Raw genomic sequence first — 288,358 nt, forward strand, 5'->3', positions numbered from 1 at the left:
GTAACTTTTTTTTATTTGCTAGAAATGTGAGAATAAGGCTATTGTAACAACCGGGGATCCATATACAATACAAACAATAACGTATTTACAGCCTCTTACCTAACAGATGTACGGTGCAAAGACTAGAGTCTTGTGAACTCAGGGTGACCATACAAGCAAGGCATTTTACAGTGGGCCGAAGACACTTCTCCCAGCGTTTCACAAACCTTCCGTCGACATCGGTGCAACATCTTACGCTACTAGTTATGTCCTACCACTCCTAAAATGTTACAGGAACGTTTGCAACCAGCTTGCCGGGACAGTGTCTTCGGATTCAAAGAAACTAAGGAGATTGTCATATTTAGCCCATATGGGACAGCAACCGAACAGCAACATGTTTGTAGTTTTTGTAGTATGTTTGTCTTCTTTAGTTTAAAACAACTGCTCAGTCTTCAATATGTATGTGTGTGTGTGTGTGTGTGTGTGTGTGTGTAAGTGTTCATGTTTCACAGTTTACCTCGAACCTACAGCACAAAGTAAAAAAAAAACAAGTAATAGTAATAATAATAATAACACACCGGGGTTGTAGTGTTTTCTGATGCTGTATTGTTTCATTTAATTTTCAGTGGTTAAGAACACTTTCCATAGGTGAACGTATATCATCTTTTTTTCTCAATTGTTATAAAAATAAATAAAAATTGCATATTTGCAGATTTCGTGGCCTCTTACAGAGGCACAAAGCTCCGATCACACAAGGCTTGGCTTCTCGGTGAGATTCAAGAACCTCCATGAACAAGTGAAAACAAAATGGATGAACAGTTAATGTGCGACTGTGGACATTTTCAAATCTCAAAGTCCACCTTTGGTGAATTACTTCAATTTCAATGTAAGAAACAAATGAGGATAACTGCGGCATTGCTCACAAATGACAACACACACGCGAGGAGTTCTGAAATCCACTGGGAGCTGCGGGTTATGGGATACGCTGGCCTCTGCTCGGTGACTTCCTCTCTAAAACGCACGCTAAATCCACTTGTGACCTCCATCGATTATAATGTGTCTTTTCCCCTCCAGAAACCTCCCACAATTTGAGCCTGAAAGATCCCATTTCATGCAATTTACTACATTTAGCCTGTGCTCGTTCTCATCTGGTATGCTTGCTAACCCACGTCTCCTGCTTTCCTTCCAGATTAAGGGGCCTAATTTCAACCCAGAGCACATCTGAGCTTCATCAACTGAGACAGGCAGGCCGGAGAAGTTGGTTCAGTCAGGACTCTGTCAGACGTGCCCTTCCTTTGGTCCGTTTCTGGCCCTTCTCTCTCATTCCTTTCGGCTATTTTAAAATCCAACATGCTGTTTTCCCTGAGGGCTCCTTCCAACGCCGCCCCTACCCTGGCCATGAGCGCATGTGCTTTTTGTGCGGGTATGTGTGTGTGTTTGTGGTGAAAAGGCAGCTATTCGTGTATGGATCGATGGAAAAACTACACAATTGAGATGGAGAAATATCTGTTAACGAAAAGGATAACTCGAAGCTTGCATAATGTACAGATTCGCCATAAATTATTCAGTTTCTTGCCGTTTCAAGCCGACCTGTCTGTATGCTATCATAAATAAGTTCTATGTGAACTTTTTCCAACCGTTTTCATCTACAGCTAAACAAATCCATAAAGAAAGGCTAATTAAATCTTTTGTTTCATTTAAAACTAAATAATTATGATGCAATTTGATGTCCCTGTGCTTTTGAGCAAAAAAGTAGAGCAGCAGTTCCACATTTTCCACAGCCTGCACTGGCCACTAGTGAGCGAGAGTGTTTGTGATGGCAGAAATACTAGAAAAACAGGAACATTTGCAGCCACATGCCTGGGGAAGGCGGCCATTTTGTGTCAAAAATGACAGATTTTGCCAATAAGCCTTGAGTGATTCGCTCCCTGCGATCTCTCTGTTTTAATGTGTTTGTACTGCATGTGGGTAAGGTGATGAGGCTTTCAAAGTGCTGCTAAAGTGTTCATGTGGGTCCTCCACCTTCCCAGCAGGCAACAGGACAGTCAGCAACTGTACCAAATCAAATATTGACGTTCACTCATTCCTTCCCTCTCTATCTCTCTCTCTCGTTCATCCAGCCCAGGCAGCGGACGTTTACAAAATGAAATGTGTATGTGTCTTCCACGCTACTAAACGGCACATAAACCAGCACAAAAGGATCTCTATGACGATACCAATTAGTCTTCTACCAAATGAATCTGCAAGTGGACTTCACTGGGAATGACAGAAAGAAATGCAAGTACGATGCATGACCATACAAAAGACTTCAAGTAAACATTGCGAGTCATTTTGTAGAGGTGAGTAAATGAGGAGAGCTAACGTAAATGAAAACAGTACGAGTGAACGTGCAAAAACAGATGGTGTCCATTCAAATGTCCAACAGTACGCTCCGGAGAGCTTCCTGCTTCCTCGTTAAATCCACTTTTGTAGCTGTGACCAATGGGCTGCATTCACTTCCTGTTTTGTGACGGATCAGCCAATCGGCCAAGCTAAACAAACAGCTCAAGTTCTTATTTCTTGCTGTGTGATACTGACATGTCACTTCTCTTCTCCATCTCCATGTGTTGTGTCTTTAAGGGAGATGATGTAGTAGACAAAAGAGAAGAATCATTTTCCTGACCTCTCTTTTCACGCCCACCCCCTCAACCCCCCTCTCCCAGCTCGTCTGATTCACACACGCTCCCTCGTACACACACTATATATCCAAAATAGTGCATATCAATCCCCCGAAAGGGTGTTCGTTTTCCATTTTGTCATTTTCGATTTGTTTGTTTCATTCTTGCAGGTGCAAGAGCAGCGAATCAGGAGCGTCACTCCACCATCAGCAACATCTATACTGAGAGTAATAATCAGGATTATTGTAAAATAAACAAGAAACACAAAAAATAAGAGGGGGCAGGACGAGGGTGAGCTTGGGCATCGATGCTGCCTACATGGGGTTCATCGAGGGGCATGTGAGGGGTTAGAGTTAAACGTCCAAAAGAAGCGCGTCCGGTTTCACACTTTATAATAGATATTCGCTGGGCTCTGTGGCGGCATTTCCTGTACGATGTAAACTGGGTGCCCGTAATCGCCGCTGACTTTCTCGTAATGTGGGCAGAAGACGCTGTCAGCAGTCCGCAGTGGGATGATGATGTCGCTTGGCTCCGAGCCGTTGTTGTTGCCGCTGCCACCGCCCCTCTTGGGCGTGGCTAGCGTGCTGAGCGACAGCGTGGTTGCATGCTGGGGTGAGTGTTTGCGATGGCGTCGTCGATACTTCAGCAGGAGGAAAACCAGCATGATAATTATGATGATGACGATGACGCTGGCTGAAGCAATGCAGGCGAACAGGGCGACCTCTGAGCCGATGACTGATGACGATTTATTTCCATCTCCCTTGTCTTCTCCATGATGAGATGCATCTAAGAGGGAAAATAACAATGTAAACTTAGCAAAAAAGCAATGAGCAACTAGTATTAAGGGTCGTTAATGGTCGTCACCAAGGACGATAACAATACATTTTTAATAATCATTCTAATTCTGAGACAAGGGAAGTCCTATAATGATAACATCAAAGAAGAACGATTTTTTTCCAGCACATTGATAGCCAGATCAGAATCCACCCGACTTTAAAAAGCTTGAGCTTTTAAAGTGGCAGGCGACATAACTGCAGCACACGCTTATAATAAACAGAATGTTATGTCGGTTGGTGTGGACGCAAATATAGTTATCTTTATAGTTATTTGAATAATTATCGTTCTTGGTGTGAATGGGACTTTAGACAAGAGAGGAAGTGGCACACTCATTAGCAATTAAAAAGATGCCTTGACACAAAATAAAATGTCTTTTATGTATGGTGAAATAAATTAACATGTATTTATTTTTTAGATGCTTTAATCCAAAGCAACTTCCAAAGGAGCGAAAACACAAGCGATTGATCATTAAAGAGCCGACGGTATTAGCAGTGCCGTGAAAACAAATTTTGAGAAGAAACCAGAGTACAAAGCTTGAGTAGAAGCGTGAGTGCAGTATAGAAAAGAAAGATCATTTTTATTAAGAACTGCCTTTATCTAAATAGCTTAAATGAATTAGTTATGTAATTGTGTAAGTCGTCAGTTTTCTGAAAGACATTTTGAACTCTCTAAAATGCATATTAAGGACAGATAACATTTCAGAAACACTCTGTGTTCATGGGAAGCAGTGGACAGAGTGACCTCGCACGGCTTTGGTCTCCAGTGAGTTTGTCTGGGGCGGCCTGAGGCTGGCTGAACAGATGAGCTGCTAACACTCAGGTACAATAATCCACTTGTAAAACAGCCTAAGACACTCCACTCAGATGACTTTGATGTCCATATGCTTCTAAGTGGAGGGAAAGAAGCTGAATTCTACAAATGAATGTGTTCCAGAACGTCCATCTTGTTCTGTCACATTAACGATTTGCTTGTCAGAAGGATTTTATGAGAACGAATCAGTGTGCATGCCGTTGTGACAGAGGGCTGGCACTTGCTCAGCAAAAAAGGGATGAAAAAGCAGAAAGAATGATGAATAAGTGAGCATCCCCTTACAGGTGTCTGAGGTGATAAAGTGTGTGACGTACCTTGCTTGTCAAGTACTTCATTCGATTTGGTGTCCTTGCCCCCTGTGTCGGGGTGTTTGGGAGGGTAACTGGTGGGGTATTCTTTGGGGGAAATGGGATCGGAGGGGTCTGCAAAACATAGATAAGAAACACATTCATCACTCTGATATATGTATGCATTTTCATGTGGAGACCTATTACTTTCACACTGCTCAACGTAATAAAAGTGTGCATGTGTGACTGATAGCGGCCATGAGAGTGAGTGTGTGTGTGTGTGTGTGTGTGTCATTAAAAAACAAGCAGCCAAGATGAATCTAGTTAACTTCAGCATGTGTCTGTATTTTTGTGAGAAGGCGAGAAATTCAGTTGCTTGTGTTGTTGGGTGTGGCCTATGGCAATTACTATGGATGTCACTGGTGAGGTTATTTATGAATTCATTACACTGTCATTAATTACAGTGCAAGGTCTGCAGCAGGTTAGAAGGGCTTTGCTATTGTTTTACACCCTCGTGCCCACAGTTAAACAGTTATTAGACACCCACATACACACGGCAATGGAAAGATTACTCACTTTGTCCAACCTTCATGATGATTTTCATCGACTTGGTTTTACACACCCCACCTTCCTGATTATCCAGCCCTTCCATCGTTCCATTAGATGTAGCTGAGAGATGACGACAAAAACAGCTTTAGCAACATACTATCAACATGCGTTGCTAAGTTGCAAATACATTGAGATTGATCAAAGATGGTACAAGCTATCTACATGATGTAACTGCAACATTAACATTACTAATGAATATTCATGCAGCTTTATAAAACAGTCAAGTCTCCGCGCAGAACCTTCATAAATCATGAATCTAAACTTTTAGCAGCCCTAACTGTGCCATTTTTGAATTAGATGTTTAAGTACAGGGCAAAATTGTGTTTGTTTTGATGGTGAGAGATGAAATGGTCAGGGCCCCCGCTGAAAGTGCGGCATTGCTCTTTAACAATTCAATAGGAAATAAGAAGGATTAAAGGAATAATAAAAAGCTGATTTTGTTCACCAGCGAGGCAAAGGCCTCTAGCACCAGGAGCGGTTGTTAATAATTTAGCGAATAAGGCATGGAGAGAGTGCTATTAATGAATGTGAGGTTTGGAGTGTGTTTAAGACCGCGTAACGCTTCAGCCACAGCAGATGTTTGTCAAGAAACAAGTGAGTGAGAACAAAATAGATTAAATAATAATAAAACAAAAACAGTCCTCCATTTTTTTAAGCAGATGTTGGACTGGCCTTAAAAACAAAGTGATGAAAACTAGTTTTCTACATGCAATTTGATGTACTACATGCAACAAATTTTATTTCACGATTAAAATAAGCAGAATTGAAATAAAGAGCAGTATTCTGGCCACTGGTCCCACGTGTCCCATGTGGGCTTTTAACCGAACAATGCAGCTATGCCATGTGCGTGTGTGTGTGTTGTGTGTGTGTCCGCGCCCAGCAGGCTTGCGGTCTATTGGGTCAGTAACACAGAGCTAACGAGCTGCCAAGGGCTTAATGTCTGGTCAGCGTCCAGAACAATGTGGCCTGCATTCAGAGAAAAAGAGAGAGGGTGCGACAGGGGAGGGCGGTGATGTTGGAGTCTATGAGGCGCCTGTCCCCCCATCATCACTTTTTCCCCCCAATACTGCCACTTTGATGAAGCGTATGGAGTGCAAGTGAGTTTATATGTGCGCCATGTGACAGATCTTTCTGTTCTCTGATTCTACTTCTTCTTTGTCTGTTTGTAAGGACTGCAGCATGACACCATCTCTCTCTGTTAGTTCTTTGACCTATGGCTTTTTAGTGTTGAGAAGAACACAAGCTCATTACATGTAAAGCTCCTTAAAAGCTTGCGTTCCTTTCAGTGTGTTCATTTCATAAATCTGGCAAATGAGCCTACACACACACACACACACACACACACACGCGCGTGCGCAAACACATCACTAAACAATAATCACATGATGATCTCACATTCCAGGTCAACAGTATATTCACCGTCACATGTCATTTAGTTTTAGTTTCAGTGACTGTTTGAAAAGTTTGAAAACTGTCTTCATAGGTGAGTTTTAACCAAAAGAGGCCACTCACACAGGCGCATATTGTCCTATGAAGCTCTCATAAAAAAACCCGTCTAATTTCAGTTTAACTTAAACTAGGAAAACAGGTTTAATAAATAGCTTAATAATTAATTAAAAAAAAAAAGACTGAAAAAATTAGAGCAGTCTAAAAACAATAGAGGTCAATGAAAAGTGTTTGATGACAAAAACCTCTTTCTGAGGGCATCCTCAGTTAAAAAAAAAAAAAAAACATTCATCAATAAAATCTGTTAATAAATTAATTGTATTCTAAAGCTGAAATGGTTTTATTTTAGCAGTAGGATTTGGGTTTGGGTTCGTCTGCAGTATATAGTCTTATATAAATCCAACAGCAGAACTTTAGTTTAGGGTCCAATTCTCACTATGAACTAGTCTAGTTGCTTATTATCATGCATATTACTAGGATATTGGCTGTTTATGGGCTGTTAAGCACATATTAATGCATTATTCTGCATGACCATATTCTACATCCCTTAATCCTACCCAATACCTAAATGTAACAACTACCTTACTAACTAATAATAAGCAGGAATTAGTCGTTTATTGAGGCAAAAGCCGTAGTTAATGGTTAGTTCATAGTGCGACTTGGACTCTAAACTAAAGTGTGACCAAAACGACTTAGTGGAGACTAGGTTATGTCTCCAACTAGATAAATGTGTCTGTGTGCTGAAGGTAGACACAAAAAAAAACCCGATACTGACACTCAAACCTGCTTGGTGAAACCCTATCAAGCTCAAACAGGCTGTGAGGTATGTAAAGTCCTGCCATGACAAAAGGGCAACCAGTGGGACAGGACCAGAAACGGACACTGTGCAATAGGCATTAAATGCGTAGTATCAAACATATAATTATTTTAATTTAAACATCCATTTTTTTATTTTTTTTTATTTTGTGTAATGCTTTAGCAATACAGCTACTCAAATCTGATTGTGATTTGTGATGAGCTGAAGCTGTTGTAGCGGAGTTTGACCTGATCAACATGGCGTCAGGGTCACAGAATGGTGAACAGCACTCAGGCCAGTAATGAGAGCTGACACACAACAATACACACACACAAACATTGCACATCTACTCTAATAAGATGTGGCATGGCACCTCGAAAAGCCCTCACTGCCTTTGAACAAAGCCAAACAACCTGTCTCCCGCTTTGTGTCTCACTCTCTCAAAGTCAATAATGCTTTATTGGTATGATTGTTAACGTTTATAATATTGCCAAAGCATATAAAGTACAGAAATGACAACAATGAAGTACATAAGAATAAAACATGAAACAAAAAGGGGAAAATGTAGGTTAAAAATAGAATACAATGGAAAATAATTTGAACTCAATATATTATTTAATATTATAAATCACTTAGCACCCATCAGTAATAAATGCTCATCATCGGTGGTGTCTCCCTCAGGCAATGTTACATAACTAGCTGCTAAGGGGCATCGTTCAGTATGGGGAAGTCTGGAAACAAATTCAGAGAAGGTGGAATTCTTTCTCTCTGTTTCTGGCCCTTACTCAAACTCAAATACCTGCCGTGCCGAGAGTTTCTGCCAATCGCAGGACACATTCAACTTTCTTACTGTTGTATTAGATTGGCACAATAGATGGATTTCAAGAATAACCACTCACAGACTCTGTCCTATAATTGAAACGGATGAAACGGTAATTAAAACTGCAGACGAAACCTCCATCGCAAATTGCAAGCAGATTTTTTTGGTTACTAATGAACTATTATTCTATTATTTAGGGACAAAATTACTGAGTGCACCTTTATGATTTATATAGATGTAATTTGTCTCTGCATTCAGTTATCACATATTTCTGCAGATCTTTTTTTTTTTTATGAAACATTCCTGCTCTCTCTCTCTCGCCATATTTAGATCACGTATCTCTCTTCTTGCTCCCAGCTCGAGGGCAATCTGTCAGACCAGATCACATCAAGCTCATGTTCACACACTCACACACAATCATATCAGAGTCATCAGCATCAGGCTGCATATGAACAATAGAAGAGCCATTTTAAAGTTTGGTCAGCACACACAAGCACACACCAGGGCTCAACAATAAAGCAATGTGACCTGGGGTCAGTGTGGGGTGAGTTTTATGCCAGCTGACCGACTGCACGTTTTTAATCATGTACATATTTTGAACCAGCAAAAGTGTGTTTATATACACATCAGTCAAGATGTAGAAGAATGTTTGGTTACACTTTACAATAAGGTCCCATTTATAAACATTAGTTAATTTATTAACTAGCATAAACTAACAATGAGCAATACATTTGTTACGGTATTTATTCATCTTTGTTAATGTTACTTAGGTTACACTTTATTTTACGGTGTCTTTGTTACACTGTAATTATACATTTAAGTACTGAGTTATATTAAGTAACTACATATACTATAGTGTTAGGATTAAGGTTTGGTTTAGGGTTAGTTGCATGTGATTATGCATAATTTATAGTTATTACTACAGTAACTACATGTAACGTAACAATGACACTGTAAAATAAAGTGTTACAGTTAGTTAATAAAAATACAGTCATTCATTATTAGTTCATGTTAATTCACACTGCATTAACTAATGTTAACAAATACAAATTTGATTTTAATAACGTATTAGTAAATGTTGAAATTAACTTTAACTAAGATCAATAAATGCTGTAGAAGTATTGTTCATTCTTAGTTCATGATAACTAAATTAGTTAACTAATGTTAACTAATGAAACCTTATTTTAAAGTGTACAGATTATTTTTTTTAAGTCTCTTAATCTCACCAAGGCTGCATTTATTTGATAAAAAAAAAAATGCAGTAAAAATAGTTACAATGATATATTACAATGATGAAAAATATCAATATTAATGATTAATATTAATATTTTAATACCAATGCACACACACACACACACACACACACACACACACACACACACACACACACACACACACACACACACACACACACAGAGAGAGAGAGACAGACAGATGTTTGGCTTGCTGAACACATTTATAAGGGGCTGAAATCATCTGATTGGTTTCTGAGCAGATCCAATTGATAAAGACAGAGTGATTAAACTGAGCTATTAGGATTAAACTTTTTAATTAATGACTTATCGAATAAACCCCCCAATCACACACAGCAGCCATACGTCTCTGCGCTTCACAACACACACACACACACACACACACACACACACACACACACACACACACACACACACACACACACACACACACACACACACACACACACACACACACACACACACACACACCAGCTGTACACCAGGGCAATTATCATCTACAATGCAGCAACATTAACTCGATTCTCTTTCTCCACCTCCTTTTTCTCCTTTTCACTTTTCTCTCCACAAATTAGAGTCGCTTAAGAGAAACTGAGAGAAAACAAAATAAAGGAGGAGCAAATTTTCCCAGAACTGCAAAATTGGATTTTCTCCTTATGCTGGAAGTGAACTCTCATTGTGAGAGAGAGTGAGAGAGAGAGCGGCTCAGGTCTGGGCAATGTGTTTGACGCTGTGTATCAAAGCGGTCTCTGTTTGTGTGTGTGTGTGCGCCTTATTCCATTTGCTAGATCCCTGTGCTCCTCTTCCACCTCACCCGCTGTTTATACAGCTTGCTTTGAGCCTGAAGTTTGTGTGTTGTGGCCAGGTGAGCAGTTATTGTTCTCGCAAATGTGAAAATTCAACCCACATGCAAAACGATATAAGGCAAATAGGAGAAGTCATTTGTATTTGTGGATGTACGCATTCATGGTAAAATGCCACTAACAAACAGAAACTTGGCATCTCTGTAGCTCTGGAACTAACAACCATGTAAACAAATACTAGCAAATGTGATATAAACATGTAATTATTTGCACCACGACTCACTAAAACATAACTAATGTAGTTCACGTCGCAATGTCAACATTTCCCGACATTTTCCTAAAAACCACATAAACAAATCCAAGCAAATGTAACTGGCCAGAATGGTGCGGCAACGGTGGTGTACAGAATACAGATATAACCGCCATCATACTCACAGATAATGTAGTAGTCTTTCCCCCTGAAGAACTCCAGGCCCCAAAGGTTTGGACTGAACTCCTGGAATTTGAGGGTGAATTTAACGTCCTGGTCCGGTTTGACGCAGTTGAGAAGAGGCGTGTCTGCCTTTGTGACCTGACAGGACTTTAGCTGTTCCAGAGGAACCATATAGAGTTTATAATACTCCACTCCTTCCATTGAACCACCCTCCACGCGTGGACAAACTATGTCCATCTTATCCCCGATCTGCGGATACAGCACCAGACCCTGTCCTGGCACGAACCTTTGAGAAAAAGAGACACAGAAAGAGAGAGAGAGAGTGAGACACACCACAGATGATAAATAATATTCACACTGTTCTCGGGATCAAAAATACGCTGGATCATGAAGCATGGTGTTGATCAATAATTAAAAGAAGGGTGATCAATTATTTAGCAGTGACTATAAAGGATAAAACAGGTTCTGAAAAACTTGCTGGATCATAAAAACGTAGGAGACTGAGACGATCTTAAACTGCATGCTTGAGTGTTTTGAAGTTCCTTTATGAGAAATCGGAAAAGAAAATGGAGCAGCTAGAAAGAGACAAAGGTGTTGACTCATGGCTCACACTTAAGAATAAAGGTAAATAGTCTCTCTGATGCCAAGTGCTCAAACAGCAGCGCTGTGAAAAGAAAATGATGTCATGAGAAATAAGGAGGAAAAAGTGCAGCAGCTCGCATCAGGCGACGCTCCCAGCCATCCGCCTCAAGGGACTAAAGCAGGAGTAGATGGGAAAACTGTGTGCGTGTGTTTGACGTGCAACGGGGTAGCTGTCAGGACTATCTGTACGACAGATCTAGCCACGCAAATCCTCTGGAGCCGAACACTGGATTGCTATCTCGCTCATGTCTTATCTCTACGCTAGCTTATTTAAAAAGCCAAGAACAGTTTGCTTGCATATGTTCGTGGCGTGTTTGAATATTTGCCTTGGGATCGTTCAAAAGAATAGGGCGAGACTCATAAATTCCCCAAGTAAAACATGTTCACACCTCAAAAGTTTACACACACACACACACACACACACACACACACACACACACACACACACACACACACACCAATAAAAACACAAATCTGCACTGTTTTCCCAAAAGGAAATAGCTTGAAACATTTTCGACAGTATCTTTTTCCACTCTTTTCACAGTGAATGCAATAGGAGAACCATTCTGGGTTCAGTGAAGAATTTTTTTTTTTTTTTAGTATGAAGAACATTTTAATAATCTGAAGAACCTTTGAAGAAACAATCCATGGATGTTAATGGTTCTTTCATCGATGCCAATAAAGAACATTTAAAGAGTGACACATTCATCTATACCACATGCTAATTCTATTCACTTCTATTTTATTGCATTTAATGGGCAAACAAGCACAACTGAGCTGTGAATAGGGAGAGATATAGGCCAAATGCAGCATGCTAGATGCGATAGACATCTTGCAGCCCACAGTCATTATCCTAAACCACAGGGTATACAAGGTCACCCCGCAGCCCATACACACACATTCTGCTATTAAAAGGGTGTTTTACTTGTCTGTATTTTACAGGGGCTGCTGCTAAAACATTCTAGTTTTAGTTTTCGGGAACAGGTTGTAAAAGCGGGGGGTAGTTGAACAAATAAAGCCAGAGGTCACACTCATGTTTGTAAATGGCTTTAATCCTTGTCTAAAAGACACGCTTTAACCCCCCCAACATTAGCCTTGGTGATTCTCCCAGTGGTCATAAATATTCTGGGACATGTGAATGTGAAAAAGAAAAGGATGACAGAATAAGGGTTTGCACACGTTTAACACAGACCGCTCATTCTGTTAACAAGACTGCAGCTGCACACAGAGAAGCCATTAAGTCGGAAAAGGCGTGCGTGTGTGTAAGAGCGAACGGTCAAGACATGTGCAGTACATCTAAGGAGACATGGCCGTGCCACTCGAGGATGTTTCTACGTAATTTAATTTGTGATCCACATTTTTTCCCTCATATCTCTCTGTTTTTTTGCATCTGTTTTATCTTTTCTCTTTTTATTCTTCCCACTGACTCATTTACTCAAACTCCGATTGAAATATTCATTTTTGGCAGCATTTCTAAAAGCACTAAAAAATGAAGCCATTTAAATAAAGTTGGCCATAGACATTAAAGGAAAAGAAAATAACTTACTAACAGCGGCTAATGAGTATAAGACTTTCAGGACTCTCTCTGGCAACTTACACACAATATAAAACTGAAGCTGAGAAACAGGTGGGCTGGATGGACGGCTGAAAGGCGTTAAAGAGTAAAGGATAAGACATCTGTTTTTTTTATTTCCTTTTTTTAGGGGTCAAAATACAGATTAATTAGCTAAAACCAACACATACTGTATGTTCCTGATAAACATGTTCAATACTTTATTAAACCAATGTTTTCATAAATCTCACTTTCTTTAAATACTGCTTTTACATATGAATTGTCCATCAGCTTTTCTCTCTCTTTCTTTTCCCATGTTAATCTCTAGCTGTGTGGGCCGAGCAGTGACACAGTGACAGCAGTAGCCTAATCCTGCCCCAATAGGAACACAGCGCTTTAACCCAAAGATCTGAAACAACACAGGGCGACGGACGCATATAGGCGGAGGGAACATAAGCTGTTTGACTTTCAATCATCAGACCAATATGGAGGTTCATTGGGCATAGAAAGACGTGGATGGAAAGCGGGGGACAAAAGAAATCGACAGACATCTCGCGGTTTAATCGCTCCATCATGCTTTGCAACAGAGACCTGCGTCGGGTGAGAAGGCAAAGCAACCAGACAGGCGCCTTATTCCTTTGTCACCCTATCCCTTCATTCTTTCCTGGTTTTCTCATCCATTCAATCCGTAATCCCGAAAGACCCAGTCCGCTCTCCTCTCACATTTCAGAGCAACCTGAATGCCATTTTAATAATCAACTTTTATTCTCTTTGTTGCATTACTAGACGTCGCACTTTTCCCTCATTCCCTTTCCTTTTTCTCTTCTCTCTCTCCCAGCAGCGAAACAATCCTACCCATCCGCTAATATGATGACGACACATTTGGAAAATGATTAACTCAGCATCTAAATCATAACAGCCTTTCGCCAGCAGTCTATCATTAAGTTCTTGCACCCCTAAACGCAGAAGCGGGGGAGGGGTAGTTATTATTCATTGCCCAGTCGCCCCTCGTTCATTCATGCTGTATCTGCATGTGTATGAAGCCATGGATGTGCCCCCGTCAGAACCCTGCTAAGCGATGTAATCTCCTAATGAAGAGAAGGGGGAACCTCCTTTGACTGAAAACGTGTAGAGCAGACTGCTTTTGTTTCTCCACCTCCGACAAAATGGATTACCAGAAGGAACAAGAAAGAGAGGGAGAGAGGTAGAGAGGGAGAGGGGGGGGGGAGGGGGGTCTTTACATGCCTGATACATCCAAGGTAAAGGAGTGGAGGGGTAAACAGCAGTGCACACTAGATTGACACACATTTTTGCAAAGGGAGGAAAGAAAAAAACAGCTCAGTGATTAAGTATTGTGGGAGTTGGTGACGGTTGTCTTATGTACAGAAGGCCATAGGGAGTAGAGTTCGGATTTTAAAGCACACTCCTCCCATTATGCATCATTGATACTTTAGATGAAGGCATGTCCCATAGCATTGTTCGGTACTCACAAACTTAGTACCTATGGGATTTCACTCTAATCATCAGCATTTATTGAGCATTCGTGTTTCTAAAATGAAGTCGATAGAAGACGGGAGTCAGGTTCTTAGTTCATCTATTATTAAAAATGAATTCATATCATGACATACTTTATTGCCGAAAGAAAGAAAGAAAGCAGAAAGAAATAAAGAAGGAAGGAAAGAAAGAAAGAACGAACGAAAGAAAGAAAGTGTAACAAGATTCCTGCCATGCCCGACCGTTTTGCTGTTTATCTTGTCTGGTGGTAAAAATACAGCCGCCAACGCTAACAATGCTATTAGTGCCATCACCCTTTAGTCCTGCGCTACAAAGAACCATACATTGAACTATCCCAACAGACCGCCAGGAATGTGTGCAGTGAGCAATTCCATGGAACGCCAGCTTGCCTGGGAGAACGAGGCCTGCATATTTACAGTGAAATACAATAGAGAGACATGCCGTTAGTAGTCAATTCATGGTCACTCGGGGTCTACATCAATGAAGATGTCACAATAGATAACAACATGATGGTGACACTTCACATTCAGTGTCAAGTTAATATACACATTTAATGAATTGAAATCATTTTGTAATTAAAATTACAAACTATTCCATAATATAATTACATACTAAGTACGATTACTTGGTATTTCAATATGTAATCACCCATAAACGTTTGAACACAAATGTGAAATGTAATGAACAAGCTTACATAGCTCTATAACAGGAATCTAAAACACTCGCACACTTTTTACCACAGAATTGCCATGACCGTTCTTAATTAATGTTTTTATTTTTATTTTTTATATTGTACTAATCTTTGAATTAATTACATTTTACTCTACAAGAGGACATAGTGCAATCATTTGTGAAATATACATATTTTAAAACACTGCAAGTTATAAAAATGTATAGTCACTATAAAGATGTTTACGACATTTCCATCACTTATCCACATCGATTAAAAATATGGTTGAAAAATTTGTAATTTTAACTGTTAAAGTTCCCTAAAGAGTATTTTATATAAAAAAGAAAAGTCTAAAAGAAGGTCGTATAGAAGTAAAGTAAAAGTAAGTAGAGTGGGCCAATCATTCAGCAAAAATTGAATCTCTCAATGCAACACGTCATCTTCTTCATCCCCTCACGGCAGAGTTTCCTACAAATACAGCAACAAACAGTCGCCTATTCCTTCGTCATGCATCCATACCAACGTGTTTTCTCTCTCAAGATCATTTAGACAAAACAATAATTGGAACTGGCTGTATGTATGTATTATAGATAGATAGACAGATAGATAGATAGATAGACTAGATAGATAGATAGGATATGTAAGAAGATCCGAAGATCCTCTCAACAACGCAATCGCTGCTCATCCTGTGCAGAGCAAAGCCTTTTAGATCAATTACACTCTTATTAATTAACGTAGGCTACTTAAGCACACTTGCGACACCGCCAGAGGACTAAAGACAGCCGCTCTATTACTGTTTGTAATAAAGACCGTGATTATCAACACAGGGCACCTGTTATGCGGTTTATCCTTCCTGCCCCTTGCCCCATACATGCAGGGGTAAGAGAGAGGAGTCTTTTTCTATTTTAAAAAAACGGGCCGAGAGCGAAAGCTGAATTATTAAAAGAGCGTGGAGTTTCTCCAAGAAGCGCTCGAGACTCCCGCGCGCGCTCGAGACCCCTTCGGATTTCAGCGTTACTTGATGTTTCGATGTTTTAATGCATGATTCAGCGCCGATGTGCTATGCGTGTGCCCGTCTTTACATTTCCACGACTGACTTAGCAGTCATTGAGGGAAAAAAACATGCCTGTTTGAATGCGACTACTTTCACATTTCAGAAAAAAATAGGTAATTTAAGAGATGAATCAGAGCTATTTAGAAAATTGGACACGTAATTACTTTGATAGGCTTATTCATCACGCCTAAAAACTAGAATAAACCAAAGGTGGCATATTAAAGTAGCCTAAACCAGGACTAGGAAAAATCATGAAAACAATGAAAAAGGAACATTTGCATACACACACACACAAAAAAACCCTGCTTGGATGCCTGATTTTCTATCATACATAGGATTATGATGGTGAGAATTACACACACATTTTCTGAGGTAAGTTAACGTTAAAGGACTTTGGGCCTACGCCGTTCAATAAAAAATATGCCTCAGTTGGAAATGTAACCAACATTTGTACCGTTTCATATTTGTCTTTATAAACATGAAATACCACTCCTACGATTTCCTTTAATTGTTTTTGTCGAAATCATTTCGTGTCATGAAATAATTCACATCTCTGTGGGTAAAAATCCTCTCAGAGTGATGACCTGAGGTCCTGTGGGGCCATTCAAATATATATAACGTTATATATTTCTTCCTTTCTCCCTCAAATTTACAAGTTAGCACCAGGAACTATTAATTACTGTGAAACAAGACTTTTTTTTCTTATATTAATGTACTAAACCCCTGTGAGTGGAAACAACAACGCGTCACTCCCCTCTGCTCGATGATCCACATCACCTGCTATTAATTTTCATTTTTCAGTAATGGATGAACGCGTTAACACCGTACGGTGGCATTTATCCTCCTTTAAGTGTATTTTTTTCTTTTACCGACATCACCCACTTTCAGTGTGTTACTCTAAGGCAGTGTGAGAGGGTTATATGTGACTGACGGAGCTCTACCGCCTCGCGCACTTACTTGGTATTCGTGGTGTTCCAGTATATGGAGTCCAGGATGAGCGCGCGGGACAGGTTCACCTTGCACGCGATGAATAAAACTCCAAAGTAATATCTCCACAGAGAGTCGCCCATGGTCCGTTACGACCGTTACGGTCAAATTCCGTTTCCGCGGGAATTTCTAATTCGAAAAAAGAAAGAAAGCGTCTTGTGGAGTGCTGCTTGTGACAATCCAAACTCAATTTCCCCGCTCCAGGAGAAAAGTTAAAAAAGAAAAATGCAGAATTTGAGCCCGGTTAGAAGTGAACCATCCCGTTGGGAAGAGCTACTCCTCTATTAGTCCTGCTCGAGATGAGACAGAGCAGCACCGTGGACAGTGGACAGTTTCTCATTCGGTGAAAAATACGACTGAGTGGAGCACTCTCCGATCAAACGGCCGTGGGGAGCACGTACATTCCTCACAGGAAGGCGACCCGTGTCGTCGCCGCCGTAGTGCTGGATGTCCGTGGAGACATGGAAGTTAATCCCCCCGGAGTGTGGATAACAAGCCAAGCAGGTACCAATTCCAAATACGAGGTATTCCGTTCAGGCAAACGAGGGGAAAAACCACCGGAGTTCCCAAATGATTAAGGCAAGAATGAAATAATTGTAGCCTGTTTGATGAAGCAAAAAATAATAAGAAGAATGACTAATGGTTGAAAATAAAAATAAAATAAAATGAAAGGATGAAGTCAAATGAAAGTTCTCATGGGTCGCCGTGGAACCCGCACAGTAGCAGAGAACAGCTGCGGCTCGAACCCTGCAGGTCCGGATTGAAATGCTGTGCGCGTGAATTGCGGGACTGCTCCGTTCTCTGCGCGATTCTGTACTGCAAGTAACAGCTAGCGTCTACAACACGGAATATTTGTCAGAGCGAGTTTTTCGCGGACTCCTCCCACCTAGTCTCCCATTGGTCGAGGAAAGAAGCCTGTCAATCAAGCGGTTGCCCGGCGACTGGTCGAGCAATGAGAGAATATATCGGACTTCAGGTCGCCAACCCAGATTTGAAGGGATTAATGACATTTCTGCATTTCAAAGAGAACTCGTGATAGAATGTATATAATCGCAACTGTTACAATAACGACATAAAAAAAAAACAAAAAAACAGCAAGCCGTAGCCTACTAATAACTATTAGGTAGCCTACTAATAACTTCATAATATACTACCTTCATGCTGACTAATAATTGGTACTTGGAGTAATGTTTAATCACTATTATTTCTCATTATTATACTTTATAATGTCATTATGTTTCTATTAAATATTTGATTTTATTATATGTGTTCCACGGCAATCCCACTCCCTCATGGCCAATAATTTTAAAATAAAGTCATTTATTTAGGTTGAGGTCGAGAGAAAGCTGCCTGCTGAATGCGAGAGGGATTGATTCAGCAGTCAACAGCGCCCACTAGCGGTCATGAAGAACCAACTCGGCGTTCAAGTAAGTACATTTGACTATTCTTCTTACATTTGTTTATGTATCCATTAAATGACAGGTTCATTACGACAATTTCACACTATATTTGTATTTTAAACGGGCAAAATATCAAATCATTCAATTTAATTTAGAGTAGCCTATATGATGATATACACAGCCTACATTACTCTTAAATAGTAAATTTATCTGTATAGTTCATTTGTCAGATGCAGTTGTCAAATGCTGTACCGTGTTTTCGCAAACGGAACAATTTAAAGAAAATAATTTAAATAAAAATAATAAACTATTATAAGTAGGCTATAAACAGTAGTAATAAAGTAATAAACCTGTTTTCAAACTGTATTATAAACTAACTATATATTATATTACATTAATTATTATATTATATTAGCCTATATTATATTATTCAGACTGTTTTAACTATACTAAGTTAATAAACCGGCCATGTCTGGTATTTAGGAAGCACGCCTTAAAGATAAATTAGGACGCAAGTGTAAAGAAAGCCGGTGTGAAAAGCATTCACACTTTCCAAAGTCTGTAATTGAATCAGCATTTACTGTTATCGGTGTGTATTTCTTCCCTGGTTTAAGAGACCATCAAACGAGCAGATTCCACATCGAAGCGATAATTAACACACTACACATGCTGAATACACAGACTAAATGATTGCTGTGCATTAATAAAGCGCTGTATTAACGTGTTCCATCAAAGCAACGCCAATTGCCTGTTTATGACATCTATTTGTCCAGGCATCTAATGTAGGCCAGATTAGCCTACACTTCTTGTGCTACATAAAGACCTATTTTGTCAATATAAGCACTAACTTGGAAGAGCAAAATTAAATAGACAATCTTAAAACTGTGTTTCAAGCACCACTTACAAAGATCTCCAAGCGTCCAAGGGCAATACATTATTTACTTTGTGCAATGGTAGTCTGTTTCAGAGAATGCTCCCACACTACCAAACAAAAGCAAACAATAAGACGAGCTAACACAATTCCAGAAGAAGGTTTCCCGACGGGAAAACACGGAAACGACGATTTCCTGAGCTATCTTAAAAATAACCAACAGATGAGCTAAGTATCTTGGTAAAGAAGTAAACGTGCAATTTCTAGCATATGTTCTTTTCTTGAATTCTCTACCAGAACAAACACCGTTAGTTAATTTTAACAACTTTTACCATTACATTTATATTAATCGTAGGCTATTGCACGTGCATAGCTGATAAACAATTTGATGGAAACATTTCTAATAAAGACAATTGGTTTATAACTATGTAGGCTATAACTTGTTTTGTTTTATAACTTGAAATAGTTTTCCTGACATTTAAATATTTAAACTAATTTTCATTATCAATTTAAACATCTCAACCTAAACGTTCCCAAAGTGTCTTGACACTCCGTAAATTAAAAACAAACAACGCTTCACACCTTAAAGATAACTCTGAGCAACTTCTCAGCTCTTTGAAATCACAGGGACAGATCGATGTTTATTCAGTTGCACGCGAATAATCTCACGGTCCGTGGGTCCCTCGGAGCCTAGCGTGATCAAACAAAGTATAGCTTCCCTGACGAGAACACTCAACACACACCTGCTGCTGGCCTCCTTACACACACATGCAACAGTCAAGTATGTTCATTTCTCCAGTTTGGGTCAAACTTTACGCATCGCTTCTGAATCTGAGCAGATCATAATAGCTGTTATAACTTCTGTTTTGTGGTTAACACTATTCACTATGTATAACAATAAAGGAATTGTGGAGTTCAGCGCGCGCAGGGCCGAGCAGGATATACGAGCACAGTTTCGGCGTTACATCAGTAGTTCATCAGCGCTGCATTGTTAAAGCTGACAGTGACTAATACACGCGAGACTGTATCATGCGGGCTCGTCAAAAAACCACACGTCTGTGACAGAAGAGTTTGCCAACATTCCCATTAGTCTTACACAGGCCACCTGAGAACCGTAGGCAGCGACCAGAAGTAACCTCGAGGTCTATCTGTGATAAGAGGAATCAGAAATAAACTGAAATGCAGATTGACGTTGGTTCTCACTTCTGTCTTTTACTCGTACGAAGGAAAGTTCACAACATTACACGATAAAGGGCTGGAAAAGGTGATTTTAAAAATAAATTCCTTAAGATTTAAAAGGCTGCTACAAAAAAGGGTTATTAAATAACATTGTGCTAAAACTAGCATAAACAATTATTATTATTATTTTGGTAATTGTTGGGATGTAACTGTGGCTTAAAAAAAAAAGATCATGACACTACAAAGTGTTCATTAGAAAGATATATACATGCGGCTATTTCTATAAACACGTTTTCAGTTATCATTAGCTTACTGTACAAAAGCATTGTAACATACAATTAAAACCGTTCATTACTAACATTTCAAATTTAAAATAAAAATTTATTTATACTTGAAGAGTTCACAACCTGAAAGTTTTTCCATCTTAATTAAAGGCAGTTATAATGGTAACCAGTTTACCCTTTTCTTGAAATGACCCCACTATACCTTTTAATGAGGGCTGTTTCTTGGGATTATGGTGCTGCAAATGTTTTATAGGACAATTATAATATTAATTTAACGTTTAATTGGAATCTTGACAATCTGCATGACTTTTAATTTTATAGTAACTAAATCTACAAAATGGCAGTAGTTTTTCTTTTTCCAGTTTAGATTTTACTGTAATTGTCCATTCAATAAAATGTCTGGTGTGTTGCACAATATATGCAGAATTAAAATAATGGGTAAAAATTATACAAGAGTGCAGCAAATTCCCAGAAAAGAACATTACGGGTCTAAAACTATTTTGTGGTTTGCAGAGAGCACAAGAGACATGATTCAGCCAATTTTGTGTTCATGGGATTTATTGGTCAACACACTAAATGTCCCAGTTCACAAGGAAAAGGGTTATTTACCACAATACAAGAACACCCTCAAGCAAACACACTCATACACACACACACACGCAAACTCGCTCGCATACACACCCTAACTAGTCTTACCTGTGATTCCCGATTTCCTTAAGGTACCAACAGAGCACTAGACATTACAAGACTTTGTAACACTGTAACCTTTTTTTCACTGAAATGTTTGTATTGTGAATGCTAACGTTCTGGTCACACATATGTTCTACGTTTCAAAATGAGCGACTTGAGTAAAGTGTATCAAAAAGGACAAATATGATCTAGGTTATAATGCTATAAACGCAGCTAATATCAGGTGATTATGGGATTATGTATTAAGCAGCATTTAAGGAACTATATTCTTTGAGGTGTTCAGTCTGCAGTCTAAAAAATACAAAATACTCTCACACTCCCACACATACGTTCACTAATAAGCATAAAACAAAAAGTCTGCCAATTTACTTTTTTTTTTTTACATTTTTGTGTATGCTGATGCTTTGAATGAAAGTACAGTAGTTGAACTGGGGTTGTACCATTCAAGCTCTCAAACCACTGACATATATTGACCAACCAACCACGCACACTCATATACACAAATATTTACACTTATTCATTCTTATTTGCTTGCCATTGAAAAGGAAAAAAAAAATTCTAAAGGTGCATCCAGCATAATAATGTCAAATATCAATACAACACACTGAAAAAAAAGAAAAAAAAGAAATAAGCACAGATGGCAAGCTGATCTGTAAGTCTGTGGTGGTGCCTGCAAGTCCGGTTATGAAGCGTGAGGATTCCAATTTTTTTTTCCTTTCCTGGGTTTATGAAGACCAAATTATGTGGGCAGACCTCTCTTTGAGACTCCGATTCACTTCAACATGAAGCACTCATCAGGAGAGAAGAGAAGAGAAGAGAAGAGAAGAGAAGAGAAGAGAAGAGAAGAGAAGAGAAGAGAAGAGAAGAGAAGAGAAGAGAAGAGAAGAGAAGAGAAGAGAAGAGAAGAGAAGAGAAGAGAAGTCACTCTGTAGCTTTGAGAGTGAAGGAGAGGCGAGGTCGGGACTTGCCCTTCCCCAATATCATCCTCTGTTCCTCTTTCTGTTGTTTCTGCCTCTCCTGCTGTAACTTCATGCGTTCCTCGTGGATCTTTCTTTGTTCTTCTACTATACGTAGCTGATCCTCAGCCTGAAACAAACACATGAGCAAAAGTGACTTTTTCAATCAGCCAAGGCATATTAAATAGGTTCATTTTAGGTCATTTGATACACTAATACATGAAAATGTTCCTTAATTAACAAGCATTAATGAAAAAACAATGTTCATTGTATTTGATCCAACCATATAGATTAAAAAAATGGGGGCATGGTTGGCACTGCCAAGCATCCATTTTGAAACATTTCAGAGAGGACAGGTACCACAATGCAAGTGCAAGTGCAAAAAAACACCACTCCAGTGTTCACAATGACTTAAAGCAAAAACATTTTCTGTCCATTTTGAGGGAGAGCTACTTTACGGACACACAAAAGCCTATAATTGTAATGACTTTGAAATGTATACGCAAAAACCAAAGTATCACCACAAATGTTTTATCAAAAATGAGAAATAAAAACTTCTTCAAGAGCTTTAAATTCTCAGTGGACTTAATCTTCAATATGAATCCACTGGCTTGTGAACTCATATCATGAATTTCTATCACCATTCCAGATAATTGGATAAGGATTTTGAACAATTTCATAGAAACTGCACTCACAAAGATCTATTTAAAACAAATTGAATATTTAAGAGAATATTATTATTCCCTAAAGAAATTTCCAAGAATTATTTGATTTTCAGGCCTGCATATCAACATTTCCTGATATTTCCGGGTAGAGGTGTATATATACACATCGGTACTGGCGGTAATCCTGATATAAAAAAATTATATCATGAATACCACACTAAATAATCTTGAAAATATTTCAACACCTGTCAAACCATCTGTTTGACACTTCAACATAATAGGTGGCGGTATTGCATCTTAACGTTATTCATAAAACTGAAGGAAAAAAATATATATATTTAAAAATTTGTATAGAAATTGCAATATTTTATATTTACATAAATAATGAAAATACTTTTTGTGTGGACAACCAATTCTGAGAGAGCATGTAGAATTATACTAATTAACTATTACATTTAAATATTTTTGTTTCATGTACATATTTTTCTTTTACGTTTAGGAGTACAATTATTTTTGTTTTATTGTGTTTGGCTTTTGTTTCTCATCTTCTAGAATGAGACATATGTTTTGTTGTCAAAATAAAGCAAATAAATAAGTACCAGCTTAGCTTGAGCATCAGCAATCTTTCGGTTGTTTTCTTCCAAAATTCTCTCCAGCTCCGCTCGTTTGGATTTTTCTTCCTCCTAAAGGGGTGACACGGTGACATGTTAGGGTGGGCAGACAAATCCACTGAAATAGGTCCCCATAAACCCAGTTGCACACTCAAACACGTCTACACTCGCACAAACAGGTACCAGCCAGCGACACTCGCACAATCTTTCATGTACTTACACACGCTCTCCACATTTCACATTCCGAACTGCAGCATCAAATGTCTGAAGCTAACCTCTATGTATGCAACAATAAGCAAAAAAAACCCACCCACGAATGTATTCAGGCACACCTTTAATCCCCGCCACGTTTAAATATATATATATACACATCCAAACATCCATTTACGCATTCATTAGGATCCATACAGAACAGGTATGTAAAAGATAACACATCGACAACTAACGAAGAATCTCATTCGTTTGCAGATGAAAAAATCAAAAAAAAAAAAAAAAATCAATCAGTTCGTTCTCTCTCTATTTTTTTTTATTTATCAGCATCCATAAGCAAGAAGTTTCAAAAGAAAATGAGAGAGACAAAGAAAGATTAACTTAAATAAAGGAGAGAGTGAATAGTAGTGGCTCACCAATGCTCGTATACCTACGCCTTTCTCCTTTGACTGTGTACTGTACCTACACAACTGCTGATTAAAGGGGTGAGTATTTACTGCCTGGTCCCGTGTGTCCCGTCCTGGACAGCGCAGCACCTCCCCTTTAAAAATTTCTGAGCTGCTAGCACGAGCTAGTGCTCTTACACAGCAACACCACATGCAGTATATAGCACAGTCCAAGAAAATGAATTATGGTAATCATACAACATTACCGTGTGGGGACGTCAGGCTATTAACGTTAAAGGATGTTAAAGACTGCAAAAACACAAAGGTGGGATCATTCGTTAGATGTGTTTGTTTGAAAACAAAAACAGTGAAGTGTTTGCGTCTAAGCTCAATGGCACAGCAACGTTGAGTGTGGATGTAGAAGTGTGTGTGTGTGTCTGTGTGTGTGTACCCGCACGCCAGCACTCCTGAGGAAAAGCAAATTGTGAGGACACAGAAGTACATTTAAAACACTGCACTTTTAATGACGTCAAAACGGAAGAGTCAAAGGAAAAATGAAGTTAGAAATAAAAAAAATCAGTAATTAATAAATTTAAAACACAGACGACAGAAATGGATGAGCAATAAAGAGAGGGGTGGAGCGTTTTGTGATTGATGGTGCAAATGAAGACCAAATCATGTGCAAACGCTAAATGTAGAACAATACAGATTCATTTAATGGTTCAGTACCAGGGCTACAAATGATGGGGACAAATCTAAAACGTACAGAAGGAGGGCACATATCTAACCCTATTAGTGCTGAGCCGCTGAATTTTGTGTGTGCTTGTGGAATGGAATTAGTTTCTTTTTCATAACTCGTTGCTTCTTTACAATTAGAGCACAGTAACCCTCCTTTATGGTATGGGTGGAATTACAAGCTATGGATTTAGCAAATTAACTAGTTTAAGTGTGGTCTAGTGGCCGCAAAAGGTCTTGTGTGTTTGTAACATCCAAAAACCACATTACGGTAGTAAAGTGTATTATGGTAAGCTATCAAAGTGTATTATGGTGGAAAAAAACAAAAAAAGGCCAGGTTTGAATGCCGAGTGACCTTTTTTAAGAAAAGCGTTTTATTGAAGACAAACAGTTTCATACATTGGGGACAGTAAAATGATAAAAGACATGGAGTAAAGAGAGTAAAATAAAAGGGGAGAGAAAACATGGGAAACATTATATTGGTCCCTTACAGCCGTGGCAAAACGTTCACTTGAAACCCCTGAGAGTGCACTAGAGGTGTGTGAGATTTATTAAAATCACATTAAAGCATTACAGAAAAAGCACAGAGCTTGTCTATCAACAGAGTAAACGAGACCTTAAATGTCCTTAAATATTAGTGTTCCTTAGCAACTTGACTGAACTTCTCTAAGGATCACATCACACCTTGAAAATGTTGCATTCTGTAATTTATTTCATTCCCCACCCAATCAATGGAGCTTACTTTCATCAGCTACCCTGCATCTCCTGCTCTGTCTCGGGGGAAAACGAGTGTCAGGTTGTGCCACGGCTGAGGGTGTGCGGTTTGCGGCTGCTCTCCGCTGTGTTCCGAACGACCGAGCGTTACCTCTCTGGTTTTCTGGGCGTTCAGTTCCGCCTGCCTCTGCTTCTCTAGCTCCTGCAAAAGCTGTGCCTCCATGATGCGTTTGGCCTCCTCCACCCTCCGCAAGACCTCATGCTCGATCTCGTCACGTCGCTTCTCAAGCTCCTCCTCCACCCGCCGCGCCACAAGCTCCTCCACACGCCTCGCCGTCTCCTCCTCAATCAGACGCTCCTCGATTTCCTGCTGACGGCTGTGGAGGAAACAAGAAAGAGAGGATCAAACATGGGAGACCCCTAACTTATACTCAATGATACATGTAGAGTGAAGAACAACTCATACAAGAAGAGGTCCAAGTTGGGACAGTAGTCCCTTGGCCTGACAACATTTGACTGGCCCCCCATTTAATTTTTTTTAATGCAAAATAGACAAGTTCAAAAATATAATATTTATATTTAAAATAATACATTAAAATAAAATATTTTTTAATTAATATTTACTTTAAAATGTAATATTTTGTATTTAATTATTTTTGCAGAAAAGGGTTAATGTGAAAAACTTTTAATTTTGCAATTGTATTTAGCTTTTTGGAAGAAAAAAATATTTAAAAAATAAATTAAAAAAATAATTATATATACAGTACCAGTCAAAAGTTTGGAAACACTACTATTTTTAATGCTTTTGAAAGAAGTCTCTTATGCTCATCAAGCCTGCAGTTAAAAAAAAACAAAAAAAAAAAACAGTAATATTATGAAATATTATTACAATTTAAAATAATGGTTCTCTTTTTAAATACACTTTAAAATGTAATTTATTTTTGTGATGCAAAGCTGAATTTTCATCAGCAAGTACTCCAGTCTTTGGTGTCTTATGATCCTTCAGAAATCATTCTAATATGCTGATTTATGATCAATGTTGGAAACAGTTGTGCTGCTTAATATTTTTTTATAACCTGAGATACTTTTTTCAGGATTATTTGATGAATAAAAAGTAAAAAAGAACTGTATTCATTTAGAATAGAAATCTTTTGTAACAATATACACTACCGTTCAAAAGTTTGGGAACAATATATATTTTTTTTTAAAGAAATTAGTACTTTAATTCAACAAGAATGTGTTAAATTGATAAAAGGTGATGGTAACGATTTATATTGTTAGAAATGTTTTTATTTTGAATAAATGCTGTTTTTATGAATAAATGCTGTTAACGTTTTACTCATCAATGAATCCTGAAAAAAGTATTCCAAAAAAATATATTAAACAGCACAACTGTTTCCATCATTGATAATAACTGAGTATCAAATCATCATATTAGAATGATTTCTGAAGGATCATAAGACACCAAAGACTGGAGTACTTGCTGATGAAAATTCAGCTTTGCATCACAAAAATAAATTACATTTTAAAGTATATTAAAAAAGAGAACCATTATTTTAAATTGTAATAATATTTCATAATATTACTGTTTTTTTTTTTTTTGTTTTTTTTGTTCTTAACTGCAGGCTTGATGAGCATAAGAGACTTCTTGCAAAAGCATTAAAAATAGTAGTGTTTCCAAACTTTTGACTGGTACTGTATATATATATATATATATATATTTTTTTTTTCACATATCTAACATACATTTTTATTTTAACAATTGATTTCTTTTCAAAGAAAATTAGCAATTATACAATGAAACTCCAAGAAAGTCATAAAAACGAAGACTTTTAACGTGCAAAATTATACACAGCAAAACAAACGGATTTATTTTCAACCAAATCTTACTGATGCTACCAAGACTATAATAAATCATAATGTAATTTCACTAAAACGTAATTAATGTTAGCCGCTTTGATAACCTTTACCTAGCAGACAAATAAAAAAAAAGATAAGCACATTTCACAACCAAATGTCAAAGAAATGCATTTCACAAAATGCACTGCTGAGCCCAGAAGAGGCAGATGATATTGTCCTGTCATCTATAATTCTGAAATTAAACATGATGTGCACGCTGACATCATAAACCCATAAAGGAAAGTATGCCCCTCAAAGGGAAGGCCAAGATTACAAAAGCATGTTTTACCTTTATTTACACTTTAAGCATGACTAAACCATTAGAGGAGAGCAAGCTGTCACACCTGGCCTTAAGAAGAAACACAAAAACACAGACACAATACTGAACCAAGTGACCATTACATTGCCCAAAGCCAAAACAAAAATTAAACAACAGCAGCCATCTTTTGATTTGATTTCAGTGTCATGAAACTCGATCCAGGGCCTCTCTTTGAGTTTAAAACACCCTGAATGTAGTTACAATGCACTCTGGGTGAAGATCAGGCCTAGGGCTGCAGCACTTCTCTTCCTGTTCTTTCACTACATTCCCCCTTCCTTCCCTTCCACAAACCTCTTAACATTATACTGGTGGTCTCCAATCACAAAAGAGAGATGTCAACAATCTGTGATAGTTACAAAAGCATATCAGCTTACACAGGCAGCAGATTTCAGTGATGAGATGACCTGATGTGTGACAGCTGCCTATGAGAGTCCATGGAGTGATGAAAGTTCAGTGAATACAGATAGGTAACATGAAACGTCACCTTTTTTGCACACTAGATCAGTATATTAGGTTCTAATAAATATTAAACAACAAAGAGTTGCTACTTGAAACATGAAACAACTGAACTGAAGTGATAGTGCTGCCCAACCAAGTGACACTTCATGCATGTTTAAGTGAGTAAGGCCACGTCTGGTACCATAGACAGTAGACACACACACACACACACACACACACACACACACACACACACACGTATATATTTATATATACAATAATAGTCATCTTACATCTTCCTCTGCCTTTCTATCTCCTGTCTCCTCTCGTCCTCTTCTCTCCTCTGTTTCTCGTCGTTGCTTCTCTTGCTCAGAGTCCGGCCGAACATGTCGGTTCGGTCGGGTGGTGAGCCACCCCTGTCCCTCCTGCTGCCGGATCTCGAGCGGGACCGTCTGCTCCTCTTCAACTCCTTCGATCTGCTCCTTTTCTTGTTGGATTTTGATTTTGATTTTGATTTGGAGCGGCTCCGTCTGCGGCTGTGTTTAGAGTGTTTGGACCGGGACGAGCTGCGGCTCCGGGAGCGACCCATATTCTGCACGAATAAATCCGACTGACACTACTAAATAGGGTCTTATGAATGCAGTAACATCTACAACGACCTCGTGTAATATTATATTACGGTTACCTGTATAATTGTTTATTATAAGCTCGTTTAATAAGGATGTTCGTTGCTTTCTGCTCCAGTGAATCTGCGGAATCAAACAATATGGCGACCGCCTCAGTCTTCCTTTTCCCAGAATGCATCAGCTTAGTTCGGGTCTTTTCGGATATCTCCGGGCTGATACCGAATGAGGAGGAACACACGACGAGTCTGGGGCGTCTACCGTCTGCGGATTCGGAAGCACCAAGCTAATCTGAGGTATCTTCACACAAAACGCTGTCAGTGACTGCAAAGTAGCAGTTTCAAACACTGCATACTGCAATGCAGCAGTATTTTAGTACTGCACAATACATCCTACAATACAGTTGAGGTTGTCTACATATCTTAGTAAATCCAAAGGTCATACAGGTTGTGTGCTATGAATACAGGAAAAAAATGGTAACATACTGTCCACATTCTGTAACAGAAATTGAGATGCAATTAATATGCAATAATATTCGATCCCCCCTTTTACAGTCTATGGTTCCCTCACTAAATCGTGCGGACGTTTTACGAATTTGTTCCTTCGATTTATAAATCGTGCACACGATATAGCAAATCGAGGGAACAAAATTGTAAATCGTACGCACGATTTAGCCTAGTATTTTTTCCCATTTCTTTTCATGTGCTGAAGGGATATTTTTGTAGGCCAAAACCCGGAAATGGGTTAGCACTTCCGTTTTCACCGTCCCAAACATGCATTTACACTATGCACTATGTTCTCAACCGTGTAGTGTTTGAATGATGAATTTTGTCATTCGAATGATGGTCAACATCCGAGTCTGATAGCCTCCGTTGAGTGTATGAAGTGTCCAACATTCCACTTGATTTTGTCGGTTAATTTAGTGCATCGTCTTGGTAATTAAAGTTCACTTTTTCGTATTTGGAATTTTCAGTGTGAACACTTTTTAAAGTATTTATACAATAAAACTGCATAGAATATCATAGCATATACGTATGAAAATTCTATCACATCTAGGGAGTTTTTAAATGGATTTTTGGTTTAAATGCCTGAAATATGGTCTGTGGTTAACACAAGCGCAAAGTATCTTCACATTTTATTCTATGACATAAAATAAGTCAGTAAACCCAAATTGTCTCTGGTAAACCCCATGTAATTTATTTAAAGCTTTAACCTTTTTTTTGGAAAAGGTGGTTGCCAACAAGTGGCCAATGGGACTAAGGAGGTGAACATCATCAAGCTGAACAGGTAAGCTTATCTACTCACTATTCTGGGTTTACTTCCTCATTGTGTTGATAATTGTGCCTTTTCAAACTATTCTAACTAACTAGTCTACGTTAGCTTTTTACTTTTGGTTATTGTATAACTTCAAAATTCATAAACGTTGGATTGTGTTTTTGCAGATGAAACCAGGGTGATGCTAACTTCTGGGTTGGCCCACAAAAATGTGTAATCAGCAGTTCTCTATAGCAGAGATTTTCAACCCTCCTCCTGGAGTCCCATCATCCTGCAAATCCTTTCCCGTGGCCTCATGGGATGGGAAAGTGTCCATCGGATGCACAGGAGTTGGAAGTCATCCAGGTACTTTTCACCTAGGCTACTCTCACATACTGATTTTAGCCTACTATATATAGTAAGGAAGTAGGCACATTCGAACACAGTGTTGGTTTCCAGGAACAGGGTTGAAGACCTCTGCTCTATAGTATTATTAGATTAGATTAGAGTATTATAGTATTATTAATATAATATAATATAAACCGTTGAGTGTAACAGTGGGTAGTATATTTTATCCACCTTATTTTTAACGTAAGAGCAGGCACAGGCATTTGTAAATTGAATGTGGCTTCCGGTGTCCGCCACCCCTTCTAGGCGTATACAAAACAGCTCATTATGCTGCTTGATCATGTAAACTAGTATTTTTGCCACATTATTTTAATGTATTGTCATAATTAGAAACACACAGGTTTGTAGCACTTTTTTTTTACCGTTTACTGCACTTTGTTATTCTTTTAGTTGTTTTGAATAAATCAGAAATCTCGCATATTCACAAAAAAAAATACTTACTTCCATGTTAGAATATAAGAGGGATGCTGTTTATTTGTAAAAAGTAGTGAAATTGTAGGCATTATTCCACACTTAACAGTAGTGTGCAATCATATGACCTCATCACATTGCGTATTTAATTCAGTGAGTGACATTTCAGTTACCATCCTGGAAATAAATCTGGCATTTTAATTACATTTTACTGAAAATTGTCTTTTGACATAAGGCAATCAAATAACTAAAGAAAAAGATCACAGTAGATATTACTAACTACACAGTTCATCCATCACAGTGGAGATGATAGGCTAAGTCAAGCAAATTACTATAGTATACTGCACAATTTGGAAAATGTAGGAAGAGTAGTATGGTAGTATGCTATTCTGAACATAGCCACTTTCCAGATGTTAAGAGTTTGAAATTGCAGGTTAGCAAGCTATTCTCTAATGGGCAGGTCAGAACGAAATCTACAGACCTTTTTGCATTGTCTGCGCTGATTTTTGGGGAGGCTGAGTGGCTATAAACATTGTAAAATTTGTCAAATGGAGCTGAGAGTTCCACGCTTTTATTGGTAGCTGAAATCATAATAAAATTAGCCAGAATATAAAAGACAAGCATGCAAGTGGTGCAGTGTGTGGAACTTTGTGAATGACAAGAATGCAGAGCTTTTTGTAGAGTTCATTGGGAGCAGATTCTGTTTGGGCCTTCTAATGGGTGATTTGGTGGGTGATCTGTGCACATGAGAACAACAGCTTAGTTGCAACAACCTGGTTAGGTCTACCATACGTTCCAGAAAAGAATAATCATTTTCTTGGCTTGTTGTTTTTGACTAAATCTTTCTTGTTCCATTCTGCTTGTCCTTTTTTGTTGTTTTCCTCGAGAGATAAGCTTATCCTAGCTCTATATGAAGACCAATTCATAACTTTATTTTTGTCAGGCCCATTTGCTGACAGAATGGTCATTCTAAGTTTAGGTTCAATCCCATTCGAACTCCAGGGGAGCATTGTGACAGGCAGTTGCTTATTCTGAAAAACTACAGGCTAAAAATATTTAGCCAGGGATATTTTAAAACACACATGAGCAAAGCCATGGTGACTCTGTTAGGAAATCCAGTCAAGATAAGAGCGAGAGAAATTACTTTCTCTCATATTTTGGCAGGCCAAGAAATGAAATTGGGGTTGGAATTTTGAATCATTACAATTTTGTCATTAAAATTAAGAAAGAAATAATACAGGGGGAAAAAAGTCATTCTGTTTTATTTTCTCAATAATGCTAGTTTATTTATAGCTCTAACGTAACGTAACAGTTTAGTGTTTTGATTAATCTTGATTTTTCGAAATGTTGCGCTTGTGTGCTTTTCTTGGGCAAGCCGTAGTGCAGACCAAAAGTCAGGATTTGCGTTAAATAATAATAAAAAATTAGCTTTCTATCTCACCAAACCCTCCTCTCAGAACACTAGGAAAATACGGCACAAGTCGCATGAGATCATTCTTTGATGCTTCTGCATCTTTTTTTTAAAAGCTGGTCACTATTCACTGCCATTATATTCTATAATGGCATTATATTATATTCTCCTTTTGTAGTCTGACAAAGATTGAAGGTCATACTCCATTAGAAAAACACCAGGGTGAGTAAATAATGACTGCATTTTTATTTTTGGACTATCCCTTTAAGTAGTACTGCGCTGGATAGATATGTACAGCAAAATAAACAATATAGCAACATCTCTATAAATTGAATTTTTTTTTATTATCACCATGATCTTTACCGCCCAGCCCTTCTTCTTTCGTATTCCAAAACACGAAGAAAGGCATACAGGCTTGTGTGAACTGTCCTTTATATATTTAGGCAATTGATTTTATGGTTGAATCTCGGTTTCCAGGTCATGGGTCACACATACGGTGCCCTCCACTAATATTGGCTCCCATTGTAAATATGAGCAAAGGAGGCTGTGAAAATAAATCTGCATTGTTTGATCTTTCATTAAAAAAATTCACAAAATTCTAACCTTTCATTGAAGTAAAGATCCAACCACTGCAAGATCCAACCACAGCCCATCATAAGATTTCTAGCAGAGGCCGTCAGGTTTTGATTTTTTAACTGTTAGTATTTGCTAGAATCCATGATACCATGTATCTGAACAAGATGTCCAGGACCTCCAGCAAAAAAATACGCCTACAACATTAAAGATCCAGCAGTATATATAGGTGGACATGAGGTATTTTTTTTATGCCTGTTAGCACCAAACCCATCTAGTATGTTTGCTGCCAAAAAGCTATTTTTTCATATGACCATAGAATCCGGTCCCTTTTGAAGTTCCAGTTGTGTCTGACAACTGAATATGCTGGAGTTTGTTCTTGGATGAGCGAGAAGGATTTTTCTTGAAACCCCCCCAAACAACTTGTGATGTAGGTGCTATTTTGATCATTTTCAAAAGACTCAACTAATCTCTACATTCTCCAGCTGTGATCATTCGAGAGTCTTTGGTCACTCGAACTTTCCTCTTCACCGTGCATTAGGACGATATACTGTAGACAAATGTCCTCTTCCAGGCAGATTTGTAACATCTTTAGTTGATTGGAATTTCTTAATTATTGCCCTGATGGTGGAAATGGGGATTTAATATGCGTTAGATATTTTCTTATAGCCACTTTCTATTCACTTTTTATTACAGCCAATTTCTACTCAACACTCTTTTGCTGCACATCAGAACTATATTCTTTGGTTTACTCGTTGTGATGAATGATTATGGGAATTTGGCCTTTGTGTTTCCTCATATTTATACTCCTGTGGAACAGGAAGTCATGGCCGGGCAATTTCATGCTCCTAGTCACACTGGTGTGTTAAAAAAACGTAAATATGAATGAGAATAATATATTTTAATAATATACTAATTTCTAGGGGTGCCAATAATTGTGGCCAACATGCATTGGACAAAAACATTTATCTTATAATGTGAGTTTCTCCCCACGTCCAATTGTTTTACTTCAATGAAAGGCTAGAATTTTTTTAATGAGAGATCAAAAGGATAAACTGCAGATTTATTTTCACAGCCTCCTTTGTTCATATACCAAGGGTGCCAATATTAGAGGAGGGCACTGTAGCTTTGTGCCTTTAACATATTGCCAATTACCATCAGTAAGATGAGGCAATAGTATCGGCTATATCGGACAAACCTTCACACTCAGTGTTACCAACATAACCTCAACACACTCTTCTTGTATTGAGCTAGTCCCTTTGTTCATTCATCATTCAGTGAGGTGTGTTGTAGTTGAATAAAATTTGTTCAGTGAGAACGAGAGAAAGTTTTCATGGTCATCATTGTGTGACAGAATAAGGCACAAAGTTGCTTAGATGAATAATCCAGGAAAAGTGGGAGAATGCTGTCAGTTTAGGCTGAATTTGAGATGCAACTGCAGATTTTGGGAAGTTTTGGCATGTTGTTCAGAAAAGCTAATAGAAAGAGAGAGCATTGTCACTTCCTGAAAAGCAACATAGTAATAGCGGTATATGTTAGGGATTTGTTTTTACTTGAGGAAGAAGCCAACTTTGTTGTGTTAAATTCATGAACACAAGCAAACTGAAGTCTGTTGTTTGCCAGAGGAAGTCAATCAGTATTATATGTGTCAGACATGATCAATAAGCATCAAACTAAATGACTTACTTCCCAGCTGCTACACTAAGAATCACTGCATTTCCTTCCAGTGGAATAACGTCACACAAAAGACAGACGTCACTGCTACCTTAGGCCAGACCACTCTCTTTCAATCAAGCCATTTTACAATTCTCAAACATATTAACCTCATCTTTAAATGATTAGTTGAGCAGGATAATACCACTGCTTTTTCCCGCTCTCCCAACATGAATGGCCTTCATGCTACTCGAGTTAATGAAAAGTCGCTGCGCTCTTTCTTCCCCCTTTTTTATTCGTTTGATCAAAGATGGCCTCTCCTCTCTGGCTAACCTCTCCTCTCAGTTGGCCGTAGCCTCTGTCTCTTGAGGGTGAGGGCACTTAACAAACACAGGATCCCACCGCTGGGGCACATTGTCATGTTGATGTCCCAAGGGCCCCTACACAAAGGGCCATTGAGGAGAGGAAAGGAGAGAAAGAGCTGAGACAGAGAGAGAGAGGGAGAACAAGGCTCTCAGGAGGAATTTCTTTAACCCGTCATGCAGCGTGTGTGTGTGTGTGTTGAGCGGGGGAGGGTCATATACCGGCTATAGCTCCAGTGTTGTTGGTCACTGGACTGATCTTGGTCACCGACTTCTTAAAGTCTCCTGGGGTTGGTTCTGCAAAGAGTCACCTTACTGTGTGTCTGTGTGTGTGGTTTCATGGAAATTCAAGAAGCTTTTCAGGCCGACATGCTTCAGTTGTTTGTTAACTCTAGATATATCATTCCTTTAGGCACCATTAAAACTGTATACCTGACCTACATTGGATAACAATTTACATAACTTTTTTATTTCTCATACTTAGTGATTTGAACAAACTTCTCACCCTAAGAATTGAAATTTGTTTTAAAACACATTGTGCTGTTATGTTTGCCTGTTTTAGGACCTGTCCCAAATGGTGTGTTCTGATCTGATTTATGCTTGAGGTCTCACACAAGTTGTTGAATGTGAAATCTGACATTATTGTGTCCTATTTGACATTTTAGGTTGAAGGGTGGCTACGGGTAGGGCTAGATATCAATTTACTGATTTCATTCTAATTTGAAAGCTCTTTTTTGAGTTAATTCTGATTTTGATTTGCTTCGATTAGGTGCTGATTCATTTGAGCAAATCTCAGTTGTAATGTATTTTATTTTGCTTGTATATAAAAGTATATACTGTATACAAAGCGTACTGTGTACGAATGAAAAAAAAAAAAAAAAAATTAATTTATTTATTTATTGTTCTTTTGAACTTATATATTCATAAAAGAATCCTGAAAAAAAGAAAGAATAACTGTTATTTTAAATTGTAATAATATTTCACAATATTATTTTATCAAATAAATGCAGCCTTAGTGAGCATAAGAATCTTAACTTAACTTAAATTAACTAATCTTTTGAATGGACTTGTACACATTATTTTCTAAATGTATTTTATTAACGTTTTTCAGTACAGAGACAGAGATTTGCAGGTGGGATCTTTGGCCAGTATAAGCAACCATTCCAACACCCCTAGGGGCCGTTCACACAGAACGTGTTTTTCCATTCCAACACGCTATTTTCCATTGTTTTTCAATGTAAACACATGCTAAACGGATGTGTATGACTGTTGCGCTCACGTCTTGCGTCTATTGTAGCGTCTCGTGCATGACACTGCGTTCTAAAAACTCAGCGCTCAAGTTAAAATCAGTTCAACTTTTAAAAAACGCGTCTCAAGACCTTGCCTTTTTCCCCATTCCACTGCCCGCGTCTCACGTTTTTGCTTTTTGTGGATGAGCTCTTAGACCCACATAGAAACACACCAAAGCCACTCAGAATATCTTAGCAACCACATAATAACCACCCACAACATCATAGAGTTGTGGCAATGGGTTTTGCATGTACAAGAGCTACAAACTTTCATAAAAAATTTAAGAATCTAGTAAAGTGCTTCCCCAATTACTAGCAGCAGCAAACAAGACAATACCCACATCCTCTATTGTTCAGCCAAACAGAGTGTCCAGTCAACCCCTGTCAGTGGGTTAGCCAATGTTGTTATGTTTCAAACAAACAGATTGCAATTCTCTTTGGTGCAGCTAGTGACACACTTCCCTTCATAAGTGTTAAAAGTTTAAATATGGATCCAATCCATTAGACGTGGACCCAAAGCCTCTGTAATTGTAGAAAGAAGAGAGTTAGAGAGCTCTCTGTCAAAGAGCATTGAGCTCTGAGACCCTCTTTCATAATAAACAGCTATATGGATGGAAGGCTGTGACAAGCCAAGCAAAGAGGTGAAAGGTCATTTCTGCAGTATTCGATTGACCTTAAAGGTGGACACAGATGAAATGTACAGGTCTGTCACATTCACTCTGTTCCTTCTCTTGTTTCTTCTCTTGTTTCTCTTGGTAAGAAGGAAGAATAGGCTAGATTCCTCTGTTTATTAAAAAAAAACAAGTTTTTAACCCTTCTCTCTTTCCTTTTCCCTTTTTTAAAATTGTTTAATCTCAACGAAAAGATCCTTGAGAAAAGAAAACGGCAGGCAGTGAGACTTTGGCAACACAGGAAAAAGAGCCTGAGAAAGTCCCTGCAGGAAAAGAGCCACATCCATCACGGCTCCAGACCTCCTCTCCTCATCTCACTCTCTGTCCCATTCTCTCTTTACCTGATCTAGAAACAATAGCCATTTCCTGCTACTGAGTCTTGAGACTGGAAGCTGGAATGACAGAATGAATAATCATGAGAGAGAGAGAGAGCGAGCGTGAGAGACTGTTCTGCAAGGAAAGAAACAAGAGGCTCTAAAGCTGACGTCACCTTTGTGTGTGTGTGAGCTCACACACATGTGCTTCCATGCATTACTTACATATGTTTTGATGGTCAGAATAATTTATTAACAGAACTGTACAAACATCCTCACGACAGACCACACAATGAAAAGCATGGATAATTTGTAATGTTCTGGATATATCCTGAACTTTCCACGGCCATGAAAGGCTTTTGAAATGGTGTTTTACACTCCTGGAAAAGTATTAAAAAAATTAATTGAAGTTTCATTAGCTAAAACACATTCGTTTAGTTATTCTCTGCTCTAACATATTTCTTCAGCTGGGTTTTATAGAGTAAATTTGTGATTTGCCTGATTTGTGAGTGAATTGTTATTTTGATTCAAGTTGTTTAAACGAATCAATTGATCTGATTCACAAATTTGTTTTAATGATTTTGTTGTGTGCCAGTTGGATTTAAAGTCATTTCTAAAAGTCCTTGTCCATTTATCACAAATGTACAGACCCCATAAAGTAAGATTTGCAATCTTTTTATTTGAAATCTTTAGGAATCAAGTAGTGCGAGAAGTAAGTGTGGGAAGTGTGCACAAAAAAACTTGCATGGTTTGCACTTACATGCATGGGAAAACTTTTGCGTTGCCATGGGTAAAAGTAGACATAAACCAGATAACGGTAACAAATGACCACAGAAGTTTGTCTTGCATTTGCAAACATTTTCATGTGAGTATATGGAAGTGTCACTGTTTTTTCCCCTCACTTTAGGGGCTCCTATACAAATGACTGGAAAGATCATATATGTTCATTAGTCGCAGCATTTCAAACGGAAATAGTCTTACTTACTCTTCGTTAGTCGTGTTCCACAAGAAAACTATTTGAATGTATGTACTTCTACAAATATTAGATAATAAATACTGTAAAGTAGATAGCCATCGCCAAAAGAGTTTGTAAAGGACTCTGAACACTGGAAAACTGGGTATGGACAATGAATACTGTGACGCAATATCAAATCTTTTTAAATGCCTGTTAGCCTCATTCCCTGCATCCTTAAAGACCCCCTTAGGACCCTGCCACACTCTTTGTACAACAAACACACACGCACAATGAAAGTTCCTCATGTTTGACTGATGTCCTGCATCACAGTTAGATGTGATTGATACAATATATCCATCACCTCGGCTGTCTGGCGCACAGTTTGCCATTGCCTTCTCAGTCTCCACTGCCTTTTTCATGCGGCGTGTGCGTGTGACTGTCACTAAACCACCCTTTTGTTTCTCACCTCGTCCGTCTCACTGACGCTCAATGAATCAGGGTTTTAAAGTGGGCTGGGGTTTGCATTTGCACATGCATGTCTGCTCATGTCAAACACTCATATGAATATCGTTATGATCTGAGAAGCAGTTTGAAGCTGTGTATCTGTACGTGTATGTGTGCTGTTGTCTTGAGGTAATAGTGTCACAAACTTTTTATTGTCAATTTTTTTTCTTCTCCAAAGCTTGAAGGTTTTGCTCAGGGAGGATCATACTATAATTCTGATGAGAAAATGGTGAAAGATTTGGGTTTATTGTATCACTTGAAACATGTTAATTAATTTGAACCATTCTCTCAATGAAAATAAGGTACCTATAGGCTATATGTGCATATTTGATCTTCTCTGGGAAAATAATATGCTATAATATTATATGTGTGTGTGTGTGTGTGTGTGTGTGTGTTAGGGGATGCACAGACTAGTCGACTTTAATGCTCTGCAATTGACACTTTAAGCTTGACGACTAGTTGATCATGGCCTATAAATGGCGCAACTGGATAAGAAACCATTGAGGTCCACTTTTACGCTCTGTTTCCAACAGTCAAAATGACAAATAAATACATACCCAGAGAGCGCTCAAAAAGATATGTTTGATTATACCATCTGAATGCTCAAAATGGATTGGGTGAATGGCCTTTCTAAACGAATGCGCTGCTGCATTGTAACGCACACACATGCAGACAGTAGCTCGCACAATACATGCAGATCGCGTGCACACAAAACATTCAGTAGCTCAGAAATGCATTGTCAACACTGTTCTGTGATTTATCAATAAAATAGCTTAAAAACTGATAAGTTCTAGAATACATTTCTTAGTAACTAAAACCCACAGCTTCACTATTAGTAGAGAGACGCTGTCAGGTAGAATTAATTCACACGCAATCGTGTGTGTGTTTAAATGCCTATACCATATTTTGGGGAAGCTAAATCTGACAAACCCTCCCCAATCCTCCTTTTGGGGATGTCCTCATTTGTAAAAATGATATAAAAATAAATGAATAACTTAAATGTAAAAATGAGGAAAGTAGCTAGCTAGCTTTATATAAAATCCAGTAGAAGTCTATGGAATGTCCCCATTTAGCAAAGTAAATGTGTGTGGTTGTGTGTTTGTGTGTTTCAGTAGACAATAAGGGCTGAAGTACATGGCGAAAATAATTAATGAAACAATAATTTATCCTATCATTATTTTGAACATAAATGAATCTTTGTAATGTTTTACATGATTTAAAAAAATAAATAAACTAATTGTCAAAACTTAACTCTGCTGTATGTGTCTATGAATGCAAGCTCAACTGGTCCCTGAGTGAGCCGCTCATGCCGTGGTCTAGTTATTGACCGCTGGGGTCAGGTGTGATTGACAGCTCTATTAAGGCTGAGAGTCAATGTGACACTTACATTCTAAATGGAGGAGTGAGAAGTTTCACCTTCTATCACCTCACAGTGACACGGAGCTGCTTAGCGCTGACACTCTCCGCGACACTCTTTTGATCGCTTTAAAGGATGCCCTTTAACCCACCGCTCTGACACCAACTCTGTATTATACACGCTCACAAACAGCAGAGCAGCCATAAGTAATACATCTATAAAAAGATTCATTAAAGATATTTAATACAGCAATCATTCTCAAGAGTGCAATAGTGGACACATTTATATCCCGTGCAGGGGATCTATCCCACATGAACTGAAGAGCTGACAGATTCGAGAAGCTGAAAACCTAAAAAAAAAAAAAAAAGGGTGTAAAACTGTGAGCTGAGTGTCTCTTTCAAGTGTACTTATTTAACAGCGACCGATTGAATTATTTTCACAGATCTTGATCATACATCATAGCTTAAAGAACATACAGGTCAAAGGACAGTGCCAACATGATGGATGTAGTATGTCTGGGAATGTATTTGTCCTACTATAATGCATTACGGAGCCCTGCACATGACACACGGGGGGACAACAAGATATATTGAAGATATATAAGATATATACAAGATATATATACAACAAGATAAATTGGCTACAATTTAACTAAATTCAAATAAGGGAATACATTAGTACTATATAACCATGATTTAACTAAATAAAGTGGAGCATTTTAGATTTAAGATTTTTTTTTTTTTTGTACATACTCTGAAAACTTGATTTTGATGTGCTTATTAGCCAAGTGCAGCAGGTCAAAATAGAAAGCAACAGAGGCATTTGGTGAAGACAGCTTGTGTTTAGGGATTCGAGTTTGATGTATAAGAAGTGAGATACTTTGGCTGATATTTTTGAGTAGTTTGAGTGTGTGAGCACCTCTGACCTTCCAGACCTTCAGTATGTAGGTGGCAATTCATGGGGTGAGACAGCTGCTGCCGGTGTGGGTGTGTGTGTGTGTGTGTTTATTTCTTTCTTGCAAACCTACATATACAACTGTAGCATTCCAGCCCTACCACAGATACACACACATGCATGGACAAACACATCCATCTAAACTAGAAGTGGGTGGTAATAGTGACTTGATGTTGACCCGAATGTGACCCTCAGTCACTCTCTCCTCCCTAAACTGGGCTCATTTGCGTAGGATGCTCCCACCCCTCGTTCCCACGTATCTGCAGCAGATAACAGTTTTATCTCTTCCAGTGCAACGCACACATACTACATCTACACCTGTTCAATCTAATGTGCCATGCTAAAATGAGACCCATCTGACAACAACAACAATAGAGATTAGACAAATTCAAACACAAATTATAGATGAGTTTTTGTGTGTGTTGAATTTATCAGGATCCCCTGTTGCCCTCAGTAACTTAACACCCTCAAACCCTGCATTCTCTTAAAAAATAATTTATGATAATTATGATTATCATCAATAGATGACATTCCTGTGTTGTGTGTAGCTCAGTCAGTTGCTCACGTTCCCCATCTGCCTGTCACACACTCTCACACACTCTCATCACAGGTGATCTCTGCCATCTGTTGCCACCACTAGTCAAAGTTGATAAGATATGCAAAGTACAGAAATGGCAACACACTGACACTCATTCACACACATATATTCAACATGAGGGCCTTGAGGACAGACTGAAAGGGCAGTATGCGATTAAGTTGTACAATATCTATATTGTGGCATGTTAGTTGATTAAAATAAGACTAAATAATATAGCCTACTTGATTGCTGTTTCCTATAAGAAAATGTAAGTTTTCTGTTGGCTGAGGCAAAAAAAAAAAAAAAAAAAAAAAATCTAACATAGCATTTTGCAGTATAAAGGCAGCTATAACCAGGGACACCTTAAGATAACTAAATGACCCTGGGCTACAGCATTACAGTAGGCCCCCTACCCCAGATAAAAAAAATAAAATAAAAAAAGCTTTCCTGACGAACTTTATCGTCGATAACATTTAACATTTACAACACTTTGTATGCTGCGTAAAAATATGAGACAAATATAGGTGAATATTCAAATTCACTCTTTGCCAGTAGGTGGCGCATGTGGAACAGCAGACTTATAGCGGTTACGCAAACAAAGCATAAATGCTTTTATAAACACTACATTATAGGCATTATATGGAGGTAATATGAAAAGAAAATGCCATCAAAACTTTCCTGGCCGAAATGCGCGTTTACTGGTACCGCTTCATGATATAAACGCCATAAATTATATAAAATATTTGTTATCTATCAGCAGTAGATCAAAACAATCACTTGGCATAAATGTGGGCAATTTGGTGATTGCAAACTGCTCTATAGACACGAGCACGTAGAATGCACAACAGAACTGCGTCTTTATTTTGAAACATGCAGTGCTAATTAAATCATAGCCTTTTAATTATTACATTGAAGCAATTTTTCTGTCCCCAGATTTAAAACATCCAGAAATTTAAATTGGACCCAAGGCTTTAAAGCAGCACCGATGGAACACAGTGACTCAACACTGAACTCTTGCACTGAATGACGTTACCGAAAACTATAGTTGTCCAGTCCGGTTCCGTTAACACAGCAGGGCTTTACCGAAAATGCTATTGGCCATTTTAAATTTGAAAATTTATGGGCATGAGTTCATTTATAGAATGCTGTTGTCACTGCTGCAAACTCCCATATATGCAAAGAATTATTAAAAAAATATAATTTTCGTGAAGACAGTAAGCCTCTTCCCAGTGTAGGCCCCTGGGCTTCAGCCCATGGAAGCCTGTGCTTTAATGCGCCCCTGGCTATAACAGGCTAAATAGATGTAAGAAATAAATATGCAATAACAAATAATTCCAATAAAGAATTTATTTCTGCATTTCAATATGCAAATATCACTCTGACTTCATTGCCAGTTACATTTTGAACATTAAGGGGTCGTTCAAACATAACGCGTTTTTGAATTGCACCCCTAAGACTAAACATTACATTCAGGCAGTTCAAGTTGAATTAATTACAGAAAATGTTGACAAAGATTATTAAAAATGTAATGTTTGAGGAACCTCACAAGCACTGTAGTAAATTGTTTGTTGTTTGAGATCTTTATTTCGTAAACAGACTGTCTAATTATTAATCAACCTCTGATTTGATTTGTGTTAGAAGATTTGCGACTGTTAAGCTGCAGTCTTGCTGAACTTTACTGACCTGAGGAAACTGTCCAGTGTAAAATGGATGTGTCAGTACTATTTAATGAGTTCTTGTAAGCACTGAACCAGTTGTGCGTGTTTACGTTGTGGCAGCAATTCCGGGCTTTCTGCTCGAACGTCACAAGGAAAGCCCCTGCACAAAGGTGGCTTTTATTTTCATTATTAAACATTTTTAAATACTGAGACACAATTGTATTACAGACTTTATTTAAATTTTTTGCAGGAAGATTATTTTATACCTTCTCCATTTTATGCATCGTTCAAAGTAAGCACATGTGCTACGATGTCTGTTAAAGGGTGCATCATTTAGAAAAGTGTTATTATAAACATCTGATGAACATCTTAAAAAGGTTGTTTTTTTGTTTCATTACATACCCCAAAAAGTTCTGTTACTTTTTTCAGATGAACATAGACATAAACACCGAATAGACGCCTATGGTGACTTGTGCATGTAAAATTGTATGCTTCTACTTAAAACTTCATAAGATAGATCTACCTAACACCTTCTAAGGTTCTTCCAGCAATTAATCCAAAGAACATTTATGACTGCCACACACACACACACACACACACACACACACACACACACACTCTCATCTATTGTTTTCTTTTTGCTATTGTTTACAGCTGCTTTGTGTCTCATGGTGGGAATCTCTTGTACATAGAATAGAGTGGGGAAAAATTACTGGAAGGAAAAGAGTCTTCTGTCATTTTGTGTGACCATCATATGGTCCATGTGCTTATTTAATTACTGGATGCAAGCCAGAAAGACAAATGGAGAATCACAGTTTGAGAGAAAGACAGAGGTGTGATGTGATGTGATGATAATAGCATGCACAACAAACAAGAGACAGAAACAAGCGAACACACAATTACATCACCTGAGACGGCAACACTCTCTCTCTCACACACACAAACACAGGCAGAACAATAGTCACAGATTTAGAATGCTGTGGGAAAAAGAAAACATACTGTCCATCCAGCACACACACGGTATATCCTCCCCACCCATTACATCACCAACCGTCACTCCAGAGTCACTGTCCTGTCTTAAAAAGACATATGCCAAAGCTATGGGCTGCAAGTGCAGTCTCCAAAACTTTGGATAATCACAAAGACACAGCCGACGGGTATCACAGTCAGCTCTAACAGAAGTTCACATTTTGCATATATTTTATAGCAGCATTTGTTTGCTACATGGCCTAGGTCTCACATCAGTTCATTTATGCAGATTTCTATATTTCTGAATTATGATATTAGCAGTTGGTCAAATGTTTATGTGCTGTGTGTGCATTGTGTTTTGAAAGTGTTATGATAGTGAAAACTGGACAGAATCCCCAAATGTGTTTTTGTCAGCCTGTGTTGGGAGGGTCAAGCAGTGTTATATGTGATTCAGGAAGGTCGGTGTGTGCTAAAATAGCCCGGCCTTTGTGGTTTAAAGGAAGTTATACAAAAGGAGGGACCTGAGAACTGACAGTGAAGTCAGAACAGACAATGACACGCACGTAATATTGAACAAAACCTGCAAATCTGCATGGAAATGCATGACATGACAACACAGCTACCATCTTCATCTGTGTGTCCAAGTATATATAACACAATGTGTAATTGAATGCATAATATAATTTCAGTTGAATTAAGAAGCGATTAAATGAAATGTAAAATATGGAAAGAATTGTTAGTTTGACAGAAAAAGTGTCTGTAAGATTGTAAGGGTGTGTTAGTGTCGGTAAGATTTTCTTTTAACGTTTTTGAAAAAAGTGTCATGCTGACCATGGCTGCATTTATTTGATCTAAGATACAGTAAAACAGGAACATTGTGAAATAATTAAAAAAAAGTACTTTGTTCATGTAATGACAAAGCTGGATTTTTGTGCTACAGCTGCAGCACAAGTGTCACACACAAAAGTCACTGAGAACACCCATTTATCAGTATATGATGGTGAAAGATCCTTGGGTAATTAATTTATGATTCAATATTAGACATTTAACAAAAGTAAAGTCATTTACATGCATTATACGGTGAAATTGTTTTTCAATTGAAGCTTGACTAGCAAAATCCGTCCATAAAGTGCGGGAAGGTTTTTTATTAATTAATTGCAGATTTTCAAAACAACATCCAGCCTGGCTTGACACTTCCATGTTGAACTAGTTTTATTAACCAGCATTAGTCAGCACACAAATATAGTAACAGATTCAAATATGAACATGGTTCTCAAAACGCTGCCCTCTTCCACTTTCCTTCATTGCAAGGCTTCTGTCATTCACACCCCCACTGTGATGTCACCATCTGTAGCCCTAGACCTGTCTGCCACCAGTGTGTGTGTGTGAGTGAATGCACCATCTGTCCTCTACGGTCTTCCCCTTTATGCTGTTATATATGCTGCTTGTGCGTATATCACTAGCACACCTCACACACATGCATCTCACACCATTAACACTCTCCATTTCATTCATGTACTCAAGGCATGAAACCCTTGAGACAGTATTACATTTCTCTAATCATGTACATATGAGCCATTAGTCGAGCGCTCATGTTCCTATTGATTCCTTTGAGCATATGTCCATGCAACGTTTCATTCCGTCTTTACAAAGTGTCAGTTTGAGTTCACTGTGTGTATAACCATGATTTATGTGCGTCTTCCTATATTGAAAGCCACTTTCAAAACAAGCATCTTTCTGTTGGTCAGTGCACAAATTCATGTGACCAACTTGAACATGAGTGAAATTATTTAACATTACAAATAATTTAAGGGAATTTAGGCATTTTAGAATTATAATGTACAGTATGAAAATGGATAGGCCTATTCATTTTGAGATTTGCTAAATATTACATTTGACAGTGTTATTAAATTATACATGTTTTTAAAGATTAACTTTAAATCAGTGTTAGATGATGAGAAACATAATCGAAGTAGAAAAGTAGTAGAAATAACCATGCACAATTAAATATCCAGTATCGACTGACGCAATAATAAAAAATAAAAAAAAACTGTAATATTTACCGATAGCCGAGATGATGCTGATTTCATGCATCCCTAATTTCATTGTTTGTTTTTATTAGTACTATGTATTTGTTATCATGTCATTAGTTTAGCAACATGTGAATCATTTTTTACGAGGTTTCATTTCCGTTATGCTGCTTTAGAAGGCAGTTGTCTATGAATAGACAATGAGGCCTCTCACACTAGTGTTTTGAACAGATCTCTCCTTTTCTAGTTTAAATGAAATGTTTTCATTAAGGTAGGAGGACTTAAAAGTTCACAACACAGAGACACACGGCTGTGACCTTTTGATTAGTTTCCCACACTCTACTGTACATCAATCACCTCTGCAAGTCTTAAGTGTGAAAACAGACACTGTAATAATTGAAAAGTGACATCTGAAGACAGCTCAACGACAAATGGCTGATCAAGGAGATGCCTGTTGATGGTTGATCAAGAAATGTGTATTTGCGTCTTACAGGTTGCCCGACACTGTTTTCTGTTTCTGCATGCGTTGAAGTTAAACTCCTGTATAATAGCCAATACGATAATAACCCTTAACAGTGTGTCTGAGGATGCCACATCAAACATCAATACGCCCACAGCAGGCAATCTTGGCATTAAGTATAAAATGTTAAAATGTGTGTCCTGTGAACTTAAGTGTCAAACCCTGCTTTGGGTTAAGGGACCTAAATTAGCAGTGACACCTGTTGTCGGTTTTATAAACTGCAGCAGGTCTAAACTGGTCTGGAGAGTTCCTAGAAATCGCTAGTAAATTCTACAATCAATTAAAAAAGAGACAGCGAGTAGCACACTGAAACATTGAAGTAGAAACATGAAATTACAGTTTTATTTACAACTTTTTTTTATTTTTTTATTGTACGCTGGAGCTGTGCCATAGCAAATCTCAAATATAACAGTTCATTTCAGAGGATTATTGGGGCGGTCAATCTTAGTCATCAGAGTTTGTATTGAGTGGATTTGCCAAGTCCGTTTCTTAATCAAAAGGTAATATCCCGTTCCTTTTCCAAAAGCTTAATGAACTCTAAGAACACTGTCAGTGAACAGAAAGCATTACCCTTGAGAACGCCACAAGAGAGGATGTATATTAGTGTGGGTGTGTTCCTAACTTTGCCTTTTACGTTTATTCATTTAGCAGATGCTTTATTAAGACATTTTTTTTTATGGCGTACTTTGAGGACACATCTGCTAAAAAAAAAATGTCAGCTATATCTGAAGGAACAGTTTTGGGAACATCATAAAAATTGAAAATGGTATACTAAATAATGTCTTTTATTTAGTATTCTCATAAATATGGCCCAAAAAAATCTATAGAAGTCACTGGTATGTCCCTATATAGAGAGTTAAGTAAGCGTGTGTGTGACTGTGTGGGAAGTGAGCCGTGAGTTTTTCCGTGGTGTTTTCTCAGCTCCAGTCATTACCACTGCGGAAATGCTAATGGCTGTTTGAATAAGAGCAGGTTTGAGGGGGCACTGCGGGCTCAAAGCTTTGTTTGACTTGCTGATCCTGTCTGCCCGGCGGCTCTCAGACGCTGTTGTTTTTAAATTACGTAGGGGATATTGCTGGCCAGGCAAAGATATACAAGTGGAAGCCCAATGCTTTTAAAAACCACGGGAAAAATGCTGAACGTTACAAATTATAAACCCTTGTCTTCAGCTCGCCTCTCGCCACAAATGATTTATGTTTGAAATAATATTGCTACAAATCACTTCTGCGAGGCCTCCGATGGGCCAGCCTGTTTTTGGATTTAGGAGTAATGACGGATTAGACAAAGTCTCGGGTCCTGTTACACTATAGAAAGCTTGCATGCAGAGACACTACACTTTTTAAACGTATAAAACCTGTAAACACATGATATCACTGTTGTTGATCAGGCGTTTTAATGCTTTAAGAGTCCTTAAAAAATTGTAAATATGCATAGACAACTATGACCATGATTAAAATGATGTATGAGAGCATGCAACTGATTATGAGGTGTATTAAATGGCAATGCTTTAAAGGGATAATTACTAAATTAAATAAAATTAAATAATGAAATGAATAAAATTACGTTTAATAAAATAATAATAAAATAAAATAAAATAATAATAATAATAATACTTATCATTAAATTAAATTAAATTAATAAAATAAAATAAAATAAAATAATAAAATAATAAATTAAATTAAATTAAATTAAATTAAATTAAAAAAACAATTAAGCCCTATAGTGACTTTTATTTTATAGACAGAAAAGTTGAAATATGCACCAAAATATCTTTATTTTTGGTGTGTTTCACAGAAGAAAGTCATACAAATTTGAGAATTTTTACTTTTGAGTGAACTATCCCTTTACTTATATAGCTTTGTAATGTATTATACATACAGACTTAAAAAGTGCTACCAAAATGAAATTTGCCCTCCTGCTTTCTCACGGATTATTATGACCATAAACTTTAATATCTTCTTAAAGGGCGCAGAGTATTTCATTAGAGTGGAATGTCCAGCTACTCAACGGAAGAGCGCTCTCACTAACATGATAAAGGATGTGTTTTGGACAAACCGACTCAGCCGAGCAGAACCACGTACATACCTAATTATCTCTCGCCGCACCATTACATCCAGGAATCTAAACAAAAGAGGTGAAATATGCATCATCAGATGGCATTAGAAGGACAATAGCATATTTATGGGGCGCTGCCAGAAAACGCATAAGCAGCTTATATAGCCTATATTTGAACATAAATAGTTACTTATCAGCTGGATTGAATTTTCATACAATTAAGACATAGTTGAGTTGATTAAACCTAAATTATGCAAAGCAGTATCTACTGAAGACCATAGTTAAACTTACCATATAAACAGATGAAGAGTAGTATTTAGTAATGTTAAGTTAAAATACAATGCAGTTTGTTAAATAACTGAGACTATTAGACTAACAAACTGAGAACTTAAGAAAGGTTGATAAGAACCTATATTCCTCCCTCTCTGTACAACTCTCTCATTCATCTTTGGCTGAACAGTGAAAAACATTTTATTACCATCTAAAAGTCACAAAACTGCTGTAACACAGCACTGCAAATAGCTTTAACAGGAACGTAAAATGTGTTTGTGTGTGTTTTCACCTCACAACCCACACACACAGTGCCCAAACTAGTGCAAATGGACACTCACTATTTTACTGCGGAGATTTATTGCCCTCTCCTTATTTCTCTTTCTCTGGTTGGGTTGGGAAACATCTGGAGGTTACAATGGCTTCCACAAACTTCTTAAAATCCTTAACCCACAAACACACATGCACTAATTACAGCGAGTGACAGTGCCAGTGCTGTTGTCAGTTCTTTTTAATGGGGCAGTTGTGGATGTCACAATTTATAACATCATCAAAATGGAACCAGCATATCCTGCCCAGCCCAAGACACCATGCAGGGATTCAAAGTTATATGATTTTAATTTTTCTACAGACATTGCTGTACTAGAGAGTTGTGATTCTAGTTTAATACAATGTTTTCATTTGTTTTATTTGGTCAAAATCCTGAAACTTTTTTAATTTCCAGTTTTGGCATTTATTTGGCATACATTTAAGATGTAGCCTGAGGTTTCTCACCAAAGGTTACAGCTGTGCATTTTGTTTAATAAGGATTTCTCATTATCAAGAACAGTAATTAGTGTTTTTTTTTTATCTGATACATCAGGGGAAGTTCACTAAGCTTGATTTGCATTTAATTGCATGCACTGTCTGCATTGTTTTAGCGCCTGCTTCACTTACTGGATTATGCACATTAGGTAATGCTAACACGCTCACAAAATCTGTTTTGGTGCAAAGGTGTTGTTCAGTGATAGGAACACTGAAATACTATATGCACAAATGTTAAGTGCCTTATTTGTTAGTTTGTTGCAGCATAACTCCAGAGAATTGAAAGTTGAGATCTACACTCTCACAAATGTGTATTTCTGTTCCTCTCCTCCGTTTCTCCTGCAGTCCCGTTGACTCTATAAGTGAGATGGATGGTTATGATTATTCACAGAGAACACAGGAAGAACAGAGCTCTCCATTGGTGTGCCGACTGCCAGTGGCTATCCTAAACAGATCTGAAATTGAGAACTGTGGTTTCATTCTGTTCAGACATTGGCCTGGGAGAAAAAGTGAAAAAAACAGAGAGAAAGCGAGATCAAGGTTTGATTGCTGAGTGGTAACATCCACAGGTTAAGCTCTGCCCTCTAACATAACAGACCAAACCTAATCATGGCGAGATCATCTGTTTTTCAAAGCACAACAGCACCGTTACAGATTTCAATCAGCACTTGGGGAAACCAGCAACACAAAACAGCCTTTTTGATTAAGACTGATTCATCAGATTGAGGAAATATGAGGGTTCTGTTTGAATGAGATTCTAAGCAGAAAATCCTGTTTCATACTAATTTGGAGAGCAGTTCCAAAAGTTGTATCACCACTTCCATCTCTCTCTCTCACTCTCTCTCTAACTCTGAACTGAGCTGCCTCGCTGTCTTCTATCTACTTGAAACTACCTTCTAAGGTTCTAAGCATCCTAACTGAAATAGAACCTCAAAAACAGGCCTATATTTAATCAAAATTATGTACCGTTTTTGAGGTAAATTTGAGGAATTCTTCAAAATGTAGTTAATCATGGTAAAATATGTTAAAATGCACTGCGAGTGCTCTTAAAGGGATGGTTCGGAGTAATTTCAACCTAGGGTCCTTTGCACCATGACCTCGAGCCAAACACCCCCCCAGAAGCTTTTTTCCCTTGGTCAAACGTGTGCGTGTGTTTGAACAGGCACATGAGAGAGAAGATGAGGAAGACATAACTTTGGTTCTAAAATTTCGTGAGCTGCCTACAAGATATGAAACAAGATATTAAAGACATCACAGATGTTCTCCCAACACAAAAGCTGTTCAAAAAGCTTGACAATAACATTAAACTGCCTTTTAAAGGTGATCTAAGTAACTTTTTTACCTTAACTGAACAGCTTCAGAGTCATTGGAATGGTTATATTACTTAGTTGGGGTTGAATGGTGATCGTTTCGCACCCCCCTGGTACCCGTGAGCGGAAAATCCGCACTTGCAACTTTGGGCCGGTGGGAAGACGTTTTAAAGAATATCCCATCTGCTTGATGTCGTTGATCTACTAGCCTCTGGTATCTGAGAATCGCCAACGAGTTTTTACAACAGTGTTGTCAAATATCTATTCCGAAGCTGTGGGGGGAGCTCTAGAGAGAAACCTGCGAGCAAAAAGCGAGAATACAGCGAAGAAATCCCGAAACTACTGAGCCTCGCTTTAAGATAACTTTTACCAAGGCAGCATCATATCCTTCCTTCAAGGAAAAGGTAATCCCACTGCAACAAGTTAAGTAAAATAATTGATTGCATGGTTGGGAAAAAAAAAAAGTGTTGAATACAAATATAATATAGACTTCTGAGGGGTGCAGATAATCCATAAACTCCACAGATTTCCATACTACTCATTTACAAAACTATATACATATGATATACCTATATACTATATAGCAGGGTTTCTCAAACTCGGTCCTGGAGGGCCACTGTCCTGCACAGTTTAGCTCCAACCCTGATCAAACACACCTGAGCAAGCTAATCAATGTCTTCAGGATCACTAGAAACTCACAGCTAGGTGTGTTTGATCAGGGTTGGAGCTAAACTGTGCCGGACAGTGGCCCTCCAGGACCGAGTTTGAGAAACCCTGCTATATAGTAAGCACACAAGACTCTAGCCAAACACGAGGTCATGGTGCAAAGGACCCTAGGTTGAAATTACTCCGAACCATCCCTTTAATGTTAGATGTAAGCATAATCTGATTATCCAAAATATTTAATAATCAAGCACACAAGACTTTGGGTATATATATATGTGTATGTATGTATGTGTGTGTGTGTGTGTGTATATATATATATATATATATATATATATATATATCATATGTATATAGTTTTGTAAATGAGTAGTAATGGAAATCTGTGGAGTTTATGGATTATCTGCACCCCTCAGAAGTCTATATTATATTTGTATTCAACACTTTTTTTTTCCAACCATGCAATCAATTATTTTACTTAACTTGTTGCAGTGGGATTACCTTTTCCTTGAAGGAAGGATATGATGCTGCCTTGGTAAAAGTTATCTTAAAAGGCAGTTTAATGTTATTGTCAAGCTTTTTGAACAGCTTTTGTGTTGGGAGAACATCTGTGATGTCTTTAATATCTTGTTTTATATCTTGTAGGCAGCTCACTAAATTTTAGAACCAAAGTTATGTCTTCCTCATCTTCTCTCTCTTTGTGCCTGTTCAAACACACGCACACACTACTGAACATCCACGTTAACCTTTGACCTCTGAGGTCATCTGATAGAGTTCAGTTTGATCCTCTAATTGTGACACTTGGCATACTCTCTCATGCCTGATCACACTCTTTCTGTCTGAGTCTCTTCCTTTCTCACAAACAAGCACAAACACACACGCTGAGCTCACTGACCTTTTCTGACATACAGTTCCCTATGGGTTCAGTTTATCCTCTAATCTTCGGTTTAGAAAAATCGGATGTGTAATATGGTATAACAGGTCATAGTTAATGGACTGTGTGGATAACATGAACGACCCCAAAGGGCTTCTCAGTTTGCAAAACTACCAGGGTCTTGCAAATTAATGCCAATGCGGTTATGTTGACGTGACATTAATCTTACCCAATGACCTGAAATAACGTTCATGAAGAACTTTCTATGCAAACGTCCGGTCCTGCTGTCTACCGCGCTACACACACACAAAAAGACACGTGGTGTCCAGATTACCCTCAGACAAACACACAATGTTTGATTGGCACAAACAAACGCTTTATGTTCACGGCATTCACTCGTTCTGTGCTTTATCTTTCTTGTTTTTCTTGCCAGATCATGTTTATTTGCCCGGCTGTGAGGTGAAAGCATGTCTGGTTCTCACTGTGCTGTTTTGCTTTCTTCAGGTCAGCCACATTTTGCTGCTGAGAGCCTGAGCTGATGTCCACTCCGCCATGCCGCTCACTATTGTTCTAGTGGGAAAAAGTTCACAGATTTCATAATCTACCGGAATCATCCACTCTGAAACGGGTTACATGAGAACCGGCTGCTGTTTTGGTGCTCACAGTTTAAGGTTTGGATGTATTTGTTGGGTAAATGTTTTCTTTGGCCCAGCTATAAAACATGTTAAAATGTCTGTCTGGATGTTTTACTTTATATCGATAGACATCCTCAGCCTTGAGGTGTTAACAATGTCTTGTTGTGTGTGTAGGGAGATTGGCTTCTATTAAAGGTTGTTGTGTTAACCGTTGTACGTGGCTGTTTAACACTAAGCCGTTAAGACATTAATGCATCTAAACAACAACAGATTTAGCCACAAGGGAATCCTGGAAGACGTTATCCGCATGTGCTCCAAATCCTAGTGAACTTCCTTGCTGTTTGCTGCCTTTATAGGCAGCGTTATAACCTTCATGGAGTTATAACCTACTTGTTTCAGAACATTCAGAGTACATTCAAAAGTATTGTTCCCATAAATGTTTGCAAAATGATAAAATGGAATGTTCCCTTTACATTCACATAACCACCAATTTTTTTTTTTAATATTAGAATAAATATTTGTCTGGCTAAATCTTATTTGATTGAATTTATATATTTTTAATAAGCTTGCTGCATTCTGGAATTGCCTTAACCACAACATAATCAGCTGTTGTTAGCTTTTTTTTTTTTAAAGCTGCATGAACGCCTGAAAGTTTTGTTATAGTTTATTTTTTGATTGACAGAAGAATAACCAGTCCTTATCAAACTGCAAGCATAACATGGTCAAAAATGCTTCTGACTGCCTCCAGATGTGGAGGAATCTCAGCATACTGGACCTTGTTTACATCTGCATTTAGTTTTGTCTCATTTTGAATGGATTGCCTGAATCAGTGGTGTAAACAGGACTTTAGAGTCCTGCTCGTCCTTTAGAGTCCTACTTTGTCTTAGAGGTTTGTTCTAATGCGTGTGGTCCTGGTAAACCCTACGTTATGGGGACAAAATGTCCCCACAAGGATGGCAAAATCTGAAATCCTTGTCCTTGTCAGGAAATTTTGTTCCCCATGAGGAAAATATATAAGGGAATAGAATATACAGTTTGTACAATATCAAAAACATTACTTCTATTGAGAGTCCCTGCAAAGATAGTAAACTAGACACACTATTGTGTGTGTGTGTGTGTGTGTGTGTGTGTGTGTGTGTGTGTGTGTGTGTGTGTGTGTGGACACAGAAAAGCCAACTCACGCATTGCTGCCAGGTGACACACATCTGTGTGTTTACGACATCTCCTCAGGAGGTCACAGAGATTAATGAACCTGAAATAACTCCTGTTAGCAGGTGAGAGAGAGGGAAAGGGTTTCCAGGTGTGAAATGGAGGAGGAAAAGAATAGAAGGACAGACGGAGAGATAGAGGAGAGTGCTTGTCATTGATTAAATAAATTAGTCTATAGCTGACTGAGCTTACACTCCACTTCTTGTTTTATGCTGTGTGTGGGAGTTTAAATTGTCTCCTAAACAAGTTAGCTAAGTATGACAAAAAATATATGTGAATATATACACTATTGTTTAATAGTTTGGGGTTGGTAAGATTTATTTATTTTTAATGAAAGAAATTGAATGCTCACTTAAGCTGAATTTTATTTGATCAAAAGTACAGTAAAACAATTACACTGTGAAATATCATTACAACTTAAAATATAAGTTTACATTTTCTATTTTAAAATGTAATTTATTCCTGATGGCAAAGCTGAATTTCCAGCATCATTACTCCAGTCTTCAGTGTCACATGATCTTTCAGAAATCATTCTAATATGCTGATTTGGTTCTCAAGAAACATTTATTATTATCATCAATATTGAAACCAGTTGTGCTAAATATTTGTGTGGAATTTTTCATCTATTTTTCCTTTTTTTAAAATGGTTTTATGGCAGTTGTAAAGTAATAATATCAATGTATTAATTCATAATATTATTACTGGTGATTTCTCATCAAGGTTTTTTTTTTTTTTTTTTTTTAAACTTTACAATTTCCCTAGATTTAGTGTATTACTATTGCCCCATCACAATAATGGTCTTCTATGTTTAATATCCTTGAACCTTCCTTTACCGCTAAAAAATTCTTAAAGCTGAAGTGTGTAATTTCTGCACCACCATACTCTATTTACACTCTCTTGGGAAATCAGCCTACAAGTTGCCTTCTTACAGTTGTCTCTACACATTAAGCAGGGATAGGAGAAATTCTTTTAACATCCAAAAACTTGCTGACTTCAGCTTTGAATCTTCAGTCATTCATCACAAACAGGTTTTTAGAAGAGTTGGCCAATCAAAATTGAGTTTCCACATGCATTTCTAGCATTACAGTGCACAAGAAAATTGCACTTAAAAATCCTCTCTTCTCGGTTCACTTTTCATTCTTTCTTCACCCTCTCTCCATCTCTAAATCCCATGACCTGGAGCAGATCGCAGGGATGAAACAGACTCAAAACACTGACTGGCTCTCTGTGTCAATTAAATACTTGTGCGCTGAAAGAAAGAGAGGTAGAAAAACAGAATTGATTGACACTTTAGAGTTAATCCCCATATCAACGACTCCTGGAGAGATGGGATACACTTAGAGCACAGGGGATCACCGACGGGAAAGAGAGAGAGTGAAATGAGGGAAGGAAAGGAGAGAAGATGGGGGAAGGGATCAGAATACATTATGGACACATACACAGGCTTATACTCATCCATCCATCTTTATTCCCTCCTTTTCTCTGTCCAGGCTTCAGGGGGGATGTACGCTGCTGTCCGTGCCTGAGGTGAAGGCCCCTCGCTGGGCAGAGGATGCAGCAGCAGTGGTCTTGGAGGTCTGGTGGTGTTGCTGCTGGTGTCCTGCTGAACAGAAGGTCTCTATGAGTGAAACACACAACAGCATTTTAATGAGCCACAGTCTGTTAATATTTTAACACTCAGTTAGGACTCTTCCAGACAGCGGGGCAGCAGGGAATGGAAAGGAAGGTGCTTGGAGAGATGGATAAGTGCAATAAAATGAGCTCTGAACTGCATGAGATGACTTTTTGAGGTTTAATCACAATAGATGTCCTAAAGGGTTCAGTCTCTGAGGCTAACTAATGTGTGTGTAGCGTCTCATTTGTATCTAAATATTGCTGTTTTCATTGCGGAATCCTCAGAAATAGAAATTGCACACATCTACAAAATTAAATTAATCTAAAGTTTGCATGTGGAGGAAAGAAAATTAACTGGAATTAGAATCAGGCTAGGCTAGAATTACAAGTAGAAACAGTCAGAAAGAAAGAAGAGAAGAAAGAAGAAAGGTAAAATACTTGTTTGTCTCTAAAGGGATTAGTAGAGGAAATCACTTACCCATCAGCCCCTGCGTGGTAGAGTGAACGTCCACCGGTGTGGAACGCTGCTCTTGAGACACACCCACCAAAGAGGATCATGGGATACTAAATGCACAACAATGATGAATCAAGCAGAGTCAAATTTGAATAATAAAAAAAAAATATATATATATATATATATATATATTGTTCTGGTCTGGAAAAGGCTGTTTCTAAATTTTATGTTACCAGTTAAGTTTTTCTTTCTTTCTTTCTTTCTTTCTTTCTTTCTTTCTTTCTTTCTTTCTTTCTTTCTTTCTTTCTTTCTTTCTTTCTTTCTTTCTTTCTTTCTTTCTTTCTTTCTTTCTTTCTTTCTTTCTTTCTTTCTTTCTTTCTTTCTTTCTTTCTTTCTTTCTTTCTTTGCAATATAATTTAACAAAATAAATTACTATTAACATTATTATTATTATTGGCTTTTTAAAAATCTTATATAGGACAGTGGAGGCAAAAAATGAAGGGAAAAGGTCGGGATATCGACTTTTTTCCTCACAAGCCTGTAAACTTTCCACCAGTGCTGCAATTGGGCTACTTTTACACTGTTACAGCGGGTTGTTTAAGTCTGCGAGTTGAAACCACCCACCCCCTGGTACTAGATTGGGTTAGTTTTGCCCTCAATTGGGCTAGTTTTGATTAGCAATTGGGTTGGTTTTGTTATGCAGACCTGGCAAACCTGCACAGACTCATCCTTCATTTTAAATATATTTGATAAAATGATATTTAAATTAAAAAAAGATCATGACCAACATACACATTTTTGACTGGTACGGCACATTATAAAATGTAAAGTTGTTGCATTAATGGCTCTTCGCTGCTCCAGACTTTCTCTTGATTGACAACACACCAGCATTAGTATTGAAGCTCTTTCAGAAGTGAAATATTTATCTTGGTCTTGTCTGTAATCCATCCCTCTGGTTTTTGTTGTCTTCAGGTTAAAGTTGAGATGCCTCTTTTGTCCTCACATGTCACAACACTGTTAACCAGCAGCTGCTGCAGAAAGGCCTCATGGGAATGCCTTCCCTATACCTGTGCTAAAAGCTTTTCCTTCAGGTGTGTGTGTGTGTGTTAACCTTTGACAGCGCTGGGGTTCAGATGCGTTAACACTGACTCTCTCACTGTGTTTGAAAATAGTTAAAGCGAAGGAGAAGAAAGGAAAGAAAGGAAAAAAGAGGAAAAACAGAGAGGAAATCAAGGGGACAGACCCTTGGGCAGACGCTTTTTTCCCTCCGTTCAAAGGAGCCGCCGGATCAGCCGGAGACTTCAAGTGAAACCTGATAATGTTAGTGGTCAGTGAAACATTTACAGGTGGCATACACATTACTCTCTGTAGCTTGATTTCCCCCACCCCCCTCCCCCCGCCCTTTCTCCTTCTTCGAGACAGAAAATCTCAAACACCTTTTCTTTCCCTCGGGAAGACTTTGTTCTGAAGTGCTCTGGGATCATTGTTGTGGCTCTCCTTCAAGCGTGTTTCATTTTTAAACAGTTTCCTCTCTGTGATGCTCTCAGATATGCTCCTCTCTCTGAGAAGGCCGATAAACAGACAAACTATTTAACCGGCGAAAGACAAGGGATTTTTAGTGTGATCGCAAGTCAAAGCCATATGTTCTCCTCTCTCTTTCTCTCCCCCTCGCTAATGAGTGTATTTCTCAGCTCCTCTGCGGATTAGGCATGCAAAGAAAGAGTGAAGGAAAGAAAAGATCCAATTGAGAGACGGCGAGGTCCGCCGAGCTCAATGGGAGAGAAAAGCGGGTGAGAAAAAGGGGGCGAGAGGTAGAATGGCATGATCTGCAGGGGGCAGACCCTCACTCCAGGACCTTCCTCTCTTTCTGTCATCTCTTTTTCCCCCTGTCCTCCTCCGTTCTGCCTTTGGGATTCAAATGCCGTCTCATTAGTTTTTATTGGATTGAAATGTTTCGCGAGGTCCGCGTTCACGTAGGGTTTGGTGGTGGGATTCGAGAGGCTAAGAGTGCACCAAATAAGTTGTATCCTTTTGCCTTTCTTTCGCTCGGCTTTTCACAAGCTCATTCCCATCCCTCCTTCTGCGCCCGCTAATTGTGCTGTCGTCTTCACGCTTCAATTTGCGGTGAAACCGCTTAGAAGTTAAAATAAAGGAGCCGTTTTCTCTCTCTACACACTTCAGTCCTCTGTTTGTGCTTTTTTTAGTGCAAATTGATGTGTTTGACTCTCACGAGAGACGAAAGGAATGGAGACTCGTTTTAAATATTTATTCATGTCCAGCTAATAAAGACAGTACAAAATGCGGTGCTATATAGAATTATATATGCATGTCAATTATATTACTCACCAAAAACAGAACAGCAAGTGCCAATAATTTCGAGATTAAAAATTAAGTTGGATATTTGTTTTAAAAAAAAAAAGTATCTTGACTTCACCTAAATTTGAAATGGAGACAAATATTACATCCATGAAGTTTTAATTATTTTTAGCCAGTTGATATTCATGCCCCCCCCCCCCCCCCTTTTTTTACGAAATAATGTCCTTCTCTTAAGGTTCTTTGCTTACAGGGTCAGTCTCCTGCTATTGTGTTGTTTCCTGTGCTGGCTCCTGTTATCAATGGAGATCTGCCTCTGTAGCTTTCTACAGCCTGGGACAAAAACACAAAGAGCCACTACACACACACACACCTACACACAAGCACACTTTCCTAGGCTTACCTCAGTTCAAAGTAAATTAGGCATATGTGTCTGAGACTTCTTACTGTTCTCAAATCTGATTTTCTTATGGGTGTTTCAGCTATTGCCCTTGGACTTTTAGGAAATAATCTCACTATTAGTGAGTATATTAGTGACTATATACAAATCACTATTTAATTAATAACAGTGTGACAAAGTTAAAAATACAGGCATCTCAAGAGTATGATGTATTGTGTTTACTAACATTATGGATATGATGGAAATGACTGTGATGGAAATTTGTTTAGATTATTTAAAGGTTGTGATTCATACTTTCTTGATGGATTTTCATATTTTAGGATAAGGGTAAAATGATATAAGGTGTATATATAATAGAATAATAGCAAATGTTGAAGGCATGGTTAAAAAAAAAAAAAAGAAAAAAAGTTGGGTTTCCATGGGGACTTTCCACAGACATAATGATTTTATACTGTACAAACTGTATATTCTATCCCCTAAACCTACCCATCCTAGAACACTTTCTGCATGACCAAAAATGTCTCCAAAAGGGTAAAGGTTTCTGGTATTGCCATCATTGTAAGGATATTTTGTCCCCATAATGTAAGGAATACCTGAGACACACACACACACACACACACACACACACACACACACACACACACACACACACACACACACACAGTCATTTAAAAACAAATGCTAATAAAAGTGCCTTGAGTTGAAGAAACCCCCATATGATGAAATACTAATATAGAATGTATTGTACATACTATATTGATCTCTGTAATGCCTTTCCATTATAAATGTCCATATGTGAGCTCAGTGTGGGCACGGGTAAGACATGGACAAAGGCCTTTTTCTTACAAAGATAACAAACACACACACGAATACACACAAAGATAACACCCCTCCCCTGCCAAACTGCCCCTCGACCTCCCCTCTCGCCCCCAAATCTACCCTCATTGTCACTAATCCCATCCCAAGATGTTATCAGCTGTGTGTGTGTGCCTTATCTGCTGCATTGGTTATCTTATAGGTCAAAACAGCAGAGTGCTGCTACCGGTAACTTTCACCTCAGGTTAAACTCAAGCGTGCTTGCAAGCGGACAGACACACACATTTAATCACCCCAGCAAAGTGCTCTGATTCTTTCCGAAAATTACGCCTGATCTCTGCGGCATTCATCAGACCACCATTATGACGTTACACCGCACTCGTTCTCTGGGATTAAACCCTGAGAACTGATTACTTTTTTTTTGTTCTGTCGTCCACTCACCCTTGTTTTCTTTTCTTTCTTTCTCTGGATAATAAGGATGACATGACCTAATCTAGGATCAGCGCTCTTACTGCACAGTTTTCTTGACCCCCTCTCTTCTTTTAGTCTTTCACCTCATTTTCTTTCCTTCCCCCAACATCCTCTTAATCAGCTCACTTTCCCTTGTTCTTCTACTTACCCATCCACTTTTCTATATAGTTTGTCTCTTTCAATTCCCTCACTATTCAAACAATATAATTGGTCATATGCTAGGCTAACATGTGAATTAGCTAATTGGCCTTTGCTGTTCTCTCTCATGTTCGTCCATCCGTTCTTTTATCGTTCTTTGTTACGTCTCAGTCACCCTGTGTGAGAAACTGAGCGCTTGCTGAAAGCACGCTAACTCTGTTTTGTTTCTCTGTAATGAATTAGTGTATGTCTAGGAGCGACGGTATATCCTGACTCTTGTTATTCAACTCTCATTTTGTTATTTTTCTCCTGTGTAGCGTGTGATTGAAAGCGCTAGCTTTCCTCCCTCTCATGTGAACGAGGGATGACAGAGAGCTACATGAACCTTGCTGGTGGGAGGAAGGAAAATTAGACAAATACGGTGGACAAATACACAGAGCAGGTGTTGAACGAAAACAGTCATTAATATAATGCCACTTGTTTGATTTTGCTTATGAATATGAGGTATACTCAACTTGAAAGAATACACTGCCACAGCATCTTACATCTGTATCAAATAGTAGCCATATCGTTCAAATCATACTCAAATATTAGTTAGTCAATGTGTATGTTAGTTTAAACAATTTAAAACAATGAAACAAATGTGATGACGTTGCTTTGGATCATTTGTCGGAACCGCCAGCTATAAGAGAAAATATAGAAACAATTGCCTCCTTTTTTTTTTTTTTTTTGTGTCTTTGGCACTCTTCTTGACATTGTAACACATATTTATGTGAATTCTGAATATGTCAAACATTCATTGTTTATGTCTACATTTGTTTCAAAGTGTAAACTTTACACACCCAGAAACAATTCCTGCAGATCTTTTGACAAAAGAGAGATTTTTTAATCTTCAGCTTGCATGTTCTGATAGAGCGATATCAGATCAACTGCACATGCAACAGATGGACTGTATTGTGCTTGTTGTAAATATTTGCAGGGTCGTATGAGTATAAGAGAATGTGCATTTTAATAGTGAAATCAGATTAGGCATAGATCACAACAGACACACACACACACACACGGTTTTCCTGAGGGCTGATGTAAGAGCAGGTGGAGTGATATACTTCACTTTGTTGTCATGAAACACAACCCTTCCCCCAGGCCACACAGATAAAGAACCACACACACAAGTGTTGCTTTAAGATCACCAGATATATTTGTGCTATAAAACATTTATTGGTAGCACAATCATTTAGTCATGACCAAATTTTATTTAATGTAACTAGTAGTTGATGAGCTTTTAATCGGCCTTTTCCCACATAAATTAAAATTGATAGCCTATATATTTCACACTGTATATCTTGCAGTTGCAATGTTTCTCATTATTATGAGAAGATGAAAGTGTCTGATGCTGACCAAGGCTGCATTTATTTGATTAAAAATACAGTAATAATAGTAATATTGTGAAATCTTGTTACATTTTAAAATAAAATTTTATTTTAAAATGTGTGTGAATAAACTTGTGACAATGAAGCTGAAACAGTACTAGTCAGAAATCATTGTAATATACTGATTTGGTGCTCACAACACTTCTTAATTCGGCTTAGTATTTTTCTGGAAACTGATCAACTTTTTCTTTCCTCAATAGAAAGTTCAAAAGAACAGCATTTATTTATAATTGTAATTATATAAAAATCTTTACTAAACAACACTTGCTCATCCTAAACTAAATCTCATTGTGTGATTTCATATCTTACAATTTGAGACTTTATTTCTTATAGTCTTTATTTCCCAGTTATTTAGAATTGCCTATATTCTTCAGAATTGAAAATGGTGTACAATGACATTTTAAATCAAAGCTTCACTGTTTAAAACAAATTTAAAACTTAAGTTCAGTTGCTGCCTTGCATTTTTTTTAAGCATAGCCTAATCAAATTGGTAATTGGTAAGTAATTTAAGCTTAAATTATTTTAAACCGACTTTTAAAACATGAGTTGAATCTTACTTAAATAATGAAGTTGAAACTTGATATGTTGATGAGTAATGGAAAAACATGTTGCCGTGACTCATTGAGCTGCTCGAAGATGTTCAATATAGGCCAAAATGATTCAATATGATGTTTAATTGATTCATTTCTACATTCTCTAACTAGAGGATTATTTCTGGCATACACTCACCCATAATGGATGAGATTGCAGAAGGAGAGAGACACACTGAATTTCACACATATGAAGTAATGCACACATATGAAGTACACACATGAAGTAATGCATTTTTAGCAGAGTATTAATTGACTGAAGCAGCCCTAAACTACATTAGTTAGTGTAATGTTGGTTTAGTAAAATGTCTGTTGATGTTACTGGAATATGTGACTCCAGGTGGTGCTGTACAGTCATTAATATATATTTTACACACACATATATATATATATATATATATATAAGTAAGTAAGTCTCTGGAAAAGTTTTAGGGCAGATGAATGTGTCATATAGAGTTTATGCTTAAGTGAAGCAAACATTCAGTCAGCTTTGACGTGTGGGTTGTCAAATAATGTAATAGAATAGCATAATGTGGTTTCAATTGAGATATTTAGATTCACTGATGTGTCTACGGTTCCCTTAGGGTTGCCTGATGGGTCTAAATGAACTGTGGGCCGTGTGGATGTTCTTTTATGTTGAACGGTTTGTCTCATTCCGTTCATTCCTGTGATTAGCAATGCTAGCCAGGAGCCGTGTAGCTACAATGCGTTTCTCACGCGCAGACAAGCGGCCTATTGCTCTGTCCCTCTATTTCTTCTCTCCTTTTCTTTGACGCCCTCCTTCGCTTGGCAGGAGGGTCAGAAAAAAGGAGATTCACACTTTCATTCTCCCGTTCTTTTCCTTTCCTCCCCCTCGTTCCTGAACATTCCTGCCGGTGGGACAACATTCCAGGGCTTTGTTTAGGGTCAGGACGGGCTCAGAGATGTTTAATGATGGGGTTAGCCAACATTTCTCCTTTCTTTTATGAGAGACTGGGAGAGGGAATCTGAAATGTGCAATCATGTGTTGTTGTTACTTAAGGACACAGTTTCTGAACGGGATTAGATTACACACACACACACACTAGCACATATCAGCAGGCTTTAACTGAGGTATCGGTGAAAAAGGCAAATATAGTCTCACATACACACACTCTATTGCCGGAGGGATGCAGGTGTGAAAAGCAATAAAGCACTGTAAGAAACCGGGAGGTCTGGGCATTTTGGGGAATACTCCAGGTTCAGAACATTGACAGTATTTTCTCATAGTTCTCACCTTTTTGGACTAAATATGCAACTTTTAGACCTAAACTAAATCCACCAGAAACACAGAAATGTATAAGACATTTCCAAATAACACCAGTAAAGTCAACAAATCTGATGACTCTCACATGAAACATGCAAGGATAGAGAACAGAAGCTTCACATTTCAGCTTTTAAACTCTCCAAAATGCTTGTATTGAAACCAGGAATATTCCTTTTATTCAATAATAAGAAATTTATATTGATAAAAGATTGATATTTTCCTCACACTGAGCTAACATATATTCTCTGAAAATATTTTGCACAAATCATATGGACTAATGTAATGCTTTTTGTTTTGCCATTTTTGGACCTCCGTCTGTCCCTATTCACTTTCAGTAACAGTCAATTTTTTATAAGAAATAAATCAATACCTTTTTTAAGTTGATCAAAAGGGGATCAAAAGTAAGTGCGTTTTACAATCATGTTACAAAAAATATATATTTAAGAAAAAATGCTGTTCTTTTAATATTTCTATTCATTAAATATCAACATTTCCACAAAAATATTAAGCAGCGCAACTATTTGCAATGTTTCTAATTTCAATGATAATAATATGAAATGTTTCTTGAGCAGCAAATCATCATATTAGAATGATTTCTGAAGGATCATGTGACTCTGGAGACTGGAGTAATGATGCTGAAAATTCAGCTTTGCCATCACAGGAATAAACTACATAAAAAAAAATATATACAGTGCAATGCATAAGTGAATACACCCATGCTAAAGTTGACTAAAAAGAGGAATACAAAATCATATTTTGGAAATTGAACTTAATGCCTTAATTTAAAAAATTAGGAAAAATCCAACCTTTAAGGACACCAATTTTCTTTGTGAATGAATAATGTATCGTAAATAAATAAATGTTCTTCCTTAAAATACATGGTGCATAAGTGAGTACACCCCTATGTTAAATTCCCATAGAGGCAGGCAGATTTTTTTTTTTATTTATTTATTTTTTTTTTTTTTTAGGATACTATGCATCCTGATAAAGTTCCCTTGGCCTTTGGAATTAAAATAGCCCCACATCATCACATAGCCTTCACCATACCTAGAGATTGGCATGATTTTATTTCAGTTAGCCTAAAAGCTAGTTTGATTTGCATTGAGAGATGATCTTATGGAAAGTACCCCATGCCAATCTCTAGGTATGGTGAAGGCTATGTGATGATGTGGGGCTATTTTAATTCCAAAGGCCAAGGGAACTTTATCAGGATGCATAGTATCCTAAAAAAAAAAAAAAAAAAAATACTTAAAAAAAAAAATCTGCCTGCCTCTATGGGAATTTAACATAGGGGTGTACTCACTTATGCACCATGTATTTTAAGGAAGAACATTTATTTATTTACGATACATTATTCATTCACAAAGAAAATTGGTGTCCTTAAAGGTTGGATTTTTCCTAATTTTTTAAATTAAGGCATTAAGTTCAATTTCCAAAATATGATTTTTTATTCCTCTTTTTAGTCAACTTTAGCATGGGTGTATTCACTTATGCATTGCACTGTATATATACAGTGAGGAAAATAAGTATTTGAACACCCTGCTATTTTGTTCTCCCACTTGGAAATCATGGAGGGGTCTGAAATTGTCATCGTAGGTGCATGTCCACTGTGAGAGACATAATCTAAAAAAAAAAAATCCAGAAATCACAATATATGATTTTTTAACTATTTATTTGTATGATACAGCTGCAAATAAGTATTTGAACACCTGAGAAAATCAATGTTAATATTTGGTACAGTAGCCTTTGTTTGCAATTACAGAGGTCAAACGTTTCCTGTAGTTTTTCACCAGGTTTGCACACACTGCAGGAGGGATTTTGGCCCACTCCTCCACACAGATCTTCTCTAGATCAGTCAGGTTTCTGGGCTGTCGCTGAGAAACACGGAGTTTGAGCTCCCTCCAAAGATTCTCTATTGGGTTTAGGTCTGGAGACCGGCTAGGCCACGCCAGAACCTTGATATGCTTCTTACAGAGCCACTCCTTGGTTATCCTGGCTGTGTTCTTCGGGTCATTGTCATGTTGGAAGACCCAGCCTCGACCCATCTTCAATGCTCTAACTGAGGGAAGGAGGTTGTCCCCCAAAATCTCGCAATACATGGCCCCGGTCATCCTCTCCTTAATACAGTGCAGTCGCCCTGTCCCATGTGCAGAAAAACACCCCCAAAGCATGATGCTAGCACCCCCATGCTTCACAGTAGGGATGGTGTTCTTGGGATGGTACTCATCATTCTTCTTCCTCCAAACACGTTTAGTGGAATTATGACCAAAAAGTTCTATTTTGGTCTCATCTGACCACATGACTTTCTCCCATGACTCCTCTGGATCATCCAAATGGTCATTGGCAAACTTAAGACGGGCCTTGACATGTGCTGGTTTAAGCAGGGCAACCTTCCGTGCCATGCATGATTTCAAACCATGACGTCTAAGTGTATACCAACTGTAACCTTGGAAACGGTGGTCCCAGCTCTTTTCAGGTCATTGACCAACTCCTCCCGTGTAGTTCTGGGCTGATTTCTCACCTTTCTTAGGATCATTGAGACCCCACGAGGTGAGATCTTGCATGGAGCCCCAGTCCGAGGGAGATTGACAGTCATGTTTAGCTTCTTCCATTTTCTAATGATTGCTCCAACAGTGGACCTTTTTTCACCAAGCTGCTTGGCAATTTCCAGCCTTGTGGAGGTGTACAATTTTGTCTCTAGTGTCTTTGGACAGCTCTTTGGTCTTGGCCATGTTAGTAGTTGGATTCTTACTGATTGTATGGGGTGGACAGGTGTCTTTATGCAGCTAACGACCTCAAACAGGTGCATCTAATTTAGGATAATAAATGGAGTGGCGGTGGACATTTTAAAGGCAGACTAACAGGTCTTTGAGGGTCAGAATTCTAGCTGATAGACAGGTGTTCAAATACTTATTTGCAGCTGTATCATACAAATAAATAGTTAAAAAATCATATATTGTGATTTCTGTTTTTTTTTTATAGATTATGTCTCTCACAGTGGACATGCACCTACGATGACAATTTCAGACCCCTCCATGATTTCCAAGTGGGAGAACTTGCAAAATAGCAGGGTGTTCAAATACTTATTTTCCTCACTGTGTATATATATATATATATATATATATATATATATATATATATATATATATATATAATTATTTTCATTTTATATTGTAATAATCACGATATTATTGTTCTTACTGATCAAATAAATGCAGTCTTGCTGAGCATGGGAGACTTCTCTCAAAAACATTAAACAATCTTACCGACCCCAAACTTTTGAATGGTGGCGGTGAACATTTGACTGAACATCATCTTAGGTGTTCCATCAACTTGAAAGAATATTCATTTTGGGCTGAAGTGTGCTTTTAAATAGCAATTATTAGTACACATCACACACAGTTATTATACAAAAAGAAGAACAGCCAACAACATCATTATGTCATGCCTGGATCTGCTCGGTTTTCCTGTTTTGTGCATTACAGCATTAGTTGGTTCTCATGGCTGACCTTCTTGAGTAAGGCTCAAACAAACGCACACCTAAAATCAGACTTGGCTTGACCTTAAAGTGAAGAGAGTCATTCTCTTCAGGTGTTTAGATGCACAATAATAGATTACACACTTAAACACACACCTCTCATAGCTTTGCCATTTGTGATAAGGCAAAGAATGTCCTTTAATCTGCTAAAAGTCCATTGAGTGAGTGAGAAAATGCCTGTGTGTTTTTTCTCTCTGCAGTAATTCAAAAGCACGTCGAGTTTCACACAATATCTAACTTCCTGTCGCTGTGGCATTAATGCAGGAGCCCAACGGTGCACCAGCAGGACCCACAATAACAATCAGGCATGCGAGAGACAGCTCTTCTCAGTTCACATACCACCTGTGTGCGTGTGTGTGCGTGTGTGTGTGTGACCCTAAAAGCTCTCCACTGAGTCATTGTAGGCGCAAAAGATTTCTGTGTTTGCTCACTGTAACACATGATAGTGTATCAACAACCAATGCTTGAAATTCTCCCAGGTCGTTCATTGCAGATCTACAGCATTGTTTTCTTCGCTTGCATAAAATGGTCAGATAATGATACCGAATGGAGATGTGCTGAGACGAGAATGTGAGAAAGTAGATCAATGGACGGTTGCGACCCTCAAATATTGATGAGACGAGACTCAAAGAGAAATATTTAACATCATCAATAATCAGTAAGCGCAGAGTTAATGTTATCTGTATGAATACTTTTTTGCTGACCTGATTTTGTCCACTGGACCTGAACTTTGAAGAAAAAATATAGATGGTCTGTGCCTTTTAAAGTATTGATTTTTAAGATCAAAGCTTTTAAATGTTATAGAAAATTAAAGCTTATATCAGAATTAAAGCTTATATCAGATATTTAGGAGCATTTTTTATTTTATTATTAATCTATTTGATGTGTAAATTGTAGGGGTGTAACGATTCGTTTTAACAACGATTCGATTCGTATCGCGATTCGTGGTTGTCGATATGATTCAAGGACGATATTGGTTCATTTAGAACGATACGATCCGAAACGATTCAGTGACTTGAAATCGATTCAGTGACTTTTTAGCCAAAAATTCTTGTAAGGGAATCAGGTATCAATTAATTATGGATATAAACAAACAAGTAAACAACAATTAATGTCAAATGCATTCACATTTTATTTGAATAAAGTAGGATTGCACGATTATGACAAAAATTATAATTGTCGATTATTCCCTTGAAATTGTAATTGTGATTATTAATTACGATTATCACAACACTGAATGATGTTTTGAATAGTTTGGCCATGGGACCCACATTTCCCCATGGTCATCAAGCCGCCACCCACCTTTTTAGGAATTATATAGGCCTATATAATACATTTGTTTACACAAAAATTGTTGACACACAAGTTCTGTCCCCCTTTACTTAAAGGAGCATTGCGTAGGTTTTTACTTAAAAAAATCTTTAAGATAGAGTTTTCATTTGTACATGTATGAGCCAACCATGATGTAATAAAAAGAATGACACCTTGACTGTCTACCACGGTTGCCTCTGTCAGCCTGTTGGCTCAATTGTGTGTGGAGGAGTCGGGCCCGAATCGGCGCGAAAATTCACAAAATGTGACGTCATGCGCGTTCTCGTCTACTTGGGCTTACATCCGTACGGCACGGCAGCCATTAGTAAGCAGCGGCAATCGGTAGTGTTTTCAAATGGTGTTTTCTTACCTCAAACATTATGCTGGTGAATCTCGATGAGCCGTCAGTGGTTGCTGCGGCAACCCTGGTTGATGTGGTCGTGCTCGTACGAGCGTGTGCCCACCGAGAACGAGCATGAGACTGGCTGCAGTTCCTCTAACAGCCACTGGTGTCAGTAACTGTTAGAAATTTCAGAACCTACGCAATGCTCCTTTAACATACAAAAAAAATTGTAAGAATATGACAAATACTGATAAACAGTAGGCACTGCGAGGTTAAGCTGTTAAATAGCAGTCCCAATGTTGCATGCTCGTATTTCTTTTGCGCTTTAGTGAAGTGATACAGCGCGCTCCGGCGCATTTGCGCGTGCAATTGAAGAGTGCGCGCTACTGCAGTATAGCGGCTGAGAGGACAGGAAAGTCAGTTTTTCTGAGGTGAGAGACTTTGCGCTGCTTGTTGTCTTTGCGCTGTTGCTGGCGCGTCACGCATGGCGACGACGTCACAGATAGGCGGACTGAATCGAGTAACGTTTAACGCCTTTATCATTAAAAGTGCTAAGAAAAAACATCCATATAAAGTCTGACGTGCTTAAATCCAATGCGTTATTTCCTAGTATCGATACAATCGATACATTACCTTTTAAAACGATGTTAGATCGATATATGTCGTCCGGAAGGCCAACTTGCCGAGCACAGATCGATGTAGTTGGATCATAGGAATATAAATTGATACATCGATGTAGTTGATGAATCTTTACACCCCTTGTAAATTGTGATTCATGATAAACTGATCTGTAATATATTTGCCATCACATAACTCTCATGTGATCTCAGTAACTCCTACATTATTTTAAAGCCCTAACACACTCTGTCCCACCTGTACTTTACTCTATTTACACACACACACACACACACACACACACACACACACACACACACACACACACACACACACACACACACACACACACACACACACACACACACACACACACACACACACACACACACACACACACAGAGTAAGCTGCAAGAAAAATGGCCATAAACTTTAAATCTTTACTTTCACTACTGAGACCTCTTGTACTGGCCCTAAATTATTGTATAAGGCCGACTTAATAACTCAACTCTACAGGGAAGATTTTTAGTGGTGTACTTTGCTGGTCAGCATGAACTTTTCTCCAGTTCCACATTTGCTCATTGTGCAGATTTTAGTGAGACACAAATCTACTGGACGACTGACCACTGCCCCAGGTGGTTTATGGGGTGCAGGTGGGATAATCAGGTTTAATGCCTCAAACACACTCGCACACCTGGTCAGGTGCTGCCCTACCCTGACACAAAGAAACCTTTTTTTGTTAAAGCTATAGATCTAGTTATAGTTGTAGTTGTCAATAGACCCAGAGAGAGCAGTTGTCACAAATAGTTTTGAAACTATTCTTTTCAACCACACACAATATCATTATTTCTGTTACAAATTCAAATTATCACAGAGGTACTGGTATAAAAGTTTATAGTTTGGATATGAACACTGATATCTACAGTAGCAATCAAAATAAGAGTTAATCACCTTAATCACCGTTAATCAGTAGTTTGAAAGACACTTCAAATAAAGATTCTATCAATTACATTGTTACACCAGTATTTGATGACAAGTTACTCTTATAAAATGCATTTGTCATTTAATCATTAATTCAAGAGATTCGTTCACAAAACACTGATTCATCCAGTAATGCAACAAGTCATTGAATCATTCATTCAAACCAAATTTTCATAATAATTAAAACTCATTCAAATTATTAAAATATTATAAAATACACTGCAGCAATTAACATTTTGTCAGTACTTCTAGTAAATTACATGTTTTTTTTTTAGTTGTCTGTTCATAATTGTGGGAGAATTGTGATCTCTATTTTAAAACAAAAATAGTTATTCTCAATTTATCCAATCGTGCAGCTATATATAGCCTATGTATGAATCTAAATCTAATACAACTATATAGATAGATTTAGATTACATTTTTTTTGGTAGTAAAAATTGCAAATACCATAAAAATGAATAGAAAATAAAACATTAAAACATTTAAGAGTCTTTGGCCCTATTTTGTACATTTTTACAAAATGGCAGAAATTGTAACAGCTAGAGTATATTTTATATAAGCAGAATATGTCACTAAAACACACCTGTCGCTGCACGGACCGCATTCTGCGCTCAAGGCAGTCCTGAGGTCAGAGATGTGGCCTGGCAGGTGTTGTATATGCTCTGAGGCATTGCATGATGGCACTTATATGCGGGCACCTCGAGAACTGAGTAGCGGGGTAATTCTCAATCCCACAACCCCATCTTCACTTAATTGTTTGCTGTCACCTCTCGGACTGTCACTAGCAATTCAAAATGGCATAGTAAAATGTATATATGATGGGTCATTGGACAACTACAGTTTCCCATCCTTTCTTTTCCATGCAATGTTTCCTGGATGTGTGAGGAAAGTGGGTTTGTTTCCGGGCCACTCAGAGGGGTGTCTGCATGAAACTCTTCCATCTTTGCTTTTCCCATGTCCCTTTACTCGCATAACAGCTCTGTTCTCTTGTCTGTTACATGAAAAACCGCATACCATTATTTGACAGGACATAAAGGTAATCTTTGTTTTAGGTTGATTTTTTTAAATCATTTATTTTTTGTTTCTTTAATAAAGTTAGTAAAGTTAGTTAATTATATTAATTATAAATCTTGGAACTTTGTTACACTGGTTGAAACACTCCTCACATCCTGATAGCAATCAATAATAGAAGTGGTCTAAATATATGCCCTTTAGGGGTGTAACGATACCCTCATGTCACAATTCGATACATATCACAATACTGAACTCACGATACGATATTATTGCGAATTGCGATACTCCAAGACATATGATAAAAGGTTAACAAAAAATTTACTGTTTATTAAACTGATAAATTTGAGTGTGTATAATTGAATATTCTTGGACTTGGTGCTGGAAACCCAAAGCACAGGAGAATAGAAACACCAGAATAAAAATATTCATGATTCTGAAGCTGAAAATACAGAGTCATTTTAGACGAATATGTTTCTCTGTCACTGACTAGATACATTTAAAATAATGTAGGCCACTTTTTTACACAGATTATTCCCCTATTGCATTATTATACATTATATTCAACATTTTATATATAATATTTAAATTTAATACTGACACTAAAACTCTGAAAACATTTTTTCTCACATAGTAATTTTTATTTTGTGTGAACTATTCACGATACATATTGTCACTATTCACGATACATGTTGCATTTTTGTATTGCGATATATTGTGACACGATATATTGTTACACCCCTAATGCCCTTTACTCAATTTGGAAGCGGTCGCATTGTCATCATAGCGCAGGTGATTGGTTATTGTTGCATCAGTGGCCAATGAGCTGTGATTCAACATTCAAATACCAGTAGTGTTGCTGTTAGCAGTCTGCAGCGCACTTTCAGAAACCCTCCCTCTTCCCCAGCTCCACCTGTATAGATCTGTTACGGGAGGTTATTTCATGTATGTTATATGTGCAGCAGCCGCATGTCTGTGAATGTATTGGCAGTAGCAAGTCTCTGTGCTTGCTCTTCAGCTGCAGCAACGTAGCAGATCTATTCCGTCAAGACCAAATACATTCACATTGTAATATCTTTACCAATGTCTCAGAGAGTTGTCATGACAGATCAAAATGTGGCTGCTGCTGCAATCAGAGCTCTCTAAGTTGTTTACGTTGATTATCATTGTGCTTGGGACGTTAAGTAATTTAACGCCCTTTGCAAACTCTGCTCTGGCTGTGTTGTTCTTGAGTTTTGGAGGAGGCATGGCTTTGGAGTTGCTCTGAAGGCTAGCTAGCTTGCTATTCTAGCCTCTCTGAAATTGCCTACCCTAACTTTAATGATAAAATGCTCACCCTGGTGGAAACTGTAACAAGGAGTTTACATATCTTTATCTTGAAATCACGTTGACCTTGTGCCTCATTCATGAAACACGAGCAGAATGTATTTCTGTGTAAACTGTTTGTAAAACCATTCTTATGTAAAATATTACATTCAGTTAACTTACAGAGAGCCCCACTCTGTCTAAATGGCTCTCGGTTTGAAGAAAAATATTTCTCAGTTAGTTTGTGTGAGGCCTAACTTTTACCCGATTGACCTTAATAAATTAGACAGACATTGTAATGAATGAATCCACTGGAGGCAAGACGAAGCGGACCCAAATGCAACTTTAATAGTAATAAACAAAATCAAACATAAAGGCTGTAAACTGGTAACTCAAAACAAGAACCTGGACAAGGCATAAACACAACTAGAAATATTCAATACTAGACAAAGACACAGGGCAAACATGAGGGCTTAAATACACAAGACTAACGACAAGACAAGGGACACCTGTGAATAATAATCAGACGATTAACCAATGACAAGACACATGGCAGGATCACATGACAAACTGGGAATCACATGACAAGACGAGAACCAGGAACAAGAAACAAAACCCAGAACGTGACACATATTCCCTGGCTTGGCTTTTTGACAAATAATAGATAACAGTGTATACAATTTAATAGAAAAAAACACAATAAAACCCTTACAAAAAGTAATGAGGGGGCACCATGGTACAGTGATAGAATTAGATTGTGTTTTTTTCCAATCAGTGTTATTTTTTTATTTATGTATTTTTGTTATTTTGTCTGTTGTCTTTGTTTTTAGCTGAATATATGTAGTCTAAAGGTGCTTCCAATTGGACCGTCAGTGGACTACACAGGGTTTCGCCATCTTAAGAGAGATTCCAATCCGAGGGAGTGAACATTTTCAGTTCGAAGGGCATTGTGAACAGCATAGGGAATAAGGGAACATCGATACATCACTTCACGATAGTGGAGAGGAAAAATCACCCAACTGTCACTGCGCACCGCGTCACCAGTCAGAACTAACTATGGAGCTGTTGAAAGAGTTTTAAAACGGCTACGTATGGAGGTTACGTATGCATTTGAGTAGTCATATTCATAAATTATTATGGAGATTATTGTCTCATTTGTATTTTGTATGAATAGATACGACAAAGTAAAAGTGACAAGAAGGTTGTCATAAGAAACAAAAAAAAACAAACTTAGAGTGTTTACTATGTGGCTGCAGGAGGTAAGGAAAGCGCATGAGATGAGTTCGCTATAGTTCAATTATTAAGACCCTGGATTAAGAATACATACGCTCATAGGTTACCAAATCAGAATTTATTTTCATATGGCATGGCAGTTACAGTACAGCTTCAAATCTGTTAATAGTCAATTAATAGCGGTATTATATACAAGTAATAAACATAAGTTTTGATTATATTTATTAGATAGGCCTACATAATGTGTTTTGTATATGTATTTTATATGTATCTTAAATTTGATAGTAAAATAAATTACAATATTTATTTGTTATCATCACAAAAATATATCATATAAACTTTTTTTTTTTTTTTTTTTTTTGCATTTTATATACTTTATTGTAGTCCATTAACTCTGATTGAGTTAACACAATTTCATATTTTTTTAAACAATTTAGAATTTCTTTAGCAAAAATTTATTAATATTTCTTTACTTAATTTAATCTATCAACATAAATACGTAATATGTGAAAAATTTGCTTTTTTTAAACCTGAAGAGCGACAACATTAACACTGTTTCACTTTTTCCATTGCGTATGCAGGCAAATATGCAGTCCACACTTAGCTCCATGTTTTTGGTCATATGATCGCTGAATAAAGCCCTTTTAAGTAGATAATAATATCTTTTTACCTCCTGTCCTGTCTGTCGGACAATGATTAGAGAACGGCTTTGTTTGCCCGCTCATAATGAAAGAAAAAAAAAGGAGTCCTAAGAACATGAGGTCAGAGGCCAAAGCTGTCGGGGGGTCAGGGGCAGAAGTTTGCTTCTGTGACAAGATGAGCTGTATTGAGGAGATTTGACCTTCTGTGACCTTGCTGTCACACTGGACGTCTACTAGAGTGGGCGCTGCGGCTTTAATGGACTCCAACCTGAGCACATATATTTGTGTGTGTGTGTGTGTATCCCACTTTCTCCTTTTATGTTAAAGCGAAGAGAGACAATCGACAGAGTGACTCAGAGTAAAAGTGAACCTGACAAGGCAGGATATTAACAAAAACACATTTATGATCTCTGACTTGCACATATAAAATTCACACGTGTGCACACACACACACACACACACACACACACACACATTTGATTATTTTATTTGGAATGACAAATACTGATTAAAACAACACTGCATCCAAATATTCACAAAGAGCCTGTTTTGTTTCACCTGACAATACAAACACACACACACACACACACACACACACACACACACACACACACACACACACACACACACACACACACACACACACACACACACACACACACATCAATATAAATCCATTTTGCCCATCTGTCTGTTTGTGGAAAGGTAGAGAGAGTAGTCGTGTGTTCTGGCCTTTGCTGCCCTCTAGTGGATAACCAGTATCACACTGTCAGTCTGACGATGGTTTCACAGTATTCACACCTTGAATATTTGAAACATTTTACTTTGTAATCTGGCCTATAGTTTTACACATTTATTTTTGATCAAATTTAATGCATTTCTGTGTCACTGCATGATTTTTGGAGCACAACATTATTCTCAATGTATTCATGCATATTTATGTTACGTATGCTAATGGGCGGCATTAAATGTGTGAGTTTGGTGAACAAGAGTTTCTCACGCCATACCTCATAGTTATGTCTGTACTCACTGAGGGCTCCATTTCCTGCTATTGAAATAACAGTTCTCTTCATTTCTGCTGCCTAATAAGCCCTTAAACACACACACCACTGATGATTCAACATAACCTCACGCAAATCTGTCTATAGCCTAGTAGCCTAGATTTAATGCTTTGGCATGATTTATAAAGACAACATTGAAGACCACTTCAAATGCCCTCACAACTCAGTTTGGACATTTTCAAACTCATTTAAAAGAACTTTTCTATGTGAATATATTTAAAAATGTCATTTATTCCAGCCAAGCTGAATTTACAGCGGTCATCCAGTCTGCAGTATCACACGATCTTTCAGAAATCGTTCTAATATGCTGATATGATGCTCAAGAAAGATTTATTATTATTATTAGCAATGCTGAAAACAGTTGTGCAGCTCAATAGTTTTAGGATTCTTTGATGAATAGAACAGCATTTCCAAAAGAACGTTTTAGAAACATTGAACATTTATTTGCTGTCACGTTTGGCTTATGCATCCTTGCTGAATAGAAGTATTAAGATAATCTACAACTATATAAGTAAGATACAACTTGGCTCATATTAAAAGGAACAGTTTTCGGTTTAGGATTTGGGTAAGCGTTTGAGCTTTATGAATATATGTTTAGGATATTTTAAGGTCTTGTACAAATTATTATTACTTGAGCCCTTTATTTTCCATCCCATCCCTCTGTTTCTCTACCCCTTCTTCCACTCAATCTCTCTCTTTCTCTTTGTCTGATCAAAGAGCCCCAGTTCTGTCAATGTGAGGTGCTGTTTGGGATTAACACACCTCTGGTTCAGGGTTTAATCTAGACACAGACATGGGAACCGAGTGCACTGGCCATATGTCCCGGCGGAGACACGGAAAGAGGTCGGACCACACCGCCGGGCCTCGGCCTTAGACCTAAACACCTCTCAAGATATTCATGATGAAAGGTGTTCTCTGAAACCGCTCTCTTTTTATTTGCTCACAGCTTTGTCTCAAAAGTTGCTTGTTTATCGACGGGCTTAAAGATTCTGTTCACCTGTCGTTGTTAAAGAGAAAGAAAAAAAGACTCTTCTCTTTCTCTGTCTTTTACCCGTCCGCTCTCTCTAAGATGAAGTGACAGAGCAAACATACATCACACAGCAGTGGAGTTTGAGTGTGACCGGGCCGGCTATTCACCCTGTGTGTTTCATAAACACTGGATTAACCCCACTCACACACAGCACCTCACTCACAGGGTGACGCCCCTGCGGCCGTAATACAATCTGACATTGTTTGTGAACTCCAGCACATTCCTGTCTCTAATTCTCGAAAAACTGTCCCGCACCTCCTGCACACTGAATTAGCTCATGTCCACGCTTTCATTCTTTAATGAGGGAAAGTTTGCCAATATGATTAATGCACAGTCTTAATAACGATTTAGATAAATGGGACAAAAAAAAAAAAATTAAATCCAGATTCAAAATAAGTGAAATAGGGCAAGCATCACCAAACTTATAATATTATTAATCTGTTATTTGTAAATTGCATGTCTTCTATTTTATTCTCATCCAGTTCTTTGTCAATAAAATAACCAGAGTATCATTGAGACCCCCCTCCCCCCCTAAAGCAGGGTCTATCAGCCTCCATATTTTTTTCTCCATATGCTTATGTTCAATACTTATGTTTACTCTACATAGTATCACGTAACCTCACATGCTTAGGCTGTTTACTGCAATCCTGCATGAGCAAATTTTAGGAAGCCTCTCTATATCACGTCATCATGTCATGAGTAATCGAATTTCCTTGATCATTTAAGATAAAATTACAATTTTATAACCAGCTATAATGTAAATGTTCTTCCCCAGTCCAATCAGAGAAATGATCTGGTCTGGTCTTAACAGTGTACCCTTCTCAATGTATTATATATTGATTTTTAATAAAAATACTAATAGTAAAACCATAAAATAAAATAAAATAAAATAAGACTTCTATATATATAAAATGCTATGGTTTAGAAGGTGAGATTTTCGTTCTGTGAGAGTGTCATCTAGTGGCTGAATTAAGGTTCTGCATGTGGATGTTGTGGACTGTGGATTTGTCCAGCTCTAGTAAACCTTACTATTATATCTTGCTTTAATCCATTTATTAGTTGTATGGGTGCAGAAATATATTAGTATATTGACATATGTAGGGTGAATACTGGCAAAGTGGGACAATGGGTAAAGTGGGACAGTTAAGCTTCTTAATTTCTATCTTTACATGTAAATGATTCCATTACTAAAAATCAACACTGAGCTCATCATAAGCAAGTATGTGATAAAACAAATATAGATTCTGTGGCTATGACATCACTTCCGGGGATGTGGCACACCATATTCAACAACCTTACAGTGAACCGTGATGGTAAAGTAAAATGACATTGCATTCTGAGGTGAATAATGTTAAAACACTCATGGATCATTTGTAATTGTTATATATTTTGTTATAGGATGTAATGGTGAATCAGAATTTGTAAAAATCACATTCGTATGAATCTTTTTGTGTTGTTTTTTATGTGATTTTGACACTGTCCCAGTTTGCCAATAACGTATTGTTAAACTGGGACAGGGTATTACTGGCAAACTGGGACAGCCATTTAAGTCATTCTAATGGGGGAATTGAGTTCCCTTTTTGTATGCCCCTCATACATTTTGTTAAATTAGTTATAAATTTAGTTAGCTAGCTAGATATTTCAACAAAGATTGTAAACTGATTTTAAAAAACAATACCAATCCCCCCCCCCCATGAAACTTAGCCTGTGTGGAATAAATTTAGCCTAGTCTATTTTTTAAATTTATATGAAATAAACTAAACCCAATACAAAATATTGTGGACAGGTGAGGGAGGGAGCCTGCACCCCTCCTTAAAAAGTGATTTTTATTATTTTTGTTGTTGTTGTTTATATTGTTATTGTTTATTTAATTCATTGGGCCTACATTTGAATAACAATTTAATGTGTTTGAAGTGTCCCAGTTTGCCAATAAAGGTGTCCCAGTTTGACAGTAGCGTCTGGAAAAATGTGGTTTGGGGTCCATGTGTGTTTGAGGAAGAGTCATCCATCCTGTGTTTAATGTTTCTTTCTTTTTTATTCTGTATACTAGAGTAGAGCACTTAAGCTATTTAGAATAGTATCATATGAGGGGCTAAGACATTTGGATCATAATAAAACATTATGCAGAAGGTAAATTATCAGAAAGTGTCCCACTTTACCAGTATTCACCCTATGTATAGAAATTATGACATATTGTTAAAAATGTTTAATGTTTTTTTTTGCTTTCTCTTTAAATGTATGGTCTCCATCTAGTGGCCTAAGTGTGCTCTGCATTCAGTGAACATTTAAACTCCTCATGTCGTTATTGTAGTTTGATTGTAAACCTAAAGAAATAATTACAGCTTTAAAAAATATACAAAATATTGCCATTAATAAATAAATGATTAAATAATGTATTATCACCATTGCGTACACTGTATCTCTAGAGAAAAAGAGAAGACCATTGCTGACCATTTGACATTTCTGGAAATATCTAGAATTCTTCTTCTAATAACATTTATTATTATTATTATTATTTATTATTATTATTATTAGGAGACCCAAATCTGCAAGGTAGTCTGGTCTGATGTGGGTCCTCCTTTTATTATTATTATTATTATTTTATTTTACTGTAAAATCACAAAGACTGAGAAGGGGAGATGGGCTTCAAACCACATGCTATTATACTGTTTCCTGTTTTTGAACTGAGCCAAATAGGGTTATGGTGCACCAAAAGATATATTTAAATGTACACCCTCAGACAGTTGAAACGGAAAGTCGTCTGGTTAGACTTAATAAAAGAGAAAGTAAAAAAGAAAAGATACAAAGAAAGTCATTATATAAAATCTTTTTTATTTTTTTATTTTTTTATTTTTTTTATCTGGGCAGATATCACAGTAATACAAATGCAAAAACAAAACAAAAATATTATGTAAATTACATAGAAAATCACTACCTTCAACATTAAGACCAGAAAATCAAAGTGATTTAACCCCAAAAACCATGCCTAATTTATCCAATCTTCTCCAAAATAAGAGCCAGTCTGATCATCATATCTATCTCTATGGAGACAGGCTGAAATGGTGCTGATCTGCTTTCATCTGTCCTTGTGAGCTCTAACAGCGGCCATCTTGTCTGAAACTGTTGTCACAGGCCTCAGGAAGTGAAGAGTGTGTGATTGCAGAAGCCCCATGTATGCACTAATGCTTGCACATCTTGAGAGACGTAGAGTTTGACTGTCCCATGTGACTTGTACACTTCCTCCAAACGACACTTTCTCTCTGTCTCTGCTGAAACAGGTTTTGAGCAGTATTTTTCGGAACCCGACAGAGAACCAGGTACGAGTGTCCACTTTATACATTTTTTAGGACGGCAGCACTGGGGAATGACAAAATATTTAAGAAAATTAACAGAGATGAAGCGGCTAAAGAAATGTTTTCTGGTTGACAGCTGATTACTGAAGATTCACTGATGGTTGCTTACATTCTAAACTAGATGCAAACCTGTTTCTAAGTTAGATCTTGATCCTGATTTTATATCTCTATCCTGATTTTATATCTCTATCCTGATTTTATATCTCTATCCTGCATATCAAATAAATGATGCTTAAAGAAAAGTAGGTACGCAGAGGGACAGATATGTGTTATTTTACATGCATATCTAGAGCTAATTATTTTGATTATAAATTTAAAAGTGTATAATATAATAGTATTATTTGCCTTAATATATGACAATTTGTCAGGTCAGAAGTTAAAGAAGTTGTGTTTTTTTAACTGAAATGTTGTGATGCCTTGATTAAATGTGAACTAAATATTTGCATGCAAAGTTCCCAAAACTAATGCCAAAATGTCTTCTTTTTTATTTTTTATAAAAATACTAAGAATATTTTCTTCCAGTTGTAACTTTTACTGGCAATTCATTCCCCTTAAACAGAGTATATTGCAGACTGTTGCCCACTCTTGTAAGAAAGGCGAATTGTCATGCACGACTGAAAGTGGCACTGTTTCCGCTGTGCTTTTTTTTTTTTTTTTTTTTTGAAGATTTATTTATTTCCTGTCATGCTACAGTGTGTTATCATAGCGACTGCAGATTTCATGGTTTACCAGCCACAGAAACATTTAAAATAAATATACACATAGAAACAGTCTTGAAGACAAAATGGGATTTTTGCATAAATATGTAAACTGCCACTGATCTTGATATCTGTACGCTGCGACCATGGCTTGTTTACAAATTATAGTCCAAGTGATTTCACAAAAATTTAAATAGTGGCTGACAGAATTATCGCCTGTCTAAAACCTGTTAAGAACTGACAGAAATTGCTGTTAGTGTGAAGTGCACTATAGAATTTTGCAACAGCTGGTTGTTTATTTTTTGACGTTAACCATTCAAAGACAGATTATTCAAATATAAAAACGTTTGTATTTTTTTTAGAGTCTATTTAAATATATGTGCATCTACTGTAGCTTAAAATGTAGTAGTTTGAGAAGCTTAGATTCTGTGAAAAAAAGGCTTGACTGATCATTTCCTCCACTCTCTGTCCGATGGTGCAATTACTCTGTCGAAACATTCACAAGAAACGTATATAAAAATCTGCTAACAGACAACAAAATAATGACACAATAGTGAAATATGCAGAAGAACACATCCAAATGTAGTGTCTTTATGCACTTAAACATTTTGCGTTTTATAAAAGCTCAAACTTCAGGAAGTGAATTCAGTCCATAACTTGAAAAGACCTGTAACATTTTAAAATATATTGATGCAATGGAATTCTAGTTTGATGTCTGCCATTTTCATTGTAAGCAAAATAAATTTGAAACATTATTTTACTGAGGCATGTGCTGCTAAAAAAGCCGGTAGGTAAGAAGGGAAGTTGTGACCGGGCCTACACTCTTACAAAAAATGTTCAATGGGGTTCTATACTGTATATAACCCATTGTTTTATGATGGTTAAGATATTATTTACCCCTGGTTTCACAGACAAGGCTTAAGCTAGTCTCAGACTAAAATGCAGGTTTGAGCTGATTTAACTAAAAGCAACTTTGACATGTCTTCAAATATGTCAGTGCCATTGTTTTGTCTTGAGATGCACACCTGTAATGTTTTTTAAAGGCACGTTTATAAAAGCTACTTAAATATCCTAATTTGAACCAAGGCCTAATCCTGGCTTAATCTAAGCCCTGTATGTGAAACCGGGTCTTACATTTTTATTTATTTAAAATGTTCTACTTTAAGTGTGTTTACGAGCTGTTTCACTTATAAAACTTAATTAAAATAAAAAATGAATTCAACCAAATGAATTCATTAAAACTAAATCTATAAAATGATCCCATGATTGGAACCCCTAAAAGGTTCTATATGAAGCGCCTGAAAGAACCTTTAAGGTTCTATATAGAACCACCAAGAACGATAACAACAAAGATAACTATAACAATAACTATATAAGTGTCCACAGCAATGGATGATATTGTTTGGTTTATTCTAAGCCACATTAATCCGGATACATTTGAAAACAGCATTTTCGTTTCAAAACATTCCCTGTCCACTAAATAGCAGGCACAACAATCCCGGTACAACCATAGATATTGTTGGTACAATATGCATCACACGACGAAAATGCAAACTTTATTATTGTCTCCATGTAAACTACAAAAACGCTTTGTAATTTGTGAAAATTTGTGAAAACGGTGACGTCATGCTCATACATATCACGTGTTCAGTCTATAGGTGCATACTTTTTCTTTACAATGTGGCATTGCCAACTACTTTTCTAGCATTTTAATCGTTTTCGCACATCAACTTTGTTGTCTGTACGCGAAAAACTCAAAGGAAAAAAAGTACCATTAAATGCTTAAGCTCTTTCAAATTCTGATTGGCTGTCAATGTTTTTTATTGTTCATCAGCTGGAAAATTCATTCTGAAAGGGATTCTAACTATATTGTTCACTCTGCCATTATCGTTATACCATGGTATTTGATTCTGCTGAAGCCATCAGCCCGCATTATTTCATCTTATTTTTTTAAATAATCATGTTTAATAGTGGAATTCCTGGTGAAAAACTACATTATGCATGATGCTGTATAGAAAATTACACCCAATCAGAGAGTCAAAAAAAGCAACACGATCCAAAATAGCTCTTTAGCTCCATTCACTGTAATCGAATGATGTAATCGAGTCGATCTCCCTATGCTTTCAAAATAATGTTTGTTATATATATATATGCATATATTGCAATAAACTTAAAATACATTGTTTTTATAATCAACATTTGTAAATGAGTAGTTTTATATTTCTCCATCCTTTTTAATTTGATGTTGTTCGCAATGCTTTATTTCCCTCACTAAGTACACAATCTTCTACCTTTTGTCTTTTTGTCTGATTTTCAAAAATGGCTTGGTTCATATAACTCTTTAATGAAGTCTATTTTAAAATCCCTATGGGAAAATGAATGAAAAATTCTTCTGGAACCAGTGCCGCTGAAAAAAGCCGCTCTCTACTGTTATACCATGCTCTGTCTGAATACTCAATTCTGATTGGCTGGAAGGTGTGCAATAAAACTGTTTAATGCACAGGTAGTTCCAAGTCAATTTAAACACCATTCTAACAAGCCTTTAATGCACTGCTTTCATTATCCGTGTTTCCACTGTCGGGCCAGTGCGAGCCAGGGCTTTAAGCGGACCATGCTGGGCTAATAGCCTCGGACCTGTTTTTTTTTTTTTTTTTTTACAGAAAGGTTGCAAGGATATTTTTCATAAAATGTCACTTTTTCATGCAATTTATAATTCGAAGTTTCTGTTGGCCAAAACTATGACTGATTTGTTTGACTGATTGATGTATTGTTCATATTTTCAGCCAATCAAAAATTGTACATGACAGATTTTGTGTTATTGCTATTTTTTCTTCAGTGTCAGCGATGCAAAAGCAGCCAGCACTGGTGCTTCCTGGAGCTGTTCAGATGAGGATCAAGAGCTCCCAGAACAGTTCTGGAGAGAGACTCAGCCAGACAAAGTCTATGGTCTTACCAGAGCCTGACACACTACAGAAACCTGTGAGCATGAGCGCAATCATACATTAACTGTCTGTCTACAGTATGTTGCATGAGTGTGTGAAACTACATGCACCGTGTTATTTGCAGCTTCCTGTTGCGTTGGCTGTTTTTAGAAACACAGACACAGAACAGCAGAGGGCAGGCCAGCACTGCTGCACAGGGCCGGCTGCTATTACTGCTGGGAAAATTGTGCCATTTTCATCAAACTAAAGCTAACACAAAACTTAAAAACAGCAGCTTAATAATCTGCTTTCGTTACTATAATAATTTGTGTGGTAGTATGTACATTTTTATGATACAAAAAAATAAAAACTTTCACTAAGAATTATGATGTAAAATTAAATATCTATGGAATTAAATTCAATATTAGATGTTACGTAGAAATATGTAACATGCATGTAAAATAAAATTTAGTGCAGTGACTGTAAAAGCCAAACCTTTTGCTGTAGGAGAAATCAAATGACCTGGTAGGAAATAATCTGTAGTTTTATAGAGCATTTAAGAAAGATCCATGTGTATTACTCCAAAAAAATAAAATAATAATAATAATAATAAAGAAAAATAAGTAAATTATTATTAATTTTAAAGTAAATTATAACACATTTCTGGTCATATCATGGTCCATAATTTCATTCAGGCAACACATGCTCTTTGTTTAGATCAACCGTCACCGGAGGAACCAGTCTCAGCATAACATTGATGGTTCTGTTGGGCCGCAGGTATGATCTATCGTACCTCCTCCACTACCACCATCGTATAAAATTGTTTTGTTTTTTTATATGGGAGCCAGAAGAGCCTGCAGTAAATGATTTACGCTCACAAAAGTTAATAATATAATGATTATTTTGAAGAATGGAAATCTGAGCTGTATAAACAGAGAGTTTCATTACACAAGAAATGGGAAGCATGGTTCCAAAACCTTTTTTTTTCACCAGCAAATTAACCAATAAAATAAATTAAAATGCAGCAGCCAACCAGAGTGTTTTTAAGCTACTGTAGTTTTTTTTTTTATTCTGGAAGACTAAATTTTTTTGTGTGTTTCTGTTCTGTTACAGACTGTTTTAAAAGGAGAATATTTGAACAAAGCCAAAATCGCTGAAGGAGGAAAGAAATTACGGTCTGTCTCTATCTATCTATCTATCTATCTATCTATCTATCTATCTATCTATCTATCTATCTATCTATCTACTGTATCTAGTTTGGTCACACTTTATTTTGGGGAACACATATTCACTCTTAACTACGAGTTTTACCTCAATAAACTCCTATTTTACTGCTTATTACTAGCTAGTAAGGTAGTTTTTGTTGTGGTTAAGTTTAGGTATTGGGTAGGATTAAGGGATGTAGAATATGGTCATGCAGAATAAGGCATTAATATGTGCTTTATAAATAATAAAAACAGCCAATATGCTAGTAATATGCAAGCTAATAAACAACTAGTTTGGTGACATATATTCACTATTAACTAAAGTTTTACCGTGAGTAATAAACTCAATTATTTTCACAGAAAAAACTGGACTTCAACCTGGGTTGTTCTTTGCTCCAATCAACTATTATTCTATAAAGAGAGCAAACAAGAAGCTGTTGCAAATTTGGTAAGACCACGGCACATATTTGCATACACCCACTGCACCTGTATTTAGGGGGAAAATCAATGAGCAAATGTTCGTCAACTGATAAATGTTACCTTTATAATAAAATAAATACTTGAATAATATGTAAAATCAGAAAAATAAAACAAAAGAATTTAATGAGTAGCTACAGTTGGCAGCAACTGGGTGGGGAAACATAATGATTTCCATATTTGTCTCAATTCTTAACTTTGCTTTGATGCCGACTATTTAAAACACTGCTGAAGAAAGAAACACTTATCATGCACGGGACATCATGCACAGGACTTTGCAGCCATATTATTATTCTGCTGATTTGAGCCGCATGTTTCAGTGATAGAGAAAATGAGGTAGAGAAGAATAGAGGTTTACTACCTTCACATGCTTGTAAATGGTATGTCGAGGCCATCGATGGGGTCAACTCATATTAGTTTCAACATCACTCATGGTCAAGTGGCCATAAAGCCCCCGAGCTCTCTGCCATTTCTTAGGGCGATACACACAGAGGTAATCAGGATGAAGTTAAGTATTTTTGCCACCTCATTAAAACCGTAGGACTGTATGAAATGCCTCTTTACATAGCTTAAAAGCCTGACATGGAGCTTTTTTTTTATTTTTTATTATTTTAATACAAAGCATAAAATATAACTGTGAAAATCTCCTGCCAAATGTCATCTATTATTATAAAATGTTTGATTTAATAGGCGATCTGTCCTGTATCAAAACATTGTGTTTTTAAATTGTTTATTATTTCACAAAGTCACGTAAGACATGAGAAACGTGGTGTTTCTATTAGTATCTTGGCAAACATGTTAATGTAATTGTACTTTCTCCACAGAAACCAGGTGGTAAAGCAGATGGTGTGGATCTGTGTGGGGCTATTATCGAGTGGACAACAGAGAAATCCAGTCGAAAGAACGTGGTTCAGGTAGGACAGTCGAACACATTCAGCCAAAGTTCATTCTTTCATCCATTTTATCATCTGTTAGAACAGGAAAAACGGCAAAACACTTTACAATAAGGTTTCATTAGTTGACATTAGTTAACTTATTAGTTAACATGAACTGATAATGCACTTGTTAATTTCAACATTTACTAATACATTATTAATATCAAATATTGTGTTTGTTAACATTAGTTAATGCACTGTGAAGTAACACGAACAAACAATGTTTGTTATTTTTTTATAGTAATATTTTTTATTAACTAACGTTTACAAATGAACAAATACAGTAACAAATGTATTGCTCAAGGTTATCTAACATACATTAATGTTAACAAATGAGACCTTATTGTAAAGTGTTACTGGCAAAACTATTCAAAAACTAATAAATTCACTGTAATCTCAGTAGCTGTAGCTATATAATACAGATGCATATTATCTAGTAAATCTTAATAGTGAAGATTTGTCAGAAGTATCTTGTGTCACAAGGTCTCACTTCTAATAACATCTTGGGCTTCCTGCTTCATCTTTAATAATCTATCCTTCCTTTTTCCGCTCAAACTTTGTAAGATCACAGCTTAACCAAACTGCTCAATACATTTATGAAGTCTCAAAGGATTGAAACATCTACAAAGAAACCTAATTGCTCAGTGAGCTTAGCGTCCACTTTCACTAGGCTTGATATTGTCTCTCGAAGCTGGTGTCATACCTCTTAAAACCCCTCAAGAAAAAATATACACAGTCTTTTATCTGCATACCAGTGATTGGATGGATCTTTCAGGATGCAAAGTTCTTTAACATCCAAAAGCATTTCCTGACATTTCTGTCCAGTCATTGTTGTCACGAAGACTTTTTATTAGGACTTATCTAAAGCGAGATAATCTTTCGGCTGGTGTTTTAGGGTGCGCCAAATGCTTATCAATAGATTGATAGCAGAGTTAGCTCTCATAATGAGGCAAAACGAGGATAAAAAGCCGATTTCTGATCTCATTGCGCACTTATAATATCTTATCACCGCCACTGTACTTGCTGTCCAGTATTTTGCCCAGAAATCTTTTTTTTTATTTTCTGCAGGAGAGATTAAAAAGGCATTAAGCAGTAATCTTAAATAATCCCAAACTCTCACACAGAAAAAAGTGCTTGTAATGATGGTACAAGCCATTTCGTAGTCTGCCACCGCTGTCAATCAACCTCAACCGGGATTAGAAATTAGTGTGCAGGCTCGTTAATTCAGCAGCGTGGAGAGTTAGATTTGCAATCTGTGAGGCATTCAGCCGAGGTCTCGAAGATCTGTGAGGCTTAAGGCAAGACAAAACACTTGTGTCAGATTGAGGGATAGTTGTGATTAAGGAAGTTCACGTTCTTTCATTGGAGGTTTTGATCAGTGTCTTAAGCATCTGGAGTTGACTTTCATTCCTTTTTGTGCTTCTGTCACTGCTGATATTAACCTTAAACGCTGGTGCAGATCCTTATATCTCTACTAATACCAGGATTACAGCATTTATCAGCTGAAACTTAGCAGCCTTGAACCTCAATCACAGCGCTGGAGGTGCTTTATTTAGCATGTTTGCAAATTAACATATTTAAAATGGCCATACATTTGGAAATTGTGCACCAAGGGATTGTGCAAAAGTTTGGAGTCGGTAAGATGTTTTTTAAAGAAAGATCTTACGCTCACCAAGGCTTTATTTATTTGATCAAACATACAATAATATTAATATTGACAGTAATATTGTCAAATATGATTACAATTTAAAATAGCTGTTTTCTATGTTAATATATTTTAAAATGTAATTTATTCCTGTGATGGCAAAGCTGAATTGTCAGCATCATTGCTCCAGTCTTCAGTGTCACATGATCCTTCAGAAATCATTCTAATATGCTGATTTGGTGCACCAGAAAAATTTCTTGTTATTATTATTAATGTTGAGAACAGTTGTGCTGTTTAATATTTTTGTGGGAATCGTTATACTTCTTTTTTTTTAAGGATTCTCTGATGATTAGAAAGTTCAGCATCTGTTTGAAGCAAAAACATTTTTTTGTAGCATTACAGATATCTTTACTGCCACTCCGTGCTGAATAAAAAAATAAATAAAAAAAAAATAAAATAAAAATCACCAAACTTTTGACTGGTAGTGTCAAGAAGTCTTTCATATTACTGTGATTTATGTCAACAAGTGAGTAAAAAGAACTAAGAATCTACTTCACTAGAAATTCTCATCACGGTGTTGTTCAGCAGTTTGACACACGCAGCCTTTCTGGTTCATTTAAAAGGGTTATGAACCAAGGGAGACATATGCATTTATCACTTTCAAAGCTCCCACAAAACTCATACGCACAGATGAAACTCTAGTGCTTCTGAGAACACCACGTTTCTTTTAGAGAAAACAACTGATTTTAGCCTGTGTGGATTTATACACATTTATGCAAATCACATCAAATTCAATACAGAATTAAAAGTTTCTAATTTGACCATTTGTTTAGTCAGATTAACAGATTTCAAACCAAACCCCAAGCTTTACTGAATGGACAGTTAAAACATTGTTCAAAATATCTTCTTTTGTTTTACGCAGCAGAAAGAAAGTCATACAGGTTTGGAACCAGCATTATTATTGTAAAAAAAAGAAGAAGAATTATATGACGACAGAATTAAAAATGTTTGGTAAATTAACCCTTTACGTCTTACCTGTGAGAAAAAAAGACAAGTTCAAAATATTTTCATTGTACTAAACAACCCACGGAAAAGTATTATCTTCCAAAACATTCATCCTGAACACCAAAGTCCTTTCTCGCACAGCCTATCAGTTTTCAGTGCAGCAGGAAACAAAAAAACGTCAGACAATGGAAATCCAATTCTCATCGCATCCGTGTTTGCGTCACCTGCGTGAAAAAGACTATCAAATCCAGCAATCCTGTTACGCAAAAGCGACTGCACTAAGACCTTACAACTGCCTCATATTATTGACAATAGTTGCCTGACATGAGTGTTTGAGAATCAAGAGGAAACATCTGAGGCTGATTGAAATATCATATGCTGGCATGTGGCGTCAAGCTGGAGAGACAGCAGAGCTAAATCTCAAACATTGCACTCTCCTTTCACCTGACACACACACTTTGAACATGAATTAAAAGGGGAATCCTTTGCCGAGGTCAGTCAGACAGGGCGAACATAAATGAATAAATCAATCAATCCTTCCTCAAAAAGTGGGCAGAGAATAAGCAGCAATTATGAACCAATTTGTACTGTTTGGAACAAGGCCAGTGGAGGTTATTGCAATGTTTATAGGCACTGTGATAAATAGCATGTGGTTGATGTCCATACACCATCTCCTCAACTGTCCGTGGAAATGAAGATCTTTGGCCAGGCACTGTCAGATCTCGTGTCTCATGCACTCGGCACCTTTCGGGCATGTTTACTGCAGATTTTGACAGACTGACAGGCTTACAAGTGAGTAGGAGAGATCTGACTCTTCAAATGGCTTGCCTAGAAGGACTGCTAAGTATCGTGCTTTTGAAAGGACACTTTACAGAATTGAGCTAATGAAGTGACGTTTTGTGTAATTACAGAATGTTGTTTAGAGTGTCACTCACTGCGGTACATGTAAACAGGCTTAACCTGACTGTCACGGCAGTGCTGGACTTACTATCAAAATACATTTGATCCAAATGACATCAAATTGCAGGCTGAAGGCGTAGCGTATTTAGCCATTTGTGAGCAATGTTAGGACAATGCAAGGTCTGTTTTTAAAAAGTACTTTGAATGTTGACATTTCTCTTTCAAATTTTTTTTTTTATCTCTTCATTTAAAACACTTTTCACTCTCCTACTAGTTTTTCTTATTATTATAATTTATTCCATGACAGTGTAATTTCCACCATATCTCAAATGATGCTTAGTGTATTAGACTTCCAAAGACATTTTAAACTCTATAAAATAAAATGGCTGACTCTTTACTAAGGGTAATTTCATTACTAGGATTTTATGCATATAATTCAATAATATTGTCACCCTTTTTGCACGGAAATGACACAAAACATTTTGTGTAGCTACGAACGAAGCTATTAGAAATAGTTTAGATTATTCTTGGATTTTAAAATGTAATAAATGTATAATATGAGACAATGAGACGAGGGTAAAAAGACATTTGAAAAGTAGTAAAAATTATTTATGCTAAAAAGTTGCCTATACACACTTATTGTCACCTTTAAGTTGAAATCCGTTTGAATAAAAATCCACTCTTGTGATATACAGTCCAAGAATCTAGCAGAAAATAGACATTGTGTAGTTTCAAGCACGTAGATATGAAATATATTACTGCACCTCTAAGCTTGCACCCACGCAATCTTTTTCTTAAGACCACTTTGCAAGAGAGTTGAAGTAAAGGTTTTTGCTTGCCCTCAAAGCTGCTTACATTGTATTGAGCGTTAATTTCAGTGTTCAAACAATATACTTTATATTCTGTAATAATCATGGGATGAACGGAAGGATTTGAGATTCAGACAGCAGATTACAAAGGAGATTAGAGCAGCAAAAAGACTCTCTCTTAGCAAGAACATACGATTTACAACGCCTCAGTACAAATAGTTATTGTCCAGAAAAAACAAAGAATTCACTTTTCTTTTTTTCTTTTTCAATTTAAGAGGGTTTTGAACCCTAATTCAAACCAACCTACAAAACCACTGCTAGAGAAAACACATTGTATAACAGTACTTTTGACACAAAAGACCTTGTGACATCTTCCCCTGGTCGCATTTATGGATCATTATTATGTTATTTCTCACTTTGAATTTCAATTCAGCTGTTCAGTTGTGGAAGCTTTTGTATTAGCAAATTACAACTCACAATTTTAATCAAATCGACTGATGGTTCAATCCTTTACGAGAATAGCTCGCTCATTTAAAATTGCAATCTGGTGAATGTCGGTTACAGAAACAGTATTGCCACTCGTGAAACACTTTACGAAGATTTTGTTTCTGTCGTTGTTATTAATATTTTTAATGCGGCCTAAACCATTGAATTAAACATTGTGCGTGAGAAAGCATCAGGGGAATGCCGTGCATCTTCCTCCATTCCCTCTGATTTTGCTTTTGTTTTCTCTGGGAAGCCAGTAGCTCTCTAAGCCAGACCCATCTTAGGAGTTGTGGAAAATTGGAGATAATTAACCCTACTATCTAATGCGCTTCAAAGTTGAGTTGTGTCTTTATGTAGCTTTCAAATTAATGTTTAATTTAACAGCAAAACACAAATGTTAAGTCACAAATGGCATTCTGGTCTTTGTACTGCTCTGCATAATTAAACATTAATGAAGAGTCAAAGTGAGAGCCCAGATATTCAAATTCTTCCTCATTAAACAGTGTGATTAAAAGCATAGGGCTTTTATATGTTGTACTCTTTCTTATTTCCACTCACACAACACAAAACTTTCCACTAGTCCCAGTTTTCCAATCAGCTACTCTACCACTTTTCCTGACCAATAATATTCTTTCACAACATTTTAAAAGATATATATTGTTATTATTGTTTATGGTTGTTGTTATTTTTAACAACATTAATAAGAAATTGTCTAACAAGCTATCCAGGGCTATTTTCACTGGCAGTAACACAACACTGAGGATTTCAAATGAATTCGCCAATGTTAAATACAGAATTGTAATGTCATGTTATGTAGCCTAATATTACACTGTAACAGTCTATTAAGTCACTTTCACTTATATTTAATGCACACAATAACAAGTTTAAGTTGAAAGTTTAATGTCACATACACAGTGATGCAAAGACAGTGAAATGTCTGTGCATTTTTTGTAAAAAGTAAGAAGAAAATATATGTAGCTACAGTATTTAAATACAAAATAAATGAGAGTTAACGGTGAGGAGAAGAAAGAGTATGATTTAAGAAAAATATATACAGCGTTAAGCCCAGTGCAGCAATAAAATCATAAATATTGCAGTATGAATTGTACAAGATTTGTTGTGTAAGCTGCCCATAACAGCATTAAATGTCCATAGAAATATGTGCGCATACTAAAAATATTGGCATTATATCTATGGGCCCTTCTTTTCCATGGGCAGCACCACATGCAGAGATGAAACATGGCATAAATTATGAGAGCTTGATTCCAGGGAGGTGTTGGTGAATATAGCAATGGATAGTTGGAAAGATGATTATCGTTTTTTAGAAACGGGACAGAACTCATGACTCATCAGCTAACCCTCTCAGATAATCTTCATGAAATCAAAGACCAATGTGACGTTTGGTTTTGAAACAGCTTGATTTACAGGATGAGCTATTTTGAAAGACGTAAAAAATGTGTTTCAGTTTAACTTAATCGAGCTTTGGTGTTGAATTTATTAAAGCTGGTTTGGCTTTGAAATACTATTTGAATTATTTGATACATTGCGTGCTGGGTTGTGAAACATTATCTCTGTGCTGTCTTCTGAATCAAAGTGGAACGGCAATACGTCAATGGCTCATTTAATTTTGAATGTCCGAAAAGAATGTTGTGTCACATGTATAAAATATCTGTCGAATCTGCATAAAAGGGGATCACTGATACTGCACGAGCTTCATGCGTTGTATTAGCAAAACCAGAAAGAGATGTGAAACTCCCATCTGAAAGTTTCTTATGACCTGCAGCACAAATATCCTTCATTAAAGTGGGTCTGTTTCACCCGTTCAAACCGCCAATGAGGATTCCAACAAGTCCACCCCTCTCCAAACTATTACTGTCATGTCCGCAGGCACCCTGCGAAGGAAAGAAGGGGCTTCAGAACAAACATGCTCTCTCGGATGTTCCACTCTGAAGAATAGAGGGATCGCAAACACACTCTGACAAGAATTGTGCCCCTAACCATTCCCTCTGTATTCACTCCATCCCCAAAGAGACTGCGTGATTCCCCCTGCCACCCTCTCTCAAAGTCAGAAAAGTCTGTTTTAAACAGGGAAAACTTTGGACGTCTATGTGTAGTGACTGTATGGGGGGGAGGGGGGTTGTGGTGTGTTCTGTGATCCGGCCTGGTATTTTTAGAGACTTGACCACTCTAAAATGATTTTAGGTTTTTAGAAATATGCAGTGTCAGCTCTCTTTAAAATAACAAGTATCTCTTCTGTGCAACGGTATTTGACAATTCTGACCTTAGCGTTGGTGTTTGCTTGCATTCTTCTGGGAATGCCACTTATTCTATGCGACTGTGCCATGTGACGTTACGCCAGTCTCGAGAAATATGTCTAATGTTTAGTCAGGTATCACACTAATAATTTGTCATCTGAAATTTCTCATTTCTCGTCTAACTTCTTCCCATAATGTTTATTATTGATTTGCAATGGTATTTAAATAAATAAATAAAATATGTATTAATATATTGTATATTTATATTATACATTAACATTCAAAAGATTGGAGTTGGTAAGTCTCTTATGCTCACCAAGATTTTTCAGCATCATTACTGCAGTCTTCAGTGTCACATGATCCTTCAGAAATCAGTCTAAAATGCTAATTTGTTGCTCAAGAAACATTTCTTATTATTTCAATTTTTGTTTTGTTTTTGATGAATAGAAAGTTCAAAAGAACAGCATTTATTTGAAATATAAATCCTTTGTGTCATTATAAATGTCTTTACTGTCACTTCTGTGTAATTTAATGTGTCCTTTCTAAATAAAAGTATTAATTTCTTTAAAAGAAATAAAAAAATTATTTCAAAAGCCCCCAACTTTTGAAATACTTTTTTTCTTCTGATGTAAAATCAATATTTCTTTGGTTATAGTTATACAGAAGAAAATGCAAGCAATAAAATATCATACTATTTTAGATTTTAGCTTAAAACCAAATATGCAAAATCGGCAATAGTGTGGAGAAGGTAGACACAATTACAAAAATAATTGTTCTGTTCAATTTTAGGATTGTGATGTAGTATAGTTTGATTACTCCATTTATACACAGGTCTGTTATGGCAGGGAGCGTTCACACAAAGTTTGCCAGCTGTATTTGTTTGAATGCCACTCTTTTAACTTAATTTCAACCCTCTTTTACCAACAGATAACCACCCTAACTGGTCAGGAGTTTTTGCTGCAGGCAGATCACTTTCCAACCATCTGTAAATGGCATGATGCCCTCAAGAAAGCAGTGGACAGTCTGGTATGTCATTTCTTAAAAGACAAAATAGCTTTTTGCACATTTGTACTTTAACATGACCTGATCTGGGAAATGAATCTTTACCTATACTTTATATGAAGGACTATATTTAAAAAAAAAAAGGTTACATACACTAATGATAAGCATCTAACATTAGGATAAATGAGCAATATTTTGTTGATAATATTTCTGCATCCATCTGATGAATCTTTTATATGATGTTGTGGTTTAGTCGAGTGGACCTGGAGGCAAGAGCTGTGGTAGAGTGGCCATAAACAGATCCAACAGTACAGAATGCTTGCCCAGACCAACCTGTGAAGCCACCAAACCTAAACCAAAAGAGACCAAGTCTGAACACAGACGCTCCATCAGTGAGTAACACGTGTGTGTGTGTGTGTGTGTGTGTGTGTGTGTGAGTGTGTGAGAGAGTGAGAGAGGTGATAACTGGCAATCAGCACATAGAGTTCAGAACCAGTGAGTGTGTTGAGGTTGCAGCCTTGCTTCACCACTGTTTAATATCCACATTAATGAGTTAGCAGTACAGATGACAGTCTGTTCACAGACTTTATTTCTCCAAAAGAAATTTAGGTCATATCTCACCCCAAAATCCAAAGAAATTATTTTATTTTTTTTGTATAAAAAAATAAAACGGACCCGATTTTAGGATCAGGATTTTTTTGCATTGTAACATTATTTTTTAACATTTATTTTCATGACAATTAAGCAGTTATCAATACTGTAATATATATAAAAAATAGGATTTATGTTTTTTCACTTCTGTTAATTAGTATTTAGATACAGTTCAAAATTATATCACAAAAACAAGAATCGAATGAGAATACACATTTTCAGTAAAAGCCCCACAACAACAACTCAAAAGCAAAATGAATAAAATGTGCTTAAAGGGGTCATATGATGCGCTTTCTTGTTTTCCTTTTTCTTTAGTGTGTTATGTAGCTGTTAGTGCAAGTATAAGATCTGCAGAGTTACAATGCTCAAAGTGTCAAACCTAAAAATATATTCGTTGTAAAAGTTAAGGCTCAGCCACGCCTTCCTAAAACGCTTCATCTACACTGACATCTACAAATCTACGTCAGTGTGTGGAGGCAGAGTTTCATAACACCGCCCAAATGTATACGCAAAGAAAGAAGGCGTCACTTTTATTCTCGCTGTACTATTGTTGCCGCCGGCGCCGCCATGTCGTAGAGACACTGTGAGACTACTTTGTTTGGCCCTCCAAAAGAGGACACAATTAGAAAAGAGTGCTTAAGCTTTATTTACAACACTGTTCCAGAACAGTACAACTAAAATGTTCGACTGTGTGCTGCGCATTTTTCGGAGGATTGTATCCTGAACCTGGGAGAGTACAAGGCCGGCTGTGCACAAAGGCTGATTCTAAAAAGTGGGGCAATTACATCTTTGCAAGTACCGTCTGGTGCTTCTAATTTACAGACACAGCCTGTAAGTGTTTTCATATTTTAATAATTTGACTATTTAAACGCGAGTTTTGAGCAGAATAGAGTAGTGCTAGTGCTTGTATGTCGTTTCTACGATTACAAATGCAGACATGGTTTTATGTTTACACAGTGTTTTCACCCCAGTTGCGTGACGCGTAAAAAGACATAATAATATAAGTATAAGTCATAATAATCAGTAATTATGTCCCCAATGAAAATAAAACCTTACCAATCTGATACGACCTGGTCCAGTCACGCTGGCAAAGTTGATCGATCAGTTTAGTCATCTGCATTTTCTGGTTCAGATTCGAGCTCGAATTGCTAAAGTAGTACAGACATTATCACCTGTCATTATTGCTTTGGGACCTAATATAATGTTTCAAATATGGTAAGGGACGTGATTTCTGTCACACGTTTAAGGTTTTTGAGCCAATCACAATCGCACTGGATCGCTGGCCAATCAGAGCACACCGCACTTTTCGATAGCTTTGTAAAAATCGACGCGTTTCAGAAAGGCGGGGCATAGAGGAGAAACAATAATGTACAGTATGTGTAAATGTATTACTTTTTTTTACCTAAAAAAAAGGTACACTGCATTAAACCAAATACACAAAAATAATATTATTTTAATAACCATCATATGACCCCTTTAATTGTCATTAATCAATACTTTGTCATGCTACCATATAAAAATCATAATGGTCCTTAAAAAAAGGCTTCATTATTTTTAAGCAAAATATAATTTTGGTTTGGGGGTGAAATGTGACCTGGATGTGATTTTTCACGATTCATTCTTGTGATACATTTTTTCATCACTTCTTCCTCTGTGCGACTGTGGTCACATTCTGAACAGGAAGCACAGCAGCACCTTGACCACATGCAGTTAGGTTACTGTAACAAGAACATCCGCGTCTGGAATAACATGACATCTATAATAAAATGCAGACACGTTACCACATCTCATCTCATCATTTACCATGTGAGACAGAGACCAACAGAAGCTGAATTTCAGACAATATATACGACTGTTTGGAACTCCACTGGGATGTTGAGTAAGATGGATTCAGTCTGCTCTCTGTCAATCATTATTATAAATTACAAGCTATTTGACACTCTCCAAGCGTTTCTGTCATTGGTAATTGCAGCATTTTCTGCCCTGAATGAGTATCAAAGAGAATTAATTTACTACTGTACCGAATACTGGGCAGTAGCTCCGAACGCTCACTTGTCACATACTAATCACTGGACTTGTCAAGATGGTGTAATATTGACACTAACTTTGGCCGGAATCAATAAATAAATGCTGTAAAATGAGATATGCACGTACACTGGAGAATATTTCAACAGAAGTAGCTTTTCTGGTGTGCTTTTGAACAATGTGTAGAAAGGAGACAGTCTTATTTGCATGAGGAGGACTTGCACAAAGACAGCCTCAAAAGAATGTGGCGAGTGTTCAGTGACAGCATTGTTCCTGTGTCTCCTCTGATCCCCCGCACAGTGTTCAAGCTGAATTACAGCGCCTCAGACAGCGCGGACAAGAATGGAGTTAAGAACAGACTGAAGAAGTTCATCTCCAGACGGCCCTCCATGAAAACGCTACAGGAAAAAGGCCTTATTAAAGGTGAAAGATTTGACATGTGCGCTCCATACATTAATGTGATGCTCATTGCCAACTATCAGTTTTGAAAAATCCAACATTTTTTACTTATTCACTTAACAACTCTGCCCAGTTGTAGCCCAGTTAATAGTCATAATTACATGCTACGCAGGTTACATATTACGTGATGTCATACGAATGTGCAATCTTAGGACATTCGTTTATTTTGGCTCCCATATGGTTTCCATATTAAACACAACTGTGACCCAGTTAAAAAAAAAAAAAAAGGTAGCAAGACACTATTCATTTACACACTATTCCAGTTCAACAAGCAATCCCTGATGCGAATTCTTAAAGACTGTAACTAATTTATTTTATTCATGGCACACACCAAACATAACATTAAAGGATATTTTAAGCATACTTGGAACTCTCGGATAAAGGTAATGATATCTTTAATTTCTTCTGGTGTCAAATAGACCCTTTAATGTAGTATCTGTGGGGGTAAATGGTAGATCAAAGAGGACAATATTAAGGGAATGAATAAAACTACTGTGGGATTAACAGAGTAGCGCAGGTGGCTCCTAACACAGCTATCGCTGGCAGAGCTCCAAGGCGAGCTCGCCCGCTAAACAACCATCTGAAATTAGGAACGTTCCATATTGTACCGATGCTTTTTAATAGTAATTTATGTAGAAATGCCCCTCCTGCCAGATATTTCTCTAGGAAAGTTCTGAATGCGCATTTGTATGCAAAGGTGGCTTGCTTGCAGTCATTTATGCATTTAGCACATCGCCACTTCCCCCCCATTCCTCGCGGCTGCCGAAATGAGAGCAGGACATCTTTGATGTTCCAGAAGCCTCTGGGACAGCTCGCCCGGTCCTATATGAACTCAAAAAGCCAAATGATGAGGACATTTACACCTCTACGCTTACAACTGTAGTTTTGCTCATTATGGAGCGTTCTGATCTTTGAAATATGACTGCCCCAAAACATTTCACTTTGCATTTCATCTGTGAAATTCCTGGGTCACACTTTACATTATATTGCTCGTATATTGCACCTTGTAATCTGTAATTAGTTTCGAAGCAGCTTGTAATTACTCTTTGCTATTATCTGCAGCTGTCAATAATTTATTTTTTTAAACATCTAATTAATTACATGATATGCTGATTAATTAAGCACAGATACTTTTTAGATATTTGTTGAAAAAGCCCCCAAATGAAGATAATTTAAGACATTGTGGTGGCAGACGAGTAAATAACTGAAAAGACAATACAAAGAAGTCAATATATTTGACATTTATTTTCTATATGATTAACATAAACTAAATGAAAAAAAAAAAAGACTCACGAGTCTTGCACCTGAGTGACACAATTGTAAGATTCTAAGTTAAATTTAATGCATTATTTTTTCATAATTAATTGTACCAAATTAACACATTAAATTGACTGTTCTATTAATAATTAATAATAATAATGCTGTTGTTGTTTTTCATAATAAATAGTACTAAATAAATACATTGAATCTATAGATCTACCGTTACTATCATAATTAAAAATAGCATTAATTATAATTATTATTATACATTTTACTTTATTAAAGATCATTATTGATCTTATTAATTATTATTGTTCGTTCGTTGGCAGGGGGGAATGGGCCTGGTTTCTCCCAAGTTTTTTTTTTTCTTCATTCTGTCACCTGATGGAGTTTTGGTTCCTTGCCACTCTGTCTTGCTCAGTTGGGGACACTTAATATTTAACAATATTATTGATCTGCCTGCATTGACACCATTGTATGAGAACTGAACTGAGATTGACGATGACATCACTGTTTTTTCCAGAGTGGCTGTATAGATAAATTAACTACTAACTTTTAAAACAACAGAAATGAATCATCACTGAACTTACTTAAGCTGGACTAAAACACTGTTTTCTTCTAGATCTGCTGTACAGCCAAAACAATCTTTGTTGCATTATGTTCCCGTTATCTCTGTATTGTAAAAATCACTATATAAATAAAGGTGACTTGACTTGACTTATTGATAACGGTAATGATAGTTTTATATTAATAAATGAACACCTGTGACATGGGCACTGTAATACAAAGTGTTAGCAAATCCTACTTTAGCATTATACGTTAGTAAATATTCTCACTGACACGTCTTTCCATAGACCGAGTGTTTGGATGTCACATGTTGACCCTGTGCGAGAGAGAAGGGACCACTGTGCCCAGATTTGTCAAGTTGTGTGTGGATGAAGTAGAAAAACGAGGTATGGCTCAAAAAATGATCTTTTAAAAAAAACAAATGGATGTTGTTTTTATCACATGCCTGGCTGACTAACAGACAGATGTCTTTACCCCGTCCTCACAGGCCTGGAGGCTGATGGGATATACAGGGTGAGTGGCAATTTGGCCGTTATCCAGAAACTACGCTTCCTAGTTGACCAAGGTGAGTTTAATTCTGTAATTATCTATTATCAGTGCTTGGTTTAAGGCCAACAGTTGCATCAGTGTTCATCTAAATGACATATTATTGTTTTAGTTCTAAAGGCTTAGCTGAAAGGTATGAATTAGTTAGTTTGTAATAGGCACCACAAATTGTTTGATAAGGATTTTCAGTGCGGTTTGATATGCAGTGAAATGCAGGCAGGACAATGTGGTCGACTCTCAGGGGGCGTATTAACATTGACATAATGATTAGCATTTTTTAATTTCCTCATCAAACGACTGTTGTTTTAATTCTCTCTGTTGGCTTCTCTGACTCTGTCTCTCTGTTTCCCCAGAGGAGGAGCTTGACTTGGGCGACAGCCAATGGGAGGACATCCATGTCATCACCGGAGCGCTAAAGATGTTTTTCCGTGAACTGCCAGAGCCCCTGTTTCCCTTTCGCTTTTTTGACTTGTTTGTGGAAGCCATTAGTAAGTAGTGAAATCGATACAAGCAAATCAGTGTAATTGCTAAAAATATTTTGGTATAAGAACCTTAAAATGTATTACAAGGAATGATTAATTACCTTTCCCAGAGATGTTAGACTTCAGAATACTCAAAATGTGCTCAAGTATTCCTACGGCAACATCAAGTTATTTCTTATTCATGGTTTACAGCTTGGGTCCTCCTAACTGTAATTTAAGCCATGGATGGATAAAGCGCTCGCCACTCTTGGGTTGAGTTGTGTTATTTGGGATTGACCCTCTTAGGCGCATTCTTGCAGATCTGTCAGCCAAAAGGGGTCGCTCTTTGACAGGGAGGTGCTGAGATCATTCAAACTCCCTGTTTGGGGAATGGGGGAATTTCTCAGGCCAGAGGGCAAAGCCAGGGCCTGTGGTCCAGACAGAAACTGTCACCAGATCGGCCTTAGTGTCACGTGTAACCTCCCTCCAGCAGCACAGAGCAAACTCTGGGCCTCATCTCGAGCGTCCAGCTGACGCCAGTGTGTTTCTCTTGGGCAATCTACCTTCTGGAAGGCACGTACCTTCTGAAATATATGTATGTACCTTTGTGCTTGAAACAACATTTGTCCTGCACTTTTGTTTTACGACTTGTTCGATTTCTGACGCCCTGTTAGTTTTAAAACAAACACTTTCAGATTAGTGGCCGTGTGAACTACAGAGTGGCGATAAACTATGTACTAAGCCGTATATGGGCATGTAAATAGAGAGTAAGTATAGAGCAAATAGGGAGTGCAGAACATTGTAGGAACAATTGCAGCTTTATGGTCCTAAACACTGTGAACAGGAATGATGGAAGATCAGTTTAGAGCACACTCAACCCCCCTTTCTAATATATATTTATAAAAACAGCTATATATTTTCATGTATAAAGACTTGCGCTACCATTTAAAAGTTTGGGGGCAGTAATAATAAAAAAAATTAAATAATAATAATACTTTTATTCAGCAAAGAGACATTAATTTGATCAAAAGTGACAGATGTTTATAAGATCTCTATTTCAAATAAATTGTTTACTTTCTATCCATCAAAGAATCCTGAGAAAAAGTATCACATTTTTCACAATCATATTAAGCTGCGCAACTTTTTTCAAGTCAAATCATCCTCATTTATATAGCGCTTTTAACAATGTCGATTGTTTCAAAGCAGCTTTACAGAGACAAACGTATAATTTAAGGTAATAGAGATTGTTTTGGCTTTATAGTGGTTCTTTAAAAAAGTTATTTTCCAGCTAAAGTTAGTTTTGATTGACTCGCTTCCGTCGCAACAATCATTTGTTATTAAATTAGGGGCTGCTAAGACGACACCATTCTCTCTACATAGACTTTAAACGCGAATCTGTGATAAATGCTGATGGCGTTCACATGCGCATTAAGAATTAGTTCTATAGTTATGTGCGTTTGAATATATGTGCGCAGGTTTGGAATTCCCTACAGACCAAGCCTAAACAAAGTACTGGTCTTTCCTTATAAATTTTGATACAGAATTTTATTTTATTTTGTCACTTCGGGGTAGGTACGCGAAACGAATTTTCCCGACAACGCTTTATCTGTAGAGTGGTAAAGGGATCCTCCATAGGGAGAGACTAGTTGGCACTTCAGCACTGCGTTGACATCGGGTCCAGGCGAAGGTCCTTCGTCAGATCTGGATACGGCCTGGATCCGGCAGGCTGCGGGAAAACCTCGGGATAAACAAAGACACTAAAATTAGCGTAGATGCCATTCTTCTTATGATGTAACGAGTACATCAGGATTTATGGGAAGTGTTCCTGGTTCCGGCTGACCTAATCTATGCAGCCTAATATGGAATTATAGAAGTCTATAATGTGTTATGTGTATGCTAGGTCAAAGAGATGTGTTTTTAGTCTAGCTTTAAACTGACAGAGTGTGTCTGCTTCCCGGACAATGGTAGGAAGACTGTTCCAAATTTTTGGTGCTAAATAGGAGAAGGATCTACCGCCAGCAGTCGATTTTGATATTCTAGGTATTATTAACTGGCCGGAATTTTGAGATCGCAATAGACGTGAAGGACTATAATGCGTTAATAGCTCGCTCAAGTACTGCGGAGCTAAACCATTTAGTGCTTTGTAAGTAATCAGCAATATTTTTAAATGTATGCGATGTTTAATAGGGAGCCAATGCAGTGTTGACAGAACCGGGCTAATATGGTCATACTTCCTGGTTCTGTTAAGAACGCGAGCTGCTGCGTTTTGGACCAGCTGTAGTTTGTTTATTAAGCGTGCAGGGCAACCACCCAGTAGAGCATTACAATAATCTAGCCTTGATGTCATGAACGCATTAACTAATTGTTCCGCATTTGTCATTGAGAGCATATGGCGTAATTTAGATATATTTTTAAGATGGAAAAATGCGGTTTTACAGATACTAGACACGTGACTTTCAAATGAAAGATTGGTATCAAAGAGCACACCCAGGTTCCTAACCGACGACGAAGACTTATCAGAGCAGCCATCAAGTGTTAGACAGTATTCTAGATTATTACGTGTGGACGTTTTTTGTCCAATAATTAGAATCTCTGTTTTTTCAGAATTTAGTAGTAGGAAATTACTAGTCATCCATTTTTTTTCAGTTCAACACTGATAATAATCAGGAATGTTTATTGAGCAGCAAATCAGCATTTTAGAATGATTTCTGAAGGATCATGTGACTCTGAGGACTGGAGTAATGATGCTGTAAATTCAGCTTTGCCATCACTAGAATAAATTACATTTTAAAATATATTAAAATACGAAAAAAAACATTTTAATATTACTGCTCTTACTAAATTTTTTTTTTTTAAATAAATGCAGCCTTGGTGAGCATAAGTGACTTCTTTCAAAAACAATCTATCTTCACAATATTTTTTCTGAAATCATTTTCTTAAAATTTTAGAAAATGGTTTAGTATACACAGCGAATATAAAGCATAATATTTGGAAGGTCACCCATTTAGATCTCACCTCCAAATTTAATGTAATTATTTTAATTTTTTGAATTGTCAGCGTGACCAATCGGAATCCCAGAAATCATGATTGTTTTCACACAGGTTTCCAGAATTCCCCCTCAATGTTTTGTTAGTGCTACAGAGTCACTATGTCTACGCTGTTTAGGGAAATCAACCTTTAAACGGCATTCTTGTTTTATTTTAGCATTGTAATTTGATTTTCACAAGTTTGTTTAAATCAATGAATATTTTATATTCTCAGAACCTTGATCTAAGGACCAAAAGGCCAGTGCGCTCACTGTAATAAGCGCAGGGCTATCATTATTAGCACTGCATCTTATAATATCCCCACTGGAAGGAGATATGCGTGAGACAGAATGGGAACAGGCCTGGGGTGATGTTGTAATTTGCTAATAAATATTTACTCGCGTGGCATGTAGGCCAGAGCACCGCAAACTGTTTGTATCCAATTAATCAGTAGATGAGCCTGATCACTTACAGATAGTGTTTAGACAACTAATTATTACTGTAAAAGGCCCCTAATAGCAGGAGGTATAATTAGTTCAACCTGCAACATGTCTCACCAAAACAGGGTATGCGGTAAGACCATTTACTATACTAGTCGTGCTGTATACTGTGAATAGGTTAACCTAATTTAAATAACTTTTTTGACTTGAATAGAATAAGTTAATTTATATATTACAATAACTTGACAAAACGTGACCTTCATTGTACTGTATGACAAGTGAACCAGAAGTAACATTGACGTATTGTGATCTCTTTCTTGACTCATTATTTGATGAGGCTTCCGATATCTTTTTGCAGAAAATAAAAAACAAGAAGTTACAGTTAAATAAATGCAAAATATATATATATATATATATATATATTTTTTTTTTTGCATTTATATATATAATAGCTGCCTTTTATGTGAGACAAGTCTACTGCTGTAGAACAGGACTGTTTACACTGTACACTTGGGAAATGTAACTTGCTGGCACAAAGTCTTGATTTCTAGTATGTAGGTTACTAAGCTCCTCCCCTGTCTGTAATATTGGAATGGTTTAATGAAGCTTGCAGCTCGTCTTACATTTCATTTACTGAAACTGTCCAACAGCCTGTTACATTGATCTCACCAGATCACTGACAAGCAATTTCAGTGAATCCTGCTGATATTTGAGTGGCTCAGGTCTTCTGCATTGGTCCATCACTGTCAGAAGAGGACAGCTTCTCTAACCATGGCTGCCCTTTATTTGGGTGGTATTAACTAAAGGTCTCTGGAATGGTACTTTGGACAAGGATCCATTCAATTAGGACAGCTGCCCAATCACAGACTGCTTCTGGAAGTCTTTGTGGAACTCAAACTCATTTAGGCTTATTGGACGTTTGGGCAAATTATTCATATGTAATCTTCAGGCTTAACACCCAACATTTAAACGGCCCCTTCTCTCACGATTTGTGAGAAGCTCTGAGCACATTTCATCTTCTCACTTGCAATGTATGTTTATGCACAATATGTGCTCACTCCCGCAAATCAACATTTGGGCTTCCCAGGGTCCTCAGGTGAACAGTTGGCCTAATTTTCCATTCTTTCAATCAGTGCCTGTTGTGGATGTGGCAGCCACCGGCTCTTGGCTCACGATGGACTAAATCTATTATTCATATTGCCTGGTATCTTAGCGACATTGTCCTGCCACCTGTCCAATAGACAAGCTCGCCTTGTTATACAAAGTGAAGACATACTTGTTGACAAATGGTGGCTTTGTTCTCCGGGCCCACACACACAATCCAACGTTTGTGTAGTAATCTGGAAAGTTCGCTCAGAGGGACTGTATCGTTATATCACATTTGAAGATGACCAATTGCATATTTTTAAAAACTAGATCGTAACATTTTCCAGTTTGACTTTTAACATTATTTTATATGAAACTTGTCACAATGGTAGTGTGAAATGTGCTGAAATAATACCAATCAGAGCTGCGTCAGACAGTACATCTGTCATAACATAATTGTTTGCCTATTCTGATGTTATGCTCTTTCAGCTGACAGTTCAAACTTCAGCCTGTGAATCACAAGTCTTTACATTCTATGCAGCTTTCCTCATTTGTGCAAAGTGGCCTCATTGCCATGCAAAGCTAGCATGCAGAAATATTTTCAAACGCATAAATCTCTTCCCAGTCTCTATATTTCATCAAGAAGTTTTTCATGTTTAATAAATTACAGCGCCGATCCTCTAAGACTTTGTTATTCATAAAGCAAAGTATTCAATTGGGATACATTTAAAATCTTAATCATAACCTGCAGGACTATTTGCAGTGTGCTAATATTTGCCTTGACGGGGCTTAAAGAAGCCCGCAGACAAAGCTCGCAGATGGGCTTATCCTGGGAAGCAAAGCTGTACTGCAGTAAAGATGGTCTCATTGTTTGTAATTGGATTATATTCACAGATTTTTGTAACCAAAAGTACATCTATTCTTTACTGTACATCAGCTCTTTTCTCAAAACAATGATGCTCTCAGTTTGATTTATAGAGTTTACACTGCAGTGACACATTTGTGCAGCCATGGGTACATAATTCTTTTTTTATCTGAAGTATAATATCAAAAAGTGACATCCTGTTTTGTCATTTAACAACAGAAAAACACATTTGCCAGCAATTACCAATGATACCTATAATTAAAAAATAATAATTTTGAAAATAGTACACCAGATTTATCTCTAAATGGCAGTTTCATCAGCATTTTTTTCTTTTTTTTCTGTACGGCAATAATGCAAAATTGTATGCACAAAAAATACTAAATGTGCACTATTTTTTTTTTTATTATAATATATAAATAATATATATATATATATATATATATATATATATATATATATATATATATTTTTTAATCCATGCACCTTTTGTGTTTTTTCATATAATTTTGTATTATTAAAATACATACTAAATTGTAATTGTATTTATTATATATGATATGATATGATATGATATGATATTATATTATTATATTAGAGTTTTTAAACATACGTTTGTGTGCCTGTACTTTCACATTAGGTTTATAAAAATAAAATGAAAATGCATGCATAATGGATTTGATCTAAGAATGCCCACTGCATGCCTTCATCAAAACATTGCCTTCCTTTTAAGAGTAATCCCCTTTGATCAGAACACTGTAAGTGTAATGCTTACCATGGTGAATTCATGCTGATTTAGGGTGTAGGCATTTTGAACGTGTTTTATATTAATGACACTGTCCCACCATCTGTCCAAAATACAGGACAAGGGACCATCTCCAATATGCTAGCCACCAAAGGCAAAGTAATTAATGACAGCAATAATGCCAGCAATAATGACTAGATTAAATATTTTACAGGCCGACTGCCATGCAGTGTCAAAGCCAAAAGAAAGCTAACGGCCTCCACTGAGCTAATGCTTGAAGAGAAAGTCATAAAAAAAAGATATTGCTTAAATAAAGTAATGACTGAATGTTGATGAAAACTGTAGTGAGGATTTCTAGTTCATAACACACATTGTTTCACTAATTATGTGGCCTTGACATTAAAAATACTGTGTTAAAACGTTATTATTTCGATAATAATCATCATTTGCATGATTTTGAGGCCTAACGTTGTAACTTATTCCATAAAAAAAGTACAAAACCGTGTCCCTCTGCTAGTGGTACCTAGAGGAGCGGGTCAGAGATTCACTCTCTGTCCTAGAACATGGTCTCTGTCTGTGCTCAATTGACAGACCTGGCATCTGACAGGGGCATCTGCTCGCCGAGCCTGTGCCAGCGCGGTGTATACACGGAGACATCTGCTCCATTAGTGCCCAGGGGGCATCCTGGGCAGTACAGTAGACTGGGGGCATAGCTACTGCCAGCTCTCTTCCATAGCACATCCCATGAATAGCATGGTGTAGCTGTTAGCCATCCTCAGTAGGAATAACCAGTGATGTTTTCTTAGAGGGAGATAGATTTTGCTCTGTTCAAAATGTGTAGACATACATAATTGATTTACAGCATTGCAATTTTCTATTATTATGATATTTAATCAATAGAGTTACACTAGGTACAGTATCATTTGATGGTGCATTTTTAACCTTAATGGGTATCTATAATAAATTGCATGCTTTAAAACATCTTTGGTCAGCATTAGAACTTTCTCTCCCATATGAAAAGTATAATGTGTGAATGTCAATAGTATATTGTAGATGCCTGTATGCATGTTTAAATTGACGGCGTGAGGCAATTTTTGTGAAAACGTCATTTGAAAGAGAATTTGTAAGCATTCTATATGAATGTCTGTAAGTATATGTAAGTATGAAAGGATTAATTAAAGGGATACTTCACCTCTGGGAAGATGAATGTGTATTTAAAATAGGTAATTTAAGTAGCAGAAATGTGAAGAAATTTTTGAATTTGGAGCTTTCTAGACTGAGAAAAGCCAGAAAATGTATTTTTGGCTTATGTGGATGAAAGACAACAACTCCCAGAATGCACTTGCTTCGCTGCCTTAGGAGGCCACGCCTACCGGTAAGAGTGCGCACTGCAGTTGAAAACAACAAAGCTAGCCTACGTGATGAGTTTGCGAGGGATTTAGAGATCGTCCAAAATGTCCGGGATTCGGCTTTTTGCGTTCTACAGTCGCCATTCATTCATCATGTTTACTGTGGCGAGCAGGACGAGGCTGACGGCCGCGGGAGAACGGCGCGAGGCCATTACTGAGACGCGCCGGTCTCGCATCTCTCACAGAGGAGCGGGAATTTTTCTTAGCAATGGTAAAACGCACATCAACCGATCACTTGTTTAGCGTTCATGTAAACACTACATTCAAATTCACCAATCGGAATGAATTCAGTTAGATTGAAAGGTGTGCATGTGAACAATGAATGGCGACCGCAGAAAGCAAAAGCTGAATCCCGGACATTTTGAACGATCTCGCCCGCCGGAGTCCGGGAAAAGGAGGATGGTTACTTACTCAGCTTTCTCCTACTATTCAGCTTTCTCCACAGAACAAGAGCCTGCTAGCTTAGCTTCCACAGAAAGACGGCTGACTGTGTGTACATTCTGACTGAGTGAGATCCCTCCCTCTATGGGCGGGCTGAAAACATGCGGAACAACGCCATCTACTGGCTGTAGTCTTTAGCCTCTGTCCAGAAAATCCTCCGATGACGCAAAATGACGATTTTTGCGTCATCGGAGGATTTTTTCCAGACAAAAAAGACATAAATCTCTTGTCTCAGGGGGATATGAGGGTGGAAAGCATGGTAATTTGAAAATACTACAGGTTTTCTACTAATACAAAGCTTAATGCTAAATCCTGAAGTAACCCTTTAATCAAAATGTGTCACAGAATACAATTGTTTGGTGTACTTGATGTACCATATATGCAAAGGATTCAAAAGTTTGTGGTCAGAAATAATTTTTTAAATTATTTTAAAACAAATAATAAGGACACATTCATTTGTGACAGTAAGGGATTTTAGATTGTTACAAAATATTTATATTTCAAATAAATACGTTTTTTTTTACTTTCTATTACTTTCTAAATCTGTTTTCACAAAAATATTAGGCAGCACAACTGTTTTGCAGTGTTGATAATAGTAAGTAATGTTTCTTGAGCCCCAAATCAGCATATTAGATTGATTTCTGGAGGATCATGTGACACTGAAGACTGGCGTAATGACTTAATTGCCATCACAGGAATAAATATATTAAAATAGAAAACCGTTATTTAAATGGTATTCTTTTTTTTTACTGTGTTTTTATCAAATACATGCAGCCTTTGTAATCATAAGAGACTTCTTTCCAAAACATTAAAGATCTTACCGACCTCAAATTTTTTAATGGTAGTGTATATATGTAAGGAACTTGTGACTTATAATCTTGGAGGTCCGTTAATACTCTTTTAAACAAATCCGTTCCGGTGAAATTTGACCTGAGGGAGTTTGGAGTGCACACAGGTGGCCCCGTAAAAGCTCCATTTCAACATCTGCTCAGGTTCCATAATGATATTGATCAAAAGCATCGATTAAATTATTTAAATACCCTCTAATCCTCCAGATTCTTGTCAACAATAAATTACCCTTTTACTTATTTTACCATACAATCTTCTTCACATCAACAGTGTTTGAAATAATACAATCAGCTACATTACTATATCCATCATAATGGATTTAGAGAACTTCAAAGTGTCAAAGGTCAGGTACTGACTCTGATGTAGAACAGTCAGCGCACAGGTTGGTGTCTCTCAGGAGTTTGCCATGAGGTCATCAGCCATCTGACATGTAAAGAGCAGCGGGGTCAGGAGGTCACCGGTTACAGCTTGTGTTACAGCATAACAGCTTTTAATGGACGTGGACTATTGCGGACCATTAGCACCATTCGCATGTGCTTTCATGTAGGAAACCTGCCTGCAAAATGACAGCATTATAGGGGTGTATATACTTTGATTTTACAGATGGACAGGACTATTTTTTCTAGAACTTCTTTAATTTCATCCATCCATGAGATACTGATTGCATAGAATCAAAATAGTTTTGCTGAGGAGTGTAATAGTGTCAGATAACCGTGCAAATATATTTGCATAGCTTTATAATTGCATAAGGTTATAACTGCATAACACAGTTTTACTAAATGCTGATTGCTCCTTTTTGGCAGCTTAAAAAGGGATTATGTTGTACATGAGTTAGAAAGAAAATTAAAACAGACATAATGAACAATTAAACATACCAAAAGTAAGAAGATATAATCAGATAAATGGAGTAATCTATTCGATTACTGTACATATTGGCTATCTGGTAAGTCAGCATTTTGGAATGGGACACATTCTGCATGTGGCCTTCTCGAGCATGTCTGTATAATTAATAGAGAGAAGGATAATGGTCCAGTATTAGGGAAAATTTTGATGTTAGATGAGCTATGTTAATGAAAAAGTGATGGAAAAGACATTAACTTCTCGCTGAACCTAGAGGTTCAAACGAAGGAGCAATACTCAAATCAAAACATTTCATCATCTCTTCCTTGCCAACAGAAATTAAGGAGCCCACACAGAAGGTTCAAGCCATGAAGAAACTGATCCATCAACTCCCCAAACCCAACCACAACACCATGAAACTGCTCTTCCACCACCTGAGGAGGTATGTCTGCATCCATAACACCAAATAGTAGATCCCACAGGACTTTTTAGGGGCCTCTGAATCATTTTAGGTGGGTGGACTGGATACCATCTACGTTGATAGTTTTCTTGTTGAAAGTCACGAGTAAGACATTTTACACAATAAATTGACCATTTGTGTTCAATTGTGAGATCTTTGTATTTTCCTCTCAGTGTCTGTTTTAACTATCTGAGCTTGATTGATATCTGTTGATAGCTTCAGAAAGTTTGTGCAAACTTTTCACAAACTTCTGTGGTGTGAAACCTTGCACTCCTTTCACTAATAATAGTCAAGCTCAATGAAAAAGACTTTGTTTGAAAGCATGTTTCTTTGCACGTCTCAACATCTGAGCTCTCATTAGGCATTTTTGCAAGTCTACATTGTGAAATTGCAAAGGACTGACATTTACATGACTATCTAGCTATCTAATGACCTAGCTAGGCTTTCTTCATGAAGGAAATAGTGACAGATTTTTCTATATTAAGGAAATAATGATTTTAATTTCAATTTTGGGTGAATAATCCCTTTGAGGATTATCTACCAAGTTACCAATCACAGGTTGTGTCTGCTCTGCTCCACTAACTGACCAAAACCAGGCTAGACTATAAAGGGAACTTCCCATTTTTACCATAAATTACAAAGACATTCTCTTCATTCAGTAGTTTTTTTCAGTGAGACCAACAATAATGCCCAATCTGAAAACCTACTAAAGGCCTCAGTAAACAGGATGCAACATGAACAGAGGACTTAATATGAACCATAATGTGTGTGTGTGTGTGTGTGTGTGTGTGTGTGTGTGTGTGTGTGTGTCAACGCTCAAGTCCTTGTCCATGATAGCGCTACTGGCACAGCCAGAAGGCCATATGGCTAGTCTCCATCTCCCAGGAGGGGTGTTCTATCCCACTTTACCCTTCTGCACATTTACCACCCTGCACAGGAGGGCCACAGGACTCATCTCAGATTGATGAGCGCCCCCCTCCTCCCTTCCCCCAATGGAACATGCCCTTTGGCACTAGTGCTAAAGTCTGTTGGGTTGCCCATGCCAGGTCTCCCAATCAGAAAACACTAATGTGTGACTGGGAGAGAGACACTCAATGAACGACAGTCGATTTCTAGACAGGAACATGATATTCGGAGAGTCTGAAAATGTGCTGAACAAAACTAGGTCTGCATTCCATGAGATAGCTTGATGATTTTTTTTATTTTTTTTTATTTCTGGTTAACATGCTACAACACAAAACTGCTGCCTCCTCTTCTACAGTATTGCTCATGAGTTTTACAAATGCATTTGCCACAGCTAATGAATTTTTTTTTTTTTTTTTTTTTTACATTATTCTCAATGTTTAACATTTAATATGGATTATTATTATTATTTTTATTATATCATTATTGTAAATGTGTTTTGAGCTTTTTTGTGTTGTTTACCCCCACAACTCTATCAAGGTTGTCATTATATTATATTATATTATATTATAATTCTGCATATTGTTTACCATTTAATATTGATATTATTATTATTATTATTAGTAGTAGTAGTAGTAGTAGTTTTATTATTATATATTTAATTACTGCAGATTTGTATTGAACTTGTTTTTTTGTTTTGTTTTTTGCAATTTGTAGTTTCTTCTGTCTTTACAGATGATATACACATATATTTCACTGTGAATGTAAATCTACACAAGCTGCCCCTCTAACCCCAACAAAGTACTGTACCACCATAGTTGGGAATCACTGTTGGTTTTGCAGCGTTTCCAAATCTGTAGTCAAATCTACAGGCACGAGGGTAAAGCATTACCATAAATTCACTGAATGGCGGCATTAGAAAATTCATTCAACTTTTATTCTGCTTACTAAAAAGCTGTTACAGTGGAACTTGTGGTGACACTGAAAATCCCTGTAGTGCCACCAAGTCTGTTCCTTCTCCACAGCGACGTTCTCGCCGGTCCTTTCTCTCACTATTAGAGCAATAAAGTGCTTCGAATCCAAAGCACAGTGCTTTGCTTTGTGGGTACCACACCCTGACCAAGTGATGTGGTTCTGTTTATTTTATATTCTCACTTAAGTCATACTTGTTTCTGTCTACTGCTTTCCCTCTCTAAATATCAGGATGACTTTCCCATGAATAAAGGCAAGGAATGTGCGGTCACAGTGAATTAGGTTAAAGTGTGTGTTGTATCTGTTTTCTAAGACAAATGTAGTCATTTTGAAGTCTGGAGTAAGATGAAGACAGAACAATGAGGTTATAGGTGCCATGCAGCTTATGGTACAATGCATAAAATAGTATTGATAATAATGCATACATAATTAGCTTGTTTTGTCAAGCAACTTTGGCAGCAAATGGCCCAAATGTCACTTTTCGCCTATACACTTCCTGTCCTCTAAAACAGGTATAGTTAACTGAAGCGTCTCTCTGAACTCCTACTGTCATGCCTTTGTAGGTTATATTTTGCGCTGACTTGGCTCATCTAAAAAGTGGTGAAAGTCAAAAGCTCTTTGTTGTGGGCGCTCTCTATGCCCGCATGGAACCAATGTTCTTTTTTTTTCTTTTGGTCCGTGGAGCCTGGATTCAATAACCAGTTGTGTGCTCGCATTGTGATGATGTGGTCAAGGCAACCAGATTTTCTCAACAGTACACTTGCTCAGTAGTGCTATTTATGCCATTTTTTGTGGGAGGTTTTGTCACCACCGCTCATATTTCCCGTTTACCACAAGTGATTTAAAAGGCCACAGGTTTTGTTTTTTGTTAGTAATTCAAGGTTCCGTTTGCCTTTGTGCTGGGAAAGAAACCTGGAGAAACCTCTGATCAGGAAAGCCAAGAAAAAAAGAAAAAAAATTCTTCTCATCTATGTTTGGTGTTTCTTAAATTAGATTGAAGAGAAGTGCTGCTGTGCAAATTTTGATATCCACAACAACAGTATATGCACAGCAATTTATTACCTTTTATGGAGCAGACAGGAAATAATAATAATAATAAAAAAACAGTAAACAATAAAAAGAAAATCTGAATATTGTAAGTGGAAAATCAAAGTCACGCTCAAGCCCCCCTGATAATAGCGAGCCTTTCTTTTATTAGTTCAGTCAATGCCGTCGTCTTACAACACGAAAATGACACAGTTTAAAGCTTGGAGCGATTCTGTAACCCCCACCCCACCCCACCTCAATTTATTATTCGTCCCATGATTCTTCAGGAGCCAGTTAGGCTGACCCAATTAGCACTGGCCTCCTAGGCGGGGAATGACGGCATTGTGCGCTATCCTCCATTTCCTGTCATGCCTCGCTTGCAAACGAGATGCTAATTAATAACCATTGGCATCTTGAGCCGTACACGTCGGCTTATGTACGGGATATCAATGATTTGTCAGATTCAACCAAGCGTAACGCAGTCACCTCCGGTCAAGCTGCCCACAGCCTGGCCCTTACCCAGACACCAGAGCAAAGCAACTTCACTGGGCTCCAAGTCAGCTGATGGTTTAATGAGCGCATTTTGCCATAAATACCCAGATACTGAGGACCAGATTGCATCCTTCCCTTTTCCAAATCAACAAAAAATTTTACTGAAAGTGTTCATTTAGATGAGGTGTGTAAAGATGCATTCTCTTACATATCTGGGGATAAGATATGGGATTTTAACACAATATTTTGTTTTAAAAATGATAATGGGGTATATATTATAAACACACACACACACACACACACACACATACTGGTTTCCATGTTTTATGGGGACATTCCATAGACATAATGATTTTAATTCTGTATATTCTTTCCCCTAACCCTAAACCTATCCCTAAACACAACACTCACAGAAAACTTTAAGTATTTTTACATTTCCCCCCCAAAAATCATTCTGTATGATTTATAAGCTGTTTTCTTCATGGGGACCAAATAATGTCCACACATGGTCAAAAATTACTGGTATTACTATCCGTGTGGGGACATTTGTTCCCCATAACACAGGGAATACCAGGTACACACACAGACAGACAGAGAAACAGAAATATAAAATTCTCTTTTTTTCTCTTTTTCTTTTTTTTTTTAATGCATGTTATATATTTATTTATATTCATACATGTTTTTGGTGATAGACATTATGTTAATACAAACTTATTTTAATAATAATAATGATTTATAGACATTTATAGACATATATGCAATGTTATCATTATTTTAGAACAAAAAAATGAAAAACTATATATATATACACACACACAGTTACAGTTATTTTTTATATGCATGTTATATTTTTTGTTCAAAACGTTTTGAAATTCAAGTGATAAAATATGTACACTTTTTGCATTTTATATAATTTATATATATGATATTTAAATATGCCACTCAAGACAAGTCATTTCCTTTACATGGCTCTCTTTGATGACAGTGTGTTTACAGGCTAAAGAACAGTTTTTTTTGCCTGCTAGAAAGCGTCTTAGTATTGCATGTGATACTACTGTAATTGAAAATGATAATGACTGTAATTAAGCTTCTATCATGATTTTAATCGATCTGGCATTACTGATAGAGGGGATGAATGTGAAGGGGGTCATGTATATAGTGGTGTCACAGTGGCATAATTACCAAAAAAACACTAAAAGGTTCAACAAAAAGCTTCATATTTAATGTTTTGAAAAATCACTTCGGGAAATGAAGTCTCTCTCCTTAAGATCATTAGCAGACCATTAGCAATGGCAGCCGAGATCCTTACATCATAGTGCGCTAATTAGGTTAAAATGCTCATGGCAGGACAAGCGTCTAGCTGTGATGTACAGGGGAAACGAAATGGCCGAGGTTAATTATACACATTAATGGGGAATTATTGAGAGCGCTTGGCCTGCCTCTTAAGTTGTGTTTCTCAGCTGAAATGGCTTCCTAAAGTCCTAATAACACACGCGGAGGGACGTCACATGTAGCACCATCATTACCTCTTTACAGCTGAACGTGCCTAGTTGAGGAAGCCTGTGCGTGAGTATTTTGACAACAACACGGGGATTATAGATTGTTGAATTGCATTGCATAATTGTAGACCATTATTTTGATAGATGTGACCATAAATGTAGATGGCACAGGACGTCAGTTACACTACGGTACAATATATGTGAGTGCAGTAAACCCAACACACTCCTAATCAGTACCTTTCAGGACTGGGCCGCTGTAAAACCATGCAAAGTTTACTTCAAAATGTTAAGCCTGCTTCCCACCTCTTAGTCAGGATCCCGTTGACAACTTGGAAGGCAGCCCTCCACCACAATCCCTCCCTCCCTCCCACCCTTTCCAGGCCTCAACCCATAACAGAGCCAGAGGGCTCCAATCTGGCTCCTTCTAAGAGTCCTCCAATACCCCAGTATTGATTGTCTCTCCACCACAGCCAAACCTCAGCTCAGAGACGTTCTGCTAAAAGTGCGCTTAGATGCCTCCAAAGACCAGGCACAAGTCCTCAAAAACACCCTGCCGATGGTCCGTCACCAATGTTCAAAGTAGGTTTTTATGACAGGAAACGTGCACACTTTAAGCTTGGAGGAAATGGTTGTACTTGTACGCCATTGTCAGTTCTTCCATTAAGGATCTTCACGAGAAACTAAATTCACTGATATTGTATTACATCAATGATCCTGTGTTTTTCTGTTTTACAGACTCTTGACGAAGTCAAAGAAAAACTTAATGTCGACCCAGGGCATCAGCATTGTGTTTGGACCGACTCTCATGTGGCCCGAGTTTGAATCAGGAAACATGGAAGTCAATATGGTGTACCAGAACCAAATAGTGGAGTCCATTCTCATTGAATGTGTGGAGATCTTTGGACCAGGGGGCATGTAAAGTGATCCCAGAGTATTCTGGAAAGAGACTGCCAAAAAAACAAAAACGTGTTGGCTGGCTGGATGTTACGCCCATGTAAAATAATTTCTTGCTCCTTTTGCCATTTGAAAAGGTTTTTTTAACAGTCAAATTTATACTTTTAATATATAAATTTATATTTTTGTATAATGCAAATTTCACATTGTATCATACCTGAAACCATCATTGATAAAGTTGAAAAGCTGTATATTTGTAATGATAATGGTAGGGAAATAAAGCAGTTTTTGTAAATGGGTTTTGTATACTGATATTTCGCATTACATCATTTTAATTTTGAATGTAGGCAATTTTTGCCAGTTTTTTGTTAAACTTTTATTTGGCACAAACCTAAACCAAGGGCCTCATTTATAAATCGTGCGTACGCACAGATTTGAACTCCGAGTGTGCGTAAGCTAAATTCCACAGCAACGTTCATATTTATAAGAACAGACTTTGATGTGAAAAAATGCTTAGCACCATGTCAGGTTCTAAGCAGACTTGCACTTTCCTTGTGGCAGAGAGTCGGAGGACTGCAGGTATTTGGAAATCTAAGCAATTCTTGCCGCTCGACATTCTCAAGTAAAGCATTTGGACGTTGACTGGCGCTCTTTTATATGTTAATGACATTAATTAAGTTGTGTTTACAAGATGGAGATCTGAAAACATTCAGCGGCGCAATTTGAAGATCATTTGCGATTTAAAAATGTCACATCTGGAAGAGAGGCGTACGCACGTTTTCGTTTTCGGACTCACAGGTACGCACATTGGAGGATTGATCGTACGATCAAACGTAGGATGGTTTCTACGCAAGATTTCATAAATGAGGCCCCAGATCTTGTGGTTATTTTCTAGCGGCGCAAACTTGCTGTTGCAACAGGTATTTGCTTTATTATATTGCGACGTTGTGTTTTATTAATGGTAGATATGTACATGTATTTGGTTGTTTTTATTTTAAGTAAAATTATTTTTCATTAAAACAGTAAAAAAGATACATGCCTTTCAAGAATATTTCATGTTGTATTACAAAGTTTTCTGCCTTTACTTCTGCAGCCTCCTTCTGTCACTCTATGGGCTCTTTGCATTGTCAGATAACGTACAGCGTGATCACATCGGTTTCTAATCAAACTGCCAAAGTCCTCTCCAATTCTCGAACAGCAGTCTCTTTTTATTTGCTTCCCGCAGGCCAGTACTGAGACTGTCTGCATGGAATGTGTTTTTAATTCCATCCCAAAGATAAGAGAGAGTCTGTAATTACGGGAAGAGCCATCCATCCTTGTAGCATTTTCCCTGCATCAGATCCCTCATAGTTTGGCATCTCGAGCAGTAATGATGAAGGGGTACTGGAGGAACAGGAGGGCGACATAAACCAGATTTGCGGGCTGTGCGTCTTTCTAAATCTCGACTGAAAATAACGCAGTGAAATGAGCTGCAGCTTTTAGTGACCTCTCTGGCACAGCTGCGCTTCACTCTGGGACCTTAACGAGTTCGGCAGGCCACCAAGACCTTCATCTCAGAACCTTTGAAAAGAAACACAGTTTGGGTTTTTTTTTTCTTCACAAAAAGTTTACAGAAAGCTTGGATCTTGTATTGAACACATTGTCATTATGTCTTGACACCTAAAAAAAAAGTTTCACATGCCAGGCATGCTCAATTGCTTCAACGCTGGGCGAGAAGGAAAAAGGAAAAAAAGATGGCACTAAAAGCCATGATTATGATTCTAATGCAGTCAGAGTTTTAAGTTAAACACACCCTGTGAACTCAAGTGTCTTCTATTTGACACTTGAGTTCCAATAATATAGGATGTAATTTAGGTGTGATTGTACTTAAAAATGTCAGGCAGCAAGTCATTTCAACTTAAATAACATTAAACTGACTTTAAAAAAAAAAATTTGAATCTTGTATAACTTATCACAATAAGTTCAGCAATTTCAATTTTTTTTAAAAGTTAAAGCAATGTAAAAACATATGTTGTCATAACTTATTGATCATATATTTTTTACAGTGTATATACTGTGTGTTACTGTGTATAAAAAGTAATTCTTCAACAATGTAATTAGATTACTGTACCAAGTACTCTCTCTCTCTAAAGAGTATTGGTATTACTTATTATTAATTACTTCCTAAATATAAAGGGGCAGACACGAAAATGCACATTTGATTCTTTCTAATAAACAATAATTGCATAAATGATTCTTCAACTGACCAAAGCGCATAAAGGGAGGTTACATTAAAAACATTGTACAGTAACATTGAAATTTGATGGTAAATCCACTATTGTTTTATATAGAATTGTCGTATAGTCTATACAGTATTTAATGCAATTACATCAGAAGTAACTGTAATTAAATTAGGCTACAGAAAAATTAAGAGTAATCCCTTACTTTAATTTAATTACATTTCCCTTGAAAAAGTACAGTAATTAGATTACTTCGTAATTAATAACACTCAACACTGTGATATATATGGTCTTGGTCAAAAGTAAGCACTAAACATGTTCAGTTCATTCTTGCATTAAATGCTTCAAATAACAAGAAATCAAAATGTGTGGGTGGATGGACTGAGGTGGTAAGTAACCCAGGGGAGACTATTGGCAGATATTTGCCATGCACACGAAGCGAACGCCCAGATTTATTTTGTGCTAGAGCCCATGGTCACATGACACTGCATGGGCATTGTGCAACACATCTCACACTTTGAGAGCCGTCGTACTGCAGGTGGTGCTTTGCTCATTAATATGTGCAAAATTAACGTCTCCCATCAAATTGGCTTGTGAAAAGGTGTGGTGCATTTTGAGTGTTTGGAACGTGGTGTGAAGTGACTGAATCAAAAAAAAAAAAAAAAAAAGCCAAAGTATTTATTTCAGATTGTTTGCTGCAAAGATTTTGACCTTGCCAAGTGTGTGTGCTTGAGTATATATGTTTTTTAAAGTATCTTATGCTTACCAATGCTGCATTTACTTGATCAAAAATATTATAAAAAAATATTATAAAAATATTTTGTTTTCTTTTGTAATATATTATTAATGTAATTTATTCACGTGAAGGCAAAGTTGAATTTACAGCATCGTTACTTCACTCTTCAGTGTCACATGATCCTACAGAAATCATTCCAATATGATGATATGCTGCTAAAGAAACATTTCTTATTATTATCAATGTTCAAAACAGTTGTGCAGCTTAATACTTTTGAGGATTCTGTGATGGCATTTATATACACTTATCGTCATTATTTGGTAACAAATAAGTTGATCAAATTATCAGGTCTGCTACCACTGTGACCAGTGTGAAGGGCTCTATTGACGCCATGCGGTCGGTGGGCAAGGGGCGCACAAAGCCGTATGAAACTGTGGCCTTCATGTTTTCTCTACATAAGCCAAGACGTTCCACTTCTAATGATTTCATGTAATAACTGGAGACCACTGCGCTTTTCCGAACCCCGACAAACTCCCACACACCCCACCCCCACATTTTGTTTTCCCATCCTTCTTGGCAGAGCTTCATGGAAACGAGCGTCTTTGTAAGTCCGCAAAAAAAACTGAAAAAGAAACGCAAGAAAGGGCCCAAAAAGTAAATGAAAGCATAACAATACAGTGTCCCTGTGAGATTCCTGCCATGTTCTAACCACCAGGCCCCATTAAAAAGAGCCTGGGCTCCAAGAGAACATGGCAGCATATTGATAGCATATGAATGAGTCATACGAGGACAACTACATCTCTTTCTCTCTCTCTCTCTCTTTTATCCATTCCTCCGCTCTTCCTTTAAGATCATAGATCAGGGCAATGTTACGCAAACTCGGAGTGAAAAGATGAGTATTCTACCTGTCACTTCAGCCAGGACCGCCTTCTCTTCCTATGAGGAGAAACACAAGTGATATAATCACACAAGTGTACTGTATAACCACAAACAGTAGTACACACTTTCCCCTTGGTAATGGTATAATTGGACAGCGTGCCACAACATGAGCTGGTGTGAAAAAAAGACTAAAATAAATAAACTCGCATCGAACAGCAAGCAAAGAAAATAAAAGCCTCTTCATGTACACTCCATCCCTAACAAATCATCTACAAGGACCTTCCCTTGTGTAGGAAAATAAATTACTTTAGTATATTATTGTTGTCATTTATTTATATTATTATTATTATTAGATACTAACAATGGCATTTGACGAATAAGAACTAACAAAAGTAAGGTAATAGATATTACAGGTGCTAGTCAGTGGGGTTAAGCAAAGAATTCGAGAGCTGACCTGTTGACCTAGAAGGTTGAATTAATATTCCCGTAATTAAACGAAAATAATACAAAAATAAATACATATTTAATACATATGAAGAAATAAATCCTTCCTAATTTGGTGACAGCCATGCTCAAACTGCACTGTGACCACTAAATTTTGCTCAAGTCAGAACTTGAGGGTTCTCATTAAAGTGCCATTTCCATTTTCCATTTCCTAAATCCTTTTGCTGGTTTCAGAAGAGGCTGTGATGGTTCTGTGCATTTCATTTGCAGCGAGTTTCTGCTCTGAACTCTGTTCCTGTTACGGCGATGATCTCAGAAATGACAGAGAGAACGCTACAAGTGTTCTTACCTTCACTTCCAAGAATCGAATTGAGAGACCATTATCTGATAATGTTCAAAGGTCTGAATATCATAACTAAGCTGACCTTAAACAGACGAGTATTTATACCTGACTCTGTATCAGATCAATTCACTTTAGTGATTCCCCTGTCAGATATTAATATATCTACCAATGTAGCCATATAATATGAATGGCAGCTTTCCAAGCTCTGTGCTGCTGGGAAGGGGGGGTTAAGAAGACCGCACAAGTCTTAATTCCATTTGTTTTGCCATCGAATTCGGCCGGCATTAAATTTGCTTCCCTAGAACACCATCAGTGAGAAAACAGCAACAGGCCAATGAAATGGTTTAATGTGCACTGAGTTTTATAGAGGTTGCTATTAACTTTTTATATGTGGGGTGACATTTTGTGCCGAAACGGCATGTTATAGGCTTTATGGCGTCATTAGGGCCTGACCTCAGGTCGGCCCGGGGTAGATGGCAAACTCATATGACAATGCAGGATAAGGTGCAAACAAGTCAATCACATTCATCTTCTCCTTAGAAATAACACAAGTCTCAAGTATTCACTTTCAGATGAACAAAAAGGCAAATCATTATGATAATGTAGACTCGTTCAAAATATCATACGGCACACAAGTGTCTCACTGACTCCCTAAAATATGAAATACATTACATATGGAGGTAGGATATTAGGACTATTTTTCTATGAGCTATGAAGGAAGCACCCCTATTAATGAGGAGTAATGAGACTAATCTCGATTGCGTGCGAGAAGACGGCAGCGTGATTATATTTGAGCCTTTAATTCGAATCCTCCGTCCGGCGCACCTGAAAAATCGATGCATCTGATATAATAACGCCTGAAAGTCCGCAGCTTTATTAAGAAAATGTCTGATAATAAAGGAGGAATCCTTCAATAACTCCTGCAATAAAAGTCAGGCCTCTTTTAATAACACATATGTTGGCAGGCCTGAAGTGGGCCGTGTGATTGTGGCATTGCTGTGATGTGAAAGCAGACACTTATATCTTTATGGAAAATCTGACAGGCCATTGTTAGTTTGCCCAGATTTTACATTTTGCAAACACATATAAATAGCTAGTTACCATGCCCCCTTAATTATGCAGCGGGTTCCCGGCTGCAACGCACAGCCAGATCTCCGACGCAAGGAAAATAAAAGAACCATATTTAGATTCAACCACAGTCCTGGGGAAGCCTTGCATCAACCTTTACTGAGCCTCGGGGGACTTTGTCACAACCTGGCAACCTCAGGTGGAGCAAGAGCCCACAACGTTTCAAGCCGCAACTTGGCTGCCGCTCTGTCGGAGTGGGAACCAAAGACTCCAGAATTCCAGGCTGGAGTCCTCCGGCACAAAGGATAAAAATGGATATGAACTGAAATATGAGGTGGGCCCGCCTTTGCGCGACACGAAAGCGGTTTCAGGTTTTTTGATTGTTTATTTTTACTTTGTTCTTTTTTTTTTTTTTTCATTAACCACAAATATGAAGTTGCTTTTTTTTCTCCAGCATACGAGGACATTAAAATCACATATACATGTTTTTCTTAAATAATAGCAGAGAGGTTTTATGGGTCATAAACTTTCTTTAACAATGAGGCTGGATTTTAAATCATAATGTATTTCTTGGGGGTCACGAATCATGACATGTGCTCCTCTGTTGACATCATGTCACTGTCTGCTCTCAGGAGGGACCTGAAACCGTCCCCCAGAGTGTCCCAGGAAAAAGCGCTGAGGTTCACCTAGGAAACGGAGAGACAAAGAGAATACGAGGGAATGAGATGGAAAAAGCAGAGAACTGTGAAAGTCTTATGACAGATATGGAATCCGATTGTTTAATGATTAGTGAAGTGGTGGTTCTCAAGTGGTTTCGTTTCAGGATGTAGATTTGAATAATTTCATCATTTTTTATTGTATATTTATTTTTATCAAATGTGTATATCAAGTCAATAATTCAATAACTCAAATTGATGTCAAACCATATTTAATGTAGCCTGTTTTGTTTTTTCTTTTATCTTGCGTGGTGGCAAATCCACCTCAAAATACAGTGGATGCATGACCTTTGCCCTCAAAAACAAAAGAAACAGGAAGCATTTTCTTTCCCTGTGAAAATAAGACTAACTCTCTTTTCCTAACTGTGCATGATTAAATTGATTAAAAAGTATTTCTTTGCATGCAGCATTGCTTTTCTTTCTCCTGCTGTCCACAGTACTTGATAACAGACTTGTGACCCACAAATAAATGACTTGACATGACTGATTTGTTGTATACCTTAACGGGATTAAAAAAAAAAAAAAAAAAAAGGCAGGTTATAATAATGATTCTTGCAAGACGCAAGACTTGCATTGATAACTGATCATGTATTAGCCTTGAATCACAGTGTTTTAAGACTAAAAAGCACTAAAAATGTTTGAATTCTCTGTAGAAGTCTTTGTGGTTGATTTGATTCCCAGTGAAATGAACATTATTTACCTGAATAACATGTTGTCTGACTAATTGTGGACGCTTGCAGAAGTCTTGTAGTCTTTTGCACAGCTGTTCAGGTGTTGAATACAGATATGTTGCTACAAGAGGAAAATCCATATTTGATAAGTAAGAAACCTCAAAGAGCAGATGAGATCGCAGGCACTTTAAGCATTAAAAATTCAGCTGACACCATGCTGTGTGTGATGCTGTACATTATTGAACTGTGGTTATATTTATTTATTTATATAAAAATGCCAGAATGGTTTATGGCAAATTCTTCGATTGTGCTTTAAGATGAATAAGTCATTATACACAGAAGTTGAACATAGCCGCTTTGCCTGTGACAAATAAATCTGCTTTTGCATTTGAAATTGAGCTAGTTTTTTGAATTAGAATTTTACCAGGGAATATTTCAGGATAGACCAAAGCCTTCGGACACAGGGGATAACAACCACAATGGACCGCTTCTAACCTGAAAGAGAAGATTTATGTCATATAAGGTTCAATCAGTGCTGTATTGACCAAATCTATTCAAATGACTCCATTTCCCCAATTAGAAATTTCTGAAACAGTGCCCATAAAAGTTCAGCACAATGAGGCTGATGACAAACCAAAACAGCTGCCAATACTAAACAAAGCCATCATAACTAGAGGGATCATTATTTTTCCAACTGACCGACTGACAGATGGAGCGGCACCCTGGACTACACCTTGATCAGTTTCAAGCGTTATACACAGCAGATCAAAGCATTTTCAAATCATTTTTCTACTTCAAATACCTAATGAACTAATGCTACCTCATAACTATGGCATAGTTTTGCACACTATCTCATGCTTTTAGTTCATCAAATAGTTCAATCTAGGGCAAACTTTGCTCCCAACTGATTCAACTCATTTGAACCCCTATTGCTGGCAGTGGAAATGACCGGCTGTTTAAATATTTTGTAGAATGAATATTAATATTTAATGAGTCTATCCATCTATCCCTTCACCATCAGATCCTCATCTCATTTCCCATGCTAAAACCATGCATATTTTAATATCCGATTAGCCCTCTGCCATTCACGGCAGAAAATTCAAGATTCTGATTGAGCAATGGGACAAATCTCCTCCTTTGTGAAACGTCTCAGAGTCACAAAGTTGTGTTTCAGAGTGGTTTGTATCATTCCATATTTAATGGTCACTCATACACCGCTAACAGCAAACCTTCAGATTTGTGACATAAGAAAACAAAGCTTTTTTTTTTTTGCAGTTTCAGGAATAATGGATAGATGCAGTTTTGGTGGGTTCATATATTCGCACCAAAGCAATGAAACATGCATTTTTATTTACATCTCTTTATCCCAACGCATTATAAGCCAGTTGGAGAAAAAAACTAAAAACGAACACATCGCCTAGCTGTAATTTCTCTACAAAGGAAAAGAAAAACAACAGCACAACAGTCACCGTCCTTGAGCAAACACCAGACAGTGAAGGTTTAGTGTAGTATTACCTACTCTGCAACGTCAACATCCCCTTCCCTGATCAAATTCACAGTGAACACAGTAAATCAAAGTTTCTCGGCTGGAGTCTATGACAGCCCGTCGTATGAAACTGATTAAGGTCAGTTCCATGTCAATGCAGTTAATGTGTGAGCGTGCAAATGCTTATCAGGCTTTTCATCTCAAATATAATTAGGCGATCATTCTGCTTGGCTGCCTTACTGTTTTTCTGGAGGGCACGGATGGGCGTCTGCTGACAATTAATCAGATTAGGCTAATTTCCACAATAACGAGGACAGAACACGGTGGAGAAAAGTCCCCTTGCGTGGCGTGGAGCTGACCAATGAGACGCAAGGAATGATCGGCGAAAGCATTTGAGCAGGTGATTCAAGTTCTGGGGTCTTGCGGCCTTTTTCTCATGTCATTAGTCCTTTGTAGCAAAATTGATTTAGTAAGTGGATGTCGTTTCAACTTCAGGCCCTTTTATGTCCCAGGGGTTGATTTTTATTGAAACGAACAGATTTTTTTTTATGGTCACGTTATACTTTTCAAATGTCTAATGTACATATTTCATTGCTTTACACTTTCCCCAGATTTTGTATCTTAAAATATTAAAATCTACCAAAGAATAGAAATTATTAAATGTAAGATTTTGATAATCTAAACAAAGGGTGAATAAAAACATTTCAGTATTTATTTTGTGAAAATTACACTTTTTTTATATACAGTGAGGAAAATAAGTATTTGAGCACCCTGCTATTTTGCAAGTTCTCCCACTTGGAAATCATGGAGGGGTCTGAAATTGTCATCGTAGGTGCATGTCCACTGTGAGAGACATAATCTAAAAAAAAAAAAAATCCAGAAATCACAATATATGATTTTTTAACTATTTATTTGTATGATACAGCTGCAAATAAGTATTTGAACACCTGTCTATCAGCTAGAATTCTGCCCCTCAAAGACCTGTTAGGGCCTATTCACATATCGCGTCTTTTGCGCGCGCAAGTTCGTTATTTCAAATGTAGGCGCGCGGTATGCGCGCTCATAATGGAAGCGACGCGGTCGCGGTGCGACGCGGTCGCGGTGCGACGCGCTCGTTTTTTCCAAGCGCGTCCGCGCCGCATCGAGATAAAAACATCTCAACTTTTCAGAATGCCGCAAGCGCACCGCAGGTCACGTGACAAGAACCAAGCTTAGCAACGACAGACGCCTCCGGAGCGCAACCACCCGAGCGCTTTGGAAAAAGGAGAACGTGGCGCGCCTAGCGTTTTCTATGCGTTTTTAGGCGCGATATGTGAACGCCGCCTTAGTCTGCCTTTAAAATGTCCACTCCATTTATTATCCTAAAGATAAGATGCACCTGTTTGAGGTCGTTAGCTGCATAAAGACACCTGTCCACCCCATACAATCAGTAAGAATCCAACTACTAACATGGCCAAGACCAAAGAGCTGTCCAAAGACACTAGAGACAAAATTGTACACCTCCACAAGGCTGGAAATTGCCAAGCAGCTTGGTGAAAAAAGGTCCACTGTTGGAGCAATCATTAGAAAATGGAAGAAGCTAAACATGACTGTCAATCTCCCTCGGACTGGGGCTCCATGCAAGATCTCACCTCGTGGGGTCTCAATGATCCTAAGAAAGGTGAGAAATCAGCCCAGAACTACACGGGAGGAGCTGGTCAATGACCTGAAAAGAGCTGGGACCACCGTTTCCAAGGTTACTGTTGGTAATACACTAAGACGTCATGGTTTCAAATCATGCATGGCACGGAAGGCTCCCCTGCTTAAACCAGCACATGTCAAGGCCCGTCTTAAGTTTGCCAATGACCATTTGGATGATCCAGAGGAGTCATGGGAGAAAGTCATGTGGTCAGATGAGACCAAAATAGAACTTTTTGGTCATAATTCCACTAAACGTGTTTGGAGGAAGAAGAATGATGAGTACCATCCCAAGAACACCATCCCTACTGTGAAGCATGGGGGTGGTAGCATCATGCTTTGGGGGTGTTTTTCTGCACATGGGACAGGGCGACTGCACTGTATTAAGGAGAGGATGACCGGGGCCATGTATTGCGAGTTTGACCTCTGTAATTGCAAACAAAGGCTACTGTACCAAATATTAACATTGATTTTCTCAGGTGTTCAAATACTTATTTGCAGCTGTATCATACAAATAAATAGTTAAAAAATCATACATTGTGATTTCTGGATTTTTTTTTTTAGATTATGTCTCTCACAGTGGACATGCACCTACGATGACAATTTCAGACCCCTCCATGATTTCTAAGTGGGAGAACTTGCAAAATAGCAGGGTGTTCAAATACTTATTTTCCTCACTGTATATAGCAACTTGTTGGGGCATAATTTCAATCAAACCCAAAACTTTTGCCCAAAGAAAGTTTTTTTTTTTTCTTTTAAATTTAGTTTAATTGTTGAGGATACAAATGTATCAAATGTATCTCAGTAAAGAGTACGCTTGAGATGAAGTATGAGAAGTGATAAATATTACTATTATTTTATTGTGCATCATTTCAAATCAAGATATTATTGTGTTAAATGATGCAATTATGAATTGTCCAAATATTATTTATGTGCATTTGCTTAGGATACATAACATAGCTATTAGCTTTAGACATTCACCTTAACAATACAAATTAGTGTCATTTTTATCAAAAGAATGGTAGTAGAAATGACACTGTGGTGGGATTTGTCCAAATTCTTCAAAATAAAAAAGAGACAATTCTCCTGTGGTGTGCTCATAGTTAAAGAAACACCCAGGCATAAATTACCCATATTCAGCTCAATTCAAAAGGGATGTTTTTGGGAAGTTAAACATTATTAAGAAAAGCCGACAGCAGGTGTTTGATCAGTGTTTGAACACACACATCGCCTGAGGACATAAACTTAAAACGCACACAGCTGAGGAGTCTCCTTATTCCTCCTCTCCGCTGGACTTTGATCTAATGAAATCGAGAACAACCTCAGCCGTATGTAGTAAGAGTCCCAGAGGGAACGCGAGTCTAAACCGTTACCTCGCAAAGCAAAGGATGTTTCCATCCAATCGATATCACAGCCCAGAAAATGCATCAATGCTGTCATCTAATAAGATGTATACATTTAGCGTAGAGAACAAGGATGACCGAGTCCCCTGTGTGGAATGAGCCCCTGCTAGCACACTTTGGATGAGTGCTACCTTGGCTCTGGGCATTATCTAACAAACTCTTCAAAAGTCAAGCACAGGTGACTGAAGATATTGATCCAGGCGATACTGAACACATCAAGGCTGGTGCTTTCAAAGGTCGCTCCGAAGCACACGCAGTAGCCTCCTGACTGTGAAACAACCCCAGAAGGAGAGGACAGGCCTTTGGGATTGAAAGCAACCTTTCAATTAAGCCATGAACTTTTCTGGGCCTGTTTGGGGTTTGGAGAATTACACGCTCAAGGTAATCTTCGCATTTTGTGCTAAAATGCAGCATGATGGAGCTGTGTTTCTGCATAAGCGTTGATTTTGTATAGCTTCACATAACTTTGGCCGCTAAACAAATGGGGTATGCTGTGAATTCTGTGGTAATTCACTAATATGAATGACTACATTGACTAAAACTGATACCTTTTCCTAAATTTCACAAAAGCAGCAAACAACACTTGTGCTAATCAACATAAATAAACCACTGTGGTGACTTTCTGTTTGGAGAGAACATATTTCTGTGACAGACAGCAGATGAAACTCACATTGCTACTCCGAAAAACTCGTGCTTGGCTGTGGAAACGACGACATCTGCTTGGCACAGCGCTTTGAGGTAATCTTCCTTACTGGGCATGAAACCCCAGTGCTGGATGTGGTCAACCAACTGTTCTTTGGCTTCTGAAAAGATGTCTATAGTGGGAAGGAACGGAGAAAGGGACAGAGGCCTCAATATCGGCGTGTAGTAATTAGCGGAGAGAGGGATGTTTAAAATTTTGGTCATATTTTGCGAGGAGATAAAATAAGCAAGGCCATCATAAATTTGGACATAAAATGGAGAAGGGCACAAATAATCAATAATGTGATCCTATTAGCAAAATCAAAATAGATTAAAACCGTTTCAATGTGATTGCCTTCCGAGCAATCGTAAACATAATTTCATAACATGAGCAACCTTTACGATCTGTTTATTTCTTTTGGTCCCATGGCTGTTTATGCCACTATAAAACTTTGCATCTCAATATAAGAGATTGTGTTTCCTGTAAGTCTCGCTTTGGCAGCGCTAGAGTGTGCGGGCACATAAATGAAACGAACACGACACCATAAATACTTAAGACTGTCCGAAAGATATTAAAACATAATTGTCGACTAATGAGGAGTGTATTTTGCCAATGAAAACATTGCCTGTGTGTGATAAACAGACAATCTTTGAACCTAAAGCGATGCACTTAACAAATTTGTTTCAAAGTTAAACATGTAATTACATTTGTGCATGACATCAGAAACTGTTATCACACCATAAATGCTTAATTATATCCCCATCCCTAATCCACGCAGCACATGATGTACCTGGAACGTCAGTGAAGGTCTCTCCCAGGACAGAAACTTCAAAGCTCAGCTGTCGTTCTTTGAGTTTCAGTAAGGTCTGGAAGAACAGCTGTGGGTCTTTGTCATGTTCCCTTTAGCCAGAAAGACAAAACACTGATTATTTCACAGTTTGGAAACAATAACATAAATACAAATTAATTCATAGCAGGAAAGTAACAAAAAATAAAGTGTAGAAAATTTAAATCAGTGCCCATCATATTAACATTAACATTTAAACATAATAGCATATTTTATTTCAGCATATTTATATTAAATTATGCATTAAACGAGGAACATCACCAACCACACAAGTACAAGACTTTTGATCAATTTAATGGACCCTTGCTGAATTGCACATACACACACACACACACACACATATAGTATTTTTAACTAATAATAATAATAATAATAATCTTTAACAATTATTATTATTAGCATCTTTAACTAATCTTTATTTTTGCAACTACAAAATATCCATGCAAAATTTGTGACCATTTCTGCTTTTCATTATTTTTTAAAGACCTTCAACTTTTCTGTTTACATATGCTCTGATGTTATTGTTGAAATAATAAAAAACATACGGAGAAAAGGTAAAATCTGTGATAAAAAACCCTGAAAAATGTCAGTGTTTGACATTTTTAATTTTGATTTTGCAGAAATGTGTAAACAAATGGAAATGCTAATACAATTATTTACATTTTAGGGTGCGTGGTATAAGTTCTCAAAGTTCCTCTTGGAATCACAGCTCGTATACCTTAATTACACATCTGAAGCTGAGGCCACATGTTCTGTCACTGTGATCCAGCCAGGACGCTGATTGCTGGTGTGCTTCCATTAAAGTTCTGAGCTCAGCCAAGAGATCTGGTGAGCAGCTTCACAGCGATCACTGGCAACGCTTCATTACCTCAAAAATAGTTCACTCTGAAGTCTAAAGTGTGCCTTTAAATCCAAGTCACACTTTACAGGTTCTGAGAAGATTAAATGAGGAGTACTTCAAAGAATATGTTTTATTAAATTCTCTTTCAATTTTATTTTGTACTGTGAGAAGATCAATGAGTATTTTGCCCAATCTTATGCTGCGTTCCAGGCAGGTTTTTGAGCACGTAAATCACGACTTCAAACCACGACTCACGACTTTGTAGCGTTCCAGGCCAGTCACGCCAAACTACCTGAGCGCAAGGAATTGTGGTAGCTAGATGTAAACAAACCAGCATGGCGGACCTTATGGGGCTTATGCGCATTTGTAATAATTTCTGTCGCCAAAGGTGCTTACTCCTTGTTTATTTATTATTATTATATTTTTATTAATTTGCCTGCAACGTTATATTGTCCTAAAGTGTATTCTCACCGGCTGCCATTGTTGTTTTGTATGGTTTCGCGGGCTATGTGACGTCAGAGCTCGTAACTGGGAGTTCATCGATCTAGTACGAGTTCACGGGTGGGAAGTCACGGGTTTGACTGCCGTTCCAGTGCACTTTCACGGGTATAAGGTTGGAAAAACACGGGTTACAGGTTGCCTGGAACGCACCATTATGCACATGTATAAAAAAATTTTTTTTTTAAATGTAATTAAATAAAACAATTTACTGCATATCTTTGATAACTGAGCCGGATGATTACTCTTTCCAAAAAACCAATTGCTTTAAACAATTCTGTTATCAAATGGCCGCAAACTTGTAAGTCTTCTTTCTCACGTAATTACTTCCGAAGTGCATTTCGGACCGCTCCACTGCGGTTTTATTCGAAATGCGGCTAACCAAAAGAAAGCACATCTGATGAAGAAGCTTCCCTCCGAATACAACGACCCTCGGTGTGCTGGTTTGAAATCCTTCTCTCTGGCCTAAACTGCGCGCCTGAAGTCCTTTCAAAACCCTGACAGTAAAATGGTGATCCATGCGGCTCATCCTCTTGATAAAGCAGAGGTACGTTACCGAACAACGGCCTTACAGAGCTCATACACGTTGCACAAAAGAGGCTCTGACAAATCTCTGAGCTCGTCAGCACTGTCGTTCGGTATACTATCTGAGAAAGAGCTCTCTTCACAAAAATGACGACGTTGAAGGTCAAAAACAATTACCGGGGCAGAAGCGCTTTGACAAAAGACACCTCCCACTTGGGTGGAATCTCCTTAGATGAGGTATTAGTGAGGGCTTATTTCCTCTCATTTCCGGTTCTTTTATGTTGCCTTTTCCCTCTTGGCTTGACGTTGATTCCCTCATTAATTTTGCAGCCTCTTTGATTCGCTACATTGTGGATGTGATTGCTACCTCCTCCGGACTAAGACTGGTTGACCTGCGGGGAGGTGACATGGCGACTGCAGGGATGCCTATTACCCGGCCTGTCAGTCTAGTAACTAAAACAGCCTTCATGAGGACCATGATGCCTTATTTCCTACTGACAGCATAGCGGAGGGTTAATTAATATGTCAGTTATGTTATGCAGGGATTGCTGGGGCTCAACGTGCCTCTCGCACTAAAACTGGAAGAGTGGAGACCCGCACAAACACAAGTTCACTAAAATGCACTTGCGGCTGCTGCTGGCCTGTGACGTCTGGTCTGGGCAGATTAATAAACGTACATCACAAGCATATTAGCGATTAATTATAAGAAACTTTCTACAAGCTACACTTAAGGGACATTTTAAATGCAGATGTTTATGATAGGTGCCAAACATGGATGACCCAAATAAAGTTTGAGGTGGAGATTATACTGCAAGTATGGACAAATGGACACTGCAAAAATCAATCACGATTGCTCTTACTTTCTAAGCGGTATTCATAATAAATACTTGTATTTATTATTATAAAATATTTATTATACATATTGTATATTTTGATATTATTATAAAATTCCATTAAATAATTGATTAAATAAATGCAATACAATTACACACACACATTGGGTTTTCATGTTTTATAGGGGCTTTCCATAGACAATGGTTTTTATACTGTACAAACTTTCAACTTTTAATTTGATTTATAAGCTGTCATGGGGACCAAAAAAATGTCCCCACAAGGACAAGGATTTCGAATATTGCCATCTTTGTTGGGACATTTTGAGACATTCCCTTTAACGTAGGGTTTACCAGGACCACACGCACGCACACACACAAATATAATTTTTTTGTAGCTTTTGATCAATTTAATGCACCCTTGCTAAATAATTTCCTTCAACAACAATAAAACATTTTTTACTGTGAGTGTGTGTTTGTGTGTGTGTGTGTGTTACTTCCCAATACTAAAATAGGGGGTTTTCTTGCCCTTTGACCTTAGAGTGCAATGATACAGAAACCAAATAAAACAAATACAAAAAAAGGGTTCTGCAGGGACCCGGCGAATCCTCATTAGCAGTCATCCGGTACCACTTAAAAGAATATGATCCTCTCATTTAGACAGCTATGATTAAATATTCCCCTTTAAGTCGCACCCATGAGGTGCATGTTTTAAAATTCAAACTCTATTTACTGCAAATGCATGACGTTAAAGGATTCAAATCAGAAGGAAGCGAAAGGGCTAATTAATGGGGCTCTTGAAAGCCCAGGATTCAGTTATCTGGGGATTGATTAGGGTCAGCTGAAAATAGCGGAGGCAAAGACTCCGGTGAAACAAGACAAAACAAACCATGACCGTGTCGATAGTTCTCACTGTTCCTCCGCAGGGAGGGGTTCACAGTGGGGTCCTAATAAGGGGGTAACTATACACGAATGGTTGTGAAAATGCATGTGCTGACGTCTTTGATAATATGTTTACTCTCAGTAAATGATTTCTTTTCCACTTCTCTACTATTACGTGACCCTGAATCATTAGTTTTAATTGTGTGCAAACATCAAAAGTCAAATATTTTCTGGAATTCTGCCTTCGCTCGCAAGTCGGCTTTAAATCCTTTGTGCCATTTTCAAAACTCCTTCCAAGCGCCATCCCTTTCTAATGGGGGTCTCGACAGAGCGGCTCTGGCGATGAGCAGGGCGCAGGAAGAATTGTGGAACCAGTCACGATCCATGCCAGCACAGTGTGGTGACGAGTCAGTGCCCGTGTCTTTTTTACTTGGTCATTAGTGCCCGCTGCACAGTCTGCGAAGAACAAGAGATGCACAAATATGTCTGGATTTCAAGACAGGCCACAGAAGAAAAAGAAAAAACATTGCGTAATTGCCAGCAGAGAATGATCGCCTGAAATACAAAGGTCCAGCAGAGGGAAAGCCCATGCATGCCCATGTGTCTGATGGAGTACTTTAGTAAATGTCTTCTTCACTGCAGTTTTTTTTTTTTTTTTTTTTTGTAAGAACATGTGCCTGTTGGTCACCGTGAAAAACAAGGTTACCCTCTTAGGTAAATGGGCTTTTCAGAAGCAAATTTAAGCCCTCATCACATGCACCTGCAAACAGCTGCCCTCTCTGACCATACGCCCCAGTCAGCGCCTGCAATAAGACAGTCCTGTAATCCAACGGATGAAGACCTATCCAGGCCACATGGAGATTAACAATCTGCAACCAGTGATGATGACAAAAAGAGAGGCTGGAAAAAAGGATGAAATGGGACACACTGTCAAAGATAATCCAAGCCCCTTCTTATTTTCCAGCAGCTCTCGCCCTGTGTAAATCCCAATTTAACTCGGACCAAAGCCAACGTTTACGAGGCATGGATGTTAACAGCGCTAATCCATCTGTGTTTTGCTCAGTTTTGAAGAGATTACACAATGGACGCTTTTGTTACTGATACAAGAGTAGGTGAATGACAGATACATAACACAAACAAACATTGCAAAATCCCTGTGCCAGCATCAAACTTCGACACCGGTGGTCTTTTCGGTTGTTAATCTGATTTATGGGTGTTTTTTGGTAAGGAAACATATCATCACTGCCAAGAGATGAGCAAAGAGTCATGGGAGAAATATGTGGCTTGAGCAACAGTTTCTTTTTTTTTTCTTTCTTTTTTTCTCAGCCCATGGCAAATGAGGTAGAGATACAATGCTGTTTGACTTCCACTCATGCCAAGAAGAGGTCTAAAATATGGGGAGTGGAAGATATTTAAACTTCAACAAAAACCACAAAGCAATCCTGCGGGCAATAAAATATTTTCTCATCGCTCCCCCATCAGTCCCCGTGAACACAACTCAATGGCACAGACGTTCCCTTCTGTTGTCGTTTCTGCAATTGAGAATCTGTTCATACAAAACTTTTTTTGAAAGGAATCAAACACCGATGGCACTGATAATATTCTAACGCCAAGACAGATCTTGAGAAACAATGAGATGATGCTGAAATATATTACACAACCATCGAGGGGGTCGAACTGCTTAGAACCAGTGGTCTATCTATGCATGTTGTACCAAAACAAGCATGTTATCCATTTTCCATGCCTCTGCCGTACTGTCAAACAATTCCCTGGACAATCCAAAGCAAATAACTCACAGAATGGTAGTTGTATGCAGGTTAATGTTCGAGGCACTTTTATGTCGCACGTGTTTAAAGTCTGCTGAGAAACAAGGTCCTCGCATTATATTTCTATGCGAGTTCTTTGTTTAGTGGGAACAGTGAAAGCTAAAAGCTATTATTTCAACAGGAAAATGATCAACAATCTTCTAGAATTTTTCAACTCTGCAGTTTCCACAATTGTATGAAATAAGGGTGTCAGCACTTTCATGTACCATGGGTTGATTTTTATGACAACAGGATTTTTTTGTTTTTAAACGAATGCCATGCTGTAGTTATTTATTTGATCTACTTATCAGATGCCTTATGCCTAACATTTTATTGTTGTACCCTTGCCTCAGACAAAAGTTAAACTATGATTACAAACAAAGAGATACATAATTATAAACTATTCCTATGTTTATAGTGTGAAAATTCATTTTATCAAATTCACAAAAGTCTAAAATATATACTAATTGTGTTGATTTGAGTATACAACAAATGCTAGATATGAAATTAGCCTTAGAAAGACTATTCATCCATTAAGTTGTTTAAATTGTCATTTAACCATATAACATTATCAAACAGAAATGATGTAAGTGTTTGTTTTACTAAATTATATATATATATATATATATATATATTGCATGCAAGTTCACAAGATAAAAGGTGCCCAAAGTTGAAGAAACATTTTTACAATGCATTGTCATTATAATAATAAAAATAAAAAAAAGAATCAGTCAGTTAATGTTAAAAGGTGATATATTTAATGTATTTTGTTAAATCCACATTTCTATAAATAAATGCATGTTAAATAAGCTCTTGATGAATAAATCTTTCTAATGTTTTCATGAACGTCTTACCAGCGATGTGGCCAGACTATGTGGAGTGGCCGAAGTTTCCCTCTCTCATCATCATCATCATACGTACGGGACACTGGCTGATTGTCCAACGTCTCCTGGTGGGGTGTGAAACTCGTGGGCTTCAAGGACTGCTGTGGCCCCGCCACATTGAGAATCTTCTCAGGTAGCTCAGAGTCTATGGTGAGGTCTGGACAACTGCTGGAGTTTATTATAAGGTCATTAGTTAGGCCCCCATCATTTACTCAAGAAATAGCCATTTTAATGCACAAACAGCCTTCAGTGCTACAGAGTGTTACCTTGGACCTGAGGTTTGAACGTGGCTTTGAGCAGCATGAGCGTGGATATCATCACACCGCACTGAATGCCTGAGACGTTTGTGAGCAGGGAGGAATCTGAGGACGAAAGAGGAAAAGCCCTATAAAACAACATAAGAGAAACTATGGAAAAACTATTTAAAAAACACACTACGACTGTAAACACATTCCTGATTCAAACATGTTTTTCTCAAACGTTCACTGATTTCTATAATGAAAAACAACATAAGGAGCAAATAATTCATATGCTACACCAGTCAGAACATTACATGTTTGAGCAAAATAAACAAAGAAGGTAACTAAAACCACATTTTAAAAAAGAAAAAAAAGGGCCCTCATGTGGCATTTCTCTCTCCCCGGCCTTAAAATATGTCGAGCACACAGCCGGACTGATGTATTCTGCAACCACGATGATTATTACAAGTCAAAGAAGTTAAAACAAGTCACATTTTCACGTAATTCTCTGCCAAAAGCAATCCATAAAATGCAGAAAGCACTTTCTCCATTCTCTGCGACTGCACAGCCCATGCCTCCATGGCACCGCGAGTCCTAATTGTAGGTTGTGTGATGGACGCGAGCCAATTAGCTGCTTGAGAGCGAGATTCCCCCATGCTTACTGACGCTCTATTATTTTTTGCAGTGGAGCAAAACCGAAGGCGATGTAAAAATCCAAAAAGAAACAACCTTGTACCGCTTTATGAAATGACAGATATATGACACTATACCTTTAGTCCAGATTGAATAAGTCAAAAACATTTACAAAAGCCATTCAAGATATTCATGATGCAACATCATTTTCCAAAGATTAATGAGCAGATCACTAACAGCAAACACTTGGCTGCTAATGAAAGATTCCATTACAGATACAGTAGACCTTTCTTTAAAAAAAAATTATTTAACATGGTCACTCTGCAACAAGACATATTTGGGAAGGAAAAATGAAATGAAATATAAAAGGAAAACAAATAATGCAATAGTACAGTTCATTAAACTGGCTTGAATAAAGAGGATGTCCTAAGTGGCACTTATATATGTATTTTAGTGAGCCAAAGTCTCTGTGGTGGAGGGAAGCAATACAACATGACAAACTACTAACCGATTTAGCACGACTTCCCACAATATGTTTATAATATATGTGGATTCTTCCAAGTGCTGGAGAACTCATCAACTTCAAAACAAAAGGGTCTGTAAAGGCAGTCGAGTATAAAGAGACTTTCTCTCTGAGTTACGTACAGATTGCTGCCTCGACTCACCACAATGTTGGGTGTATTTCTCCCGCCCACTTTTTCCAAGTTAGTTGTGTACCGGTCATAAATAATTATACGAGAAGAGAAAGCAGCACTTTATTTCCCTTTTCTCATTGGTTCTTTATCTTCTCAACTGTGTTGAAAGCGTTTCCGGGTACAGGACACAATCGTGTATATGCTTGTGCATTTTTAGATGAAATCAAGTTCTGGAAGCGTTAGTCAAATACAGATAGGTAAATTGTGGTCTGAATGGAAGAACCTTCAAAGAAAGCTGTTAAAGCCACAGAATAAATGTCTACAGAGCATTCGCTATTCGCTCTTTTGAAGTTGTCGTTTCAGATGCAATGCTCTAATCCCCTTTCCATCTCAGTAAATATGCATTCAGCAGCGATCAATGGCCATCCAAATATGAAACGGTGTCATTATTATTCTCCCAACGTCCCTGAGAAAGACAGAGTATCAATGAGAGCAGTCACTCAACAGTTCACCTCCATTAGATTAGCCATTGATAAAAGTGTCAGGGAAGAGTTTCACAATGGATGAATTAACTAACAGATGTGGACAGGAGAGCCAGGCTACATAAAGCTGCACTAAAGAGATGACAAGAAGGTGGTTGTGGCAAGGTATGAGGGATGGAGCTGCTTTGCAAGCTGGGAGGAAAATTTCATTTCGAGGGCCATTTTGAAAATTACACGAGGAGGTTTTGACTAGGCAATAAAAACACAGCCGTGTCCACTGACAGGAGAGGGAGAATGCCACCAATTAGCTTATTTATAAATCAGGCGCAATTTAAGAGATGACTTTTACCTTGCATTTGATTAAATGTGAAAGGACGGTTGGGGAAAAGAGGGAGGAAAGAAAATCAAAGTCAAAAATCATTTCATCTAATTTCCTTTATTGGCAATAATCACAAGCGGTCTCTTTTTCCCAGGCTAATGAAAAATTCCATTGATCTTGAGGTTGGCCGTTGTGACGGCTTAGAAGCGGAGAGAGCTACGCGCAAACTTTCTCTGGCAGTTCGGGCAGTTCTTCTGGGTAGCTCAGGACAGCTAAAAGTAACTGGGTTCATTACAAGTTAAGCTCAGTTGTAGCATAATGTTGATTAATACCAAAAATAGATTTAACTCACAAAATAAAATAAAAAAGAAAGCAAAAGTTATGATGATAATGAGGCGCTTACAATCGAAGGACACATGACCCAAAGGGTATAAAATTCCAAATATTTTAGTTAAAGCACTTACATGTATGAACTGAATTGTAGAGATTGACAATGACTTTCTTTTAGAGCTGTTGTACAGCCAAAACAATCTCTGTTCCATTCATTTCCTATTATCACTGCTTTGAAACAATCTGTATTGTAAAAAGCGCTATATAAATGAAGGTGACTTGAATTGACTTGACTTGTAGAGTTGTCTAAATGTTCACTTTTATTTGTTATTTGCTGATCAAGAAGCTCCAATTTAATGGAAAAATTATAGATTATATCAAATATTGCATCCTTTGAGAGCACTTTCCTTTTAAAAACACAAGTCAGATTGAGATGCATGAAATGATAGCAAAAAAAAGTACCAAAGCTTTAGTTACTTCGACAACTGACTTTACTGGCATTGAAATTGAAATATTTCCAATAAATTTACACAAATGTAAACATTCATTTTTGAAAAAGAAGAAATTAAATGTTTTTATTCAGCAAGGATGCATTAAAATGACCAAAACCAACAGAATCTTAAGCATCAAATCAGCATAGACTGGAGTAATGATGCTGAAAATTCAGCATGCCATCACTGTCACAGTTTGTTTTCATTAGTCACATGTTTTCCTTTGTTCAGTTTTCCCGCCACTCCTTTGTTACCATGGTCACCATCATTATGAGTTCATTTGGTTGATTAATCATCCTCATTTGTGTTTGCTTTAGAAGTTTGTCCCTCACATCCACCTGTCTTCTGGATTATTATTAAAACATTGTATTGGAAATGATCTTCTTCTTTGTCTGCCTTCTTGCAACCCACCGTGACAATCACAGGAATACATAAAATATATTTAAACAGAAACCAGTTATTTTAAATTGTAAAAATATTTCAGCATTGTTTTTACAGCATTTCTTAACAAATAAATGCATCATCCTTATAGTAAACCTTACAGGCCCCAAACTTTTGCATGGCAGTGTAAAATATTCAAGTTTTGTCGCTATAAACTATATGCTATCAGCCCCATTAATGATACTGTAACCGTGATGTTTTCTTTTTTCTTAAAAAAAAAGTCACAATTATTTTTGGTGGTAACAGACATCATGCCACAAACACTGTCAATTTAGCTTAACTTGTATTGAACCTGAAACATCCCTATAACACTCTCTGCCCACTGAGCGAAAGCGAACGATCACGCAAAGGTTTAATGCGGCCAAGTGTGTCATTTTGAAAGCACCGTGGCCAGCATTAGTCTCATCAGTGTGGGTGCCCTGTAGGGTGGCTTGACAGAGGTCTGGTATGATGGGCACAGGAGACCTGAAGAGAGCCTCTGAGATGTGGACAGAGAAGGTCATTACTGCACATTAACATCTACATTCATTATTACCAACTGACCTCATAGTCAAACGCCAAAGTTCCTGTCCCAACTGCGGCACACATCCTGGACTTTAGTCTACTCTACGTGACACTGAGAATAAAAATATCATACCTCTGAGGGCGTTGGGATGAGGACTCCAAATTTTAATGACAAAGACTGACATGCAGTACAGCTAAAGTAGGTCAACAGGAGGTAACCAAACAGAAGGCTACTAGAGGTTTCCAGCGACACTACAGACTTGCCCCATTTCCATTTAACGCAAATGACGGATATGATCGCATCGGTTATGGAATGCGTTAGCAATGACAGACTTTCTGTATTATGTAATGTGCATATGGCTTACCAAATCTGACATGGCTTGTGCAGTTGTGTCAAAATCTGCCCCTTCTATGACATCTGTCATGTGAAACAGACGCATAACAGCATGATCACTTCAAACAAAACCTCAACATCTAAGTCCCTTACAAGCACATAGCCGTTCATCAGTTGTTAGATGTTAACAGTGGCAATGGAAGTATTGTTTTATTCTAAACAGAGATATTTGTTTGCTTAATGGAAGATGGCAGATTGAAATTAGTTTAAAATGATAAGAAATTTATAACAATGTGTGTAAAGGTGGTGTTACCATAGAGACAGAACAGTAAGCAAAAATGCCCAGTTCTGTTTCAGTTACACACATAACATGAGCAATGATGTCATGTTTCACTGTCTGTACTTTGCTTACATGCTCTCTTCTTTTTGTCAACAAGCTGAGCAGGTGTAAGCAGGATGAAAACGTCACCTCTGTATCGAAAAGAGAACTCAAGTATTTGTTTTCCAAGACAACAGTTGAACTCCAGAAGACATTTTTTGAGCCCTTGCTGGGCACTGTGGAAAAGAAAGTGACCAACTGAATCTAACGTCAGCCTTTTCGCAACACAAGGCTGTTAGCAAGATATACACACGGCGGTCACTTCAAACTAGAAAGTCAAGGTTTCTCAAACAGGGGTTCCGAAACAACTGAGGGGTTTTTGAAGGAACTGCAAGAGATGAAGAGCGAATAATTAATTACATCAAATGTAAAATTAAAAGAAAAAAATGGGGATGCCCGATAATCATATAGTTTAGTGCTGCAAACTAATTCAATAACATTATAGTCTGATGCGCTGTGTGTTTTAAAGCGAAGCGCAGCACCTTAGCAGCTTGTGATCCAGTGTATTCAGCATCTGAGAGCTTTTTGGTTCACAGCAAACTTTACATAATATTTAATTATTATTAAAATATAAATATTATTAATAACACTTTGATTGGGTTTCTAAAATGGTCTGAGGTCTTTTGAGGTCTGAGACTAGAAAATAGTAGAGAAAGCAAAGAGCAAGCTAAGAGCAAAGAGCAAATAATCAAAGATGACACATTTTTACTTGTGTTTTATAAATACCTGCATGTCCTGATTACATCATGGCAAAACCTATGGCCACAAGCCAGCTGCTTGGGACAAATCTCTGAAGCCAGGGGCTTTATCCTTGATTCATTCCTATTTATCACGGTTCGCTCCTAGCACTTGAAAGCACCATATGGACTCAATTGTGGTTCGTTCCTGGCACACGTGATCTGGAGATCAGACGCATGCCATACCTTTGGGCTTTACCATTGGATTATTTTCACAGGGCACATACTGAAGAGTCTTCGTGCCACAAGGATAGAGATCCCTTTTGAAAATGTCCTCAAAGCACGAGGTGGTGGAATCCGATGTCAAAGAAACAAATGAAAAAAGGTGCCCACCAGATGTTTCACCGACAAGATTAAACGCTCAGCGATTTGATTAAGAAAGCCCATCTCCTCATCACCCCATCCTGCCCACATTAAGGCTTAAGAGCAATCAAAAAAGAGAGTGCTACAGGATGAGTAGCAAGGCGCATGAGGATTTGGAGCTCGGGTGCCAAGTGATGAGTTTCTGACCGCTGGTGGCTACCGACTCCAAGGGAGTACAGTGATAATCAAGGCCTCCACGGGGACCTGAGCAAGTATGAAAAGCAGGATTAGCAGAAGTTCAACATCAGCAGATCCATCGCAGCTTTACCACAAAAGCAGCTTTTATTAGATATGCGTATTTACAAAACATGCTTGCGCTGGACCAACAGCAAATTTTCCAATACATTGGAATGGTTTCCTAAGCCGCCCAGTCCACAACTCAATGTTATACACACATTTCGCTTCAATTAAATAATGTAACCCACACAACTATGAAGCTGTGGCACTGGTTTATGTAACAAGGTAATCGGCGTCTTTGATGCGACTTTATTACTTCGATATGGGACCAAGGCGCATAATTTCCACTGCGCTGTTCCCTTTGAACCGTTCTGAGACAATCTCTACAGCAGGATATCCTGCCATCTGCTTCAGTAACAGAATCGCTCCGCCAGTCAGTCATTGGCGGCAGGCCGCCTTACAGAGAGTCACATCCATGCCTTTGAACTGCTTTTTAAAAAGCAGCCAAATACCCTCTTTTCCCCACCAACTTTGAAAAGTAGCTTCAGTTATCTGTGCTGAGTTAAATGGGCTAATGAAAACCTGGTCCTCCTGACAATGAGAGTCTAGCGAGAGATTCCTGTGATGGATTTTCCCCTCAATGAGCTTGATAGCACTGTGGTCCCCATCTTAGGAGGAACTGTCATTGTTTTAGATCACAGCATTGGGATCAATACAGTGCTGGCCATCAATCTTAGCATTCCGATCGGGTGCGTGGGACTTTCTGCAAACATCTGATGCCAGTTAAGTGCTATGGAAACCAAATTCACTCTTCTGCCAGAGCGGAGAACAATGGAAATCAGAGCAGCATTACATTCGAGTCCTTCCAGGAGTGTCTTTGTGATGTGGCGGTGATGTGTTCCTTAGGGCTGAAACTCTTGAAAGGACACCTGATTGTCATGTGACTTTATGCAAACATGTCCAGTTGGGCTGTTCTGTTTTAATACAAAGACTGGCCTTTAATAGCGGCCACCAGCGTTGTGGATTTCAGTGATTGATGATGTGGTATGGCCCCGCTCAGCTGGGCTCCTGCTCACTAAGGTCAATCGCGATTGAATTACGGCTAAACGCAAAAAGCCAATTAATAAGTGAGGTCTGATGAAGTTGATCCAAAGGACACGGCGAGGGAATAGAAGCCTTTAAAGTAGAGATTTCTTTGGATTATACTACATTCAATGAGATATTACAAAAGATGTTTTCATTCTGAGGTTACTTTTACCTTGTTTATTTTTCTCCATCTTTCTCCACTAAATGGGGATGGTGACTGCGGGCTAACCCTGTACTTTATTTACTTTAAAGGGAGTTTCCTTATACTAACCTTTGTGGGCTGTCCTCTCGCGACTATACCGTACATTTTACATCAGTATTCTTGACATCTTTCAGTCTTTCTTTTGTTTTTAACAGCATCTGTTGAGAATATGGTATGACAGTAGAGCCAATATTTTAATAATTATAAAAATGTTACTTCTTTTTTGTTTCTTTTGACAGAAAAAGAACAAAAGAATGAAAGAAATAAGAAATATGCATCACATAAACAAGGGACCAACAGGAGCCCACCTGCGAGATATTTCATATCAAATACTCTGTTTCTTCTCTTGTTTGTCTCTGGGAATATTTTTAAATTCTTAAAAGGCTTGGACAAAGTTGGTTGCTGAGAAAAGAACCCAGGGCATGTTGACGGATGGCCGGCCATGCATATAATCGTTTCCTTACACTCTGTGAGTTTGCTTTGGAAGGGGCGAATTACCATCTGAAAATGAGCTGAGAAACACTGTAGGCGAGAGCCCTGCGTCATCAGTGTCAGCTTACTTACAGCGTCTCTTAGCCATGATACGGACACACATACTTTTGCAAAAATGCACACACACTAGTGTGGACCAACATTACTAATGTCATCTTAACCCACATTTTACACACAGGGCAAATTTGTCATCCAACCAAGCGTAGGGGCACATCCATCCCTTCATAGAAACAAAACATATAACAAACAACACACAAGTAGACATACAAACAGCACCGATAGTGCTCTTTATTTGTACATGCTATTAGAGGTATAACATTTCTCTGTAAAAAAATTAAATAAACAAATGCTAACCGTTAATTCTGACTTGCACCGTGGTTAATCTCAAATCTGATGAGGCATCTATAATAACATGTAAAACAGACAGACAATTCCGCTAATGTATGTTTCTGTCGATGGATACACTCTGGACAGCTACGTTCATGTGAAACGCATACAATGAACTTTTAGTATGTAGATCTATTGCTGACATCACAGTTCCTCACATGTTGGTGTGTTGCAGTTCAGTATGGCAAGTGAAGGAGACAAGCCGTTGATAGAACCGCTGCCTGCATCATATAAATCTCTTGTCTGGGTTAATTTCTGGTATCCCAATACGCTGTTACAATAGAGATGGTAAAAAAAAAAAAAAAAAAACCTTCACTCTATGTAAACTTTGCTCAATGTGAGTCCTGTATGCTCTAATATGACCAGTCATTTACGACGTCATCACCCAGGTGTGGATGCGCAGGTGAGACAGAAACAGCACACATTACCTTCTGTGTTCAAAACAGGCACTCTGTGCTAATTCGGACAGGCACAAAACAATAATGAAAGTGCAAGGCAGGGCTAAAGATGTTCAGGGGCCTCATTTATAAAACTTTGCGTAGGATTTGCATCAGAAGTGGCGTACGGATGAAACATAGGACGTGCGTACGCACAAAAATATTCGGATTTATAAAACCGTGCGCACGCACATCCTAAGCAGTTTTCCCTTAATAAATCACAATCAATTCTAAATGTAGCGCAGCTTTTGCGGCTTCATGTCACGCCCATAGTTGCCCATAAATAGTCCGTGAAACGCCCACAAGTTAATATTCATCAATTGCGAAATCATGGCAAACACAGAGAGGAAAACCAAGAAACGTAACTTCACTCACGCGAAAGCGTGAAGCGCAAGATCAGCCATTGTACGTCATTACGCATTGTGATGGCATCATGGCATTTTATTACCATCCATTTGATTGCATCTGACAAGCTACAGATGTGTTATGAGGATGAATTGCATAACATGCCAATATTATTGCAGAACATATTTCATTTTTGCAAATATGTGTTAATTTGCATTTCTGTTGAAATCTTCGTTTGATTTTGTTTGTTTTACACTGCAGTTCGATCAAACGGGTGTTCGTGTAGGCTGTTAATTGTAAGACTTGCTTTGTGAAGTCTTCATGTTATTTATGAGAGGCAGTATTGCCATTTCTTTTACACAACGGTCTACAGTTCCACACACTTTCACGTGCTTCTTCCATCTGCCGACGGTGTCGCCATTTCTCATTTCACCCGTTTTTGTGCGTACGCCTGGGTCAGAGTTTGCGTGAAGGACTGTACATTTTCCCATCAAGTTTGCTTTTCATAAATACCTATTATTGCGTAGAGAGCGGCGTACGCCTTCTTTTGTGCGTACGCAACGTTTATAAATGAGGCCCCAGGACAGTTGACAGAATAGTCTCTGTCCCGATCGGGCCAGTGCTGCATCGTCATATAAAGGCTGGCCCACATTAAAAGATTTTTAAAATCAAATCAGATTTTCAGATGTGAGAGACCACAAACATGACGATGAAAAAAACATAGATTTAACTGTTTTGTTCCTATAGTGTGTGGAGTGCCGCGATGTGACCAAGACAGCACACCACACACTAAGGCCCTGTTTACATCTGGTATTAAGATGCGTTTTTGTCGATCGGATCACAAGTGGACGACGTTAAATACAGGTGTAAACAAGGTCTAAAACTTTTTGAGGTAGTCGAAAACGCATTGGACCAGATTGTTATCGTAGTGTAAACACTCATGTGGTCGAATGTGTTCGAACAGCCACAAAATATGGCCTACTCTCTGCCTACTGACTTAATGTGTAAACATTATGGGAAGTGCGCTAACCACTAGCCTCCCTTTGTCTGGAGACGAAAAACGTACCAAGCACAATGTTCTCTCACCATTCCTGATTTCTAGCACGCACTCATCGCGTTCAGCGTGGTCTTGCGGCTATCAGGGCAGAAATGAAAGCTGCTGGTCTCCATATGTTTTTCTGTTTCATATGTAAATTGGATATTTTGAGCATATTTCGTCCATTAGATTGATAGATCTGAAAAAGCCCACACATTTACCCACCCATAGACACTCCCCTCGAAGAAATCAGGACAGAAGTGGTTGAAAGTGGATAAAAGAGACATATTTAAACACCAGATGTAAACAGGAATGTGTCTCCCTCGTCTACTTGTGATCCGATCGACCAAAATGCATCTTAATACCAGGTGTAACAGATTCCATTCACAAACAACCAAATTCCCGACTGTGCACACGCAAAATCTCTCACGGTCAAACATGAGCAAACAAACATGGCGGACGACCAGCAAGAAGAAATGGTGATAATAGTGTTAGGACTGCTTTTTACAGTAAATTAGCGGAAAAAAGAAAAAGGTTTGAATGAAGTCGTGTTATGCTTCCGTCTTCCGTCAGCTCGCTTTCTGATTGGGTATGATTTCGTTCCACGTGACAATCTACAGAGTGCATGTGTGTTTGTCCTCTGGGTTCACCCCACTCAACAGGATTTCTGATTGTAAATATACAACATGTTGGAAATTTACAATTTGAGATCGATGCTGCCCTGACGTTCTTCCGAGCAGATTCAATCATTTTTTACACACCTCACACCACAGGAAAATATGATAAAAGAAAATCTGTAGAACCATCAAGACATTCAGGACTTTACCTAGGATTGTCGGATGGTGAGAATTGGGACCAAAATCAGCCACTCTTGTAGTCTAACTTTAGTCTAACATTTGTGGTCGAGTCATAGCCAATGCTGTTTTAAGTGCGTTGCACTTCATCTTTTTATAGCATTTTGACCAAATGACAGAAAAAAACGGAGCGCCCACAGAGCTACAGCTACAATAAACTTCATAACCTGTAAGCTCTTGAAAACTTGTGATGCACTGCCTCAGAGGCGGCCATTCTAATAATGGAAAAACACAACATTCGCTGGTCAAAAACTTTTGGTAAAATGTTACTAATATAATGACATGCAAGTATATGATCATATATAATGACGCAGTGTTTTTTTTCCAATTCCTGAAAAGTAGCAGTTTTGGTCATACAAGGTTTCCGACTGCCTTAAGTGAACGTAAATAGTTGAGAAAGACAACGCATGTGTATTGGTATTTAGGATCCATGCATTATGTCTTAAAGTGACAGCAGCCTAATATGCTGCTGCTGTCTGTGTTTTTGGTGTTAATGGCTAGGTTTTTAAGGTTAATGATGTTAACGGCTCTTGACTGAATAACTTTCGAAACTTTAATAAGGATTCATTTTTATACAGTGAAGATTATATGTGGTGTTATTTAACATTTGATTACTTTATTAAATGTCTCTACATAAAAAGTACTATTAGACCTATCTGAAAAACTTAAAGAGCACTGTTTCATTTATTTGTATCTTTGCTCTAATTGTTCTTATTTTCATTTTTTTGTTTGGCAGTAGTCCTTTTTTTCCTGAACATAGCACATACCAAACCGTACTGAAACTGATCCTAAAACCGTGATACAAACCGAACTGTGGGTAATTTGAACACCCCGGCTCTATTATATATTGCCTGATTCATAGAAAGAATAATGCAAATCAGATAAAAACAAAAAAGTGCTCACCGAGCTGTGCTAAACACAATTTCTGATATTTTATTTATTTCAAATAAAATTTAGGTAATAGCATATTATTATTTATTTAATTTTGTGAATAAGGTGCAATCTATAATAAGCATAATTAACACAGAAAGGAGGAGTGTTTGTGCTGAAAAAAATAATACACATTTTTATAGTCAATATATATTTAGCATCTGGTCAAAATGGATTGTCAATCGTTAGTAAATAAGATAAAGGAAAGACACAAGAAATATCATGTACAAAAGTGACTCTGCTCTTCGCTAAATTCGCTAAATTCAAATTGATTGTTTCCATCAATGCAGTATTCTTTCATTCAGTTTGCATGTCTAAAACACAAAAGTATTTTCCGTAACAAAAAGGGAGAGCTATGTTATCAATATAGGTGCATTTAAAAAAAATATACAGCAAAGCATACACAGCTGTTTTAGTGATGACAAACACTGAAACATGACCTCAGTGGTCTGGCTCTTCTAAATCACGAAAAACAAACTTGAAAACACAAAGCGGCTGGATATTTCTTTTAAGTTTGCATTAAAAATCTTGATTTTGTCAACAAAGAACTGACTAATGCAAAAAAAAAAAAAAAAAAACCTTGCATCAGAGAGATAATGGAAAACATGCCTCGCTCAGACCTGAAGATAAACATTTTAGATATACAGATTAAAAGAAGAGAAGGCAGAAAAGTAACTGCAAACATATAAAACAGAAAAATATAATAAAAATATATGACATGACACTTTTATGCTGAGCTAACACATATATTCAGATTCAAATGAATAGATTACACTTTTATAATATTGGGTGTTTGTGAGTGTACATACAGTATATAATATTTTATTTATAATTCAAATATCTAATTATATTTTATATAGTAATACATTCTAGTAATATTTTTATTTTATAACTGTATATATATATATAAATAAATAAAACATTTCTATTTAATATTTATATTTTAATATAAATAGGCTGTGGCTATATAATTTTTCTAAATAATTTTTTATATTTATACATAATATATAATAACATATATTTAATTGAATGGACACAAACTGATCCCTTTAGAATTATATAAAGTTTTATGTTTTTATCATGAAACCTACTAACAATTTTGCAACCAATCTGCAACTTTTCACACATTTCTAATTTAATAGCGACATGCACATCAGAATGACAAAGACTGCTAATACAGCTAAGGGAGAATGTGAATGGTATGCACAACATGCTTATAGCCTCTTTAATCTTTAAACCAGCACACATAAGCCAGCCCAAGAATGCCTTGAATCAAAATGAATTTACAATATTGTTCCACTCGTTTCGGGTCCTGCTTGCTGTTCATTAGGAATCTAACAAGAAGCAGGAGTTGCTTCTAGCCGACTTATTCTTGACATTGTTTTGGAACGGGGCGATGAAAAAAACAAACACCCATGCTTGCTGATCGAAGGCGACAGTTCGGGAAGCAAATTCTGAAGCCAATCTAGACTGCGCAAGTCAAAACGAAGTACGCAGAACAGTGAGATTTTAAAGCTGTAGGGGGGAAAAAAGAGCAGTGTGCTCAGAGACCCTAAATAAAAGTATAAATCAATTCAGGGACCAGCGAGTGAGACCACAAGGACATCACGCATTTTAAATATTTGCTTTTTCCTAGCTATTTCCTCTAATCAAGCAATCTCAAAATGCAAGATTATTTTAAATACCAAAATAAATATGCATTTTAAGTCATGATAACCAATATATAATTAATGGACACAGCATGAATAGTCAGTTCACTACAGTTGCTTGCGTCCACATGAGCCGAAAGGTTTCTGTAAATGTGTTTGGAAAAATGGTGCATTTTAATAACCTGCCATTCAATGCAGATGAAAATTCCCCGAGTGAAAATCCTCACTAATTATTATACTGCGGTCGCTCAGCCACACAAAAATCAAACACAAATTTCGACACCATCTACAGTCAAACAGACTATAACACAAAGAAATCACTTTCTGTCCCAGTGGGCATGTTGTGTATGTCCATGCATGTGCGCCCAAGCACAAGCACGTATCTGTAGCCGGAGCGTGTCAAGTGATCCACACAGGATATTAAAGCTGTCTATTCTAATCACTTTCTTACACAACTTTGCCCACTCGCCATTAACCACGCTTGCATACGCGATCAGCTTTTGGGGGCGGATTAAGAGTGAACTTGCTAGCACATTTTTTAATCAGTGGAGGAGTGATCCCTAGAAGGCTGTGGTGAGGGATATAAAGAACAGACCTTGTGACATCAGGAAAGCGAATCGGGAAGTGGAGGACACGGCACTTGGGCCGGATGAGCCGGTCCAGATCTTTAGGCCGATGGTCGGGCATGGTCTTCATGAAGGTGGAGATGGAGGAGAGGAAGGACTCCATGTTGAACGAGGAGTTGAACGCCACCACATCCGCAACCAGGCTGGGAAAACATTTTCATTTCAGATGATGGAGGAAGATAAACACTGACAAAGCAAGCCACAAAATGTCACAATATTTCTCTGGTCCTTAATTAATTCTCGAAAATGAGCGTTATTGAAAACAACATACGTTTTGAAAAGCGAACTTCACTCTTATATGGAAAGCCGTGCTTAGCAGACATCTATAGTAACTAGTCACTTAAAATATCTAATACATGTTGATTAGAATCCACAGACACAAACAAACCATGTTTTTAAATGGCACACCCCAATTGCCAGAATCAATCACTGCATTGCACTCAATTAGAGAGTGAATTAGAGGAGCCGAGCTCTTTTTTTTGTGTCACTGTTCTGCCACGTTAATAAAGTTGAGCAAGCAAAGGGCCTTTGAATTATTGACATGATACTCTGACAGACAACAATCACAATGTATTCCAATTAGAGCTCTTAAAACCCTTTCTTTCAAGCATCAAGATTGATTATGACATTAGGCTTTAAAACATTGAGTTCTTAAGAATTAGAGCGCCATTATACGATCCCATAATTAACCAACCACATCATGCCAAGTAACGCGCATGATAAACTATTCTGTCTCAGACACACTGTCTCTCTTGTGAATAAAAATCCAATCTGGTACAGAAATGGTACTTGTTATTAACAGACTACTGACATACTAACATACGTAATGGTGACCAGATTTCTAGCTCAACCATTGATATATAAGTGAAATGTCTAATGTTATTAGCTATGAATTAAAAAAGGCATATACACTGCCATACTACTCGAAATTATATTTAGTCATCAAAGCACACTATGAACCGTAAAAACTATTTAGAGTAACTCACAGCATTTTCATTCTCCTTAAACTAATGTATTTTAGTTCTGCACAAATTTGCGAAAATAATGATGAAATTGAAATTACATACTGTGTGCTATGGTTATTTATTTTAAATCCAGCATGTATAATATCCAGCACATTAGATATGTATGGTAACCATAATAAGGTATGTTTTTCTTCCACAGGTACTTTTGTAAAGTTCACTAGACTCTGCTATTACCATGAGAGGATCTGGTTGTAACCGTATTGGAAGTCTCTTTCTTGTCTCTTTCGGACTGGATAGACCAGCTGGTTCTCATGGAAGTAGAGAACCTTCTTAAGATGAGCGAGATCAGACCGCAGGGCTACAAGCTCAGCAAGATTGAGGACGGAGCTTGTGAACAAAACCCTGCGAGACAGAGAAAGAAAGAAAAAACAGATAAAAGAAGGAACCATTAATTTGCTGTCTGCCATGGCACACTTGAATATCAATGCTCCATCATAGGTCTCCTCATTGTAACAAAAATTGTTCTGACCACAAAGGCCTGTTGTAATGTGGGGAAAAAAGTCTGCTAATATCCCCTTTTTCAAGGCATTGCAATTGGAAAAATGATTAAATAATCATGTTGAGAATTGTAATAAAACAATAACATAAAAAATTTGATTCTAAACAGTCAGTAGCCTATGCATTGATCATGTGTGATTATGGCACGCAGGGAGATTAAAATCGCAAACATTTCCAGTCAAAACTGTTCTTATGAGTGTGTTCTTAAAACTGAGTGTGAGCTCCTGTTGTAAGTACTTTAACCCATATTTGAGTATGGGTGTGTAAGATTATTTTAATGTTTTTGATATTTCTTATGTGTTATTCTCACCAAGGCTGCATTTATTTGATCAAAAACTAAATAATATAACAGAATAATATGATAAAAACAAAATAATATAACAGTAATATTACAATTTTAAATAACTCTTTACAATTCAATATATTTAAAAATGCAATTTATTCATGTTAATGTGATGCTGATTTTTAGTGTCACCGATTTGACACAAACATTTCTTATTATCAATGTTGAAAACAGTTGTGTTGCTTAATATTTTTGTGGAAACCGTCACACATTTTTTCCCCAAGTTTCTTTGATGAATAGAAAGTTCAAAAACCTTTTGTAACATTATAAATGTCTTTACTGTCACGTTTGATCAATTTAAAGTGTCCTTGCTGAATAAAAGTACTAATTAAAAAAAAAAAAAATCTTTCTGAAACTTTTTAACAGTAGTGTTAATATAACTAACATTGAAAAAGTTGACTTTTTGAAATGCAAAAATGTATAAAAAGCCTGCGACAGAGGTCTCAATTGACTAAAGAGTAAAAAATGAAATCCTAGATCTGCAAAAAGAAGAAAAAAGCATCATTTGAAACACAAGAGGACACAGAAATCTCTGCACACTCTGCTGAAAGAAACAGTATTGAGGTTAATGAACACTGCTTTAAGATGTTATATACACAAGTAGGAGACCATTGAAAATTTTACCCTTGTATGTGCTAAGAGCCATGGGACAAGGGCTTTGAAGTTCAGTTCTGGTCTCCCTAAATGAACCCAGCCCCCTCTTCTAAGCCCCCACCGCCTGTCAGTCTAACCCTCCAGCCCGCTCGCCAGTCTCTTTGATGTGGGGAGCCCGCGGCCTCGCGACCGTGACTCTGTCGCTGTCAGAAGAGTCCCTTTTATGCTAATCTACGACCAGCTCCCCCTAACCAATTCCTAATCTTAACTATACGAAAAACCAATCACACTGCTTTAAGATCAGCGTGAAAGGGGGACCTTCTACCACCCTGTGCCCTCGTAACTGTGCGGCAGGATTACGTCTCCATTCCTCAACTCCATCAGGACGAGCGCCGAACGGCACCTCCCAAATCCTTGCTTGCACACAACTCTGAAATCAAACCAGATGATGGAAGTTACTATTTTTAGTCTTGCTTTCCTCTCGAAATTGTCAAGTGGAGTGCGTCCAATAATAATGAAACAGGAAGGCTTTCTCTGGTTCCCTTTGAACTGGAGGTGAGGACAGACACTCGAGTTTAATGCAACTTTTTAGGTCAGTCTAGTTGATGTGGTTGATGAGGCACGTAGGCAGACGGTAAACGGTATTGGTCCTATAAACCTTAATGAGCGATGGGCCTACCAAAAGCCAAAAGCTAAATCTGACTCATCTATTTCAGTGGAAAGAACTTTAAATCTCAAATTAACGTACTCAATAGATATAAACTTCATCCAAGGTGTGTAAACAATCCTACACAGGAGCCATTGTTGGCTTTCATTAAACTGTGACGTTACCGTAACTGTCGCCCACTGACTTTTTCCAGCACGAACTATTAACCGTAACTAAACCAGACATTTTGGCTTTGTGAGAACCTGTAAGATAAGAGACACAGTGGGTGGGCAAGCTGCTCTGTGCTGAGTCAGGTTTGTAACATTATCAAAGGTGCCGATTTGGAAAAGCAAGCATTGCTCTTGGCGCACCGTAGTTTTGGTAACATTTTACATTAAGGTTTCATATGCTGACGTTAGTTAACTGGTTAAAATGAACTAACAATGAAAAATAGTAATTTCAACATTTTCTAATACATTATTCAAATCAAAAGTTGTACCTGTTAATATTGTTTAATGGACCTGAGCTGACATGAACTAACAATAAACAATTGTATTTTTCTTAACTAATGTTGACACAAATTACTGTACCAAAATACTGTAACAAATGTATTGCTCATTGCTAGTTAATGTTAGTTAATGCATTAACTAATGTTAACTAATGGGACCTTGTTGTAAAGTGTTACTGTATCTTTAGTACCTCTTCGTTATTTTGTTTTGCAAGCATGAGAAGAGATGAACCATTTTGAAAATCACTATTCAATAAAATGGACCACATTCAAATATTTTCACAATAGTCGCCATGAGGGCAAGTTGCAAATGGCCTGACAGTTGATACAAGTTTTGAAAGTATATCCAGTTGACACGTGAAGGGTTATGACTGTGCATATTTGATACCTGACTTTAGGAATGAAACATATGTTTTTCCTTTTGCTTAACTTCGAGTGCAGCGAGATTGCAGCTGAAGGAATGCTCAGGGCTTCCCCCACCCACCTGCGGTTTCTTCGTCCCTTAAAAGGAAGCAAGAAAGTCCCCATCGGATCCTATTCTCTAAATGTGTTTGTGTCCTTGTTTATGCAGTTTTAGAAACTCTATTTGAACCAACACTTCACAGAGTTCCATTAAGTAATATAAGTGTATAATCTCCCTATGTAGTGCACTTTAGGTGCAGGCGCACATTTTAAAACATCATCGTAAATTGAAAATAGCCTGATTCTGGTAACACTTTACAATGAGTTTTGATTAGTTAACATTAGTTAATGAATTAGGTATCATAACCTAACAATGAACAATACTTTTAGAGTATTCATTATTCTAGATTTATGTTCATTTCTACACATTAGTATAAATGAATATTAGAATTTAAAAACACCAAATAATACATTTAGATGAACAAATGCTAATTAAATAAATAATAAAAATGTTTTTTTTTTATGTCAGTTCATGATATCTGATGTATATCATGTTAAAGTCACCATGAAACCAAAATCGACAATTCTTTCGATTTTGTAAAAATCGAAATAAAAAAAAGATTATTTATCTGTGCACATACATTTTTTTAATTCATGTGCCCTTGTAATCTTTAATCAAAATAACTTCCCCTTCTTCTTGCAACGACATATCTTCTCTTCTCTGATGACGTGTTTACTGGCATCATGAGGGTGGGATAACCTGTCACTCACATGACATCACAGCAATAGCAAACCACAACCATCCAAGACCCAATTAATTCCCCATGGACAAAATCAAGTCTCGTCCTGAATCTTTTCTTGTTCGAAAAGCTATTTCACTCGGATATATGTCACAATAGGGAAGAAAGACTTTTGCCACTTCTCATGCCAACTTTAACAAATTGAACCTTATTGTAAAGTGTTACTCAGGTTCTTCTGTTGAAAATAAAACAGGCAGCTATAATTACACTCCTCACATTTAGCTCTGCGTTGGTGTTTATCTTGTATCAGCTAGATAATCTGATCGTATAGTGACTGATCAAACGGTGTACCCACATGTACCAGCAACACCTTTAACTTTGATAAAATTTGTTTTTGACTTTTAAGAACATCCTAGTATTACGTGTAAAAATGTCAAACCACATTACACTGGTGTTATTACACAAAGCTACTGTGATGTGTTAGTAGACATTTAAAAAAGATGACAATAGCTATGTCTGTGATTTCAGAAGAAGGAAAAAGCTACAAAAAAACGTGATGAATTTACACTAGCAGCGCAGAGAAAATTAGCATTGGTTAGTAAATATCTTAGGTTAAAATATATAAGCATTGTTTCCTTTGGCTTGCTCAGTTGGGGATATTTTGGGGATATTTAATTTAATTTTATCAATCAATAAATTCCACTAGAAACAAACCTTGTTGTATTATTTTAATTTAATACTGTGAAGCTGCTTTGATACAATCTGTATTGTGAAAAGCGTTATACAAATATACTTGACTTGACTTTACATTGTATATACATAATGAAAAAAAAAAAAAAAAAAAAAAAACAGTATGAAATCTGATCCATATTTTGTGGAGAGGTTGTGAAGGAAATGCAGAAATGTGTTCAATTCAGACAGGATTTAAAATAAAATAAAAAGTCTTTGGTATATGTGTGCATCTAAAAGATTTGCTCCTGCAAGTTTAGCTGTATAGCTACAATATCCTCAGCCATGCTTTGCAGTAAATAGGAAACCACAGCTATGTGGCTTTAAAGTATGGGACTTGGGGGATGACAAATGTTTGAAGTATGAGTACAGCAGAACTGAGTAAGTCAGTAAGTGCATCGTACAACCATTATACTTAACCTGACAACATTTAAGGTCATGCAAATGTCTGAAATGGTGTTCTTTGATTTGGTAAATAATAAATGTTCATGAGAACCCCATAAGCAAATGAAGATTTATTTGCAGATGACACTTGCCTTGACATTCTATATCTAATGCATTGGAAATAATTAATAATATAGAATGTCTAAAACGGTCCAAATATTTTTGTGCCAGTATATTTACATATTTATCTCTTTAAAAAGAACTATAAAATTACTTTAAGGAACACAACCAGACTGATGACCTCTGCTGACCTGTACGTGGAACTTGCTGGAACTGCTTGCATGAAGTACAGAGCAGAAGTTCTGGCCCTCCAGTGCCATTTCTTCGCAGGTAGAGTGAAGCTTACACAGTCTTCAACACTTTGCTTGAGAAGATCGACCAGCTGTTTGTGGGAACCGCCATAGAACGCCTCCAGCAAGAGCACACTCATGGATACAGGCCCAACCAAACCTGATGTTTACTGTGAATGCAAGCTATTACTGTAGAACAAGGAAAAAAATCAATCAGAAAAGAATACTAAAAACATCACATTTCAATGACTCACATAAAAAAAGAAGGCCGTAAACAACAATCATAGCGAAAATGATATTTTAATAACCTATGATTAAAAACCACGTATTGGAGAGGGTGTTAATAATAATTGCACTGGCAAAATTCGCCCACGTACAGTACTTTCCGAGTCACCTAGAATTTCATCATATATGTGTCACGGTTAAGTCATAACTGGAGTGTATAATGAGTTGTGCAGCAAAAAAAAAATTAAAATACTTCAGCTGATCATTTGGAAATGTACCTCGCAATTTGATTATGTTGTTTTGACAACTTAAAGCAAGAAATTAACTTAAAGCGACATTACAAATTTAACTCACTTCTTCAGTAAGACGACAATAGATAGATGTACTACTGAATGCACTAAGGCCATAACCAAAAGCTCTTCCTCAAGTAGCAACAAAAAGTTGGATTCATTTGAGTAAATTGGTTCAATTGGACATAGAAAAATTAATAATACGATTCTGTGATCCGCATTCCTTTCTACACACCATTTTAGGTTTTCTTTTCAATGGCATAGTATTTAGTGAAATGCTGCTGTCACTAAGTTTCCGATAAAGGGGTATTTTTTTCTTTTTATGCGAGTGAGTCATTCATTCAGATCCCCCTTATTGTTAATGTGGCAGATAAATACAGCTTATTTGTGGAAACAAAAGACACAGCTAATGTAGTTAGCAACTTGTAATAGCTAACTACTTTTTAAATACCTTTATGTAGTTAGCTTGTTTTGCTAATTTCAAGCTTGTAGCTTGAGAAGCTACTGTTTCAAAATAACTTCCTGAGCAATGAACAATTTAAACAGGCAAGCTGTCGCTCTCAGACAACACTCAAGTTTAATTTCAAAAATGACATTAACTTGTTTGTACAAATTTAAGTGGTATCTTGTGGTGCTCTTCGACCATACTTTCTTTACCAGTCTAAACAGTCAACACCATGTGATAAACACTGCTGAGCTAAGCACTTCATAGCAAGCAGAACTGTGAAAACCAATCAAAACTTTGCAACAGGGAACTGGAAATGTAACAACTTAAGTAGGTTTAAACATCTAACCTGAAATGCTGGGGTTTTCCAATCGCTCGGATACACAGAGTGGGATTTTCTCACACAGTGATTTACCTCTACCCTTTTACCTCAGAGCCTCCATTTTACACAGGTAAGGCGTGAAAAGCATTCAACCTCAAGATGGAGAGGAAAGTGAGGGGTTAATGTTGTCGCATTCAGCCCCCCACACAGTTCATGTGAAAGGGAAACCCCGCAGTGCCTGGTCTCACAACCAAAAGCAGCACCATCATGACTGTCGATGGATGCTGAGTCATTGCTGCATTCAAAAGGCTCGCCTGTGTAAGCGTAAACTCCAGCAAATCAATGGGACACCGTAACAACACCAGAGAGGGGATTCAATTTCTACTGATTTAGTCAAAATACCTTTGAAGGCGGCATGAAATATTGCATTTGCATGCCTAAGACTATTATAAATAACTAGCTAATAACCTTTTGCCAAGTCATGACCGTATGAAAAATAAAAGCATGAAAACAAGAACAGAATAAATTGGCATATAAAATTGAACTATTTATACTGCATATTACTCATATAAATACATTTATAAGAAGCTTGAGGAAATTAATCTACACTAACATCGAAAGTGGCACGTTTACCCATATGTCCACCTACAGAATTAACCATAGAAATTCCTTCATTCTTTCTTGTAGAAAAACATACCCCCCCCCCCCTCCCGAGGAGACAGGCCATTATCTACACTGCATTATTCCAGATGAAATACAGGATTTCCTTTGGCTCTCAAAATACTGGGGAAGAGGCAGCGTTAGAGAGATTCTGCCTCAGAGTACAGAAAAAAAAAAACTGGGATGCAGCTGATACATCCGCAGGGGCAGTGCACGAAGACGTCATATTAAGCGCCAGTACCAATCCTGACGATTAAACCCATCAGTAAAAGTGACTCTACCAATGGCACCAATAAGTGCCAGTACAGGGGGGCGGATAGCATGGCACTGCCCAGTGACAAGCACCCAGAAACATGGCGCATTGGAGCGTGTGAGCCAACTCTCAACACCTCATTTTAACAGCCTCTAGCCATCCGTGGATGTCTTGAGTGTGTATGCGTGTGTGAATGTGTGTGTGTGTTTGCGTCATCACCCACGATGGACTCTGACAGGGCAGGAGGAGGCCTTAAAGTGATGTGGTCTTTCTGGAGGGCTAATTCAGCCAGAATGAAACATCCGATTATGTACTCCCACACAGCAGACCAAAGCCACGGCTGATCACTTGAAATTAGACTTGAGCGATACGAGGAACAACATGAGGACGAGCCTTGACCGTGCTGCATCAGGATTGTATCCAAAGTAAAACACCAAACAAAATAAACTGGGCTATTAAAATTCTGTATGCATATGGGTCAATGACATGATGCTCATCTTTTCCAAAACAAATTTATTTGATTGTATGCATAATGTCAAAAATGGGTGATTAAACTGTCCTGACATCATAAGGAAAAAAGCCTCAAGAATTAAATTATTCTACAAAAAAATGATTGGGTAGTACTAGTTTTGCATAATATTTAAATTATTTATATACTTATTAATGATCATAATAAATATTTATTTTCTTATGATAATGCTGATTATTGATGAAGTATTATTATTATTATTAAAAACTATTTTAACAAAACTGCTTTACTGCATATTATTAATAATCGAAACACTTTTGTTGGAAAATCAAAGCCATGTGGTGTTAACAACTTAGGTCATCATGAGTTTACCAACATGCATGAAAAATTATTTTCAAAAACTCTTTATTTGCTTTATTGCAAACACTCTTATTTGTTATTGACCCATGCACCACTGAGGTGCTCATTTTGAAAGTCACCACAGATTGGTAGTGTTATGAAATGAAGTGCACAATAAGAGCTGCAGTAGACACATATCAACGTGCCTTGTTTTCACCAGTTGGTCGCTCAAATTAAAAAAAGCAAAACCTACACACAGAGGAAAAAAATATTAGTGCCATCACATATTGTCTGGGTCACGAATGAGTGGGCAAACAGTGAAGCTCTTTCAAAGTTCACTGTGCGCATAAATTCAGACAATGGGCCGTCTCCATAGCTTGCATTCAGATGACTTCATATTTGAGCAATATTTTAACCTTGTAAATACTTTGGCTATGACTCTACATCGCCTAAGATGTGAAAACTTTTACATTACATGTCCTAACGTTTGTTAAAAACCACATCGAATAAAAGAAAAAGCTGATTAACTTTTTTTTTAACCATTTCCAATGTCATTGGATAAAAGAAATACATTTTCATCAGCTCAAGCAGCGTGAAATAACTGTCAAAAAAGCTTTTCTGCAATGATATTGTTTAACAAACTGGTCTAATGAATGTTGCCAACACAACCTCTTCAACCTCCAGTCCAGACAGTCTCTGCTGAACTGAGTGGCATCCCAATCAACTAAAACACTATTAAGCCTTGTAAAATGATAGCCATTTGTTCCTGAAACCTTTTAATTCAAAGTGCTCAGAATGACATTGGCACTTTCAGAAGGTTCACCACACGCACCGAGGGCACAAAGTACTATTCATAAATGCCTTTGATCTCACGTTAGAAAAGCGAGAGGAAGTTCACATTTTCCACGAATTAAATTTTTAGACCATCCAAGTGTCTGTTCTGTCTTTTAATAGAGTGAGCCGTGTCCTCATTCACCTCGTCAGAGGCTTTGTGTTAACGGTAATCATTAAAGGAAAAGAAGCTGCTCTGTAATTACATGCTAGCACTTACATGCTAATCACTGCACACCCGGCTGACAGAGATGAAGCGGCGAAACGGCAGGCACGGTAATCATGTGCCATGAATTGAAGAGTTTAACCTGATTCTTTATCATTTATGGGTGACAATTAGGGGACAGACTACAGCATTCTGAATTAGACTAGGCTTTTAATAATACAAAAGCTAAACACATTTGACTCCTGTACAGGTCGTCTGAAAGAAAATTTCCTTCAGAGGGCTCATTTCAAATGTCTAGTAGAAGAAAATTGTGTCTATTACTGTTAAAGATGTGATAAGATAACAGAAAATGGCCTCTATCACAGACATGGAAGGCATGAAGTTGATCAAATAAAGTTCAAAGAGCCTTGTTCCAACTATCAAGACGTAACCAAAATTAAATAAAAAAGAAATAATATAAAAGTCAAGAAAATGATGAACATTTTGTGGCAAAGTAACCTCAAACAGGAAAAACTGTAACTGGATGTGTGGATGACGTTATTTCAAAAGGGTATTAGCTACATGAACTGCAGATGAAAAATATCCCAATGCTGAATTTCTCTTTTTGTCATTACTTAGAATTAAAATTTAGGGTAGTAAAATCTAATTCCTCATCGATACAATTTACTGGAATGGATTAAATGTAGCAACAGATTTTACCAAAAGTCCCTCAATTCTAATTAGCTTTCCATGTCTATGTATTTCCATTTGTGGGTAAAAAAAAAACCGTTTCCTGTTTAAAGTGTAATGCAGCACACAGGTTCTCCTTCATTTATGGGTCATAACACGCAAATTAAGTAAAACTGACCAACAAAAATAAGTAAATAGATTTAAAAAATAATAATAATAAAAAAAAGAGTATTATAAAGGCAAAAATTTCTACCTACTGTTATCTTCCAAAATTATGGAACAGGGCAGGTAAATTCTGGGTTATTTGTAATAGTCTGCGATGTTAAAAAGTCATTTTACATCCCTTTTCTCTTTTCAATATGACAATAGGGATTAAGCAATGCACATTAAGCTAGATGGGTGACAAAAACATCAAGACCAACTTTGAGACATTTCGAGGCTACATTCTTCATTTCCTCTCGCTGACTCATTTCAAGCAAAACAGCTGGTCCAGCTGAAACCATGCAAATGATGATCTAAAGAAACTACTCTGCATTCATATTGCAGCATTTAGAGTAAAGGATGATCATATTCAGTACCATATTGATAATCTAAATAAATAAAATCACAACAGGAATATCTGAATATAGCCTATCAGATTTTGTGAACTCTCATTTATCTGCATGTATTGCATTTGTCCACTATTATAGCATCTCTGTGACCACTGATTAATAATACAATATGATATTCTGAAGTGATATTTCATAAAATCTTTGTCTCTTATTTCAACCTGAAAACTGACTGCCATTTCAAAACATCTTGATTTTATTCAGCAAACCTACATCAAGGAGTTGGAAGCTAAAGCCCCATATTAATTTCAGTGCAATGACAATAAAATGTCAACCCAAATGGCATTTATATAATATGGCATTAAATGCTGGCAACGCCTTTCTTCAAAAACTACCTTCACGTTTCTAAATAATGTTTGCAATGTCTTTTAGCCAACTTTTAATCATTTTAGTGTATGTATGATGTCCTTGTTATGTTCACATAGGTGTGCGCAGTTCATCAAATTAACTATGAACATGTTTCACTAACGTGTGGTGTGACAAGCAAAGAGTTTCTATTTCTTTCGTTATTTTGAATTCTGTATCTATAGTTTAATCATGTCAAACCAAGCAATATTCTTTATATGAAATGCTTGGAAAGGTGCTTAAATAAAAACTTACTTTGATATGTTGTTATCTAATGCAGACATCAAACACAGCCTTCAAATATTTTGAGCCACAGTATGAGGAAGTTGTAAGGAACGTTGTATTTATACAAACGACAGCGGTTTTTTTTTATTACATTAATTCACATCACAGCAATGAGAACAAATTAACTTTAACATTTGTTTAGAAGACAAACACTAAGACACATGTCGCTATAACTGCACAACCGCATAACGTTACTAGTTTCTGCCTTTAGTCAAGCAAACTAATGATAAGCACGTTGGTTTTAAACCAGTTACGGAGACTGAAATCGGCAAAGCAAAACATTCGCGTGTTTAATTCAGTCTTACCTCTTCCTGATAGGAAACACGGCGCGTGTTTACGTCATGACGTCACTGTGCGTGATTACGTTCTTCCAGCGCTGTACCATGAAGTCGTTTGCAGGCGTCATATTAAGTGCTAGTATGATGAACTATGCACATGTGGGACGTGCCATATATGATAAATAATATAATTTATAATATAACACATTTTGTTTTAGAGCGACAAAGTTAGTATTTTGTCAAAATGCATTTGTTTTTATGCTGGAAATCCCATGTCATATCAGTTTAAGCCAGGTTTTGGAACATGCTGGTTTGTTTTCCAAGGAGGTCTACTAACCCTAACCAGCTTGATCAAGGTCTACAATGTTGATCTCTGTCCCACCAGCTGGTAGTCCAGCTGATCCATCATCTAGATCAGCTTGGGCCATAATGACCATAAATGACCAGCTTGGTCTTGCTAGTAGAATCCATATAAAACCTCATTTGTTGGAGGATTTTTTTTTTATGAGAGCAGTTATATGTAGAAACTCATACAACTGAAAACATTTTCGGGAATGGCAGAACAGCATTTAATAACTATTAATATCTTCTGATGTTTAAAGGACAGTCAGTTATGAAGCTTATCTGTCCCACATTTTATCTGAACCCCCTCTTCTTAATGTGTTGTCAGTATACTTAGCCTACATTTTGCACTCAGTGTACATTGTTAATTGCAAAGCTGCTCTCACACATACTTATCTGTCCATCATTCAAATAACGTAAAAAGTTTAGCCTTTTATTAATTGATTCATTGATGTTTCACAGTTACCACAGTTTTACAGTAGTAAATATGTAATTTTTGGTGAAAACTACAATTATAATGGTAACCAAAAGGGACATGTTTATTGGTCATATTTAATTGTGGAGGTGTGTATACTTTAATTGTATTTCATTTTTGATTGGTTTAGATTTAGATTTTTAAACTTTTATTTACCCCAACATATAACCATTATTTATTTAAAACAAATCTGGTTTTGCCAGGTTTGAATGCATAATTTCAATATTTTTTTTTTTTCCTGTACTTACATAGGCTATATAGCCTATCTCAATAGTTATTGTCAGTAGTCAGCTTTAATGAGTGACTGATATTTTATTAACTGACATAAATGTCCTGGGCCTTTTATTTATTTGATTTTGTTTAATAAGTGGGTACAGTGTGGTCAACAGCACGTACAACAGTCCCTTTAGATAATCACCTGAATGGAAGACCACATGAATAGAACAACTACAGGTACAGTCTCAGACCAGATCAATTACACTTGTAATACACTTCTATTTTAATTAGCATGTTATTTAGCATATTATTTCATATAAAGTATCCCAAATATTATCATTCAGTGTCAGAACATATACACATTTAAGTGGTTTTCCCACTCATGCATGATGCATTTATTTATTTATTTATAAGTTACCCCATCAAAATTTGGACAGCAGAGAAAATGTGTTGTGCAAAAAAAATGCAGCTTATGTATAAGTACTATGCGGTTCAATTTGATAGGGCCATTTATACAGTAACCTTAGCTTCTAAAATGAAATGGACTGTACATCCCTGCAGGGAGAAAAGTGTCTTGAATAGTTCCTTGAAAATTAAACTTGAGATGAGTATGTGAGTTGAGAAAATTAGCAAGGTCATGGTTAATGGAACTCCATAGAGTTCCAACATTGAGACTTCACAGCCAGTTTGGCAGCCTGCAGCTGATGTTAATTTAGCGCAACCCAACATCATTCAACTTCAAAGAGACTAATAGAAGGCTATCATACTGTGAGGGACTTTGATAAGGTGGATTATATTGCTATGTGTAATCCACATCAAAAGGTAAAGGTTCCAGTAATTAATTAAATGATAGCACAGAAAATGATACTGGGGAATATTAAAGTCTGATGTTTGATAGCTATTTTTCTCCAATTTATGGAGGTGATTTAGAATATGGATGACACCCCTTATTACTTGCACAATAAGGCACTCACACACGCACGCACGCACACGCACACACACACACACACACACACACACACATTATATCAAAGATACTAAATTGCCAACTATTTAAACACATTTCTTTCTTGGCTATATGGGAATGGTTATTTTGCATTTAAAGTAATAAATTAAATGTGTCGATATCTGTCAACTTGTGAGGAAATTTAAGTGAGTTGTTAAGTGAGATGTTACACAGGCTTTCAAAATTAAATTGGGCTACATTTATTCGAGCAAGGTCATTTTCAAGAAAAATTACAAATTAAAAATTAAATTATACTTCAACAGACATTTCAAAGAATCCCAACAACCACATCCCCCCTCCCCCCTTATTTCTTTAGCTAAAAAAGGGAAAAAGGAAAAACAAATAAGATGAATAAAGTGGAATTTTTTTTCCTTTCAGTCAAAAATACAGTGTTTTCACAATATTGTATCAAAAGTTCCCAAATTGTAGATTCTCGGTAAGTGTAGTATGAAGAGCAATTCACAGCAATCACTCCAGATACAATAAATGCTCTCTTTACGTAAAATTTGCTCCACTTGTAAGGATCCTTATTTACTAAAATATATCTATATCAAGGAACTATAATACTGTACACTACAGTATGAAATAAATATAATTAGGAAATATAAAATGAGTCACATAAATAAAATGGTAGTTTAAAATAAAAATGAACTTTGTATTGAACAAAACAAAACAAAACAAAACAAGATAATACTGACAGATGATCTTAAAAAAAATACAGAAAATTGCACAAACAATATGTAAACTAAACAACTGCAGTCTAATACTAATACTGACGTAGGTATTTCAAATGACAAGGTGAAATATTTCATTTAATACTAAAGCAGGTGCAAAGAGAACACTAGTTGACTTCGCTTTATACTGTACAAGGATGGCACTTGCAGAAAACACAGGTGAAAGGGTTTGCATATAAGGCTTTTCTCGAACGAAAAAAAAACAACAACAACACAGGGGTTCTGACGTCACCTCATACAATGAGCCTTCGTCATTACAGTTATCCAGACTCTTTCCATCCACCCCTGGCCAACTTTAAGACTTTGTACTTTTAAGAATCATATAGATATTATTTATTTAAAGTCGCTTCATAAAAGCCATGGTGAGACGCCAAAACTTGAATGGCTGGTCAAGGAAAAGAAAGGTAAAACCAAGGGTATCACAGTAAGTGATAGACGAAATATAACACTTACACACTACTGCGTCTTCAAGCGCAGTATAAGTACATATAGGCAATGCTTTTTACCTAAGTGTTTTTTTGTTCATTTTATTTTTGTTTTTTATTTTTACTTTTTTCTAATACTTTTTTTTTCAGAGTGCAATTTCCAGGCTTGTGCTACGACCACAATGAAACACAGGAGTTATATGGAAATCAGCACCACACAGCTTTCTGGCTGAAACCTCTGTACATTTTAAAAACCTTTCTTTAAATTTTATTCTGACAATCGTTATCACTTGTATTTTTGCATAATATGGATTCCTTCATGTTCCATCCTAGTTTCTGATGCCTGATTTTGAAGTTCCACTCTTTATTTCAATGAGTGCAAGCCTCAGGCGCACGTTCAGATAACCAAGACGTGGCAGTGTGGTACAAATGTGAATCTGGCTCAAAGTCCCTCCAAAAGGGGCGGAAGAAGGGCACGATGCAAGCTTGAGGGAGAAAGAAAACAAGAAGCTTATTCCGAAATGCAGTAGTTAATCAGCATCCTCATTCTCGCAGTCAGGATTTCTTTTGCTCGCTAATTTCCCCTCTTCCGAGCTCTCGTCCTCTGTCCCTCCCATTACTTTGCTCTCTTTCTCATCTTTTGCTGTCCCTTCAGGGCTCTGAGTTTCAAATCTCCGCCCCTCTACCTCCATTTCCTCTTCCCCCACCAACCCTGTCTCTTGCCTGTCAGTCACTTCCGGATACGCCTCCTCTGCCTCCCTGGCCCGACCCTCAGTGCCATCTCGCAAGATGGTGTTTTCTCGTGTGATGTCCTCCATCTGGTCCTCTGGATCCGAAAAGCCCAGGGGCCCGAGGCCTTGAAGGTAAGCCCGACGCATCAGGAGCTCCGTGGGCTCCAGGGGTCCGCCATTGTCGTGGCTATCTTGTTTGGCGGCCTCGCGCTCCTCCGCCTCCCGTTTGCAGTAGGAATAACGGTGGTTCATGTGCTGCGAGTAAGAGCCGGAGTGGGAAAAGCGCTTGCCACATTTGTCACACTGGTAGGGTTTCTCGCCCGAGTGTAGACGCGAGTGCTCGATGAGGTGGTGCTTGTGTTTGAAGGCCTTTTTGCAAATCTGGCACTGGTGAGGCCGCTTTCCTGCAGAGACACAAAAAGAGAGGAGCCAACAGGTCAGCACAGCATCCATAAAATCTTAAAGCTATAAAAAGCTATTTGAAAATCCTCTCTTTGGAGGATGCACAAACTTGTATCAAATATATTGTTTGCATTACAGTCAAATGTAAGGTAAAACATTACAATTTACTAAGACACACATCCTTGAAGAAACCACACAAATCCCTCCTTCCTAACTTGTACCTCATGATGAATTCTACAAAAAAAATAAAAAAAATAATTTGGGGATTAGTTTGGGTTAAAAACTGAAAGAAAGAAAAAGTCCTGACTAAAAACCCTTTCATTTCAAACAGCGACAAACCCCACCGGTTTATTTTGGATGTTACCAAAAACAGTGCAGGGAGGTGAGGGGGAAGCCACAGTCCTGAGGTGCTATTCTGAGGTTGTCTGTGACTGTTCTGAACGCAGCCAAGAAGATCAGGTGATTATCACTCCATGCCGCACAAGGTGAAAGTAAGGCAGTCAGCATCCCTGACAGAGTTTATGACATCATGCCTTGGGATATGAAAATGCTTAGATAAGACATACATCTGTCTCGTGATGCCTTGTGTAATACAAACACCAAACACTTCACCTCCTGCACACCTTCCTCTTTCACCAGCTTGGATCACATTGTCTACTTACAGAAACTAGGAAATTAATTCTACTCTAATCAGTGAAGTAGGAGGCACTTGCCATTTGGCATTCAATAATTCCACCAGTAACATACTTGCCATAAAAACCCACACATTTGCCATCAGTTCCAAGCACATGAACAGATGTACTATATTCTTGGCCATGAATAGCCCTGGCATGCCTGCAACACCTTCCATAGCAGCCATACTTGAGATGGTCCCCTTCCCCACCTCCCCTCATCAAGTTCAAAAATAGACGAGACGGCAGATTCCTCTCTATGAATTCCGACCGAAGAATGTAAGTGAGGATGATGCAAACGTGTGAAAGAGAGGAGTTCCCCAGGAGGGTAGGTCACATTGTGGTGTAGAAATGCCACGCACACATCAGGCTTTCACACACCTGGCACACTGTGCCATGTTGGTATGCCAGCAAACTGTATTGACAATGTGTCTCTATATCGACTGGTGTTCCAAATGCTCAATTTAAAAGCAACGAAAGATTTTTTGTGGTTCAATGAACAAAACGCAAATACGAGATATTGTGTGTGTGCATCTGTCATTTAAAGTGGTAATTATTTTTGTAAATTTTAGCTGGATTATAAATATTGTCTGTCACATGCTAAATAAAATTTAAGAAAAAAACCCTTTGAGCCTGTCAAAAGGAAGAAAACTGTTACACCTTTGTCATGGGTTTGAAATGTACAACAAAAGTATGGCAATGGACAGAAAAAAATAGGTATGAAAAAAATAAAGAAGGAAAGGAATGAAAGAAACGGAAAAAAAAACACAATGTGATCAAAGGGAATTACTTGGAGGGGGGTGGACGAGGATAAAAAAAAAAGAGTTGTCTAAATGTGATATACCTGTGTGCTCATATTTGTGTCTTAGGAGGGAACTGGTCTTCTGGAATGTTTTGTCGCACAAGTCACACGCGTACATACCACTTTCAGTCTTCTTAATCTTCTTCCGGGCGAGCAGCGACTCGCTGTCTGTCAGGTCCTCTAGCCCTGACAGATAGTCCCCTGTGCTGTCCAGTAGCTCCCCCTACAAAAGAAACAGATTTTAGACACTTCACACAATCCTAACCTGCCACAAATCCTAATCCTAACCTGCCACCTAGGAGACACCCCCTACCCCATGTTTGATCCCACGTCTGGACAGAGCTTATCTCTGTAACCTTTATAAGACCTTTATCGCCTGAAGAAGTCTCAAAAGAGGGACATATGGCTTGATATTAAGAAGACTTTACAAGGGTTCTCTCAGTTTAGTACAGAACGTAGTATGAATTAATGTAGGTAATAGAGTATGGAAATGATGTAGACAACATATTTTTAGGAAGCAATAACCTTTAATAACATCTATAATTTAATGTTTACTAGTTTCTTTATTAATCTATTTTAGACTTTTAAATAAATCAAACTTTGGTTAAGATGAAATGCATGGTAAAACATTGAATTTGAATGTGCTTTATCACACTTTTTGAAAGGTTTAAACAAAAATAAAATGGAATACACAGGGAATTATTTTTCCCAGTACCATAACATTCGATTTACCTGGAAGCCTGGTTTCCGCTGGTATTTCCGCCGTTGCTGCATCTCAGCAAAAGTGGCTGCCCCTGCTGCGTAAGTGTAAGCCATAGGTGGTAAGAAACTCATGGGATCCAACCCTGGGTAAGGCCTGAGTCCCGGGATGCTGGCTTGAGCCGTAGACATAAAAGTAGGTGGAGGGAATGCTCCGTGAGGTGGTAGCGAGGTGTACATGTGCCCACCACCGAAGGGGTTTATACTAAAGATGGGGCTTGAGCTTTTCTCCAGCTGATTTTCATTGACCAAACTATTGGGCCCGTTGAACTCCTTCTTGATGTGGGCCAAATTTAAAGGCTCTGTTCCTGATTCACGTGCAGAGGAGTTGCTAGTGTGGTCAACAGAAAAGCCATTGTGTTTAGGTCTCTGTTCTGCCTTGTAAACTTGTTTAGGCAAAGACAAGTCCAGTGGTTCCCCATGTGCATCCTCAGAGACGAGGCTGTTAGGAGTGTACGAACTGCTATGTGAGTGTTTGGATGATGATGATGAGAGATTCAAAGGTGAGGGTGTCTCACCTCTTAAGTGGTCCACAGAGTCAAGTGGCTTTTCATTGGTCTGCCTGATGCCTGTAAACTGATGTTGTTTGGACAACTTGTGCCCTGAATCCCCATTGGTGATTGCTTGGATCTCCGCCGTTGAGTCGCCATATTGACCCAGAGAAATAGGTGACCGGGCAAATGTGGACTCCCTGCTCAAGCCATGGTTGAGCTCTCCACTTCGCTCAAGGGGAGGAGATCTTTTCCTTGAGAAGCTATGGTGAGATTGAGCTTTCCATTGCACAAACGAATCCTTCACAAAAGATGAGGAGATCACACCATCATGCTGCTCTGAGCCGATAAGCCCCCTGCGGCCGGTTGGTACAGTATCATTAGGTTTGAGGACAGCCTTGATCTCCTCGTTCATCTTGCAGAGATAGCGCTCGTGTTGATGTAATGGAATAGGGCCAGAAAACGTCTCCTTGCAATACTGACAAGAGAATGGTGCGTACTGTGCATCCCTCTCCTGTGCTTTGTCTTCAGATAGAAGATCCATGGTGTGGCTGGGTCTTTCTTTTTTAATATCCACCGCTCGCCTCTTAGAGTCTTCTGTTAAACTCTGGAGACATGCTTTGGCTTCATTGACCTTTTCCAGTGTGTAGTCAATGATAGTCTTGGTGGGACTGTTGTGTCCAACGCCAAGGAAGTCTTGCTGGGAGGCCAGTACTCGATTCTGCTCCTCCATCTGGGAGCCTAATTCCTTCATGTATGCTCTAAGCTTAGAGATCTCTTCAGGGTTGCCATCCAATTTCTGTCGGCAAACTGTGTTGTCCACAATCTGAAGAACCTTCTGAACCTCACTCATGTTGTTGATGAACGCTGGATAGCCCAATAGATGAGAATCCGACCCAATGCCTAGATGTTGCAGGGGGTTCTGAGATGAACTGTGCATCCCTGGAGGACTACGGCCACCGCCATTGAGAAAGGCGCCTGACCCACCATATTCTTGTTGAGATGCGATCATAAGACGGTATTCATTGAAGTCCACAGGCTCAGACTTGATGTCTGGGTGGGCAGATGGGTCTTGAAGGCTCATGGACCTGCCATTCTCCAGTTTGTGACGGAGCTGAGCTAAGGCAGGACTGCCAGGGGAGGATGCAGCAGAGTTTGGTGATGAGCCAGGCTTGCTGTTGACTCCATGGCGTACCCGTCCATTAATAGAGATAAGGCCAATGCATTTCTTGCTACTTATGTGGGAGCTGTAAGAGCCAGAGTGGGAGAAGCGCTTCTTGCAGTTGGAGCACTCATATGGCTTCTCACCTTCAAAAAAACAAAAACATATCTTATTTTTTATTATTGCATAAATACAAAAATGTTCCTTTACATATTTTAGACATTTAACTTTTTCCCCATTCCATCATTCAACTTAATGATTGATAGGATGATGGGATCCTACAATAACAAATAATTATTGCATAATTATATAATTATGGTTTTAAATATTCATCATCTATCTAGACTATCCAAACCACACTGAATCACCATTAGGCAAATTGAAGACATATGAATAAGATTATATACATTATTGGCATTCTTTTTACAGCACTTATGAAAAGAGGCTTTCAACATTTTATTCAATGAAACACTTACCACTGTGAATGCGGAGGTGCTCCTTCAAATGATGCTTGTATTTGAAGGCTTTTCCACACTCTGTGCATTTGAATTTGCGGTTACCAGCCCCTTCGTTTAGCAGTTGTGGCTGTGAGGGAGAGAAATATTATAGAAATTGATACAGGAAGAAAACAGTCATGATATAGTTTATAATTCCTTCTGAAGGTTAAATCTGTTAATAATAATAATACATTTATTTATATTGAGAATCATAGACAGAAAATATGTCAGAATTGTATTTAGGTATGTGTGACCAAGGCTGCTGAAGCAACAGTTTTTCAAGATCTTTTTTTTTCTGCATAATTAAGTTCACAAGATCAATTGGTGGTGACTTTGTACCTTCTCAGTACCTTATCCGTTAAACTACTATCTACATGCTTTAAACATTTACCGTCTAGGTTTAGTTAAACAGTGTAGGCTGTATCTGTATTCACCATTCAAAGTTAAACGTAGGTGCTCTTCCTCCATTTGAAATTCAAATGTGGGCCCCAGATGCACAACAAAAACAACAGCGTTCACCCTGCACCCCACACACAGACACAAAAGGTCTGTGAAAAATATGTGGGAGTCCACGTTTGTTTAATAGTCACTATGTACAGTACTATGCAGAAGTTATTTCTTCAAAAGTTCAGTAATACTCGTGTACATAGGCCAGTTTAAGATGTGTATTGGCGTTTCAATTTACTGTAGGAGTGTATGCAAATATATATACAGAATGCACATTGAAATATAATAGCCTACTAAGCCTAGCAAGGTGAACCTAGGAATTAATTTTCAAAGCCTTCAGGAAAAGAACCCTTTAGAGCAAATAAACAAACACTTAAAGTCATTTAAGGATTACGATACTCTAGATCACCAGGAAACAAAAGCCATCTGGTCATGTTTAATTCAGTCTGGAGAGGTGTACATTCAGTATGTGTGTGTGTGTGTGTGTGTCTGTATGTGTGTGTGCATATGTGTGAGTGTGAATCAGTCAGTAAGATGAGAGTGCAAGGCAAGTATTCCAAATTCTTTTTCAACATGCCCAAGACTGCTTAAGGTTCAAAGTTGAAAGCCTAAATGCGGGATATCCTGTTATAATCCTATCAAACAACCGAGAACCCTTTTACCACATCAAAAACTGACATTTTCCTTCAGTAATAATGCAATATAGAGTTTCCTCTTCAAAATAATTCCATATCGCTGCATTTTTTCACAGCATGCTCACGTTGAGACCGGCCTAAAAGGCAAAATTAACATCAGCTTTCCCTGCATCTTTTGAGTTGACTCCACTCCAACAGCTGATGCGAGAAGTCAGAAGGCCTATAGGACTCAATGTGCTAGAACAGCCCACACATGGCCGGCTGTGGGCGGACACTCAGGGGAGTATGACAGTGCACAGCTGTGGCTCCAGTGTGAAGGATTCAAGTATTAAGGAGCTTCCGGAGGAGCTTTTTCAATGCTGGAGCTATCAACAGGCTAAAACATGTTCTGCTCTGACGTGTACTTAATTAAATGCTCAGAATGCGAGATGCAGCATCTTTCACAATGAATTTCTATAATAATCCTTAAAAAAACATGATTAGGAAGTAACGAGTGTGGGTACTGGCTGAGGTGGGCCTTGTCTCACCTGATCTCTGGCAGGCTTATGTGTGGCCATATGGCGCTCTAGCTGGGTGCGGTAGGCGAAGGTGTCACTGCACAGGGGACAGGGGAAGCTCTCATCGTTTTTCTCATGTCGGTACTTGATGTGCTCCTTCAGAGAGGTCAGCCGCTTGTAGCCCCGGTCACAGTAGGGGCAGGTCAACAGTTGGGCAAAGGCATCTGGCGTCCTCAGTGCCAGATCTGGGCAAAATTGAAAGGAGCAAACAGTGTGAAGGAGGGGGATTGAAGAAAAAAAGAAATCAGCATATGTAGGACAAACAGTTGCCATATGAGGCCATGGGAGAACGATAGGTAAAGCACTGCATTCAGAAATTTGAAACAGCCAAGAATTACTTTATTCACTTGTTTTTTTACATTTAAGATATGCCAAATCTATATATAAAACATTTTTATATAATGCAAATAGATTTGGAGAATTATTTTATAAAGTAAATTTTTACACTTTGTCCACCCACACTAATTTGCAGATAAAATCAAATTAAGTTACATTTAATTTAATAATAAAAATAATAATATAGATAGGTATTGTACAATATTTTAAATACAAATATTCCTTACTGGCCATGAAACAGATTTTTACTTTATTTTTTATTAAAAAAATATTTTTTTGTCTCTTTGACAATGTGGCCAAAAACAATTTCTACTTGCACTTGGTGAGTCGTAAATGTTAGATCATCTTTTTATGTATTGCGTTTTTACATGTATAGTTTAATGCCTACCGTTTTCGTTTTCATCTTGTCCGTTGGCCTCTGGTGTTCCCAGTCGTGTGCCCTCCTCTGGGTCTTCTGGATAAATGATAACAGTATCCTGCAGGTATTCTGCAATGCTCGCTGCATGTCCCTCACCGTCATCCAGTTTCCTCTTGGCAAAGAAGCTTTCCAGCTCTGAAGAGGCATCAATACCCTTAACTGCATACAGGAAGTGGGGAGAAAGAGCACAAATGAATCCAGTGGTTGATGCTCAGTGTCATTGGAAAGGACCAAGCTGAATATTAGGACACTGGTCCCGCTAAGTGTGATGTAGTGGAGACCAAACCATTAGAAGGCCTTTCAAGGTGGAAGTATTTATTTAAGTTACAACATAATGGCCACTTCAAAGACTAATAGGAGCCAGCTTGATCATCAAGCACTCTTTAAGCATCCTCTTGCATGTTTGAAAATGCTTTAAACATTTCCAGCATTATGGGTAATTGAGTTATATGGCAATTAGGCGTGCCGGGGTAACTGATCTCACTTTGTATTGCTCATCGTATACATAAAATCGGACTCAATAATCTAATTATGGATCATGTGTTACGTGTAATTGCACAGAACAAGATTTTAAACGTGATTTTTGTAAACAATAGGTTTTTGGATGCTTTATGGAGAACAACTAAAAGATACTGGCAGGATGAATAGACAAGAGTGCCTTATAGAAAAGTAGATTTATAAAAAAAAAATGTGGGTAGATAACTAATAAAATGACAGAAGTTATTGCAAATGATACTTTTTCTTCAGATGACTGGACTCTTTGGGTAAGCAAATGAAAATGTTATTGTTTCTTTGTAATCAATTTGAAAGTACATGGACTGAACAAATTCGATTTTAGTCTTAAACTCAATTTGGCTGCAAAATGTGATTTGCCATGCACTCGCGCTCAACTAAAAAATGTTTACTTTCCATCTCCCATGGACACATGAGGAAGCATTATCTCAGATGCTCAAGTGTGTGCCACGCACGAGTTTACAAGTGGTCTTAAGAGATGTTACACACTCACATAAGAAGCATTTCATGATGAATATGCTCAAGTATCTATATTCAAGCACAAATATTTCAAAATATTGTGAAGTGATCTCACCTGCACCATTTCCAATTCCATGAAGAGAGACGTCGGGGCTCATGGAGTTGTACTCAGCTTTTCTCTCCTCTGTAATAATGCCATGTAGAAGAGAGAAAACACTTTGTTTTAAATTATCATGATAATCACAAACAGAAACAAAAAACATTTTGCATAACCAAATCTTCTTCCCTTATCAGTTCATTTTAATGAACATACTCAATGTGTTTAAGTGTAATTAGATTAGATAAATATGACACAGCAAATGAAAAATAAAAAAGAGAGGACATCAGGAAGGGATATATCTCAAACATGTTGACAGAAGCTCAGAGAATGACACACTTCTCTTAAGCGGGGCATAAGAATCATGTCAAGGTATTTAGGGAGGAGAGGAGGGTGGTCTGAGAGAAGTTTGCTCAGATATACTGCAGCTATTGTGTTTGTTCCTCCTCCTCCCCCTCATGTGACCTCGTACCGGCAGTCACAAGTATCATAAGCTTCCCCCACAAAAGGAGGATATACAGCACCTCTTACACCACATCACAGGGGGAAAACAAGGGTACTCAAGACTCCTGACACACACACACCCGCGCGCCTCCACGACATAAGTACTGTTTAATTTCAAAACTGCCTTCCACTTCCTTCCTCATTATCTAAGTATGACAACCAAGAGAGCTTCTGAAAGTCGGCGAATTCTCTCACTTTTCACCACATTTAAGAGATGTCTTTCAAAGCTGTGTTTGAAATCTTTGTGAGAGAAACTTCTCAGAGCAATGCTTCTTGAAGGGATGTTTTGAGCATCAAAAGCTTTACTTGGATGTGTTTCATTGAGCAAAGTTTTAACCAAACAAGACATTTGCTAATAGGGGGCTTGCCTTCACGAAACCCCTTCCTGGTGAAATTGTCTCCTCCTGTGCCATGCAGATAAAAGTGCAAGGCCTGGAGCCAGCGAAAATATTCTCAGAATTGTGTTTTCCTTTGAGGTACATTGGCTTAAAACTTCTTTGGGAGGGTTAGCGATTAGCAGTATTAGCATGTGGATATTTTAAGGTCATATGAAGGACCGAACGTCATGTGTGGCACACCGAAAACCCAGTTTAAGGGAAGCCAAAGAGGTATCAGAGATTAATTTCGAGTAAATAAGTTTCCTCGAGTGACAAAATGGCAACTACATTAGAGTCTCAGTTCTGCTTGTGGTAGCTGCAGGCCCCCTGAGGCAATGGTGTGATTTTAACCACTGCAACACAAGAGAAGTTCCAGATCTCTTTTGGTGCATAATTAAATGATATTTTGTTTCAATTGTCAATTTGACATGGACTTATTATGCTTGTAAATATGCTGCCAAACACTGGAGCTACAGTACTGATAAGTGCTGATACTACCAAGTGCGGATACTGCTATATACAGTGTATAGTGTATTCTTGAGCACCAAATCAGCATGTTATAATGATTTCTAAATGATCACGTGACACTGAAGACTGGAGTAATGGCTGCTGAAAATTCAGCTTTGCCATCACAGGAATACATTTTTTTTTAAACTTTTTTAAATCAGAAAAATGCTAATTAGAAGCATTTTGACAAGTGGTCTGTTGAACCCTACTGTCTTAGAAAAAGCATATAAAGCATATAAAGACTTGAGGTGCATCTTCTCAAGCAACCACAGCAAAGAGGAAGATGATTCATGCAGCCTCTTTTAAGATGCTGCATCTACCACATTATTTTTCTTCCAGCTAGTGGACTCATCTCTTCATATTTAATCACTAAGATAAAATAATGCTATGCTACCAGAGGCGTGGCATTCAAATAAACTCAGATGACGTTCATTTATCTAGCATATAGTGTGAACATCAACTAAACAAAACACTGTTCAAGCGAATGACACATCCCTGAAGACCCTGTTTAGTTCTGTGACTGTGACACTCTCTGAAGTTAAGTGATGCATATGGTTCAGTCATTAGCTGAGACTGATTGCTGGGGGTCTGGGTTTTTTCTTTCGTTTTTTCTTTTTTCAAACCGGGCGACTCGCATGAGTTCTCCCTTCACTCTGTAACTGTCAGCCAGGCCCAGGGAATTGTGGGCCTATTATGTATGTAAATGGCCATCATAATGCTAAAAATTTCATTTAAGGCCTTTAATGAGTCTTCAGCAGGGCAGGCTCCTGCTAAATGATAGCTCTGCGATCCTAATTAAGAGAATTTATCTTTAAAGCCTCACTAGCTTGGGTCTTGTCCGTGATCTTGATCGCTTTCGGTTTTGGGTGGGTGAGTCAAAACGAAGCCAAAAGAAAGGGGTGTGGAATGATGATGCACTAAAGATTAGGTGTAACCTACTTTGTGACAACAGTAAGAAACCAAAGTAGAAAAGTGAGCTAATAGTCTAAAAGTTGCCATTACATCAAAAATGCCAGACAGCTGCTAGGTGTTGGCCTAGTAAATAAAGCCGGTACTATGAAAACTGCAGGTTTGATAGATAAAACAAATGAACCTCAGCTATGTTTCATAAGTTAATACCACAATTCGCTCTAATATTCTCAGCTCTCACTCTTACCTGAACCATTCAGGTCTTCGTGGCGCCAGACATGGGCCCCTGCCCCATCCTGGCTTTCGTTTTCTTCATCCCCCCGGCAGGAGAGCAGGGCATGGGCCACCCGGGGTGAAGCCTCCAGGCTCGGCACACCTGCTGGACTGCCTTCGCCCTCAGAACCCAGCAGTCTGTCCTCCTCATCGGACCCTGAACCCGCATCCACCACGTTTTCATAACTCAGCACTGAGGACAGAAAAGAGTTCATGTGTTATTATGTGATTTTACCGACATCTCAAAAGAAGTTTGTGCAGTCGTAGTGGCATGGCTATATGATTACAATCTTAAGGCCTGTTAACCCACTTCTCACATATGCACATATGAATCCAACAGCTTGATTAATGGGCATTTGTGTAAAATGTACATAGCTTGATAAAAAGTAAAAAGCAGGGTTGTCAACCTTTTCTGACCCATGGATAATATAAATAATCTAAAATAATTATGTAAACTGATTGTAAATAAATACTTGAGTAATAATATATATTATTTATTATTATATGAGAACATTTCTAAAGTCGTGATGTCAAGATAATGGAAGCCTCACAAGACCAGATTGCTTGATATACAACAAAAGAGAGCATGATAAAGCAAACCAAAATCCCACACAACTCTGGGGGTGAGAGGTGGTGAGGGTCTAATAAACTATGAAGCTTACATCATGGGAACAACAGTTTAACGTTCAGGTTCATTTGAAGTTCTTGCCTTGCCTAATACAGCATACATCTCCCCAGGCTCTCCGAGCACCTTATCTCAGAGGCACGCTGCCAAAGCAGTGAGAACTAGTGGGAAGTTTCTCTAATGGTTAGATTAAAACCCTAATTGCTGATTTCAGGACAATTTTCTCCCTCTTCTGAACACAGAGTTTTAAAAAACAACAAACTTTCCCTTCCATCAGTGCTCTATTTCCCAGTTCGTTGGCGTCAAATGGACTCAACTGGGCTGTGGAACGCTCCATTCCCTCCTCCGTACCTTAACTACCCCTAATCTCTCCCTAGGAGCCCATTCACTTTAAAAAAATGCCAATGATGTCTTTTTTTCACAGGTTCCCATGCAAAAAAGGCTGACCGCTTCCCTTTGCCGGTTCTCGCCAGAGGACGTGAAGATTAGCTGCACGTATCTGATCATAATATGATCTTTGTCTGATCCGTGGGGCTGCATTTGCTCCCCCGGACAACTGCGCAACAGGTGCAAATTAAAAGGGGAACCATCTCGGGTACAAGGGATGGTCGAAATGCACTGACCCGGGCTGAATACCAAAGAGTGGGGTGAGGTGGTATGGCGGGGGTGAGGGGCGTGGGACAAAAAGCTTTCTAACTAAGAGGTGTGACCAGCGGGATTATTTAAGAGCGACTTCAGGCCGAGGGTGAAGACCCCCCCTCCTTGAATGAAAAGGAGAAGGCGAGCAAGAGAAAGCAAAAGAGAGACATAAAGGGAGTGGTTGAAAGTAAGACATGAGAGGCTCTTTGTGTGGTCCGAGTATACCTTGGACGTAAAGCAACTTTATCTTGACTTTTTTTTCCATCCTCTGTTCCCTCCTCCCACGTTTCATCCCTTTCACTCAAACCCATATATTTCTTCATCTTAAGCCCAGTAATAAGTGCACTTCACTTTCTTGCCCAGGTAACGTACGAAAGACAGCACTGAATGTTGGTACCGGAGCTAAAAAGCTGCAGCCAATCATTCAGAGTTTGAATGGTGGGAGTGTTCTGAAGGAAAAGAAAGAAGTGGGAGGACTGGGAAAAGAATCAAGAGGATGAATACAGAGGTCAGAGCTGAATATTAATAATAGTGAACTGCTTAGCGGTTTGACTTTAAGCCCACACAAAACACTAAACTCTTTACATCACATTTTCCTGTTCTTGCTTGTGTTTTTCAACAGCATATGCTAGCCATCTACATTCCTAATGACATAGCTTGAATACTTGTGTGGATGCTTGAGAGTTTTTTTTTACAGAAAGTCAGTATGTTCTGAAAGTATGTTCTAATTTGACTATAATTGCATAGATTCTCTCATGACACAAATATAAATAGAAAACGCTGAGGTTTTAAAACCATTTTGGAAAAAGGAACAGGCATGTTTTGAACTCTGACAAGCAGATACTTTGCCTGTTTGTGTGTGTGTGTGTGTGTGTCAGTAATAGAAAAGCAAGTGATGGGCACTCAAAGCAATCCATCAAACAATTTGCCTCTAAGGTCACATGGGTCTGACATATGTGACTGAGATATTGTATGCAGCTGTGCACTTGTGTGTGGGAGTAAAAAAAGAAAAAAAGACATCACTGTATAAATGTTTTCACCATTGTAATAAGATGTTTGTTTTCATCCATCTAACCAGTCACAATAATATATGTAATTTCTATAAATGTTCGCATTTTCAGGTAATAAAATGTGAACCTCGTCATCTGTAATAAAATTTAAATTGATTAAAAAGTGGAATGAACTCCTGCAGGTTGTAACTTTGATTTAAGTAAATATAATTAATATTGTCATATGTATTAATATTATTTTGTATATACTAGTAAAACTAAAGTAAGAATAGAAGTATGATACTTTGTAACTTTATTTCGGATCTACCAATCAAATGCGCTTTCTCCTGTGTAGTCCAGCCCCCATTGTAATTCTATTGGCTGCCATTTTAGTGTGTCATTCCGGCAGCTGTCCTGCTGTATAATTCCTGCAGTGAACGGTCCATTGTGCTCACCCTAGAGACAAAGAGGCCACCTCTCTTCTCTCTCGCCCTTACTTCTCCTTTCTCCCCTCCCTCCCTTCTCTCTCTCTCTGTGCCATTTCATATTCTCGAACAACCCCACCTATCATTCTGCTAGCTGTCCTTTGAGAATAAGGCATAATGCATTTCAAGATGGCTCTAAAAGTCATCCTTAACAAGAACTCAGTAACAAACTACATAGGCAGAATCTTTTAAATGCTGACGGTGGAATTAGCAAACAAACATTTAACATAAACACAGAAACAATACCTTGTGCCTGTCCAGTGTGGACAAACTAGTTCCCGCTAACTGGGAGAGGTTCACACATTCCATAGCCTGGAGTTGTGCAATCACACACACACATGTTCTTCTGAGCAGTTTAGCTGTTTAGACAGGTATGTGTGTGCTCTGTCACAATCTCTTACAATCCTCTCATCTCATATGCGGAGTGTGTTCCCAGCGCTCGGGGGAAAACTGCAGGCACACCTGCAAACTCAAAGCCACAATGTCCATTGGAGCCATTTCACTGGTACGTGGCGAAGGATGATTCAAGCGCTCGATTATATCAGACAGGAAAGGCTTCGGTTACAGCGAACGCTCAACAATCACATCCATCTGAACTAAACGACACCTCCGCTGGCTCACACACCTTTTCAACATTCCCTGTTCCCAGGTAATCCGCCTGCTATCCATCTTTTCCCCTTCCTTTAATCTCCTTTTCGTCTGTTCCTAGCGGCCGAAACAGAAAGGTGAGCGCGTATTCCACATCCATATTGAGAATCAGACAGCCTGCCGCAGGTCTTTCCCAGGTGCCTCTCTGCCACGGTAATGAAACCCGGCGGAACAGACGGTGGAAAATAACCACTCTGTTCTCTCTCTCTCTCTCTCTCTCTCTCTCTCTCTCTCTCCTGTGCGGTGCGCATCACCTGAGTGTGCAGTGGGGGAGGGGGCGACTAGGTAAGACTTCAAACACTTGAAAGGAGGTCGCTGCCTAGTGGCTATAGCCTGGAAATGATCCATGTAAATCAAATCAGCCATCTTCCATTCATGCGCAAAAAGGGCGAGGGAGGGCAAACTTTTACCTGTTTCGTGCTTCAAAAAACAGCACAGAGGTAAAGAACACGCTGAGGCAGCCGTCTGATCTAAAATGAATGGGAAATAACTGTAATATCAGATACATTTTTTTTTTATACAAGGGAACTGCCACATTCTGAAAGGGAATTATTTGATTTCACCTGTTGGATATAATAATAAATTGATATAATGTATCCAATTTTAGGTCTAAAGAATAATATAGCTTTAAGCAGTCTATGAAGAACATGAAATTGGTCGACAAGTGCTTGTGTCCTATACTGCCTTTTGGAAACACATTCCTTTCACAATAAAATAAAATAAATAAAACAAAAAAATATAAATATAAAATATCTGTGCAATATTTAAAAGGTACATTATAGCATTAACATTTTTTATAAAACCTATGCAGGATTTAAGAGTACATTGGCATTAAGAAAAATAAAATAATGCACAGGATTTAAGAGGATTTAAAATAAAATAAAAATAAATACAATTTCTGAGAAGGGAAAGAAAGAGTATGTTCATATGCTTATATATGCTGAAACTTGACAATCTCAACAAGAGTATGTAAGCATATAAATAGCCATGGAGCAGTTCTGTACAAAACTACACACTCTTCAACAGTGAATCCGTGACTCCCACGCAAGGCTGCGAAGGCCTTGAACCTGACAGATAGTGTCTGGATTGAGTCTATTTTTTCTTGTAAGGTTAGCATGCAGATAACTGCTGGTGAAAGTGCTGTTGTTTATGGTGCATGTGATGGGGGGAGAAGGCTCTCCATGTTTGTTTTAAGGCCGGGCAGCCGAAGAGGTCACACTGGTGCTGGGGGAACAAAGGGCCCAGGAAGAGAGGGGCCGCTTTTGTGCTGCGGTGATCCTCAGTGAAAACTCAGCTATGCGTGAACCATTACTGCAAACCTGGAGAGGGTGTGTGTGTGTGTGTGTGTGTGTGTGTGTGTGGTGGTCTTTGTTTTCCTTGTATTTAAGTATTTCAGTACTTGCCAATATTTGTGAGAGTGAAAAAAAGGAGAACGAGAAAGACGGCTTGTGCGCGCGCACTTATCTAGTGTGCACCCATCAGTAAATGGGTGGCGGTGCTCCACAGACCCTGCCGTGAAGCGGCAACAGTAGCCTGGCCCTAATTGAATTAAACTCCCATTTGTCTACTATAGGACCCAACGCAACAGGCAAGAAGGAGAGAAGGGGAAGAGAGGAAGCGAGAGAAAGAGAGAGAGAGAGCTCTCTGAGGCTTGCTCATGCCGCCAGACGGCCCACCTTTCCCCCTTCCTCCCCCACGCAGACCCACCATCTGTGCCCACCCCATGCACATGTTACCCCTCTCTCTCTCGACAACTGTTCTGGGCCTCTACCAGCCTCAGAGTGCCTGCGTGTGTATGTGTGTGTGTAAGATCGTAGGGCTGGAGACACACAATAGCTCACTGGGCTACCCTGAGGAGGAGAAAAGACAGGAGGAGAGGAGAACACAATATGCTGCACAGAGGAAGATAAAGAAGTCAACCTCTATCTCAGACGAACTATCAGTCAGGTTGCACTCTGGGAGAAAAGAACAACCACAAAAAGCTCAAACCGCCTCAGGGCGAGAGAGCTGAAAAGAGACGACGCAAATTACACACGCTAACAAAACCTGCAATTTTAGGTTTTCTTTCCTTTGAGCACAACGTCTTTGTACCGTGATACCCTACCATAAAATCGGCAGGTGAGGGTTTAGAAGCACGGGCAGATGAATTTGTTGGCCGAGTTCGGAGTCTATCAATTTTTTTTGGAAGTTAATATGGGTCAATTAATATGCAAATCTCCCGGCAGATGCTCGGTGGCTCTCAGCATGCGATTGGCCCGTCGGTCACTAGCTGTTCAAACAGTTTCACGAGCAAAACAACACCAGGTTCCCTCTCGGAGAGAAACCAACGAGACACTTTACATAATTTTTTGTTACATAAGCAATGTTTTTGTACTTTTTAGAGAGGTACAATTAATTCTGTTTCTCAAGTAAGAATGCAAAGAATTCAAACAACAACCACCAAACTTGTTTTTTTTTAAGATAAAAAAAAAAAAAGGTAGTTTACAAGGTAGTTGAAAATTCTTTTATTATTTACTCACCCTCATGACATTCCAAACCTGTATGACTCTTCTGTGGAACACAAAAGAAGATATTTTGAAGAATGTTGGTAACCAAACAACAGTTTTAGTTACCAATGGGGGAAAAAAAACTGAGACATTACTATATCTTTTACGTTCCACAGAAGAAATAAAGACCGTTTTGAACTGGCACGAGGGAGCATAAATGATGACAGAATTTTCATTTTTGGGTGAACTATCACTTTAAAGCACATATGTATGGTGTGAATACAAATATATATCTCCTCATATGCCATCAATATAACTACTATTGCACTGCCTGAAACAGCTTCCAACTTCTCCACTTCAGGAAAAATTGATTGCAGGCTTTTCATTATTTTTATTTAAGGTTGATTTCACGGAACACAATGATCTTTCCATAATACCTGTTTACTATCAGACAATAGGCGAAACTAAAAGGAAACAGCTTGTGTTCTGCTAAGACTCCTCAGTGGCATTGCCAGAGGTGCTTGTTGGGTTTCTGAAAGCTAACAGGTCCAGATGGAGCAAAAAAATAAGACCTCAAAGGGGGGCTTTAAATGAAGGCTCCAGACCAGCAGACAGGTTGCTAATGAAATATTCATGTAAGGAGTGGCTCTATCTATCTATCCATCCATCCATCCTGCCCACAACCTTCCCACACTTCCTTCTTCTGCCCTCCACCATTTTATGGTGTGCTTCATTTGAGAGGAAAAAAGAAAACAAGCACTCTTTCACTGGCACCACAAAGACAAACTCAATCTCTACCTTATCATAAGAAACCCTCAGAGAATTTAGCGATGCATGGTTTGATTTCAAGCCTTCTTCTCAAAAACTTCTCCTTTTTGGACATTCTTCAGTGTGTCTTGGCAAGTGTTCACAGCATATGACCGCTAATTGTACTTTCACAAATGCTGCCTGCATGGGAAACTGTTCGTTTATAAAAATTCCCTAAAAATCTCTGGGTTGGTTGGTGCTTCAATTATGGATAGAGAGTTGTATGTTTGATTCAGAGAGAATAATTCAAGCCTAGAGGTGCAGTCGCATTTACATTGTTCAGAAAATTTTCACGAGTGAAATCCAGTCATTTCAATAGGAATCAACACGATCAGGAATTTTGTGTGAAGGTGAAAGATTTCCCCTCGGGTTAAAGTTGGTTGTGTTGATAGACAGAACACTGCTTGGTTTGAAACTGACTTCTGTGTGAGCTGTGCTTCATACTCTACACTATTGACAATATTTTTTGCACCTCAAAAATCCAGCTGAGATTGGTGTCTTCCTCTTAGGCCATGTATTTCCGTACCATTTCACACACCTCAAGCTCAGCTGAATGCGATTTTTCTGCCTATATCTCTCCGCATACATGTATCTGCTGCTGCGGGGGCAAAGATGGCTTTGTCAAACACACATGCATGCTGAATGGAAGCTGTGCTCTCCTGTGTTCGGCAGGCCCAGGATCAGCTGGGGTGGTATTAAACATGCACAAGGTTGCCTGTGAACAACTGTCAGCGCATCTGCTGCGTTGTTCTTCAGCCTCTCTCTCTCCATCACTCCCACAGCCCCATCAATATCACTCTACTGCAAACAGCTCCTGGCTACTGCCGCGAGCGTGTGTGTACATGCGCCTTGTGTGCTGTGTGTGCCAAAACACGAGTGAATAACACAGTTTATGCCCACATCCAGTTGTGTGTATGTGTGCATGTCCATTTACAGCAGCCTAACTTGTTTCATGTGTGTGTGTGTGTGCAAGAATCTGCTCTCAATATCATAATGAAATAAAGAGCCTGCTTTAAGCACATGCAAATTCAAAAGCGCGTAATCAGGGCAAAATTAATTTTGCTGTTGCTGATTAGAGACATTAATTAATCTGTGTGAGGTGCGGGCCTAATCTGAAGTTGAATTACACCTCCTGTAAGATTAATTAGGACAGGAAAATAACATACGGCACTGCCAGTGCAGATTACAGTAAGCCTTATTCCTTTGACTTGAAAAAGAGCCGGGCAAAACCTGAATCACCATGCGTCTCGCCGCTTAAGTACTTTGTTGACGATTGTGGGAGCCGTATTCTCAACTAGTTAACAGTTAGCAGGGATTTCAAAAGTATTTAATTTATAAAGGTTTTTGAATTTGGGTTGATACGTAAGGTCGCAGTGCTTATTTCACGTTTTAAGATACTTTCAAAATGGATTCAAATGGATCGTTTGACCCTGCAGAAACGTTACACTGGGAAGATCATTTGTGGAAAGTGCATGTCTGTGTTCGACTGCCAACATGTTTATGGGTGTGTGCGACCTGAGGTGTTCGGAGAGCTCATGTGCATGGATCTGTGGTGTGGACTGTGGAGACCACAGCAAAACCTAACCAGTTGCCAGCTGGCAGTGTAGGTGGGAGCCTTTTAAAGAGGTCAGTGTGTGTGAGAGTGTGTGAGTGAATGGGGACAGTCCACATCCAATGAGAAATAGAGCCCCCTTGGTCCAGGACCTTCAATCAGAGTAGCTCTTTCTGATGTTAATGAGGGAGTAAAACACATCTGTTCAGCACCCCCTCCCGCACACACATCCTAGCACATACACACTTGTGTGAGGAGTTTGGTCACCTGAATAGTTTCCCCAGCAGGTAGCACACAAGGGAACGATTCGGCCCTTTATGTGGTCATTCTCTGACAAAGGTCAGATGACCCATGGGATGCACCAGGGACCCATATTTGGCCCTTCTGTATTGTCATTCTGAATTGTTATAGAGGCAAGAACAGAATGAATGAACAACAATATACACAATGCTGACAATAGTACTGATCAGTGACTCATATTGGCTTGAGCATAAAAATATACATAAAATTTAATTTATATACATAAAAAGAAATACTGGCTGATATATTGATATAGGCAAAAATATATATGTGAAATTAAATTAGAACATATTAAAATATTTAAAAAAAAATATTTCGATATTTACATGCATACATTTAAAATATCTAATTAATATAAAAATCTAAATATATTTATATATAAATTAAATAATTTAATAAACTATTAAAATAATCTAATTCATTAAAAAATCTAAACATTCTAAATCTATTTAGAATCTAAATCTAATCGGTTTGTAAGTGTATGTGTGTGTAAATTAAAATAAACTTTGTATATACTTATATGGAGATTTTTATATAAATAAATTCATAATTAAAAATATTTAAAATAAATATGACATTATTTTAGGATTTAAACAGATTGCAATCTGTTTAAAATGATTTATAAAACATCAGTATTATTTTGCAAACTGGGAAACATGCAAAGGATGAATATCTCTGGTTTTCTGGGAGGAGGTTCTGGATTAGGAGCACATCAAAGAGTGTGAAAGTGAGCTACTTTGATGATGTTTACAGTAACACACCTGGGGTAACGCAAGGTGCTAATTAGCTCAAGTGGATAATTAGAATGCCGATTACAGGAATCAAAAGGTACTGCAGACCTTAAAGCTACAGCCTCCCTCTGTAACCACTCCTTTGGGTAAGCTCTCTCTCACACACACACACACATACATACACACACACACACACACACACACACACACACACAAATAGTCCAGGGGGAAGCCATAAACATCTCCTTGGCTCAGGCGATTATAAGACAGGCTTAGAGTGGAGAACCAGTAAATATTGAGGGGGCCATTGTTCCCTTCACTTCCTCTGTTCAGCGATGAGGATTCGTCTTTCTCCTTGATGACACCTCCAGGGAGCACACGCGGATCATATTATCGTCTAAAACGGAAGTCGTATTCATTCCGTCGACTGTGTTAAGGCTCTCAGAAGCCACATCATTCGTAATGCTGAGGACCGCAGGGCTTTCACAGAACAGGAAAGACCCATGTTAACTCCTGAGCAGCCAGGGTTTGCCGCTTTGTTAGGGAATCATCTATGATTTAACGCAGGGAGTGGCAAAGCGTTAGCCGAGGCCATTTACAAACAGGCTGAATTATTGGCATTAGAGTTACTGTACCCTGGACAGTCACTTCAAGAACATTTGCAGCTCAATGCAGCTTGATTTGTGACTAAATCCCTCATGATAATGGCCATCAGGAGGAACCACCAAAGAAAATGAGTGTGCTGTAAAATATTAATCAGATTATTGCAATTATATTTACTGCAATAGTTTAGAAAAGTTAGTTTTTCATGTTACCAGATGGTCACTCATATTAAGTTATATGGATATCACCATAAAACTCTTTGTTTGTTCAAAATGGCATCAGGTAGTTTGTGTTGAAACCTACAGACTAAAAGGGACCATATAAATGCCCTATAAGACTGAGTTTCTTATTTCACACCCCAATGTTTATTGTTCTTTTTCATTCGCCACAACTCTACTGTATAATTATCCCTATTATGTTCATAAACTTTCAACGCTGGCTCTGTTATTGTTGATTTTAGCTATTGGGTAATACAACCGTGCCTCTAAAAATGCAATACAGCTCAAACCTTTCAGTTAAAAATGCCTAAATAAATACATCAATAAATAACACGATCTTTGCATGGTCACCTCAAAAGAAAGCTGATTTCTGACCTTCTCCCAAAGTTCCATGGAAACCAGAGCTAGACAGTGGCCAAAAATACATGTTTTCTTAAAATACAAAAGCCTGTGAAACTGTCTGTTTTGGGGAGTTTTGACTTCAACAGGTGCCAAGAAAAACCTCCACGGTCTCAAAACCTGTTATTTAAACAAGGGTGAAGGACCGTAGGTCACATTCTCCCATATACGGCTTCTCGTTTGCTGAGCTCTTATAAGGCAGTTAACTGTTTGAGCTCCATTTAAACAATATTTCAAGGCATTATAAATGAAAGATAAAGAATTTAATAACTTCCTTTTTTTTTCACCCTGAACATTTCTCAAGTATGAGCTGATAAATAGAACATTTGCACATTACTTTCTTTGGTACACGGATTGTCACAGTGACTTAGTGGCAAAAAAAAAAAAAAAACTATCGCTGCTTTGTTTGTCACGTGTCCACTAACACAAGCTCTTTTCTGCCCTTGTGCTGCTCTTATCAGTCATGAGGAGGATAAGGTGTGACCTGGTAAGGGTGGCAAGTTCCACTTTCAGAGGTGTGATCACTGGGGCCCAGCAATTGAGCCAGAGGCGCGTATAGAAGGAACTTAATCAGCCTTTAGCACCTTGAGATGGGTGCTGAGCAGACGTTAACCGAAATGGCAGCTGCACCTCTTTTACACACGGAGTACAATTTTTGTAGTCATGAAGTCTATAGGAATTATTTTCAGCTATATGTCGTTGGCGAATTAACTGTCATTCAAAAAGATAAAAATAAATAAATAAACAAATTAATTTCTCTTGTTTGTTTATATACATTTATGTAATGTGTCAGTCCTCCATAATTACCTCTCGTTGATACAGTGAACTCAGCCCTGAAACAATCTTAGCAGCGTTATTTAGGTTTCTTGGCGTAAACAACCTGGTGAGATTGTGAGTCACTGTAAGCTTCATTTGAACTCAGATAGAGTATCACAAAGCATGTGATATACAGGCCGCTGATGTGCGCTACCGTGCCTTCACACACACAGCTACACACATATTTTCCTTGGGTCCTCTGCCTGTTTACCAAATATTTTGTGTTACCATGGATCGCACAGAGAAGAAGCGAACATCTGACCGAGAGGCTGTGTCACTTGATTGAGCTCAACTTCCTTTCAAATGAAGAAGAGAATCTATAGTCGATAGACAAAGTTGTCATGTCATAACATATCATATGTTATGCTTTTCTGTGCCAAACCCTGAATTTCTAAATGTACACAATATTAATTAAAACAAACTATAATATGAACTGTGCTGTCACTTACAAACTACATGCCTTAGTGCTACTATATATACACTACAGTTTTGTTTTGTTTTGTTTACTTTTTTAAGAAATGAATACTTTTATTCAGCAAGGTCAAATGAAATTGATCAAAAGTGACAGTAAAGACTTTTACATGGTTACAATTTTAAATAAATGTTGTTGTTTTTTAGCTTTCTATTCTTCAAATAATTCCTGAAAAAAATGTATCACGGCTTCAACAAAAATATTAAAAAGCACAACTGTTTTCAACAGTGATAATAATAAAAATGTTTCTTGAGCAGCAAAATAAGCATATTAGAAGGATTTCTGAAAAATCATGTGACACTGAAGTCTGGAGTAACGGCTCCTAAAAATTCAGCTTAGCCATCATAGGAATAAATTACAATTTAAAATATATTAAAATAGAAAAGGTTATTTTAAAATGTAATAACATTTTATAAATATGTAACAATATTACTGTTTACTGCATTTTTATCAAATAAATGCAGCTTTGGTGAGCACAAGACTTATTTAAAATATATACATATATATAAAAAAAAGTCTTACTGACCCCAAACTTTTGAATGGTTAGTATTAACATATATATATATTCTAACATTAATATTATAGTAAGACTATGAAAATTCTGTCAACATTTACATGTTTTTTTTGTTTTGAGAAATTATGTCCAGGCTGATTTTTTCCATACAAAGGAAGTGAATGGGTACTGGATCTGAGAAGCTCTAAACATGACAAAAAGCATCCTAAAAGCATCATGAATGTATTTCATACAAATCATGCACCGAGTCTTTGAAACCATACATTACATTTGTGTGAGGAACAGACCACAATCCACAATATAAGCTGATATTCACTAAAAATCTTCCTCTTAGGCAAAGGCAAAGCGCTCAAACTTCATCTAGGTTGTGGTCAAATAAATAAATCAATCAATGATGAAATTAGTCATGATGCTGAACATCATCTTTAAATAAAGGGGGAAGATTTTCAGTAAATTACAAACCTTTCTTTCACAACCGTAAAATGGTAGACGGCTTGCTCAAAAGATTCTCAATATAACGACAAGGCAATTTTTTTTTACATTTCTAGAGCTTGAAAACAGTCCTTATTCACTTGTATTGTATGAAAAAAAAACCTAAAAAACAGCTTTCTCTCATGTTCTATAAAAGAATGAAAGACATACAGGTCTGAAATAGCATGATATTAAACAACAGAATATTAATTTTGGGTGAACTATCCTTTAATATCAGTACAAATCTATTGTGGTAAGGTTGGTTAGGTGAACAAAACACAGTCACATAGAAGAAGAAAAGAAGAAGAAGAAAACACTTCACCTCATCATACCGGTAATGTTGCTGCAACAGTGTGTCGTTTGTCAAAAGAGAGAGAGGGGGGGGGGGGGGGGGAGCTCTGTAGCTGTTTGTCTCTGATAAGGCCCTAACAAATGAAGATATGAACTGCTCTGTTTGTGAATGTGAGCATGTGTTTGTTTGAGAAAGGTATTCTCCCTTTTTTCCTAACTGTAACTAATTCTACTTTTACACATTTTATATCACATTCATTTGCAAGAAAACCCGCTTTGGGGAATCACCTTGCACTGTTTCGAAAATCTAGGCGTTCTTCAAATCTAAAAAGTTGCCTTAGAGAAGATGAGCTCCAGTCTAATGTCATACAGTATGCCCGTGTAAATGCTAGAAATGATGAAGCCATTCCGGCTTCAGCAGCCCGCTAGCCTCTCAAGGGGACGCAAGGCCTACTTCCAAAAAGCTTGAATTATTTATTGACCTAGGTGGGAGTGCTCTCTGGAAATGTTCAAACCCTTTTTGACAAAAGAAAGCAACATGTTTAATTCCTAATGTTTCAGATCAAAACAAAAATACACCATCTTCACTTTCTCCATACATCATTTAATAATGACTTTACAGGCAAACAGTGTGCAGTATTATTTCACTCTGTTGCTATATTAGAGTTCCTGATTTACAATTTTGGCAAAAAAATAAATAAAAAAAATAGGTGCCCTCAAAACACACATTCACGTTCGCGCACACAAACAAAGCACTACGACTTGATCTTTGCCAGGTGGCAAATAGTACCTCAAGGCTCCCTGGCCCACACATCTTAATGTGCAGTATGTCAGATGTGCCGGGTTGACCTTTCACCTCTGAGAGACTGACTGCAGGGAACCCTTTGTTTCACATCTAACACATTTCAGACCTTACTATGTATTGTAATCTCTGCAACTGGCTTGCGTTGGTCCGGGGCATAGAATTCATTCTGGGTTTTTTTTTTCATTCCCTTGTGAAATATTAACTGGTTTGTATGTGATGTAATTTATGCGTGCTGGCACAGAAGCATGCCCTGCTAGTGGAGTTCATTTTTGGTTCTACATTTCTGAGCACAGACTTCACATCTCAGCATGTTTAAAAAGTTAGGAAATTTAAATGGATAGACATTTCTATGATAATATTGTTTGGTATGTTCTTTCTACTTTTTCCAATTTTTGACTAGTGTAACCGGAGGGGAGTTTGACATGGAGCTTTGTGTGTGTGCGCGATAGTGCCGTGATGTAAATAAGAAAAACAAATCGTTGCAAAACCTCCGTTCTTGTTTGCCGTGGATACTCTAGTACGAGTGTTGTTCAAGTAGATCAAGGGAGCAGTATAATATCTGAGATTAAATGTGTGGGGCATCTGGGGTTCTCTCGCCGAACAGGATTTATGCAATTATTCTATGATGAATAACACTACAGATATCACCAGAGCCTCATGAATATTCGTGAAAGTCACTGTATGAAATTATCCCATTCCAGTACATCACACACAAGACCATTTGTAGGCTTCCATCTCGCACATGCACATGCATGCGCAAAAAATAATGTCAAACATCTTTTGTCCTTCTTAAACAGACAAAATTCCATTTTTAGCCACTCTCAGTGTGTCCTTCCACCTATTTGTTAATTTCCTGTGAAACAATTTTGCAGTAGTGAAACTATATAACTCAGCAGACCTCAGTCGAATGGCCACTGCAGCTCAACGACCCAGATGAATGTCCACCCATAACACACAGGCCTATACCATGTAAATCTGACCTCTAGCCATGATGCTTGACTACCACTGCACACTGAGCTACACACTTGCTTTCTAAATGGGTCAGTTGAGTAAAGGACATTTACAGTACATTGCCACTGTACAAGCCACAACTAAAGATTCCACTGCATCACCAAAACATGTCAAATGTGTACTATATGATTTTATACAGTAATATACTGTAGATATGTTGTTTCCTAAGCAAGATGAAATTCTCAGTGGGTTTTGAGAAACCACATCATTATTAATCAAATAAAACATAATAAATAAATAATTTATTAATAATTAATTATTTCATGAAAAAATACTTATATTTTTTTATAATAAAAAAAAGTAAAAAAGTAAAAAAATAAAATAAATCAATACTACATAAATAATTAAATAAGATAGATAGATAGATAGACAGACAAACAGACAGACAGACTTTTTTCACAGTCAGTCACTAACACCAAAAGTAAATGTCTCGCAAAAACAGCTTCATTAAAAATGTCTCATGTGTGCTGAAGATAAACTACACATGAAAGTGAACGACAAATTAAGATAAACAAGTTTGTTTAGACCAGTGAAATGTAAATTCTGATACTGGTCTCCTCACACCTGTCCTTGAGCTTACCACTTACAGATATCATTTACAGGAAACAGAACTAAATACAATACTTTTTTTAAAAGGATGACTATTTTCACACTTAATTAACACTTGTTTTTTCTCTTTGCAAATATTTTCCTGTCGTCCTCAGCAACCTGAATCCAACCCATACATGTCTGACTACTGTGTACCAATAAGATAATGTGAAAAGTCCTATGGGGGAATTAATTCAAGTGTTGAATTAATGGCAAATAAACGGGTCCTCAATGGAACTGCATTATACCTCGTCTAGCTCCACACAGATGATTCGTCATGTTGATAAGTGGACAAAGGCCTAGATTACCCTAACAAACCCTGCTTTGTGATCCTGTCCTCCGGTTAAAGAGGGCACAGGGAGTAACGAAGCAAAAGGTACCACCGTCTGTCAATTTGAATCAATTTACACATCAGGGAACGGCAAGCCGTGTGTCCCCCAGTGCTACCTTCACAGTGACAGATGTACGTCTACAACATGTGACCTGAGAAAACGACCCCTAAAAGCCACCTGCCCCCTGGGCACAGTGCGGGTAATTTGTCCCACTGTTCCTATTTGACACTGTCGATGGCGATGGTTGTCTGAGGTAAGAGGAACTGACAACCATGGACTCCCCAGGGCAAAACTTTCCACTCAAGTGAATCGGTAGGATGAAGGTTAAAATAAATTCTAATAAATGACTTCTGAGTAGTCATTTGGTCTTCATTACTCCCTCCTCAAAAACAAAACAGGACTATAAAAGTCTGTTGCTTCCTTGGAAAGTCATATTTTGCAGGCAACATGATAACTGTAAAATACATACCTTTTATCTTGTGTGTTTAAAAAATATACACTGTATTTCAGAATGGAAAATGGTTTTAACACTCCTTAAAAGTTAAAGGTCAAATATTATAGAATCTATCCTGGCAATTGAACAACATTAGCATTAGCTCCAACCGTACTACTGCCTATGTGCAATCCCTAGAGTATAATACAGCCTTAAAAAGCTATCGGAGCAAGACTAACTAGCTAATCTATCCTATGATAACAAGAACATAGATTAAAGGAGAAGAGTTGGCTGCACAGTAAAATTTATATAAAAATGCACAGTGGGTCATAATGCTAATGAAAAAACTGAAGAGTTGGTAAAAAAAAAAAAAAAACTCTTTTGAGATGGCCCACACAACTGTTTCCCTCAGTCATACTGTACAATAATGATCAATCTCAGTGGAAATAACTTTCACTCCCATTTAACAACAACCCGAATTTCCTCCATGTGGGCCTGTGGCCAACACTGACGATTAGTTCTCAGGCTAGCATGTAGCAGCTGGACTAAGCTAGTGAAAAAATACGTATGCCTCCATCATGGGTGCGGAATGTGACAGCTCATGCTCATAGCATTTTTCCCCATCCGCCTCCTTTTGATTCAACAAATCGCCATAAACTTTTCCTGTCATCGAAGTGCATTGTGGAGTGCAGTGGGTCCCAGCGGGGGAAGAGCCATTCTTTCTAGCTTTTCACACTCATATTTTATTTCCTTATTGTGTTTGGACTCCAGCCTACAACATCCAGGTGGAGATGATTTCAAGGGCAAGCGCCAAAAATGTGCTCTAGCAGCCAGGGATGGACAGGGATAACTAAGCAAGCTCACCTCTTGGCGCTGAACTGCCATTTTGTGTCCAGCTTTGTATAAACAGGTCTTTCTTTGGAACATGTGGAACACAACGAAGAGATTCAGGACATCAAGTACACACTTAACCAACAAATACACTGTGCTAAATGTAAAATTGAAGTGGATATGTGAGGAAGCAACTCTGATTGTATGAAGCAGAAGTCATTGAATCAGCCCTTTTGATCAATAATTAGCCTACCACAGTTGTTTTCTTTGCCACTTCCTGTTTTATCACATGACTGCGCTAAAATACGGAAGCTGATTTTAATGTGAAACCCTAAAAGACTCATTTGGGGGAGAAAACCTCAAGATGTTATGGGAATCAGTTTTTTATATTACAATTTCTCATTGTCATGAATTAAATATGATGCCCAATAAGAACTCGCCTCAAAACCATCAACACGCTGTTAAATGCTAATTCGCAGGAATCATATTAAAGCTGAAATCAAGCTATCACAAAATAATTCTCTGAAAAACAGAAATATAAGATAGCACAAATTGTATACATAAGTGCTCAAATTACAAAGTGACGTGCCAATTCAAGCCGTAATCCAATTCGTGCCAAGCACAAAATGACATATAGTTCTTGAGAACTCGCTATCTACCTGGTTATTAGCAAAAGCTACATTTGCTTGATGAAAGCACAGCCAAAAGAAGGCCATCCCCAGGAAAGGAGGGCTGGTCTGGGCTTCCTTTAACACAGCAGGGTCTGGTAATAAATGCTCGGCCTTTTGTTCCCCGCACAGTTGGCAGGAGGTTAGCCAACAATACAGCAGCCATAATGCCCTCTCCCAAGGGATGCTAGAGGCTAACACTGATTCTGTTACATTGAGTCGCAGCAAAAAGAAAGGCTAGGTCATGAACTACTTTTTGAATCACCTCAGCATCAAGCCATTGTTTTGTTCTCACACTAAAAACACCCTTTGAATCCAAAGTTCTTTCTGTCATTTAGCTGGTCACATAATTGTGAACATGCACTACAGCGCAAGGTGTCTTTGATGCATATTGTTTTCCAGGCTTACTATTTTTAGGTGTATGTGACTGACAGCTATCTTTGGACCGCTACGGTGGGAGACTGCAAGATCAAAAAGGCTACAGCTGTCTGAACCCCAGCTTGTCTCGCAACCTTAAAGATCACCCGCCGACAAGACCTAAATTGCTGATACAATCTACCCATAGATGGCGGTTCCCTGCTGTAGGAGAGGCCTGTAGGGCTGTAATCCCAGCAGACCCTCAAATGCCCTGAAAATTAGGCCAGAACTTTAGTCTAGACTCATGAACCCTGGTGGTGTCAGGTTGCCAGGCCACCTGAGTTAGCATGTGGCCCTTTATCTCCACACCAGCATGTAATGTGTGCACCTCTGCGGGGAGGTAGTAGAGGAAGGGGTCTCCGGCAAGCGTGCTCAGGTGTTTTAACAGCTGCCGACCCCCTTTAAGCTGTGAGGGTGGTTAAAAGCACTAGGAAGTGACCGCTTGATCAACTCCAGATGTCGAATAATAAGGAGTGGGGGGACGACACCTACAGAAGGTAGGACTAAAAATGTCAACCCGCCACGTCTCATTCCTGAGTCATGCTGGCATCTTACTGCCTTTAGCCTGGCAGATCACTCCCAGAGATACTTATTACTGAGGGAGTGTCGCAGTACAGAGTAAATCAGGAAATAGGGGGTGGAGCTTGAAGATCGAAGTGCACTTCCAAATAAATCCTTCCATTACCGTCAGATTATGCCTCACGTCTCCCCCCACAGACACCTTTAAGTCATGTAGCTTACCGGCTGCCTTACCGGTGAAGTCGGCAGCGGGATAAACATTTTGAAAATGGAAACCCGAGCGCAACTATCCAAAGCCACAGACTGGGACCTGCGCCACCATCTCTCTGCTCTTTAAATCCCAAAGCATTGAGACACTAGCATACCCACTCAAGGTGCACTCTAAAGCAAGTGCGTGGAGGACCCTTCTCTCTTTCTTTCTCTCCTCCTGTCTTTCTTCCCCAATCAGTCCTAGGTCAAATTGACTATAGGCTCCAATTAGCAATTGCCTGGTTCTATTGTGGGAAAACAATTTGCCACTTAAAATGGGACTTCTCAAAATGCTCAAGCTGTTTTGCTTAGAATAGTTTTAAGAGCACTAGTCGTTTTTAAGAGTCTTGATAGTGCAGCAGAAATAGAGATCGGTGTGAGGACATTATCGTATCTTAAATAGAAGTGTCGCTGAAAAGCAGAATGAGTTACAGCTATTATCTTAAAAAGCTCTCTGTACTTCACACACCCATCCTCACGCATACACACACGCTCGCTCTCTGTGTATTTCCACATTTTACTCCCCCTAAACACTGGTCTTGTTTTTCTTCAGCCACAATCCTACATGAAGTCTGTTAAACACTCAGCACATGTACAGTATGTAGGAAGTACTCGCACACCACTTCTTCACACTGTAAGTTCAGTTGTATCGGTTCAGTAGCGTCACTTTTCAAAATAGCCTTCACTGTCAGCTTCTGTGGTATAGGTGTGGAACAGTCATGCCCTCAAAGATCCGAACCATGTAATAGGTTAATTTAAACAGCTTCAAAAATGACAGTAATACACGCTTACATGTGCAGTTATAATCGAGCTACAGCAGATTTTTGCACAGTCGGTCTACAGTCGTCATCTGTCTGTTAACCCTCTGAATGAAATAGAAAATTTGATATCTCCACCTCGCTTGTGTTGCATTTGACTTTTGAGTTAAATGCATGCTGTGTGTCACCTCTGTCTTCCTTCAGGGGATGTGCATAACACCAAGGACAATTGTAGTCTGATTAAGGTGTATACATGCTGGACGGAGTCAAGCAACAATAGCATTATCTAGCTCTGTTAGTCTAACTTCAAAAATCAGACCATTACAACTGCAGACTTAAAAAAGACTAAGAAATTTAAGAAGATAATAAGAAATTATATTTAATAATAAATTCTTGTTGTTGTCTGCAGAGAACCTAAATATTGTGTAATAATATAATATAATATAATATAATATAATATAATATAATATAATATAATATAATATAATATAATATAATATTTAATAATAAATTGTTGTTGTCTGCAGAGAACCTAAATATTGTGTAATAATATAATATAATATAATATAATATAATATAATATAATATAATATAATATAATATAATATAACATTAATATAATATAATAAAAAAGTTTATCTTATTTGGTGATGTATTTTTCAAGCCTATTTTCTGTTATTGATTTAGCTGTGTCATTGGGCGAAATAAAATAAATTAATCATATAAAAATAAAAATAAATGATATTATGTTTTATATTATTATATTATATTATATTATATTATTTATATTACCCAAGGAAAGATTACATTTATATTGAAAAAGAGCTGGAAAAAAACACAAACAAATACTGCATTACTTAGTATTTGTTTTAATTGTTTTAATTATTTTTTATATAAGTAAGTTCTGGATTCTGGGTTATATTTTGCAAATCATTCCCAGTTTCCTCGGGGACACCTTTTCATTGGTTCCGAAGCTTTCTCCCATCTTGTTAAGCGAATGCATTTCTCAGCCAGGCAAAAAGGGAAAAAAAGAGAGAAGTATCCTAGAATTTTAGTGGGAAGAACATAGGCCCACCCACATGATGCAGGCAAGGCTGTGCTACACATTAAAGAACAGATTTTGCACAGTTGGAAAACGGGATTTATTCATTTCCCCAGGTGGAAAGAGATATTGTTGCCTCGCTTAAAGGGGCCCTGTGAAACCATGCAGCTTTTATTAGAACGGTTTAATATTAATCATTCTGTTAGCTGCTGTGAAAAGCAACTTTAGGTTTCACAGTGTCACGTCCCTTATATACAACAGGACAGATATTTCCACAGATCTCCTCAGACAAAGAGAAAAGCTGTTTTTCTACACTCGTAACCAAAAGCTAAAGGACTAAGACAAGAAATGCTCACAGTGTGTCTGGTAAACACTCAAAGTTTGTTTGTTTAGAGTGTTATTTATTTATATATGTTTGAGAAAGCTTCTATTGGACTCAAACCATGAGCAGTGATTAAAATTTATATTCGAATCAAGAAGCGAATGGTTTCCTGAAGTCCAGTTGTTGCTTTGCCAACCCAGAAGTATAGTAAACGTGTTGCTAGTTAAGATCTAATAATAACAACACAGCTCCACACAAGCACAGATAGTCATCACGTATGAACAGCTGGACATGCAATATATAAGCACAGTGAGGCTGCTTATCAGGAATGAGTCAAATACTTAGCAAACCATATTGCAATTGTGACTTTGTTACTGAGCAGCAGAGGAAGTTTAATAAAGAGGAAGTCTAAAGCTTTCTTCAGGGCGTCTTTAACCAGCAGACAACGCAGAACATCGTCTTTTAGCTTGTGTGAAATGTGTGTTTATATGAAGATGTTCTTACCTATGTTGATTAACAGATGCAGCACCGGGTGAGACAGAGAAGAGAAAGAGAGAATTAGTGCATACAATTAAAATAATGACCAAACACATAAAAGGAATTATTATGTGTTTATGCATATTCCCCATATATTATATTAATTATATTATATTTAAACTCTTATTTTTGCCATTATAAAATGCTTGATATTTTATTCTATGGGATAACCATATTCAAGGCTATGCAACATATCACTTCTTTTGATCTTAGGTTCACAGATATATTTTCTCCCTCTTTCACATGATGTGAAAACATTTCCTGACAGTTTTGGTTTTTGCTTTAGGGAGTGTTCGAAAAATAATTACTTTTCCTTCAATTGGTTTGAATAGTAACTGTAGACATAACCAGATCTTAATGAATGACCTTCTGGTCTAGTGAACGTATGCACATCTAACATGTTAATTACTGTCTGGTATTGCTTGAATCAATTTGCATTTAACCTAGATTTCCAGTTGACAGGGATTACCCCATGTGATTAGTGTGGTCAATATGAACTAATACAGACTACCTTTACAAACGCTACAGACTTCTGCCTTTAGCATATTCATTGGATTTATAGTTCCCTTATTTTGAGAAGTTTCCTGCATCTACTTTATAGAAAGAGAAAAAAAAATAGTGAAGAAAATACAAAAATTGTAACTTAATTGGTCAAGACTTCAAAGTCTAATGCTTTAACAGAGTAAAAAGATCAAAATGAAACTGGAAAATATTCTTTATTGATAACATCCATCATATGGAGTATATAATTACTAAACTGTTAATCCGTGGTTAATATGCCTTCCCTCAAGCTGTTCATAACAAACCAGGCATTACACACAACACTATGGTCTCACTAATTCCCATGTCTCAGACATGCAAACAAAAGACCCCCTTAGACAAGAGGTATGACCCCCACCCTGGCCTAGTGGGTCACCTATTTGTGCCTCCCCGTCTTCTTTCCCACGCCAACCTCATACTCATTAGGGCCCTGCATAAGGAAGAGTGTCTGCTGGGGCATTAGTTTCAGGTGAACTGGTTGACATGGTGCCCCAGAAGGATTCCCACTCCTTCCACCCTTCCCGTCCTGTCTCCTGTCTCCTGTCTCACCCCACTTTGTTTATTTGTTTGTTTGCTTCTCCCTGCGTACTTGGTTGCCAGACAGAGATAACTGGTCCCCTCCATTTCAGCAGCGACTGCCATAAACAAACGACTCATCATGTATAGTAACATACACACACACACACACACACACACATACACTTAATGACAACCTTAGCAGAAAATATGCCTACTTTTACGTGGTCTTAGGAAGCCAAGCAAATGTAAAGTGTGTCATCTTAAAGGCCACTGATATCACATCCAGTTCACTTCAGTTAATTTCAGATGAGCCCTGGTTCAAATCAATGCAGCAGGAAGTTCCCCACGCACTGTAACGGCTCATGTCAGAGTGCCTAATTTAGGACACGGTTGAATCTCCACCCTTGCTAAAGTGTTTTGGAGAAGACGTCAGTAGACCTTCTCATTCTTCACAGAGAGGTGCAGTTATCACATAACCTGTGGAAAAGGGTGGGCGCCATCCCGGTTCTTTAATTAAAAGGGAGAGACTGTAAGCAAACTCATCCTTTTAAATGTTTACAGATGGCCATGTGTCAACAGCTCGCTGCTGATTGCCGTCAGTAGAGTAGCAACAGACAGCTGGAGCATACTGCTTCTCTCAAACATTCGAGCATAGTTATCTCATGTGGTATGACTGTTTTATGCCACTTCCTATGTTGAGAAACATTTTGAGTAACTATTTCAAACATAAAACTGCAACTTTTGACCAAACAAGCATCTTTCCAGCAAATATTTGTAAACGAGCAGCTACAAAAACATATGCTTCAATCTCACCTTATACTATTATATGTTAGTCAACTCAGAATCACAATAAGAAAGCCAGTTAAAAGACATTCACCCTGCAGTCATGGGAAATAAGTGTAGGACTGGCCTGGGAACTGTTTATTTGACGCAAGCGCACTGTTGACAGTATGCTTAGCTGAAAGAAAAGAAAACTAAGGTAAAAAGCAACAACAAGTGAACAAGGGTAAATAGCTTGTGCAGACAAATTTATAGATAACATTCACGGTCAGTTGGGAGGTTCCTAGAACGTTTTCGGCCAATGGTTTTTGTTGGCACTACTAATGTAAACTACTCTTCCTTGATTCAGATGAAATGGGGAATTATTGGCTGGTCCCAAAGACATCAGCTACCCTTACATGACATGGGATTGAAACTCAAAAATCCATCCAACAGAACTCGGTTCACAGCACCCACCGCAAAAATGCAGGGATGTACTGTGGTGTATTTTTAGGGAGAACATGGAAAATGAAAATGGTAGTGCTCTCTGTGGCTTCTCAGAGCTCTTTGCCTCCAGGGACAGTAACCACCCATTCTAAGGAAAACAACATGTACAAGTACAATGTCTGAAGCAGTGACTCGTCCAACCTAAAATGAGTTGGCTTTTCAATAACAAATATCTCAGCAATAAGCAATTCAGTTCCACCTATTTCCTTTCTATTCTAATGTGCCGTTCTGTCAAGTGAATCATTTTTGAGATTGTGATAAATTGTCTCTCAATGTACTGTTTTAGTCATCTCTCTCATTAGACTGTGATGGGTATATGCCAATGGCCACATACCAATGCAAAGAGAGAAGCCTCACATGGAAAAAATACATTTATACCCCCCTCCTCACATCACTTGTATCATTACACTGGCCCTTGACCCTATTGCATCTGCTCTCTCTAGGGGAGACATACACAAACAGCAAAGGCTGTTTGTCAGAACTAACGCCATAAGTTTCTGTTTGACTGTATCATGTCTGATGAAATAAAATGAACAAATCTCACATTGAGCTCCTGTGTGGTTATTTCAACAGCTCTCTTGGCAAATGAGTCAATCACCGGTCTGAGTAATCTTGTTACCTGTGAAATGCATGCATGCCACTTCTATTGGCATAGAACTACTGAAAAGGAGGCTTAGCTCAGGCAAAACAAACTAGGCGTTCAAAAGAGCCATAACTGTCTTGCTGGCTATGATTTTGTTTTGAAGGACCTTAAAGGACCTCACGGTCTGAGGAACCTTTCACATTACAGATACAAGGATGACTAAGCGTCACAGAATGTCTTTTGGTTCTGACTCTGCAGAAAGCACTCTGCAATATGCTAGGTGCTGTTGGGAATTAAAGAGCACCTTCTTTTTATCACCCTGATGCTTTACACCACATTTGTGGGGAACCATCCGTCTCACGGGAGCTCACAACATTCTGAAGCACCTTGTCAGATGCCGCCTGACCTAGTCGCTCCACACAGCACCCCAGGGGAGAGAAATAAAAAAGAACGAAACAATGACTGAGGGGTTGTGTGCAGCCAAGAGGAGAAATGAGGGGAGGAGGGGAGGTGACAGCGACAGGGAAAGAGAATGGGAACGCTCCGATGCTAAGCCCACCGCTCTACCATTTCCTCCCCCTCTGCATACACACACACACAGCCAGGCCATTGTACACCCAGGGGGCTTTGCAGATAAATGGCCGCATGTTAACCACATTTGACGTGCTGCACAAAAGGGGACACCGCGGGTCCCATGACGCAACCTGCAACAACTGAAACCCACCGCCCCCCTGCTTCCTCACCTCACCTCCTCCTCCTGCTTTGCCCATCCTAACGGAGAGAAAAAAAGACATGAGGTGCAGCGATTGGGTGAGGCTGGGACGTCAAGTGCAGAGAGAGGCAAGACAATTTGTCGCTAGGCTGTAAAGACTCCTCAGCATTATGCCTGACTGGGCTTTTTGACCCAATGCCATGTCAGAGCAGTGACAGGCCCAAAAACTGAAAAAAGAAGACTTGAAAGTTTGAAAGACTTTCCTTTCTGTAAATTTCCAAAGAAAAACATAAATGTAATGGTTGGAAATTTAAAATAATAATTATAAATAATAATGTTAATTTGTTTTGTTAACCTAAAGCTGGTGAAATATAATGTAGCTTAACATGATCACTCGACTTTGGTTAATTAAACACTCCATAGGTATGATGAATTTACTGTCATCTAAAAGATTGATGGGACTTTCAGGACCCCTAAGTATCCGATTGAATCGCATTTGTGATGACAGGCCTGCAAACAGGCCGTTACGGAGCGGAAAACTTTACTTTGAGCATTTGCCATGGACCTCTCTTCCTTTGGAGTCCATTCAGGTACAAAAATTGACCTCTGAACACCAGAGCATGGGAGCCAGCCTTCACTTTCACTCCTGCACCCACTCTCACAAGTACAGAGCCAAAAAAAGTATGTTTGGGGGGAGGGGGGAGTGCTCGCTTTGCAGCGCCAGCACTAACCTTTTCAGCCTCGTCACGTCTTTGATGCCTGACGGACTACACAAAAGCACCTGCTCCATCCCCGGAGAGCTTCTTTGGTTCCCCCCGCACCAACCCCTGCTGACCTCACCGGCATTCCATGCCTTTGGGGGGCCCTTCCCATGGCTACCTCTTCCTCAGCTGCCCCCAGACCCTCCCGCAGCCGCCCCCTTCACCCCCCTAATCCCACAGTAAACACGGCAGGGCCGGCCTGTTTGGAGGATGCACGGGACTTCTCACAGAGCTCCAAGGAAAGGTGCACCATGGATAGGGCCTCGTTGCGTGGGAATATGGGAGGAGAGGGTACAGCACCTCATTGAGATGCAAAGGGGTCACTGGCAAAGTGAAAACCTCATAAAGTGACAAAGGCCTCTCCAGGTTGATGTGGAGATGGGTAAACTCTTTTTAGTTAATGCAAATGTAGGATTCAATGTGGTGCGATAAAATAATTTAAATCAATGCTGAAGTCTTGGCTGCCATAACAAATGGTGTAGTTTATAACTGGAAAGTTCACAGGTAAAAGTTTGATTGGTCGAATAAGCAATTATTCAGTGTTTCCTCCCACTTTTGTCTTCAGTTTAACAAAACAACATTGTCATGGCTATCCGTGTCCATCTGTGTCAATGTGTGAGATATTAGAGAAAGAAAGAAGGAAGAAGAGAAAGAAACATCTAAACATTGTATGTGTGTGTGTGTGTGTGTGTGTGTGTGTGTGTGTGTATGAGTGTGTGTGTGTGTGTGTGTGTGTGTGTGTGTGTCTGTGTGTGTGTGAGAGAGAGAGAGAGAGAGAGAGAGAGAGAGAGAGAGAGAGAGAGAGAGAGAGAGAGAGAGATCAACTAGTGAATTGACAGCTGTGAGGTTTTTTTTTAGCTGTGTCCTGTTTTTTAATACAACGTGGGAAAGGAATTTCCAATACTAAATACATCGTATACAAGTGGAGGACATTGTAAAATGGAGAAAATAAGCTCTGCACTATCAATAAGTAGTCCTCACACATAACATGTAATAACTCTCTGTCTCACGCCTCAAACCTCAACACAAGTATCACTATCCTTGCCTCCCTGCATGTTTGCACAAAAGCTGGAGTGTGAAGTGAATCAGCAGGCGGTGCCACCCTCGCATTACAAATGGCTTGATTGGTCCTTCCCTTTTTCCATTTCCTGTGTACCTTCCCAAAGCATCATGTGACCTCTACAACATCTCTAACACTCCCCTCCCCTCTCCTCCAATCGCTACCCGCCATACCCAGCCAGCGCTGCTAGACAGCGCACTAATTGCAGACATGCCAGGCTACCACCATAATAAAGCTGGGAGTTGCTTTGAGGGGGGGGGGGGGGGTGCCATGGCTTGCTCATTTGCGAGGATGGCTGAGGAAGGTGCCACACATGAATATTTCATTAGCTTTAATTGCTGAGGAACACTTTCTTTATGGCAGTCTCGCCAAAGAGGCCGCCGCTGGTAATAACGAGGCCTGGCCCATTGTAAAACTTGAAAAGATGATGGCATTAAGACCAGTGATTTTGCCAGCCTGAAAAGGTGGGTTCAGTTGTACCATCTGGATCTGTGGCACACATGGCAATTCAATCCTGCTACTGCCTAGCAATTGGAACACAATTAATGCCTGACATCATTCAGTTACAGTAGACCCTCAGGGCACCTTGTACATCAATATAAGGAAGTCTAGCATCATTCAGTCTAGCAATTGAACTTTAGCACTTCACAACCAAGGTTAAGTAGAAACAGACCAAACCCTGCTTGTTTTTTTAATTATGAAGAAGAAAAAAAATTCCCACACGCACTATTAAATAAACTTTACTTTAAACACCTTTGAGCTGCTCGGGTTCCCTATTGTGAATAAATGCACCAGTTGAAGAGAGTGAAAGAGCTAGTCCATGCAAGAGTCTCATTTGTAGTAACCAGAGGCTGCTTTGACGGGGCCATCAGATCCAATCCTCCTGAGTGCTAGCGCTTACACTAAGGAAGAGGATCATTTAGCCCAGGAATGTAAAGCACAGGACATCCTCCCTGATAAGGAGCAGGCATGCCTTGCCCGAGGTTGTGGGCCAGGAGTTATCGACTTGAAAGGCAGCAAGTCAGCACTACACTCCTTGGCTTCTGTGAGCGGAGAGTCTCCTCATTACTTTAATTGCTAGACCTGCAAACCTCAAAAAAAGTTATGCCCTGTAATCTCAGATGAGAGCCCTGCTGGTGGACAGTAGGAAAAGCAGTAAAATGGAAAAGGCAGAGCTCGGTGACTGCTTTCAAACCTCACCTCAGATAATGATAAGACACAGCAGATTTGAGGAGTGACGGGGAGTGAGGTGCTACAAACGCAGTCTGTCTGTCAAAGCGGAGGCATAGAAGGAATGCTGTCAGGAGTAATTCCTCAGTAGTGTTCATTTCCTGAGGTAGCAGGTTGACATTTGCTTATGACAGTGCCCACAGCCCCTCTGTCCCAGGCAAGTGCTGGGAATAGCACCACACTTTCACACTGTAGAATCCACATCTGTGTCATAGGAAGATGTCAGAGCTCATTGCCAGTCCTTTTACTTTCACTTTTATGTTGCAAATTGATGACTGAATAAGTATGAGTTTAGATAACAAGGCTGATGTAATTACAGCTATTGGCCCTTCTAACGTAGACGTGCATGTTTAGTCTGATCTCAGAGCAGTGCCTGTGACTGTGGGTCAGAATGAAAGAGGCCATTACACTCAAGCTAATCTCTGAGAGCAATCTATTCCAATTACTTAACCACTGTATCACAGGCCAACATCTCCACCCTCATCACAGCAAAGGGAAGATACGCGCTGATAGACGCAGACTGTGTTTTCCTAGCAGCTCAGTGAGGGGAACCTTCAAACGCAGATTACTGGCAACAAGGCCGCAGCCCATGGACACGGACTCTTTCGGCCTGTAATATAGATCTGGCATTAGGGCGGGAGCATTGTCAACAGAGTGGGCTTTAAGAGGCATTCACCCATACATGGGAGGTCTGGGCCCACAGATGTCATGACACCTTAATCCACCGATCCGTTATTGATTGTTCCATGTGTCTGTGACCTTGCCGGAGGTGTTCCACTAATCAAACGGGACATGTCCATGTGAGTGTGTACGGTGTATGTGTGGGGTTTGTGAGAGAACATCCATATGTGTAGGCAAACATAAGTCGGACTTGAGGGAACAATTAACAGTGATTCCAAACTGTCGAGAAATAGTGAAAAATAGAGGGGTTAAATGCAAGAAAAACAACTTTTATCAAAAGCTTATCAATTTTGTATGCACGTTATAATCACAACAACACAAACACACAGACATCCCAGTCACGCTCAACCTTAGTTCCATTCATTATCACCGGGACTGTTGTTTCTGCTGCCTGCAGTGACATACCTCATTATTGACCTTGGTAAATCCTCGCTGTTTAGGCTAACGGCAATTCGGCGCCACAAAATGTCACAGCGCTACTCTGCGCTCACTCATGAAGAAAATGTGCACATGGTTAGTTAGGGGGAAGACGCACAATAAACTCTGTCAGTCACCTTGAACGACAAACATACACGTCCACAGCCGAGCACCTTGAACAACAACAGATAACTTGTAAAGTACAGCCTCTGACTATGGAAACATCACACGCTATCTTAATCACCATGGCCGACGTGGGTGTTTTTGGCATTCTTAGGCCAACTACCCACACCCAACGTAGCGATGGACTGCATAAAACACGAGCTGTGGTATTTGAAGCTGTATCATCTAGTAGAGAGTGGGAGAGCAAGAGAAAAGAGGAGGGAACAGACTCACTAGGCTACTGTGAATTGCCCATTCCGGTTAGTCACAAGTGACACAGGACTAACGAAGCCTCCGGTGGTGTTCTCCTGTCCCTCTTAGCGGTGACAGATGTTAGGAGAACAGAGTCAGATAAAGCTCTCTGCACTAGCTTGGAGAAAGAAAAAAACTGGGGGATGGGTTTAATGTAGCTTAACTTGGAATAAAAACACCATAGTTATGCCACGGTTAGACAGTTTCCTGCCACAAAGTATATAGGAATCTAAGCATCTCCTAGCAAATATTCCAAAATATCACAAGCTTCAGCGGATTCTTTGAATCGGCATGTACTCAGACCACAATGCACTTTGTGCAGATGCTCCCGAGACAACTCCTCTACCTAGACCCTTCTAATCTCTCCCGTCCAGAGAAGAAGTTTGAGGCACACAATGGGGGCACGTCTCTACACTAATGTATGTTCCCTTGTCTTTGGCAGATAGCAGACTGCTTTAGCTTTAACCAGCCTCCCTGGGCCACCAGCATACAGCTTAATGCGATAATACGGCCGCCCGGTGAAGCATTAGGCCTTCTGCACCCCAGCAAACAAAGGACCCCCTCTTTCCAAGCAGGGTCCGTCCCCTCCCCAGTGTCCATAGGTGTTTGCTGAAGTAAATCGGCCTAAATCCTGCACAGCTTGGCCCAGCTGAAAGGGGAGGGGACTTGAATGAAGGTGTACAGATAATCTCCTTTTCTTACAAACAAAAAAAAAGTCGAGGGGGGAGGGAGCGAAACAGATAAAATTAAGAATTCATATCACATGGTGCATTTGAGTATTCTTACGTTCCCTCTCTCTCTCGGTATGCCTGTGGATTTGCATTTGTGATCCCTGACCTATTGAGGTACAGGGGGAAAAGCGAATGAAAGGCTAACACAATAATGGATGTCTTGTCTGTCAGTGAAAAGGCACAGGCGTTTGGCCCCTGACTGGATGTTTTGTCTCACTTCGTGCAAGCGATGGACTGCTAGAAAGTGTCGGTCCTGAGAGTGGCATCTGTCCCGCCACCCATACAAATCCATGAATCTCTATAACCAACGTCTTGTTTCTCTTATCTCTATATCTGGGTCGTTGGCTTATCTTGAATATGGCAGATGTATGGCAACTTTATGGGGGGTATTTTCAAAAGAAACTAGTCAAATAAGTCAGCTAAAACTGAGTGTGTGATTTTGCTACAAAGTGACAACATAAACAACTAACACCTAACGTCTGTAGCAGCACTTTAAAAATGAATTCCACTTAGTCTCAAGCACTTGTGATATTTCTTTTGGGTCCATAAAACAATCTGTTGCTTGCCCCTCCATTCCCCCTCAGCTCCCCTCCCGTATACACACGCTAACTTGTTTTCTCTCACTCAATTCTTTCTAACCTTATCAGTGTCTTTTTTTTTTTTTTTTTTTTTCTCTAAGTCCCTCCCTATTCTCGCTCTCTTTCGTCTGCTATTCGGCCGTTAATAGTTCCAGACTGGCATCCAGTAACATTATCTAGCCATTAGTAAGGACCCCGTCCCTCGCTGGGGCAGTTGACTGGCGTGGGCAGCGTAACCAAGGGAGTTTAACAATCGCAAAGAGGCACCAAAGTTATGTCACTCTACCTCTATACCTCTAGCTCGAGATCATAGTTTCCACCTTTTCTCTCCTTACTCGCTCTCACTCTCCCTTTCTCCTTTCTCTCTTGCGCTCTTTTCATCTCTGGCTTTGGGATGCTGAAAGCGAGAGAGTGGCCTGGCGGCAGTGAAAGGGCTGAATTGTGATTAAGAAGGAGGAGAGGAGCTCCTTTTCTTTGTTCTGCCCTCGGGGGTGTTTACTGAGGGGGTGTGTGGTGGAGGAGGGAGTGAGGGAGGGAAAAAATAGAGAGAGAGAAGGAGAGAAAGAGAGAAAGAAGGAAAGGGGGTGGCTGAAACATGGCATAGCAGATATGAAAGGCATTCAGGTCAGCACAGATGATGGTACTACTGGAGAGCTACTTGAGATTGGTGTGTGCATGTGTTTTAGAGAGTGAGACTACTATTTGTATATTTGCAAATAAATAACTGCAATATTTTTTTTTTTAAAGCTGTATTTAGTAGGAAGTGGTTAAAGGAGGGTGAAAGGTATCTGCTGCAGCTGCATTCACAATGGCCCGGTTGTGAGCAATACGTGCCAAAGACAGTACACTAGACACCCTGGTACTGCCGATTATAAGAGCATGCCAATGAGATGCCCCAATGACAAGCCATTGTCTTAGCGCTTTGTCTCTGTGAACCTGCTAGCCTCTTTATGCCACCCGAACAAATATCACACAATGTTCCCTTCATAGAAACAAGTGATTTAATCTGTTAGCTGCAGTGACTCAATACAGTGACTTCTCACAAAGGCTTCTGATCATCTGTATTAGTAGCTCTAGCATCGGTTTCTAAACGGGCCAAAAAACGAGAATGAATCACAAATAAATTTGTCTGTGACAGCTGTAGTACACATCATAGACAAATTATGCCTAATAAGAGAAAAAAAAAACATGAGAGAAATGAAAAACCGACGCAGCTGAGCATCACATCAAACTTACAATGATGTGTCATTAAAGAGAAAGCAACACACAACAACAGAACCATGACAATCTATAGAAAGCTGCAACTTTATAGTCTTGCGCCTCTGACAGTTTTGTCAAGCTGGCCCTCACAGCTGGATGTGACGTGCTGTGAAAAAAAGGGGGAGGTTGGGGGTGTGGGAGGGTAAATGACAACCACAACACAACTGCAGCCAGAGAGCGGATCGAGTTTCACATAGGGCCTAATGTGACCTCCCATTGGGCCCTCAAAACAGTGGGGTGGGGCCGCACTGCAAAGAGAAGAAGACCTGAACTACAAACTATAAAAATAAATTTGGATTCATTTTTTAACAAATCTGTCATTTTAATATTCAGTTTCATATTTAAATGGGATAAAATGTGTCTTTGAGTTAATGAGGCGATAAAGTAAACAATTGAATTTTTACATTCAATAATACATTTTTAACTGATCATTTAAAATAATAATATAATTGTATGTAATTATATGTAGGCTTAAGTATGTAGCTGTTCAACAGAAAAGTATCCAACTAGTCAATATTATTAATGAGTGTGTATTCTTTCTATTATTTACATATATAATAACGGCAAGTGAAGACAATTCAAAACATTTTATTCAACTCACGTCTCATACAAGACCCGTTTTATAGTCATCGCCGGATATGCATTATTTATCTACTCCTCTACTTATTTTCCTCAAATACATTTTCTGTCAGTAAAAAGTTAAATAAATGAGTAACTAATGTTTTCCCTGGTAAATGTTTTCAAATAGCTGAAAATAATTATAATAATTTCAATCCGAATCACGAGAACTTCAGTCATTTTTGCCCCCATTTGAAAATACTTTCAACCCCTCGACTTTATTCAGTGTCATACACTCCGCGACAGGCTACATTGATTTTAATAAAATCAATAGATCGCATTTAATAAAGTATCGAGGTCAAACAAAGCTAACAGGGTCCGACAATGTGTATAAATTCTACTCCCAAAATAACTAAAGCAATATTTACATTTATTTACATAAAATACAGCTTGATCAGCATAATAAGAAGTGTTTTAAAAATATTACACTCTGATTCAATTAAATTCAATCTTTTCTTTTTACAAAAAAAATATATGTATCTATAAAAGAAGGACGGAACAGCGTGGGTAATAGTCTGAAGGTGTTTGTAGATGTGTTTGTTTTTCTTTGTGTCTAAAATTCTCCTCAGGCCAATAGCCTACACCAGGACTTTTCTTTTTGTTTCATTTCCTTAGGATCCCAACAAAAACAATCGTTACTTCAATTCACGTCAATGACCCCTTCAACACAAATCCAAAATCATGTGTTTAATAAGTCATAACGGTTGTGACTATTTATAAGTTAAGAAAGTGGCGAAAAGTGTCCCAACACATAACCTGTAACCGTACAGCACTACTTTACTCCTTTACAACTCCACAGAAGACAGAAGTCCGTAACAAGTACAAGTGTAAAAGTCTGACAAAACAAATACAACACCCAAAACAACTTTCATACGTATTTTAAAGTATTTTAGAGCCGTATTGTGTCCAGCAGAAGACACGCGCGCGCGCACGCACGCACACACACATAACGGTTTTGTGCTGTGAGATAATAGACGCTCACATCTGAACTCTCCCTCTAACTCCTACTCTATTACAACTTAAACATTTCCACGGCAAGGAAAACAACTTAAATCAGTAGGCTTATAGCTACCTTAAGCACACTTCAAAATAGTTTACACTGTTGTTGAGTTTTCCGCACTCTTCTGTACAGCGCTTCAGTTGACAACGCACAATTTCACCCAAATCCAACTGTGTTTTAAAGACGCGAGAACAAGCCCGAGACACGTTTTTCGACATAAGATACTTTCTTACCGTTCTTTCTCCTCGGGTTGGCCTGTTTTCTCCTCTTACACCGGGGACCCTCCGCCATGATCTCCTGCTTCATTGATAAGAGTGGGTCAGATGGCAGCAGTCCGCATGGGCTCCGCTCCTTCATCCAAGATCTAGCAACCAACACACACACGGCAACAATTGGACTCTCAGGGCAGGAAGGAGGATGTGTGTCGCTCACAGGAGAGCAAATGATATTTTGGGGGTAGAGTGACTGAGATGTCCGAATGAAGTTATCCAGGAGGGTTTGTTTAGAGGGACCGTGAGCGTCCTGCGCGTCGTCTGATCTTTTGAAGTGTGTGTGTGTGTGTGATCGGACAGCAGCGCGTGAGTGCGCGAATGAAGGGGGACGGACACACCGACACCTTCAAGTCACCATAAAGCATGTGCTGTGCGTATAGAGCATATCATAGAATGAAAAGCGATTAAAGTTTCCGGCAACTTGTGTTTAGCGGACATGGCTTTATGTAGGTTTTTTTTTTTTTTTTCACTTTTCACTCTTTTTGCTTTAAGTTGTTATAAGCATCGGTTCTGGTGGGCTACTTTCTTTGTGAGTCTGATGGATGTAAATATTGGCTTCATAATTTCTCCACTGCCTGACTTATACTGATTGACCGAATTTAATTAAGCATAATTACTTTTCCTCGGAAATGACAGGATATTCCCGTTATGTTATAAAGTAGCATACCGTGCTGATTAAAAAGGTTTGCATATAGTTCCCTTTCTTTCTCTCTCTCTCTCTCTCTCTCTCTTTTTTTTTTTTAAAATATGGAAAGGGTCAAAAACATTACGTGTTGCATTTGAGTAAACTCTTCTAATTATTGCTTAGAATAAATCTTACATTACATGTCAGTTTATCTCAATGTAAAATGTAAAATAAAATGTGCAGTATTGTGATGGCGAATGCTTAAAATAACACACGGAATCAAAGCTTGATAAACAAACAAATAAACACGGCACATTACCCTCTCATCACAGATTATCTCATTCTCATCACAGTCGTCTTGGACAATTCGTGGATACATATGACAAAATTTATTTTTTTATTTTTTTTTATTTTAGCTTATTTATGGAATTTAATGTTTAAGTATTTAAACTAAAACTATAAGTCATGTGCCTAAAATCTAAAATAAGATTAAAATGAGATGCGGATGAAAAAAAAAAAAAGTGTTGTGTTGTTTTCTAAAGGGAAAGCATCCGTTTATGAGAGCCGCGTAAACATGCACTGATAAATTTAACGAGCGACATCATCACCATCATCCCTGCGTGAAGCTGCCGGTGTGTCAGCATCCGTGAGGCGCGCGCACCTTTCTCACCTTCTCACCTGAGCCGACTGAAGCCAAGTTGATTGAAATCTCATATTCGGGAGGGGGTTAAAAAAAGTAAAACAGGCTGTATAAAAAGCATCCACAAGGACTCAAGTACACACGAAACAGGCTCACCTACCCGATTCTATATGAAAAATCCCCCAAAGAGCCGGTTAGAGGGGAGGAAAACGCCACAGAGATGTTTGGAGCGCTGAGGAGGACTATAATGAGGGACCGTTATTCCTGATGGACAGGTTTGGACTGATCTCTGTGAGCCACAACACGGAACAAACCTGAGGACGCACTGACGTGTTCCGCCTCTTCAGATGACATTTCTGCGCTCTCTCTTTTACTTTTGCGCTCCGAGACTCTGACACACACGCCACCTATCTTTACAGGGCGGGATAGATGGAGAAACACTGAAGTCGTCTGATGAATCAGATCAGGTGCTCGCGTCTATCGCTCTGCAACACACAGGTGTGACTTTGGAAAGGTGAGGCTGTGGACATTATATCCTGTAAGCGGAACAGAGCAAGAATGGTTAGAACTCGAGCATCGACCGAATGATCTTAAGGAAGAGGAGCTGAAAAGATGCACGAGAGGCTGCCGGTGCTGCACTGATCTGACAGGTAGCTCACCTGTGTGTGGTTGTGTGTGCGCGCGCGCTCTCTCTTTCAGGCATTTCATTGTTAGGCTACTTCTTGTCTTGCGCAGTGATGAATGTTGCATTTGCAATTTTCACGCGTATGTTTTATATGTGATTCACTGTGTAATTTACGGGCTGCTTATGGGCTCCAGGGTGAACAATACAATTAAAAGTGATAGTTTAGTGACTCTGTTGCATATTTCAAGCCAGACCTGATGAATTCGTTGCAGCAGGCGATCAAGAATAATTTATTTCCACCAAAATCTAAGCTATCATAACAAATCTCACTATATATTTTTTCAAACGGTTTTCCTCCTTTCCTCAGCCTTTTTTTTTACCCCTCAATCTTTCATTTTAATACAGCACTCCGTGATATATTAAAGGCACTGTGATTGGTACAGTGTGAAGAAATTTACCCTCCCTAAATTCATGCATTTTTTTTTTTTTTGGTAGGGATTATTAATTGACCAATAAAATGCCAGTGCTGTTTGATGTACTCATTAAAGACCAATTGGATTTCACTGGAGGCGTTTATATTAATCGATGCATTTTATTTAGACATTGCTTGAGCATTGAGTTCTTACACGGAAATCCCTCGTTGCGCATGATGCATATAATAATAATAATACATGTATATTAATAGTATTACTATATAATTATTAATTATTGTAATTGCTGTTATTGTAATGTGAAATACTACTTTTTTCATAAAACATGGGAACGCTAGACGCTGCTTTTACTCTTTTTCCCTCTTCATCCATTATTTTTATGAATGTGTGTTGGTGCCTCTGCGGAGTGTGGCGTGAAATTGGATCATAGTCGAGAGAATAAAACCCTAACCTAGAAATTTATTTGTGTCGATTATTTCTTTGTATTCTGAGACACTATGACCTATTTTCTGGAGAAGTAAACGAAAGAATCGAGTGCAACAAGGACGGTGCTCAGTTAACCGTTCTGTGTGTGCTGTTGTGTCAATTGGCAGTAGAAGTTCTGCTGTATTACTCATTCACTTTGACTAGAATCAGCTCCCCTCGCGAGATTTCTCACTAATACATTCCGAGGATAAAACGGCATATATTCAATTCCTGATTCTTCAACTGCCATTCGCAATGATAGAAACCAATGTGACCTCATATTCTTACGTTTCACCCACATACTTGTGTTCCCAAATGATCCCTTTGTCTCATTTATAGCAAGATTCCTCTGCTCTGGTTTGCCCTGAATTTAGTTTTGTTAAATTGTTAAGATTTAATTATTACTACTACTTACACATTTGTTTTGGAATCACTAAAAAAAGAAGGTAGTTAAAAATAAATTAATAATAAAACAAGAAAAATATCTGTCAACTATTGGTCAAGTGTGAAATGGTTGAAAACAGAAAAACATTAACCGTTGACAAACCAGCTGAGTGTTGAGAACAAATCAAACTATCAGAGCATTTACAGAGAGCAAAATTGTTCAACACTTCCTGTTGCATCATCAGTCTGTGGGAGTTTATTGCTTTCAAAAAACATGAGAGCAGAGAATAAAATCTAGTCTTCACTCAGAAGAGTTTGACAGGATATCAGATAGCACTAAGATTTATCTTTCAGTTTAAAAAAAAAAGAAAAAAAGAAATCAAGAAAACAACTGAACAGTTTTTTTTTTCTTCTGTCTTTTCTAGTACTGAAAAACTAGTTAGGCCTTATTATACCACAAAAACCCAGAACTAGATAGCTGATAAAACACCTGTGGGCGCAAGATGGAAAGAGGGAAGTTCTGCCACATCATCTACAGCACCATTATCCCCTCGTAGACGTGAGTGATAAAGTTTAGTCTAGGCATTGTGAGTTTAAAATCAGCAAATTCTTGGAAATATAAAAGAGAACTGAGAGAATGAGTCAACAAAAACCTGAGGAAAGGTTTACCATACTGTGACCATGTGAGCTCCTAGTCACCTCCCCATCAAACCAACACACACACACGCATACTGTTGCCTAAGTATCTTGCAACATTGCAAGAGACACAATCTCTGTATGAACTGCCCACCAGGGTGAGACACTGGAAAAACAACCTGTTTTTCCCCAAATGATGCATATTGTGGTCTTGTTTGTGTGTACAAACTAACACTACTTCCGTGACACCTATGATGCTGCTCTGTCCCATATTTTCATTGTCACCACTCTCGCTCCATCAAGTTGCACACGTTCCACCCCCCTCGATGTCTGGGCCGCTCTACGTCTCAGGACAATGGATGTCTGCGTGGGGCGAGGGTCTTGCCCAACCTATTGTCAGTTTAGCATGGCGAGGCTTTAGGTGCAGGTCAAACGAGACGGGGGCCATTGATGTGCACGCAGACGGACACAAACATCCCTCCCCTGCGTCCCACAAGCATGACCTAATCCAGCTACAACCTCTGTCAACATAAACACATGACTAATCTGAGTGCATCTATGGCAATAATACCGGTCTAAGTGGAAAAGAGAAGAGTGGGGGAGAGCTGAGGCCTAATCCTGAGGGGGGAAAAGTACAGATTAATAATAGACCTTGGAAATATAACACTATTTTAGGGAGGGGAGGTCAGGGCTTGGTTTCACCTAAAATTGAGTGAGTGATATGCAGGGGCATATGGTTGCTCTATCAGCTTACAAAATAAAGGAGGATTAGTGCTTTTGGACGAGGTTCTGTGACGTGATTACACTCGTATCTTGAAAAAGACTTTGTGTTAAGGGGCTATTAATTGTGTAACAATCTTCACTGTTTGTCAGATGCTAATAAAATATTCTAAAATCAAGTCTTGTGCTACACAACTTCAGTGCTGCATGTCCTTCTTTTCAAATGAAGAGGGAGTGCTTTAAGGTCTACATGGAATTTTGTATTCTGTGATTTGTCGACCTGAACATAACGAGTCATAACGACTCTTCATCCCGAATCTTACACTGTGTGCAGCATGACTGTGACCTCCTGACCCTTTCTGAAAGACATCAGGACAGCACAGATGGGAGGCACACCTTAGCCCCTGTATGATTCACTTTCGTTCTGATTACTGCTTTAATATGGTGTAACAGCTCTTTTCCTGCCCAGGTTCCTGTTTAGAGGCCTTCCTGTAAATGTCATGTGTTTCCATGAATAAATCAGACTTTATGACTACACAATTGTAGTATTTCTATATACTAGCACTTGAATTGTATACAATCAAAATGTTTGCTATATGTTTTAAAGTAACTAATAAAAAAAGGTAATTGTGAGATGGTTTAAAATAAGTAAAGTCACACTGTGAGAAATACAATCGCAATTACATACAGTAAATAAAGATGCAAACATATGAAGTCAAATTCCGACATACAAATTCAAAATGTACATTTAGAAAGCTAATTTAGAAAAACAAGGTCACAATTTTGAAATAAAAAGTCACAATGCAAGATATAAAATCAATATATAATTGGATCACAAAAAAAAGTCACAATTATGAGAATAATGTTGCAATTGTGAGAAATGGGCTTCCAATAGTGGCATCAGCTATTTAAGACATGATATTATAAACTTATATTCCCACAACAACCTTCATGTTTCATATGAGTAATACATAACTGATGTAATGTACAGCATCATCCAAATGGCATTATGTCTTTTAGTGCTTGTTATGTTTTTACCCATTGAGCCTGATATTTGGACCCCCCACAGCCAAACGGATTTAGACCCCCCAGCAGGCACAGGAGTATGATGTAGCAGGTTAAGCCAAATGATACATTTTACTCACGTATGCCCTACTACGATCGTTGTAATTCCACCCATCCCCAGCCATCCATCTATCCCATCATCCCTCCATCCTTTTCTCTCTGCCCCTCCTCCTCTAATGCATCTTCAGATTAAGGTAGACCAAATGTCACCACTGGAGATTACCGTACCTAGTAAGCTATTAACATTTATGGCCCATGGAGGGATTAGAATACCTAGCTGGTTATTAGAGCCAGAGGTCCGGCAAGCGAGTCGGTGACTAATGTGAGTGTCACAAGCAAATGCAGCGCAGTCTGGGCTGAAACCCAAACTTCAACACCTGTCAGGAGTCAAGGGTGTTTGCTGTGCCTCCACACACCTGTTGTGGGTCTATCAAATCATGGGGCCTGCGTGATTCGTGCCAGGTGGTGACATTCAGATGCACGTTTACTTGTATACACACACACACACGCACACTCACATGCACAATCATGAGCTCCCTGAAAGGATGCCTAACATAAGCTGTATCAGTAAATCCCTGCCACAACACACCTACGCTCAATTTTTCTTGGCAGATGATGTCAGTGGAACAAGAGAACACTTTTTTGAGAATGTAGAAATGATCTAATTAAACCAATTAAAAATTCTTAAAACAATGATTTCAGTCTGTAAAACAAATTGATGATCTTTTAAGTTCTAACAATAAGCAAATGTTCTCGATAAAAGACATTTAATAATAAATAAATGCGGTAACTAAAAAAACTAAATATTATTATGTGGGTAAATGCGTTGTTTCCTGTATTAAAATCAAATGCTGTCAACAATGGAAAATATGACACCTCAAATATGGATAACGCACAAGCTGCAAGTGACAACAACGAGTCAGATACTACAGACCACAAGTTGGGTGGTCTAGACACAAAATACCACAAAGTCTTCCGAGATGCATCAGTGCTGAAGTGTCATTCTTGAGGACTCAAAGGCTGACAATGCCGACATAAACCATGGCAGTAATTTAATCAATTTAACTATGAAGACAGAATTATATATATATATATATACTGTATATATGAAGACCTCTGATGCAAAAGCCTCTAAAAGCCACCTCAGTCAAAAATGAGATAATAATATTAAGTGAATGCTCTCCTTACATAATATACATTAATCAAATACTTTCACTTCAAACTCACTAATTTCCAGCCTCAGCCCATTCAGAAATGCCGGTACTTGGGTAGAAACCTATACATAGGAGCCTGATAAAAATGTTAATAATTAAACAAAAACTTTAGACGGACTTAGAGGCTTTATATATATATGTGTGTGTGTGTGTGTGTGTGTGTGTGCATAACAATTATGCAAGTTGATATTCTGATCAAATTTTTTTTCCAAGCACATTTTACCAATTCCAAACCACATAAATGTTAATAACTACTATTCATTTTGTATTTAATCATTTGTAAGTGATATATAATTGTTAGGGAAGGCTGTAAGTGAAAAACGCCTTATATTCTTACATTCTTTTACAGTTGAAATGGACCAAAAAAAGAGATTTAACTCACACAAAAAAAAAAAAAAAAAAGAGAAAATGCTCATGAGAAGCAAGCAATACTAATTCAGTACTAGAAATGGCTAAATTAAGGTGTGACCAATGGACAGCAAAACACTCTTTGGTTCAGCAGGTTCATACAAAAACAGGCCAAGAAGAAAGACACATGTTAAATAAAAAAATTAATAATAATAATAATAACAATAATAATAATTAAGGTGAAGAATTAGTTGTGAAAACATCAGTAACTCTATAGTCTCTCAAGTGCCACCATTTTCCAGAATGACAACCTACCTGTAGTCTCCAGAGGTAAAAGGTGTCAGGATCTTTTTAAAAGAAAACCTGCTTAAGAATTATGCACACCTGAATAAAAGGCGTTTTTCACTTTTAGCCTTCCTTAACAATTATATCACTTATAAATTATTAAATACAAAAAAAATATATAATAGTTATTAAGATTTATGTGGTTTGGAATTGGTAAAATGTGCTAAAAAAAAAAAAAAAAAGATCAGAATATCAATTTGCATAATTGTTATGCACACAAATATAAAATAAAAGAGAACATCCCAATCAAATGAAGGGATTTGTGGAAACTGTGGTTGCTAATTATTGTGACCCAACATTTGCCTTGCATTTCAGGATGAAAAGAGAAACATGTCTTCTAATGTCTTCAATTATTGCGTATACTGAGCTGCAGCGGACACATTTGTAAACGACTTTACTTGGACCCATTGTGCGATCTGTCTCTTTAATACCGCATGGTTTATATACATGTTGCTGCTGATTGGGCTGACATTTTTGACACACCCACCGAAAAAGAGAAACGGTATTTCAAACCCGTATTCGTATTTGCACACCGTTTCCAGGAAACATGTCGTTCAACCCGGAAACCGTAGCAAAACCGCGGAAGCGGAGTTCCTGTCAAGCGTCAACACATCAGGAAAACATACCCAGGCAAGAGAAAATGGATCAGAGAGTCTACACAACTTCGCAAACGGATTTGCCAAATATTAAATTTGCCGACGTTACAAGACTCGTGGAGGAAAACTTCCGTCACCCAAAAAAAATCATTAAAAAAAAAAATCAATCAGGGGTACACATTTTTCCACGAGGAATTTGTTCATAAGTATCAAGGTAAGCAGAGAGCGATGAGGCTAACTGTTACTGAACTGTTAATATAACTAGAATGACAAATCATTAGTGTGTTCACTTCGACATAATGTAGGTAGGCCTATGTATAGTATAGAGGATATAGACTACTTAAAGCATTATAGTCTGCTTTTAATGAAGCATTATGGTATCAATTTGTTCAGTCTATGGTTGTCCAAGTCCAAGTCTTGTGTGTAGTGACAATAATGTTAGCCGAATGCTATCATCATCAGTTAACATTTTTCTCTAGCAATATCTGTTTATGTGCGTGTGTTTGCGTGTCAGTATCAAATGTAGGCTAGTATACGGGCAGGTTTTTGTGAGGGCTAGATGCTACCCATCTCAGAGGAAAAACGAGGTGCCTCACAAACTAGAGGTTTGACCACTGAGTGCACAAGTTCCCTGTTCGTATGATGGCAACCTGCGCTTCTTACTGCCTTGCAGAGGTGGACAAAGTACACAACTTCCTTACTTGAGTGAAAGTACAGATAGGCCTACAACTGGTCAAATATTACTCCGTTACAAGTAAAAGTTGTAAAGACCGATTTTTACTTCAGTAAAAGCCCAGAAGTACTTGTTTTTAAAAGTACTTAAGTATCAAAAGTAAATGTCAATGAATTGTTTTATTTTTGTTGCATTGTTGTGTGTAATACTTACAGTACCTTATGCCTCTGAATCTATGCCTGCCTACCCTCACATCAATATCACATTTATTTCTAGAACACAGTTCCAGTAGTGGGATTGAATGTGAGATTGAATAAGTGCACTCAATAACGTCCACAATGGTTTAGGGCACCCAAATGGCTGTTCCCTCAAATAGTGCCCTATTTAAAGTTTTTTGGCTTTTAGTATGAATATGTTAACCTTACTGTTATCTATAAGCTAGTGTGCACCAAAACAATGACAAAATTTGCATTTAGAAGACCAAACCCAACGTTGAAAATGAAAATCAGGTTGATGTCAGAATCCAACGCCGGATTGACATTAATCTCCAACGTTGGACAGACGTTGTATTGTGGTTGAAAACGAAAATCGGGTTGACGTCAGAAACTAACATCAGTCGGTTTCTGACGTCAATCCGACTTTCATTTCCAACCAAAATGCAACCAAAATCATCCTCTGACTGACATTACTACTTTCTACTCAAGGACCTTGACAGAATTGTAGTGGAGTAAAAAGTACGGTATTTGTCTTTCAAATGTAGTGAAGTTAAAGTAAAAAGTTTCCAGAAAAAAGAATACTCAAGTCAAGTACAGAAGATACTCAAAAAGTGTACTTAAGTACAGTACTCAAGTAAATGTACTTTGTTACTGTCCACCTCTGCTGCCTTGCCGTAAAGTTTGGTCCTTCATCCCGCCAGATAGCCTGAATCCCTTTCCGTCGAACTTCACCATCAACAGGGAAGGAATGAAACGACAGATATGACTACTTTTGGGAATAACAAGAACAGCCCAATATGCTACAATAACTTGCTCGTTGCTTGCGCCATTAGTTTACCTGTTGCCCTGACTGGTGAGGAAGAAGATTACCACAACGATTGCCTATTTCCGGTCACATATAGGGAAGTTGTATGAAAGGTCTATACATGAATATCAGTCATGTGACCTCTTACGTCATCCGCTCTTTTTCCAGTTGACTGCCGCCATCTTGAGTACCTACCAAATACTGTCTATGGTACTGACAAGCATTAACTAGCTAGCTTGCTACTATTTACAGCTTCGTACGGATACAGTAAATGGCTACGAAAGACAACATGTCGCACCTCGACTGCCATGAAAAGAAACGCTACTTTCAAAAAATAATATCGTTAGGGTGTGATCCCTACGCGATACCTGATGCGTACTTCCAGCCTCTGTCCGCTGCTACCGGGCTACCAATCCTGGCATTCAATGATATTATATGTTGATCCGACTATTTTAAGCGTGTATTTAAATGGTCCAGGGGCAGAACTTTTGCCAAGCACGTTCTGGGTTCTAATCCGCACTCATATCGTTTTTGTAAAGTTTTTTTTTCTCATCAAAACCGATTATGTTTATCAGTAGTTGTATATCAGGCAGGGACACGTTTGTGTGCAGTTTGTTTTGTAATTTCACCGGAATGAATAGAGAGTCGCTCCACATTGAAGCATGCGAGTGAAGACAAACAAACACAGTATCCGCACCACTGATCGCAGCGGCAACGAGCACTTTGATCACTTGATTTCAGAAACAACACATTTTAGCACTAGATCGCCTCTTATTTAACAAACGAACGAAATGAATGCTCTGCTAGTTAACTGGAGATGTTTTGTTTATTTGTATTGGTACATTCGTGCTGCGAGATGTTTCAAAAGTGGTGGGGACATGTCCCACCCGCCCCGCAAATTACGGCGTCTTTTTTTGTCCTGAGGTAGCCTGTAAAAGGATTTTTTTGGGGGATCCTTTTTTGTTGTTGCACCCCACTGCACAACATATTGAAGGCATAGCTAGCTAATTCCTTTGCGACTGACGTGAATCAGGTACTCAAGATGGCGGCAGACAAGTTTTAGAAGTGAGTGATGTCAGTGAGGAGACGTTGCTGACATCATCTGATATTCATATATAGACCTTATGTAGCCCCGCCCCTTTTCAGTGCTGCGCTCCTTGTCTTTTGACTTCCGGTCTGTATTTTCACAGCGATCTTGCATATTTATGAATGAACGGCTCGTTTTAAAATCTTCCCGGTCTACTTACATTTGTTTAGACATCTGCTTTAAACATTACAATCCTCATGATAACTTTCGTTAACTTTAAGTAAAGTAAATCCACTTCAAAAGCGAATTACTCCTGGACAGCAATGCCATAGAAATATGCAGAGCGACTGCAAAAACAGAAGTTCAAAGACAATATTCTAAAGATGGTGGCGCCCTCGTTTCTCTGGCACATAAGGTCTATAGGTTTGTTTGATATGAGTAAAATCTGTACAGAACCGATCACCGGTGATCGAGAAGCATGCCGGTTAGAAATGTGTCCGAGTGTGGTTCGCCTTGCTCTGATGTCATGCTGACGTATGTCATTGTGGCCGCGTCGGATTCTGCAGTCGGGCACAGTTGCTCTCCACGACTGCTCTGATCAAAAGCACGATGGGAAACGACTTGCTGATGACACAAGTCGGTTTAAACAACCGTTATGTACTGTTCTGTTTTAAAATGTTTGATTTTAAAATTCTGATATCATGTTTTTATGTGTATAAATTATGTGTGAATATTCCCAAAGTCTCTGACAAGTGCGATCTCTATATGGGTTATTTAATTGTTATATTTATAAAAAAGTAATATATAAAAGTAAATATTAAAGTCTGTAATTAAAGAAAAAATTATTGATAAACACGTCTTTCGAATGGAAATAAATAACAGTACTTTGGGTGTCTTGTCGATTATATTTATTTTCATATGGCAACAGAAATTAAATTACATCCAGTTTATCATCAACACAGGGCATAAGCGTGAATCCCGCGATATCCACCTCTGATCTCTGGTCCACTACGAAATCAGGTGTCTGATCCACTACGAGGGTAGGCCTACTAAGATATTAGACTACATAGCCTATAATAAAAGCTAATGAATTTCAAACCTGAACCAAACATATTTTTATTGAAAGATCAACAGTCTGTCATTAGTCTTTAGTCTGCCACAAAAAAAACAACAACATTAAAATCATGAACTCAAATGTCATTGTGAAACATAATAATAATAATAGTGCCATCTATTAGTGAGATTGTAGTGTTCACCTCAATGAGTCAAAACTTGTTCTGCTCATCGTTGTACTTAAAGAGAGATGGGAGTTTTTTAGCCTCTTCCTTCTGACAAACAAGAACAGTAATGTGACGGGGAGCCACACAAGCAGCAGATGTCTTTGTCTTTGTCAAGACCACACCAACAGTCTGCAAAGTTCAGTTTGTACAGTATACTATACTATAGTAAACATAACAAAAAAAACATAAAGCATTTTACTGTAAGTTAATATGATAAAGAAACTAACTAATGGTGGAAATTATAATAAGCCATGCAAAGAGAAAAACACAATTGTGCAAAACAGCAGGAAGTATACGTAGATGAAATGTGTGACCTGTTCTTGAACAGAGGTAAATGAACTAAAGTGCTGAAGTGTGCTTCAAAGGTCATGATAATGTGGAAAAGGTAATGAAACCTCTTACTGGAAAATGTGCAATAGTTGCTGATATGGCTAAACAGGCTCTTTAATTGTGTAAAAAAAATGAATAAATCTATAACTTTTAATTGCTTGGAAATGTCCATGAGCTTGAGTGGGGTATGCAACCTTTTATGACGACTTTAATTTTTACTTTTTCTTGTTAATAAATGTGGCAATCCTAAAATAATAAGGTAGATGTGAGGGGATAATTGAAATGTCTGAAACAAAAAATACAAAAATAATAATAATACATTCTTAATCTCTTTTCTTGTGCTTATCACTTGCTTACCAATGGTTACCCCTTCATGAGTAATTAAAATAGTTACTGATTTTAACTGAAATTAAATTAATTGAATTCATAATATCAACTTTTACATTTTTCCACATTTATACCGAAACACAAGAACATTCTGTACAAGTAAAATACTGTACATTACTTTTACTTTCATATTTTGCAGTGTGACACCACATAACATAACTCTAGTGTTCATTGCAAAAGTGAAAAAAGACGAACACGATTCTCAATTTGCACTCTGAACCATCTTTGAAAAGTTTATATAAATAAAAGCTACAGTAACTTGTTGCCAACCTCAGGGGAAGCCATTATGAATAGGCTGAGAAATCACCATTCATTTCACATTCATGTTTGAAAGCAATTTCTCTTTTAAGATGAACTAGCAAATAATTACAAAACAGACAGCAAATTTGCCTCTGGCGTGACTGCTAAACCTGAGCTAATGAAGTGTAGCTCATGTTGTTGTCAGTTAAAGGACAGAGGTAAAGACGGTTGAGAGAGGAAATATTCAAGTAATATCACTTCAAGTGACACAGAAGCCACAATGAGCTCAGAATTGTAATCAATGGTGCCCAGAGTGATGTGTCGAGCTCCTGTCAGGCAGACAAAGAGACAGGCTGTCAGGTCAGGGCTAAATTTACTCTTGAGCTGGTCTCTGGTGTTTCCTCAGGCCTGTCATAGCTGCCCTCAGGTTTGCCGATAAAGAAGGCCGGATACTCAAGTGTCTTGACAAGTCTGACAAAGGATAGGAACTGTAGGTTTGAAGCGTGTGTGTGTGTGGACAGCATTGATGCACAGTGTCCCTGAGCTCGAGAAAAGAATGATACAGGAAATCTGCACTCTCCAGATGTACTAAAAGAGCGTGGAAAGCCATTTGTCCTTCCGAACATACATTTATAAAGTGCACATATTTCCAAGGACCACTGAGACCGTGAGCACCTGTGATCAATATACAAGCACACAGCTTGATTATCTCAGGATTTAGTTGTTGTTGCTTAAAGGGCTAGTACACCAGAAAATGAACATTTACTAACAACAAAAGAAGATATTATGAAGAATGTCTCAGTGTTTTTTTTTTTTTTTTTTTGTCAGTACAATGAAATTCAATGGGGTCCAGTGTTGTTTTATGGGAATATCTTAATTTATTATTTTGTTGTTGTTTTTGTTTTAAGAGTTTTTGTTTTATTTTTGCCTTGAAATGTAGAGAATATCAGTGAATTATTTTTTTTTTAATAAAAAAAGTATAATATTTTGAATATAATAGTTGGATATGCCTCAGCCCTCAATCAAGTTTGATTTTTGGCCCTTCGTAGTAAAACGTTTGCTCACCTCTGGCAAATATATACATACTCTTTTACAGTCAGTTTTCCCTATCAGTTCAACTACTGTCATGGCAGAGCAACAGTTTGATAAAAAAGAAAGTTAGTTAAAAATGACATGTTTATATTTATCCACCTGAATAATAACACATGTGGCGAAAGGCGAAAGTAACCCTATCTCTCGGCTTGAGTACTTAGGTTTGCAACGGCCTCAGCAAAACCAATAGTTTATATGAGGTCCAAACACAAAGGCCACAAACGAAATGCATCCGAAAGTAAACAAGCAATTCAAAGGTGGCCTCCCCTCTGATTTCATGTCACATACTCCTTCCTTTCCTTCTTTCTGTGCCACATGTGCCCATATATGACCCTATAAGAAGTGTACAACCTCAGCGTGCTTCAGCCCTGTGTTGGACCCTTAATCGGTGCTCAGGAAACAGCAGAACTAATCTTCTGGGGGAAGCAGCGAGGTGAAGCCTGGTGGGCTGAAGAGGGAAGTCTGCAGGAAGTGACCAGCCTCTGATTACTGTACACTCGGCTGTCACGGCCGTCATCACCTCCCCCGCTACACTCCAAGTGTGTGTTGTACGTGGTTACCTTCATCCCATCATACCCTCTCTCTGTGTGTTTGTGTGAAAAAAAGTGTTTGAACTATTTTTTTAATGTACATTCACTGTCAACACCTCACTTGTGTTGTGCGTGTGCGTTGTGCATGTGCAAGGTATGAGGCTCATTATCGGTGGCCTGTTCACAATGGAAATGCGTTCAGCTAATCCAACAAAGGGTTCTGGAACAGAGAGTTCACTAGGCTAAACTGATGTTTCTTACACAAAGTCTTCTCTACTGATCTACAAAGGCTGAAGCACACACTAAAAAAAGTATTCTGATAAAAAGCAAGAAATGGTTAAGTTGTCTTGTTGGGTAAGCTGTGTCACCCCATTTAATCTAGCAAGCTGTGCATGATATTTGCCACATTACTACACATTTAGAAAGGACCCACCATATGCAGCTGCTCTTTTTCCCACATTTTTGCATGTTAAAGCAAATTTTCTAAGTTTGTCAGAGCAAACTTATCCAGGTCTAAATATATATTACATGTTGGTAAACTGTCAAAGTAAACATATAAAACCATATTTGGCTAAGGACTACATACATTATTAAACCAAGCTTGTATTTTTCCTAAAATGGTTGATTTGGGGTAATATGTATCAGATGCTTTGGGGTCTGGGGCAGGATGTAGGCTACTATATAAAATATAATAAATACAATAACAATCAGTGCTGGGTAGATTACTTACAAACTGTTGTCCATTACTGAATACAAATTACATGATAAAAATTGTAACAATCTATTATATTACACATTTTAGGTAATATAATCTGACTCCTTTTTGATTATACTTCAAGATTACTTTTGACGTATTATAACATTGATTTTTAATAGAATAATCTTGTACCGTATTGAATTATTATTAATTTATTCATCATCAACAACATGAAGTGCATTAAACATTACGCTATGGTTTCCCTAACTAGGTTTTGGGAGGGGTTCATGAATGTATAAAAAGGTAATAATTAATTAAATAAAAAAGTTAGATTAGAAAAAAATCAAAACAATCCAAATAAAACCATAACTTAAAAAAGATTAAATATTTGTTGTGGGTCAGGCTGTGCAGCCTCTCAATTTTCTCAAAATTATAGTCGCCTGACTAGCGAACGGGTTTCTGTGACAAAATAAAACTATTTAAAAGTTATAAAAGAAGAATTAGGGAGAATCAATGAACATCTGAATACTTTACTGCCATTTTGTAAATATTATTTAAAATGTGAAATTATCTAATTACAAGCATTTAATTTCTGTAATCTGATTACGTAATCCAAATTACATATAATCAGTTACTACACAGCACTGATATATACAAATATAATTAATAATAAAATGCAAAACCTTAAAAATGTTTCACAATAAAGTTTTCTGAATAGTTAACCTTTAACCCGTTTAATACCAATTTTTTCCTAGACGTGAAACTATCCAAATTAAGTACCATTAGTTGCCCCTTGAAATAATCAATAATTAGGCCTATTTTAGAATTTTTTTATGGAAAAGTGTGTGAACAATTGTGACCGGTGGGATAACGTGTATACTGAAAATTCTTATATAGCCTATATCAGCCCAGTTATTTAACACATTTTTAACTATGTCATGTGATTCTAGAGTTAGGCTACTAATAAACATAAAAAACTTAATTCAACACTTATAACACTTACTGAGATAAAAGACAAAAAAAAAAATTATATATATATATATATATATATATATATATATATATATATATATATATATATATATATATTGTTGCCATCAACATCTTTACTCATTCTATGACCATACTCAACAAAACGGAATAATTGTGAATTCAAATATAAATACTAGACACCTTAAAGATAATGTGTACCAAAAATCTTTGTAATGTCTTTATGTTAACATGCTTTACTAACCTTTTGTGTTGGAGCTGTGATGCAGCCATCATCTAGCCTACTGGTGCAAACAATTAAACTGCTCTGGGGTGCGTTTCCCGTACAACGACGTAACTCGCTGCTTAATAGTAGCCTACGTTGCATCGTTGAAGAAATCAACTAGCTAGTCACGACTGTTTTCCGAAACCATATTGTCGCAAATTGGTCCTTCAACCACGTTAATGATGTCACGCAGGTGGTGGAGTAACAACTTATGTTAATGTAGCTATCTGTTTGAGATCGAATTAATGCTAGTAGTTTTGCTATAATTTACGGACATGGCATCTGAGGACTATTTCAAAATGATCTCAGTTATTTTTCTCTATTTCCAGATTCAATCATAGGCTCGTTCTTACGTGGTATAGCGGTCGTACATGCGCACGGTGCTTTAAATCTCTTGACAAACTAAAAGTCGTAAATGACAAATTTATTCTAAATAAAAGATAGGCCTACAGATTGCACTGAATGTCAGCTTGCTTATTTTGCTCAAGACAGGATTTATTAAGTCCACATGTCAGGCAAACAAGAAATATGCTCTTAACCACAGGTCAAGCTGTCGTTCAAACCACACAACTTGCGATGGTGTTTGCGAATATTCGTTAGAACTATGGTTTCGGGAAACACCGACTCATTGAAATATGCTGGGGTGTGTTTCCCGTACAACTATATAGCTCGCTGCTTAACTACCATAGTACGATGCATCGATGGAGAAATCAACTAGCTAGTCACGACTGTTTCCCGAAACCGTATGTCGCAAAGTAGCCTATCGTTCAACCACGTTGGTTTATGACGTCTCGCACGTGGTGGGCTAATAACTTATTTTAATTAATCTGTTTGAGATCGAATTAACGCTAGATTTTGTCATATAAGTTACAGACATGGCATCTGAAGACCATTTCTAATTTTTCTCAGTTATTTTGCTTTATTACCAGACTCAATATTTGGCTCGTTCTTACATAGTAGAGCACGTTCGCACATGCGCAGTCTTCAAAAACGGTGCTTTAAATCTCTTGACAAACTATAAGACGTAAATTACATTTGTATGTATTCTAAATAAATAACACGGGTTGTACTGAATGTCAGCTTGCTTATTTTGTTAAAGATAAGGATTTATTCAGTCTACATCTCATGTAAACTAGAAACTATGCTTCTAACCACAGCTGGAGAGCTGTCGTTCAAACCACACAAGCTTGCGATGCTGCTTGCGAACGTTCGTTGGAACGATGGTTTCGGGAAACACTGACTCGTTGAACTATGCTGATAACGACGGAACTTGCGAACATAGTTGGCTAACGATGCTAGCAAACGTTACATTCGCAAACAGCATCGCAAAGTTGTGTAGTTGGAACGACAGCTCTCGACCTGTGGTTAGAAGCATAGTTTCTTGTTTGCATGACATGTGGACTTAATTAATCCTCATCTTGAGCAAAATAAGATGACATTCAGTACAACCTGTGTCTTTTATTTAGAATTAGGGCTGGGAATCCAAAAAAAAAAAAAAAAGAACTAATTAATTGAACAATTTGCTATAATTAATTGCATTTCCCCCAAGCTTGTAATCATCAATATTTAAACTTAGAATCACCTATAATTAAATTAAACAACACAGGGGAAAAAAGGAACAGAAAATGGCCCTAATGAAATAATATTAAACATCAATATATTATTCTTTTTCAACAATCAATCAACTTAATCAATTTAACAGATTTATTTTTATTTTTAACTATATAAAATATAGTCCTACAAAGCTATTATTACCAGAGCATGTGATCAGAGCAGGTCATTTTACCATTGTTGCCGAGCATGGCTATACCAGCTCAGCAAACAGAAGTCTACTACTGAGAAATTTCACGTTATTTGCGGACTTTGCTTTTCCAGTGCATGATCGGATTGGAGCGTTTGGGCCGTTAACGACAGAGTAGAACGCGCAGCGCAAACGAGATTGGTCTCACTGCAGAACCGCAGAACCATAAGTCATAGCAGTGTGAGGACGACAGCGCCAGCCTAACAGTCTGATGCCGGAACCGCATACCATACATATCCACCTTACATATACCATACCTAAACCTACCCATCTCCACCCCCTGACCACTAAACCCACCCCTAAACCTACCCATCTCCACCCCTTAGATGCTTTTTCCCCGCCCACTTCCGGCATCAGACTGTTAGGCTGGCGCTGTCATCCTCACACTGCTATGAGGTATGGTTCTGCTGTTCTGCAGTTGGTTAATATTGGCGCAAACACGGAGCGGAACATTGAGCAGAGAGCGCAGCAGCGCGCCGACACACGCACACACACACACACACACGGAACGGAGACCGCGGTGCACACATGGAGCGGAAAAGACCCGCTCATGAAAGCTGCGTGAGAATGAAACCTGATCGCCGAACACGGAGGGGCGGGACGGCATATTTTCGGCCTTTTCAATAGCAGCTGCAACAGGAAATCATTAAAACGATAAAAAAGAAAAGAAAAAAAAGATGCTAATTGCGTTATTTTTTTTTTAATGCGTTAAACATCTCAAATTAATCGCGTTAATTCCCCCAGCCCTATTTAGAATACATACAAATGTCATTTATGTCTTTTAGTTTGTCAAGAGATTTAAAGCACCGTTTTTGAAGAGTGCGCATGTGCGAACGTGCTCTACTATGTAAGAACGAGCCTATGTCACAGTGTCTGGTTTATGTTTCCCCGGGTGTCCACTAGAGGTCTCTTCCCCATACTGTCACCATTCACTCTGGAACTGCATTTCCCATAATCCTTTGTCTGTTCTCATCACTTGTGATTGCACTCAGCTGTTCCCTATCACATTGTTAGTGTCTGTGTATAAATACCCTGTCTGTTTTAGTCCTTGTCATGGAGTCATTGTATATGGTCACCACACTTCAGAGGTTTGTGTTCCTTGCCTGTTCCTTGCCTGTTCCTTGCCTGTTCCTTGCCTGTTCCTTGCCTGTTCCTTGCCTGTTCCTTGCCTGTTCCTTGCCTGTTCCTTGCCTGTTCCTTGCCTGTTCCTTGCCTGTTCCTTGCCTGTTCCTTGCCTGTTCCTTGCCTGTTCCTTGCCTGTTCCTTGCCTGTTCCTTGCCTGTTCCTTGCCTGTTCCTTGCCTGTTCCTTGCCTGTTCCTTGCCTGTTCCTTGCCTGTTCCTTGCCTGTTCCTTGCCTGTTCCTTGCCTGTTCCTTGCCTGTTCCTTGCCTGTTCCTTGCCTGTTCCTTTGTATTGCTAACATGGACTTTGAACCTTGCCTGGATGACTACGAGATGGATTACACTTTAATAAACACCTACTGCCATACTGCATTTGGATCTACCTATATTCCTGTGTGTCCCCGTGACAGCCTATGACTGAATCTGGAAATAAAGCAAAATAACTGAGAAAAATGAGAAATAGTCCTCAGATGTCATGTCTGTAATTTATAGCAAAACATCTAGCATTAATTCGATCTCAAACAGATGCATTAAAATAAGTTATTACTCCACCACGTGCGTGACGTCATAAACCAACGTGGTTGAACGACCACTTTGCGACAATACTTTTTCTTGTATTATTATTATTATTGTACATTGTACATTGTGTTTTTTGTGTTCTGTGTATTTTTTTTCTCTGTTTTCTCCTCTGGTGTATGTTTCCGATTTTTGTTTTACATGCTGATAATATTTGTTGGCTATTATATGTTTAGGCCTATATCTAATAAAAAATATATATATATATATAAAAACCACTTTGCAACAATACAGTTTCGGGAAACAGTCGTGACTAGCTAGTTGATTTCTTCAACGATGCATCGTATGGTAGTTAAGCGGCGAGTTACGTCGTTGTTCGGGAAACGCACCCCAGATAAGACAGAACTTGCGACCAAAGTTGGCTAACGATGCTTTTGGGAAACGCACCCCTGGTCATGTGACATTTTGCACTAACCATGCATGTGAAACAACACCAATTTAATTGAGACCCTTTATTCTCTCCATATTTGCTGGAAATGCACTAAAACAGCAGGCAATATATTTTTTTAGACCTTCATAAATGAACACTCTCTTTATGGTCACTATTGTGACCAGTGGGATTAAATGGGTTAATATGTATTTTTCAAAATAAGAGTGCTTTTTTTTTCTTCATATTTTCTTTTTTATTTAAAATGTAAGTAGTTTAACCCTCTATGGAATGTATAGAAGTTTTTATTACTTGAATAGCCTCAATCATACAAATCCAAAAATATTTTTTTTTGTGGGGTACTTAGGGAAACGTTGCTATATGGCAATGCTGTAGGCCTATACCACATTGGAAAATGGTCAAAAAAGTAAGTTTTTCTATAAAATGAAGATTTTCTTTTCTATTTAAATGCACATTTCTTTTAGAAATTGATAGATTGATATACTTGGAACTCAAATCAAAAATAAGTAGATCCCTATCATTTAATCCCTATCATTCCCAATCATTTGGCTAATTTATCCTCACTCTCATCACATGGAAGAGCTTACTCTGCACTCTTCCTATTGCCCTTTCCGTAAAATATTGCTGTATTCATTTTCTGAAAAGAAGAAATAATTTTGTTATTTATACATAAATACATAAACACTTCAAATAAATAACTGCAATCATATTGTTGATCTATAAAAAATCCCAGTGGGGAAATACATTACTGCAATTCCATTGTGGTACTGCGTTGCCATATGGCAACATGCCTATTTTTCTATAGTGGTACAGCGTTGCCATATGGAAACATTGATATTTTCTCAATTTACAGTAAAACTATGTTAGACAAAGTTGATTTGTGAATAAAAATATCTAATTTACTTATCAAAGCTTCAAAAAATCCCCCTTAAGAAGAGATGTTTAGAGATTTCTGGATCACTTCAACAGGTGTCTTCAGTGTTAGGGTGACAGTTGGAAAGAGTTTTGGAGGGACATTCAAATGTCATTTGACTTAAAAAAAACAGCACATCATTGGCTATAAGGCCTGCCTTTTTCCCATAGTGCAATATATTGTATTTTCTGAATAACAAGGAATAAATTAATTGTTGCCACATGGCAGCTCTGTACCATAAAGGGTTAAATATTTTTTCAATAATTAAACTTACCCCTTAACTTGATACAGCTAATGTATGGCAAATTGGGCCCTAGACCACTTTTTGTAATAGCAATGTTTCTATAGCTCTATGTTATAGATGCCTTATTCTAATTTTGGTTGATAGATAATTATTTCAGGATCTCATTTCTTATTGGTTTATAGAGTATATCTAAAATAATAAGTGACACAGCTTACTCCACTCCTCCTTACTTGCTGCAATGATGTCTTCCTAATGTGATTTATTTTCTTCAATAGAATCGCATTATGGGTAATGAATAGCAAAATGTACTGTAAGATACTAACCATGTTTAAAAAAAAAAAAAACAGATTAATGCTTTGTGTCTGTGACTTATTTTCTACGTTAAGTTTAATGTTGATATGTGCCTCTGTTCCTTCTTAAGAAATCTATTGACACGTTCAGACTTTAAAACAGAGGAGGTTTTAACTGCATTCACCACGGCAAATACAGTACATCAGGCCCTTTATCTGTTTATTCAGTTGTCATGTTCATGTATTAACTGTAAATATATCTAAGAGTGGTAAAAAAAAGTCCTGTCAAGACGATTAGAAAAACAACTCAACAGAAAAGATAGAAAAAGAAAAAGATACTGCCTTGATGAAATGTCAGCTCTTTTGTAAAGCACACCGACTGCACCAACAAGGAGAGGATGGATGTTTGATCCCACCCGCTGTTGTGTGAAGCACTTCAGACACAGAAAGACAGACACTGCGAGAGAGAGAGAAAGACTGCGAGAGAGAGCGAGAGAGGCCACAGAGAGGATTAGGTGTACCTGTGAGGGGCCTGTCAGGTAGATTTAGCAGCAGAGATGATAAGCGAGGGAGTGTGTAGGAGGACGAAAGCGGGAATGAATGAGCGTTTCACAGTGCTGTCGGGCAGACAGAAGAATAAGACACTATTTCTATCACAACATCAGGTTAGTCTGTCGGAGAGGAGTTTGACCGAGTTAAACAGGATGTCACGTTATCAGGGACTGCTGAAGGGAGTGAGGGAGAGCGAGAGGGAAGAGGAAAGATAGAATGTAGTTATGCACTTGAAACTGACCAGAGCCACAGCCGCTGGCTCAGAGCACCATGGGAAGAGGTTAGAAGTGATAAGCTAATAATGTTCAGTTTACAGCAATGCTCCTAAATATTCGTTAAAAAATGCTACACTGCCATGAACAACTCAAGAGCAACTCAATTTATTATGTGTTAAGTTAATATGTTGGTTGGATTCATATAGGCAATTTATTTATAGTCTTCCTGTCTTTCATCTGTGATTATCCGATTTCCCTTCATGTTTACTGAAAACAGTGATTGCAGTAAGCATTTTTGTATAATTCACTTTGAATTCTTCCATGGTTGCTTCTGTTAATGAAGTTTGTTGCTTTAAGTATTATTCTTCCCAAATTTTCAACGGACTTTGGAATACACTACATACTGCATTTCTAGTGGAGCATGTACACAACTCATCACTCATCCACATCCAGCTCTTTGGCCCAGTAAAATAAAAAATAAAAAACATAACTAAATGTCATTACCATTCAAAAATGTGGGATTGGTAAGATTTTTTAAATGTTCTTGAAAGAAGTCTCTTGTACTCACCAAGGCTGCATTTATTTGATAAAAAAAATACAATAAAAACAGTAATACTGTGAAATATTACAACAATTTAAAATAACTGTTTTCTGTTTTAATATATATTTTGAAATGTAATATACACTCACCTAAAGGATTATTAGGAACACCATACTAATACTGTGTTTGACCCCCTTTCGCCTTCAGAACTGCCTTAATTCTACGTGGCATTGATTCAACAAGGTGCTGAAAGCATTCTTTAGAAATGTTGGCCCATATTGATAGGATAGCATCTCGCAGTTGATGGAGATTTGTGGGATGCACATCCAGGGCATGAAGCTCCCGTTCCACCACATCCCAAAGATGCTCAATTGGGTTGAGATCTGGTGACTGTGGGGGCCATTTTAGTACAGTGAACTCATTGTCATGTTCAAGAAACCAATTTGAAATGATTCGAGCTTTGTGACATGGTGCATTATCCTGCTGATGATTACCCATCAGAGGATGGGTACATGGTGGTCATAAAGGGATGGACATGGTCAGAAACAATGCTCAGGTAGGCCGTGGCATTTAAACGATGCCCAATTGGCACTAAGGGGCCTAAAGTGTGCCAAGAAAACATCCCCCACACCATTACACCACCACCACCAGCCTGCACAGTGGTAACAAGGCATGATGGATCCATGTTCTCATTCTGTTTACGCCAAATTCTGACTCTACCATCTGAATGTCTCAACAGAAATCGAGACTCATCAGACCAGGCAACATTTTTCCAGTCTTCAACTGTCCAATTTTGGTGAGCTCGTGCAAATTGTAGCCTCTTTTTCCTATTTGTAGTGGAGATGAGTGGTACCCAGTGGGGTCTTCTGCTGTTGTAGCCCATCCGCCTCAAGGTTGTGCGTGTTGTGGCTTCACAAATGCTTTGCTGCATACCTCGGTTGTAACGAGTGGTTATTTCAGTCAAAGTTGCTCTTCTATCAGCTTGAATCAGTCGGCCCATTCTCCTCTGACCTCTAGCATCAACAAGGCATTTTCGCCCACAGGACTGCCGCATACTGGATGTTTTTCCCTTTTCACACCATCTTTGTAAACCCTAGAAATGGTTGTGCGTGAAAATCCCAGTAACTGAGCAGACTGTTAAATACTCAGACCGGCCCGTCTGGCACCAACAACCATGCCACGCTCAAAATTGCTTAAATCACCTTTCTTTCCCATTCTGACATTCAGTTTGGAGTTCAGGAGATTGTCTTGACCAGGACCACACCCCTAAATGCATTGAAGCAACTGCCATGTGATTGGTTGATTAGATCATTGCATTAATGAGAAATTGAACAGGTGTTCCTAATAATCCTTTAGGTGAGTATATACAGTGAGGAAAATAAGTATTTGAACACCCTTCTGTTTTGCAAGTTCTCCCACTTAGAAATCATGGAGGGGTCTGAAATTGTCATCGTAGGTGCATGTCCACTGTGAGAGACATAATAAAAAAAAAAAATCCAGAAATCACAATGTATGATTTTTTAACTATTTATTTGTATGATACAGCTGCAAATAAGTATTTGACCACCTGAGAAAATCAATGTTAATATTTGGTACAGTAGCCTATTACAGAGGTCAAACGTTTCCTGTAGTTTTTCACCAGGTTTGCACACACTGCAGGAGGGATTTTGGCCCACTCCTCCACACAGATCTTCTCTAGATCAGTCAGGTTTCTGGGCTGTCGCTGAGAAACACGGAGTTTGAGCTCCCTCCAAAGATTCTCTATTGGGTTTAGGTCTGGAGACTGGCTAGGCCACGCCAGAACCTTGATATGCTTCTTACAGAGCCACTCCTTGGTTATCCTGGCTGTGTGCTTCGGGTCATTGTCATGTTGGAAGACCCAGCCTCGACCCATCTTCAATGCTCTAACTGAGGGAAGGAGGTTGTTCCCCAAAATCTCGCAATACATGGCCCCGGTCATCCTCTCCTTAATACAGTGCAGTCGCCCTGTCCCATGTGCAGAAAAACACCCCCAAAGCATGATGCTACCACCCCCATGCTTCACAGTAGGGATGGTGTTCTTGGGATGGTACTCATCATTCTTCTTCCTCCAAACACGTTTAGTGGAATTATGACTAAAAAGTTCTATTTTGGTCTCATCTGACCACATGACTTTCTCCCATGACTCCTCTGGATCATCCAAATGGTCACTGGCAAACTTAAGACGGGCCTTGACATGTGCTGGTTTAAGCAGGGGAACCTTCCGTGCCATGCATGATTTCAAACCATGACGTCTTAGTGTATTACCAACAGTAACCTTGGAAACGGTGGTCCCAGCTCTTTTCAGGTCATTGACCAGCTCCTCCCGTGTAGTTCTGGGCTGATTTCTCACCTTTCTTAGGATCATTGAGACCCCATTGAGAGGTGAGATCTTGCATGGAGCCCCAGTCCGAGGGAGATTGACAGTCATGTTTAGCTTCTTCCATTTTCTACTGATTGCTCCAATAGTGGACCTTTTTTCACCAAGCTGCTTGACAATTTCCCCGTAGCCCTTTCCAGCCTTGTGGAGGTGTACAATTTTGTCTCTAGTGTCTTTGGACAGCTCTTTGGTTTTGGCCATGTTAGTAGTTGGATTCTTACTGATTGTATGGGGTGGACAGGTGTCTTTATGCAGCTAACGACCTCAAACAGGTGCATCTAATTTAGGATAATAAATGGAGTGGAGGTGGACATTTTAAAGACAGACTAACAGGTCTTTGAGGGTCAGAATTCTAGCTGATAGACAGGTGTTCAAATACTTATTTGCAGCTGTATCATACAAATAAATAGTTAAAAAATCATATATTGTGATTTCTGGATTTTTTTTTTTAGATTATGTCTCTCACAGTGGACATGCACCTACGATGACAATTTCAGACCCCTCCATGATTTCCAAGTGGGAGAACTTGCAAAATAGCAGGGTGTTCAAATACTTATTTTCCTCACTGTATATATTTAGATGATACATTTCATTACTCTCACTTTTGATCAATTAATTGTATCATTGCTGAGTAAAAATATCATATTATAAATATTGATATCATTTTATTAACTGTGATAATAAAGTAAGTACACTTGTTCTTGCTTCAGGTCTGAACTTTGGTCATTGGCAGTCTGAGATTTACTTAAGTTGACAAATACTCAACATTCCATAATTCAACTAATTTTATAAATTGTGGTTTTCCAGTGCGACCACAAAAATGTAGCATTTAAATGATGTTGGCTTGGAGTGAGAGCACTCGCAGCTAAGTATTCTGGGTTTATTTCAGCTCTCAAAAGAAAAAAAAGAAGTCTTCAGAATTTAAGTGCAAAAAGAAAAAGATAAAAAGGAAGTGTTTTGCAGCAATGTTCAACATTACAGCAATGATGTTTGCTCAGTGGACATTTTTGTAGTAGTACATTTCTTCTTGTATGAGTGTTATGTTTTATTTCAGCTTAGAACAAACCTTAAGACTAGGATGCTGAGGCAGGTCAGGTTAATGCTGTCAGCGCTGCTTTGGTTTATGTCCATCTTCCTGGAAGCTCCGCCTCCCTATCACCACTTAAGATAGCCCTTCAAATGTCTCTTGTCCTCTGCCGTGTTCCTCTCAGTTGTTTTCCAGAACAGATACAAACAGCATTCCTCTTTGTGAAACCTGGGACACAGACATGTGCTCCTGTAGCTCACACATTTAAAATGTATCAGAAGAAATATAGAAATCACCAGAATGATTAATCAAATTCACAAAAAAAAATATATCTATCATATTATATATAAACATTTTTCAAATGTATAAAAATATAGCTGCTGAAAACAGCAATATTGTAAAATATTATTTCAACTTAAAATAACAGGTTTATATTTTAATGCATGTCTTTCATGTTTTAATTGAATGTGTCCTCACTGAATAGAAATATATATTTTTTTTAAACTGTACTGTATATATATTATATATATATAGTTTGGTGTCAATAATTTATATATATATATATATATATATATATATATATATATATATATATATATTATAATAATCTTGCCTTTACTGCAAAATGTGCATGAGTAATTAATCAAAATAAAGACCACACCAGGTCCAGAATTTCCTCACACTTTTATAGTTACAGTACACCTCTTCACTGGACACATTGTACATTTAATATGAGCTGCTACAAGCACAGCTAATCCACAACCTCTAAACAACTGTTAAATATCCCATGCTATCAGTGTTCCTGGCCCAAACTCGATTCACATTACCAGTCATCCTGGGTCAGGTGTTCCATTTTAACTGTAAACCCCACAGAACGAGCCAAAGTAAACTAGTGCTGCAACTCACAACGGCAAGGGAGGCTTTAGTGGGAGGGAAAAGGGACCCCTTTATGGCTGATTTTCTGGATACATATTACTTACCTTTAAAAAGCAGAGCTGTTCTCCAGGGACCCATCCAGAATCCGGCCAAAGTGTTAAGGCTATTGTGTTAACACACAGCTGGAAGCCACAGCTACTTCTGTCATCGGGCCCAGCTACAAATGTGTTTGTGTCTGGAACTGCCTGGCCAATTTCAAAAACCAAAAAAAATATTAATGCTCATATTGAAGCGGGAGTCGTCTTTTGTTGACCCAGCTCGTTTCATTACAGTAATGAAATTTCACTCCGTGACGTGGCGCCATAGACATCTATAGCTTGTGTGAGATTTAGAAGCGTAGAATATTGGCATAATGCTACATGTCTGAATGATTGAATGCCCTAGGTTACAGGTTTTTAATGATACATAAGATCTTCTCTAACAACACAAGCCTCCGTTTTGACGCCAACACAATGGGCAATAGACACAAAAAACAAGCGTAATATGAGTAATATGCAAATGAAAGGTATTGTTATAAAATGTGAACGTTCTGACAATGCGTTTCGGAATGCACACCCATTATGACGAAACACTTTTGTTGAACAATAGTTTCTGCTAAAAAATGGCTGTGCAACTCTTTTAGAGAGCTGCACACTGGATATCATCACTCAAATTGTTTGTCTAGAAATCTAAGTTGGTCTTAGGGCGTCATATCAGGGTTGTGTTTTCAGTCTCTTGTTGTTCTTGGATTTTATCCTGTGAAGATCTTTTTCATTGTCACTTCATTGCCTGTTTGACTGTAAGGGTAGCCTATGCTAAGTTTATGACAGATATAAATGTGTGAGTTCACACTGCTTATGTGCTACTAAAAAGTGCAACTGACTTACCTCTGATATGAGAAAATATTAGGCTTTCAGGCTAAAGAAAGTAGAGTGATGCAAAAAAACGTTGACTGTTTTTGCTAGAAAAATACTTTAAACACATGAAACAAATTGGCTTTAGACAGTTTCAAGTTAATTTGGCTTATTTGGGGAAATATAAAAATAAGAGATTGCTAAAAAGAGAAGAGATTTTGTAAATGCATTGTACTCCTTTGAACCTACCTTTTGACTTCTGTGACATTGAAACTTTCCTGTCAGCATTCTCTGTAATTTCTTTGTTCTGAAAAAAGGGAACTGAGATTTAAAAATATATAAGTGACCCAGCAGCACTTTGTCAATATGTCACAACGGCTTGAAATAAATCAATCAAATAAATACATGCATACATGCATACATACATACTCACTCTCCTCATTATTTACATTCTGATATATAAAATTACACAGGTTTCATTATTAATGGACATGGTAATCTGATTTGAAGGGCATGGTAATCACCTTTTTTTAGTGCATGCAATTGCACCTATTCCTAATTTGGTTTCTTTACATTTCTATGGCTGAATTCTTTGGGAACTTATTTCATTTCTCCAAAAGAAGAAGTAAAAATGGAAATCTCTAGATTTCCGATAGCTGGCATGGAAGAGAGGGTGTATAATGGCAGGGTTTGGGGAATGTTGGGAACAGCAGCTTGTCAAATGATTATGGTTTTTGTTGGCGGAGGGGATCAAAAAAGGAGTCTGGTGTGTTGGCTTGGAGGTGCCAGGTTGCTGGGACAACAAATCAAAGATGAAGCGTCTGGTATGTCTGACTGGGTACTCATCACTCACGGCCAGAGCCTTTAGTGAGGGGGAAACCGAGCCCTGCCTGAGTACACAGCTCCCTAACCTCCCACCGTAGTCTCTTGTTATAACAGACAATGTTGACAGAGCGTTCAGCCGCAGTTTGGAAACGCTACACCATGTATCTGCAGAAAAGGTAGAGGCTTTCAGTTATGACAAAATGTGTTTAGATTGGGACAGAGCCATGGAGCGGTGGTTTTCATGGCCATGCGTGATAGCGGAAAAAAGTTCTTCATGTTATTCTTCTTCCCTTACGAGAGACACTGTCACCGCTGGTGGCTAATGGAGTTATACGCAGCACACACGCCCACAGCAAAGAATGACATGTTTGATTTAGTGCATTGGTTTGGGAAGGAAAGGACTGTAAAGACATGGATGATATCTTTGAAGGGTGAAATAAGAATCTTTTTTTTAATGGGTATGAACCCATTTTTTAAAGTGAAGGTAAAATAACTTTATTTACTTTTTTTTATTATTATTTTTTTTAATGTAATTGATTCCTGTGATGTCAAAGCTGATTTTCAGCAGTCATTACTCCAGTCTTCAATGTCACATGATCCTTCAGAAATCATTAGAATATTTCTATTTTAATGGTCAAGAAACATTTCTTATTATTATCAATGTAGAAAACCATTATACATTTTTAAGGATTCCTTGATAATAGAAAGTTAAATAGAACATGTAATTTTATATCCAAACATTATAAATGTCACTTTTAATCAGTTGCATCCTTGCTTATTAAAAGTATTTATTTATTATACAAAAGACAAAATCCCAACTAAGCTCCAAACATTTGAATGGAAGCCACACAATGCAAGAGTACAGTATTCAAATACTTGCTCTTAATTAAAGACAAAAGCATGTTTCTATAAAAGGTAAATAACGTGTTTACACAAAACAGCTCAGAGCGGCCTCTCTTCTCTCGTCTGTTACATTTCCTGTCTAAAAACACAAGGATGGAATGTGAAACCACCCCCTGATTTACAGCAATGAAACACATCAAACAGAAAAACACTGACAGTAATAGTTGAGCCATTTCCCTTCACTCAGAGAAAGCATATTTTAAGTAACAATTATGGCTATGAAAACTCTACATGGAGGGAGGCGCCTTGACTGCATGCCAGGAGTATCTTTTGTGTCTGGAAAGTCCACATCAGTCCAGGAGCCCGGGTGAATAGTCACCGAGTGGTCGGAAAGGGAAACTATTACTGATGTTTTCTTTTGTGAGATGAAAGTAACAAGGAGGAAGCAGCCATCATAAATTCTTTGTTTCATAGGTGTTTCTCCAGCATGTCAAATCAAGCGATCCTTTTAATCTTGCCTGCAGGAACTTTCATCCCTGTTTGAGATGTATGTTATGGAAGAGTGCGAAACAATCAATAACATCAATAGTAGGAGGGAAATAGTCTGATATAGGGAGTGCTTGATTAAACGCAAGCGGAAATAATAACTCGAAATAAAAAAATATATAATAATAACATGCGCACAAGTGGAATTCTGTTTTGGAATTGCTGCCACCATTGTTGGCATTTGTGCATCTTTGGCATCAAGAGCAGGTTGTGGGAAATAGCATGCTAAACAAAAAGTGGGTGTGTTGTGAATCCAACAGTCTCAATGTATGCCATTATTATGACAGAAGTGACAAACTGGCTTGGTTTACCAGAAATCGTTTCTTGTGCATTCTTAAGTTCTTTGCCAATGTATATCACACAAACACACAACTAGAAAAGAAGCATATACAATAAATTTGCTTTTTCCAACAATATAAATACGGGCCAAATCAGCACAAGTATTTCTCTCAATCAATAGCCTAATCTGACATCTATGAAAGCCTCAGAATACATAAAAAAACAAATAAAAAAAAAACATCTGTTAGCAGAGGCGTTCCTAATTTGTTTTAGGGGGCACCAGTGACAGCTTGGCACTTCCTCAAAAGTCATTTAGTAGGCCTGCTGTAATTTTTGTTTAGTATGAAAGTGGGCTAATGTACATTCTGATCCAATATACATTTTAATAATGAACCAATTAAAATGGTAACTGATTATTTCCCTGCATTTTCATTGTTCAAACTTAATTTTTACTTTCACTATAATAATTACTACAATGTCTACAGGCTAGTGTTATTTTTGTCAGCTATTTTTACATTTAGTCGTAGTCTTAGTCCTGTGTCAAATGTACTTTTTAGTTTTTATTATATTTAGTCAACCTTGCCCTGTTTACATTGTCAAGTTTTAGTTGACTAAAAGCCTTTGTCATGCTGCATAATGGTTAAATTGATCATAGGGCAACGATTATTTTGCTTAAAATTATAATCACCACAATTGTTGTCATTTAAGAAATTTATATTTGCATTTTATCAGAATTATTGCACTTTAATATACAAGTACAAATCTAGAGAATGTCTCATATAGTCTCATAATGTCTTAGAACTCATAATAGATTTATTTTACCTATACTATATTTACCTATACCTATATTTTACCTTTCATAGGCTATTTGTCATAAATTAACCCATTCTCTACATTATGAAAACAAGACATTTCTCAAAAATTAAAGCGGTGAAATTTCTAGCCAAATTCATGTTTTTTTTTTCCGTTAAAAAAAAAAAAAATTATAAAAAAACAACTGCACATTTTTTTTACAAAAAATAATTAAAAAGACTTAGGCTACTGTCACACAGAACTGCGTAGGTGCATTTATTCATATAGTCGAGATTCATGTTTGGAATTAATACAGGTCTGGTCGCAGTTTTAGTCACAGAAACCTGAACAAGTGGCTCGTGAAGAAACACAGACTGGATTAATGACACTTTCATTTTGCAAAATATCTCAAATGGAGATCGCTGAACTCATGTTTGTTTGTGTTTCTGATGTTTTCAGATCATCCGCGCTTCTTCAGCAGTGTAGAGAGAATGCGACGCACTGTTGCCAGATTGCAAATATTAAGTAAAACCTCGGGTAGAAAACGTGTTCTTTTAACATAAAAGCTCTGATTGGGGGATTTAAATTCTTCAAATCTGGCAACCGCAAGCACGAAAGCTCAAAGCGGCTTATTAAAAACAGTCTGTAATACAAAAACAAAGAGAGGTTAGAAATGCTTTTATTTTTTCGTCAACGATTTTGCATGTTGATATAGTCACAGTTATTGTTTAATGACGTAGGTGTCCTCTCGTTAATGTCTAGTCTTAGTCATGGAAGAAAAGGTTGTCAATGAATATTTTTCGGCATATATTTTGTTAACAAAATGAACACTACTACAGGCCCAATTCCCAATGGCCCAAAGGTCATTATTTCAGAATATTTCAAGTCCTGCACCGATTCAGTCTTCCAAGTAGCTTAAAAATTACAAATTAATTTAAACCATCAGCTTTGGACAACCACCCGCAAGCAAAATTTGGTTCTGTACAAAGCACAGACCATGAGCGCCACAGTGCAACAGCCCACGGCTGAGTCAAAGGAGAGAGGAGCCAAAGCGTAACAGTGGCTGACGACAACTGGGGGACGACCAACGGAGACGAAGCCGAAGGATCCACTGGCACTAGAGACCCAGACGATGCCGCGGTGACGAGTATTTGAGGCAGAGCCAGAGTACCCGAGGGCTGAGGCAGGACAGAGGCGAAGCCGAAGGGAAGGAGGAGCCCGCTGCAGCCGTAGGGGTGAAGGAACAGCGCAGCGGACAGCCTGCAAGTCCGTGGCGGAAGTGGAGTGACAACTGACCAAGGGGGAGCCGGTGGGATGAGGGAACCTGGTGGAGCCGTTAGGTCGAGGGTGTCTGGTGGAGCTGAAGGTGGGAGGAGCCAAGGCGCAGCCAACAGGTCGAGATGGAGCGAAGTAATTAGAGGCAGGAAGCGGAGCAGCAGCAGCATCCTCTCGCTCAAGCGCTGCTGGTGGTTACTCAATGTCACAGAAGGGCATTCCAAGAGATGGTGAAGGGCTGCAAACCTCCAGCAGAGGCGGTGCTGGAGGACTGGCTGAGCTCTGCGGTGACATGACCAAATTCAGCAAAACAGTTTCAGTGCTTTCTAGAAACAGTGATGATGATTCAAAGAAAACTGACAAATCAAAGTCCAAACAGTTCAAAGTGCTGTCTAGAAACAGCGACGAAGAACACGAAAAGAGGTGGGATAGGGTGAGAGTCGATACCTCCGCACTGAAGTCCATCAGCCAGTCCTCAGTCTCTATTTCCACCAGTATACCCTTAGCCTCTGGTGTCGTGGGCTCACACCCCTGGTCAGACTCACTGTAGGGCTCCTCTGGGCAAGGGTCAGCGATGTCCACTTGTCCTCATGCTCTGGCTAACGCATCGCGGCTGGTACTAGCTCTCCGTCTGCGGGGGTCTCACATGATTTCTCCGAGGTCGAAGGTGGTGAAACTGGCTCTGGGTCCGGCTGTGTTCTGGACCGGGGTTAGACACTCTCTAGACACCGGATGATGGCATCCCTCCAGTTTAGTCCAAAGGTGTCTGGGTGGTCTACAGGGTGGTGATAATTAGCCCCGATCCAAAACAATGACTTCAGGGTCTCATCGCCAAAGGGGCTGGTGATGACAAGATGGCAGAATTTCTCAGTGAACTCCAGTAAATTGTGGCTCATCTGAGCCACAGTGGCAAACTTTGTTGCCTATTCCATACTAGGGTTGGTTGTTCTGTCACAAGATGAAGAAGATGATTCCACAGGTTTTAATACGAAAAGTCTTTAATAATAATAAAGTAAACAGCAGGTGTAACAGAGCATGCGTGCGTGCAACAAAAGCAAAAGCAAACACAAACAACGACTGACAAACACAGAGTGAAAGTGAGGAACTTGACTTGAATACACAAGGTGATGAACTAAATGATGAACAGCTGTGATAAGTGTCCATGGGAATGGACAAGTGGCGAGAAATTCAAACAAAGGAACACATGTGATGAATGAAAACAAAATGAAAGTCCATGAAAACGAAACTAAGGACAAACACAACTGAATAAGTGTGACATATTTTGGCTTCAAAACGGCCAAATTCACCAAAAGGCGACGTCTTTTGTAAATTGCATTTAAAATCCACTTGGCTCAAAAATCTGAGGAATGACTGAGAAGTCACAATTTCTTAATTTTTTTTCTTCTCTACTCTGAGGCAAAAAACAGGTTTCCATAAATATCAGACCCTTCCAGACATAATATAAAAAAAATATATGATTTAATACAATCAAAATCCCATTCATTTATTTTTTTTTAAATCACAAATTGAGAGCTATGATGGGAAATTCCGATATCACATAGAATCTCCATCTTCAAGAGATGCTACAACAGGGAATTTCCAAGGCAAGGCACTCAAATTGGATAATAAATTACTGAAATGAGAAAACAAACAAACAGACAAACATCCTGTTGTATCTACTTTTAGACATGAACACAAGGGCTTTATTGTGCACAGTTTATGACAGAAAAAGACCTACTCACACATATATTTAAAAAGGTCAGAGTATCATGCAGAGCACAACTGTCCATGATATGTCATGATAAAAGAGTGAATGTAAGAAAGTTTGTCAAACCTTGAACTGTTCCTTCCTGGTTGTGTCTCGCACCTGCCACTCCAGAAGAAATAAAAGTTGAAGGCCAATATTTCTAAGGATTGTTTCAAAACGCAAGCAAAAGACGCGTGCAAATCTTAAAGGATTAGTTCACATAACATTGGAAATTATGTCATTATTTACTCACCCTCATATCGTTCCAAACCCGTAAGACCTTCATTTATCTTCGGAACACAAATGAAGATATTTTTAATGAAATCTGAGAGATTTCTGTCCCTCCATTGACAGTCTACACTTGTGTCTTCAAAGAGTTCGTAAAGAGATGTATCCATATGAATCGAGCTGTTAAGTCCAAATTTTCTGAAGAGACACAATCGCTTTATATGATGAACAAATTTAATTTAGGCTATTATTCACATATGAACATTCAACAACCGACACATCAGTTATGGTAAACGGAAGCTCAAGCATGCTTGCTTGACGTGCGAGAAACAATGAGGTTCATTCTCATGTGTTACGCAGCAAGTTTGAGCTAGTGCCACTGAAAAACAGAGTTGCGACACTCCCTAAGACCCAAATTGAGGAATATGGAAGTAACGCATGTAGTGGAGCAAGCAATAGTTCCAAACAACCAGCATTAAATCCCACTCATTTCAGTGTTTCTCAAGCACACTCACTGGTAAACTGACAAAATAACTTATTTTTTTGACAGTTTAATGCATTAGTTGACCTCTCTAGTAGTGGTATTTTATGAAGCACATTATAGTTTGTTTATCGTTAGATAATATAATAGGTAGTTCGACTCTAATTGCAGTTAGATAACATGAGCAACACTTCAATAGCTACCATAACCAGATGCTAGTTGTAATATTTTAACAGATTTTAGTCTTTTTGCAATCTTTCGCTCACTGTAGGAGGTTGAATGAGTTTCTACGAAAACTGCCCATTCAAGCGCCTCCCTGGATATATTATATAATAAAGTTTATATTCAATATTCAAGTTTATATTTATATTTATGTTCAAAATTTCCTTGAACGCATTTTTTTTGCCTTGTTTTTTTAAAACACTATTTTAAACTTCGTGTTGTATCTTGAGTATCATAAAATAACATTAGGATGTGAGTAATTAACCTTTTAAGCTAAATTAAACCTTAAATAAATTAATTAAAAATAAATGAAATGGAAGATCAGAAATGTTTACTTTTTTTAAAGTACTACATTGTTGATCGGCTACCCTAGTACATTTTCATTGTCACTGAATTATTAGTATGTTTTTTTTTACAGATTTTATGAAATTTTTCTAAATAAAAAAAATAAGGGACAAGCTAAAACCCTTGATTATAAGTATTAAAATAAATGTAATCATTGAAAAAAATATATAGATTAGAGTGAATCATTACTGATATACCCAACAATGTACACAAATTGAACAAATAAAAATAAATCATGTATAGTAGGCTAAGTGTTATATTTATCATGAAAATGCTGCGAAATGTTTTACAATATATATATATTTTTTATCAACTTCAATATGCTTAGTGTTTAAATGGTGTTTTTTATGACTAAGACCGGTTTAAATTGGATTTTAAAACCAACCAGGTTTAAAACCATCATTTTAAGGCAGTAAGATCATGATTTTTACTGGGACACAAAAAGGCAAAGAATCCCAGGAATGACCCTTTGACCGTATAACCTTGCTTTCATGCTGAATAAAGTGATTAAAAGCCTAAATTAAACCTATTCATCATAAAGCTACCGTGTCACTTCAGAAAATTTGGACTAAACCGTTCGATTCATATGGATTAGTTGTATGATCTCTTTATTCATTTTTTGAAGGATCAAACAAAGTGGTAGTTGCCTAGCCTGTCAATGGAGGGACAGAAATCTCTGATTTCATTAAAAATGTCTTAATTTGTGTTCCGAAGACGAACGAAAGACTTACGTGTATGGAACATTAGAGTGAGTAAATGATGACAATTTAAATTTTATGGATGAACTATCAAAATTTTTCACCCAAAAATGAAAATTCTGTCAGTAATTACTCACCCTCATGTTGTTCCAACCCCGTAAGACTTTCGTTCATCTTCAGAACACAAATTAAGATATTTTTGATGAAATCTGAGAGCGGTCTGACTCCTTCATAGGATTCTAAGGGATCGAAACTTGCCGGCCCAGAAAAGACATCGTTAAAATAGTCCAAGTGACTACAGTGGCTCAACCATAAGTTTATCAAGCGAGGAGAATACTTTTTGTGCGCTAAAAAAACAACAAAAATAACGACTTTTATTCAACTACTCATTTTCAACTGTGTGGGCCTCTGAGTGAGTTCATAGTGTAACAGCAGCTCTTCTTGGCCACACATGACCAGCGTCGGCCAATAGTGAGCCTACATGGTGACATATTATAACCTATTTTTTTAGATGATTATAACCCAGACACGCTGCACTGTTACACTACGTGAATTCATTCAGGCCCACACAGACGAAAATGAATAGTTGAATAAAGTCGTTATTTTTGCGCACAAAAAGTATTCTCATGGCTTGATAAACTTGTGGTTGAGCCACTGTAGTCACTTGGACTATTTTAACGATGTCTTTACTAACTTTTCTGGGCCAGCAAGTTTCGATCCCATAGAAGCCATGGAGGAGTGAGCCAGCTCTCAGATTTTATCAAAAATATCTTAATTTGTGTTCCGAAGATGAACGAAAGACTTACGGGGTTGGAACAACATGAGGGTGAGTGATTACTGACATAATTTTCATTTTTGGGTGAACTATCCCTTTAAATATTCACATTGAATGACTGCAGGGCACGCGCGACTTTACTTGGAGTTTGTTTTTGATTGCGATGTAAAGAAAATATTACGTGAACCAGCGTAAAACACAAGTGACGAAGTACCTCGCCGAATATACACCTACCTAGTCAGGTACAGTCTAATATTAATAAGTGTTGTCTGAAAAATGAACATAATTCTGGCACTTGCACTCACAATGTTTCTGACGCCGCGTCGGTTAGCCTCACAGTTTCTGAGAGGTGCTGATATACAATGCCACGGCTAAATAACTTATACTTTAATTGAGTTTTGAGCCTGTAGTCTGAATTGAATGTAATGAGATAAAAAAAGAAAGAAATTGTGCCGCAAGATAACACGTCTATTGATTGAAGTGCTGTCGACTACACAAACATGCAGCGCGTCCAATCACAGTCTGTTTCACTAACAAATGATTCTTATGAGCAGAATATTGAAGAGCTTCAAAAGAAGTGAACTAAGTTGCTGATTTGAATCAGTCTGATGAATATTCACTTAATGAACACACTAATCATTACTTTCAGCTGTGTTCACTAATAGGCTATGTTAAATTAGTTCTGTTCTTTTAAACTGTATTTAATTCATCTAACTTTTAAGTAGGCTAACGTTAGCTAAAATTACACCTTTCTCTTTTAGCAACAGTCTTAAAAAGTGAGGTGTTTTGCAAAGAGGAAGGGAATCCTATCACCTTACGTTCCTCTGTAATGACTTAAACTAGGAATCTATAGCTGCATGGCATCAGCATTGTTATATCTGTGCCATGGGGAAATGTTCAAGCAATCTAGGCTGCTCTTCATTAAACTCTGGGAGGGTCAGCTTATTTAATTATATGTATTTAATTTAATTAGCTGTATGTAATCTCTTGATTAATTTGAGCATTTATTTAAAATAATTGTTTTAACACTTCATGTTTTTTTTTTATGGTCAAAAGGATGTTGCACCAGTGTTTACCACACAGAAGTGATGGCAACATCAGGTTGTTTCCCCAGGTGTGGTTTGCTGAATGATGAAATGTCCTGGTTAATGATTTCACTGAACACCTAGCCAGGACAGTGTCCTAATAGACAATCATTTGTTATGATATAATTTAATAATATTATGAATAAAATAGATCTTTTAATATTTTATATAGTTCCATTATTATGTTTCCTACATTTGATTGGATATAATGTGGCCTTAAAATGTTTGGATATTTTGAATTGTATTGCATTAGATAACGAAATATGAAACCAAGTGTTATCTACTGCAAACATTACGCTAGACACTTTCTCAAAGCACTTCACCTTGTCGTGTCATTTTTATGCACAGTGCTGTGTGTGTGTGCTTCAATGCAAACAGCATTACTATAGAACAGTGATTCAACTGATTTGGAACTGGAAACCATTCTAAATTGGCCTTCTAGCCAACCAGAATCGAGTATTCAGACAGACCATAAATATATTTAACAATATATCAGTTGTTTAGGCTACTCATTTAGAACCTCTCTTTTATTAAATGTTTTGTTTGGAAAGTTTGCTTAAGTTATCTTTCTTTAAAATCATTTCCATTTGGTTTGATATTTTATTAATGCAATGGCATATGTGACCTACAAGTGTCCATATATTTTGGGGGCTATATTTTGATAATTTCTTACTGTTTAACCATCATTATTGGCAACATTGGAGGCATTTATGTTCTTTCTCTCCCTCCAATTTTTTTTTACATTTTTTATAACCTTAGTAACAGACCTTACTGTCAGCAGTTCATATTTTAACACTTTCTAACCCCTATACCATAAACACAGCCTGCAGCCATTCACCACAGAGTGTCTCTATGAGCAGTGACCTGACAGAAGTGTTAACTACAGCAACTCCTCACTGTCTCACTAGCCGAGCTACCTCGCCAAGCTCCTCTCGTCTAGTTAATTTTAGTGATGTGATTCCAGCTGTCACTCTGTTTAATCCTATTCTTTACCTCAGTGCTCTCCACTTCACTCACACCTTCCATCACTCCAGTCCTCCGCACAGGCTATTCAGTCCTCATCTCGCTCTTCAGCTATGTGGCCACACAACAGGATTTAAAACTCATTAAGGGATTTCCCAACAACCTCTCTAATGAGTTATGAAGAGGCTGTATCAGGGTTGATTAGTGAGTTTGCTTTTGATGGGCCACTTCAACAATTGTGCCCGTAGCCGATTTGAAAAGGTTGGGGTCATGGCACGGCCTCGGTAACCTTTGCTAAAGAGGTTAGTGGTCAGAAATTATATCAGGTGGAGTGGCACAAAGATTCCAGTGAGGAACAGGATGAGTCTTTGATGAGCTACCTGAGATTACTCCTGTCCCCTAATCAAAAACGTATTTAAAATAGCCTAAATAATTAATAATGCTATAAAAAAAAATTAAAAGTTGCAATGTCCATAACATTAGTCTTGCCCTTGTAGTTGTTGTTTTATTGGACATAAGCAACATAAAATAATCAGTTTGTGATTTACTTTTGCTGCCATTTTATTTTAGAAAGGCAGTCCTTTGCAAAGGAATCATCATATTTGGAGGTACATATGACAATATATGACAAAAATATGCTAGGTTTAGGCAGTATTGCTAAAGCTTTATTATTATCTCTTCAAAATCTTAATGTAACATTCTGATGATATGACTATATAAGACAAATTCACAAAGGATCTGGTTGTTTTTGTGAGAGGTGGCATTTCACTAAGAGACTGGCTAGTAAACAATTCTGGGAATGACACAATGACCAGCACTTTTTTTTTGTAAAAGGGGAAACTGCTAAATCTTTGTCATTAGGGCAAAATAAATGTATAATTGAGGCAATATTGCAAAATACAGTATTCTTCTGTAAAAAAAAATAATAATATATATATATATATATATATATATATATATATATATATAATTATTTCTTTATTTATTTATTCATTATATTTTTTTTATTATTTAATTTTGTTTTATTGGCAGGTGTGATGAGAAGTTGGTGAGAAGTTAGTGTTAAATCTTAACTTATATTTGATTCTGAACTAGACTAATCATATCAGAATTCAGAAGAAAGCTTTAATGTCACAAGTCAGTTTAAAACTAATTTACAGTCTGGATTCAAAAGTGCCTCATTTGCATGCATTCAGTATTTCAAGATAAACTAAACCTTTGAGTAGCTTAACACATGAATGTGACAATTTTATACAATGTCATATGTGCTTTATTTCACTTTAAATGATGATAGAACCATGTGAAAGGCACTTTTTCTTGCGTTTCAGACTGTCAGAAGCATGTAAAAATGCATCTGACATTTTTGGTGCACTCAAAAAAATAGCCTCCAGTCTCATCAAGTGATTTGGGCAGCTAACACAAAGACACATGTGTTTTGGTAGCCCATTACAGCTAGGATCACACTGAAACGTCCTTTTTTTCTTCTGACACACACACACACAGAAAGTCAATCTCCAGTAAAACAGATGACTCCACTGAAATGTTCTGTGAATAGAGATGCTTGTGTGCTATCAGAATCTGGAACCCTGACAAGGGCTGTCTCTCCTTCCATCACAGAGACTCTAAAACCCTTGCTTCATACGCTGCATTTCCTGGGAAAACAGCTTTTTTTTGTGAGTTGTAGAAAGTATTTTGCTGCACGTTATAACTAACATCTCCATGAATGTTCTAGCTTATATCTAGTTCAATACACAGGTCCAAGCATCACAATAAATGTTTAGGTTAAAGATTTATATCACGTATTTTGTGAGAAATCCATAATAATCTAGGGATGAATATAATGCAAGCACTCTAAGAAAATACTTGTAGCCTCAGTACTGTTTGAATGATCCCACCGGTAAAATCAGAATTTGCTCATTGCAGGCCAACCAGTAATGACAATTATAAGACATAAAGCACTATTGACATCTGCTAATGGCCTGATCATCTTTCTAATGGGCGATCTCGAGGTCAAAACAATTACCATACTAATGAAGTAGATAGTTGCTGAAGTGCCATGGGATCTAAATTGCCATCACCGTGACCTTTGTGTGCTTTGTTATTTGTACACTGTACAATGTAGAATTTCTAAAATTAGTTGAGGTTTTGTTTTCTATGGGTAATGCTTTTAAATGGAGAGCGCTTGTCTGTAACTATGGACAGCATTACATAAAGACTCATGAGGGAAAAAAAATCTACAACTGTTTCCTAACTGACATTCCTACAACTGCACATATAAGTCTCAACACTATGTCCACGGTTATTTTAAGCCAATGAACAAGCACTTTATTATATCACAAGACAGTAAGTTACTAAACAAGACAGCAAAGTCAACAATAGTGTAAAAAAGCTGGCAAAGAGTCAAAAAAGCCCCACCCATATTACGATTCATCGGTCGGTGGAACTTCACTGAAACACTAGTTTCTGGCTGTACATAGGTACCTAATTTGTTCCTGAAATAGGTGGTACTTTTAAATTAATACGTAGCGACCATTGAAAAAGTATGTTCTATATTAGTATAAATGTGTTGTATTGGTGCGTTCACGCCATGTCGTAATTATAAGAACTTGTAAAAAGCATTCACGTCCTTGTAAAACTCGTAATTACAACTTGCAAACTGAGGATTTTCTGAGAGCTCCGACTTGTAACACCTGACCGCTGCAGATTCAATCTGGAATTGATAGTGTTACCAAAGAAGCTCATAATTCCAAGTCCGAGGACATAAACAGCTCAGAGCACATGTCACATGTTTCATCTCATAATTACGGTTATTATGACATGGTGTGAACGCAGCATATGAATGTAATCCAGACATACTACATTCAGAATGTGATCTATAGTGTCAGTTCCCTCGCCATTGGTGTGTTCGACTTGAAGTGGCGCTGCACAGACCGATCGGTGTGTGACATCAAAGTACCGCAAGAGTGATTCGAAAGCATACGGGGCCGTCTGCTCTCGTGGTACTTTGATGTCATACAGCGATTGGTCTGTGCAGCGCCGCATTCAAGTCGAACACACCTAATCACAACTCCTCGTGGGATAGTAAAAACGTCCATCGTATGTGCACTTCAGAATCTTGCAGGAAGTAGTAGGTCATCCTGGTCATTTTTGGCAACTGTTTTATGAATACAGTAGGGATGAATATAGTAGGGTAGTATGCACATTCAAATGCAATCTTTGTCCCGTTGACCTTCCCAGTATGCAGTGGGCAAGGCCTATTTGAACTGAAATGCATGAATGTACACTGTACAGTAACTCACCCGCAGTTTTTGTTTGTTTAAAAAAGTGATAAAAAGTAAAGCTGCATCAACAATACTTGTATTTTTGAAAGTTGTATGTTGTGAGAAATATAAGTCATTGACTATTTTTCGGCTTTATATACTGGATCTAAGTATAGTTTGGCAGTGTACTAGCTTTATAACCTTTATTCTTTGTAGAGTGAATGTGATACCTGATTCTGTTCTTTTAGCTCTGACTATTGTTTATGGAAAACCCATGTTTTGTTATTTGCTTCACACCGCCTTTCCTCCTGGTGACAGTGTTGACCCCTGGGAAATCATTTCACAACAATTATAACTCAAAACACAGACTGCACAAGCAGTTATCTGCATTGAAGTCATAATGAAGGAAACATTTAAAACAGTACAAGCTAAAAAAGAAAAGTCTATTTATTCTTTGCTGAAACGAGCATGTGGATGGTACAAATCTAAAAGTGAAATTGTTCTGATTACTGTGGCAGATGCATTCAGTTGAGTCATTCTAACAAAACAAGAAAATATTGTTTGGGAAGAATTAGTTTGACATCCTTAGAAGCTAGGGGGATTCAGGCAACAGTTGTTGGATGCCATGTTTTTTATGATTTAAATGACCCATTCATTACTCATTTATGAGGATAGACATATTTATAAGTAATTTGCTATTTTTAACACCATCTCTTTCCTTCTACAGCAGTAAAGCAACCTGCCTGTCATAAGCTGCACGTTGCACGTCATGTCTGAGGTCATGTGTGTACAAGAGTGATGAGAGTGAGGCAAGATGGAGGAAATTTGCTGACTTAAACTGTGGCAAAGGTGACCAGGACTACAAGTGCACTGACAGCTTTATGAGCTGCTGGCCTGGGAGGAAAACGCTGGAACATGAGGCGCTGGCGGAGGTCCCAGATTTACACAGGTACTAACCAAAACAAGCTGGCGTCATACCAGTGCACCTCACAGCAGCTGATGAGCGACAGAAATTCTGTGCATACTTGACCTACCTCCATTTACCATTGTGACTTAGCCAGAAAATTTATGAAATAAGGGAAGTATTGAGTTTGAGACACTTGTTCCATGGCTTTTAAAATATTTAGGAACATACACCAGTACAGTCAGCAGTAATTACGCCTTCACTGAATTAGCATAGCTTTGTCGAGGATGTCGTTCATTTCGGATTCATTTTCCAGCCAACAGCAACTTGATTTTGTGGACATGCTACAAGCTTTATGATGAGTGCTGTGTGTTATGCTAAGGCTACGTTCACACTGCAGGGCTTAATGCTCAATTCCGATTTTTTGATAAAATTCGATTTTTTTGCAAGGCCGTTCACATTTCCAATTAAATGCGACCTTTTGTGATCTCCTGTGTGAACGTGAAATGACCCAGAAGTGACCCGCATGCGCAGAAGAGTACTCAACGGTCAACGACGTCACTTGTTGTTTGCGGAAGTACTGTAACTAAACTTTAACTAACTGTGATTCACTCACACACACACACACACACACACACACACACATGAGCGCGCGCAGCGACCGTTACACAAGAGCCAGACAGCAGCCACTGACCTATCTAATATCAGATTCAGCACAAATAAGTTAACATAACGTATATATAATGGCCGTGGGCTTTTTTTTTTTTTTTTTTATTAACGGGCTCGTCGAGGTCGACCCGTTCGGCAGATTTACCTCAGCTCGACGAATATGCAGTCCGTTTACAAACCGACGACTACTTCAATGCAGAATTATGACGTTTTTCGCGTATCAATGACGTGCGGGTCGGATATATGCGACCTGGCCGTTCAGACTGAAGTCGCATTTCAAAAGATCGGATATGTATCGGATTTGGGACCATTGCATTTTCTGAGAACTTATATTTCAAGTTTTTACTGGAACTGTCACGTCCATAATGCTGGAATTGCTCAATTTTAAAGAATTTATCCTCAACTAGGTTTGTGGTGTAGGTCTACGTATTTTATAATGTTACCTTCAAATAATACTAATAGTAATTTAAAGATGTGCTAGCATTGGATCTGGACGAGAAGGATAACTCTGGGAGTTGGAAGGGACACGTTGCGATTCTGCCTTCTCACACCGTGACACAGGTTCGTGGATCTGAGTGTCACGATTTCGGTTTTATATCGCATATCGTTACAGCCCTATAGTCATTTTAGAATGTTAAGTTCTACTTCTGTAGTTATTTTGGTGAAAGTAACTCAAAAGTAATACAGGAGTAATGTAACGCATTACAATTCTGAGACAGTAATATTGTAAGGTAAATAATTACTTTTAAATAACAGTAACAAGTAATGTATAATGTATTACAGTTTGGAAGTAACTTGCACAACACTGACAGTACTAGAGGTTGCAGAGAGGCTGTATTGTTGGTTGTAGTGGGTGTTCCTACAACTAGATGACCGAAAGTTATTGGTGGGCTGCACAACTAGGCATTGCTTTTGAGAATTTGATCACAAACGGTATGGTAAAAAAAACAAAAACAAGATGGAATTATTATTTGAAAATATTTGTTATATATTGCTGCTAAAAATGACCATTCTGAAGGCAAAAATGCATGTATGTATTTAGAGATTGCAGCATAATATCGTCAAGATAAATGCTTATAAACGTAAGAATCAAACTAGTAATACTTTTGCAATTTCTGACACCGCTTTCCACGCATCATTTTGATTTAATAGATTAAAGTGTTTTCAAATTGTCATCTAGGGACCCCCAGGGGGCCTCAAGGGGTGTTAGGAAGTCCATGGAAAAGTTCCAAGAACTTTGAATTAGAATTAAATGAATTAGAAATAAATAATAAATAGAATATAAAATAAAATTTCATTCTGCTTTCTAAGGACCGGTTTTTTTTTTTTTTTTTTACAGTACAAATGGGGTCAAGGTAAAGTAAATATAATTGAAAAGAAATATTTTCCAGATACTGTTTTACATGTTTATAGTAATAACAGTGTTTTTAATGGTCTTTTATACATCAATGGGTCTTTATCCATCCTTCGGATGAGACGTTAAAATGAGGTCTTGACTCTCTGTGGTCATTAAAAATCCCAGGATGTCCTTCGGAAAAAGAGTAGGGGTTTAACCCTGGCATCCTGGCCAAAAATTTGCCCATTGGCCTCTATCCATCATCATGATCCATATATAGTGATTGGCTTCAACACTCTGACTCTGTCTCTGTGGTGGGCTTTCTGGCGCACTATGGCTGTGCCGCATCATCCAGGTGGATGCTGCACAGAGGAGATTCCCCCCTTCATATGTAAAGTGCTTTGAGTACCCAGAAAAAGTGCTATGTAAATTTAATGAATTATTATTATTATTTATACATTGAACTATATAGCTATATTTTAGAATGGAGTTACCTCACAAGGGGATCATATTTGGGGGTCATTGCCACCAAACAGTTTGAAAACCTCTGAAATAACACTCAATACAGCTAAACTTTTCTGAGTTCTGTCCCACCGCCAGTGGTCGTGAATGTCTATGTCACTGGAAATCACGTAACTTCTAGTTGCTTTCTCAGCGCAAATCGCTGTATGTGAATTCCCATGAAGTGTTTAATTCAAAACATTGCTCTCAACACTTACAGCACTTTTAAAGCAAATCTTTAAAGCTTACGTTTCCTGAACGTCTGCTAAATAAAATCATGCTTCTGTCGCACTTCCAAAACAAGCTTGTTTAAACATCTGGGACGGTATAGTCGCTTTTTTCAAGCAGAGTGTAAATGCTGTGTTTACACTTGACCGCCACATCTCATTAAGCAGCCTCTGCACTCTGACTGCCTAAATACTGCGTCACCCTCTTTCTCTCAGTTTGTTTTCTCTGTCATTCACCATGTATTTGCACTCACTCAGCCTGTGGGTTTGGCCCCTGGCAGCAGCGCAAACGGGTTACGGTGTAACCGCACCCCTCGCCTGCTTCATCCTCCCGATCGTCCTCTCAGCCATGTGGTGTGAGGTAACACGGCTGACCACAACTGTAAGTAGTTCCACCTTCAGCTCATGGAAACCTGGGAGAAGGCTAGACCGTACAATTATGACCAGCATCTTCCAGAAGAAAAATACATTTCTCACTGTTAGCGGTTGAGGAATGGCAGTAAGGGCTTTAATGATGAGGTGGAAGGGCCAGAGAAATTAAATGACATCTGATGACCTCCATTATTAAGATTCATTAAGGCAGCATTGGTTCTGTGTAACCTAGTTTTAAAAACACTGACAAATGCTGACTCTTGTCAATAGCTTTAGCTGAACTAATGTGAAAAGGCTGATGTGCTACAGTCAATATACTACTAGTTCAGAGTGGAGTCGGCGCCAGGATGAATTTCTTAAGGGAGTGTTTGGAATTTTGGAGGGGGGGCACATTTGTCACTTTGCCCTAATTCGATGTAACGCTGATTAAACGAGTAGCTATTGCCGTCGTCTGAAGGAAAGAGCGATTCGTTACTGTTTGTCATTATATGCATAATCCTAAAAACATATGTACACTACCACTCAAAAGTTTGGAATCATTAAGATTTATGTTTTTGATAGAAGTCCCCCAAGGCCTCTTACCCAGGTTGCATTTGATTATTTGATCAAAAATACAGTAAAACAGTAATATTGTGAAATATATATATATTTTTTAAAGTTTTAAATATTCTAAAAATAATTCCTAGAATATATTGCAGCAAGCTAACTGAAACCTTTTACCTGTAAACTTAGCAACATCTATATGTGTGGTGTGTGAATAAGTGATAAGGTTCCATTTTGTGAAGGCATTGACTGCTTGAACCTTGGTGCTTAGTTCATAAAATTGTTTAAATATTCAAATATTCCTTTTTAAATAACTGTCTTTCAGTGTTCCAACTTTTAAAATCTCCAAAACAGAAGCCATAAATTAAAACACATGTGTGGTCAATATTTCACTGTTTCTATGGTTACACATGAAAAAAAAAAAAAATCAGTTTAGAAATGTAGGTGATGTTTCCTTGCCCATTTTTGCACAATATCCTCTCTTGAGGAAAGCTGTAGCTCCTTCACATGTGAGATAGAGGCCTAAAATCCACATATACTGCAATCTTTCTTGAAAACAAAGTTCAGTTTTGTGAAAGCCAGTCTTCATTTCATTTTCGATTTGAGCGTGACTCAAGACCAATTTACAGATGAAGCCTGTGGGCACTTAAGTAGCATCAAACACTTGAAAGCCTTTGATTTTAGTCTTGCATGCTGAATATGTCACAGAATTTACAAACAAGAAAATCCGTTTAAATGCAAGCTGAGGTATGAGGTTTAGACTCTTTTGTGTTGTGAGTTTTTGTAGGGACCTGAACTCGCAGAGTTCATTGATGGAGCCAAGATTGTGTTTAAAATGTATGTTGCATGTATGTATTTTTAAATGAGTTTTATCCAATTACATGTGAGTCTTTCAATACATTTTAAATGATGTGTCTCATCAAACACAGTAAGAATCATTCATTAAGAAAATCAGGAACAGAAATGATAAAAGTCAAATGGCACAATAGGTTAATGAGCCAGATCGAATGAAGAAAGAAGCTAGTGCCTCTCATTTCACAAGGGCTTCGCAAGATTTTGAGAAAAATTCCAAGAACATTAAATCTGGCTATTCACCTCCAATATACACTGGATAATGGTTATAAATAATATCTCAAACTAAGTTAGATCTGTAGGGAATATGATTATGGTTTTGAAGTCATGGCAGAGCTTCAAAGACCCTGCTTGCTCGTGTCTGATGCCAAAGATTAAGAACACAGATGAAGTGCTCTTAGCTGTGAACGCTTTTCTGTATTAGAAAATTGTGAGAAAACACAGACTGCCACTCAATGAAATAATAAAGTGAATGAACGTAATTTATCTTACAGTTTATTAAAAACGAATCATCCAGTAGACTTTAGCATTAACAATAATTTTCATAACCTCTAACAACTGTGATCATTCAGTGAATACAACCTTGCTTGTCTTCACACAGGATGCGTTCTTGTATTCTGGCAAAATCATACGAAATCATATAAAGTCATATAAAAATGTATGACCCAAACCTAAACAAAGTCCAACCCTAAACCTTAAAATTAGACTTTGAAAGTTACGAAACCATTTTTTATTTGGATTTTTATAATTAATCACACTAAACAAAGTGTTAAATGACAGCACTAATAAATAAATAAATCCTTTACCATCACATTTTTTAGTTCTTTGACTTCCAAGTTTGGGTGTTATTTTTGTACTTTTATGCAAATTTGTTTAATGTGTATAATTCTTTCATTTACGTGTCACTCCAAAATGGTCTGAACTATTTCTTTAATCTTTTGTTCTTCAGAAAACATTCACCATCACATTTTACAGTTCAGGCCTCTCATTCCAGTGATGATCTGATTCCATTTTGGGAGCGTGTATGACATTAAATGCCCCTTTCAGAAGAAGGTCATCACGACAAGCAGTTCTTGATCTGTACACAGGAAGGGACATGCACGTATGCGCGGACCCACACACACATTTTTGTCCACAAGACTGGGGGCAACTCTTCATCACAGGAATTCTTGGGGAATTTCTGCTCTACCTCGCAGGCAAATGAAATTAGTGGGGATTGTGGTGACAGAGTGGCCATTGTGGGAATCATACAATGTGCTTCTTCATCCTCTCTGCACTGCTTGGGGTGGAAAGTCCTGTCTTGAAGGCTGGTTCACTGGCCTGCAGGGGTGCTGTTATCCTCCCCCCTGCCCCAGACATGGTGGGATGCTGGCCAAAAAGGAATGATAAACTGATTACAAGTCAAAGGGGGTTTGGCCCTTATGGTCATCTGACGCACATGCTTATTTGATACCTGTATCAATGGCAAACTCGATGAAGCCAGTTTTTATTTTGGACAAATTTGATTATCTAACAAGCTTGTAAAGTCACATTTTCTCATGCAAATTACTGTATATAATATATATACTGTAAATACCAGTGTACTCAGTTAATTTACAAACAATGAGTATCAGTTGATTTCTGACAGCCAGGGTAGCAAGTTTGCTTTATTGCTTTCATAATGTAGGAGCCAGCTGTGATGTCAAGGTTGGCTTTGTTAAGAGCCTACTCCGTAACTTAATATTAATAAATATTCTAAAATAGCTCTAGTTAAATTTTATGCGGCACTTGTGCCATAAAATTTGATTTGCAAGTAAATTAGAGTGAGTTATACACATTCAAATGCTGACTTCTGTTCAGCACTCAAGATTAAATTGTTTTTCAAAGTTGCAGAGAAACTGATGAGCCCAGCACCTGAGGTTGGGAAAGAGCTGGAGATTTCCATGGCATCATAACAGACCTTGTGATGTGCTTACTATTTGGCTTGAAAGCAAAATCAAACATTATGCAGTAAATGAGAAGCTTTTTGTAAAAGAAAAGAAAATCACAAAGGTTTGACTGACAACAATGTCATTGTATGCTTTAGGTAGTGATCTTTACCAGTCTGGTAATGCATGCATACAGACTGCATGTGGAATGCCAGCTTTTGCATTTATTGAACACAGAGGACTTTACATTTCAAGCTTGGCAACTCGCGGGTAGATGAAATCTCATTGTTGGGACGGTATTCTAAAAATATGAGATGATCTGTTCGCCATTAAGGAGGTCTTTGTGGATGGCAGTTGGTCATACATTCCTTTGCACAATTACACATTGCCCCCTGTTCTAGGAACAGAGGTAGCATTATAACTGTAGCGCACGATTGCATTTGGGGTTTCAACTGACAAAATAAAAATGAAATGCTAATACAAAACATACATGGGGTAGCTCTCATGCTTGTTCTGAACGTTAAATTTGATTTGATTTGTAATGTTTTCAGGAGAAAGTACATTTAAAAATTCCTTTGTCAAAATGGAAAGTACAAATAAACACACTCTTTGTTCATAGTTTGTTCATATTTTTGCCTCCGGGTGTAGTTATTATTCTGTGTCTGGCCTTGGAAGTCTATATATAAAGATATCATTTTACTAAACCTTGAAAAACATGTCTTGGATGGTTCTGAAATGTGACTTTGAAGGGTGACGATTTTTAGTAGCAACTAAACTTGCTGCTGTCTGCATATATAACACTTAATCGCATCGCGTTGCAATAAAAATAATCAATCTGATAGGTTTTTTTTTTCCTGTGAAATAGAGGAAACAGTAACTGCTTTATCTCTCTCAGCCTTGGATTTCTTTTTGCAACAAATTTTTTTTTTTTTTTTTTTTTACAGTTTGCAAGCAAAGAACTTTAAAGTTGAAAGTTTGATGACTGTAGCTCAAGTTATATTTGGAGGTCTAATAATGTATAACCTTTTTCCAATGTGATGCCTATGGCATATCCACAAAGGTACAATCCACTTATCTATCTATTTATTGATTGATTTATTCATTCACTTACTTTGATTCTTGCTAAGGACTTCCATGTAGTATGCTAACAGGTGCGGGCATGAACTTCAAGGAAATAGCCTCTTTAATATCAAGTAGTCACACAAATTTGAACACTAGCAATTATGATGATGCAATCAATGCAACTCTATTTATTGATTGAATCTACAGCATATCTAAACTAGACCAGTTTCCTCCTCCTTCCAGGCAATGTCATTTGCTAGACGTGCGTTTTTCCAAATATATGTCATAAAAATAAAAAAGCAGTGACTTCTCTCATATGTTTTAGAAGTTTCTAATCTTATTTTACAGGGCTGTGGCACAGTTGCCAGCTATTTACAAGCCTTCACTAATTACCATCAACCCATCAACTCATAGAAACCAAGAACACAAAAGCCACGCTGGGCTTAGCAAACAGATTACTACTCTTAGAAGTACATGCAGTAAAGATTTAATCAACTCGCTTGAATTCTGGCACAGAACTGTAGCGACTTTATTGAAGCTGTGCATGATTTATCACTCTATGATCCAAGAACTAACATTTCTTACCTGTTTATAAGCATGGACTCCAGTCTCATGCCAGCAAAATGCAAACAGTTATTACCGGAGACCCTGACTATATATTTTTTTTATGTACTTTACCGCAGTGAGTTCTTAAGTAAGTCCTGCATGTCCTTAATTTGATCTTCTCCCTGAATTACAGCCACCCAGACGGTGGTTCCCTGGAGGATTCTGACTGTTGTGGCAGCACTAATTTAACCACTGACCTCCCAAATGATATTGTCTCTCTTTCTTCATCCAGATTTTTTCCACATTCTCATTTGAGCACATATCTTTTCACCATGTTGTTGATCATGTTCCCTTTTTCCCCCTGGAGAACCCCTGAGCTGAACAAAGATAATCTCACTGCATTCCTCCGTTTCCTCCTGGTGGGAGGTAGTGCTCTGATTCCAGTGATGAGCACATCTTGACTCGCGGCACTGGCCCATCTGGGTTCAATATGCCCCTTGTCACTATTTCATCTGTGCCTAAACAAATCCTTTGATTTGGGTAATCACAGGCTGCAGTGTAATTTCGTATTTTTATCCTAAAGCCAAAAGATTCTACCTGTGTCTGGAACTGAGCAACTTTGTTTTAAGAAATCTATGAATTTATGAAATCTAATCATCTGCCTTAGGAAAGATGTGAATAGAATTAATCAAGTAGCAGATGACTGTTTATCATTGGATAGTATAAGATAACGTGAACTTTAGAATTAGCGTTTTTCATTTTTTGGACAATCTAAAGCAAGTATTAGACTGCAAGTGTTTTTCTGTTTTCTAATGTGCCACTGAGATTGTTCTCAAATTACAGGATTAATTTTATTGCAGTGAATACTCATTTAAAAGGAGATTTCATCCAAAACTGAACCTGTATGAAAAAAAAAAGGTTTAGAAGAAAGCGAGAAAGTTGCTTTTTCCCACTCAGTTAAAGTGAACAGCAGTGATAATCATTCACGATAATTAAATGGACGAACCAACTTGGACATTCTGCTAAACTTCTCCTTTTGTGTTCCTTACAAGAAATAGTCATAAAGGTTTGAAATGACACAAGGGTGAGTAAACCCAAATTTTTTTTCAAGATTGTGTCTTGTGTAATGCAGCAATACAAATTCATAGTAGTGCAAAATCACAGTGTGCAAAAACATATAAAACAATATTTGTCTCTGGATCTTGGCATCTGTGGTTTTCCAGAGTAAGGTTTCAGATGTAGTTTTAGATTGGATTAGTGGTACTAAAGTGAGCAGAAGGGGAACTCAGCAGCTGTTGGTGCCCCCCAGGTGAGCGGGACGCCCTGATGGCTTAAGGCTGTCTGAGATAATGGCACTGTCTCACCCCTTCATCTCCCACTGTCTTTACATCCTACCAGTGAGAGTTTAATGATTAATCCTTCAAAGTGTACTAGAGATGTCTGGGTAAACATTCACTCATATTTCCTTCTTGTAATCTAATGGCTCATTTTTTGGTGTTTTGTTTTATTAGTAAGATGAAACTGTGATAGCACTTTCTACAATTGTTTGATCCTCAAGAATCTTATAAAAGAGTTTCACAGCTGTTACTGATAGACCAATAGAAACACTTTACAATAAGATTCAATTCACTGTATTCAAATTCATAATAATAAATAAGATTCAAATTCACGTAATAGTTTTAAATACATTAAGTGTCATGAACAACCATTTTTACAGCATTTATTAAATTAGGTTAATATTAATTTATTATACTGTTTTTGTTTATAGTTAATTTTTGTTTGTTCATAATACATTGACTAATAAAATTAAAACGTTAAAACTACTTAACATTTTGTGTATGTAGAAATTAACAAAGACTAATAAGTGCTTTAAAATGGGTCAAAGAATGAATGAATTAGCTAATGTTAACAGATTTAACGTTATTTTAAAGTGTTACCAAAATTTGTTTAGACATTTAGACAAAAAAGTAAAAAAAATGTTTAATGCATAATAGTAATTTCTATAAATGGTAAATACTGTCATACCTCCCACTGTAGTGAGAAAAGTTTATATAAATTTTTTTCTGTAAAAAAATGTGCCTGTATTGCTATTACTGTGTGTGTATCTAAACTGGAATGGATGTAAGTATATATATATATAAATTTTTTTTTTTTTATATATATATATTGTGTGTATAATATACTGTATATAAGTTTCTGCACTATTCCCCGCACCTGTAACCAACTTTTTCTAGAATTTCTCTACAGAGACCAAACTTTTTTAGTTAACGTTCAAATGGTTGCTTTAATATACATACGATTATATCAAATAAATTACATTGTTAAAATATGACTAAATTCTTTAAACAAACATCATTCAGGCTGCATTAAAAAAAAAAAGAGAAAAAAATCATGGTCATTCACTGCTTCACATTTGAAGGGGATCATTATCTCATAGACAAAAGAACACACAAGAACAGGTGACAGAGGCCTCACAACAGTCTAAATTCCCACTGACTGTGGCCCCTTTCGGCCTAGCAGATGGCACAAGGCTTGTTGCTAGGGATAAGGAGTAAGGAATCCATTTTTTAATTCCAGATTATTTGCTTCAGCATGGCAAGCAATATCCAAAGCTTTCCCAAGGCCAAAGGGGGAGGAGGACGCATTGAGAGAAGACACAGGCCAGGTCAACAGTCACTTTTATAGGCAAAAGGACTTGTCAGTACAGCTGGCTGAGCTCGCTGAGGCCTCAAAGAAACAGATTTGCTAAAAGTTGCTTTAGTCCGCTTGAGGTGCCTGAAAAGGGGGGTGGGGGGAAAGAAAAAGTTTTTAACAGGTGAAAGATTGCTGGCTCTCTTAATTAATGAAAACATGTACTACCTTTTTTGCTCTCAAGTTTGTTGTGTAGAAAAACAACCGGTCCACTGGACACACACAAACATTGGATAAGTGGGGATTCCAGCCAAGAGGGAAGTGTTGGTGGTCTCCCAAGACGTTTGATGAAGGAGCTCTACCGCAGCAGCTGATGTTTGTTTTGATCTCACCGATCTCTTTATCGGGCTCATTTGTAACAAGAAACAAAAACAGACTTTTTTAGTTCAGAGAAAACAGTCATGTCCACCTAGACAAACCTATTGGCAATGATGTCAGATGTGAAGGGCCAAAAGTAAAAGCACGATAAGAGGGTTCAACAAAGGATATGGGAATGTCACAACTGAATTTCACAACTAATTTGTCACATATTAGGAAACCAGTACAAAATAAATCAATCTATTATAAAACGGAAGCAAGTCAGTTTGAGCAAGTAAGCTCATCAATAAACGAAGTAGGGCATATTTCACCTATCCATCCAATAGTTTTGGGGTCTTCTTTGTATTCATAACTATGAGTCCGTAACTTCTGGATTTCAACTGATAAAACTCAATGCCTCTCCAGTGAGACAGACAAAAAAAAAAAGCTTTTGTGAAAGTTTGAGTAGTTCTGATGTAATGACAGGAGCTCTCCATGCAAATGCTAATGTGCCGTGTCTCAGTGGATCTGATGTCAAGACTACATTTACACTCCATTATATGCAAAAGCAATAATACATGTTTGAGAATGTGATTTAGCGCCCTTTCAGAGGAAAAAAAAATACTGAAAATACAAATGAAATGGCTGTACTTTGATAAACTCATTTCATCCTGAAACAATGCAATATAATGGCTAAGACTTCATTGGCTAAATTAGGTGTCAGCAAATGACTACTGTGTTTAAGCAGGCCACCAATTTCCTTGTAGTGAGTTTCATATTAGTTTGTGCTAGCATCTGAGTTTCAACTGGGAGTAGAAAAGAAAGTTCCACAGTTTCAATATGCCGTGCATTTTTCTGTATGATCTGAAAGCAGTCATTTGGGCATGTCTGCATACTGACTGACACGTCGACAAGCTGAAGCTACATTTTCAGCTTAATTTTAAATGTCCAATCCATTTAACTTGTACAAGGTAAAAAAAAAAAGAAAAAAAAAAAAGTTTTGCTGGTTAGTGTTGTTCAGGTGAACTATATGTGTTAAATTTTAATTGTTCAATTTTAAATGTTAAAAAAAAAACTTTTATTTTGAACTTTCTTTTCATCAAAGAAACCTGAAAAAAGCAGTTCCCACAAAAATGTAAAGCAGCACAGCTGTTCTCAACCCTGATAATAAGAAATGTTTCTTGAGCACCAAATCAACATATTAGACTGAATATCTGAAAGACCATGTGACACTGAAGACTGATAGGACTGATAGTAATGGCTACTAAAAACTCAGCATTAAGATAAAATATATATATATATATCATTATTTAAAATATTGGCTTGTGTTAAATTGACTGTTTTCTATTTTTCCTTCAGTTGTCTTTGACATCACATGCTGTCCACTCCTCATTCCTTGCCTCAGGTTACAAGAGGCGTTGCAGCCTCCACCTGTTTCCCTCATGACTGACATCATCCCAGCCCCACCGCATGCCGTCACGTCAGTGGTCATGTGCGACGCGCATAACAAGCAAACACCGTGCGGACAGGCTATTTGTCTGGGCAGACAGCGTGGCGTCTCGCAGTCTGCGTGAAGACTCTTTCGTCATGTTACATTTCCTCCCTCTCCTCCATCTCTTCCTTTATCTGTGTCCCTCGCTCTCCTCCTCTTGTTCCCTGCAGCTCAATTTCAGACTCTCTCACATCCTGATTATAATGTCGTTATCTCATTAAAACGGCCATAGATGCAAGAGCGAGCAAGCTGAGTTTAGCACACAACCAGTGTTTACTGTGGTAAAGCTGAGGTACTTTTCAGAACCAAATTCCCACATTCCGTAACCAGTACTGTTCGTCTGGACTCAGTCAGGTTGACAGGTACTTTAAATCGCCTTTATGAGCAGTATCTATGCATCTCTGTTTAATATTTTCTTTCAGCTGAAGTAGAATTATGACCATTGGATTTGTTCCATATAGATTTGCAATGTATTTATCTCTTATTTCATTAATTTTTATAGAGCGGACAAATCTTTGCTAGCCACTGTCATCAATTACTCTTCAGAAGTGAAGTTCCAGTGCTCTACCAGTGATTCATGGCCGAAACGTATCCATTTTTCTACTTCATCTTCCTTTGTACTTCAATGTACTGTAGCTTTTATTTACTAACTGTTGCTCAGTGAATCTGATCGTAAATAAAGAATGATTGTTATACTAACAAAAGAAGAGTAAAACATAACAGATGTGCACCATTAGAAGAGAGTTACAGGAACGGTCACAATTCAAGTGGGCATCACAGTGCCAAAACACCAAATGACGGAATACCACAGTGGATCAAAAGAAAGAAAATATTATCATTTTATAATGAAAATGAATGATATTCTCACTTATAGGTTTCTTTGCAGTACAGTGAGGGTACTTAGAAGAGCAGAGCAAGGTTAGATTAGAAAACTGTCTGGTCTCGAGTCTCTTTGATTTAGATATTTTATGATTATTGACAAACATTGGGTGGCTTTAAGAAAACCTCAAGTTGCCCATCCAGCCCAGGCACCAGGACTTTGCTTGTTGTCGCGCTTTACTAAAAATTGAGCAGAATTTTGATATAAATGTAAATAAATATAAATTAGTTATGCAGAACTGAGCTCTTGCTGACTTGCTGCTTTGACCTCAGAGAGTCAAGAGAGACTCGTCGGTTTGCTGAATATTAAATTTAGAGGTAATTTGTTTGAAACGAATTTGTGCAGCAAGCAAAAGGATGTCTGAAATGTAGGAAATGAAATGAATGTAGGAAATACATTAAAGTGTGTTCCTATTTGATTATCAAAATACTATAGCATGGTGTTTTAACCATGTAACTACATTGTTTAGATTTGGCTTAAGAAATGTTGTTTGTACGTAAGACCAGTTACTGGTTCTTTTGAGGGGACCCTGCCATTTAGCCTATTTTAATTCTCATGTTGAACACTCCCCTGAGAAGTGTTTCTCCTCATCTCTCTCTGCAGCTCTTAAAGATTATTATTATTATTGCAAAAATCTGGATTAAAACAGCAGGATTACTACTCACATGTGTGGTTTTTTTTTTTTTTTACACTTCACCTTTTAACCATTTGAACCATTTTTGAACCTATTTTAAATTATAATAATAATTCACAATGTTAGTGTTTTCATTGTATTTTTGAACAAATAAATATAGCTTTTAGGTTTCTTTCAAAAACATAAAAAAATCTTCCAGACCTCATGGTAGTGTAGATAAATAGATTAATCGATAAATAAATAGATAGATAATGTTACTAGCGTTATTACTTTTAGTTAGTTACAGCCCCACACTGGTAATATGACTAGTGCATACACTGCAAATAATCATTTGCCTTGACATTGTGGGATCTACTGTATGCATTTTTAAGTATGCAAAAAAAGAATGAGGAACTGTCACTTTTTCTGATTGTACTGTTTTCTAATGCAATGATGTTAGCTGTGTTGAATAGCTTAACTCCGTGTAACTAGCGTTTAAAAGAGCGCAAACCTGCTGAAGCTGCACTTGACATGTTCATTCCTTTCTGACCTCATAGCATATATGACTCATGCTGAATCAGATCATCTGAATAAACTCCAGCCATACTGGGAACATGTTAACCAATTTCTCTGTAGGGAGGAATCTTTGGCATTAAAAATTACGGCGAGGAAATGCGCCCATCGGAGACCTCTAAAGTGTTGCAAAGGGGAGGATGTCATGCCGCGTATTTGCTACAACACTCAGAGGATGTGGCTTACGCACATTTTTAATTATCCTTGTCACCCTAAGGCCGGGCCTCAAATGTGTTTGTGTCTTTGACTCAAATGGCTCAAGTGAAACTCATTTCCACAAACAAAAACCCGAAAAGTTTTCCTCACGTAAATCAAGTGCGCCGAGCACCCCGCAGTTCTCCTCCCTGTCACTTCCCTCAGAGCCCTTTGGCAGGGGCTCGCAGTAACTTCTGGCCACGTTCTGGAGGAGATCCACCCCGGGTAATTGCGGCCTCCTAATTGCCCAGGCACCGCTGGGCTTTGTGAGGGGAGACAGCGGCCCGTGCTCGCCGGCAGCCCCCCCTCTAAATGAATGCCATGTGCTGGGAGTGAACGCCCGAGTGAGTGGCTGCGCCGGAACGTTCTTTGAGGTGGCGCCGTGACGCCTCCGGCTCCATCGCTCCGGCCCGGCGCTGCCAAGAGCAGCATAGTTCAACTCTTACGTCTCTCAAGACACACCTCTCTCTCTCTGTCTCTCTCTCCTGGTTTATTCTTTCTTTTGGTTTCTTTCTAGCTGTCTGTCTCCATAACACATCCTTTCCTTCTCTCACCCTGTTCTTGTCTTTGGCCATCTCTGTTTCTCTCTCACTCTTTATTTCTACTCTGTTTAAATGATGTTCATGGGACGTTACTGCTCATTAGCAGCAAAGTTTGAGCCTTCTCTCTAGAAATGGGGAATGCTGGCCTCGGGAATGCCAGCATGTGCCAGCCTCTCTGGATAGGCGACCCTGCTGGTTTTTCTCTTCACTGGCCCTGGCTTCATCCAAGATTCTATGATGTCAGTCAGAGAGCCTGACATCTGGGAGGCTAGTTAGCACACCAGCGCTTAAAGAGGCCACGTGTGTTTGGTGGGAAACCCTCATGCTGCTGTCCAGCTCTCTCTCACACACGCACAACACAAGGCCCCTTTAAAAGGCAGATCCTCTTGACCACATCTCTGATTCCATCAAGAGATTTTGCCATTCTGAATTTTGGGAGCAAACGTGTAGGACAGTATGCACTAAAACTGTATGCATACTGCTCTACATTCAAAATTGCACCACAGCTGTTCTGCACCCTCTGCATTTTTCTTCATGGTATTGTATATGGACAGAAGGTAGATTTAGGCCCTGTTTACACCTGGTATTATGATGCATTTTGGTCGAAACGATTACATGTAGACGAGGGAGACGCATTCCCAGAGACACATTCCACTTTCAACCACTTCTTTCCTGATTTCCTTGAGGGGAGGGTAATTGTATGGGCTTTTTCAGATCTTTCGATCTAATGGATGAAATAAGCTCATGCAATTGAGCGCACTGATGATGATGGAAAAGAACACGGAGAGCAGCAGCTTTCGTTTCTGCTCTGACAGCTTCAAGACCACGGCGAACATTGTGAGTGCATGTTAGCAATCAAGAATGGTGAGAGAACATTGTACTTGGTACGTTTTTTTGTCTTCAAACCAAACTTGGGTTTAAATCCTGTCTGGCTAGTGGCTAGCGCACTTCCCATAGTGTTTATGCGTTAGATCAGTAGAAGGAGAGTAGGCGGTCTTTTGTGGCTGTTCGACGCGTTCAACCACATGAGCGCCTACCATACGAAAGTGGACAAGCTCAAAACGTTTTAGACCCTGTTGTTTAGACTTGTGATCTGGTCAACCAAAACACATCTTAATACTAGGTGTAAACAGGACCATGAAAGTGATGTGTGCAGTAGATCTACCTACAGACAGATAGATAGACATCTTTAGATTAGTTAGTGATGGGAAAAATGGTGGAAAAAAAACACTTAATTTGAATTTCTATTCTATTCTATCCTATTCTATTGTATTCATATTGTCACAACAAACAATGGCAAAAGGGTAATTGGCAAAGCTTACCCTAATAGGCCCCAATATAGATAAACTGTGATGTGTTCTGAGGTAAACCCAGAGCTTCGTAATGTGAGCAAAGGTGTTGTAAAATGGAACTATTATATCTCAATATGCATCATGGGAAACAGCGTGACTAAAATCTGTGTTCTCGCTATTGAATAAATGGGGGGTTTTTACTGAGAGACTCGCCAACATTTTTTTACTCCTTCCCAAAAATCTTTACGAGATAGGTGCATTTTTTCCCAGGCTAGAACAACAGCCTGTTCCCTGTGGAACTGAGTGACTGACTGTAAGTCACACACACACACACACACATCAGACGTCCCCCCCGTCTTGCCCTACAGAGAAGCAGGAAACGTCTAAAAATAGACTCGATTAAAGGTATGTTATGGCAGGGACACATGAGAAGGATGTACTTGTGTAAGAGAAAGATTTGCTCCTCAACATTCCTGCCTCTGTTTCTCATGTGAAAGTTTGGGAAAGAGCCCAAGCAGCTGAGAAGTGGCCCGTTTATTTTCCTTCAAGGTTCAACATTCTCTGTGTCACAGTTCAGAGAAAAGAGTAGTGTATGTGTGTGTGTCTCTCTACGCATTTCAAACATGTTAGTTGTTTTTAGAACAAATTAGTGGCATGTTTCCTGTACAACACCTTTGATAGTCTAGTCTACTCATGTATTTTCTGTTCTAGCCTATTCTATTCCGGGCGTTCTCAACTGATTTTACTTTAGGACTCAGACATTTACATTAGTGGTGACCTTACACAGTTCCAAAAATGTCATCGTACCAAAGCAAACAAAAATTAATTTAAAATGATGGTCACACTTTAGATTAGGGTCCAATTCTCACTATTAACTAACTATTAACTACGATAACCTCAATAAACTCCTAATTAATGCTTATTAATAGTTAATCACTCATTGCTCTTGGCTAAATAACTTTTGTAGCTTTAATAATAATCAGTATATATTTAATTTATACAGTGAATACTAAGCAGTGTATTATTTTTACATTTGATTATTCCATTTATGTTGTTAAATAAACCTAATGTAGACCTACCTGAAACCCTAAACCCTGTGGTTTACACTGATGTTAAAATAACACTTCTTATGCTACAGTAAAACACTGCTGTTCACTTTCAGAAGTTGTAGGGATGTTTTCTTGACAAAAAAGAATGTGAAACACGTATGTAGGTTGTATAATTTTAAAGATAATTTAAGTTTATTTTACACAGTTTAAGCATTATTGTATCGCATATCGAATATCACGTTATTTAATGAGTTATCGCATATCGCATTTTTCTTCAATATCGTGCAGCCCTATTAGTAAGGTAGTTAAGTTTAGGTATTGGGTAGAATTAAGGGGTGTAGAATATGGTCATGCAGATTAAGGCATTAATATGTGCTTTATAAGTACTAATAAACAGCCAATATCCTAATATGCATGCTAATAAGCAACTAGTTAATAGTGAGAATTGGACCCTAAACCAAAATTATTATTGTAATTATTCATTATTACAGCACATTCTGAATAGGAACAACCATTTTGGGTCAGGACCCGCTAGTTAAGTACTGATCGATTAACTACTAGTTAATCGATCAGTACTAGTAGTTAACTAGTAGTTAACTAATTAACTACTGATCGATTCTATTCTATTCTATTCTATTCTATTCTATTCTATTCTATTCTATTCTATTCTATTCTATTCTATTCTATTCAGCTGTGCTCCAAGACTGTTATTGACTTCTATAGGTTGTTTTTGTTTTTGTTTTTTTTGTGTGCTTTTTTTGTAGTCGGTGTGCAGATGTACACGGCCACGCATGTGTGTGCGCTGTGCTGTGTGTGTGCACGTATGCAAACACTCCCGTCTGCGCTGCACCTGAGCAGCACTTAATGAACGGAAACCTTGTAAAATTATCTTTGTTACAGGCACTCAAATAAAAGGACTGCCTTCCAAATTTCAGTAATTTCATCCTGCCAAAGGCAATGCAGTCCCTCTGCAGCCTCTCTTTTTCATCATCCTTAAATCAAGCTTTTCAAATCTGATTAGAGATATCCCTCCGATGAATGTATACAAATGAAACGTTTGATGAAATCTTGTGCGGCCCTTCTCACTCAGAATTTTCATACGCACGTTTATCTCTCTCGACACCCAAGAGAAGTCAAGAAAATGTTGAGCACACATTTCTAGGCAGGATCATTTGGGGCAATTACAAACACATGGCACCAAAGGGAGGAATAAATTGTAATTTGAGTGTATTGGCTGAAAGCACAGAAAGCATTTCAGGAGACTCCGTACCTGCAGATATGCTAGATATGAAGGATTTCTCTGAATGCATGTTTTTAAAAGTGTCACATGCATTTGGCAGCTCATTGACTGACTTGCTGTTTTATCTTTACCACTTTTGCAGTGTTTATTTTGACTCCATCATTCCTACTCTAATGTTGACAGAATCAAACTGACTTCAACCGAATGGTGCCACTAGATGAGGTAAAGGCCTTTCGCACTCACGGTGCATTCGAAACCAGAATGCGATCCAAAGCGAGGGACGCCACATCTGGATCTCTCTCCTTGTGAAATTAGTTCAAAGACTCACAGCTCCTTGATTATTTAAACATTGTTCAAGCCAATTGAGGCGCCTTCTTTTCAGAGGGGATGGAACTGTATAAAAATACACCGCAGTCACTTCAACACCCCTGTAAGAGCACGGAAAAGAGGGGGGAGCGGAAAAAGAGAGAGAGAGGCTCCATACGGAGGACTTCTGTGGGCAGTGTGTGTTTGCTTTGAATCCTCTCAAGACATCATGTCGCTTCGGGGAGCCTTTTGACGTGCTCTTTACTCTTCGCGTGAGGCTTTGATGTGGTCTGGATGAGGGTTATGTAAATCAAACCCATAAAATACAGAATCGCGCTCTAGATTTGAGCCTCTACTATACTGTTGTGGCGTATATAACATTAGAACAGATTGTAATGAATTATAAGCGAGCACAACCTCGCCCAGAACGAAAACTGAGAACGTTAGTGGTGAATAAAGACTCCAAAAGTTTGTGACACCGTGTTTGTTTGTGTTAATGAAATGTGACGCCAGCTTCGTCTCCGGCTGACCTCCAGTCCTACAAATTTGGTTGAACTGAACTGGGCTATTTTAGGGCCAAGGTTCGAAAGTCTGACGCGACTTGGATGTGGGAAAAGTTTGTCCTCTACACTCCCCTGTCGCCTGATGCATTCCAGCTCAACAAGTCGAAGAGTGTAAGGGAGTGTGGTCTAAAAATGTGTATTAATGTGTAGTATGTTGACATAAGGGATTTAGAAACGTGAGAGTCAAGCCATCACTGTTCAAACAGGTCAGTGTCACTATCTCACACACGTAGAGCGCAGGAAGACTTCCTCCTTGGCCCTCTCTCTGCCTCGCTTGTATCAGAGGAATGGCATTCCTGAGCCATTTCATTGCAGAACAGGAAGTGGGTCCAGGGCCAAAAATGATTAGGGGCTGGGGAAAACATAACATCCCCAGTGCCTGAGTGCTTTGGTGGGAGTTTTGTGGCCTGACACTGTGTCAAACACATGTGAGATAGCAGTCCCTTACACTTAAGAGACCAGATCCATGGCGCTCTGGCTGCGGTACCTGACTCCCACCCTGAGAAAGCAGCCATAGTCCAAGCATCGGGGGATTCTACACAAACAAGGGATTGGAGGAATCAAAACTGTGCTGTTGATTTAGTAATAACAATACGTTGGATGTGTCTCAGTGTTTTACAATACGAATGTAGTGTAATTGAGATATATTAGGCAATATGTAATTACTAGGCAAAGTAAATTGACATATTCCTCCTCAACAGGAGAAGAAAACAATATTGTCTTTCTCAATACTTTCTGAACTGCGGAGATGAATTCAGTCTTTTGTTACATTAACAAAACAGCAGTGCTATTAAAGTTGAAAATAAACTACTCTATTGCAACGCTGATATAACATCTTATTTTTCCAGAGCCAAAACAGCATCAGTCGAATGCAAACGCTTCGCATATACTGTAGGTGATGGAATACCAGGAGCTCCACCGATTTGATATTCGACTTGTGTTTCCCGCGCAGTTTGGGATTATGCCCCATCCAGATCCACTTGGCAGGATGTGTGCCTCAGTTATTAATATTCCACCAGAGCTTAGAGAAAATAAACTCCCTGTCAGAGCGTGTTGCCATAGCATCTGTGGCCGCCACAGAAGTCAAACTTTATTTGGCAGGTCCAAAATGGCTCCGCATGGCTCATTGTTCTCAATGGCTTCATTTTACAAAGAGGCCCCTTTTCAGTAGACGTCAAATTTCCGTTTATTTGCTCTCTACATTAATCATGTCTTTTATGAACAGAGTGTAACTTTTTTGTCTTGTTTTTTGAAAAGAGGAAGAAAGGCCAGCAAAACAGGAAGTTTCTAGCAGGGCATGAGACAAAGAATCAAACATTTTTAGCAAATAAAATATAAAGTGTTGCTTTGGAGTCCCGCTGGTTTTAGCCTATTTTGCACATTTCAAGCATGTCCATTTTCTTCCTGCCTACCCAATTGAGCAATGATAGATTAGGCATATTTGCATAGACTGCAATAAATTGACTTTTAATACTCTCGGAAAATGAAATTTCCAGGTAGAATCTCCTATTAGTATGAAACTGCAGTTTTGTCCTATACAAAATAATCATAGTTGATACACTCAAAAGGTCAGTAAGAATACCTAAGATTTCTATTTCAAATAAATACTGTTCTTTTGAACTTTCTATTCATCAACGAATCCTTAAAAATGTTATCATGGTTCCCACAACAACATTAAGCAGCACAACATTGATAAATAAAAAATAAAAAAACACACAAAAAACCCCTTGAACACCAAAACACATTAGACTGATTTCTGAAGGATCATGTGACATTGAAGACTGGAGTAATGGCTGATGAAAATTCAACTTTGCCATCACAGGAATAAATTAAATTTTAAAATATATTAAAATAGAAAACAGTCATTTTAAATTGCATTTTTGATCAAATAAATGATCAAATTGGTGAGCATAAGAAAAAAAATCTTACCAACTCCAAACCTTTGAACAGTAGTGTGCATGCATTATATTTATGCTATACGTTTATGGTTGTGGCTCTGTGCAGATAACTGGTCCATGTTGCATGGTTTTGTTGCTCTTTTCTCTCTTGCATAATACTTCACTCAAAGGTGTGACAACACTATTGCAAATAGTGCAGCAAATTGTGAAACAGTAAAGCAGCAATTTCCATGATTTATTATATTGCAGTGCATGCTGGGAATTGGGGTCTTCCCCCAGCACAGCATACATCAAATATATATTATGGTCAATTTGTGCAGTTATTGTACAGTAAATTGTGCAATGGGCTTTTTATATGTACTGTTCCTTTGTTTGAATACTTAGTTTCATTGAATAACAATATATTGTATAATAACATTCATATTTAAAATGTAATTATTTATTACAAGTAATGTATTGTATATTCAAAGAGATCTGCAAAGTAAGCCAAACAGCAGGATGGTGAGAGGAGCTTGAATTAAGGAGGACAAGGATTTCCTAGTGTCTCAGGAAGGCCAAATGTATTGTTCTTTCTACGAGACAGGCTGAAGGAGCCAGGAGCCAAGGAATACACTTTATAGACACAAATACTCGTAAATTGGGAATGTCACCTTAAAGTCAGGGCATTTTTATTATTGTTGGTGGAGCTGCTGAGAGCCTCTGATAGTTTATTCTCTGAGACTCCAGCCGTTCCCAAGTCCAGGAATCCACGGTGTTCCTCTTGCCTGTGTGTGAGGGGATGACTGGGTGCCAGGGGGCACTCACTAGACCTTGGGGTGATTGATGGCTAATGGCTAACCTATCTGCACACAGGACAGGATTATGTTGGCTTTCATTAGAAAGATTGAATTCACTTTTGTCACAAAATTGTTTTGTTTTGTAAAAGGGGATACTTAGAGTGAAGGTACTGTACTAGACAGTTTAATGAATGCTGCTAAATGTGGTGAGAACTGCTTTTCTTGCCAACAGTGATTCTGTGGAAGGTTTGATGTCATTAAAATTTGTGGTCGCTCATTTTTATGATTTGCCCACTTGAATGTTTGACTGAGTTTGTTGTGGTTGACTAATTTAATCTGCAAAACCTTTGTTTCTAAAATATAACAGTGACACTTCTAATGACATCTGTTATTTACGTTTCTGTAGAAACAAATGAGTCACTCTAGGCATGAGATAGATAGATAGATAGATAGATAGATAGATAGATAGATAGATAGATAGATAGATAGATAGATAGATAGATAGATAGATAGATAGATAGATAGATAGATAGATAGATAGATAGATAGATAGATAGATAGATAGATAGATAGATAGATAGATAGATAGATAGGCAGGCAGGCAGGCAGGCAGGCAGGCAGGCAGGCAGACAGACAGACAGACAGACAGACAGACAGACAGACAGACAGACAGACAGACAGACAGACAGACAGATAGATAGATAGAAAAATTCTAAAAATGTTTAAAAAAAAAATGTTGCACAGGTTTATGGTTCATTCGGTTATCCAAAAAGCAGTATCTATGATTTCCCCTTGCTGCCAAGTGGGATAGGGGCAACAGACAAAGGAAACATTCATATATTCCAATTAGATTTGACACACTTCACTGGCTCCAGTGTGTATGGGGGTCGGAAGGTCCATTTTCTGTCTGTTTTCCATTTTTGTTGGTGTCTGCAAATTAACAGAGAATGAGTGTGTTGCATTTTTATTTTACCTCTTTAATTATCAGTGTTTGAAATGAATGCACACACATACAGCCTTTAATCATTTTTTGTTGTGAAGGAGTCTTGCAAAATACAATTTGCATTATACAAATAAATATAGTATTTGTATAATATTGACCAGTGCAAACACATACAAACATGTTCTTAGGTATATTAGATGTTTTGAGATACATATACCATTGGGTGAATTTAATGATCAAAAATACAACTGAAACTAACCTTTTTCTATTTTTTCTATTTTTAAATGAGCTTTTTAACAATTATGTTAAAATAAGTAAATGCTAACTTAAATGCAATCCCAGTAAAATATTGTATTAATTTAATTAATTAGAAATAGAATATAATGAATATTTTACAAAGCTAAAATGATTTGTAAATGTGTGTCTCTAAAGTTGTTCATACATGAAAGGTTTTACATTGTAGATGCCATCAATGCATTTATACTTATACTGTGTGTTGTTATTAAATGTACATGTGCTAGAACCACTTTACATATGAATACCTGTGAATACTAATGAGATCAGTAACTGACTTTTTTTCCCCTTTCTTTTTTTTTTTTTTTGCTAACAAGCGACCATGGCAAGTTTAATTTGAAGGCAGTTGATGTAGAGATCATACCCCCATCTCTAGTTCAGATCGCGTTCCCTGAGCCCTGCAGTTAACGTGGCGGTGTTTCTCAAAACAGTAACTCAAACCTTTTTTTGTGCTGTAAGCAGCCTCGCTTCAAATAAGGTAGACCACAGACCAGTGCTGTCAACTCCACACAGGTTTGTCAAATGTCAGCCAAGCCACGGTGCCGTTTTCAAAGGGACCACAGCTAAAATTATATGTCAGATGAGAAGTCTTAAAACTGTTGACGAAACAAAATGAGGAGAAGAGGCTGATTTGGTCCGGACTGTTTTATTTTTCAGTCCTGTTTTGGGAAGCCTCCCTCAAATACCTGTGGAGGCTGGAGATGAGGGACTAACTACAAAACCTCGACTGCTCAGCGGACTGAATTTTAGACAATTGATTGTGTTTTATGTCAAGAGGTACCGATTTCAAGACCGCAGCTGTGCTTAAACTATTTAGTGGATATGTCAACTTAACTACTTTCCATCATTTTTCTCGTGAAACATATCCGTGTGCCTAATCAAATGGCAAGGTCTATGAATGATGCCATTTTTCAAAGTGACAAGTGTACGTAGTCCTCTCCAATCATATCATGTTATGTGACAGTATTTTATAGTGAAATGACATTCGGAAACAAAATTCAAAAATACTGATCATGACATTGATCAATTAATGTGCGCTGAGGTTCAGAAAATGTATTAGAACAAGAATATGACACATTCCTGAATTTGACAACTTACAAGCAGTGCAGTGGTCGTTTGACATGTTGCAAAAACAACCGGAGGAGTACAAATTAGTGGCCATACTGTGTTCATGGACTGAAACCTCAGTCACATATACAGTGGGTTGAGAAAACAAATGGATGTCCAGAGCAGCCAACCAAAAGTGTGGTAAAGACTGGTTGGTCTGAGGACTGAGCTGTCGTGGAGAAAGTTCAAACCTCAGTGCTTTCACATTCTCAACAACCCATAGTGTGGCATGACCCCATCCACCGCCCCGTTCCCTACTGTATCAACACACTGCTTGACTGTATACTCATGGCTTAGGAGGCCATGGAATTGTCAAAATTAGTATTAACTACTGGATTCTGTATCAAGCACATTCTCCACAGCCCTTGAGCAAATAAAGGCCTTAATATCTTTTTCTTGGAAAGGGTTTCTCCTTTTGTCTGCTGATGCCAGGAAGCTTTTCGCAACAGGGTGAGTGAAGCAGGAATATGAGGTCACAGGGCTTGCGTGTATGGGTGTGACTGGTAGGAGGCATCAGAGGCTCGCTATCGCATTCCCTGTGAGAGGTCCCTGCGTTCCAGGATTGAGGCTGAGGTCTGGCACATGGATGCTCAGTTAATTTTACTCTCCATGCTTATTTCACTTGGCAGGCAGTCTGAGGATCTTAAATGCGATTGCTGACCATGATGGTTAGCATCCTTTGACCGCTGTTTTTAAGTGAGTTTTCAAGTGTTCTATCAACCTGATCATTTGAGTGGTGAATATCAGGCAAGCGGTTTCAAGGCAGTTAAGATGCATATCCAGGGTCATGCTGTTTTAAGAAGAGTCACACAATTGATTTATATTTGTGTCACTTTTGCTTGGACTGTATGCTAACTGCTAACATAGTAAGTTATTTTTAAAACATCGGATGGATAGATATTATTTATACAATAAATATTGTAAATATGATTACAATATTTATTCAAACTAGGCTATTAAGTGGATTAGAGCTAAATGTTACAACATCTGTGGAACTGATTTTGGTGTCACAACATAAACCAATGCACAGACACACATGTCCTCAGATGAGCTTGTAATTCCATGGATAAATGCTTTTAAAAAGCTAAGTTATATATTTAATTATTTCCCTTCACTATCTGCAGGACGCTTACAGTAATCTGATTATATCTTCAGCATGTGAGCGGTTTTTCAGGACCATACATTGCTTTCTGCCTATCACCCTTCAAACATAATGCAGGTACAGTACTGTACATTGGAAAAACACGTCCAGTTGTATCTGAGAGCGGAGAGGACCCTGGTAAATCCCTACCTCTGGGTCTGTCCTCACAGGCTCCACTGATCTGTGGCACTGCTATTGCATATGAGATCAGGCATGTTGAGACCATTGTGTATCCCTGAACAGATGCCTTTCTTCCGGGCTTGGTACCGAGGGAACACATTTTTGTTGTCACAATTTCTGAGGCGCAAAAAGGTTAAAACAAGCCATAATTCCATGTAATGCCTCCAAATGCCACAAATCTGGAATAGCACATCTATTTGGCAGATGTTGGAACAAAGTGATACAGAAAAAAGGCATAGGGAAAATGTGGGAAAGCATATTTCTTTCATTTGGTAGCTTTAGATGGAGAATTGCTCTGTAGTGATATGTTAAAGTGAAAAAAAAAAACACATTATGGTATTTAAAAGAGTGAAGTCTGCACATGATTATATATTTCTGTGAATTAAGAACCTTTCATATATTAACAACAAAGAAAATCATGTCTATTTAAAACACTGATGAAAGGGAAGACGATATACGTGTCTCGATAAAAACATCAGCCCTAAGAGAAATGCAGCATTTTAGTCATCTGTTAATGACCTTGTTGCTCTGGAAGAATAATAGCATCGCATCTCAGACATTTCTGTAACAAAGACAACGATCATCACCATTGAGTGAAAAGAGTGGAAAGTGATCCATGAACTGGAAAGCTCCCTCAGCACTGTTAAATTAAATGAGTTTAAACTTTTATGAAAGAGAGACACCAAATTATAGCTCAAATACTTCCATCGACAACATATAATTTAAAATTCACCAAGGAGATGTCTCTGCTGCCAAAGAGTGCGGTTTTCTTTTGAATGTTTTTTGCATATGACAGGCTGCAATTATTCAATCCCAGTAAAATGTCACTGATGTTTTTAAACAGACATGTGCCTCTCACCTCAATTAATCAGTCCGGCTCATTTTCTAGAGTTTTTACCACGTTCATTCAGGTTGTTTTGAGTTACATTTGAAGAGAGGAGCCTTGAAAATGCTTCAAAAAACGAAATAATGGAACAATAATCATATCAAATTTGTGGTGAGACGCTGCCAATGTAGAGGGTATACTTACTTCAGCCTGAAGTAATTCAAAACTCTTCCAGTTCATTGGTGGATTCATTAAAGAGTCATTTCACCTAAACAGGAATTGTGAAGCATTTTCCAGAAAGCTGGTCAACTGATCATTTTGAGGTTCATAGCTACATCTTTGTGGTTCAAGGAGTTTCTGGATTCATCATGCTCTCCTTTGATTTCAGATGGTGTCAAAATGTAAACCACAAATGAAAACTCTGCAATATGTGGTGTAGTAGTGCACTATACTATAATGTAGCTGTGTAATATTCCGGGTTCAGTACAAGTTAAGCTCAATAGACCGTATTTGTGGTATAATGTTGATTAAATCAAAAATTAATTTTCCATTTGTCCATCAATGTCTTAAAAACAACGTTTACAGTGAGGCAATTACAATGTGAATGAGACCAATCCATTAATGCTAAAATATTCACTTTTTCAATAATCATGACACCCTGGATATGACAGGTGGTTTGGAAATTTGATGCATGGATGGATGGATGTTTAATAGTATAGCTATTAACCACAACATGATTTTAGTGGGAAAATGTGTTAAGTTAAATCCAATTTAACAACTTTGTCACCATGGCTAAGCCCTAAAATGACCATAAAATGACAAGAAAAGCTTCACAGCTGAAATAATTAACTTCTTTTCTTTCTTTTTTTTTTCTTTTCTTTTTTTTTTTTGCACAAGAATTATGTAAGTGCTTTTATAAAATGATTAATTTCACCTATCTGCTTTTAACTGACACATTTTGCCCCCTTTATTTCCATTTAAAATGTTAATCAACATTATGCCACAAATGCTGTCAGTTGAGCTCAACTTGTTTTGAACCTGGAAAATTCTAACAGCAGGGAATGCACATCAACTGCACTAGACAAATGATTCTGGATGGGGATGAATGGATGAGGTTGTCAGAAGCTGAGAATTTTGTCTATGAAATGGAACTTCTGATCTGCTTCAGTCTAAATAAATTTTAAATTCACTGCTGGAAGCCAAGACGGGGATCATAGGTTAAACTAGGCACTGAAAGGTGGGGGACTGTAAGTGGGCATCCATTATCTAAGAGCTGCATAAATACTGAGGTTTAAATGCTGAATTATGCATCCAAAGCCCAGATTAAACTAGCCCTCAGTATAAATGGAATTTTGGGAGTTCTGTCCACTTAGCTCATGTCCATAGTGAATTTTACCTTGTTGTGTTTTGCAGGGGGTGGGGGATTTGTCCAAATATGGACAAATCCAACTGTTGGGTTTAAAAATGTAATTACTTTTTTTTTTTTAAAACAAGACGCGAGTCACCTAAACAAGTGTCGCATCGGTATTTTTGAGTGATGGAAACAGCTGGTGTCTTGCATAAAATAAATGATTTTATTCATAAATATTGGCCTACTAAATCTAAATTATGTTGTTAAATCTGTCCTAAGATCTGTTCACTACTTTGTGGGCAGGTTATGGAGTCAGTCACTGAATATTTCGGCTATGAGTGAGATGCAGGCCGGCAGTCTGATTGTGTGGAGTATTTTCCCATTGAGAATGGGCAACAAATTTCCATCTGGATACTTTAGATCGTTCGTGGGCACTGTGTCTCACCTGGTTGCCCGTTAATAGCAAAATTGCTCAAAAAGTTGCCCCATGTATCATCACCTTCACTCTTTACAGATAGTCCAGCATGCTTTCCTCCCCTTTTAAATTCACAGATCTCACTGACTGCTTGCAATTGGCAGCATTAACCTTGTCTCTTGAGCTGTATGAGTCTTGCGGTGGACTTCCTCTCAACTGAACTTTTAATCGAATGGAATCTGATTGGTTGTGGTTGTCCTGAAGTTTTGAATGACAAAACCAAAATCCTTGCCTCAGGATTAGAATCATCATCCCTTCAGAGTGCTGACTATGATATCAAAGCAGTGAGTGATGACAGGATGCCTTCTGAGACAGAAAGGGCATTGGAAAACACATGGCCTCTTTTATGTTCCAGGCGTAGATATTTATTTAAATTAGCAGATTTTTCTTTTTTTCTTCTTTTTTTCTTACATTTAAAACTTTTTAAAACTGGGAAACTTTTTATCATGCCGCCTTTTATTATGCTGTTGAATGCTTGAATCTGATTGGTTGACGGACGTTCTAAGGCGTGCAATTATTTTCAGGGAAACTCACGGCTAAACTAGTTCCAGGCAGGTCTTTCCCGCATTACAGTTCCATATAACTTTGCCAAATGATTTCAGTTATTTCAAAGGTCCTTGCAGCCCACAACAGCAAAACAACTTAACCCCTACAACGGCACTGACCAAGCAAATAAACACAGTAAACAATAGGATAAAAATGACAAATTATTTCCATGGTTTTTTTGCAACAAAATTACTTTTTATTATGTACAGAAAGCACATACTCTGTTTCTCCCGCTCTCTACTCAAACATTACGGATACACACTCGCACAGAAACATATTCTATGTTTAGTGGCATTTCCAGCATTAAAAGTTATCTAACACAGAGCATCATTTGAGATGTGGTGGAATTTTCTGTTAGTTCTGGAAAAAAAAAAATCCTGTGATGCATGTACTGTAAATCCATTGTTAGTAGACAAACAAAATATAGAGAGCGTGAAGAGTGTTTTAGAGTTACTGTAAGCCCACAGGGCCAATTAATTTTATTAATTTAGTAGGAACCACATTTTTGAGTGAATTGTATTCCTCTTACTATGGGTTGATTCATTCCTAAAATATATTGGCACACACCGTCATGAAGATCTACAATACGAAGACCTCCTTGCTTAGATAACCCTGAAGATCGGGTCACACTGCACTCGGGTCACAGATGAGGAGGTCACACTGAACTCTACACGAGATTAAGGGGAAAAAAAGCATTTTTATCCATGGTTGTCTTGACCGCCTGTTCAATTTCAGCAGGACACGTCTGGCCCCAGCTCATCGACAGCAATATGCCCAGTACATCTGTATCAGCATACTAAACACTTCTTGTATCTGACCGGATTAGTTCAGATGTTCACAGGGACAAGAGCCCCGTGCTCTGGAACTGCCGACACAGGTGGCGTCCTGCTCTCAATCCCGTCCTAAAACGGCTTTACAGCTGCCTGTCAGAAATAAAAAAAGAGGAGGCAAAAACATCTGTCCGGAGATTGCTTTTTTAAGACTGATTAATGAAAATAAAGCTGCTCCACCAAATCCACTACCTTGTCTGAGTAGTATTTCCAAGTTAAATGTCCATGTGGTGAGATAAAAAAAAAAAGTCAGGAGTGAAGAGGTCTTGTAAGCCTGGGCTAAATCCTCGGCCTGCTGGCTTAATGTGTGGCTGTCTGCTGTTATAAGGTGTATTAGAGGTCATGTAAATGCTGTATATCGGTGCTTTTTCAGTGTTTTCAATGTTGATGTGTTGTTGCTATTGTCATTGTTTTTCGTTGAGAACATAACCAATTCGTCTTTATTTGCAGAAACATGGCCCACTATGTTTGGTATAATGTATTGTGGATGATCGACGCGCTTAAACAAAGGTCTCTCACGCACATATGAAAGTATGTTGAACATCATTACATTTATTTAACACTTACCTAAACTGGTATTAAAGGAAGAAAAATATGACATTAAAAAAGTTATTTACAATCTTTGCATGGTGGAATTTAATTATCATTAAATTGCCCCTGAATGCAGTAAAACTGAATGCACTACATTTTGAAAGAAGAACAACTTGGGATTCAAAATTTCTGAAGATCCAAAATAATCGTGATTATTTTATTTTGTAAGTATGTTTGCAGTTTTTAAATGGCTGCTACTTAAAAAAAAAAAAATTGTTTAAATTCATCATGTTTTAGGGTTTTTTCTAACTTCATAAGCCAGCTGTTCTCTCTCAGGTCCTCTGTACAAGTAGGCCATCAGGTTGTTTCTGGTTTATTCATCATTGATTCTCTGGAGAGTTATTTTAATGTTCCGAGTTCTCCTTAAGAGAACATGCTGGACCATGGACCTCCACAGGTGGGAAATGAATTAGAGGAAGTAGAGTTCATTGTGCAGTGCATACAGTTTTGATTCCAGCTGAGAGCTCTTTGTATGTGGTCACTAATGGCTGCTGAGAGCCCCTCACTCGTTGGAGGTGTTGATACAAAGGCCATATCAGGCATGAGAATAATCACAGTTTGCTCATGCACTTACTGGGAACTGCATTTCACACATGCGTTTCACAGCACACTCAAAACAGAGCTCATGCTACAAAGCAGTGCATATATATTTAAATTGACTGATGAAAATCCTAAAGACTTCACAATGTTACAAAAGATGTTTTTTTCTTCTTTTGAACTTTCTATTCATCAATAAATCCTGACAAAATGTATCACAGTTTCTACAGAAATATTAAGCAGCACAACTATTTTCAACATTGATTTCTGAAGGATCATGTGACACTGAAGACTGGAGTAGGCCTAATTGATGCTGAAAATTAACCTTTGCCATCACAGGAATAAATTACATTTTAAATTGTATTAAAATGTAAAGCAGTTCTTTTTAAATTGTATTAATATTTCATAATATTATGTTTTTTCCTGTATTTTTGATCAATAAATAACATAACATAAGAGACTTCTTTCAAAAACATATATTCTTACTGACCCCAAACCTTTGAACTGTAGTACAGACATTTAAAGCTGTTTTTTAATCACTGACAACCCTATTTAAAATGTCTCAGAGTGTCAGTATAAATTAAAAATTATATGCTATGCTGTAGCATGACTGTTGAATCTTCAACAAATATGACAAAACATTTAGTCTGGGTTCATCAATTTTCCCTTTATGCTCCTGACAACATTACTTTTTATTACTTCCCAATATGCTGTTTGGGAAAATATTGCAAATAGTGAATAGATGTGTTAAGATGGTCAGCGTGATTAGCCTGTATTACTTCTCTTCTAAAACTGACAAATCCGCCGTATTCCGTCATCCAAGATAACATGCGGAAAAGTTGAAGGACACATTGCCAGAGAGAAATTACCAATATTTCTACTTAAAGAAGCACTCTGGGACTTTTTGATGTGTGTGCTTAACTGGCTGGCCCATCATTTCTGATTACACTAAAAGCATCTGACACATGCTAATTATATTCAATTTATCAACATTTGTTTGATTAGTAATGACATGGGTGTCACGAGTGGCATGTATTCTCATGATGTGTTCACTGTCTTGTCCAAATTGGCTGTTTTTTATTTTACCCTGCAGAAAAGCTTCCTGTAACGAACTAGCCGGCCCTTAACGCTTCCTCATTTGTGTATCACTGATGTTAGCGCAGTCAGCTTGAGATGTCAGGCAACTGGAAAAAGAACACAGTGCTTAGAGCACTTATCTGGGATGAAGTGAAATGACATGGTCTCCAAGTGAAGCATGGGATAATTTCAAGTCGCTAACAGCATAGAGTCCAGTAATGTACTGGAGAACTTCTAATTCGTTGACGTCCCCCAGTCTTCAGAAGAGCACGTTGGTCGTTTCTCACAAGGATTAAGCCGATAGTTGGTTCGTCGGTTCAACATTGTTGTGATAGTGGAATCCGACCAGGTGGACTCACGGGGGCATGTTGCTTTTCTCTAATCCGCGTGTAAAACGGAAGTGTAAACGTTCT

The 288,358-nt window shown here is 38.1% G+C and overlaps 5 protein-coding genes across 13 annotated transcripts; 1 reads left to right on the forward strand and 4 right to left on the reverse strand.

Annotated features, from left to right (window-relative positions):
* Positions 1 to 568: 568 nt before the first annotated feature.
* Positions 569 to 17,977, reverse strand: efnb2a (ephrin-B2a). Its single transcript, XM_084420627.1, has 5 exons — positions 17,121 to 17,977; positions 10,733 to 11,016; positions 5,147 to 5,239; positions 4,598 to 4,705; positions 569 to 3,422 (listed from the first exon to the last, which is right to left on the reverse strand). Exons 1-5 carry the CDS (start codon positions 17,231 to 17,233, stop codon positions 3,019 to 3,021), a joined length of 1,002 nt encoding a protein of 333 aa, XP_084276753.1. The 5' UTR covers positions 17,234 to 17,977; the 3' UTR covers positions 569 to 3,018.
* Positions 17,978 to 21,909: 3,932 nt separating this feature from the next.
* arglu1a (arginine and glutamate rich 1a) lies at positions 21,910 to 29,299 on the reverse strand. The gene is made up of 5 exons (XM_084422318.1): positions 29,193 to 29,299; positions 28,801 to 29,099; positions 26,003 to 26,228; positions 23,795 to 23,878; positions 21,910 to 22,660 (listed from the first exon to the last, which is right to left on the reverse strand). Exons 2-5 carry the CDS (start codon positions 29,094 to 29,096, stop codon positions 22,496 to 22,498), a joined length of 771 nt encoding a protein of 256 aa, XP_084278444.1. The 5' UTR covers positions 29,097 to 29,099; positions 29,193 to 29,299; the 3' UTR covers positions 21,910 to 22,495.
* A 51,285-nt stretch (positions 29,300 to 80,584) lies between these two features.
* On the forward strand, positions 80,585 to 117,303 carry arhgap15 (Rho GTPase activating protein 15). 2 transcript variants are annotated; one of them, XM_084422294.1, is made up of 14 exons: positions 80,585 to 80,717; positions 84,288 to 84,430; positions 85,090 to 85,149; positions 85,486 to 85,547; positions 85,938 to 86,025; positions 86,879 to 86,968; positions 95,017 to 95,115; positions 95,345 to 95,483; positions 98,068 to 98,190; positions 100,341 to 100,439; positions 100,541 to 100,618; positions 100,953 to 101,087; positions 111,095 to 111,200; positions 116,846 to 117,303. In XM_084422294.1, exons 2-14 carry the CDS (start codon positions 84,296 to 84,298, stop codon positions 117,027 to 117,029), a joined length of 1,398 nt encoding a protein of 465 aa, XP_084278420.1. In that variant the 5' UTR covers positions 80,585 to 80,717; positions 84,288 to 84,295; the 3' UTR covers positions 117,030 to 117,303. The 2 variants fall into 2 exon arrangements, with proteins under 2 accessions (XP_084278420.1, XP_084278421.1); XM_084422295.1 differs by lacking the exon at positions 85,090 to 85,149.
* A 5,806-nt stretch (positions 117,304 to 123,109) lies between these two features.
* Positions 123,110 to 163,056, reverse strand: gtdc1 (glycosyltransferase-like domain containing 1). 5 transcript variants are annotated; one of them, XM_084422297.1, is made up of 11 exons: positions 162,980 to 163,056; positions 156,729 to 156,956; positions 151,748 to 151,915; positions 150,518 to 150,691; positions 136,707 to 136,802; positions 136,411 to 136,608; positions 130,119 to 130,228; positions 129,317 to 129,461; positions 124,505 to 124,575; positions 124,110 to 124,201; positions 123,110 to 123,379 (listed from the first exon to the last, which is right to left on the reverse strand). In XM_084422297.1, the coding sequence occupies exons 2-11, from the start codon at positions 156,905 to 156,907 to the stop codon at positions 123,278 to 123,280; spliced, it is 1,335 nt and encodes a 444-aa protein (XP_084278423.1). In that variant the 5' UTR covers positions 156,908 to 156,956; positions 162,980 to 163,056; the 3' UTR covers positions 123,110 to 123,277. The 5 variants fall into 5 exon arrangements, with proteins under 5 accessions (XP_084278423.1, XP_084278426.1, XP_084278425.1 ...); XM_084422300.1 differs by having other exon boundaries at positions 136,411 to 136,605; positions 162,980 to 163,047; XM_084422299.1 differs by having other exon boundaries at positions 136,411 to 136,605; positions 162,645 to 162,987.
* Positions 163,057 to 165,626: 2,570 nt separating this feature from the next.
* Positions 165,627 to 213,505, reverse strand: zeb2a (zinc finger E-box binding homeobox 2a). 4 transcript variants are annotated; one of them, XM_084422290.1, is made up of 10 exons: positions 213,323 to 213,505; positions 211,859 to 211,989; positions 177,672 to 177,890; positions 175,146 to 175,214; positions 174,029 to 174,217; positions 173,275 to 173,489; positions 171,645 to 171,753; positions 169,489 to 171,314; positions 168,799 to 168,979; positions 165,627 to 167,285 (listed from the first exon to the last, which is right to left on the reverse strand). In XM_084422290.1, exons 2-10 carry the CDS (start codon positions 211,980 to 211,982, stop codon positions 166,681 to 166,683), a joined length of 3,537 nt encoding a protein of 1,178 aa, XP_084278416.1. In that variant the 5' UTR covers positions 211,983 to 211,989; positions 213,323 to 213,505; the 3' UTR covers positions 165,627 to 166,680. The 4 variants fall into 4 exon arrangements, with proteins under 4 accessions (XP_084278416.1, XP_084278417.1, XP_084278419.1 ...); XM_084422291.1 differs by having other exon boundaries at positions 168,877 to 168,979; positions 213,323 to 213,460; XM_084422293.1 differs by lacking the exon at positions 213,323 to 213,505 and having other exon boundaries at positions 211,859 to 212,242.
* Between the last annotated feature and the right edge of the window lie 74,853 nt (positions 213,506 to 288,358).

Source organism: Rutilus rutilus, assembly GCF_951802725.1.
Source record: "Rutilus rutilus genome assembly, chromosome: 10".
Classification (NCBI taxonomy): Eukaryota; Metazoa; Chordata; class Actinopteri; order Cypriniformes; family Leuciscidae; genus Rutilus; species Rutilus rutilus.

What these genes read in the sequence shown, in the direction of transcription:
- gtdc1 (XM_084422297.1), bottom strand. Translation starts at nt 156,907, where the DNA reads ATGAGTGTGCTCTTGCTGGAGGCGTTCTATGGCGGTTCCCACAAACAG. An exon ending in GACCTTCACTGACGTTCCAG is followed by an intron (nt 129,462 to 130,118) that starts GTACATCATGTG and finishes TTCCCACTATAG; the next exon opens with ACATCTTTTCAGAAGCCAAA. An exon ending in CTATCCTGAAATATTCCCTG is followed by an intron (nt 124,202 to 124,504) that starts GTAAAATTCTAA and finishes TTCCTCTTGTAG; the next exon opens with CAACATATCTGTATTCAACA.
- arglu1a (XM_084422318.1), bottom strand. Translation starts at nt 29,096, where the DNA reads ATGGGTCGCTCCCGGAGCCGCAGCTCGTCCCGGTCCAAACACTCTAAA. An exon ending in ACGCCCAGAAAACCAGAGAG is followed by an intron (nt 23,879 to 26,002) that starts GTAACGCTCGGT and finishes TCACCCCTTTAG; the next exon opens with GAGGAAGAAAAATCCAAACG. An exon ending in CTGATGCTCAAGCTAAGCTG is followed by an intron (nt 22,661 to 23,794) that starts GTACTTATTTAT and finishes TGTTTGTTTCAG; the next exon opens with GCTGAGGATCAGCTACGTAT.
- efnb2a (XM_084420627.1), bottom strand. Translation starts at nt 17,233, where the DNA reads ATGGGCGACTCTCTGTGGAGATATTACTTTGGAGTTTTATTCATCGCG. An exon ending in CATCATGAAGGTTGGACAAA is followed by an intron (nt 4,706 to 5,146) that starts GTGAGTAATCTT and finishes TATGTTTTGCAG; the next exon opens with ACCCCTCCGATCCCATTTCC. An exon ending in TGAAGTACTTGACAAGCAAG is followed by an intron (nt 3,423 to 4,597) that starts GTACGTCACACA and finishes TTTCCCTCTTAG; the next exon opens with ATGCATCTCATCATGGAGAA.
- zeb2a (XM_084422290.1), bottom strand. Translation starts at nt 211,982, where the DNA reads ATGAAGGAGCGGAGCCCATGCGGACTGCTGCCATCTGACCCACTCTTA. An exon ending in ATAAGCCTGCCAGAGATCAG is followed by an intron (nt 171,754 to 173,274) that starts GTGAGACAAGGC and finishes TCTCCCTCACAG; the next exon opens with CCACAACTGCTAAACGAAGG. An exon ending in ACACAAATATGAGCACACAG is followed by an intron (nt 167,286 to 168,798) that starts GTATATCACATT and finishes GTGTCTCTGCAG; the next exon opens with GAAAGCGGCCTCACCAGTGC.
- arhgap15 (XM_084422294.1), top strand. Translation starts at nt 84,296, where the DNA reads ATGCAAAAGCAGCCAGCACTGGTGCTTCCTGGAGCTGTTCAGATGAGG. An exon ending in AAGAAGCTGTTGCAAATTTG is followed by an intron (nt 86,026 to 86,878) that starts GTAAGACCACGG and finishes CTTTCTCCACAG; the next exon opens with AAACCAGGTGGTAAAGCAGA. An exon ending in TGAACACAGACGCTCCATCA is followed by an intron (nt 95,484 to 98,067) that starts GTGAGTAACACG and finishes TCCCCCGCACAG; the next exon opens with TGTTCAAGCTGAATTACAGC.